Below are 288358 nucleotides of genomic sequence, written 5' to 3' on the forward strand. Positions count from 1 at the left end.
AACCTTAAAAGCCATTATTCTCAATTTGAATACTTCAGTTTTTTATTCCTCTTTTTTTTTTTTTTTTTTTTTTTTTTTTTAAGATTTATTTATTTCGTATACAGTGTTCTGCCTGCAGGCCAGAAGAGGGCACCAGTTCTCATTACAGATGGTTGGGAGCCACCATGTGGGTGCTGGGAATTGAACTCTGGACCTCTGGAAGAACAGCCGGTGCTCTTAACCACTGAGCCATCTCTCCAGCCTGATTTTTATTCCTCTTAATGTTGTGTGTGTGTAGGAATGGAGGAAACGGTCATTAACAAGTTAAACCATGAAAAAATAATTCTGCCAATATTTTCGACCTCTGTTTTCGTCTGATCCTTTGAGCTGGAATTATGCACAGGACCCGCCTTAGGACAGAGTTCATCCTGGAGTTACCCACTCCCTGTTTTTACCTTCCTATATGCTTTGAGGACAATCTTCTCTGGGTATCTAGGTCCTCCCTGGAAGCTTGCTCTGTCCCGGAATGCTCCTAACTAGCACCCTTATTCATTATAACAAAAATTCTGGAGACAAAATGTCCAAATATGGTAGAGTGCCTTGTCTGTACTGTCGAGAACCCGGCCTTCTGGACCCGCCACAGTTTGGGCTGACTGGGCTCATTGCCTCCTGGTTGCAGTCCTGCTCGTTCAGCTGCAAAGGTCCCATCCACATTGGAAATAGTATTGTCAGCAGTGGCTGTTTCCTTTTCATTACTGAAGAAAAACCTTCCTAGAAGTCTCTAAACTACAAGGAAGTTGGGGGTGGGGGGTGGGGGTGGGATTTAGTAAAACTGGAATCCTAGAAACAAAGGAGAGACTAGATTGATGCCTCAGTGAGCTAGATGATGACTGGTAAGGGCCATGAGTCATGGATGGGAAACATTCCTGCATGGAAGCAAGTGAGGCTTCCTGCACAGCCAAGAGTGGTGGGCTGTGAACTTGAAGGTATGCTCCGGAGGGATATGCATCCTCTGAGGTCAGAGCTTGTGAACTGCTACACGTGGGATTGCCACTGGCTGCCTGGCTTCACGTTCTGTGAACTTTGCACATAATCGGAGACCCCTGTTCTGGGCCACTGGGGACACTGATCACTGAGTAAGGGTAGGGGCCATATGTCTGACCTCAGAGCATTGTCTCTATGCCACAGGGGAGGATAATAGAGAATAATATTTGCTCTTAAGTAGAGGCCAAGCAATTAATACTTTATCAAAAGATGTCGAAAGAGTATATGTTAGAATACAAATTAAAAAAAATACTGCCCTGTTAGAATCCTGGCGCCCCTTTCTCATGGGTTAATAGCCTCTCTTCAATCTTAGGGTTCAAGTTAGCATTATCTATTTGAAAATTGTATCTGGCTTTTAAAATTACATGGGTCACTTCCAACCTTTAAACGCTGTAATTAACATACAGTTTACGTACAGTGGGATGTGTAGACATTAATCAATCTTAGGATGGGTATGAAGGCACAGGACAGTTGTACCAATCCAGCTGACCCTTTTTGTCCCTCTCTGTTAGTTGTCCCCCCTGTACACCAGTAGAAAACACTACAGGCGTGGCTCTTACCATCAAAGGTTATTTTAGAATTTCATATCAATGGAGTCATTCAGAACACACCCTTGTTTTGGCTGCTCACATTCAGCGTGATTTTGAGATTGATCCATGCTGTGTGTGTGTCAACAGATAAACGTTTGGCTTGCCTATTCGTGTTTGATTGTATGACCGTGTCATAGTTTCTGCACTTGGTGTCCCGACACCAAATGCCTGGCTTTGTTTCCAGCTTTAAACGGTCACACATAAGCCAACCATGGAGGAGGAGCAAATATTTTATTTGTCTTGGATACGAAACTAGAAATGGAATTGCTGCTTTACATGACAGTGTGTTTGATTTTAAGAAATTTTCTGACATTCCATTTTTACACTTTCACTAGCAACATGTGCATTCTCTTGTTACTCCTAATCTTACTCAGTATTTGATCAGTCTTTTTACCTTTTCTGTGGCTGAGTTATGACATCTTAATTTGTGTTTTTATCCATGATAGTGATGCCTCATTTACTCTGCTCATTGGTATTTGTAGACATTCTTTCATAAAGAAACTTCAAAAGTTTTTGTTGGGTTATTTGCCTTTTTATTAAAGGCGGGAGCTCTTTATTTATTTTGTATACAACTCCTTTGTCTGATACATGCCTTGCAGATTTTGAAAAAAAAATCCCCGAGGGTTGAACCTCACAACACAAAACCTATTTACTCTTTAAAAGCCGACAGATATGTAGCTTTAGTTTATCTGTCTTCGATGTTGATGTAGCTGGCAAGCTGCCTTCCCTCACTAAGACCACCTCCACTTTAAAAGTTTTGTTTTTAGTTGGCAAGTAACTGGCTCGGGGAACCCTTTTGTCGCTTTGGAAAGTTGGGCAAGTACCTTTGAAAGTGCTCAGTCATTTGGGTCATAAACTGTTGGAATGCTAGGCTTGTTTCCTAGAGAGAGGTAGGTCGCAATAGCATCCCCAGGGAAGACGGGACTCTGCCACAACACCCCTGCTCAGTTTAGGAAAAGCCCTGGGGCATGCTGCGCATGCGCCTAATAGCTTGTTCGTCCCCTCCCCCCCCAGAGCACCAGCCAGACTGAGTGGCGTTGCTGCGGCAACCGCAGTAAACGGAGTCCTTGGGCAGGTGTGGCTAGAAACCAGCTGCGGTGGTGAACACCTCTGGTAAGTGAGCTCCAGCAGCTGGCTGTCCACACGAGTCCCCGTTAAATCTGGTAGCGACCCAGAGAGCAGTGAGCCCGGTTTGAACTTTTAGGTGGAACTAGTGTGGTCCAGTTTCCCTGGAGCACTTTCCTGGTCCTCCGATGGCCGTTCAACGCAAACATTTAAAGCAACCAGTGCATGTTAGACAAGGGCACAGCTCCTGCCTGCCAGGAGCTGGCAATGCGGGGCAAGAGGCAGCCAGGCAGTCGGAGAGGAGTTAGATCACCAAGGAGGGAGGAAGAGAGACTGCTGGGAATATGCCCGCGGTCAACAAAGCCACCCCTACCCACTCTTAGCTGTGGGTCTTGTCAAGGAGACCCATCTGCACTAGCTTCCTTATCACTAAAAAAATGGCGTGCTTACTTCCTGGGGTTCTTGTTAGGGGTGGAGGCCAAGTGCTTAGTATCTAGGGAGAACACCTAAATGCTGATAATAGGCAGAGGCGGTAGGAAGCGAGTGTGCCGTGTATGTGTATGCGCTTAGCCATGAGTTGTCTTACTTGCCTACTTAGTAAGACACTGGAGAAAAGGAGCTGAAAAGAGGGAGTAGGAACGGTGGGGGGGGGGTGTGTGTGTGTGACGGGATGGTCTAGAATCCCACAATGAAGGGCTTTTATGCCATGCTGAGTGTTTGTACAAGAACTCAGAGTTCTTGCATTCTCTTGTGATGGAAACAGAATCCCTCGATGCTTTAAACAAGAGTGGCACACTGAGAGCTCTTTCAGCAATCCAAAGGGCAACAGAAAACAGATTAGAAGGCTAGCAAGAAGGCTCCGTGGGTTAAGGCACTTGTCCCCAGGCCTGACCTGTGTCCCATCCCTGGCACCCTCATGGTAGAAGGAGAGAACCAACTTCCAAAAAGCTGTCTTGTGACCTCCACACATGCACCACCCCCACACAAATAAAATATAAATAAATGTAACAAAAAAGTTCAATTTTAAAGGTTTTATTTATTTTTATTGTATGTGTATGAGTCTTTGAATGTATATCTGTGTGCCATGTGTGCACAGTGCTCCCGGAGAGCATAAGAAGGCCTTGGATGCCCTGGGACTGGTGAACAGATGGTTGTGAGCTGCCATGTGGGTGCTGGGAATTGAACCCTGGCACTCTGGAATAACAGCCGGTGCTCTTAACTGCTGAGCCATCTCTCCATTCCAGCCCCCATGAGAAAAAAAAATTAAAGATAAAATGGATTAGAAAACAAAGAAGCTGTTTGAGGCCATCCATGGTGATGAGCAGTCAGCTAGAGCAGGGATGGGGTGAGGAAAGGGTGGATTCAAAAGTCTTCCGAGCTGGACAGCTGGTAACAGGTCTTGGAAATGGATTGTGTGAGATGGGTGGCAGGAAGGCATTGAGTGACTAACTGCTCTTCTTTCTCACTTACACAACCATGATCATGGTATCTGCCTCATGTTTTAAAAACAGATGAGAGAATGTGTGTAGAAATTTTTAGAACTGTGCTTGGCATCAAATAAGAACCAAAACAATAAGCAAGCAAACAAACAAACAAAACCACCACAAACTATTGATATATTTCACAAGGTAAAGTCAAAATTGAGTTGGTTTTCTACATCTGTTACTGGTTATTTACTATGACCAACTCCGGCACACTGCAGAGACTGGGGATTGAAGATCTGGCCCTGGGCTCTGGTGACTGAATCTGAGCAATGTTACCTTGTGGAGTCCTGTGTCTGGCTTCCAGCCAATCCTTTAGGAACACAGCACCATTGAGAACTGTTGCTTTCCTTACATTTTCTTAGGGTTAACTCAAAACTGGACAGTCTAATTAATGAGTTGGTCAAAAGAATTGGCTATCGGCTGAATCTAATAAAGGGAGACTTAACGATCATTCCGCAAATAGGTTTCCAAACCTAGTTAGTCTCTACTGGTTTATTAAGTAGGGTGTGGTAGAGAACACACACATAAGGGGACTGGTCATTCTCATTGTTATATACTGACTTAGATGACTCAACATATGGTAATTCTGTCTGTCCCGCCAAAGATAAACCTTAGGCTGTCTTAGAGGAATGATGTGAATGTCTCCAGCCAGTGAGGTGATGAGGTAAACTGAGGACTTCTCACTTACGGCACGTGTCCAGAAGGGAAGATGGAAAAAAAATCTAGGAAGGTAAAAATTTTGAGGGAACATCTAAAACACTGGAAATGTATTGATCTAATTTTTTTCCAAGACAGGTTTCTCTGTGTAACAACGCTCTGGCTATCCTGGAACTCACTCTGTAGATGAGGCTGGCCTCAAACTCACAGAGATCTGTCTGCCTCTGCTCCCTGAGTGCTGGGATTAAAGGCATGTGCCACCACCAGGCCATTTATTTAATTATTATAACTTTGAAAAAAGTTCAAATTATGTCATTGAGGAATAATTGAAAGAACTGGGGTGCTTCCTCTGAGAAAGGGGAATATCTGATGGAAAGCTAGAGCAACCTCTAATTATAAGAAAGAACAAAGGTCGAATGGATCCACGCTGGAGAGAGAAAGATTTGAGCTTAATTTAAAATGTACTAAGATCTAGAGCTGAACTCTAACAGAACAGGCCACAATCTTAGCTGCCTTGTTTAAGACTTAAGACATAGCAGGTGTTCTCAGAAACTATATTTGAAATGCAACTGATCAGTAATCCGAGGGGAATCGATAACAGGAAGAGGGAAAGGAGTCGAAGGACAGACCAAAAGAAGGGTGGTAGAGTGTTAGTTTTAGTGGGGATGGGTTTGGAGGAAAGGTGGGCTTGGGTGATGGTGTTTCACTATGGAAAACAAGAGTGCACCAGAATGCCAAGTGTGCCTGGAGAAAGGGAACCTGTGTCAGAGTCTCCACTTGGAGGGTCCAGGAATGCAGAAATATAAAACTGTAAACCTACAAAAATAAAAGCTGACAGTCCTCAGCTCTAAAGGTTAACTGCTAACAATGGCTCTCTGCTTACAGCCAGCTCCTCTGTCAACTGCCAGGGGTTAACTTCTAACTCCCCTTACCCCTTATAGCCAACAACTGCCTGGACCCAAGTTGACTGTTAATAGTTGTTTCTACGTCACGTCTAGCATGCACCCCATGCCTGATGCTTGCTTTTGCTATTAAAAAGGAGCTTGAAACCCACCCTCTTCGCCACAGCCTCAGAATCCTGAACCCTGGCTGTGGCCTCAGCTAGCTGGTAGGCTTTTGTGCCCTGCAGTGATTTTCTTTCCTCTTTCCTCTTTCCTCTTTCCTCTTTCTTTCTTTCTTTCTTTCTTTCTTTCTTTCTTTCTTTCTTTCTTCCTTTCTTCCTTTTTTTTTCTGGAATAAAATCTACTTCTGGTTTAACAGACTTTGGTGATCTGCCCTCCATGATTGTGTGAGCCTGGACCCAACACACTTTCATCAAAGTGTCTGATGTTGGTCACAGATTTCTGCTGTATGGCATCTTGGGTGCAATGCATACACAAGAGTACCAGTACACACACGGGCTTTGGTACTTGTGGCATTCACTGTGGGGAAAGATCTGTTGACCTCTGTGTTCTGGCATTACGTCATTCTCTCTGATTTTGCACTTACAGAAGGCATGAAGGACCCGGATGACCAGGACACTGATGGGGGAAGATCAGGGTCAAGGAGTGAAGGCAGACGGTCTTTCAGATCCAATTCAAGACGTAAGTAGGGGTGCTAATATATGCTTTTTTGTTATCAAATTTAGGTAAGATCATTTTGAAAGAGTGTCATCTGGATTTATAGACAGAAATGGTTTGCCTGTTTAATTCCCCTACAAATTCAACTGTTCCTTCAAAGTAGCATCTATGCTTTAATTTTATTTATTTATGTGTGTGTGTGTGTGTGTGTGTGTGTGTGTGTGTGTGTGTGTGTGTGTGTGTGTGTATGTATGTATTTTACCTCCAGCTCCTAGCATGTCCCTCTGGATTTAGCTCAGTGGATAGAGGGCTGGCCTGGTATACCAGAGGCTTTGGGTTTGATCCCCACCACGGCCTAAAATGGAAGTGCAGTCCCATCCAGTCCAGAGGTGGGAGCTGGAGGATTGGGACTTCAGGCTCATTCTCAGCCTTAGCAGCTGCCCCCCTGAGACCCGCTGGGCTACATTAGGGCCTGGCTCAGAACAGTGAAAAAAATGTCGGCTGCCTACGTTAATAGCAACCTGCCTGACTACCTGCTCTCAATTTCCTCCATGAGATCTGCGTCTTTAGTGGACTTTGGGGTACAGCATAGTGGAAAGAGAGTGGGAGTTGGATTTTAAGCCCTGAATCCACTGCTTGAAGATGCTTGACATTGGAGAGAGAAAAAAATTACACCTTTCAGAGCTTCCCTTCTCTAGCCCAGTTATTTATTTATTTTTATTTTATGTGTGTGACTCTTTGCCTGCATGTATGTCTGCACCAAACATGTACAGTGCCTGTGTAGACCAGAAGAGGGTATTGAATCCCTTGGAACTAGAGTTGCAGGCAGTTGTTAGCTACTATGTGGGCGCTGGGAATCAAACTCTGGTCCTCCAGAAGAGCAGCCAGTGGTCTCAACTGCGAAGCCATCTCTTTGTTCTTCTGGCCCATTTAAATGAGTTATTTGGGCATTAAATGGGGTGAGAAATGGAGGATTTCATAGGCTTCAAATGAGAGAGGTAAGGAAGTAGCCTTTGGTTGACCCAGTCACAGGAAAGAGCTCAGATATGCATAGGGAGTAGCTCTCCAGAACCTCCATGAGCAGAGCTGAGTCTTTGGCCCGCTCAGGTACCTTCTTTCCATCCAAATGCATCCATCCTCTGGAATTCTGTCTTGGGGCCCGGCCAATTGACATGGCTCAGACTTTTGCTCTCTTTATCTCACTTCTGGACCTTGTCTCCGGTCTTTCAGCTTCATCTCAGATCTACTAGGTACTTTTGAGTACACTTGCTGTTTCTTCCTTGTTCTTCTGAAAGTCCTCCAGTCCAGGCTTTCATGGGATTGACATTGTGGATTTTAAGCATGTCCATGTTTGGACTCGAACTGAATGTTGCCTTGTACTTGAAGTCATTTCTATTCTTGATTCTCATTCTTCATTAGTTTACTCTGAAGCCAGTATTTTTGTTATGCCAAAAACACCCCCAGAGAGAGACCACCAAAGACCAAGGATGTCCAGAATGCAAAAGCAAGGTTTATTTCCCTTACAAGTCGAGTGACAGGGAACTCCTCTCACGCACTCACTCGGCTTAGCGCAGCGATTCTTTGTGAGGCTGGCTTTTTAAGGAGAAAAACCACAAGTCCCTCCAGGTTGTGGGGGAGTTAGTACGGGTACAATTCTAATTGGTTAGATCTTCCCGGGCCTCCGTGTTATTTTAGTTTGTCCGTTTGTTCTGTTAGAACTTTTACAGCCCGTCTCCTGAGTTGAGAAGTGCCATCTCCAGCATTGGGACATCCCGTGGTTAATCAGTCACTGCCAAATGGCCTGGCTTTTGTCTGGCATTTGGGGCACTCTTTTGTTAATTAGTTGCTACCAGATGGCTGTACTTTTAAGTTCCTGGGGCTGACGTTGTCATTTCTGGGAACTTGAAACTGGCCTGGGTCTATCTATATTAAGATGTCTTTGTCTAAGTTGTCTAAGTCTCCTTCTTCATCTTAGAGAATAGAGTGAGGGTCTCACAATTTTAACTTATTCTTTTTTTAATTTTTTACCTCAGAGAGAAATTATCATACTCAGAGGTTACTCTTAAATAACATTATGGCTCCTCAACCTAGCAGATCCTCTATAAATGTTAGTTGGAGTCCTGATAGTGGGATGCTAACATTCATGGCTAGCTCACTGTTTATCCTTTCTTGTTAGTATGTCTTAAGATAAATTGATGGGAAATAAAGTGAAAATGGAGATGAACTTACAGAAAAGGACTTTTGGTTTTTAGCACAAGTTTAAGACTGATCAAATAAAGTAATTCTAGAAAGTTTTGGATATAAAAATTCATTACATTTAAAGGATAAACAAATAAGAAGTTTTAGTTACTTTGGAAATAAGAACATTTAATTAAAATTTTATGAAATTACTGAAACCAATTGTCTTTAATATGTACAAAAAAAAAAGCTCCAGAGGACATCACGGATGACCTCTTCACCGATGAGGAAGAGTCATATTTCGATGATGACTTCGATTTGGAAGACATAGAAGAAGAATCGATTTCATCTCAAGAGTTTTTTCAGAGTGGCCGACGTGAGTGTGAATAGCCTTCTCTCAGTAGTTGTTGCTGTGTTAAGGCAAGTTGATGCTACACATTAAACAGCTCTTTATATATGCAGAACATATATACGGAATGGAAAATCTTCAGGATGTGGACATGCATTACCAACAGAAAGAAAATAAATAAACATATCATGATAGGGTAGTTTAGCTACATTCTATTTTTGAGTACCATGTTGGGCAGTCTTGTACTTGATATGGGGATAAAGTGACCAAGGGAGTTAGGAGTTCTCCAAGGCTCCCTGGAGAAAGCAGGAGCAGAACTCAGCATCTCCCAGACAGGCACAACCTGCTGGCTCTTCCTCCTAAGTGTGGCAGCATGAAACAGTGTTCGGGCCAGTGCTGGCTCTTACTGCTAGTACAGCCCGCCCAGTTCCTCTGACTTGGTGAAATACAATTTTAGGGTTCAGCTTATACTCGTCTTAGATAAAGTGTTTCATGTTTTAGTATCCCAGGATATTGCTACTGAAGTTGAGAAAGAGCCAGAAGAGGTCGTAAAGAAGATATCAGAGAACTTCTTCTACAATTACTCGGAGCTTGTTTCCACACCCTATGTGACTCCAGAAGCAGATATCCCACTGGATTTTCTCACCCTTGAGTATCCACTCCAGCTACACATTTATAATGTGGGAAGGTTTTATTTCAAACTGCAAACTACAGCCCCTGGAGCAAATATGGCCTCTGGCCCGTTTGTGTAAATAAAGTTTTATTGCAGCACAGACACACTCAATTACACCCTGTCTATGGCTGCTTAAGTAGTTGAGATTAGGTACCAAGATATTTACTTCTTGCCTTAATAAAGAAAAAGCTTACCAACCTTTGTCTTAGGAAACTGTAAAAAATGAGGCAGCAGCAGTGGTGGTGGGGGTGGGAGGTGGGGGCTCAGGGGAATCCTAATTTAAACTAAACTTTTTTTTTTTTTTTTTTTTTTTTAAAGATTTATTTATTTATTATGTATATAGTGTTCTGCCTGCACATATCCCTGCAGGCCAGAAGAGGGCGCCAGATCTCATTACAGATGGTTGTGAGCCACCATGTGGTTGCTGGGAATTGAACTCAGGACCTTTGGAAGAGCAAGCAGTGCTCTTAACCTCTGAGCCATCTCTCCAGCCCTAAACTAAACTTTTTGTTTGATGTGAGCCATGGGGAGAAATGATGGTTTGAGGAAGCTCTTTGCATAGATGGACCAGGCAGTTCATGAGATGTGGTTTGAAGGAGTCTGTGGAGCGTCTCACTGCCATTTTCTTCTTGTCCCAGGCTGGCTGGCCTTTCTTTGCCAATGCCTGTCTAGTGACATGATTGCTTTCTTTTCTCCGAGTGTTGATGGGGCCATTGTTAAGGCTGATACTTTCCCATCATGCATCAGAAGAGTTATCGGAGTCAAGTCTGAGCAGATGGGCCGTGATGGGTCACGTTTTGATTGATTTGTGAGGACAGATGAAAGAGGAGGGGACTGACAAGAATGTTTGTGTTTGCTGTCAGCAGGCTGGGTCTGTGAGGAGGTCATCAGAGGACCATGTCTATGATGACTTCAGCTTGCCTTCACGTGAACAGTGGCTGCCACCACGTGACCTACACTGTGTCTGGCCTGTTTGGAGATGCAGTGCATGCTTTCTGAAAATACCTCTGAACTCTGGTTCAATCCTAGGGGTGACTAAGCTAATTTGCCCCAGTTGCCTTTTAATCTGGAATTTCCTCTTTTTAGTTTTTCTTTTCTGTCTTTTGAACACAATAAATTTTCTTACAAATAAGTGGATCCTCTAAAAGCAATTTTTTTACCCTCAAGCAAGGTCTCAAGAAATGGATGTTCTTCCCCTGATCTTATCAATGTTCAACAACAAGTTTTTTATAAAGAATCTGTCTGCTTAAGCAGTGCTGTGATACTAAAGGAGTTCACAGATTGCGCTCATTTAGTTTTTTTTGTTATTTTGTGTCTTTGTTCTTTTAATTTGTGTTTAAATGTACTAATAATGTAAATTAAAAGGTCTTATGTAACCTAGATTTTTAAACTTCTATTTTGAATTAATGCAATTTTACTCTATTCCATAAACATACATACGTACATACGTACATACATATATTTGCTTATACAGCAATGTAATAAAAACCCCTGGAAAATTTGTATATTTTTTATGTATCCTATATTAGTTAATTGAAATAATTGGTTTATATTAAGTTTTAATTAGAACTTAGTATAGTCAGTATGTTATCAAAATTTGTATTAGATTTCCACAAATGTAAGAATTTTAAAAAATTTGCTTTTTACATTTATTATGTAAGTGAGTGTGTGTGTCCATGTGTGTGTATGTGTTCCCAGGTATGCCAGGACATGTGCACAGATGTCAGAGGACAGCTTTCAGGAGCCTGCCCTTTCCTCCCACTATCTTAGTTCTGGGGATGAGAATCAGGTCCTCCGTCTTGGCAGCAAGCACCTCTACCTAATAAACAACCTAGCTGCTCTAACGTGCAAGAATTTTAAATACCTTTCAGAGACATCATTGAAGAGGCCTATAAAATGTTTTTAGTGGATGGACCAGTGAGTAAATACACTTGCCACACAAGCCTGAGGACCTGAGTTCAGTTCCTGGAACCCGAAGTGGAAGAAGAGAAAACACACAGCCATACACACACACACACACACACACACACACACACACACACACACACACACACCCCACATAAATAATAATAAAAGTAATTTTTACTATGAATTCAACAAACTTGACTGGCCGATACAAAGGTGAATGGTGTGGGTCTGTTTTGGGGGTACAGAGGAAAATGATACCTATTTAGAAAGACTGTCTGCTTATCCCCAAATCTCAGGATTTCTTCCACAAAAAAAAAAAATAAATAAATAAAAATAAAGTAGAGACTAAATCACAGTACGAGCATTTTCACTTACTTTAAAAATAAAATTGTGTTTGTGACCCATCAAAAAATTCTGAGTTTCAGGGTAAAGTTCAGCTACATTGATTTCAAATCTTTATTATTTAAATAGAATATTGATTTTAAAAATAGACTCTGTTGTTTTAATCACGCATTCTGTCCCTAGATGGCTATTTCGTTTCACTTATTTTCCTTAGCAGCCTAACCTCAGACATTCTTTTGGCTATGACTGCAAAAAACGAGCCAACCTGCAACTTCTGGACAACAATACCATGATGTACATTGCTGGGAACCAGCTGATCCTGCTGGATTTTAAAACCAAGGAGCAGACATACCTGCACAGTTGCAGTGGTGAAGGAATTGGTGCCATCGGGGTATGCTAACATTTAGTGACCTGGGGTTGGGCGAGGAATCCGTATTTCAGGTTTTTTTTGGATGCCACAGTGGCACGCAGGGTGTTCTGGGGATCACGTGAGATGCACCGTCATCTTTATTCTAAACCTTTTTCTTTTCTTTCCTTTCCTGTTCTTTCCTTTTCCTTTTCTTCCCTTCTTTTCCCTTCCCTTCCCTTCCCTTCTCCTTCCCTCCCCTTCCCTCCCCTCCCTCCCTCCCTTCCCTCTCTCCCTCCCTTCCTCCCTTCCTCCCTTCCTTTCTTTCTTTTTATGATAGGGTTTTGATGTGTAGCCCAAGCTGGCCTTGAAGTCAATACAAAGCCCAGACTGGCTTTAAACTTGGCATCCTCCCACTTTAGCTTCTTGAAGAGAAAGTAAGAGGGTTTTTTGTTTGTTTGTTTGTTTGTTTTCAGTAGCTGCATGTAAATAATCATGATGTTGAATTAAGAAAATAATTCAAAGACTTCCTCTTGGAGTATTTAGACCAAGAGTGAGCCCAAACCTGAATTCTCCACTTCTCTCCCTGTGTCTCCCCTTCTCTGTAGCTTATGGTCGCTGGTCTCTCTGTAACCTTTTGTGTGAGTCTGAATCCTTGTCTCTGTGCCTGCCTGATGTCTTCTTTGTCTGTCCCTAACGAAGGGCTTTGCTCTCTTATTGAACAGAGCAGGAAGTATCACATGGTGATGGAATGAGGGATAGTTTACAGACATCTTTAACAGAGTTTTACAAGGGATGAAACCTTACTGACCCCCAAATAACCCAGATGCTCTGCAAACGCCACTGCACAGAAACTGTATCTCTGTATTCGTGCTGCTTTCAACATTTATGGTGGATATTTATTGTAACAAGGTCACTTTAGACTTGTTTGCTGTTTTCAGTAAATTATCACTATAACACACACACACACACACACACACACACACACACACACACACACACACACACACAAAACACCTCTGTACATAAATTAAGACCACAGCTGTGTATCTGTATAGGTAATGTAGGAAATCCAAGGCAAGTAAGGTTAGTTGCTGCACTGTTCTTTTTTTTTTTTTTTTTTTTTTTGGTTTTTCGAGACAGGGTTTCCCTGTGTAGCTTTGCGCCTTTCCTGGAACTCGCTCTCTAGCCCAGGCTGGCCTCGAACTCACAGAGATCCGCCTGGCTCTGCCTCCCCCGAGTGCTGGGATTAAAGGCGTGCGCCACCACCGCCCAGCTGCTGCGCTGTTCTCTTAACGACAGCTTAAACAAATGGGCTGACCACACAGCGGAATGTCAGTCTTAAGTGACCTTAATCTATATTATTAATTAGACTGTGAGGTCCAGCAAGTGTTCCGATCTCTTAGAAAGTAAGAGATATTTCCTTAAAGAGGCATCATCACCATAGCTTCAGCAGGAAGGCAGTCTGTCTATCATAGGTCTTCCATCCCCGGGAATGGAAGAAAGAAAGGGAGCCGAAGTGTTATCTGGGTAGCAGAAGTTCAAGCTCCACCTCCTAAACTCTGCAGTCAGGAGCTGAAAACAGCAACTGGAAACAGGCATTCATTAGCACAGTGTTTTAAATAGTTTCTTCCGACCAGAGCCTACTTTTATCTTTATTTCGGCATGTTTGGCTTACCGATTAGCAAAAGTAACAAAGGAATATAAAATCCTAGCCAATTTCCATGGCTATCAATATAAACACGGACACAAATACTTCATCCACGGCATGCTTTCTTACATTTTCTTCTGTGTCTGGCTTGGAAATCTCTTTCTTACTTCTGCTACATTGGCAGTCATATCTGGTGAGGTTGTTCAAGATATAGTTTATTATTTATTCATCTATCTATCTATCTATCTATCTATCTATCTATCTATCTATCTATCTATCTATCTAATCTGGATAGAATGCCCCCTGGGAACACAGATTCCACACTGTTGAGGTCTGAACATGCTTCCTCCTCCAAGTTTAATCATTGTAAGCTTAATCCCAATGCAACAGTGTTGGGAGGTGTGGCCTGAGGCCTGATAAGTGTGATTAGGGCACAAGTGGACTCATCTTATTGAGGAAGTGAGTTAGCTAATGATGGGATTTTATAAGAGCAGATTCAGCAAACACACACACACACACACACACACACACACACACACACACACACACACACACGTACACCCCTTAGCTCTTACCCTCTCTTGCCCTTCCAGCTTCTACCATGGGATCATGCACGCAAAGGCCCTTGATCGATACTGTCCCTCAGTTTGGGATTTCCAACTTTTCAGAACAGCTAGGCAAATAAATTCTGTCCATCATGAGTCAGCCCGTCTTTCAGGTGGTAAATGGACTGAATCACACACTCTGCGAATGCTGCTGTATACAGTTCAGAGTGACTTATATAGAGCTTGGCATCCACCCTGATTAGCTCTTCTCACACAGCCCCCCAGGCCAGCAGTAGCGTAGAAATATATAAATGTGAATTCAGAAACACTGCGTGGGGGACTTCAGATCTGTGTTTTTGACGAACCTTCCAAGAGATTCTGACACACACTAAATATTGAAGGCATCATCTCACCATGAATTTAGTACTTGTAGCATTAAAAATTATTGCCTTAATAAAGGTCGGCCTTATTATTTTAATTTTCTTTTAGTTTTCAGTTCAAATCATATCCATCAAGTATTTATCAGACATGCATTTAAAAAAATTTAGACTGAAGTGCAGTCTAATTAGCCAATTACATGATAACAGCCACTAAGTACTGCACGGATAGGATTATCCATGTGGAAATTTCCTTTTAATATTTTAGTGAGATTCTGTTTTTCTAGGTTCATCCGGAAAAAACTTACTTCACAGTTGCTGAAAAAGGAAGTTTCCCAAAGATTATCATCTATGACTATCCCTCTCTGAGGCCCTACAGAATCTTGCGAGGTGAGTCCAGGGGATCTTTAGAAGAGTCCACGTAAATGTTAACAACACCCAGAAGATGACTGAGACCGCAGAATTAGTCAAGGTTCAGCAAAGAAACAAAGGCAAGAGGTAGGAAGGAAATTTATTTGGTGAAATTGGCTTATAATTGTTGAGGCTAGTAAGTCTGAAAATTGTGAGTCAGCCCCACAGGCCTTGGGAAGAAGTTCATGGGCAGTCTCCAGGCAGAATGTCTTCTTCTTCAAGACCTTTCAACTGATTGGATAAAGCTCACTTAGATCTTCAAGGACACAATCCATAAAGTCACCTGATCAGAAATACCAGTCATGTTGGTGTTGCCTACACAGCAACATCTACACTGCTGTTTAACTGAATAACTGGCTGTTACAAACTAGTGAAGATGACTTGTAACATTGACCATCTATTATCTTACGGCTGGTTCTGTTTTCCGTGTAATTAATTAATTACGCGTAATTAATTTCAGGAGTCAGTTTTCACTCTGGGAGTTTTTCAGTGTCAAATTGTGGATTGAGTTTTGTCTGTAGCAAGTCTTTCTCTGTATTGCCTGCTTCTAAGTAACGACATGGAGATTTATTACTAATTATGAAAGCTTGGCTTTAGCTCAGACTTGTCCCATTAGCTCTTATGATTTAAATTTACTCATTTATTTTAACCTACATTTTGTTGTGCGAGTTGTTATGCCACACTGCTCATGATGCTTCTCTGCATCTAGCTGGTGACTACGCCTTTCTTCTTTCCAGAGCCCTCACTGTCCCTGGAAGTCCCGCCTAACCTCTTCCTGCCTAGCTATTGGCCATTCATCTCTATTAAACCCTTCAGAAGGTGCCTTGGCAAAGACACATCTTCATGCAGTGTTCAAGTATCCCATAACATTTTCCCCTTTTGGTCTAAATAAATAGGAAAGGTTTTAACTCTAAAACAGTAAAACTAATATAAAATAAGAACAATTATCAAGTAAGAATTGCACTTATAATGTCCAGTCCATTTTTTTTTTTTTGAGGCAGGGTTTTCTCTGTGTAGCCCGGGCTGTCCTAGAACTCGCTCTGTAGACCAGGATTGGCCTCAAACTCACAGAGATCTGCCTGCCTCTGCCTCCTGAGTGCTGGATTAAAGGCGTGCACCACCACCTCCTGGCTCAGTTCATCAGTTTCTAAGATTTATTTATTTTATGAGTGTGCTGTTTTGCATGCTCACCTGCATGCCAGAAGAGGGCACCAGATCTCATTATAGATAGTTGTGAGCCACCATATGGTTGCTGGGAATTGAACTCAGGACCTCTGGAAGAACAACCAGTCCTCTTAACCTCTGAGCCATCTCTCCAGCCTTCCAGTCCATTTGTATTTGGCAAATTTGGAGAACTTACTTTATTATCTATCCTATCTTGGTGAGTCAAAAGTTTTGTACCTAATTTACTATTGTAGATTAAGTTCTGTCTGCTCTCTGTGCTTGGCTCTTTCTTCCACAAGACGAAATATATGCAATGTGTTTTTCTTTGGGAAATTATGATGATGATTTCTTCACCCTCCTTTATAATCTTATAATCCATTCTAAAGCCAAAGGTCTTAGTTAGGTTTTCATTGCTGTGAAGAGACACCATGACCACGGCAACCCTTATAAAGAAAACATTTAATTGAGGTGGTGGCTTACAGTTTCAGAGGTTCAGTCCATTATGATCATGAAGGGGACCGTGGCAATGTGCAGGCAGATGTGGTGCTGGAGGTGAGAGTGCTACATCTTACAGGCAACAGGAAGTCGAGTGACTGTCACACTGAGGGAAGCTTGAGTGAAGCTTTGAAGAGACCTCAAAGCCCATCCCCACAGTGACACACTTCCTCCAACAAGGCCACATCTCCTAATAGTGTCACGCCCTTTGGGGGGCATTTTCTTTCAAACCACCACACCAAGTGTGAAGATATATTTTAGAATTATTCTTTCAGGAGATTTGTGTGTGTGTACGTACACCCCCACCCACACAGTACGTGTGAGGGGTGCGCTTGGCTGTGCATGCATTTGTGGAGGTCAGGAGCTGATGTCAAACATTTTCCTCTGTTGCTCTCTATCTTATTTTTGAAGTGGAAGCTTTCAGTGGACCAATGACTTGCCATTTCTGCTAGCCTGGCTGGCCGGGAAGCCCTTGGGATCCCTGTCTCTACCCCTCCTTCACCTTGGAATACCATTGGAATGACACCTGAACCTGGGTGCTGGGATCTGGACTCGGGTACCCATGCTTGCACACTGGGCACTTCACCTGTTGGACCATCTCCCCAGCACTCTTAGATTCTTGACACTTTTACATTAACACAGATCACAAGGGCACCCTCCTCTCCCTCCCCCTCCCTCTCCTTGTTTGTTTTGGGACAGAAGATTTGCAGCACAGGGTGGGCTTGATCTTGTTATTTTCCAGTCATAGCCTTCCAGTAATGGATGACAGGGGTGTCCCCTCTGGGCTCAGCTTTCTCTCTCATTTATCAGACTCCCGTTCACTCTTTCAGACGGGACAGAGAAGGCCTATGCTTACGTAGACTTTAACAGTGACGGGGACTTGCTGGCCTCTGTTGGGAGTCACCCTGACTACACCATAACCATCTGGAACTGGATGCAAGAGCAGCCCACACTGAGGACAAAAGCCTTTTCTCAGGACGTTTTCAAGGTCACTTTCAATCCTGAAGATGATGAGCAGCTAACCACATCAGGATCGGGCCACATCAAGTAAGTCTGGTGCCCAAATAAAGGAACCAATGGATATTGTAAGAGCATTTTTCTGAGAGGATCGAAGGCTTGGAGGTATTTTTTTTTTGCTATAGCCAAGGCTACACAGAGAAACCCTGTCTTGAAAAGCAAACAAACAAACAAAACCCCCACAGAACTGTTTTTAAAATTAGGAGATTGCACATATATTTTAAAAAATACTTTTTATTTTATGTTGTCTTAGTTAGGGTTTTTATTGCTGCAACAAAACACCATGACCAAAAAACAAGTTGAGGAGGAGAGGGCTTATTTGGCTCACACGTCCAGATCAGAGTCCATCATTGGAGGAAGTCAGGATGGGATCTCAAGCAGGGCTGGAACCTGGAGGTTGGAGCTGATGCAGAGATGATGGGGAGGGGCTGCTTACTGGCTTGCTTCTCATGGCTTGCTCAGCCTGCTTTCTTGTAGAATCCAGGACCTCCAGCCCAGGGATGGCATCACCCACCATGGGCTGGGCTGTCCCTCATTGATCACTAATTAAGAAAATGCCTTGGCCAGGCGGTGGTGGTGCACACCTTTAATCCCAGCACTTGGGAGGCAGAGCCAGGCGGATCTCTGTGAGTTCGAGGCCAGCCTGGGTTACAGAGTGAGTTCCAGGAAAGGCACAAAGCTACACAGAGAAACCCCGTCTCAAAAAAACGAAACAACAAAAAAACCTAACAACAAACAAACAAACAGAAAAGTAGAAAAAGAAAAAAGAAAAAGAAAAGAAAACGCCTTACAGCTAGGTCTCATGGAGGCATTTCCTCAACTGAAGCTCTTTCCTCTCTTCTAACTCTCTTGTGTCAAGCTGACACACAAAACCAGCCAGTGCATACGTTTATGAATGTTTTGCCTGTGTGTATGTATGCATACCACAGGTGTGTAGCACCTGTGGATGCCAGAAGAGGACCTTGTGTCCCCTAGAACCAGGGTTACAGGTAGTTGTGAGCTGCCATGTGTATCCTGGGAACCAAACCCAGGTTCTCTGGAAGAGCAGGGAGTGCTTTTAACTGCTGAGCCATATCTTCAGATCCACATGTGTTCTTTTTCAAATTAACCAGTAGTTCACCTTTCCTCTCTCTCTCCCCCCTCCCCTTTTCTTTTAGTGTACCTTCTAAATTTTGACATAGGGTATTGGTCCCCAAAAACAGCATAAAAGAAGGGCTTTTAAATTCAGAGCATGTTGTGGAATATTATTTTAAGGTGTGTTACTTTTTTTTTTTTTTTTTTTTTTTTGGTTTTTCGAGACAGGGTTTCTCTGTGTAGCTTTGCGCCTTTCCTGGAACTCACTTGGTAGCCCAGGCTGGCCTCGAACTCACAGAGATCCGCCTGGCTCTGCCTCCCAGTGCTGGGATTAAAGGCGTGCGCCACCACTGCCCGGCTAAGGTGTGTTACTTTTGTTTATGTTGTATTTGTTTAACTCTGTGAAGCTGTGTTACTATGCCTGTCTAAAACACCTGATGGTCTAATAAAGAGCTGAATGGCCAATAGCAAGGTAGGAGAAAGGACAGGCAGGGCTGGCAGGCTGAGAGAATAAATAGAAGGAGAAATCTGGGTGGGGGGGAAGAAGGAACAAGAGAAAGAGGAGGATCCAGGGGTCAGCCACCCAGCTACACAGCAAGCCATGGAGAAAGAAACAAAGAAAAATATACAGGAATAGAGAAAGATAAAAGTCCAGAGACAAAAGATAAACAGGATAATTTAAGTTAAGGAAAGCTGGCTAGAAACAAGCCAAGCTAAGGACGGGCATTTGTAATTAATAATAAGCATCCATGTGTGATTTATTTGGGAGGTGGGTGGCGGGCCCCAAAAGAGCCGAAAGGGTCCAAAATAATGAGCAACGGGAGTGCTGCGGTCTCATAGGCCCCACCTAGAGCAGTTCTCATGGGGTCTCCGTGACCCACAGTGTAGGCTTTTACAAACCCGTGCTGAGCTGTCACACGCCTAGAAGTCTCTTACTTGCAGCAGCACCGCGGTCTTCATGGTGGAACAAGAACTCTCAGAGCCATTCCTGCCAAGCAGTGTCCACTCCTGATCTCAAGTCTGTGGCTCCAAACCCCACGCCACTGTGTTCTGCTTCCTGGATGGAATCATGTAGACTGTCTCTAGCCACCCTACTCTCATTTGGCATCAAGTACTTTCCACCTGGTCGAAATTGTCACTCAGTGGCTGGTACCTGCTGCAGCCAACAGCACAACTCAAAATTCAGGTCTTGCACAGGCAGAGGACTTCTTCCTTCAGTGATGACTCTGTTTTGTTGCCTGACAGGGAGTAGACACTACATGTTAGTCAGATGAAGTCAATGAAGTTACAGGTGCTGATGAAATGTGATTTAGGGTCAGATGGAAATAAAAAGAAACCACCCGACTGGTACATCTGATCTTTTCCTCTCTCGTTGGCAGGTTCTGGGAGATGGCCTTTACATTCACCGGTCTCAAGCTGCAAGGGTCACTGGGGCGATTTGGCAAAACATCCACTAGCGACATAGAGGGTTACATTGAGCTTCCTGATGGGAAGGTGGGTGTGGCCACATTCCTCCCTGATTAGACTGTTTATGAATGAAAGCAGGCTTACCCGGAACTCGACCACATAGTCTAAGATTGTCAATGATAACAGATATTATAATTATCAATGTGGTGAAAACCTCATTTTACTTTTTTTCCATCAATTGAAATAAAAACTTTTTCCCTAAAATTTTTGTAATCCATGTATACTCACCATTTCCTGGTTTTGCTAAATATTCTATGCATATAAAGTATAAAGCATTTTCCTGTATTAACATAGTGACATGCTCGCTACTTTTCTGATGTCACGGAATGATAATGATTTATATTATCTTTCCTTTTTTTGGTCATGACGTTCCAAGGGACTTACAGGCTCAAGGTTTTATTCAATCTTGTGTCTTTTGTTTTGGTGTCAGAGTGTCATTCAGGAAGATGAATTGTTTTACAGAGATATGTGCAACACTGTAGAATTGTACAACGATTTGTCAGTTGATTTTCTGACATTATTAGTTCACTTTTCTCTTGCTCTTACAGATCTTATGGGCTGTTTTGCCTAAAATGATAGACATCCAGTATCCATTCCCCTTTAATATCTTATTGGGCCTCTTGTTAGAATGAGTTACACTGTGTTCCTTGTGATCACTTCTCTTATAAGAACATGCCAGCACACAGATACTACTTGAAGACACCAAATGACCTGGTCATTTAAGTGATGGAACAGGGTCAATTAAAGTACAGTGTATAGGAGGAAATGAAAAGCCCGGGGCCAGCCAGTTTAGCAGAATTAGTGAGCCTCAGGCTCAGTGGGGGACTCTGGCAGAATCACAGTAACAATAAGGGTGGGAAGGGAGACACTGGTGTTGACCTCTGACCTCCACATGTACTTGCATGCACACAGGCACCTACATATGCATACACCACTCACCTCCTTCCCTTGACAAAAAGCCTCAGGTGCTGGTTAAACTGTAATTCGAAATCTATACAGCAATCTCAAATGAGTCGGTCGTCAAACTCTGATTGCTTATTAAGGTAAACATCAGTCTAACCTTCCTTCCTCCCTCCCTCCCTCCCTCCCTCCCTCCCTCCCTCCCTCCCTCCCTCCCTCCCTCCCTCTCTCTCTCTCTCTCTCTCTCTCTCTCTCTCTCTCTCTCTCTCTGTTTTTCAAGACAGGGTTTCTCTGTGTAGTTTTGGTGCCTGTCCTGGATCTCGTTCTGTAGACCAGGCTGGCCTGGAACTCACAGAGGTCAGCCTGGCTCTGCCTCCCAAGTGCTGGGATCAAAGGTGTTGCGCCACTGCTGCTCGGCCAGTCTAACCTTTCTTTAAAGCACAGTGTGAACTATGTCTCTGAAAGTCCATTAGAGTTTGTGTAGGGGTAAGGGGAAAGTAGCCATTTTCAATGATATAGCCATAGAAGGAAATATTCAGGGGTAGGAATGAATATCAGGTATTTAGAGGGTGGATCAAATTAAGACATGTTGGGAAAGCGTGGACACTGTGTTGAGAAGTATTTCTGGGTCCTAGAGTGTGTGAGGAGTCTAACAGCCAGGCAGAATTATTGTGCATTGGAAGAGCAATGTTAGAAATGAGAGAAGCAGCAGATATATTTGGTCATAAAATTCCAGGTAACTTGTCAGGAGGGAAATCTGGAATCAAGATGATGAACTAGGAAGGAAGCTATTATAATCATGTAAAGCAAAGAGCCGATGGGGGCGGGGCATCCTGCTCTGAGGACCAATGGAAAAGAAAACTGGATGTGATTGACATTTCAGAAAAAGAATGCCTTGTAAGTTTTTGTCACTTCAGGTGGCTTTAATCATTGAACAGTTAATTTCATACAGGTTGAGGTGCAAGCCTCCTGTGGCCCCTGGAGGTTAGCAAAGGGAAGGGGGACAGATTGGACAGTGGATGTCAAAGTCCAAATACACAGGAGAGCTAAGTTCTAATGCTTACAGCTGGTGTCTGGTTCACAGGAGAACTAAGTTCTAATGCTTACAGCTGTTGTCTAGTTCACAGGAGAGCTAAGTTCTAATGCTTACAGCTGTTGTCTAGTTCACAGGAGAGCTAAGTTCTAATGCTTACAGCTGGTGTCTAGTTCACAGGAGAGCTAAGTTCTAATGCTTACAGCTGGTGTCTGGTTCACAACCATTTCTTGACTATTTAGTGAAGAGCCACAGACAGGCACTCAAAGCTTCCCAGTACACACATATGATGAATGTTGCAGGAGAGAGAAATGCTAATATTCCTGTTGTGACCATCATACATTGTATACATGGATGGAGTTTATCACACTTCACTGTGTAAATGTGCACAATTAGTATTCATCAAAGAAAACCCGTCTTCAAAAAACAAATGAAAGACTCTACTAACGTGAGCTCAGGCAGAATAACAGGTCACATAGGCAAGTGAGGTAAAATTAGTGAGAAAGACTGAACTAAAGTCATCAGTTCCTGCAGATGAGAAGGAAAGCGGTTATGCCAGAGTTTCCCACCATGCATCAGTCCACACTAAGGATCTGTGGAATTAAGATATTCTAGTCAAAGATGCACAAGGACCCCAGAGAAAAGAAATGTGTGTGTCAGTGTCCTTGGCCTCCTGCTTCTGAGACAGTGTGGTCAGAGCGGGGACTTACGAGTTATGACACTTGATCCAAAATCATGGCTCCTCTGAGAAACTTAGGGGCAAGTTATTTAAGTGTTTGTGTTTTGGTTTTCTCTAATTTTTTTTCTTGTGTAAAACAGGGAGGTAATGGTCAGAGTCATGTCCTTTGTGAAAATGAGAACAAAGCTACAGCCAGGAAAATAAAGCACTCACATACTCAACTGCATACGGTGTTGCTGATAAGTGTACCTAGTGCATGTGGCTTTGGGCATTAAATACCAATGTGAAGAAAGTATTCAGGCAATGCTTGACCCAAAGCCCTTACACCACAAGTATTACTTATTATTACATTCATTAAGCGTTCTGAGGACCTATGTTTGATGGCATGCTCTTTGGGAACGGTTGAATTAGACAGATTGATTTGGGGGCAGTTGCAAATATCTTCCTTGTTTGAAACTGAGCTGTAATCTGCTTAACTCAGTAGTGGCCTCACAACTTAGCAGACAGCACTACACTTAGGAATTAGAATCTCATCTGTGAAAAACTTTAAATATCCCGTTTTGACATAGTCATTCAATGCCTGAATCTTATCCTTAAGAGGTGTATAAAGAAATCTACTATGAGCATTTGTGAAGAAATTGCCATTAATGTGCATCCTAGTCACAGGATGCTAGAAGGAAACACATCAAAGTGTAATCAGAGGGTGAATCTGTGGTGCTGGATTTTTATTTCTTTTTTTTCTTTACTTCCATACTCAAGCTTTCTATTTTCATAGTAAAAAAAAAAAAAAATTCAAAAATCTAAAAGTAACTCTTGCCTGTTTGAGGTCCGCATGAAGATATTTCATTTTTATGCACGTTTCTTTCTTCATGCCTGTCAGGTACTCTCAGGATCAGAGTGGGGTAACCTGCTGCTTTGGGAAGGCAGCCTCATCAAGGTGGAGCTCTGTCGAACTGGCATGAAGTCTTGTCACCAAGGTCCCATTAACCAGATAATGCTGGATGAGGGGGAAGTCATTACTGCTGGGTCAGATGGCTGTGTCAGGGTAAGGCATCAGCACTCCACTTAAGACTTGGAGATCACCTAGGAGGTTTTGTCTTATAGGCTGCTTCGTGAAGGGGGTCACTTATTTCTAAGACCAACTCATTTTCAATAATGCTCCTCACATGGTAAATATTTGCATTTTTGTCAACATTAATTGGAACATTATGAAGGGATCTCTTGTTCTTGTGCTTCAGGTGTTGACATAGGAGCTTCAGAAAATGAAAGTTCATATTAGCACCAGATAAACAATGGGCACACATTCTTTCAAAATACCCACTATGGGCGGGCATTTTCTAAGGAATGAAAATGCTGAACTTTCTGTTTGAAACAGGGTCTCACTGTGTAGCCCTTACTATCCTGGAACTCACTATATAAAGCAGACTGGCCTTGAACTTTCAGAGATCTGCCTGCCTCTGCTCTCCAAGGGCTGGGATTGAAGGTATACATCACCATACTGGTGGTGAGAATGCCAATTGGAAACAGTCTCAGAGATGTGTGAATGGGGGTTGCTGTGTACAGCCCTTACCAAGTCCTTGTGCTAGGGAATTCATTGAGTTCACTGTGAAAGCTGTCCTACCTAAAGCCTGGAGGAAGCTGGAATATTGCTTCAGAAACTAAGTCTCCCGAGTTGCTGTTCTGTCCAGTGTTTCCCATTCACCCTGTATGGCACCTTCTGTGAACACCACTGTTCTTAGTGAACCTGGACTGTCCTTTTGGTACATGGTCTTCTGGAGCCTTCTAGCTCTTAAATTCCTCGAGACCAGTTTGCACTGTCCACATACTCTTGAATGTATGGGTTTCCACTGGAGGGTGCCCAACTTACCAGAGGCTGTACTCATAGAGAAAACTGTCTCCCCCTCTCCCAGAGGCTAACAACCGCCAATAACTCCATGGCTTGGGGTAGACTTGTGCGCCTAACTCCCCTCTCCATGTTGGGATTTGGTCTGGCTAGGGCTTGCATGGCTTCTGTACATGTTCTCACAGCTGTTGTGAATTCCTATGTGCAGCTGTCCTTCTGCCCAGAAGATAATGTTTCCTTCTAGTCATCCACCACCCCAGGCTCTCACTCTCTTTCTGCCTCATCTTCTGAAATGATCCCTGAATCTTTTTGGGAGGCAGGGGCCATATGGGTATAATATGTTCCATTTAGGGATGAGCACTGTTCAGTCTCTTACTCTCTCTCCCTTTGCCAGTGTTAATCAAAATAGAAAGAAAATAAAAGCTTCTCAGATTAGGGTTGAGAGATGCATTGATCTATGGGTATAAGAATAAGTCATTGGAAGCTGGGTGGTGGTGGCACATGCCTTTAATCCCAGCACTCGAGAGGCAGAGGCAGGCGGATCTTGGTGAGTTCGAGGCCAGCCTGGTCTACAGAGTGAGTTCCAGGAAAGGCGCAAAGCTACACAGAGAAACCCTGTCTCAAAAAACCAAAAAGAAAAAAAAAAGTCATTGGGAGTTGGTTTAATGCTATGTCTATTTAACTGCATAATAGTAGCAGGTTTTTTTCTTTTAGAGCCTATAACCTGTCTAGCCATAGATTCTTAACCAGATAATGGTGTCAGGTATGGGTTACATCTTGTGGAGTGGGGATTAAATCCAATATGAAAGTTGGTTACTTCCATGATGTGTGACACTTCTGCACCAATGGACATGTCTTCCCAGACCAGTCATTACTAGAGCTCTCCAGGTTCATAGCTGGCTATGATCGACGATTGCTTTTCTCCCCCAGTAGCATGTATAGCACTTTCCAGCACTGGGAAATCTAGCCAGTCTGTACTATGAAGCTCCCAGGTCTGTACCAACTTGATTTTGCCATGTTATGACTCAAGCGTATGGCATCTTCAGCAACAGGGTCTCACTGTCAAATTTTGGAGGGTCATCAAGAGCATTGTCAATAGCCTGTAATGTTTGGTGGTCTATGGAACCTCACTGGCCAACAACTCCAGAAAGAAGTCACTCATACCTGACACCTTTTATTGGTTAACCTCTGGTGTCTAATAGGGGCATTGTTGTCGTGTTATAAAATACTTTCTAACTGATTTTGTCAGATATGGGACTTTGAGACAATAGACACTGCTGACACTGTAGATGATACTGGATTGTTGGAGATAGAGCCGATTAATGAACTTCAAGTAGACAAGAATGTCAACCTCTTCTCAATGATAAAGATGGATGAAATTGGAAATAATTTTTGGCTGGCTCAGGTATGTTACATTCTTCTGTTTTGGCTTTTTAACTGTACCAGGACATAAACTTAAAATAGAAATAGAATTGATTGTTTGGGCTAGAATGCTCCATGTTACAGCATTATGTGATTGCCTTGCTTATTATATGTGTATAGTCTTAAATATATAGAATATATTTTTAATATATTTCAATCACACTCTATAATATATGTAAGCACTAGATGTTATTGTTGGCCCTCATTTTAATAAATCACAGGAATAATGATTTTAATTTGGTGAAAATTAAAAATGATAAAATATTATTAGCTATTTAATTTTTTAGGATGCCAGTGGAGCCATATGGAAGCTTGACCTTAGCTTTTCAAATATTGTAAGTGCCCATTTTCCTTATTTTCTCCTAAATGCTACAGTAAAAATTGTTTGGTATTCTTAAAACTCTGCTTCATCTTTCTCCACATTAGATCATTGTTTACCAAATGAAAACAGGACTGTCATTATGCATTGCTCATTTCCCAAACATATGGAGTCTTCCTTTATATTACCTCATGTGATCCTCACAGCAGCTCTGCTGAGCAGGCAGGAAGACCTGGGAAGTGGCATTTGATGGGATCTGTGTAAAATCAGTCATTAACCTCAGAGCCAAGACTCCATCTGGTTTTCCTAATTCCGAAGCCCAGCGCTCTTTCTAAGCTGTCATACTTTTAAAAATTCTCTCTCAGAGTAACACCACACATGATGTTACAGGGTTCTATTTACATTTCTTTAAAGTTGACTTTAATTCTATATTGCTCTGTTTTTGATACCTGTTGTTCTTGTTCTATTCTCAGACCCAGGACCCAGAATGCCTCTTCTCTTTCCATTCTGGAGCCATCGAAGCCTTGGCTGTTTCTCCTCTTACTTATCTCATGGCTACAACTGCCTTGGACTGTAAGTATAAACTATCCCCCAGCCGTGTGTGTGTGTGTGTGTGTGTGTGTGTGTGTGTGTGTGTGTGTGTGTGTGTTGTGCACACATGCATGCTCACGTATATGTACATGCGTTCTGGTGTATGTGCATGTGGTAGCCAGAAGGTGACATCAGTTGACTCCCTCTATTGCTTTCCAACCTATGTTTTGAGGCAGGGTCTCTCACTGACCCTGAGTTCACCGACTGTTAGACTAGCCAGCCAGGAAACTGCAGGTGTTCTCTTGTCCCTGCCTCCCCGGCTCTGGGGTTAGCAGCATGTTCCGCCATGCCTGGCTTTTTCATGGATGATGGGGATCGCAGGTTGAGTCCTCATGTTTGCGTGAAGTGCACAGACTGCAGCAGACACAATTAGGGATTAGACTAAAGACATAACTATAAATTATTTATGAAAATGCTACTCCTTTTTTAGTAACCACAGGTATGCCCTTTCTGTTCTCACCACGTTCCTTTTCTCTCGACTTTGGGTACTTATAATCTTGTAGACTGTGCAAAGGGCCACTTTTTGTTGGTCAATCACAACTTGTGCCTCTTATCAAACTATCAGAGGGTCCAATGAGATGGAGAAAAAGAGGCTCGAAGGGAAGAGATGGAGAGGATCACAGAACACATGTGATGTGGAAGAGAAAGGAAGAATACTGGGGATAGGTGGAGACAGTGGGGATGGGGCTAGGGAATGGAAGCGGGGGCAGATAATGTCTGTATGTGGGCGAAATCAATTAAAACTAAGTATGTATGAATATGCCGCAAGGAAATCTGTTACTATGTATGTTCATTTAAAAACAATTAAGAAGAAAAAAATCAATACAAATTTAAAAGGCTATTAGGCTATCACTTGATCTGAGTTACTGTATTTAATCCTGTAATATTTACTACATGAAAAGTGAGCCAAGATTGTTTAAAGAAATAATATGTTTATGATTTGTTTCTTTTAAAACTTTTTTCCCTGTAGGTTTTGTTCGTTTCTACGATTTTGCTAGCAAGACTCCTTTGATTCAAATGAAATTCAAACAGGGAGGTACTTCCCTCACTTGGGTACCCCGAACAGTAAGTCTGTTCTTTTAATCAACTTCTACCAAAAACACTAGAAAATATACTGCATCAGAGATATTTTTGTAGAGATATAGTTATTTTATAGCTGAGAATTTTAGAAGTATAAGTATTTCAAGTTGGTTTTTTTTTACCTAGAACATTGCAGAAATCATCTCATGTTTTCACTGTTAAGGGTTCATTTTGTTTTGATGAAAATCTATTTTTTTTTTTTTTTTTTGGTTTTTTCGAGACAGGGTTTCTCTGTGTAGCTTTGGAGCCTGTCCTGGAACTCACTCTGTAGACCAGGCTGGCCTCGAACTCACAGAGATCTGCCTGGCTCTGCCTCCCGAGTGCTGGGATTAAAGGCGTGCGACACCACTGCCCGGCGAAAATCTATTTTTTGCCACTTGTGCATAGGAATAGCTCTGTTTTGCAAAGTAAGCATGCAACCGAACTTGAGGCATCTCCTGTTCATGCAACCACACTTTTAAACACCATGGGACTATTTGGGGAGTCTTCTATCCATGCAACCACACCTTTTAAAACACCATGGGACTATTTGGAGAATGATTAATTCTTATTTGGGGATGAAATCACAGAGAAAATGGTTCAGGCTTGCCTCAGATCTGGCTTTCCGTTACTGTTTGGATAAAGACTACTTTCAATATATCGTGTAAGATGTTCTGTGTCCTGGTGGCTTCTGGTTTCTACCTCCAGTTCTTACGGTAACATGGCTTCTTCACTCTAGTCTGCTCTCATAAGGCTGAATTCTCCTTGAATTCTGCTTTCTCCTGACACTGGATCTTTGCACAGGCTCTGTCTGCTCTCACGGGTTCTTGTTCCACCTTCTTGTATCTAGTTAGTTCTGGGTCAAGCACCCTCCGATCTCAGCTTTAACATCTTGGCCTTAGAGGAGTCCTCAATCTAGGTTGGCTTTATTTGCTAAATGCTCTGAATGGCTGTGTTTCTTTCCTTTGGCGCCTGTGTTAGCTCATATTTTATACTCATTTACATGTTAATGGGGGACATTCAGTCCATTTGTGTTCACCCCGAACTGCTGGTGACAGGTGCCTCTTACACAGGAGGCAGGCATGCTGTTAGTATTGCTCACTGGAAGCTTAAATTGCCTTAGATGACCCTGCTTGTGGTCAAAATAGATAAATACCCTGGAATTGATGGGGGTTGCCATAACATGGAACCAAGACTTGAACAGGGAAGCCAGTGCTAAGTTATCCAAATTTTTGTGTGTGTACCGAGAATTTCTTAACTAAATCCCGATCCCCTGCGTTTCATTGTTTCCAAGGTAAGCTACGCTGGTGCACAGATTGTCATAGGATTCCAAGATGGTGTTGTGCGGATTCTTGAACTTTATGATCCAAAAGGAATTACACTTTTTGCAGGACGGAAGAAAGCCTTAGACGCTGAGTTACATATGAAATATGTCTTCAAACCCCATACTGCTGAAGTCACGGCTTTAGCTTATGAACGTGATGGGGAGATTCTAGCCACCGGGGTAAGTGTGAGATTCGCTCTCATTTCCTATTGGAATCCATGCCTAGCTTCCCTTTTAAGTCCACCTATTTCATTGTGCCTTATATACCAAAATTAATTCACATTTCTGCTTCCTTATTTTTTTTCAGTGTAGTCTGTATATAATATGTGAGAATAGTCTTGAAAGTTAAGTTTTAATGCTTATTTTAAATGAGTAGAAAATTTCAATTGGAATCATGTTGGATGAATTACCTATAATCACTAGTTTATAACATAGGTGTGTTCTTAAGGAGGGCCGCCTTAGGTGAGGCTTATAAAGTTCATCGAGAGAGCTCTTTCCTAGAATGTAGAGGGCTCTCCTTTGATCCTTCATATCCCCTAAATGCAAACCACAACAAAAGCCTGCCTCAGATATAGGAAACAACTCTATAATCTACAGGAAGTAGTCAGCAGATGCACTGTAGAATTATTTTATATTCTATTTATATTTTATATATGTGTGTGTATGTGTATATATATATATATGGTAATCACATTTCTAGAGCTATGTACTGAAACACTTGGGAAAATGAATCAAAACATTTGAAATCATATATATATATAATATTAATCTGGAATACATGACTATTGTGTCTATAAGTGTAAATTGAATAGACTATGTGATACTAAATCTTTGTGCTCTATGGGCTTGATGTCACAGTAATATATATTGAGTGTACATGTCTCTTTTTTTAATTTTCTAGAGTAAAGATAATACTGTCTTCTTATTTGAAGTGGAAAAAGATTACAAGCCAATCGGTTATTTTAACACTCCTGGGCCCGTTTGCCAGTTGATGTGGTCCCCGGCCAGTCATGTAAGTCATGAGTTTTTGTCCTCAAGAGTAAATCTCAGTGTCTGTAGCGAGAGGTGCCCCCCAACCCACTTGGGGCTGCATTTCCTTTATTCCTATTTGGCAAAAATCCATCCCCGAGTTACCCCAACTAATTTGCCTAATTTGCTACCAATGCCAGCCAGAGACTGCAGGAGATAATCCTATGTCAAGGAGGATTCTTAGCTCCTGCAGAATACAGGGATTTAAATGAGTTCTCCACAGCCCTGGAGATGGCTCTTCTATCAAAGCCTCAGCCACCTCGAACCCTCAACGCTTCACTCCTCCTCTCTTTCTCTCAGCATCACTTCCCAGAGAGCCGGGGGCCTCCGCAATTCCCCACAGTCTCTCTGCCTTCCATCTCCCTGCTCTTCTTCTACCATAGAGGAGCTGCCCCGCTTCCTGCTTAGTAGCCGTTCATTCTGCCCCCTGTCCATGGACGGCCTCATGCTTTTCTTCACTATTTGACATTATCTCTCTCACTTTTCTGACATATGCATTTAGCCTTCCCTGCTGCTCACTGGGTAATTTTCAACGGTGATCTTTACCACTTACGGAAAATAAATTCGCTGATCCTGTGTTCTGCAGCTGTTGCCCCCCCCCCCCTTTCTCCTCCCCTCCCCCACCACCCATCTCATATCTCGGCAGCTCTCCGGAGGACCACTCCATCCTCCCTCTGCTCCTGCCTGCCTTCTAGTTCCCCGATTCCGTACCAGGCAGCTCTTCTGAAGGCACCACTAATACCCACCTGGTGTTTGATTCTTATCTTACTTGATATGGTAGCATCGCTCGATCCCGTTGACCTTTCCTTCCCTTTTGAAATATCTTCTTCCTCTAATGTTAGTGCTTTTCTGCTCCCAGCTCTTGCATCTGGCCAGGCCTTTCAGCCAGTCAGCCAGTGTTAAATCCCTTCATGCCTTGCCCTGGCTCTCTTTCCTCCTGTGATTTTGCTCTGGGTGATGCCTTCTGAGCCCACCATTCTCCTAAAGCTCAAATGTGCCCCCAGGACACTTGCTGTAATGTCTCCTCTTTACAGAACAGTGCTCACACCTCAACTCATTTTGTAAGTATGTTTTATTCATCTGTGCCTTCAAGCTAGATGCCACTTTCTCAGGAAATCATGCACAATCTGGAAGTTCTTGTGGTCTCTTGGAAGGACTTTTGCAATTAAAATTTATATTAATCTGTGTGAAATGGAAGGCTCTCCCTTTGGAGTCAAATTCCATAATGGGAGTGAGGACAGCAGCCTTTCTTACAATTCTGTCTCTAGCATGTAACAAAATGCAGAGTATGTGGTAGATAAATAACAAATTGTACCAAGATGGGGATTTCCCAGATGTGGTTTTGGGCAGAAAAAACTTCTGTGCTGGACCAATCCATCTGGGATCTGTTTTATGTGAGTGGAAGTCAAGGCTGAAGCCTTCTTGAAGCACACCACCTATGGAGAGAGAAGAGAATTGGAAAGAAGACAAAGACCTTGAGAGCATCAACGTTTAAATTAACTTAGGAAGACAGAGGATGGGTTGTCAAGGGTGACAGAGCTGAGAAGTTACCCACAATTCCTCAGCATTTCTAATTAGAACATTCTGCCCTTTAGGCTAACAGGTTTCACAACCGTATATTTGGCTAAGGAAATAAGTTATGGCATCTTTAAAGGAAACAAATATAAATCTAACTTTAGTAAAAAGGTTAGGGGTTAGTAGTTCAATGATAATAACTAATATTAATGTTAATAACGAACACTAATAATCATTAGTAACTAGGATTGTTACTAATAACTGCAGTGGTATATTATCTTTTAAAATGATTACTATATTTTCCCCTGCCTTGTTATCTTTTTGAACTTGTAGAAATTTGCCTACGTGTAAATGATATGCATGTTTCTTTTTTAGCCTGAAAGCACCTTGATGACTCTCTGTGAGAATGGCTATATTCTTGAATCCCTGACTCCAGCCATTAAGGATGTAGATGATCATGATGTCGTCTCCTATGAAATCCAAGACATCGTTCTCAGATGTTTCCATTTCTCAAGCGTCAAATCTAAGATTCTGGTATGAGATAGTCATGAAACATCACCTCCCTTCTTTTTCTTTTATTTGAATATGCAGTACCCTGTAAGAGATTCTGGGAGAATAGGAATAAAATAAAGTAAGACAGATCCTGGCCTGAAGGAGTCTACACACTGGTAGGAAGGTGGCTGACTGTGGTAGGAGGCAGCTAACTGCAGGAGAAGGCAGTAGTAGATAGATAACTAAAATCCAAGTACAAGGAAAGGAACTTGAGAGTGCGCAGGAGTGATGTGGCTGATGGATGGATTGGGCGTTAACAAATGCCTACCTGGAAGCAACAATGAACACTCAGAGGATGGGAAGACATTTGAGAGAATGAGAGGAAGAGAGAGGTAATAACACTGGGAGAACCCTAGAGAGCCTGCCATTTGGAGTTTGCAGCATTTTCAGGAGGTGGGGAATGGCTGTTGAAATGGCAGATGGAACAGGATCCGAGGAAAGGTCCCTTGTGATGCCAACCAAGCCACACCAGTTTGAGGCACTGTGAGGCCTTGGGAAAAGAGGATTGGTGGGAAGAAATCATACAAATTAGGAAGCTAGTTCGCAGGGGTAAATAGGAGATGGGGCTACCAGCTTTGGGGGACTCTACATTGGACAGCTGGTGATATTGAATGCCTACATCACAGGGTTACAGGAGCTGGGAACAAGTCTCCTCACTGCTTATTTTAGTGCACATGGTTCTTGGGTTTACGGTAACAGGCTTTGAGGAAAAAAAGCCAGCACGTTCTTTCTCTTATAGGAAGAATGACAAAATGATTTCAGTAAAATGGGTATCAGGGAGATTAAGCAGAAATGATGTTTATCACGAAGATTGGAATCTTAATGATAAAAGTATATCCCCAGAGGGTAGTAATGTGTAAATGGTGTTGTTATATCCAAGTTCTGGGAGTTTCTAGAACCCATCTTCCTTCTACAACTTTTTGTCACACTCAGCCAAAGAATAACATGTTTTTTAAATGCCTATTATCTTTTTATAAAGAGATTAAAGGAAATTGAAAGGAGAGAAAAAATAAAGGAGTTGAAGGAGAAGGAAAGGGAAGCCAAGAGGAGGAAGCTAGCGGAACTAAGAGAAGCATTTGGAGAAGAGGAATTGTTGGAGGAGGAGAGTGATGAGGAGGAAGAGGAGGAAGAGGAGCCGCTGCCTCCCATCTTCATCCCACCAATCCCCTCTCCCATCCTCTGTGGCTTTTACTCAGAGCCCGGGAAGTTCTGGGTGTCGTTAGTAAGTAAAAATTCCAAGACTTCCTTCAGCCCTTGGCCAGTCCAGCTGATGGTCACTGTTTTTCACCACATTCGTTCTCGTGTGTGCTGAGAATTTAATTTTTAACTGTTGATGTAGCTGTGAGTTCTAATATCAATTACAGGGTTGTTTTTTTTATGTATCATCTTGACATCTATTTTAAATATGTCTACCTTTTGTATCTGCTGACACTTCATTCCAAACTCACATGTTCAGGAATACCAAAGTTGGGAAAATTCAAGAGTAGCTGGTCAAAGAGCAAAGCGGTCGGTCCTCCATCTGAATCCATTTTACTGCTGTTGTTGTTTGGTTTGGTTTTGAGCTCCAGTTTGAAAACACCAGCTCTTGTGGCAGGGCTGTAGAGTGTCAGTCTGCTACCGTCTGTGCTGTGTGACCTACGAGAGACTAGGAGTCTGTGTGTTTTCAAGTGCCACATTCCACTCCAGTCAAAATAAGGAAGAATAATGGACATTACAAAGACTGATACACGAAAGTGTCACACTTTGTATGTGGAAGGTTTTATGTCCTCCATTTATAGACCACTTGTTTTTATCATGAAACATTTTCTCAATATGTTGCAAAAAAAGATTTTCTTCATTATAGATCTTACAGTTTTCACTTCTGAGTGTACACACACACACACACACACTCATGCCTCCCCCCCACAATGTAACTGGTTTATAATTATGTGGGAACATTATTACTAATTCATACTTGGACCTAGTCTTTTGAAACCAAGGCACGGAACCCTTACAGACACAGCCAAAGTCAGTTAAGCAATACAAAGCGGAACTAGGATCTCTGACAATCGGGGTTTATAGTCCATGATCTTAGGCATTAAGCTCCATCATGAGGTAAAGCACAGATCACAGAGGTAGCGCTCACCTTGCTTGATCCAGTCACATACTTACTCTCCCTGTAGCCAAGCAGATGCCATAGAAAATCTGGCTTCATTTTGAAGTCATGACTCCAGTCCTTGAATCAGGACTCACACTGCTGGTCAGTTCTATTGCCCAGTCATGTTTACTTTACAAATTATTATTTCAATTTCTTCTCCCCACAAACATTTTGTAACTTGCCTGTCTCTCCAGACACTCATAATTCATAGAGAAAATAAAGGAAGTCAGATGGAATCTCCTGATTTTTTCCATCTCTAGCACCCTGCAGAGATCTCTCTGTGCTCTGCTTTGCCTGTTACAATTGGTGGGTGTTGCTTAGCAACTTGCCCAGGGCAGTGTTCCAGAAGGCCTCTTGGGTCTTTTGCTTTTCCCCTCATACTCCACATGATTTAGCTTCGGAAACAAACTACTTACCGTGTATCATCAGCTCCTGTCCTTTCAATTTCAATCCTTACCACCAGCACACGAAGTTCCTGTAATTTCTGACCCCATTGCTCCTTTAGAGGAAACCCGAAAACATTGTCTGGAGCCATCAACTCCTCTTCACCTCTTAGCTGATCTTCAACCAATTCCTTGGGGTTTTATCTCCATCTCCTCGTTTCTCCAACAATTTCTACATTACCAGGCTTAGCGGTGACTTCTCTGTGTGTTTGACCTGTTCACCCATTGACTCTTCCTCCTCCTTAAAATGCTTCGCTTTCTTTTCTTGGCTTCCAACACAAGATCATAGCCATCACTGTTATTTTGTGGTGCCGGGTGTTGAACCCAGGGCCTCACACATGCTAAGCATACACTCTACCACTAAGCTGTGTTGCCACCTCTTCTTGGCTTCCAGGATGTCACACACACACAGTGGAGGAGTGTCAGGGAGGTAGTGGTGAATGGATATGAACAGAGTGTGTTATAGAAGTGCATGAAGTTTTCAAAGAATAAACTTAAAATAAACTTAAAGAAATCCTGGAATGTTAGGTTCTCGGTGTGTAAGCAAACTGGTCTCCCCGTGTACCTGCACACATGGGGCATGCATTCTTGTAGACACCCACACATATACATCTAAATGATATAAATCACATTAAAAACTTCAGAAAATAAAATGAATCAAAAATTTAATAGAATAAATTATCAGAAACTAAACACAATGAGAATTAAAAGCTAGTAGCAGCTCCTTCTAAAACCATTTCAAACAGAGGGGAAAGACTTAATAGATTATTCTCCAAAGAAAAAAATACAAATGTCCAAGGACCACATGAAAAGGCATTCCACACCACCAGTCAAAGGCCATAATGGGTTGCCTCCCACCCCATTTCCCTTCCAATGCCATGTCCTTTTTAAACAAATATTGTTATTAATAAACCCCTAAGTCCATCTAGGGCTGCCTATATCCACATGGATATGTATCAGCAGCCTTTGGGAGAGTCTGCTCCAAGACCACACCCAGGGTATGCAAAAAATCCATGAGTGTGGTGAGGGCTAGACTTTCTCTATCTGAAGGGTATTAGGAAAAGCACTCATGTGTTCTGATGGTAACTTTCTTTATTACTACGTCTTGAAAAAAATCTCTCTATCTCCACACAGTTGCATATCTCTCCACACTGTTACATCTGTCATCTATACAGACACATGTCTCTACATACAGTTATATCTCTTTTCTACATAGCTCCATATCTCTTTTCTACATACATCTCTCTTCTACATATCTCTTCCTACACACATCTTCACACAGCTACTGCTCCATCTCTCTACTCAGCTCTCTCTCCTATATAGCTACTCATCTTCTACACAGCTCTCTCTGCATGCACCACCTTCTACACACAGCTCTACACAGCTCTCTCTACATAGCTCTGCACTGCTCTTTACACAGCTCTCTCTACATAGCTTTTTCTACACGTACCTCCTTCAACAGCCAAACTGTGGACAATTATGAGTTACATTTTCAGGATCCAACCCACTCTAATAATACACGATAAGTCACACAGTTTCTCTCAGGCTAGGGAGGTTCAGCTGACTGGGCATGGTGAGTGAAGTAAGCAGGTAGCTCTAAGTGGTCAGGGTTCCCAGACAGTGAGGGACATTGAAATTCAGGACTTAAGCAATAAACAGTTAGTTGGCTGAACCTTGAGTCTTGTAACATAAACTGAGGTTGGGATTATGAACAGAAAGTCAATTGCTGAGAGAATTATGTCTACTGTAGTTGCTTTGTGCCTGACTTTGGTTCAACAAACAGACACTTGGGAATTTGTCCTTGTACAATTTGTCTCCAGGGGCAACTAGTGTATTTTGGATTTTCTCTGAAGTCTAAAATCAGCTAAATGTGTAAAAAACTGTCTTTGTAGCTAAGAATACTGTTATTTTCCTATGTCAGTCTGAGTTAAGAAAAATATCCTAGTATTATTTCTATTCACCAAACTTATACAGCTTAAGTAGAAATCATCTTCCTGACCATCCACAGCTATATGTGTGCCCAGTAAGTGGAATATATCCATGAGATAAACACACAAACAGTGGGGGAAAATACCCATAGCTGTTTTTAGGGAAGAAATATAGTGGCGTATGAGAAAATTACAGGCAGAAGCAACCAGTTTTCAGAGTCTACGGTCCTGCAAGCCTTGCTTAACAAGATTCCTCCATCAGAGAGTTATTCATCTGCTAGGTTGACACCTGAATTGTTAATTGCCATCTGTTGTATATTCTTAATGGCCACTGGCAGGTATGGGCAACCTACCACCAACCAAGTCCACAAAGGAGAGTCAGTCTCCTTCCCTTAGCAGCCAGAAATTCCCAGTATCTCCTCTGCCAAAGGTGAGGCCTTGGGCACTCACCCTCTATCCATGTTGGAATTTTGACTGGCTTGGTTTCATGCAGGTTTTATGTAGATAGCCTAACCACAGCTGCTATGAACTGATGTCATGTCCAGAAGTCAGCATTTCACAGCTCTCCTTCCTATCTGCCAACTCTCTGTCTCCTCCTCCTCAATGTTCTCTGAGCCCTGGGTGGAGAGGAGGCTGATATAGTTGAGTTGTCTATAGCTCAACACACTTAATTACTTGAGCACATTGACTACCCACTACCCATTGCAAAAACAGGCTTCTCTGAGCAAAGTAGAAGGGAGTTCAAGTCTCTGGGTATAAACAAATATCCACAAAACAGTTTGACAACTTGGCCATGTAGCAAATTAACTGAAACCTCCCTCTCCCCCCTCCCCCCTGCCACACCCCATCCCTATCATCTCCCTAGCAATGGCACTCTAGGATTTCAACAGAGTCCAGTGGAAAGTATAGTTATAATGTCCCCTTTTCTTTGGAATATGCCCAAGAAACTGTGGGTAGATCTGTTCAGGTTCTTTGCCTCTGATCTCCCACTTGACCTGCTTCAGGCAGAAAAACAGTACTGCATGCCCGACTTACTCCTGATTCTCCCTGTTTTTGGCCTTGCAACTTGGGTGGCTCCCAAATGCTTTCAAACACAGGTTGTGTTACTTTTTTCTGGTTATCCCCAGTGTGTAAGGTTAGCTGAAACAATCCAGTCTGCCACTGGCCAGAGTGAAAACTTAGTTTCCTGATTTTTCAGGTGGATAATTTTGTTATGGTTTTTTTCTTGTTGTTATTTACTCATTTATTTTGTACATAGATGTCCAGGGCAATTTCTACTTAAGCTGTATAAGTTTGGTGAATAGAAATAATACTAGGATATTTTTCTTAACCCATCCATATAGAGAAAGAAAGCAACTTAGAACTATGTGATTGCTACAAATTCTTACTAGTCTTCCCTTTGTGTAGTGAGATGTATTTTTCCCCTAACTTGCCTTTCCTGGAAAACTAATAGTATTTAAAGTTACCCCCAAACTGAAAAGTAATTGTGAAAACGATGATGTACAAAGCCTATTGTTGTTAAGTACTTGTGTATGCAGAATACCACTTCAAGTCATAGAATACAGTTCATTTGATACTCAGAGGTGAAGTCTCTCTTGAACTGACTTCTGAGTAGAAACTCATCATCATCATAATTACTTAATTGTATATTAATGGGCAATGGAGACACAGAAATAATATCTACCTTTAACTATCGAAATCATGCAGCAGAGGATGTTTTAAAGCATTGTTTTGCGTTTTAAATTGGAAGTGACCTAAAACCCCTCAGAGAATCAGGTGTGTATTATGTTCACAAACCAGCTGCTGCACTTTCTCTCTTCCAGGGCAACTATGATTCTGGTTTTCTATATCACTGTCAGTTCCCCCCCTTTTTCAGTGACAGTGATTTCCAAAACCAGGCAGATGAACCATTCGATTTCCGCTTTCTTGAGGATACAGAGGACAACCCCATCCAAACATTCGCTTTCAGGTGAAGAGAACTTAAAAAAAAAAAAAAAAGGATTTTAGTGTCTGTGTCTTTGTGTATTCTGGATGCCTTGGTTTCTTTTCCTGCTGCTGGAGTAGAACACCCAGACAAAAACACCTCAAGAGAGAAAGGGTTTATTGGAGCTCATATCCCGGGTCCAGTCCATCATGGTCGGGGCGGCAAGGGAGCAGGATCACATTATGTCTGAAGTCAGAAGGAGAGAGCCATGTGTACAAACAACTGTTCAGCCTACTTTCTTCATTTTATACACTCCAGAAATCCCTGCTCTAGGAATGGTCCCACCCACAATTAAGCTGAGTTTTCCCCTTATCCATGAAAATAATTGAGATAATCCCTTACAGGCGTTCCCTGAAGGCCATCTTCCTGGAGATATTAGATCCTTTCAGTGGACAACAGTAACCATTGTAAACAGAATTGTCACTTTTTAAAGATCTATTTACGTGAAGGGAAACACACATGGTACCTGGTTAAATTAATCAAGTGGGCAAACAGAATTAAAGCTAGGCCTAGGCTTGAAATTGTTTTTAAACCCTGTGGGTTTTGTGTCGGGTGTTGTATCCCAGTTTCTGTTTATCACACTGATCTCTCTTCATTTACGTAGAAAGACGTGATTACATGGTAAACTAACAAAGGGCCAGGCTCCCAGTGATTCTGAAGCAACGGTAAATTGAACTGCTCTCCATTTAATAACTGAGAACTGAACACAAATGCCAGCCGTTGTTCTGAGGCCTGGGGACTAGCTCCAATTTTAAAGCAGCTCTCCCTCCCTAACTTTTTGTGTTAGTTCACTACAGCTGCTGTGACAAAAACACCCTGTAATGTGTGACTTAGACAGCAGAAACTGAGATTCTCACAGTCTGGAGACTACAGTTCCAAGTCGAAGGTGTCGACAAATGCGGATTCTCAAGAAGTCGGCCTGTGGCTTTCTCATCTCTGCCTTGTTGATGTGCTTTTCACTCGGCCTTTCCCGTGTGCAAGGCATCTCTAGTGTCACTCTGTGACATCGTTTCCAAGGACACCAGCCAGACTGGATTAGGATTTATCCTTATGCTCTCATTTTAGCTTAATTACCTCTTTAGAAGTCCTTAACTTGCAATATAGTTACACTTTGGAGCATTGGATCTAAGACTTGAGTGTGTGCATTTTGGTGGTGCACAACTTAGTTCTTAACATCATTTGCTATTTGAACTTAAACATTATGTCACTGGTGGTATGGCTCAGTGGGTAAAGGTACCAGCGGCCAAGCTTGATGACCCGAGTTCAATCCCCAGGACCCACCTTTGTAAAGAGAAAACCAACTCCCACTAGTTGACCTATGACCTTCCCAAACCAACTCACTAAATATGCCGTGTCCTGCCTGGCTTGGGTCTTAGAACCCCAACAGGGGAGGATGAGGGAATGAAGAAAGGACAGACGCATAGATACACATACAGTGAGGACGGGGTTGGTGGGGTTCTCTAATGCTACCACTACCCAGCCAGCTTGGGATGTCAGCATGTTTGCTAGGTATAACACAGAAAGAGGGCTCAGCTCACCTTGGTAGGAGGTCTCTATTGGCCAGCAGTCTCCAGCTGTAAACACCTGGGGGAGGAAGCCACAGTACTAGCTTTTGTACACACTGGTCAGCCTTTCATATATAGTCCTCCTCAATCCCGAAGGAAAGCTTGGCCATTTACCTTGAGCCTGGCCGGTGTGGATAAGGGCTTTGCCACTTTCGCATGGGTCAGTTGGCCTTGCAGTCCTCACCAGGCCGTGGCCATGTCACGATACTAATCCTCTCAGAATGCTCATTCAGGGTTTCCTCAGCTCCTTACATGAACAGGGGGAAAAAAAAGAAAGGTTATATTCCAGCTTCTGAGAATAATGCTTGACTCTTTTTGTCTCGTAGTTCTAACCAGACTATGATGTTCTGTGGAATGAGAAATGGAGGAATTCGAGTGTATATCCTAAGTGAGAGTGACCCCTCACTGACTAGTCTGAAGGACTACTGGCATTTCAATGTGCATGACAATAATTACGGATGTGTAAAAGGCATCTCTGCTAGTTTTGATGACCAGTACTTGGTGACTGCTGGGGCAGATGGCAATATCTTTGTCTTCAGTGTGATTTCTCAAGTTGTGGCCGAGAAAGAAGCCAAAGCCAAAGTGCCATCTCCCAGGGTGTGTAACAATTAGCCAGTTAATTAATTAACTAATAATGATAGCTGACTTTAAAATAAAGTCTTAAGTATTGAGAGTAATTTAGACATGTTAACCTTATAATATAATCCATAGTATCTGTAACCTATACCTTATAACCTAGTATTACTGTAGTGTTATAATTCTGACTTTCTGTTGCTTCTGTATCAAATATTAGTGGCACTGAATTCTTACTATTATTAAAGTTACACAGCTCCCCACTGCACCAGATTTTCTTTATCAATCACTGTCTTAGCCAACATTTCTTTCTTTTCTTTTTTCTCTCTTCAAAATGGGCAATATTTTTCAGGTCTGTATTTTCTTTTTCTGTTATTTACTTCTTAATATACTCTGATAGACTTCTAAAAATTTTAATAGTGCCTTCAACTTTCTTTAACATATTAATCAGAGTTGTTCTGAAGTATATTTTGAAAACTGTCCTATTGATATCTCTTGTCATTCTGTTTTATTGGTCTGTCTTCAGATTTTTTTTTCAATTAAATCTTATTCTTCTGGCACACCTAGTTTTTTTAAATTTTTTTATTGAGCCCTAGACATTTTATGTGAAAAACTCAGGAGTTACCTTGATTTTTGGCATGTTGCTATTACCTCCTAAAGATTTAGCTTTGCTTCTAGAAAGCAGATAGCAAGCCTACACCACTCTAGTCCAGTCAGGAGTGAGGTATGATTTGCAATCAGGTTCTCCTTTCTGAGAAGGCCATTTTATTTCCAGTTTACTTACACGCCTAGAACATTTCATTTCAGGATTTCTTTTTTAAAAATTTAAGTTACTCTTTGAAATCTTCATGCACTTCTATAATGTATTCTATTCATATCCATTCACTACTACCTCCCTGAAACTCCTCCACTGTCCTCCACCCCACCTCACTTCCAATGTCATGTCCTCTTTAAACAAAAATTGTTATTAATAAACCCCTAATTCCATCTAGTGCTTCCGATAGTCACATAGATGTGGAATCATCCACCAGGGTAGGGGCAACCTACCACCAACCAAGTCCACAAAGGGGAGTCAGTCTCCCTCCGTCAGCAGCCAGACATTTCCAGTAGCTCCTCTGCCAAGGATGAGACCTTGGGGGCCCTTCCTCCATCCATGATGAAATTTTGACTGGCTTGGCCTTGTGCAGGTTTTGTGTAGGTGACCTAACCATAGACGTTGCAAACTGTTTTTCCTATTCCTACAGTTTGGGATTGAATCAGAGCCCATTCCAGAAGACATTGAAGATCCCAAAGCCTACAGGTATGAAACATTTTAATAACTATTGATCAGGCCTGGGATTTTACCAAACTGCCACTTTGCAGAAGCTGCCCAAGACAAATGCATTTCCAAGTTATCCAATACAAATTGTCTCTTGTGCCATTTCTGTGGAGAAATGATTATCATTTTATACTTCTGCTTTCAGTATTGAGAATGCCAGGAGGAAAAGGGAATATGACAAGCTAATGAAGGAAGTGGAAGAAATAAAAGCTGGGAAGAGAGAGCATATCAAAGCTCTGAGGAATCAATTTTGGAAACTGTTAGCAATGAATAAAGAACTACCGGCTCATATGCAGTTTCAACGGACAGTGAGTCTGAGTGATTGGCTGTTATTTTAACATGTTCATCCTGGATTAGGATTACTATTTTGTCAGCCACAATGAATGCAGAGAAATCATTTTCCCAGTTAGCTCCCGTTGTCAGCTTAACACAGCCTAGAGTCATCTGAGGGAGTTTCAACTGAGGGATTTCCCAGATCAGATTGGCCTGTGCCACACCAGTGGTGTAGATTGGTGTAAGGACCCAGCCTATGGTGGGCACGAACTGCCATCCCTAAGCGGGTGTCTTAGGATACCTAAGAAAGCTGGCTGAGTGTGAGGCAGAGAGCCAGCAGTAATCAACATTCCTCTATGGTTCCTGCTTTGCTTCCTGCTTGGGTTCCTGCCCTGACTTCTGCCATTAATGAACTGTGACCCGGAAGTATAAGCCAAATAATCCTGTTCCTCCCCCAAGTTGCTTTTGGTTGTGGTGTTTTTCAAAGAGACAGAAAAGAAATTAGGACGTGATTATTAAATCTTCTTTTACCTGGCCAGTCAATGTATTTGCACCACCTCAAGGGCTGTAAAATTTGACACAGTTGGGATGGAAGCCAACGAACCTATGCAACAGGAAGTTGACTGCTGGATTTGGCTACCTCTATGACATTCTTTTTCTGTATTCAGTAAGACGATAAAATAAAAACACAGGTCGGGATATAGCTTATCTGTTGGGAAGGTACATGTAGAGTTTGACTCTGTCATTTCACTTTTAATATGTCATTAGCTCTGTGGGTCGAGTCACAAAGCTTCTGAAAGACAACAGTATAGCTATAGCTATGAGGGCAGGGCAATCACAGAAGTGTTTAAGCCAATTTTATATTCTTTACTTCTTTTTGTGACTTTACTGTAAAACTCAATATACCTGTTAATCATTGAGCTGTATATTTTTTCATTCTCCAAAAGTTTTATGTGCATGTCTAGTGTCCATGGAAGGCAAAAAGAGGGTTTCAGTTCCCTGGAAATGGAGTTACAGCTGGTTGTGAGTCAAGATGTGGGTGCTGGGAACCAAACCCAGGTTCTCTGCAAGAGCAGCAAGTGCTCTTACCCCCGGAGCCATCCCTCCAGCATCTTTATTTCAGTTTCAACTATATCCTAAACAGAGTTATAGTTAAGAGTCTAATCAAGGGGCTAAAGAGATAGATTAGTCACTATGAGAACTTGAATTCCCTCCCCACTATTCTCATAAGTAGGCGTGGTGGAGGATGCTTATAATGCCAGCCCTTGGTAGACAGAGACCGACATACTTGAGGTTTGCTGGCTGCTCCAGGTCCCAGTGAGAGACTGTCTCAAGAGACAAAGGGATGACTTTTGTGGAATGACACCTGGCTTCCACAGGCACACATAGGCATGTATACACACACACACACACACACACACACACACACACACACACACACACACACACACTGTAATTTAAAAACAAAATAAGAACCTTTTGATAAACAAATCAACTTATCTACAGGATTTCAATATTGATGCCATAATTCATGCTGAAATCAATAAGAAAACAATTTTGAAAATTCAGCAAGTGGAAAAGGAATTAGCTTGGGAAAAACAGAAATATGAACTCGGCCTGAAGAAGCTCCAGAACAGGTACATCTTTCCTCAAGTTAAGATGTTTGAAAGCACACTTTTGAGTCATGTGTTGTGATGCCTGCACAAAGCCTAGGTGAACCATCTCAAGAAGCACCCAGTGAGCGAGTCCACACCTCGAGCAGCCCTCCTGTGGTTGCTGGGTCCTCCTGTGCTGTCTGCTCACTCCTTCTAGTTTATGTTGGGGATTTGGGTGACAATTATATTGTTAAAATTTATGTAAGGACTATTTAGTTTCTATTTTGACAAAGTATTTGTTTTATGCCAAATTAAAAGATGAACATGAAGGCATACATGTTTTTAAATAAAAAAAAAATCAAACATGATTAGAAGTCTCAGAGGGAAAGATAGCATGCTTCTCAGGTCAGTTCAGCTTCCCAGAAGAAACAGATTTTTTTGCTCCTTTTTGAGTTTTGATTTATAGACAGCAAAGTGCATACATCTTAATTGAACAGCCTGATACTTTCTTTAACATGCGCTAGTACATATATCTATGATTCCCAATGAGATAGAGAACATTTATCTCACTCCAGGTCCCTCATGGCTCCTTCCAGCTAATACCTTTTCTCTGATAAGGAATCTCTATTGCCATACATCAGTTTTATCTGTGAACTTCATATAAATGCAGTGCTAAGTCTGATTTTTTTTTGCATCTAGCCTCCCTCATTCGATTATGTCTAAGATTATCCATAATGTTCGTCGAGCTGTCTTTCTTCTTCTTATAGATTTATTTTAAGAGTGTGTGTGTGTGTGTGTGTGTGTGTGTGTGTGTGTGCGCGTGTGCATGTGCGCGCGCATGGAAACCAGGTGAGGGCTATTGGATCCCCTGCAGTTGGTAGTTATGAGAGTTTGTGAGCTGCCTAACGTGGGTTCTGACACCTCAGCTCCAGTTCTTTGCAAAGGTAGCAAGTATTTTTAGACACTGAGTCATCTTTCCAGCCTCAAAATTCAGCCATTCTTTTGGTAAGCATTTGAGAACTACCCTTATATTCAGCTCCCCAGAGTCTGCCTACTTCATAGCGACTATGTACAAACAAATCTCATTAGCACGTGTGTGTGAGCACGCACACCATAGAATTTAAGAAAACAAAGTGTATCTTAAATATCTCAATGAAGTAACAATTTCTCACATCTTTGGTAAATAAATGTTAGTGAATCCCTTACTAGTACACAGATATTTACATTTTTATACAATTTATATGTTCTTATTCAATTAATTCCTACACAGTGCATATACATTGTTATCTAGAATGCATAGGGCAGTAGATTACATATATTCAGTTTGTTATGATCTGCTTTCCAGAAAGCTGGAATCTACCTACAAAATTTTATTTACCACATATTAGCAAAATTTTATGTTGTATTAATGATGGAATGTTTAGTACTTTCACTAGAAGTATTTTTTTATTATTTTTAATCAAGTCTAGCCCAACTTTCACAGCACCCTGAGGGCATAGGTATGGCTAAATTTTGAGCAGTGCATAAACATATTGGTGTAATATGTGATCATTGCAAAATGATCAAAATGGTAACTATTGCAAATACCGGTTTCATTTTATTTTATTTATTTTTTCAGATTTCATGATCCACTGGAAAGTGACACTGTTGTGGTTTATGCCATCCAGAGTGAACACCAGATAGCATCCTACAGACTGGTGAAGCCCTCTAAGTATTCCAAATTTAAACGACCAAGTCAGTCGGAGAGGAGACCGAGCAAACTGGAGAGGTTTGAAAAGGAAGGACCCGGAAGGAAGGAGAGCATAAAAGAAACAGGTGGGCATCCAGCCGACAAGAGGCTTTACATCCATATTGCGAAGATTTCAAAACAGACTTGACTTTTCATAGGAAGGGACTTTGACCCTGCTTCAGTGACTGGAGTCGCGTTTGTCTTTACCCTTTCTTGATCTTCCTCCTTGGCATAGGTAATATCGCAAGTCAAACAGGGTTCTGTGGCACTGCTAGACTAGATACAAGAGCTCTCCACCCATGCGCAGTACCTGTTTTCTTATTGGATGTACGCTGCTAAGGCAAACCACCCTCATACCAAGATTAAGAATGTGGGAAGCCACTGCTTTCTTGCTTCACATATCCAAGTAGCCTCAAAATTCCAAGTAGAATTTCCCTCAGAGTCTGTTCCTCCCCCCTCCCCATATTCCTGGCTCCCACCCCCAAAAATGTAGAGCAAAAACACTGCATTTCAAACTGTTTTCCAAAAAAACATAGTTTAAACAGAACGCAGGTGTGAAAATAGTATGTGTTCATCCCCCATTTCCAGGGCTGACCATTTGACTGTCTTTTCTCCAGAAGGCTAGCGGGTGTGTTAGGGAAGATGTTTATCTGTCTGAGACTGACTTAATTCACTTTACATAATTACATCTTTTTTTTTCAAACAGCATAATTTCATTCTTCTTTATAGCTAAAAAAATTCAGTTGTGTATTTATAGCACTTTTTGTTTTGATTTCTATTTTGTAGCTTGGGCTAGCCTCAAACTCACTCGTAGCCAAGGCTAGCCTTGGACACCTGTTCCTTCTGCCTCCCTCTCCCAAGTGTAGGGATTATAGATGTGTGCCATCACACCTGGATTATTATTTATTTTAATGTATATCTAAGTGTGTATCTATATGTGTTTTGAACATGGAGAGTAATTCTTCATTAGACACTCATTCATTGATAAAGCCAATTGTTTTAAAGTTATAGTTGTCATTTTAAGTGCTTTCTGACTAGTTTTTTAATTTTTTTCCTTTATTCTTGAGAATTTCATATGTGAGTATAATGAAATATGATCCCTCACCCAATCATGTCTTAAAAAATAACCTACTAAGTCCGTCTAGGGGTGCCCATATGTATTTGGATGTGGGGCTCTCTACAAGAGCATGAGAATCCTACAGTGGCCATGTCCTCCCCTCAAAAAGAGAACTTTTGTTTGTTTGTTGTTTTAATTAGCCATAGACCATTTCACTTAGTTATACTGCTTCACAGTATATGTCCAATTAAGACTCACATTATATGCCAATTAATCCCCTGTCCCTAATGCAATATTACAAACACCACTCCTCAGTGTTTCCAGTCTGCCAGTGGTCCATCATTACTTTTACCATCCTATAAGTAGTTGATATTGGTTTTATTTTGACAGTTTTTTTTTTATATTCAACTATGAAATTTACTCAGTTGACATTTAATCTTTTTAAAAATCAGAATCAGAGGACATTTTGTTGTAATCGTATTTTTAAATTTCTTTTATTTTTTGAGATTATAATTACATCATTTCTCCCTTTCCTTTCCTCTCGCCAAACCCTCCCACATACCCCTCCTTGTTCACTTTCAAACTCATGGCCTCTTTTTTTTTCATTAATTGTAACATACATATATGTATGTGTGTACACATATGTGTATATGTTCATAAGCTAACCTTCTCAGTCTGTATAATGTTACTTGTATGTATGTTTCCGGAGCTGACTATTTGGTATTGGATAACCAATTGGTGTGCTCTTCTGTGGATAAGACGATTTCTCCCACTCTCAGTGTTCCTTAGTTGCCTGTAGTTCTTTATGTAGGCTTGAGGGCCTGTGGTTTTTCTCCATTCACTTAGTATGTCTGTTGTTGTCCTGGTTCACCCTGTTTAGGCAGTCATGACGGTGAGACTTTATGGGTGGAGCTTCTGACATTCTTAGGAGAAACAGCCTCATGGCAAACTTTCTAATCCTCGGGCTCTCATGGTCTTTCTACCCCCTCTTGGGAACTGTGCTGTTATTTGCCAACTTTTTGAATACAAATGCTTGAGAGCAGTATTTGTGCCTTAGATCTCTATTCTGATTTTTCACAGTAGAAATAGTAGGCAACTTAATGATTGTTTAGCTTACATTTTTCAACTCTGTCATGGTGTGAAAGTACAGCCACCCAGCCATTCTATTTTTCACTGTCAGTACAATATTTTAAAAACGACATGAGATACTCAACATCTTACTGTAGAATAGGCGTTGACTGTTGTGTAAGCCGATGTAGGTATTCTATGGACTAATACATGTAATACATAATACATGCATTTTCAAATCAGTCCTTTTCAATTTACAGTGGTTTTATCAGGATGTGACCTGGATCAAAGGTCAAGGAGCATCTGTGCTTAGGGGGTTGAATTCATGATAAGCAGTTTCCGTATTTTCTCTTGATCTTTTGTGTGTGTGTGTGTGTGTGTGTGTGTGTGTGTGTGTATAAATGGAAAACAATACTTGGGAGTTTTTTGTCTGTCTTGAAAGTATTGAAAAAGTGATTCTTTGTACAGGTGGAAGTGTTTCCCTACAAGAAGAATCAATAATAGAAAAAGGGAAGACATTTCGGCCTAGAACCCTAAGTGAAATCATGGTAGGAAATCAAATTGAGAAAATAAAGAAAGTTATACAAAAAGCTGAACGGGCCCAAAACAAGATTCTGCAGCGTAAAAAGGAGTGGGATGAACTGTGAGTCATGTTTAACCTATAATCTTACACTTCTAATATATGATCCACAAATGTAACTTTATAAATTTTACCTTTGTTGACACGGTCATTACTTAGCATGAAGAACTGAAAAAATACAAACAGGATGTCTGAGATGTGAAGGAGCAGTCGGCATCACTCTGAAGTGGTTTGTGCTTCACTGGCGTTCCTATAATCTTTAGTTTCTGCTTCCAAAAGCCTGTTTTGCTAATATCATCAGAATGACTTTTAAGGGTTAATAAATTATTTTCTGTCACAATATCATAGAGAATGTGATGCCAATTGTACCCAGATATAAGATTGGCAGGTCATATAATAGTTTGTATTTTTCATTTTCTTGCGGGACTTTTCTTCTGTGTTCTCTGATGGCAGTACTATTCTGCTGTGGGACCGTCTTTCTGGATGCTGTGAATATATATTGTTCCTATCAGTTAATAAATAAAGCTGCTTTGGCCTATGGTGAGGCAGGATAAGAGCCAGGCAGGAAATCCAAGCAGAGAGATAGGGAGAAGAAGGGCGGAGTCAGGGCAGACGCCATCCAGCCGCCCAAGGAGCAAGATGCCAGCAGACCGGTAATGCCACGGCTCTGTGGCAATGCATAAATTAATAGAAATGGGTTGATTTCAGACGAAAGAGCTAGCTAGCAATAAGCCTAAGCCATTAGATCCAATAGTTTGTAATTAATATTTAGCCTCTGAATGATTATTTTGTAAAATCAGCTGCTGCCCTGGCAGGACTGAGAAACTTCTGTCTACACTCTTCTTCTTCTTCTTCTTCTTCTTCTTCTTCTTCTTCTTCTTCTTCTTCTTCTTCTTCTTCTTCTTCTTCTAAGATTTATTTATTTATTATGTATACAGCATGTTTGACTGCAGGCCAGAAAAGGGCACCAAATCTCATTACAGATGGTTGTGAGCCACCATGTGGTTGCTGGGAATTGAACTCAGGACCTTTGGAAGAGCAGTCAGTGCTCTTAACCTCTGAGCCATCTCCCCAGCCCCACAATTCTTTTATTAAACTAATCCTGTACAAGAACTCTCATTTCTCTGCACGTCTCCAATGCTTTTGCTCTTTGGTACTTTGATCCCAGTCACCCTTAAGGCTGTGAAGTGAACATCTTGCTGTGGTTTGGATTTATATTTTGCCAGTGGCTAGTAATGTTGAACTTCGTTGCTGTTTGAGACTCTCTCTACATAGCCCTGGTTGTCTTGGAACTCACTGTGTAGACCAAGCTAGCCTCAAACTCACAGGGATCCACTTGCCTCTGCTTCCTGAGTGCTAGGATTAAAGGCATGAACCTCTATACCTGGTGACTTCTTTGCTTTTTTTAAACATGCCCGTTGGGCATTTGTGTGTCTTCCGAGGAGAAGCGTCTCTTCAACTTCTTGCCCATTTTTGAACCGGCTTATTTAATCGATTTTAATATCACACCAAGTTAAGTTCAACTGCATATGAAAACTCTATTTTTAAGTTGTATTTATTTAAGTGTGTATGTCTGTGTGTGTGCATGTATGTTTGTAGTGTGCATGCCTGTGTGCTTGTGGAGGCTGGAAGAGACTGTTGGATCCCTTGGGGCTAGAGTCACAGGCATTTGTGGGACACCTGCCTGGTCACATGGGTGCTGGGATATGAACTCTTCTGCTTGTGATGTGCAGCAGGTACTCATAACCATCTCTCCAGCCACCTATGATTTACTCTTAAATTTCCCCCATAGTTTGTATTAACTATTGTCACCATTTAAATCTACTTAAATATTATGTATCTTTAACATTTTAAGTTACTGTTATTTTTGAGAGTCATCTTTAAGTTTTACTTACTCCCCATCATTAGAGTAATTAGAGTACTAATACATACATTCTCTAATACTAAATTTCATATATATTTACCGTTATAAGTGCGTCCCATACTTCTTTTACCATTATTTTTCTTTTCATTGTTCTTTCATTTCAAATTGAAGTACTCCATTTGGCATTTCTTATACAATAGGTTGCTATAGTGAGGAATTGCCTTGAGCTCTCTCTTCTCTTCTCCTCTCCTCTCCTCTCCTCTCCTCTCCTCTCCTCTCCTCTCCTCTCCTCTCCTCTCCTCTCCTCCCCTCCCCTCCCCTCCCCTCTCCTCCCCTCCCCTCCCCTCCCCTCCCCTCTCTCTGTCTCTCTCTGCCTCTCTCTGTCTCTCTCTGTCTCTGTCTCTCTGTCCCTGTCTCTGTCTCTGTCTGTCTGTCTCTCTCTCTCCCTCTCCCTCTCTCCTCTCTCTCATTCTGAGATCCAAAGCTGGCAAGACAGGTACCAATTATTTAGGAGGCTCTGGAGAACACAGCTCACTCCCCTCCTCCCCCAACCCCAAGGAGATTGTGGGAACTGGAATTTTTTCGCCTCTTGAGTATGTGCTAGGCAAAGGAAAGACTCCAAAGCCTGAGTCTCCATCTTCACTCTTCAGGCAGCTCTGGTTGTGCAGTCTAGCCCCATTGGTGCATTATGACTCTGAGAAAGCGGCTCTCTGTGGAGCCCCTTAGCAAAATAAGTGCAGACTCACCCCTTCTCTACCCTGGAAAGGGCTGAAAGCTGGGCCCTCAGTCATGGTCCTGGAGTCTGACTCTGGTGAGGAGTCCTCTGTCACTTTCTTCTCTTCGCTGACGCCAGTTTCACATTGCCTGTAGTGCAGGAGCCTTGGATTATCTGCAGGGTTTCTCACGAGGGAAACTGAACTATTACTTACACAGTGTCACTGAGCCAAGAACTTTATATTCTGCCATCTTGGCTGACATCACTCTGCAATTTGATTCTGCCTTTGTAATGTTTTTGCTTTTTATTTCTTACTTTTGTTCACTTTATCGTCTGGAACATGTTATACTATGTTGCTTAAAAATATGGAAATAGACATTCTTATTTATTTCCAATATTAGGGAGAACTACTTCATGATTTTAAATGCAAATTTTCATTAATTTGAATAAATTCTTTTTCATTCATTCATTTATTCTTTAGATGTTGTTTTACCATGTGACCCAGGCTGGTCTTAAAATCATACTACCCTCTTATCTTGGGCTTGGGATTACAGGTTAGGGCCAGAATGTCTGGCTTATTCTTAGCTTTAAAAATTAAGAATGGGTATTGAATTTTATACAATGTCAGTTTTGCAAACACTCTTTTAACATTTATTTATTTACTGCATGGGGGACATGACACAGTGCACATGTAGCAATCAGAGGAGGTTGGGGGTTTGTCATCTCCTACTGCCATGTGGGATCTGAGCCTGAACTTGGACTGTCAGCCATGGTGACAAGTACCTTTACCCACTTAGCCATCCCTCTGCCTTAGTAAAAAATGCCTTTTTTTAAGGTAGGAAAACTTTTCTTGTGTGAAAATGAAAATACTATAGTATTTCTAGTGTCAGTCAAAATGATTTTAATATGCAAATTGAGATGACCATGTCCTTCTTTTATTTGTTGATATTTGGATTAAATTGAATTGATTGATTAATTTCTTTCTTTCTTTCTTTCTTTTCTTTTTTTTTTTTTTTTTGGTTTTTCGAGACAGGGCTTTTCTGTGTAGTTTTGGTGTCTGTCCTGGATCTCACTCTGGCCTTGAACTCACAGAAATCCGCCTGGCTCTGCCTCCCAAGTGCTGGAACTAAAGGCATGCTCCACCACCACCCAGCTAATTTCTAATGTTAAATTAAAATAGAATTCTTGGCTAAAGCTTCTGATCCTAGTATATTATGACATAAAATATACACGGTTTGATTTGCTAGTATTTTTGAGAACTTTTATGTCTATGTTCTTGAAAGTTTTGAACGTGTGTGTGTGTGTGTGTGTGTGTGTGCGTGTGTGTGTGTGTGTGATGTGTTTCCTGGGTTACTATCAAAGGAATATGGACTTCACAAAAGCCGTTGAAAGACGTTTGCTCCTATTCTGCTTTCTGAAGGTGTTTGGGTAGGCCTACCATTCTATACCTTTGTTAGAAGTCATGAGTAAACCACCTGATTTTGTAGTGTTCCTGGAAGATGACTTCAAATAGAAATTCAAACTATTTATTGTGATAGTGCTTTTTAGATTTTAAAATTTCTTCTTGGGTCAGTTTTTGCAATCTGTGTCTTTCAAGGAACTGATGTTGTCAAACCTAGATTGTTGCTATGGGGTGGCTTCTTTGGTATTTGTTTCAATCACTTACCTTTAGTTCAAGGGAATTTAGTTTAGTTGCTAATTTATTTTTCTTGGCCATTCTTAGTTATCATTTACTAATCTTACTAACATTTTCAAAAAACTAACTTTTGCTCATAGGTTTTAAAATAATTGCCCACTTCCTGCATTGTTGATCTTAAAATGATTTCCTTCCTTGTTTTAGCATTGATTGTTTTTTTCTTTCTTCTTACAATGTAAAGTGAGTGTGTTAGTAATGAAAACTTTTTGGGTGTCTGCCCCAAAGAGCTTTCTCCCTGAGTCCATGGAAGAAATGACAACCAGTGAGGAAATCTACTTATCTGAGGGTATAAGAATAAATCTACGCACACTGCACCCTTTCAGTCCATCACTTTATTGTTCTAAGTAAGCTTCCTCATCTCTCTGCTGTTCTTTGTTCTACCGCTTCTCTAAATCTACAGCTTCTTTTCAGCTCTCATTCTTAGCTCTTCTTTTGCCAGACTATCCGTACATTTCTAACAGGAGACTCCTTGTGGTCCTGAGAAAAGTTTCAAAACTCTCAAGGATAGCACATTCCTAGAAGAGACGATAAGGAGCAGAGCTGTTACCATGGTGATGCAAGGTTCCAAGGTCTCAGGACCAGAGGGAGGGGGCACAAGCTTTTCTTAAGGTATTTTGTGTTAGTAGGTAACCTGTGACTCTGACCTTGTGACCTTTTGAGCACTAGTTGTCACCTGCTGTATATTTCTGTGGCCTTTTGCTAACAGCAGCTCTCAATATGTTAGCTTTGATTTCATACCTTTCTCCTTTTCTAGCATACGCCTGCAAAGTATAAATTTCCTTCTAAGCATGACCTTAACCGTGTTTCATAAGTTTGCATATATGCTCATTGTCATTCAATATCACATGTATCTATGATCCCTTGAGATTTTTTTCCCCATTACTTCTGCTTCACTTTGATATTTGCTGCTTGGTTTTCAAAGGTGTGAGCTTTAAAAATTAGATTTTGGATTAGATTTCTTATTTAATCTCTAGCTGTCAATAGAAAGCAGTTGTGTTAGATCTGTTGAAAACTCAGCTGTGGTGCTACATTCTGTCTGAAAGTTCAAGTGTGCTTGATAAGTAATATGCTTTCTTTCACTGCCGGATACAGCACTCTGTGAGGGCAGACTAGGGCAAGGTGAGTAATCATGTTGTTCAGGTCTCCTAGGACAGGAGTGCTGTTAGCCATGCTCCATATTCCACAAAGTCTTTCAGCTAGTAAACGAAGTTGTCCCTAGATATGCATAGACTGTCAGCAGTATTTGTCTGCACCTTTCCAGTAACCATATCTTTCCAATGGTCTGTTCTTTGCCAAGCTCTATCATACTTCACATGACACGTGTATCGATTTAGGACTCATCCACAAAATTGAAGAGAGCCACATAGATTTCAGACAGTGTTATTTCACATAGCTCTATATTCTTTCCACCAAGGACAGAGCTACTTTGGTTCCTCTGTCTCCTCCACTGTAGTGAGCTCACTGGGTTACGTTTGGGTCAGCCGGATCCTGATCCTGCTTCTCCTGTAATCTAGTCATGTTAGGGGCTAAACGTACTTCATCTTATTTCTCTGAGGAACTGGTTTCATAATTACCTATATTCTGTGTCTCTTGATGATGTTTATATGTCTGAATGGAGCTGTTTCATATTTTTTTTTTTGGTTCAAATTTCTAGTTGCTTACATCATGAGGATGGTCTCGGCCATGTTTTCTGTTCTCTGCTTCTCCTATTCTTTTTTCCCCCTGTAACTGTTCCTCACTTTAAAAACAACACTGCTTTTTTGATGCATATATATATATATATATATATATATATATATATATATATATAAATGATTGTCAATGAATACACGGATTGAACAGGCTTCCTCTGCTAGTTTAAACCATGTGTTCCCAAAGGGCTTTCCTCGTCAAAGAAAGTGCTGGCTGCAGGCCAAGAATACACACCTGTACCAGCTGGCACACTTCACTTTCAAGGATTGTGGGGGCGGGGGATATTGAAAATTCCCAATTAAAGACCTTGCAAGGGATACCCAATGATACCTTAGAGCTTCTTAATTGAGGAGTTCAGTTTCTTTTGAGAGAATTCTTCATTTCAGTCTTGGTATGAAAGCTGCCACTGATTAGTTTGTGTGGAGATGGGAAACCTGAGATGCATCCATTTACAGCCCATTAATGAATTCTACCAAATATGTCTAGCATTCCATTTCACGCTCCACACCTGTTCCCTGGGGACTCTATCAAGGAAAAAATGTCCAAAAATTTTTTATAGAGTCCTCCAGAGGAGCACACCCCCCTGAATGAGGCATTCTGGGCTATAGATTTTTCTAGTCTTCTTTCCCTGCATTCCCAAACTGTATCAATATAACTGGTTTGCTAATAGTTTTCCATTCTTCAGCTTCTCTGATGATTTGGCATTGCTTTTTGTACCTCCCTACAGTTGTGCGCATGGAACTCTGGGAGGAGACAGCAAGTGCACATTTAGAGTTCGTTGTTACATTTATGTCTAAGTTATCTATTTCTCCGATAGTTACAAGAGCAAGCCTGATGATGACTATGAAGACCCCAAAGATGTTCAAGCCATCAGAGAAGCCCAAATGTTCATGGGGGATTTCAATCTGAAGACAGCCCCAGACTACAAGATACCTGAGCACATGAGGATAAATGCCGCCAAGAAGGAGGAGGAACTGGGGTACCTTGACACAATGGTACTTAACCTTCAGACCCCACGGCAATGAAAAGCACCCTGGTGTTAACTCGAGTCTGCTCAACCACCCATTTATCTCGTTGATCCACAAATGTATATAAACATAGAAATTTAGAGCTGAAAATGATTTTTAAAGGAATCTAGATTACATCCTCTTTTTATAAATGGCGAGACAGGGACCCAGAGAGGATAAGAGATTTGTCTATGAATGTATCAGCTCATATGGCAGAACCAGCCTTCCCATTAATTATATGGCTCGATAGCATTTTTATGGGGAAAAGTACTGTACTGTCTCATGTACATTGAACTTCTGAAATTTAGTGAAATCCTCAGTAGATTTGTTTTCTGGCTGTCACAGACTACTAGCCAGTTAGGAAGACTGTCATCATTTAATACTTTCTTTACAATACTTCCATCTTTTGTCAGAAACTAAATACCAACCAAGTAACACATTCCTCTCTGAGTTTTCTGAAGTGTGGCTTATCACGCTAGCTTTGATCCTCATGTTTCTTATTAAATGTTTTTTCTTCCTTGTTCATTCCTTCATTTCTGAGGGATTCTAATTCCTCCAGCACCATTTCAACCAACAGATGATGGATTCTTCACACTTATAGGCTCAGAAAGTACCTAGCTACTTTTTTATTTTAAAGGGGGGTTAGCTACTTGACCACCTACTGTGTTTGTACAGGCTACACAATTCAGGGCATCTCCTGACAAAGGTGCTAGATCTACATCCCTTTGATAGCATATGAATGTTTTAGCTATTTCTGAGAAATGTAAGTAAAGTATACTAAAGAAGTATGTCTTTTTCTTTTTCACAAAAGATGTTATTTATGCCAGTGGTATAGATATCTTGGCATGCTAGTTAATATCCACAAATGAAAGACCACAGACCAAAGCTTTATCCTTCTGGTCACAATCAACATTTCAGACAACTTATTAGTGTCCATTTAGATTATTTTTCTAGCTATTTTTTCGGCCTAAGGTAACTTAGTATTATTTATTATTTACAGATATATATTCTTATGAGCACATTATTTATTTTTTATGTAAGGGTGTTTTATTTGCATGTATATCTGTGTACCATGTACATGCCTGGTGCCCACAGAAGCCAGATGAGGATATTGGATTTTCTGAAATTAGAGTTACAGATGACTGTGAGGTGCTGTGTGGGTGCCAGAAATCAAACCTGGATCCTCTGTAGGAGAGCTCATGCTCTTAACTGCTGAGCCATCTCTCCAGCCCTGACCAAACATTTTTTTAAAGAGAGCTTTGTACCTTCTTTTTAAAAAAAATTATTTATTTTTGTTTTCTATGTATGAGTGTTTTCCTTGAATATATGTATGCACACCACATGTATGCCTAGAGCTTGTGGAAGCCAGAAGAGGATGTCAGATCCCCTAGAACTGGGGTTAGTGATGTTTGTGAGCCCCCATGTAGGTTCCGGGAACCAAACCTGGGCCCTCTGCAAGAGCAGCAAATGATCTTTGCTGCTGACCCATTTTTTCTAGCCTTCTGATCACAATACTTTTTGAGAGAGTTTCTCTGTGTAACAGTCCTGTCTATCCTGGAACTCATTCTGTAGACCAGACTGGTCTTGAACTCACAGAGATGAGATCCACCTCCCTCTGTCTCCCAAGTGCTGGGATAAAAGGCATGTGCCACCACCACCTGGCTACAATGCTTATTCGAAGTCCATCTGAGGTTGTTTAGCTATTGCCTGTATTTTCATATCTCATAATCTATGTTTTGTGCCACTGTAACTTATTAGTCAGCCAAGCCAGCCTCCATCTCTCTCCTTCCTTCTTCCTTTCCTTTCCTCTTTATTTTGTTTTTTATTTTTTGCAGTGCTGGGACTCAACTCGGTGCCTTACATATGTCAGGCAGCAACTTTGGCCCAGGCCGCTTGGCCTGAAATTCAGTCTCCATAGAGACAGGCCAGCTGTGGCATCCAGAATAAACTTAGCTATATCATACTGAAATGCACTACATTAAAACAGCCCACGTACAGCATCTCAGCACACTGTTTTGCACACCAGCAGGATGGAGACTATTTCTGCATTGCTGGTACTTACTAGCAGTGTGGATCTTGCTGTTTGTATAAATCTCCTAAGTCTGAATGATCTCATCTGTTAAAGGGTATTAATATCAAGCAATACAATATGATAATAACCTCATAGAGTTAATGGAATGTTCAGAATCAGTGAGTAATTGTTGTCATGGTCAGTGTAAGATCACTACAATATTAAATGTTTTTATCACACATCTTCCATCCCTTCATTTATGTAATTGCATTGATTTTCAAGCTGATGACATCTGGAACCAGTAGGAGACAAGCTTCTAGGTACATATTGTGAGATTATTTAGATTAGGTTGGCCTTGGGATCGTGCTGTGATCATCTTGATGAACTGAGATGAGAAAACCCATCCTAACAGTGGGCGGCACCATTCCCTCAGCTTGGGTTCCAGATTGACTGATCTCAAGCTTTCATTGTTTCCCCCTTCCTGACAGTGGATACAACACGACTAACTACCCTAAGTTCCTGCTACCAAGACTTCCCAGCTATGAAACGATGCAAACCTTGAAACAATACACACCTTTTTTTTCTCTTAAATTGCTTTTGTCAGATTATTTTATCCCGGCAACAAGAACAGTCAGTTACTACTACAGTTTCAATTTGTTATTTGTAGAACCAGAAAGAAAGAGGGCTTGTCTTACTTTCACTTCTGTTGCTATGGTGATGACCTGATTAAAAAGCCGGGCGGTGGTGGCGCACGCTTTTAATCCCAGCACTCGGGAGGCAGAGGCAGGAGGATCTCTGTGAGTTCGAGGCCAGCCTGGTCTACAAAGTGAGTTCCAGGAAAGGCGCAAAACTACAGAGAAACTCTGTCTCGAAAAACCAAAAAAAAAAAAAAAGCAACTTGGGTGGCAAATGGATAATTTCAGCCCGTGATTCCATGTTATAGTCCATCAGAGCAGGGAAGGCAAGGCAGTGGGGACTCAAAACAGCAATCACAGTGTGTCAGCCGTCGAGAGCAACCCACGCCTGCTCACAGCTCAGCTCATCTGCTCCACGCCTGCGCATTTGAAGACCGCAAACCAAGAAATGGTGCCACCCACAGTGGGCTGGTTCTCCTCACATCAATGAACATAGCAAGACAAGCCCCCACAGACATGCCCACAGGCCAACGTGATCTAGACAGTCCAACACTGAGACTCTTTCCAGATGCTTCTAGAGTGTGTCAAGTTGACAATTAAGACTATCACAGGGCTCCCCAAAGAAATGGGCTGTGTAGCCATTAGAGTGGTTATGTTTGTTCATGTATGTCTAATCCTCAGCCTTCTAGGTACTTCAAAGGTGGTTCCACACATAGCTGATGCTGACTTTTCATTCTAAGTCTCAGTTCTTTATTGAAGACTTAATCTCAAGTAGATAAACATCTTGATCTTGTCTTAATAATATGTAGGTTCTTCAAAGTAAATATATAGGTAAGTTTTATAAGATTACCTGACTAAGTGCTTTTGGTCTTTTATTAAAAAACTCTGTATTTCATGCAAAGCAATCCTTAGTCTGGCTAGCAGCCTCAGGAGGTGCTGTGCTCTCAGGTGCTGGGAGGTACTTTTAGGACAGAGGTGGTAATGAACAAGCCATGGATATACGTAGTACATGTGCAGGTATGCTTTGGCTCAGATAAATGGAGAAAGAACCACAGAAGGATCTCATGGGATGTTGTGATACTGATGTCTAGAATCATGACCACAAAGGAATCACAGGAAAGCATGTGGCCAAAATACAGAATGAAAACAGGATGACTTATAGTTAGGTCCTTGGTGGGCAGCTGTGGTGAATCGAAATAAAAAAGAACCAAATTTCCCTCTAGGAAAGGGAGTTAGTTAATGCCCTTCCTCTCCCATAACAGAGTGTCCAGCTAGGCACAAGGTTTCCTGAGAGACCTCCCTGAAGAGGTGAAGGACCGGGAAGTCAACCTTGCAAACTAGGGGGAGGGAACCAATGGAAGAAATGGATTCCAGTGGTCACATCCGGATTGGCCTCCAGTCTGAGCGGGTGATGCTTGAAAGCTAGAGAAAAACCACAGTGGAGCACTGAACAGAGATGCTCACCATTCCCTAGGCCCACCAGTCTGAAGATGAAGGGTACATGACACCCAGACTGCCCTTTGTGACACAGTTGTAATTTGCTCCCTTTCTCTCCCTCGTTTCAGGCCCATGGAAAGAAGAAGTACATGAACAAGTGCATCCTTTCCCTTCGAGATCTTAAGTTGGCTGTCATTGAGGAAATCCAGTGTCTGGTACAAGAACTGAAGAAACTTCAGATGTCCATCCCCACGTCCAAGCACATTTCCATTCCTCAGATCCCGCAGATGTATCCAGAAGAAGTCCCAGAAAGGAGATTTCAATATGACGAGGAAACACTCTTGAGATTTAAGAGAAAGCAACAGAAACGTCAGGATGAAAAGACAGACAGCAAACAGACAGGATCTGCTAGCACAGGCGGAGGAGGGTTAGGGTTCCTCAAAATGTCACCTGGAAAGGAAGGAGATGTGACAACACGAGACTCCTTGTCTAGGGCATCCAAGGTATCAACGTTCATCATGGAGCTTCCAAAGTCATCAGAGTTTGAAAAGGCAGAGCCGAGTGATGTGGAGGTGGAGATTATGAAGAGAGATGAGGTCAAACATTTGTACATGCAACAGTATTTGTGCAACAGGGTAAGAGACAGAGATGTTCCTTTACTTAAAACCAAAAGGATGAATAGTGGGAAAATTCTATCTGGTTTATGATTGATTGATTTCAAATTTCTCTACATTAACCTTTCCCCAAATGCTGACCAGCTCATTGTTCACTGGTGGCTTAGTTTTCTTCCATCATTAGGTGGAGTTTTTCTGTCCCAACTGCTTGTTCCAAAATAACTGACATAGAGGCTTAATATGCTTAATATTACTTATAAATGCTTGGCCAGAAGCTCAGGCTTGTTAGTAACTAAATCTTTTAACCCATATTTCTTACTTATGCTTTGCCACATGGCTCAGGGCTTGTTACCTCATTTTCTACATGTCCTGCTTCCATGGTGTCTAGCTGACATCTCCTCTGACTCTGCTCTTCCTCCTCCCAGAGTCCTCAGTGTCTGACCCTATACTGCCTGCCTGGCTACTGGTCTGTCAGTTTTTTATTAACAAATGAGAGTAATACATATTCACAGTGTACAGAAGGATTATTCCACAGCATGCTCTCTATAGAATGTTGGAGTTTTGTATCTTTTTCCTACAGGACAACACATCAGAAGACACTTGGAACTAAGTGAAATCATGGCAAAAAGAACTAAAGAACCAGACTTAAGAAGATTAATAGAATGTATTTAAAAGGGGAACCTTCTGCTTTTCACACCATCCTCTGTCTGTCTGTCTGCCTGCCTGCCTGTCTGTCTCTTCTCTCCACCCCCTTCACTGTTCTCATTTGGTAGCTCAGGTTAGCCTAAAACTCACTATGTCGCCTCAAAGTTGTAGCTAGTCCTTCTGCCTCAGCCTCTCAGGTGCCAGGATTACAGGTGTGAGCCTAGGATTACAGATGCAATCTTATAACTATCATTCTTTCTTTAATGCCTGCTTTGCTGCCATAGGTGAGAGTGTTTGTGGCAATGGAAGGGTTCAAAACTGTTCCACAAATGACAAGTACTGTTTCCAGGAAAACCAGAACCAGGCTTGGACCGGAAGTGTGGGACACAGTTGAACTACAGAAGGAAGAGAACCTTTCTTGGGTAGATAGCACCCTGCTACCAGACCTACAGAAGGAGCCCCTTCCTCAGTAATTTTCAGCTCCACCCTGCAGTAGCGCTGCCTGTAGCTTCCCATCCTTACTCTTCATCATCATTTCCACTCCATCCAGGCTGACTCTCCCACTGTTCCCGCCTCCCAGGCTCTCCCTTCACCACTATTTCATATGAGAGCTTTTTTCCTTTACCACTTCCTTGTAACCAGGCCATTGTTCAAAGTGCAGAGCAGTCTACACCCTCTCCAGCATCCTCTGCACACACTCTCTCCTTGTCTGTGAACTCTGGCGCACCCGGGCTCAGCACTGTACGACTTACACTTGTCTTTCCTGATGCTTCACGTGTGTTAGTTTTGTCCTCCAAAGTAGATTAAACAGTTCTTCAGATGAGGGTCACATCTCTTCTTCTGTTTCCAACAGGATGCCTAGACACAAGGCATGCCAGACATGCAGTAGTAGATGTTCATTCACAAGCTTTGCTATCATCACACTAATTTATTGATTTTTAGCAATTAAACAAATGTCTATTGGGCATGCCACGTACAGAGACATAGTAGCCGGGAAGTGGGAACACAGCAATGCTCAAGAAAAACACTCTTTATTATCACAAAACATGCAAAACAGAATAGGTATAACCCTTAAAGTCTTGGAGACCCATGTGGTCTTTTTTAAAAAAGAAAATGCCCTCCTGCCTCCAGAGAAATTAGGAAGAATTCAACCTTATTGAATAAGCATAAAGGGAAGCCCAAATATGTATTCTATAACTACACTTACTTAAAGCGTGATTTTTTTCTTTTCTTTGGGTTGATTTCTGTATTTAGTACTCTAAAATTCTGTAGCAATTTCACCACCACAAACCTGCAGGCCTCTTCCTGTCCATTATCCTCTAGTAGGGACTTCATATATGTTAAGTTTCTGACAGTCTAGATTTTCTGTAAGGTACAACTTAACAAATAACATTCAATGGTTTTCTTCTTCCCACTGTGTGGGTTTCTTCAGGGGCGTCAAACCTCAGGGCTCCCTCTTCAGACCTTCACAAACTCTGGGTATATAGAGCTGTGCCCAATCGAAGCACACATGAGGACATATAGTCACCTTGGCCATAGTAGAATAAGGTCCAGATCAGGAACTGGGAGTTAGATCTCTATCCTACCTCTGTAATAAGGTAGCCTTGATTACAGGAAAGGTCACCTTTAACCTTATTTCTTCACTTGTAAAATGTGATAGCTGAACAGCTTTTTGTGACTCTATGATTATATTTACCTATGTAAAAATACTTCCCGTTCCATATTTTTTTAACTTTTATTCTTCTCTTATACATTGCATCCTGACTGCAGTTTCCCCTCCCTCCACTCCTCCCAGTCTCTCCCCCCACCTCCCCCCTTCCCCAGATCAATCCCTCCTCTGTTTCCCTTTAAAATAAATAAATAAAGAAAGAAAGAAAGAAAGAAAGAAAGAAAGAAAGAAAGAAAGAAAGAAAGAAAGAGAAAAACAGGCCTCCCAGGGATGTCCACCGAGCATGGCCTAAAAAGATAAAATAAGACTGGGCACAAACCTCCACATTATGGCTGGATGTGGTAACCCAGCAGGAAGAAAAGGGTCCCAAGCACAGGCAAAAGAGTCAGAGACGGCCCCCACTCCCATTGTTAGGAGGCCCTACAAGAACAATCATAAGGTATATATAGAGGACCTAGCTCAGACCCATACAGGGTCTGTGTTTGTCCTGACCTGTGAGTTTCTGTGAGCCCCTCTGAGTCCTGCTTAGTTGATTTTGTGGACTGTGATCTCGTAGTGTCCTCAACTCCTCTGGCTCCTACAATCCTTCCTCCCCGTCTTCTTCAGGGTTCTCCTGGCTCTGCCTGGTGTTAGGCTGTGCGTCTCTCTATCTGTTCCCATCAGTTTCTGGATGACACCCCTCGGATGACAATTGGCTTAGGCACTGATCCCTTTTAATTTTTTTCAGCATATATTAGGAGTTAAGGGTAATGTTTATTTAGACTTACTGTGAGAAAGCATTGAAAGTGTGGTAGATAATGAGGGTACATCCATAAAGGATGTTACTGAACAACTGCTTAGTCAATGATGAAGGGGCTTAGAGGACTAGAGTTATAGAATCCCCACCACTAATCTATACAGATTTAATGCCACTTATAAGTGAGTTTGTAATGAGCACATAATTTTATCTCTAGTCAAAATAATTGTATAATGAAAAATATTATAGTCACATTAGTACTGTTGGGTAGTTTGAAAAAGAACATTTGCATTTTAACTTATACATCTTCAAATCTCTTTTATATCTCAGATCAAGGAACTGATTGTCACTTTTGATGCAGAACTCCATCTTCTGAGACACCGGAAACTGAAGCTAGATACTAAGATGAAACTATCCGACCTACACCACGTCACGTTATTTCAAGAAATGCTTCTCCTCAAGAATTTTGAAAAACAGGAAAATATTCTTCAAGAGCGTGTTAATTCCTTAGACAAAGAGGAGCAAGACATGCAGGTAAGAGCAAGCTGAACCCTAACTGGCTGCTCCCCTTAAGTTAGGGAGGGCTAATAAAGTCCTTACTACACAGACCTGGGGACATAAATTTGATACCCAGAACCCATGTAAAAACCTAGGTACAGCAGCCTATGTCTGTAACCCAAATCTAGGGAGGTAGAGAAAGGAGAGTCTCTGGATCTTATTGGTCAGCCAATCTAGCCAGATTGGCAAGCTTCAGGTTCAATGAGACATGCTGTCTCCAAAAAATAAGATAGAGAAGGCTAGCATGATAGTTTGGTGGGTAAAGGCACTTGCCAATAAGCCTGATGATCTGAGTTCAAGTCCTTCAACCCATATGCTAGAAGAAGAGAACCAACTCTCAAAAAGTTGGTTTCTGACCATGCATACACTGTGGTAAAACACACACACACACACACACACACACACACACACACACACACACACACACATACACATATCTGATTTTGTACCAGTACCATTCTGTGCTGTCGCTGTTTCAGGATTTTCTGTTTGTTTGTTTGTTTGAACTATGGCTCTGTGGTAGAACTTGAAATATGTCATGGTGATTTCTACGTCAGAATTATTTTTGTTTAGGATTGCTGTGACTGTCAGTATACTTTGTACTTCCCACGAATTTGAAGATTAATTTTCTACTTCTATGAAGTTTCCGATTGCATTGAATCTGTAGATTGCTTTTGGGGAACAAGGGTAGGAGCACTCATTGTTATCTACCTTGAAAGGAAAAAAAAAAATCAAGCAGGGTAAAATAACTGGGAGGGGAAAGCTGGGATACTTTTAGTGTCTACAGATTTCAGAGATTACTGAATCTATGGAGGGTTATAATTATGAAGGAAAATGAGAAGGGGAAAAGGATGAGAGAAGAAAAGATATAAGGGCAAGAGGGGAAGTGTATGAGCTATGGGTGAAAAATCCAGTAAAGGATGTCTCTAACAGACCTGACAGAGAAACACGCACAGCAATCCTCAAACCTAACCGAGCAACATACAAACAGAATAGTAAACAGGGTGGGGACATAACAGGGACAAGGGGTGGGACATGAGAAGAGAGAGGTCACAATATGCTGTGAGATCATCTGAGAGTCTCAAGTCTGCGGAAGTGAAACCCTGCCAACCAGACTAGCCTGCGATCTTTGAGAAAAAAGCACGGGAGGTACGGGAGATAATGGAAAAATACAGAAGAGGAGGAAAGGAGGAGAGGGAATGTGAGAGGACGCTGGGCACTCAATACAGGGGAACAAACATGAAGGAGAGAGATGGATGGGGGCAGAGGGTCTAATCGCTGGCTACAGCTTCCCTTCCTTGACAGTCCTCCTGGGAATTCCAGATGCCTGTCAGAGGCCTGGGTGTGGTCAGGTCTCCTGTGCTGGTTTTAGTCCCAGATTTAGTTTCAAATGCTGTCTTCACTCTTAGTAGTCCTTCTTGGGGGGCACGTCTGGTCATAGACACTGGTCCCGTTGGTGGGTAGTCCTTCAAGGATTGAGTCCTGTCAAACTTCTGGGATGGCCCTTCAGGAATCCAGCTGTGAATGCTGGCTCTTTGCCTGTGTTTTCTCTGTAGGCACCATCTTATCTGAGTGTCAATAAAAATTCCTATTTGGCCAGGCAATGTTGGCACACACCTTTAATCCCAACAACAAAACAAAACAAAAAGCCCAAAGCAAACAAAACAAAATTTTAATGTGTTTAATTTGGATTTTTTTTTTTTTTTTTTTTTTTTTGGTTTTTTGAGACAAAGTTTCTCTGTATAACAGTCCTGGCTGTCCTGGAACTTGCTTTGTAGACCAGGCTGGCCTCAAACTCACAGAGATACACCTGCCTCTGCCTTCCAAGTGCTAGGCTTAAAGGCATGCGCCACCACCGCCTGGCTTAATTTGAATTTTTTAAATGAACATTCCACAGATACTGAACTTGAATGATGTTTTTAAAGAATGTAAATTTAATCAAATAAACAGTTCTACAAACATAAGAAATGTAAATTTCTATTAAGAAGCTTAAAAATGTCTGTAGACTAGTTTTGCATTGGAAAGTGCATTGCCCTCTGAAGCCAGCTCATTAGAAACGTTACATATCCTATGTTTGTTGGTTTTAAATAATAAGCGGTGCTGTTACCATTCGAGAAAGGTCATGAGGCACGACAAAACCCAGTATCAGAGCTTCATTGGGGTGGAGACTGTGAAAGATGTGTGCAGGGAGAGAGTGGGGAGGAGAGAGCAAAAGAAAGAGGAGGAGTCTGTGACCAGCTTTTTAAGGATTTCCCTGCACATGCACTTGTGGGCTTACAGAGCTATGCCACGCATGCGCTGATTACAAGACTGCTCTGCGCGCATTTGCACAATCAAGAAGTGCACTGATAACGAAAGACCCCTTGCTTAGCGACTGAACTGCGCATGTGCGGTCTTATAGCTGGAGTGGCAGAATCCCAACAATGTTCTTCCCTTTCTTCCCTTAGTGGAAAATAAATGAAACTCTGAAAGAGATGGAAGAGAAAAAGAACGAAATCACCAAGCTCCAGGAGCAGGAAAAGGCTCTCTATGCCGGGTTCCAATCAGCCCTTGGAGAAAATAATAAATTTGCAAACTTCCTCATGAAAGTCCTGAAGAAGAAGATTAAGCGGGCGAAGAAAAAGGAAGTTGAAGGCGATGCTGGTTTGTGCTCCTCCCTCATGCGCACTATAGTCCCTTTCTTCTCATTAACACTAAAAAGAGAAAGACCAGAGAAAACACCGGTCCTTCTGGCTAGGTGCCTGTTTTCACCCACTACCACACAGGCAATGTAGATGTGCCGTAGGGATCAAAGAGCAGAGGCTATAAGGTGTTACAGTGTGTTTGAGCACTTGTAGTGTGAGTGCATTCATGTGTGTGTCTGTGTGTGTGTGCATGTGTGTTTGGTATGAATTAATACAGGATAGTTTGCTATCTTGGGTGAAATGCCTATCCTCATCTTTTGTACAAGTTTGGGTAAGATTGTCTTGCCATTGAGTTTTGAGGGTTCTCCATGTTCTAGAGACTAGTTCTTTGACATATTGCTCCTAATTTTTCCCCTCACAGGTAACATTTGCATCTGCAGCATTTGCTAAGAAGGTTGTCTCGTTCCTTTGAATTGTTTTTGACCTTCAAACTGTGCGTTACAGTTGTCTGGACCTATGTGTCTCTGGGTTTTCTATTTTGTTACAGTGACCTATGCCCTTTGTTATTGTAACTGCATACTAAGTCCTGAAGTCAGGTAGACCAGTTCCTCCCACTCCAGTCTTATTTTTCAAAATGACTTTAGCTGTTCTAGACCTTTAATATTTCCATATTTTAGAATAATGTTGTCTATATCTACAAAGAAATCTTGTTAGAATTTTTTTTTTACCACAGTTGCGCTAAACCTATTTAACAATTTAGCTCTGCATGTCTCTGAGCAGACCTGGCACTTTTGTCTATTAATCAGCGTGTTACGTTTCAACACACAACTCCTGCTCCTGTTTTGTTAGATTTACACCTGTATAGTTCCCTGTTTGGGGGTGATCATAAGTAAATTATATCTTTGCTCTTGGTGTTTTCATGCTTATTGCTAGTATACAGAAGTATGATTTTTGTTGTTGTTGTTTTCTTTTTTGTTTTTTTCGAGACTGTGTTCTCTTCATAGCTCTGGCTATTCTGGAACTCACTCTATAGACCAGGCTGACCTTGAACTCAGATCCGCCTGGGTGCTAGGATTAAAAGCATGTGCCACCACCACCTGGCTGCAAATGATTGGTACGAGTTTGCCTCATACTCCATGGACTTACTTATGAGTTCTAGGTTTGGGTAGATTCTTTGGGAATTTCTGGGTAGAAATAATTTCATCTGCAAACGTGAACTGATGTACTTCCGGTCTGTATCCATGTCTTCCTATTTTGCCCTTTGCATGGCTCAAACATCCAGAGTTACACTGAAACGGAGTGGCAGGCTGAGGCCTCTGCTTTGTTTTCAACCTCTCAGGGAAAGTGGTCAGTCTTCTGCCGTTGAGTATCTTGTCGCCTGCAGTAGGTTGAGGGGCTTCCTCAGTTTTGTGAATTCTCATCATGAATGGGTACTGGAGTCCGTCAGGTGTTTCTCTGTGGTGATTGATGACTATATGGCCTTTTCCCTTTTTTGCCAAATAACATGGATAATAACAATCAACAGATTGTTGATTATTAAACAAGACTTATCCCTTGAAATAAACCATCATTGGTAGAATATAAAATTGTTTTGTATGCTGCTCAGTTTTTAAAGAAGCCTTTCCCCCCGTGTTTGTTGTAGTGTGCTGATGGTTTGTGTGGGTCCCTCATTTTGATGCTTGTTGGGACTTAATGCAAGATGCTTAGGTGAGTGGGAGGGGGGTGCTGTCTTTGCAAGGGATTAACATAGTTCATTCATAGGAGAAGGATTATATGGGCTGTATTAACACAATGAGACTAGCCCCTTCCTCAGGCTGTCTCTTGATTCAGTCATGTGATCCCTCTCCCATGGGCTTCCCCCATGACGACATCCACTGGAAGTCTTTCATAGCTTCCAAATCCATGAGCTAAATAGCAAACTTTTCTGTATGCATTGCTAAGCCTCAAGTATTTTGTTATAACAGTGGAAAATGTGCTAATATAATATTCATGTGGGCCATTGGTCAGCAGTCCTAGCCTCCCTCCCTTCTACCTCTCTTTCCCTCCCGCCCTCCCATTCACCCCCTCCCTCCTCCTTCATCCTTTTCTTCCTTCCCTCTCCTCTCTTTATCTTTTCCTCCCCTCTTCCTCTTTGTCTAATATAAATATGAGGGTGATGCTAGTCCTATGTGACAGGGAAATCAGAATTCTGTCTAGGGGTTCTTAGTCTCATTATTGAAAGAATTTAGCCGGGCGGTGGTGGCGCACGCCTTTAATCCCAGCACTCGGGAGGCAGAGCCAGGCGGATCTCTGTGAGTTCGAGGCCAGCCTGGACTACCAAGTGAGTTCCAGGAAAGGCGCAAAGCTACACAGAGAAACCCTGTCTCGAAAAACCAAAAAAATAAATAAATAAAAAAATAAAATAAAATAAAAAGAATTTAGAGACAGATTTGGAAGGGAACTTGTGGACAATTTTGTAAAGAGTTTGAGAGAAACAACCAGGCAAGCAATCTATAAATCTCAGCAGTTTCCAGAAGGGAGGGAGACAAGGAAAAGTCACATAGCCTGTCTTAGTTTAGGTGTGAAGAGACATCATGACCAAGGCAACTCTTATAAAAGAAAACATTTCATCGGGTCTGGTTTACAGTTTCAGAGGTTTGGTCCATTATCATCACGGCAGGACATGGCAGTATGCAGGCAGACAAGGTGCTGGAGAAGGAGCTGAGAGTTCTACATCTTGATCCACAGGCAACAGGAAGTGAACTGTGTCACTGGGTATAGCTCGAGCATAGATGACCTCAAAGCCACACCTCCTAATAATGCCACTCCCTTTGGGGGCCATTTTCTTTCAAACTACCACATAGTCCATAAGGAAGCAGGAGGTTTGTAAACAGCTGCAAGACAGACAAACAACTGCACACAGAAGGGGAGGGGGTCTTCAGAAAAAAAAAGAGTGAGAAGGCCTGGAGTGTCTAGGAAATCATGGCTGACCTTTGACCAGTATCTGAAAGAAAAAGAAAAGAGTTGAAGCAGGAAGGCCACAGTGCTACGTAATGGGAGCCCTGCAAACAAGTGCATAGGGGCAGGGTTTCTGGGGAGGAAGGTACATTACCTCATTAAAGGGATAATTATTTCCTCCATCTCCTTAGCATAGCCATAGGTAAATCAGCTTTCCAAGGTGGATGGATTCTTGGCCAGGTGATTGACAGACCCAATAGTGTATAAGGTTCTAATCTTCGGAGCAGACCAGAATGTTGGATCTCTGCCCAGGATTAGAGGTACTCCATTGTTTTGACTAGAAGGAAATAGCTTTCTGTTAATGGACTGCAACAGAGACCTTATGTTCATCTTCAGTGACCTCCAAGATTACTGTAACCTTTCCCTCTCAAGAGTGGAGACCGTAACATCATTTAGGAGATAGACTGAAATTAGGAAGTGTAGTGACACCTTTTATGAAAATATCTCTCTACCTCCAAAAAAAAAAAGTGATCTTTTGGCAGACCTTGCAGCAAAATTAATAATCCAGTGGGCTCACTTAAGACTGTATACTTGGCCTGCTGTCCTACTGTGTACTCAGCCTGCTTAACTTGCCTTTAAGAAAACATTTAACCAATCCGAGGAGGCCGGCCAGGAGCCCCATCAAGGACTCAGATTCAGTGTCCTAAGGCCCTAACGTCCCCACGGTCTTGCAAGAGGGTACCCAATGACGGGAATAGTACAGGGCTCACGCTGCCGGAGACAACAGCGTACAGAGGTCGTCGAGACCAGCTCAACATGGCACGCTGCCGAGCGTGGGAAGCCCCCTGTGTAGCCTAAGACAGGGACTCTCTCGGACCCTAGCCACCCCGATCACAATGGACTTGGTCCATTTTTGAGAAAAGAGGGGGAACTGTTGGGGCCCAACTCCGGACAACTGTGTCTTGAATTTTGTGTGACCTTCCTTACTTTATCAAACCTTGCAAAAACAGGTTCCTGGCCTAACCGCGGGCTGTACAACTTCCTGGAGTACGTGCTAATCAGCCAGCTGCAGGGGCCTGGGACCAAAGCAACCTCACCCTTCCTTAGGAATTTTCCATTCTTCTCTCCTTTTTCTTCCCCTGCTCCCCCTCCCTGCCTGAAGCCCTGCTTATAAGCCTCAATACCCAGTCAATAAACGAGACCTTGACGCAGAAAAAAAAAAAAAAAAAAAACATTTAACCAATCTTACTCAGATTCTTGGATTTCTCATTCAACCTCTTTTACAACCTAATGAACAACTTTAATCAAATTTAATGTACTCTTCATGCACCTGCCACTGAATAATGCATGTATGTACACGTGTGTAGTAGCAATCATTTGCTGAAAGCAGCCAACAGGTTGGAAGTAACAAATATCTGCCATAAATGTTGGAAGCAGCATGTAGCTATAGCTTGATGATGTCTGTTTGCAGTGTTGTGTGTCTGAGTTAGTTGGAATTTCTTCCCTTATAAAAACTCTGTTAAATAATTCTGTAAAGAATCCCTAATCTCTTTCCTATACTGTGTTTTCTGTGCTGTTCAATAAATACAGAGTAAAGCCCTTTTTAAGAGATATAACTAATAGGGTACATATTTCTCTCTCTCTCTCTCTCTCTCTCTCTCTCTCTCTCTCTCAAATTTGGGCTCACTCTTGGTCAACCTCCTCTGAGAGGAAGTGTTCTGCTTTTGCTCCCTCATGAGACATGGGCACATCATGGTGTCTCTGAGGTTATCTCTCTTGCCTTCCCTGACACAGGGAGTAGATATAATCCATTTCCAACAAGAAAATCCAGAGATCCAATTCCACAAGTGTTCATCAAAACTGACTGGAGTCTGGGCTGGAATGGCATCATACCTTCAGATATGGCCTCCAGGCGGGGACTTCATTTAGGGTAATGAAGATAACTAGGAACCAGACCAGGATCCAGAATGTTTTCTGGACATCATTGGCCTGTGGTTGGGACCGAATCCCAGACATTTCGAGCTTCTGGCCAAGGACCTGAATCAAGTTCTCTAACTCTAAACCGCCTGGCCCTTTCTATCTCCTGTTCTCATCAATGCTGTGAATTAGGAAGTCTTTCCTCATCTTTGATTTTCTGTAAGATACTAATTCTTCTTTCAATATTTAGTGGAATTTGTCTGTGAAGCTATTTGAAACTGAAGACTTGGTGGTGGGGGTTTTAATTATGAAATAAAATTTCCTAGCAGCTCAGTGATAGTAATCTTCTGTTTTATATTAGACAAGTTTGGGTAGTGAATACAGCTTTCTTAAGGAATCAGCCTATTTTTCCAGCAAAGTTCGTGAGTGTAAAGTTGTTCATTATGTTTCCTTGCTATCATTTAGTAACTGCAGAGTGTGGCAATACAACCCATCAAATAGTATAATTATTAATACATGCTAATGGTACAAATTGATGTGATTCACTGTAATATTTCCATAAATACATAGACTGCACTGGTCCTCCTACCTCTCATCTCCAGTCTTCCTTCCCTCCCTGGGTTCTTTCCCAGTTCTCAATAGCCCTACTCACAGGACTTTTTTCTCTTCTTTTACATAAGTTCTCATCTACGACAGAAAACACATGACACTTGCTTTTCTGTGTCTGGCTCATTTTGTGCAATATGTCCTCTTGCTACACTCATTTTTTTTTCTTTTTGCAAATGACAAGATTCCATTCTTTTTGACTGAGTGACAACACTCCATTGTATATAAATACCCCCTTTCCTTTTTCTGTTTGTCTGTTGACAGGCTGATTCTGTATCTTGGCAATAGTAACCAGTGACACAATAAACATGAGTCCACAGGCATTTTTGTATGCTAACCTCATTTCCTTTGTATATATACCCAGGAGTGGGATGCTGGCTCACATGATGATTTTGTTTGTAGTTTTTGAGGAAGGTTCATACAGCCCCCTCACCAGAGTTTCTGTGCTAATGTATATACATCCCTGTGACCAGTGTATATGCATTTCTTTGTCTCTACATCTTCACTAGTTTTATATATAGTATATATGTATATGTATGTATGGATGTGTATATATATATATATATATATAACATTCTATTGGAGTAAGATAGAATCTCATTGCCCATGTAAAGTGTCAGAGCATGTAGGGTGCACTCTATGTTATTCATGTACAGTGGGAATAGTACCCCATCAGATAAGGAGGATTTCCATGGATAGTGTTAACACTGCTTCTGGTATCAGTTCTTTTTTCATTGCTGTGATCTAACATCTGATAAAAACAGCTTAAGGAATGAAGAGTTTATTTGGGGGACAAAGTACATAATGGCAGGAAAGACACCACAGTAGGAATGTGAGGTAGGAAGTCACATCGTGTCCACAGTCAAGAAATAGGGCGGGGGAGGGAGAGAGAGAGAGAGAGAGAGATGGTCCCTTTCTCTGCTTTTTTGTTCAGCCTGAGACCCCAGCCCAGGGGATGGTGCTGCCCACATTCAGGTGGGTCTCCCTCAGTTAAACCTCTCCGGAGACATACTCAGACACTCCCAGAGGTATAAGTCTTAGGCAAGTTCAAATCCAGTCAAGTTGATAATGATGATTAACCATCACAACTCTGTAACTGGCAGCGATGCTGGTGACTCCGGTCATGGTGAAACGTCTACCATTCTTGTCCTCTGATCGGGCACTGGTGGGTATCTAGATACTTCACAGGGAGAGGCAGAGGCTAGAATCACAGTGTCTCCTTTATCGAAATTTTCCCAGGGACCTGCCCTGAGAAGATTTCTCCCAGGGTCCTGGGGAAGACGCTATGGCCAACATGGGGTTATCTGAGGGAAAAGAATCTATGAACACGATGCTCTTTCGTCCGTCTACTTTATTCCTCTGAGATTAAATCCTAGCTACACAGCTTTGTTTCTATTCTTATGTATTGCTCCTCTCTGTCCCTTCTCTTCCTGTCCTCTCACAGCCCTAACTAAGCTCTTCTGCTATCGATCTCATCTTCGTCCTCCACCCATGCTTGTTCCTTCCTTTCCTATTCTCCTGACCTGACTCAAGTCCTCCTACAATCTACAAAAACTTTTCCTTGCTCTTTCTCCTCAGGCCAAGCCACTCTTACCCTAACCCGGAGTCAGGAATTTTGTCCCGTCTTCACTCCACCTGGTTATACAAAAAACAAACAAACAAACAGAAAAAAACAAAACAAAACTTTTAGTTCTGAGTCAATAGCTCTGGGATGCCACTAGGTCTGTGAGAGAAAGGGATGGTCTGAGCTCCATTTGTACAAGAAATAAACCTATGTGTTTACACATCCACCTGTCTCCTAGGCCTAGGAGACACATGTTGTCTCTGTAGGGGTGTTACCTAGTAAAGATCAGCAATAGATCTGAGAGGTTTATACTGTTCGCCATTATGGCCTAGGAGTTATGTGTGCACAAGAAATTGATAATAGGAAACAGCTGATATATTAAAAGTCTAATAACATCAAATATTCCTTGATATTTGACTTCTCCTCTAGAAGGATTCCTTGATCCTTCAAGGTATAGCTTTATCATATACAGCTGAATCTCTATTTCATATTCTTGTGGCCTGCAGCACCCCTTGGCAATAGTTAGTTTTAATTGTCAACTTGATTCAATCTAGAGTCACCTGGGAAGGGGTTTTCAGTAAAGGATTGTCTAGATTAGGTTGGTCTACAGGCATGTCTCTGGGGGCTTATCTTGATTATGTTAATTGAGATGGAAAGACCTACCCATTGTGGGTGGCACCATTCCCTAGGAAGGGGACTCTGAACTCTATAACAGTGAAGAAAGTGAGCTGAACACAAGTATAAATCCATTCATTCATTCATTGCTTTCTGCTCTTCACTATGGGTTTAGTAACTAATTCTTTCAAGCTATTGCTCCTTTACTTCTCTGCCATGATAGGCTGCAGCCTAGTATTGTGAACCAAATAAGCCCTTTCTCCCTTAAATTATTTTTGTCAGGGCATTTTATCACAGCAACAGAAAAGAAACTAACACACTCTCTAGAGGATTCTTGCCAGTCCATGCTATCTGACAAAGTGCAGTTGCCATCAGCGTAGAAGACCTGCATAGGTGTGGCGTTAGCAACCATCATGTTTTCCTCCCCACTGCTACTGTGGTGATGTCTTCTGAGAAGTGGGTCCCCAGACTTCCCTACTGTGCCTGCCATAGAATAGGTTGTCCCTGGGATCTTCTGTTGTCCCTATTACTAAAGTAGAAATATCTACCATTCAGTCTTCATTGTCACCAAATAAAAGTGGGACCTCCTTGTTACTGCTGTGTGTGGGACTGAGTTCTGTCCCCACATGCAGTCTCTATTGACAACATGGTAGAGATAGACTTGGTACCCATAACCAATATCAAAAGCCCTGACTCTCATCTGGGGATCTCCTTGGTACTGCAAGATGGGAGAGGTGCAGGCTACCTATGTGATCTTTTTTTGTTTGTTTGTTTGTTTGCTTGTTTGTTTTTGGTACAGAGTTTCTCTATGTAGCCCTGGCTGTCCTGGGACTCACAACTATATAGACCAGGCTGGCCTTGAACTTGAACTCTGCCTGCCTCTGCCTCCCAAATGCTGGGATTGCAAGCATGAGCCACCACGTCCAGCCAAAACCATGTGATCTTTGCAGCTGCCTTGTGGTATTGGTGGCAGTGAGAGAGCTGTTTTTTAGCTAGCAGTGATGAATGTCCCAAATCCTCTACTCTGCCTTCAGAGATGTTCCCATGGTATTTTAAGAGCAAAATGGGACATTCTAAAGGGGTCTATACTCACTTATCTTGGGGATGATATGTTTTACTATTCATACATATATACATTTTATAAAGATACTATATACAACATAGTAATGAAAAGTTACTCACGATCCTTGCTAAAGAGCAACCATACAGACTGTCCAGGTGGCTACTGAAATGGGGTTTTGAGGTAGGAAAAATATAGAATTCAACTCTGGCTGCAAGAATAAATGACAACCTATACAGAGGATCAAGGGAACCGCCAGTAGATAGAAAATTACTAACGAGTAGGGTAATTCTTTGCTAAAATCTAACAGAATTTTCACTGAAGGCAGGCCAGAATGATAAGCTATTAGAAGAAGGGGAAATTTGAGGATTTTGGTGGCTGGCAAGGGTGAGGGTTCCCAAAGCTGGTGTAACAGCATTCTCGCTGTGACTGGATTCAGCAAGCTGAGGAGAGAACACGTGGTCTGTGTTAAGCTCTTCACACAGTCTGTTCTCTAGTAATCGACTGTTGGGAAACACTGCATTTGGTGCTGCAGGGTCTGCTCTGCTGATGAGGTCCTTTTCTCTCCTTAGATGAAGATGAAGAGAGCGAGGAATCCAGCGAAGAGGAGTCCAGCCTGGAGAGTGACGAGGACGCATCGGGATCTGAAGACGATGTTTTTGACGACTCCATCTGCCCAACCAGTAAGTGAGGCAGAGCCCCGTGCTCGCTGTGTAGTGGGGATGCAGGCTATCAGTGCAGAGGGGGTCCCTTTCTAGTCATCTGCTCTCTGATAATAAAATTTAAGAAAAGAATGGGTTCAAATGTATGAAGCAAAGCCTAGAACCCTTTGGGCGGGCTCTCTGGGAAGAGTATTAGCTAATCCTTCACACAGGTTTTTTATTAGTAACAAATTAATTTATGGTAACCGACTGATGGTTCAGAGATATTATGCATTATTAGCAAATTAATTGTATAGGTAAATGTCAGATTGTACTTTACACACACACACACACACACACACACACACACACACACACACACACACACCAATATTTTCTATTTTACAAACTCACTCAAATTTTCTATTTCAAATCTGCAAGGGCAGTCCATAGTACCTTCCTGGAAACTGTTGGTAATTTCTCTTTTTTTTGTTTGTTTTAATTAGTGAAACATCCCAGAGCAGTTAGTCAACATGCTTACAATCTCAGTAATTCAGTGTAGAAAAATCAATATTATTTTGTTTGTAATTGGATTTTCCAGACATTTAAAACAAAGTTTTACTCAAAATTTAGAAGTTTCATTTCAAATAAAGCTTAAATCTTGTTTTAATTATGAAGACAAGAGTCTTTTTTCTTTCTTTCTTTCTGGCTTTTGGAGACAGAGTTTCTCTTTGTAACCTTGGCTGTTTTGGAACTTGCTCTGTAGATCAGGCTGGCCTCAAACTCACAGAGAACCTCCTGCCTCTGTCTCCCAAGTGCTGGGATTAAAGGCGTGCACCACCACTACCCAGTTGACAAGAGGCTAATATAAAAATTCCAATATTTATGAATAGAATGAAAACCTTGTAAGTCACTTTGTTACAGTGCAGTGGGATTAAATGGATTGAACATCACACAGCCAGTTTAATTGCTGAGCTGGCCTGAAACTAGGGCTCCTAAATCCTGCTTGGCTATTCTGTTTTGTGGTTTGAGGCGTCAGCCTTAAGCTCTTATTCATGCTAGGCTAGCACTCTGCCACCGAGCTACATTCCCAACTGTTAGGTTTTTGAGATTGAGTCTGACTATGCAGCTTAGCCTGGCCTTGAATTTACAGCCCTTGTTACTCCACCTCCCTATTGCTAGGATTACAGGCATGTGCCACCTACACACAGTTCTATTTCAGTATTCTAATTTCACATTGAAAGGGAACAGGATCAGCTCAGAACCCCCCAAAAGGCCTGATATTGGCTCAGGACCCCCAAGACCCAGTTCTCAGCACAGTGGAGATTTATTTGCCCCAGAAGGACAAAGAGCAAGGAATAATAGATGAGAAAGAAATAGAGTATGAGGGAGAAGGGGAAGGGAACAAGGGAAAAGGGGCAGGGGAAAGTGGCCAGGGGTATTTGTCCTGGATGAGGACGAAGGACTGTCTGTAAATAAAGAGGAGACAGACGTGGCCCATAAGCAAATGGCAGTTTATAAAGGCACAAGGGGAAACCCCGTGTTAGGATGAGGTTTTTAATTTTAATTGGGCATGTTAATTAAGTGAGTCAAATAGTCAGCTTCAGGAGGAACGAGTGGCCAAATAAGGGACTAGGCCTTGGTGATCAGCTTTAGGAATGTAATCTAACGGTTCTCACCAAGGCAGAGGGAATGGGGGAGAAGGGCAAGGCCTGTCAGAGCCAGTTTGCCATGAGTCCCTCCACACATGTCCGTCCATCCTTCAGTGTGTCAACGTGGTGCTAGAGTAACACAGCTCAAATAAAAGCATGCACTTGCAGCCATTTCATCACCTGCAGGTTGCATCGTATCACTTCCCTTAGAATGCAGGTTTTCATCTACAAAATGGACAACTGGGGCTTCAGAGATGGCCCTGGTGGGCAAGATTCTTGCCAAAGAAGTGCTTGGACCTGAGTTTGAATCCCCAGAACCCACATAAGCTGGACAGGGCAGCAGAAACATGAGGACCCCCAGGCACTTGCAGGTCAGTTAGGCTAGTGAATTTACAGGGAAACAAGAGACCTGTCCCAAACAAGGTAGGAGGCATTGCTGTGTGACAGAACTTTTCCTGGGGAGATGCAACACGCGTCTACTCACCCCGGAAGGGAAGCCCAGGACAGGCCAAAGTATGGATACCACTGCAGTCCAGTTTGGTGAACTGATGAGTTTTATTGGAGTTACAGGACTATGGGTGCCACCCAGTATGGGCGACAGCTCACAAAAGCTGGGAACTTAGAGTACACTGCATAGCCTGTGGGCAGATCAACAAATTGGAGAGTGTCCCTTCCAAGTGACTTAGTTGGTCCAAACCTCTTCTAGGCAGCTCGGTTGGTTTCTGCTTCTTGCAGGCAGCTGGTCTGGTTTCAGTCTTCTTTGCAGCTTGGCTTGTCTGAGAGTCTTTTCTGCTTCTCTACTCTGGCAGGGAGGGGCCTAGTGAATCTGGTCAGTTTCAGGGACTTCCTGAAGCTGTTTTGAGTTGCTTCATCACTGCTTAAGGAACTTCCCTAAAGGGCAGGATGTTTCTATCTTGGAGGAAACTGTTACACAAGAGACAATGACTCTGAGGTTGTTCTTTAACCTCTACATGCGCGCGCACACACACACACACACACACACACACACACATTTTTAAAAGAAGGAAAATAATTCCTCCCTTGCAGGATCTAGTGAGGATTTGTGAATAGTTGATACTGATTCTAAATCTCCAAGCTCCACGTGCCACAAGTTCCTAGTGCCACCACACTCCCCATCCCACAGGGCTGCCTTCCTATTTTCACTCTCTTTTCAGACTGTGATGCGAGTCTGTTTGAACTGGCCCTCCAACTTCGAGAGAAAAGGCTAGACATTGAGGAAGCCTTAGTGGAAGAAAAGAAAATTGTTGACAACCTGAAAAAAGAATATGATACATGCTCCAAAAAAGTACGGGCTCTACCTACTTGTTTGTTTTCTAACATGCTCCCCATCTTCCTCTATCATAGGCGTGACATTGCTAGGCCTTCTCAGAGGAGGAATGCATCAGATGTTATCTACAGCTTTCCCTCTGCATCACAAGTCTGCAGTATGGCAGGGCCATTGCTCTTTGGATGATTGTTTTTTCTTTTTTTCTTTTTTTTTTTTTTTTTTTTTGGTTTTTCCAGATAGGGTTTCCCTGTGTAGCTTTGGTGGCTGTCCTAGATGTTGCTCTGTAGACCAGGCTGGCCTCGAACTCACAGAGATCCGCCTGCCTCTACCTCCTGAGTGCTGAGATTAAAGGTGTGCACCACCACCGCCTGGCTGCTTTTTCTCTATGTCACTTGTTTGTCTCAACTTTTTTGATGACATAATTCTATAAGCAATGCATATAGAACATATTACATAATAAATGTAGGATTTATAAATAACACTCAAGGAATATTGGTTATGAAGCATTCTTAGAAATGAGATGAAGATAAATAAGAATAGAAACTCTGGTATTTTCTCTTTGGACTCAGTCTTTTGGGACCAACACCTTGTGTGCTGGAGGTCCCAAAGCTAAGCTTCTGGAACTTTATTACCTTCTCCTTTTTCTTTTGACTTTCTCTCTTAGGTACTCTTGTTTAGAACAATGTCACTTGACTTGATTCACACTTAGATTTTTTAATGGATTTTTTTTTTCTGTAAATGAAAATGTTCAGGAACACTGTTGGGTTTTTAGGAGATGACGAATATGCTTTGGGGATGCTGTAGCTTCTTGCTTTAAAACACCTTCTTATTAAATTTCTTTGGGTCATTGTTACAACAACAACAACAACAAGAAGTCTTCTACCATTCTGACAAAGATATCATGTCGAAGGCTGCTTTTCATACAGAAAATAAGAGAGAGGGAGACATTTTTTTGACTCCTCGTTTATAAAGCTTTTACAGTTCTTGGACTCTGGAATGACTTGATAGGGAATGTGCATCCTAACCCAGCAGGAAGAAAATAACACACATTTCTGGGCTGCAGTGTAGACTCAGGTCTTGCTTGGGTCATGGTCCCCCAAAGCACACCCTGTGTCCATTGTGCCTTCATTTACCACCTTGAATATATATCCTGCCACTGAAGCGTGTCGATATGTCTCATGTGGCTTTGTTCAGGTCAAAGTAGTGGCGACAAATCTGAATGCAGCCGAGGAGGCCCTGGAGGCTTATCAGCGAGAGAAACAGCAGAGGCTGAACGAGCTGCTGGTTGTCATCCCTCTCAAGCTCCACCAGGTGACCTCCCGAACCCCCTTTCCCCCTCCCCAAAAGAAGCAGCGCCACACCTCAACTTTCCCAGAGAAAGAGTCATGCCTCAGCAGTGATGTCCCATGTCACTTGGTGGGAGGATTCTGCCTGCAGAATGACATCCCTAACTCTTCTTACCCATTTAGACTGCTAATTAATGAAAACCACCAAAACACGCATGCTTCTCTGGCCCATAGTCATTTCACCAGCCCAGTCATTTCAGGTCTGGAGAAATGATGTAAGAATGAAATGGCTGGAGGTTGAGATGTTGGGTCTTGCTCACAGGTCCTGTTCCATCTATCTTTAGTTAGCTGTGAACCAGTGAGCAGAAGGAAGCCTTCTTATGTCATTAATAAGGGAGGTCAGGACAAGACAGAAATATTCTCTTTTTTTTCCAGTCTCTGTTGATTTCCACTGTTTACTTGAATTACAACTTACGTTAAACTGTGGAAATTCTTATCAATGAGAAAAGAAAGTCTTGCTGTAGACTCTTACCATGTTAAGAGAAGAGGCTATTCTTAAGGGGCAAGAAATACTCCAAGAAATCAGTTTATTGGTATTTTGTGGGACTGGTTGAGCTCTTGGTAACAGTTTGTTATGTCATCCTTGAAATGTTTGCCCCATTGTTATGAAGTAGGTATCAGGCAAGACCCGTTCCGGGAACTTTGCTGTCCCCAGAGAGATCCAATGTGGCTTCTCTGAGGGCAACTTTCTGTTTACCAGATCGTTGCCACTAGGGGTGAGAAAGAGAAGGCCCAGTGTGAGGGGTTTTAAGCAACAGGGCAGAGAAGAAAGGTTTCCTAAGCCTTGCCTTCAGTCTGGCCTTGGTCTGCTTTGGTTCTCATTTCCATTTGCTTTGCTCTGTATTTGTAGATAGAGTATGTGATATTTGGGGAGGTTCCTAACGACCTTTCTGGAACCTTGGTCTTCTCTAACCACTCCCTGGGGCGGCTGCAAGAGCGAATCATAAAGCTCCAGGAGGAAAACGCCAAGCAGCAGAAACTTAACAGAGAATGCAGGGAGAGGCGGAAGGTACTCATCCGGGAGAAGAGAGAGATGGCGAAAACCATCCATAGTGAGTAGCTCGGCCCGTGGACCGCTAGGAGCACCGGGACATAAGGGAACTAGCAGGTGACTGGTTTCCAGCTTGGAAAACAGTAACCACTGACCCAGCATCCCTGAGAGGAAACCACAGGCCCCTCACTTCCTGTTTGACAGGGAAGCCATGTTGGCATGCACTCTCTTTCTGTGAATGAGAAAATATAGAACAACGTGATCGTCTCCGTTGTACCTATAACCATGCTTCAGATAGAGCAAAGCCCCTCCTCTTTCTAGTACTATGTGCTGCTCCTCCAGGACTGACCACCTGGTACAGATGCATACATGCCAACGTATTCTCACACAGTATGGGAAACCACCCGGCATGTTTCTGTGATGATACTCAGAGCCTATGGTGGACTTTTCAAGACCATGTTTTTTTATTCATATTGCTTCAGGTAATTTATTCTGTTTAGCTGACAGTGTAGTATTCCATCGTATGAATATTAACATATTTACTTCTCCAGCCCCTGATTGATGAGCATTGGTTATTTCTAACTTTTCACTATCCCCATAAGACTTTTGTACATGATCCCTTATGCATGTGTAAAAGGTCTCTGGGTTCTAAGAGCGTTTGTGCATTTTTCAGTTCTCCGAAATATTGTCAGAACTGCCCCCAGAGTGACTGAGCCCAGGTGTCCCCCACAAAGCAGTGTGTAAGAGCTGCCTGGTCTTCATTTGTTTCTTTTGGGCTCTAATTTTTTTTTCACAGTTCCCACATGACACATGGACACATTTGGATATCCAAATATACTTCATTGTGTTTTTTAGTCACATTTCTTTTGTGAGACTGAACATTTTCATACACACACTTACTTGCCATTCTTTTTTTTTTTTTTTTTTTTTTTTTTTGGTTTGGTTTGTTTTTTTAAGAGAGGGTTTCTCTGGCTGTCCTGGAACTCATACTGTAGACCAGGTTGGCCTCAAACTCACAGAGATCCGGCTGCCTCTGCCTCCCAAGTGCTGGGATTAAAGGCGTGCGCCACCATGCCCAGCAATTTGCCATTTTATGCTCCTTTCTGTAATATCTGTTATATCTTTTGCTCCTTTTTCATTTGTTTTTTTAAATTGATTTTAGGGAATTCTAAAGATTTTAGTCCATTATGTGTTCTCATTGGGTCAACTTTTTTTTTAACTTTATATTAAATTGAAAAAAGGCATTTTAAATCTTAAAATGGTAAATTTATCTATTTATGATGTACACTTAGCATGTATCTTTTTAAGAAATCCTTTCTTAAAGATAAGTTTTGGCTGGGAGTAGTAATCCCAGCACTCGGGAGGCAGAGGCAGGTGGATCTCTGTGAGTTCAAGGCCAGCCTGGGCTACCAAGTGACTTCCAGGACAGCCCAGGCTACATACATAGTGAGACCCTATTTTGAAAAAATAAAATAAAAAACCAAAAAAAAAAAAAGGATAAGTTTTGATCCAGCAATTCCTGTATGGGATAAATATTCAAGAGAAATGAAATCAGTATGTCAATGAGCTGTCTGCATACCTGTGCTCAATGTAGCACTGTCTGTAAGAGCCAAGCTACAGAATAAACCCAAGAGTACTATCAGCAGATGAGTGGACAAAGAAAATATGCTACTAATCATAACAAAATATCAGTAGCCTTAAAAAAAGGCACTGTCATTTTATAACAGTATAGATGAATCTGGAGGGCACTGTGCTAAGCAAAATAAACTAGGCACTGAAAAATAAAACACCATATGATTTTACTAATAAGTGGTTTATAAAAAAAAATGTTTAATTTGTCAGGAGTGGTGGCACATACCTGCCACCTCAGCTTTTAGAAAACTACCACAAATTTGTTGGCAGCCTGGGCTACATAATGAGGCCCTGCCTCAAGAAATATCAATAAAACTCAGGAGCATAGAATAGAGTTGGATGGTTAGTAGAGGCCTGTTGGATGGGATGGGGGATGGGGGAGATGTTGGTTATGTGCTACAGAATTTCAGGGTGACTAATTAACAACAATGGATTGTATTCCTTAAAATTGCTAAGAGAATAGATTTTAGGGGCTAGAGAGATGTCTCAGAGGTTAAAAACACTGACTGTTCTTCCAGAGGACCTGGGTTCAATTCCTGGCACCCACAGGGTAGCTCACAACTGTCTGTAACTCCAGTTCCAGGGGATCTGACACACTCACACAGACATGTATGTAGGCAAAACACAAATGTACGAAAAATAAAAATAAATAAATCATAAAAAGAGAATAGATTTTAAGTGCTCTAGACACACACACACACACACACACACACACACACACACACACACACGGTGGAGTGGGGATGAACTTATGAAGTAATATATTTAATTACCTCAATTTGACCCTTCTACAAATCGCATTTCAGAATGGCATGTTATACATAATAAATGTATATGCTTTTTGTCAGGGTTTTTTAAACTATTTTTTTTAGTTTCCTCTATTATTAATGTTACTTACCTTGTGTTTGTAATCTACCTAAAATTAAGGTGGTGTGTAATGTAACATACATAATAGGAAGGTAGGAAGATAATCTTTTTTTTTTTTTTTCAAGACAGGGTTTTTCTGTGTAACAGCCCTGGCTGTCCTTGAACTCGTAGACCAGGCTGGCCTCAAACTCACAGAGATCGGCTTGTGTCTGATCTCTGAGTGCTGGGATTAAAGGCATGTGCCACCATGCCTGACAATAATCATCTTTTTAAAATACTTTTTTTTTTCTGGAGCTGAGGACCGAACCCAGGGCCTTGCGCTTGCTAGGCAAGTGCTCTACCACTGATCTAAATCCCCAACCCCTAAAATACTTTTTAAAATAGTGTTTGGTATGTGGAATTTATATGTAAGTTATCAAGTATCAAAACAAAATGAATACAATCAATGTACCTCCCAGCTTAATGTAACCAGTATTGTAGTACCTGCTTGTGAGAGATGCATTCTCTTGTTTTCCTTATCCAGAGAGGGCCACTATTGCCAATTACGTGTTCAGTGTTGCATTTCTTTAAAAAAAAAATAAGAAAACAATACACACATTTACATGTATTCCTAGCTAGTACGTTAATTTGGAACCCTGTAAAACTATTGTATTTTATATAGCTTTGGAAAAGACTCTTGACTATTATTTTCCGAGATTAGATGTGGAGTGGAGCAAAGGAGAAGAGGTGTGGGAAACAGTGGGGTGGGGCGGAGCAGACCAGGGGAGTCTTGAGCAGGACCTCAAGGACTTTCTGCAACATTTGCTTGGAGTGCGATAGAACGTTCTACAAAGTGCCTGCTCCATTCTTTTTTTTTTTTTTTTTTTTTTCCGAGACAGGGTTTCTCTGTGTAGTTTTGGTGCCTGTCCTGGATCTCACTCTGTAGACCAACTGGCTTTGTAGACCAGGCTGGCCTCCAACTCACAGAGATCCACCTGCCTCTGCCTCCCGAGTGCTGGGATTAAAGGTGTGCGCCATCACCACCTGGCATCTGCTCCATTCTTAATAGTAGATTCTGTAAATGTCAATTAGAACAATCAGATCACTTAACAATGCACGTGGAGCCTGCCAGTAGTTACGGAGGAGCAGAGGTGGGAGTGCCCAGCCCCCTCAGGGAAAAGGAGTCCATTTTACACGGCATTTTGAAAATGAAGAAGGCTGTCTGCAAACCAGCATTTTTTTTTGTTTGTTTGTTTTTTGTTTTTCGAGACAGGGTTTCTCTGTGTAGCTTTGCGCCTTTCCTGGAACTCACTTGGTAGCCCAGGCTGGCCTCGAACTCCCAGAGATCCGCCTGGCTCTGCCTCCCGAGTGCTGGGATTAAAGGCGCGCACCACCAGCGCCCGGCGCAAACCAGCATTTTAAGTAAGAAAAGCAGCAAGTAAACATCCCCGGGGGAAAAAATCTCTTGGTCATAAAAAATCTTTCCAGTTTTGCAAAAGTGGTTCCTTGGCATTTTCTTGCAACTGCTCTGTTCATTTACTAACTAACGGTTGGAGACTGAGACAGTGATGGTCTTTCAGAAATGGAAGAAACAGTCCGAGAACTGATGATCAGCAAGTTCGGCCGAGTGATCGATCTGGAAGCCCTCCAGACACTCTCTGTGAACACAACACTCGAAGAACTGAAGATCAAAAAGCTTCGAAAGGAACTATCAAATGCCAAGGAACTAAGGATGTGGGAGGTGAGAAGGGCAGGGGCCGTCTTTGTTGGCTGTGCTTCAGGGAATTAGAAAATCCTGGGGAGGCTTAAGTGGCTGGAACTGGCTTTGTAGACTAGGCTGGCCTCTAACTCACAGAGATCCTCCTGCCTCTGCCTCCTGAGTGCTGGGATTAAAGGCGTGTGCCACCACCGCCCAGCTCCTGTCTCACTTCTTTACTGGAGAGTCTTGTCTATCTGGAAGAGACAGCAGCAGAACCGGGTTTTAGAGTCTAGGTTGCATATACAATGTGTGATGCGTTACAGTGGATATGCTCTCACGGTTTTGGACATGGCACGTTGTTCTCTGAGAATCCTGTTGCTCTACCAAATAGCTTTGGCCTGCTGCTCCAGTTTGGAAATGAGAAAACGTGTGTAGGGACTGGGGTTGTAGCTCAGTGACGACAGTACTTGCTTAGCCTGTGCAAGGTCCTGGGTTCGATCCTCAGCACAGTTAAATAGAGTACATGTCTATAGTTATTTGCATGTGCATACACCAGCACCATAGTGCATCTGTGGAAGGCAGCTTGCAGAAGTGGGTTCTCACCTTCCACCAAGTGGGTCCTAGTGATGGAATTCAAGTCGTCAGGTATGGCAGCAAGGGTTTCACCGTTTTCTTTAATCAAACCAGACTCAATGCAGTGCTTCTGCTTAGGTTTTCACACTGGCTTCAGATTATATTTTCATGTACACCTAGTGTTCCCTTTTCATGATTGGTTTTAAATTCACTTTTTTTTTTCTAGTCTTAAGTATCATCGAACCCAGGGCCTGATACCTGCTTGGCCAACACTGTACTGTAGAGCTATGTCCCAATGACGGCTTTGGTAGAACTGGACACTCGTTTTTTCTTTCTTTCCTGTCCTAGTCACTCAGCCCGTGTCCCACCTTCCTTCCCTGGCAGGAAAAGATCGCCCAGGTGCGCTGGGAGCTAATGATGAAGACAAAAGAACACACCAAGAAGCTTCACCAGATGAATGATCTGTGCATCGAGAAGAAGAAACTTGATTCCAGATTGAACACACTCCAGAACCAGCAGGTATGTTCCTTTTCTTCTGGCCCTTTGCAGAACCCAAGGTCCCGCCAAGCACTGGCATTTAAACAGACCTTCCGGGCCATCTATTTCTGGATACTGACTCAGTATTAGCCACGGGAGAGTGGTTTCCTGGGGGGACTAGCTTTGTCAAATGTCTCTTGCATGCCATGAACTTATATGAATACTCATCTATAGATTTTGCCTTGATCTTGGAGAGGGAAGGTTATTTAAGCATAACTAATAATACCAATGTGCTCCCTGAAATTAGTTGGTGTCAGGGTCCATTTTCAATATGCTCATTTGCCTTGATAGGAAGTAGGCATTTTGAACTGTGTAATCATATGCGTTACCTCATGAAATGCTTGCTATTTGTTTTGAGTGTTTCAACTGGTCGTTGTGGAATCCATATTGAGCCTGAGGATGTGCTTACTACAGAGCCTTGTCCTCTAGTGGCCCAACATCTTCCATAGCATCTGCAAAAACATTTTCTTTAAGCATCCTGGAAATAATTTAAACCGGGTGTTTTCTGATTATGGTCCCCTGAGGAACAGCAACTACATCAGCTGGGAACTTGTTCAGAATGTAAGATGAGATTACAGACAGAGAAAACCATAGGCCACGAGGGTTGCACAGGGGAGCTGATATGTTTTTATTGTAAGCGAAGTTTATATAGTCTTATTTGTAAGATTACAGAAAATCGCAGATTTTCAGCCAGGGAAGAAGAAAGGCCATGCCCTAAGGTCATGTGTGCTTCCACTTTATGCATAGTTCATTGCTATTTTAACATTTTTTATTTGCAATATCTGTAAAAAGAATGTTGCCTCTCCGCAGGCAACTTTCACAACAGATTTTAACTGTACTAGAATTCTTGACTTTCAGCTGGTGAGAGTCAACTAGACGCCAGCGTGAAGGACTTCTCTCCCATCTCAGGTTCCTTAAATCTTTCTTTGTGTCTTGCCCCAGTCCCACTGATGAGCTCTCCAAGTTGTGAAGGACTGATAAGATAGTTTAAAGTACTTCTGAAGCAGGCTTGAATTTTAAAAGTTGTCCGAAGGCACACATTTTAAGAGTAAGATTTTAGTAGAGAGGTAAAAGTCTCCTGATCACTGTTTAAATGGACTGTAAGAAAGGTATTATTTTCCCCAAACAGGGAAATGCCTTCCAGGGCCCTCGGAAAGCAGATACACTGGCAAGACAGAAGGTCACCGAGCTGGTCGAAAGCCAGTCAGAAAAGATCTTGGCTCTGAAGGAGGAGATTGCCCTTCTTCGGAAGAAAGGGGGGCTCATCCTCCCGCCCATCACATCCACACAGGAGAACGAAATGAAGTCCATGGATGCTTAAACTCTCTGTCTTCTCATTTCCCACTCAAGAGCTGTGGCAGAACTCACCAGGTCTACTTCCTATCACCCACAACAATCCTCTCATTTAAAGTGAACCATAGGGAGAGCATAAAAAAGCACCCTGCTATGTGAATTAACCCTATTTTTCCATGTTAGACATAATTGTGACATTTGACATGTAATTATGGCTGTGTGAAGACAGGATAGACATCTCCAGCCCAAGTTGAGTAATGAAGAAGGTTAAATCTCATAATTTAAGAAAGCAGCTGTTATATATTGTGTTCTCAGAATCATCTGTTTTTCTGGTATTCTGAATATTTAGCCATTGGCAAGAAAAACTATTATTCAGCAATCAGTGAGAAAACTTCCTTTTCTTAGTCCTTGGATCTTTAGAAAATAAACTGTTTGTGTTAAATAGTCTGTGCAAGGACATAAAAGAAAAAAGGCAAACCATCTTGCCAATAATAACTTAGAATAAGAAATGCAAATGTGAACGTTGTTATTGTTGACTTCATAAAACAGCTATTTGAGGGCTCGGGATTGAGGAAATGCAGACAGACGCAGTAAAATAGCTCGCTTTGGGTTGGCAGAGGCGGCTTCCTGAATCACCCACCATTTCTGCAGACTCCTCAATTCAGAGGCTCACATTTTCCAAAATAAGTAAGGGACGCTTTTCTCTAGGCTCTTTGCAACTCCAGCGGAATTCTCCATAACTCCCCTCTAACTTTCCCCGGGCCCTGTGCCTTCTGCTGGGGTTCACTTGAGCCATTACTGGCTTGGATCTAGGTGAGGAAGGGATGAATTAGATTTTCATCTCCTTGAGGGACTAATTCTAGCAGCCAGTTTTGACTATGTGTGACATTGTAAACTCAAGAGTGTACTTTCCGCCTCACGAAAGGTTGATTGAAGTTCATGGCTGCACCCCTTGCAGAATGGTCTCCCTGACACTTGATGTCCTTCCAGTAGTGACACTTTGGATTCCCAGGTGTATTGTTTGCCCCTGCACGAATGATAAACCTCTGCTGGTAGAGGCTGTACTACAGAACCTCTCCCAGTTTTTATACTGCACATCTGTGAGCACCATGGCCAGCAATGTAGACAGACACACCTGTGCCTTTCCACAGTGTCAGAATGTATTGAATCATAACATAGTCCCAAGGTGCATCAGTTTTATGGGCTACAATTTGCCAAGTCGTCTCAATTTTCCTCCCTTAGCTGCCTGTTGACATTTGTAGACTTGGACGATACTCTTACTTACTAATGTTAGCTCTCAGATCACAGGTTACATTTCATACAGTAATGCCTACAGATGCCTCCAAAGAAGGTAGAGGCCGAGGAGCTCAGCGGGGCCTTACTACAGGCAGCAAGGGAGCTGACATGGATGCAGAGAGTCCTTGCAAGTGGTTAGATGTAGAGGCCAGTTGGAAGCCAAGCCCAGATGAACCAAGTCACGTGATCCAGCCCAGTGAGCTATCTGGCAATAACTTTGGATTTTGACCCTATTAAAGTGGTTCTCAACCTGTGGGTTGTGACCCCTCCGGCAAACTATCTCCAAAAATATTTACATTACAGTTTGTAGTAGTAGCAACATTACGGTTATGAAGTAGCAATGAAAATAATTTTATGGGTGTGGTCACCGCAATATGAGGAACTGTATTAAAGGGCCACAGCGTTAGGAAGGTTGAGAACCACTGACCTCACAGCAGAATGCCGGACCTTTGATGCAAGACTCAGGACTGGGTCCAAATGGACCAATGTCAGCCATCTAGAATGGACTGCCCCTACAACAAAGCCTCTAGAATGCTTTGTATCTCAATAGCCCGTGGCACACTTTCTGGGGTCCTGATGACTGCTCAAAGCCTGCTGACATCACAGTGTCAGGTATCCTTTTTATGGTGCCCAGGTGAGAGTTGAGGTGTATCCAGTAAGCTCTCTCTGACCCAGTTTTTCTGATATAATTTTAACACATGCATGCGTCTACCTACATGTTCCCCATCTTCGGTAAGCTGGTAGGCAGTACCATTTTACTTGAAAGGATAAGTTAACTTACCAGTCCATTCCCCAGGGTTCACGTTGGACACAATAGTGTCCCTGTGTATGAACAAGACGTGACGTCATTCTTCCTCCGGATTTCTACTGATGTAAAAGGGGGCAACTCAGGGGAAGGCCACCCAGAAGCCATTGCTTCACACAATATGGAGGAGCATGCAGCAACCTGATCTCCACACCCAGCTATGTGTGTCTTTTTTAATTAAAGCAAACAAATGCTAACCACAGCATCCATTGCTTTTTAATGTACAAAAAAATCTGCCTCAAACCTTAGCTTTAAAAATGTATCATCTCACCCAGAGAGGGTTTGTGGGACTCAAGAATCTGGTCTCAGATCATCTGGGTGTCTCTGGTTAGACTCTGGAGATTTGATAAACAGGATCCTAGAAAGGCTGGGGAACTCCTTCAGAGTCTGAAGGGATGCATACCGGAAGCAGGTTGTCTTATGTTGGTTTTAGTGGAGTTCACCAAAGCCCACTTTGACAATTAGTTTAGCTCATGAAGAGGTAAAAAACAAAATAAGGTTTTTAAAAAATAGGCTTCCAACAGTCTGGTAGGTGAAGTACAGCTCAGATTAGAGCTGGATTAGCAGACTCTGAACATTAGTTCTGCCCACTGCTCTCCTTCAGGGACCTGGAAGGCTTCTCTGTCAGTGTCTGAAGTCATGTATCTTACTTCTTCTCTTCCAGGATTACACCACTACATTCCTATAATTTCTTTGTTCTTTATAGTCATCTCAATAAATACTTTGAAAGTACTGCCTTGCTGAAAACCATGCTGCATTTTGAGGAAGGTTCTTTTCAGATTCGAATTGTTTATGGGAAATGGATGCAAGGCTACAGAAGGGCAGGTGCAGTACTTCTTCTGGCCAGCAGATGGTGGACTCATCCCAAACAATCAGACTGAAGGCGTTTCCCGGGGCTTCTTAGGATCCTGTTATCAAATTCTTTGAGTAGAAGCAGAGTTTGATACAACTCTTGATAAGATTAAAAGTGCCAGGCAGCATTTCAACTCCTCATTTTCCTGAAACATACAATCCCTCCCCACACAATGAACACTTGAAATGTGTGAAGACTTGCATTGAAATGTTCAGTTTTCAGTTATGTCCAGTTACACACACACACACACACACACACACACACACACACACACACACACACACACACACACACACCCCTACTACCTATCTTTGGATGGTCTTTTGGTGAAACAACACTAAAAATATGTTGGTTTGAAATGAGTCAACTCCTCCAGCATGGTAACTCTAGAAAGAAGGGGAGGGAATCTATTGGAGACCACATGTTCATGTGGAGCATAGCACTAAACTAAATGGTGTTTTGGAGGCAATATTTGGTCTTTTACACACACACACACACACACACACACACACACACACACACACATGCTCACACACACACACACACACATGCTCACACACACACACACACACACGCACACACACACACGCATGCACGCACGCACACACGCTCACACACCCGTACATAAGAAGGATTAGCTTCATTCCTACAATAGACAGACATTCACCTCCAGTCCAGTTAGAGAGCAGGGAACCTGCTTTGTTTTGTATATTCCCTCTTGGAGTAAACAGTTACAAATATCATTTTACATGAGTCCAAACACAACGTACATTGTTTAAAAAGACAAAAATATGAAAAACATCTGCTACTGTTTCCAGATTTTATCGCTTGATGGATTAGGAATCGTCACGAGCAGTTATTTTCTCCAGCTACTCCAAGACAGGGCTCCCAACATCTAAAGAAAACGCTGACTCATACATGACTAAGTTGAAGGTTACAGAGAAGACTAAACATTTATTTAGAAGTTACAGTGTTTGTTTTTACAGAGATATGTTGCCACAGATTATTGACTCTGGATGGTCGTTAATGCTTAGAGTGCTGTACACATCTGGGTCTTTTCTCGTGGCATCTTGGAAGCGTGTCCTGTGCCACCAAGTCTGAGTGGCTTCCGGGTGGCTCCAGTCTGCAGCAGCATGGCCTTTTCTGTTTCCCTCATGCATGCAACTTCGTGAACAGTGCGCTTAGGGTTCTTCCGCCAACTTGCCTGAGGGCACTTGGAAGGTTCTGTGGGCCATCTGAAGCCTGCCAGACTGTGCTACTCAGTCCTACTGGAATCTGCCTATCTTGCTACTTGTTTTCTCTCTTGCGCCATAAAGGGGAGGATTCCCTATCTCTCCAGAATTATAGGAACACATATACATTTATTTACAAGTGCATAAATATATAAATATGGCTATAATAGAAAAATAAATACCAATTTTTCTCTGTCTCTTTGAAAAAAAAAAAAAAAACCATATATAGTCTTTCTGGGATATCGGCTTCGGCCTAAATTGTGGGAGGTGGTGTTTCAAAGGACACGTGAACTGATGGGCTGGGAGAGAGCCGCACCCCAAGTTCCTTTCCTGTGTAGGCCCCCGAAGGGTGCTGGGGACTCCAGTCTCCTCCACCCACTTGGCAGGAGTCAAAACTGTCTACTTCTTCAACTGGTACAAGGCCCAAACAGCACCGTGGTCCTATGGGGAGGAAAAATGTAGGCAACATTAAAATCCAGACTGACGGAACAATATTGAGCTAATCTCTATGTGTGGCTGGCTACACTGGTTGCACTGGGCACACTGGGCACACTGGGCACAGTGGCTCACGAAGGAGAGGACCGCTTACTAACCACCTATGTGGGAACCAGAGACTGTAGACTCCAAAGCACTCAGCTTGCGGCCATGGGCTATACATACGAGACACAAAGGGAGCCCCAGCTCTTTCTAGATTCAGGCTGTGGTTTACCATCCATTGCCCTTGTCCAACCTTATCTTATTTTTGTGATGATTTGGTCCAGCTCTGGGAGCTGAAGGTCATTTAGAATTTAATGTCCTAGAGACGGTCCAGGATCGGCATGAAATGGGCATGCGCGTCCTGGAAGCTAAGCGACACCAGCTAATTCTCTGAAGTACCAAGTGTCCCCAACCAACTCCTAGCAGACTGGCTTGAAGTAGGGTACAGAGGGAGCCATGGGCGGGGATGACCCTTGGAGGAACAAGTTCTGTGGCAGCACACGGTTGGAAGGATGATGTGTGTGCGAACATGGCTCCCTGATGAGTGACGAGAATCACTCCCCAATTAAGACATGACCCAACAGAGCGAGGGATTAAAGAAGCCTCCATGTGATGAGAGGCAGAGTCTGCGAATGGCCCTGATTCTGAAATGGAGAGAACAAACAGGCTTCTTCCTTTGGAATACAGAATGCCTTTCTTCTCAGACTTTGAGGACCTCAGTTACAGTGGACTGGTCAGACTGACCTGGTGAGGCCCCGTGCCCACCCCCTGCCTCCTTCCCCGCCCCCCTGTGCGGGCCTTTAGTAACAAAGGGCAGTGGCCATCCACCCTGACTCCCAAATGCTTCCTTGAAGACAGTTGCCTCTTCTCCTTGAAGCCATTACTGGGTTATGGGAGACCCCATGGGACAGTTTTCCCCATTGCCCCTGGCTGACCTGAGTGATATGGAGGGTCCCACGAAGCATCCAGCCCAGGACCCTCAGGTGCCCTTCTCTTTGCCGCCTGGCATGTGGTGACGGGTTGCTTCTGGCGGTGACAGCAATCTCGAGGTTGGAGCAGCTGGTGAGTTGAGTCATCAGGCAACGTGTATAAGAAAGAGGCTTCCTCCGAGCTGGACTTGGGACCTCTGCATTGTACAAGACCAGACGGGATGGGTAAGGCAGGGCGGAGTGGGCCTGGCGGATCCCATGCTCTGGCACATGTCCTGGTATTTGAAGGTACCAGAGCAGGTCAGGGCTGAGAGCACACACCGTTGTTCCCCTGTGAACATCAGGAGGTGCCACGCTTCATTCAGCCAGGGATAGTTTAGTTTTATTGCGGCCGGTGGCGAACATGGTTCAGGGGCCTGCAGGTGAAATCGGTTACACCTCAAGGGTTTTGGTGAGCCAGTGAGCAACAGATGCCGAGAAACAACGAAGCTCCCAAGCAGGAAGAGAGTAACTGTGCACACATCACCTCACCATGGGGCAACTGAGCAGGAAGGGCGTCATAACTGTGCACACAGCACTCTCCCATGGGGTAACTGAGCAGGAAGGACATGAGAACTGTGCACACAGCACCTCACCATGGGGTAACTGAGCAGGAAGAAAGTAACTGTGCACACAGCACCTCACCATGGGGTAACTGAGCAGGAAAAGAGTAACTGTGTACACAGCACCTCACCATGGGGCAACTGAGCAGAAAGAGAGTAACCGTGTACACAGCACCTCACCATGGGGTAACTGAGCAGGAAAAGAGTAACTGTGTGCACAGCACCTCACCATGGGGCAACTGAGCAGGAAGAGAGTAACTGTGTACACAGCACCTCACCATGGGATAACTGAGTAGGAAGAGCATCATAATTGTGTACACAGTACCTCGCTCATGAAGTAACTGAGCAGGAAGGACATCATAATTATGCACACAGTACCTCACCCATAGAGTAACTGAGGAAGAGAGTAACTGTGCATACAGCACCTCACCATGGGGTAACTCAGCAGGAAGGGCATCATAACTATGCACACAGCACCTCACCATGGGGTAATTGAGCAGGAAGGACATTATAACTGTGCACACAGCACTCTCCCATGGGGTAACTGAGCAGGAAGGACATGAGAACTGTGCACACAGCACCTCACCATGGGGTAACTGAGCAGGAAGGTCATCATAACTGTGCACACAGCACTCTCCCATGGGGTAACTGAGCAGGAAGGACATGAGAACTGTGCACACAGCACCCTCACCATGGGGTAACTGAGCAGGAAGGATATAACTGTGCACACAGCACCTCACCATGGGGTGATAGCTGCATGGAGCACAGATGGAAAACTTGGGGATCCTTGCATGAAGCACTGCTCAGCTCTGGATGACAGACTTTGGACACGAGGAACTAAAGAGAATGGGAGGCTCTGGGGCTTGGGACTAAAAGCAGGGGTGGGAGGGGCCTGGTTACCTGGCAACCTGCTGGCTCTGGGGGTCATATCCATTGGCAACAATGGTCTGTCTCAGTAGGCTGTTGGCATCTTCCTGCTGCTTGAAGGAAAGAAAGGTCATACCGGGAGGCCAGGGAACTCCCCAGTGCTCACCACTGAGCAGCGTGAGCTGTGGTTGACTGTAGGGAGGCCAGCCCAGCAGCCCTGGATGAGCAGGGAGAATGTCTCTCCCTCTGTGCCCCTGGGGCCCACACCCATGAGCCCGTTACCTGTGCAAGCTCTCCTGGGCAGTGCTGCTGAGGTTTCCTGCCTGGGCAGCCCACCGCAGCCACAGGGCATCCTCTGCTTCCGTGCAGGCGGCTGGCACAGGCCCGTCCATTGATGGCACTGAGGTAGGGCTGCCCATTGGCTTGGTGGCCTGGAAGCCCTCCCAACGGCACCATCGTGTACTGGCAGGAGGAAGACAAGAGGGCACTTCGAGGAAAGCCCAGATCTGTGGTGTGTTCTGGAAGAGCAGGAGACAGAGGTGTGCTTAGCCTCCTCCAGCTGGCAAAAGCCCCACGCTCCTAGTGTCAGAGGACATGGGCAGAAAGTGTCCTAGAACCTGAGAATGCTTTTCCTAAAACTTCCCATCACCCATCTCTTCTTTTAAGTGAGAAAGATAGATAATGGAGCAATAGCTAAGGGAGTGAGGGTGAGTGGAAAGGGTCCTTGTTACTGGGGGAGTCAGCTGAGGCTATTGCTATTTGAAGCAGAAATTAGTGGGCAAGGCAGGTTAGGAAGGGAAGGGAAGGCTCAAGGCAGCCCCTGCTGGACAGAAGAGCTGAAAATGGGAAGAGGTGGGGGCAGCTTGAATATGAACATTCAAGAAACAGCTCCAGACATTAGAAAAACATGGGGCAGGTAAACACCAAGACCAGAGGTGTGACTGGACTGCAAGCCAGGAGAGAAGAGGCTTGCCTCCAGATGGTCACTGTTTCTGTGGGACCTCTGGGGTCACCTGGTAGCTTGAGCTGTCTGGGAGGTGGAGCTGGACCATCTGGCCCTGCCTGGGCACCTGCCTGCATGTTGGGCTGAGAGACCTCCTCCCTCCCCAAGCTCCTTCCCGTCCGTGCTGAGGTGTGGTACTCACTCTGTTTAGACCAGGCCCTCCATAGGCAGAAGGGGATGAAGGTGACGATGATGAGGACGATAGAGCCCAGAACAACCCCCACAATCAGATAGGGCAGGTCACTGGCACGTGCCACCATAGCCCCGGTGCCCACCGGCCGCTCCATGGTTTCTAGGGGTGGAGGCTGTGGTGGGGCCAGAGTTAAGGGTGGGGGCCGACCAGGCTGACCAGAGATTTTCCGAGCTGCAATTGAAGACGAAACTCACATCAGTGTCTATTTCTCTGTCATTCTCTTTACAACAAATAGGAACATACAGCACCCCTCGGTTCCAACGGATATAGGAAATGGGGCCAAGCTCCCAAGATGGGGGTCTCAACATCCCTTATTTGGATCAGGTCCGTAACTTATCATGACACCGGTACCCAATGTGAAATGCGTTGTTGGCGTGGCCTGAAACATATTTTAACGTACATGTTTGTGAGCCAAGCGCCGAGTCAGAGTGGACAGGGGTAACTGTGTTCTCCGAAAGAACAATTAATACGCATGAGAGACGTGGAGGAGCTCAGGCGAAAGACCCTTCCCACAGCTCAGCTATTTCTAGGTCGATTAAGGGATGTGAAGTGCTGGACATTAGCTTGGGTTGCAAGGAGAAGGGCGTTTGGGGACATCGTGGGACAGATGATAATTGGTAAATTCGCATCAAAGTCGGGACGTTAAACCTTATGTTCCTCACTGGGGTTTGCGGTAGCAGGAGAACCTGCATGGACTCTGCCGTGTACCTGTCCCCTGGGAAGGAGAGGGAGAGTCACCACGGTGACACACATGTTGTTTGCTTAGCCTGGCTCACACAGTCAGACAAAGTTTTCCGATGTCACAGCCCCATGGCCTAGCACCACTCATCTTTTTCCTGCCTCCTCCGATCCTGGGAGATGATGGTCCCAGCTCCTCTCCGTCTGTTCCCATGATGCCTCCTATGTCCTAAGGACTCTGGAGGCAGGAGACCTGCTGCTTTTATCAGACACTTTCGGCGTCCCCAAAGAACCAGCCACTTGGAAACCTTCCCAGCCCTTCTCTCCTTCCGTTCCCAGGTGGTCCGTTTCTCTTTCTGCCCTCTCCATTCCGATAGACGGCAGCCCCCTGAGCAGCACTTCAAAGAAAACCTCAAGCTTGCTGTCTCCCAACCCAGCATGCAATCGACCCGGGTCCGGCCCAACGGCAATGATGAAAACCATTCTCTCCACCTTTACTTCAGAGCTCCAGTTCTCTCCCCTCAGCCCACCCGTGGCCCTTATTACAAAGAAGCCCGACGAGGACCTCTTCTACCTCATCATCCCTGCAAACCGCACTAGCTCCTCCTCTGGCGTCCTTCAGTGACCTGCTGCTGGTGCCTCTGGCCTCTCCCCTGAGCTGCCCCTTCTCCTCCTCCTCCTCCTCCTCCTCCTCCTCCTCCTCCTCCTCCTCCTCCTCCCATCTGGAGCCACTTTTTAAGGCTTGGCATGTCCCCCAGGCCACTCCCTCCTCATTCCAGCCTAAAGAATCAGCCTGAAGACCTAAGAAGGCCTTATGAAGCTGCTTGCTCTCCCTGAGTACTCTATGTTCAAACTGATACCAGAGTTTGGGCTGTGTGCCCACGTGTTCCTCTCTTCCGTGGATGTGGTACCAAGGCCACGTGCACACAGTTGGTGCTAAGTGAGTATGGGTGAAGTGACCAAAGGCAATGGAAAGTGGGGCAGAGAACCCTGTGGCTTCAGCCACAGGAGAGTGCTGTTTTCTCTGGATTCCTTTGTGATCTTCTGATTATGTCCTTGGCAATACACAGATTTACTCATTTTGTAGAATTAGTAAAAATGAGTAAAAACTGGACAAAACAATACCTACTTACACGAGCAATGCCCACATATTAACAAGTGCCATGTACACGTTTAATATGTTTTAGTGCAGGAAAGGAGCCTGGGCCTGTAGCTATATGGAACTGTCTGAGGCAGGTTCTGCTCCATCTTGGCTATATACCTTTGGCCAAGATGCATATATAGTAAGTTTCCTGAGGTTCAGATCTCCTTCTCATCTCACCAGGCTGCAGCAGAATTAAATAAACCAACCCATATAAAGACCAAATACCAAGAAATAGAGCATGTACAGAACATTTCCATCTTAAGATGGGTTCTATTCCTAATGAGTTCATGGTTCCGTTGATTCTCAAGTCCTTGAAGCCATCATGAAGGTAACCTGCTTGTGTTAACACAAAACACAAGCAAGTAGGAAGGGAGGCAACTGATGAGGTCTGGGATCCTTGGAAAATCAGCGTTTTCTTGGAAAGGGATACCGGGGTGGATGGAAGCAAGACTCCGCTCCACCTCACGGGAATCCCCAGGATGGGAGGGGACCCCGGGAGAATCACCTTTGGTCTCGCAGATCATGACGTTGCTGAACTCGCTCTCTCCTCCTTCGTTAAAGCACTGCATCTTAATGTCGTAGGAGGTCTCGGGCTGCAGGTGGCTGATGGAGTGCCAGTACTTGTCCCCTGGGAAGGAGAGGGAGAGGCACCATGGTGACGCACATGTTGCTTGCTTAGCCTTGCTCACACAGTCAGACAAAGCTGTTGGTCTAAGCTAGGGCCACTGACCAGCACAGGAGGCACTAGAGAATGATCTGGGGACCACCCACGTTTCTGCTTTGCTGTGGTCATTAAGAAAGAAGCATGCTGAGTCTTTTGACTGGATGGCTCCAGGTGAGTCACAAAAGACTCAATGACACTGAGCACAGAGGAGGTTTTGCCGACACCCAGACCCCCTTGCCAGCGAAGGGAACAGTATCAACAGCACATCTTCTCACCTTCCACCATGTCCTTCTTGTAATCACTGTCATTGTCGCTGTCTGTGGGTCGGTAGTAGATATAAAAGCCGTGGATTGGGGTGTTGTTGTTGCTGGCTGGGATATACTACATGGGGTGGAGAACAGACATGTTCACAGTGCGTCAGAGAAATCACCAAAGAAAAAAAATCACAAGGCTGTGGAATCTTCTCCCCAGTCCAGGGTTTGAACTTCGTGGGGCCCCAGCGAACATTCCTGAATCAGTCCCTTGGGCTCTCTGAGGAAGGCTGCAGAGATCGGGCATGATTTTATTTTGCTGATGGGCCCTGGAGCTTTTTAGAAACGAGACACAAATTGTACTTCTTCAAAGATGTTGGTTCCTGCTGAGTCTCCCTGAAAACCTGAAGGGACGCTGGACAAGTGTCGGGATTCCCTATGGTATCAGGTGGAAAGCAGGAAGGAGGGTGGGATACAGTAGAAAGTGAGAACCGGGTTACAAGAGACAGCTAACAGCAGCCTCCCAGCTCCCCCAAGGGGGCCTTCAGGTGTACAACACCAGGGAGCCAAGGAGGAGGAAGAATATTCCCACAGTGTTGGTGGCCAGGCCACTTACCATCCACTTGAGCATAATGGTGGTCTCATTGACTGCGTCGGTGAAGGTGATGTAAGGGCCTGCCACAGGCCTCTCGTACACACGGCCACTGTATCCTGACACCACGTAGGGCCGGGAGGGAGCACTGGGTTCACTCTCTCCTAACATGTTCAAAGCGCGGACGCGGAACTTGTAGGAAATGCCTGTGAAAGAGATCCTCCCTGAGCTCGGGAAATACCGCTGATCTCCCCCCACTGCCCACCAAGGCCCAGCCCAGGGAGATCTGGTCAGCTCTTCTCCAAAAATGTCCACACAGGACCCATAAGAATACTCATCTTCCTTAAGCCACACAGGAAGTGGCTCTGGACTCTGCTGTGGAGAGAGGGAGGAGGAGGGGCTGAGGCAGAGCCACAGATTCCGTACCCATGAGTACTATGTGGGGAGGAGGAAGGGAAGGACGGATTGAAGAAGACCCTTCAATGTTCCTCCTCCTCCTCCATGTGGTTCCAGGGCAGAGAGGACCAGGAAGAGAGAAGCCAGGTCCCTACCTTTCTCCAGGCCCGTGATCTCCACAGAGAGCCTCGAGGGAGGGATGGCGCTGGTGGCCAGGATCCAATCTCCCACTTTTTTTAGCTTCTTGTACTCCACACGGAAGGACTGGATAGGGAAGCCTCCATTGCCGCGGGGAATCCAGGTTACATACACAGAGGTCTCTGAGGCCATGGAGATGGTGGGTCTGTCTGGAGCTTCTGGGGCTGGGATGGCCAGGCACAGAGAAAAGATGTAGAAGGACAGAGACACTGTGAGATGATGCTGTGGACTGACTAGACCCAGCCTGACCCTGACGGGGCTTTTCCTTCCCACGGTCCTCTCTGCCTGCTGCTGTTTGTACCCTGTCCCTCTGTGTGGGAGAAGGCCCGGAGCTAAAACATCTAGTCTTCTGCAAAAACAGAGGGTGGAGACTGCTGCTCTCTGGACCTACAGACTCAGTAATGCTAGTATTTTCTCCGAAATACTCCGACCTGTATTTTTTTCAGTGTGGCTACTAAGGAGATGCTAAAAATATGTCACTGGGACTCCTGTACTACGGAACCCTAACCTCCTCATTCAATAGGCAGCAATGGCCCTCTGTGAAAGTCTGTCCCCATTGCTCACGGCCCGCCCCTCACTACTGCTGGAGCTTACGGGAGAGGCGGCCGTGGTCAGGCTGGCTGCTGCTCTGGGGGCTGGTCCCAGGGTCATCTCTCTGGATCTGCTGCTCCTTGCTGGCCACGATCTCAGGTTTGGGCCGCCGCCCTGGGTGAGAAGGGATTAAGAACAGCAAGTGAGAGAGAGCACACGAGCCCTCCCTTATCAAGATCCCTTTTTGCCTAAGACTCTACCGAGGGCTATGACGAGGTGATACAAATATGATTTCAGGGTACTGAAAGTGTGGTGTAATTCCCAGCTTTGGCCAACACTACTATGGTGTTGCCATTGGCCCCTGTGCTTGGGAGGGATGGAGGGATGCCGGAGAAGCGGCTCATCAGTCTCGGGAAGAAAGGTAAGCATTTTAGCCCAGGCATCTAAGTCCACAGAGGCAGCCACTGGAGGAGGATCGAGCTGCGGGTGACGAGTTGCGCAAAGTGAACAGGACTTTGCACCCGGGCCTCCTATAACGTGCTCGGCCTTTGGAACTCTGCGCTAGGCACAACGTTTGACCTTACCCGTTCGGAAGGTGACCATGGCCGTCTGGCCCTCGCCGGCACAGTTGTAGGCCGCCATCTCCACTTCATATAAGCTTCCGGGATCGAGATTGGCAAGGGTGAGGTGGTGCTGGTTGGCTGGAATGCCAGAGATGGTCCAGTCATCAGAGGCGTTCGTGACCTGCTGAAGAAGGTGACTGGGGTCAGGACCAGTCTCTCCTCTAGTGTCTGGGAGGGTTTCAGCCTGGGCCCACGTGGGCAGCGACAGGGGATGGACCGTGGGCCAGGTTGGGGGCAGGTGGAACTGTGGGTCCCACCTCCTGGTTTCTCAGGCAATAATCCCATGAGGGAAGCTCAGAAGGATAGCAAGGAAGTCAGGCTGAAGCTGCTGGGAGCGGCCCTGAGGCCAACCCTCCCCCCATGGCCTGCAACCTCCTCATCTAACGTTCTCTCTCTCTGCATACTGAGCCAAACACAGGTCCTCCCATCCATATTCTAACGAGCCACTGATGAGAATGATGGCCGACTCTGGAGCAATCGCGGAAGAGCGCCAGTGAGTTCTCGCTGTGACCGCACTGCACTACCTCACCTATCCTCAAGTCCCAGCAACCAGTCTTCTTTCGGATCCCACATCTCAAGCCTGAGCTGAGGGAGCCGAGGAATTTGTTCAAGGCTGCAGAGCTAGTGGGCACAGAATCCCTCACTTGAGTCCAAAGAGCATGTTTACGGTGTTACCTGTTCTAGAAACAGGGGTCTGGGAGTAGAAAACGCCAAGTTCAAGTTCCGACGGTATAATCCTGAGCAAACTCCCTCACTCTTGAGCCCTGAGCCATTTCGTTTCTAAGACAAGGCAAATACAGTGTCTTGGGGGTATTCTGAAGTCAATTAGATGACGTGGCACAGGTGGGGTTCCTAAGCAACTCCTGGCTCATCTCCTCTCTCTCTCTGTATACGTCACCCTCCAAGATGTCTCTCACTTTAATTTCTGTTTCCGCTCTCCATCCATGCTTTTGAAGCTTACACACAGGGTGCATGCTAAGGATTATAAATGAATTTTTAATAGTTAGCTCTCCGAAAAAAAATTATGAGAAGGCTCCAGGCACCAAAAAGGCTCCGGTGAGAGATTATTTCATACAACCCTCCATCTTTTAAGAAGGGCCAGCTCCGTGCCTCTCAGAAGCCTTCCAGAACGGAAAGTCGGGGCTTGATGAAGAAAGCTCACAGCTGGTGGAGAAAGCTCTTATCCCTAAGAAGAGTACTCCAGAGTAGAACAAAACCTCCCATTCAAGGCAAGGGCATGGTCTGAGCTCATTAACGTCGGGCTTCTAGGATTTGTTCCAAGGGGAAAGGTTTTCACAAACTGAGAATCCCCAGTGGTGCTCGAAACCCAAACACAGTAGCCTGGGTCTATAGTGGACTAGGAGAGGAAACTTGCTTCCTGGATGTGGAAATCAGCTGAATAATTCCCAAAGTCCTGTAAAAGACAGGACATGAATAAAACACAACCCAATGCTGACTTCTGATTCCAACATTTTTTTTTCGGGTGATGCCCATTAAGCGATATTACTTCCACAAGACATACTTTCAAGACATACTTTCCCCCTTGGCCGAATCTGCCTAAAAGCTCCAACTGTTCCACAGCGCTAAGGCTAATGGAAGCCAGACTCGGCAGGGGCCCTGTCCTGACTGTCACTTCCCTGCACCCCCCTCCTCCCTCTGCCTTCCCAGCACTGGCCTCATACTACCACTGGGACCCAGAAATGAAAATAAAAAATGCAAGGGTAATCAGTCACTGTCACACACACTGGGAGGGTGAATGCAGCATCGGCCTGGCATTTCCGGATTACCCCAGTGCGGTCTTTGCCTGCCTGCCTGCCTGCCTGTGGCGGGAGGTAGTGTCAGGGCCACCTATTGGCCTGAAAAATATTATTCTTACTCTCACACTGGTTTTTGTCTCTTGGGTACCATGTTTGGCCTTCCCTGATCTTAGCCTACGACTCACAGGGAGGGGGACCAGCCCTGCCCTGGAACACAGGCTGAACAAGGCTGCTTCTTTTCATAAAACTCTGCACACCTTTTGCTCTTCCTGGGGGTAGGGTGGAGGTGGGGATGGTGGTGTCTTATGTCTACACTGGAAACTGCATGGCGGTACAGGGTGTTACTCTGTCTTAGGTACTTTTCTGACCGCTGGAGGTCTCTGGGAATGTCGCTGGCTCCCAGGTCTCCCGGGAGGGCAAGCCAAAGAAAAGGACAGACTATGAGAGGCCAGAGGTGTTTGTAAGAGGGACCTGGTTTGTGCAGAGCCAGAACACTCCACTGTGTAAGGGTAGTCTTGTTTTCCTGTTTGCTTTTGGAATAGGAAAATGAGGGTAAATCTTTTCAGTTTCATTTTGTACTTTCTCTCAAGTACACAAAACATTTTTTTTTTTTTTTTGGTTTTTCAAGACAGGGTTTCTCTGTGTAGCTTTGCGCCTTTCCTGGGACTCACTTGGTAGCCCAGGCTGGCCTCGAACTCACAGAGATCCGCCTGGCTCTGCCTCCCGAGTGCTGGGATTAAAGGCGTGCGCCACCACCGCCCGGCAACACACAAAACATTTTTATAAACAAAAAAATAAAATGAAATGAAATAATTAAAAAAGAAACTGAATGAATACAAACTCCCCATTTAGAGCAGGCTGCTGATAATAAAAATTTTAATCCATTTAAAACCCAGTACTTTTCTACTATCTGATGGCATTAGAAAGAAACAGGGCAAATTTGTGGTGAGCAGAAATGTTTCATGAGGAATTTCATCTCGTCTTCCTTGTTCAACTTTGAAGGGGAGTGGCAGCCTGAAAGCCTTGGCCTGCCCTCACCGAAGTGTCCAGGACTATGGGGCTGGCACAGCTGTGTCTCCGCACCCTGTCATAGTCTAAAAGGCTCTCCCTGACAGCTCCTACAGTAGCTCCTGGACAGACTCCCTTTGTTGAGGGGAAACAGCTAAGGTCTCAGCATCACGATGTGTCATGAGCCCTAATGCCTGCTGGGTAAACTGGAGTTACCACAGTATCAGCCTACGGGGAGAACACTTGTTTCCTAAGATTTGCTTTCTTGGCTGGACAGACCATTTGCCCTGCTTAAGTCCCTGCAGGTACGTTTAAAAAAGAGCTTACTTTGGTTGGAAAAGAAATGGAAAGATCATTACCAAAATATGATGGGGGTAATCGGGGAGGCTGGTGTTGGTACGGGGGTGGGGGTGGGGGGCGCGGTGAGTTATCTCTGGACTTTGAGCTGGCATTAACTTCCAGGTAAACATACACCAAGCTTACGCCATGCAGGCAGAGGCCCTGTGTGGGCCTCTGAGACATCACCTGTCTGTATGGCCGCTAGCACTCCAGGAGGTGGTAGGGATGGACATTCGAAGAGACAGAAAAGCACAACTGTGGTGCATACTGGGTCTTAGCTTCAAGTCAGGAGACAGAGGGACTCACTTCAGCCTCACTAAGAGGAGGCTTGCAGGGAGAGGGTGGCCCAATGCCAGGGTCATACCTTACGATGTTTCACCACGTAGTACAGGATGGGTGCCTGGCTGCTGCCCTCGTGTCGAGGTCGCCAGATCAGCTCATATGAATCAGTCTTGGAGGTCCGGGGTGAGCTGAGGATGATGGGGGCCTCTGCGGGGGCGACTTGCTCCTCTCCCAGGCACTTCAGGGAAGTAGGTTGTCCTGATGTTGGAGGCTTAACAAGCCCTAGTTGCTCCCGCAGCGTCTGGTTAGGTCTGCTGGGTCTGGAGAGTGGCATGGGAGGTGTGGCAGCAATCGGCTTAGTATCTCTCCCGGGTCTCAGGGTCGTGTCTGAGGACCAAGCAGGAAAGAGAAGGGAAGGAGGAAGGTATTAGTGGCCCTGATCACCTGCCAGGGAGAAAACAGAAGAAAATCAGAGAAGACCTGAGACCACCATCAGCCCACCAGGCTCTGCAGAAGAGAAGGTTGGTACACTTGTCCCACCAGAAGGAAAAGAAAGCCTGTCCACTTGGACCAGGCCTCTGGCTGCTGTCGGGAGGCAGGAGACAGGCAGTGTCTGGGTGACCTGCTGCCTGCGTCGTCGGGGTGTGTATTGAGGGATGCTGAGGTTTATATTTAAATTTTTATTGCATTTTATTAAGTGTGTGTGTGTGTGTGTGTGTGTGTGTGTGTGTGTGTGTGTGTGTGTGCCACAGTGTGAGTATGGCAGTGAGAGGACAACTTTGGGGAGTTGGTTGTCCATGTGGGTCCTGGGGTTTGAACTCAGGTCTTCAGGCTTGGCAGGAAGCGCCTTTACCTGCTGAGCCATCTCATTGGCACAGATGTGACAGTTTAAAGGTCAAATGTCTCCTACAGGCTTGTGTCCTAAGTGATTGGTTCCCAGCTGATTGTGCCATTTGGGGGGAGGTGGGGCCTCTCTGGAGGAAGTAGGTCACTGTGGCATATTTTTGAAGGTTATCCTTCCCCAAGTCCCTTCCTCTCTGTTTACTACCAGCCATACAGTTTCTGTCACAATGTCATGAAGTTCGGCCTCACGATGGGCCCAGACTCAGTTTACCTAAGAGCTCTGCACCTAAAGCCTCTGAAACCCTGGACCAGCACAAATGATTCCTTCCCTTGGAGCTGTTCTCTCTTCCGAAGTTGTTTTGTCTGTTTCGATGCTGGAAAAAGTAATGGGCACAGAAAATCGGCACCAGAGAAGTGGGTTCGAGGCTGCAACTCAATGTGCCTCACGGTTCTTGTGCCTTTGGGTGCTGATTTACAGGAGGAATTTGTAGAGTGGACATGAGTGCTAAGGAAGCTCTAGGGTGCTGTCAGCAGAACTTAGTGGGGTTCTGGTGGGAGCCCAGAAGAGCAGGATGCTGATGGGGATGCCAGGGGAGACTGTCCTTAAGCTAGAACAAGATAGACTTAAGATAGACTTAAGAACTTCAGATAGATAGACAAGACAGAACAGGAACTCGGCTAGGAATTGGCCCGGAAGCCATGCATGTGACACGGTGGCAAAGACTTCTCAGAAAGCTAAGTTGGAAAGAAACAGACTAACGAGAGGAAATTACAAGGTGGTCCAGCATCCGGGCCACGCATGCTTATTGCTAGCTGGTTTTACAAGGCCTGTGGTGAGCGTTAGGAAGAAGAAGGATGCGAAAAGGATTTGAAAAATACACATTTGGCCATGGAGGTGGTTAAAGCTATCAGAGCCATTAAGAGGAAGCCACATACTTTGCACCAAGATGGTACAAAAGGCATCTTGAGAGCATGTCATGAAATGGCTGGACCCCACTCAGGGCAGCCTCAAGCGTGGAAAGGTTTTAAATCATTTGAAAGGCTCTGCTCTGAGGTGAGAATGCTGGGACACCCTGTTCACACAGGTCACTTAGGGAAGTGCTTCCCCGTCATTCATCCATCCAGGCATCCACTGACCACTGTGTTGTAGGTATGATCCAAATGGGACAGGTTACTGCTTGGGCAAACAAAGGACCTTAGTGCCATCCACAAGGCCCTAGTTGTGTAGAAATGCAGAGCGCAAGAGTTGTGAAGTCCTAGACACTTCCTCCCTGATTTTAAAGGAAGGCCTGAGAGACCAGGCAATGCACAGCAAGATCACAATACCTGTGGGGGGCCCTTGAGACAGTGGTGCATGCAGCTGTGGGGCCCAACAGAGTCCCAGGAAAGTTAGAGATACCCTCAAACACGGAATGCTTGCCAAGGAGAGCAACAGGTAATGCATGGAGCCAACCCAAGAGAGAGGCCAGGCGGGCTGCAAATGCCCAAGACTGCCGAGGCCCACATTCAGGTTGTCCTAGATACTGGGTATGGATTTTGCGTGACTTAAGGCTTGGCTTGCTGGGTTTTGGTCTTGCTGTGTTCCCGTCTCTTCTTTCTACACCATTCCATCCTTTTGAAATGTGTGTGGAAAGCATACAGCTGGTCTTTTATTCTGGAGTGGCTCGCAGCAAAGAGTTTGTCGTGAGTCCCAGAAGAGACTTTGAACTTGGATTTCTTTTAAGATTTATTTTTTATGTGTGTGTATGTGAACGTATGAGTTTTTGTTTTGTGTGTGTGTGTGTGTGTGTGTGTGTGTGTGCACTATGTGAGTGGAAAAGCCTCTGGAGGCCGGAAGAGGGAGTCACAGCCCCTGAACTAGAGTTACAGGCAGTTGTGAGCTACTTGACGTTGGTTCTGGGCACTGAACTCTAATCCTCCAGTTGACAAAGGGTGGACTGGTGATGGTCAATCTTGACTGTCAGCTTGGCTTGGTTGGGGAGCATGTAGCAGGTTAGCAAAGCACACCTCTGGGTTTAGAGATTAAGGTGTTTCCTGAGAGGATTAACAAAAGGGAAAAGCCCACCTCTAACATAGGCCCTGCCATTTTATAGGCCAGGGGAATAAAATGGAGGAAAAGATAAAGGCAGTGAGTGTAGCAGGCATTCTCTTGGTGTCTCCTGACTGTGAGTGGCTCTGCCCCACCATACCCTCCTTGCTATGAGAGACTGAAGCCAGGAGCCAGAAACCCCTTTCCTCCTTTGGAGTAGTTCTCCTAAAGTATCTGTCCCAGTGATGAACAATGAACATACACGAATTATCTCAGTTTGCTCAGGAGGCCCCGGGACCTTGGTTCTCCTTTCTATGTTGGACTGGGGACATGTCCTTTTACCATGAAACTTTAACACTGACACACAGTGACAGTCTTTTCCTTCTCCACTGAGGTGACAGGAGACATGGATTCAATTGGGAATGCTCTCTGAGAATCTAGAAGCCAAGAGCAGCGTGGTGACAATTCCCTCCACAGACTTTTCCAGCCTGAGTCTCAGCCCCACTTGCCCGCCCCACCCCACCATAGGATGTTGGCACTTGATAATGATGATGCCACACTGTATCATCCACTGCAGTTTTCTCTCAGATTCTTTCCATGGTTTCATCTCCTTTATAGGAAGCTTTTTTAATAGAGGGGGGTCTTTCTCATGTTCTGCATTCTCTACCTCACCTGATCCATGCTGAATGCAATAGGTGCCCAGTCAGTAGAAGGGCCAATTGGAATGACTCAAACTAAAAAGAAAGGCCTTACTTTCCCTTGTTTTAAAGCCCTGGTTGTTAAGCTTGATTCGACATAGTTATGGAAGCCCACGTACTTGGAAAATGAATTCATTTTTTAAAATTCCACCAAATAGGTCACATTCACTATTGCAAATTTACACACTTATTAGTAAGGGAGTGTGATTTTGAACTTGCAACTAAAAGTCACTAGGTTGGATTTTGTTTGAGAAAAGGACTGTATGCCCGCTCAGCTGGCATTTCTGACCTCTGGGCTGCTTGCACTCACCTGGCCGGGCAGTTCTCAGGTGGACCACAGCGTGGGCACTCCCAACTTCATTCTCAGCCATGCACTGGTACACGCCTTCGTCCTCCGGCCCCACGCTGACCACACGCAGGGCTCTGCGAGACAGCCGGAGGCGCTGGCTGGAGGTGAGGGGCACGGCATTCCTCAGCCACAGCACAGAGGGCGGGGGGTTTCCACGGACCTCACAGGTGAGCTTTGCACTCTGGCCCCATGGGATGACCAGCTGGGACAGCTCCACAGTGACCTCAGGGGGTTCTGTGGAGAAAACAGAACAGAATGAGAAGGGCTGCATTTTCCCATCCCTAAGACCACATAGACCGGAATAAGACATTGCCTTTGAGTGGCTTCCTCTTCCTTGACTGTTGGACTCTTCCTATGAGAGGAGAGGGAGGTAGGGGGAGAGGAAATGTCTAGGTGACTAAAGAACACACCAGGATCCAGGGCCCTAGCCCTGAGACCTAAGAGTCTCTGCCTCTCCAATGTGCTTCTCCACTTACCAGCTCTGCGGTCTTTCACAACATGACCCTCTCTGAGCTAGGTTACACGCTTCTAGAACGGCCAGGAAAGTCAGAGGGAAGATTAAAGAGGGGGACGTCCACCGAGGTGCTCACCAAAGACCTGGACGTTGTAGAGGATGACAGCTCCATCGGATTCTCCAACCCCGTTGTTGGCCATACAGCGGTAGGTGCCTGAGTCCTCTTCGCTGGTAGCGTCGATAAGCAAGTTGCTCAGCAGGAAGCGAGTCTTGTTGTAGCCGGCGACGCTGGACCCGTCCTTGGCCCACGTAACTTGAGGTGGCGGGATCCCACTGGCCACACATTCCAGGATGAGACTCTGGCCTTTGGTGACGATGACGGTCTGGGCTTCCAGCGGGTAAATGATGCGGGCAGCCTCGGCGGTGGACCCTGGGGAAGGGAGGAGGGATGGGACACACGGAGTAAGACGTGAGCGTCCTCTAGCCTGTCTCTGATGGCCTAGCCCCAGAAGAGAGCATGGACGACTCCCCTGAGGCTCACGGCACAGCTAGTGCCATGCCACCTGTCAGGGACAAGGTCTTCCTCCTACAGAGAATGTAACTTAAGCTTTTAACTACAGGTTCTTACAGAGGAACAAGAGAAATGAACTGAACGGCACGGGCAGTTATGTCCTGCTTGACTTCAGGCAGTGCACCCTGAGTCTGAGGACGAAGTGAGAGCCGGATCTGCTAGACCCTCACCTAGACTTCAGCATCCAAGTCGGGGTGTCCCTTACAGGATGAGAAACCCACTAAGCTGAGTGGGAGCCACGGTTTAAAATCATACATTTCTTACGCTGCAAGGTCCCCAAACACAAAACGGTGACCTTGTCAGGTGCTCGCTAGAGAAAGCAGCCATCTCCCCCAATGCTGGGGAGAAAGAGCACAGAACAGCTGAAAGGTAGTGTGCTGTTATCCTGGGAGGGGGGTGTTCCCTGCAGAGTCTGCCCCAGGACTTCATATCATGGGCCAGCCAGTGGCAGCTCTGGTTTTTATAACCCTTGAAACACAGACTCTTTTTCTTTTTCTTTCGTTCTTTCTTTTTTTTCTGTTTTTTTTTTTTTTTTTTTTTTTTTTTTTTTGGTTTTTCGAGACAGGGTTTCTCTGGGTAGCTTTGCGCCTTTCCTGGAACTCGCTTTGGAGACCAGGCTGGCCTCGAACTCACAGAGATCCGCCTGGCTCTGCCTCCCGAGTGCTGGGATTAAAGGCGTGCACCACCACCGCCCGGCAGACTCTTTTTCTCCATAGGAAGATAAAGGGGAAAAAGTTTTAGCGCCCATAGCTTTGGGAGAAAATCCCCTCTGGTGCTCTGCATTAGCCCAGCGAGTACTTGGGGAACCTTAAGAGGCTGCTCAGAGGCGGTGAAGCGTGTTCACACATAAAAGGAGGAGCCTGTGGGGCCTCCTTGTATTGTCAGTAGAGGGACACACAGGGCACAGTTTAGGAGCAGAAGGCAGGCCCAGAGGCCGTCCACAAGGGGTCACTTGCATGAAGCCACTGTGCTCGACATTCCCACCCAGCAAACCCATTCCTCTTGCAAAGCAACAAGGTAAAGGAGTTGCCCTCTACAGCAATGAGCTGTGATAGCGAGCAAGGCTGGGGTGCTGCCACCCCTCTACATCTAGGCTTACTGACCCTGAACTTGGTCTGGGGTATCCCAAGATCCCCCCTTCTCTCCTTCCAGGTTTGCTGGCCCTTATCCATAATACCCCATCATTGACAAGCGAGTCTGGTCCTTACGGCGCACACGCAGCCTGTCACTGGAGCCGGAGGTTTTCACTTCCTGCGTCACTGGGTTGTAAGCGGCACACTTGTACATGCCCTCATCCTCCTGGCTGGCATTGACGATTTGGAGATTCCCTGATGGCATGATCAGGTAGTTGTCTGTGGAGAGGTTAGGGAAGAAGGGAGATGAGGTGAGTTTGGGCCCAGAATCTTACAGTCTGAAAGTCCCCTAAAGTTAAGGGGTCCCAGAGAGAATCAAACAAAGCCTGAAATGCAGTCCTCCACATAAAACTTAGTGCATGTGGGCAGGGTGCCAGCGTAAGGAACTAACTAGCCTACAGGCTCCCGAACTGCTTGGCTGAATGCCCTCGAGCTGGTCTGTGAGGATCATCTTACACTCGATAGAACAGATGCAGGGCTCAGGATCAACCTGGGCTTGAGTTCTGAATCTACAGGATACAGTGTGATCCTGAGAAGTTAATCAATATCTCAGATCCACTTATAAAAAGGCAGAATGTAATGGGACAGTGGTGGAGTACGTCTTTAATCCCAGCACCCTGGGAGGCAGAGGCAGGCGGATCTCTCAGTTCGAGGCTAGCTTATTCTACAGAGTGAGTTCCAGGGCAGCCAGGGCTATGCAGAGAAACCTTGTCTTGAAGGAAAAAAAAAAAAAAAAAAAGAAACAAAAGCAGAATGTATGCTGCTAAAATGCTCTTAAGATTGTAGCTCATGTCATGCAAATGGGGAAAAGATGAGTTTATGGAATTGACTTTAGCAATTCTTACCACTCTAAGCCACCTCACTATTGAATTTCTTCTACTGGAGGGAAATATTCTGACCCCTAGCCATTGTCCTCTCTGTGACAGCCACCGAAACCTCATCCTGTGATCCTGTGCATCACTGGCCTAGCAGGCTGTGTCTGCCCCTGGTCCAAGAGTGTCGTGGGTGGGGCCTGAAGCATGTGCTCAGGTTTGTTAGGCAGGAGGCAGATTCACAACTTCTGGACAGCGCAGCGACAGGGGTGGCCTTCAGTTTCCTGGCAGGCAGAGCACTGGCCATCAGTCAGTTCTGAGCTTTGTCCTAAGGGCCCCCCTTGGGAGTCAGGGTGTCACCAAGCTTGGTGCCTGCCTGCTGCTGGGCCACCCAGGTGTGAGCTGCTTAGGCAAATGCCAGATGGAGCAAGTCTTGCCCAGGACTTCTGCCAAGCCTCTGCTGGGGGGAACTGGGATTAGAACTCCTGTTGTCTCTCCTCTCCTTTCCGCTATTTCTGAGTGGTGGGACTAGGGTCTGTACATTTCAAAAGCGGCATTCTGTCTTTTCTGAGTTTCTTTTCTCTTCCTCCTAAGATTTCTATCACAAACATATATTCCTTTCATAAGCAAAGAAATCTATAATATGAAAGGTATGCATTTTGAGTTACAAGTTGACCTAACTTGGCCTTACATGTAAGTTTGTTGTCGGGGAGGCTGGTTTCCTCTTAATGGACACATGCCTCCTTGTTGGCACTGTGGACCAAACTGTGGCCTCCCCTAGGCCAGCCATCACATCCACTATGGTCTGAGCAGAAAGCTGTGAGAGCCGAGATTATTACGGTACCCGGGAAATGGGGGCAGCTGTGAGGTCCCACCAAAAGACCATGTAGGAGAAGATGCCCTCCCACCAGGGATTGCTGAAGCTCTGGGGACTCTAGGCTTGTTGGGCAGCTTTCCTCTACATGCCTGGTGGCCAGGCCTTGAACAGAGAGCATCTGGAGCCCGCCATGTGCTGAGTGCCTGATGAAATGGCAGCAGCCTGGCCACACCTTCCAGGGCCCCACAAGATGAGTTAAAGTCTGCAAGACAGGGCAGAGGAACTCCATCATGGAAACTGCCCCCTTGGCATCTTTTAGAGCCAATTGTCAGAGCAGAGGACAGCTGGCTAGCCTGAGTTTGGGGCTGTCATGTGATCCTGGGGACTCAGGGAGGTAGCAACAGCTGACGCAAATGAAAGCAGGCAGAAGTCAGTGCTCCTGGGCTTTGCCTTGGAGTTCCTGCTCTTTCCTTACCTCTAGAGGCCTCCAGCCACTCCTGTTTGACGCTGTACCGGACCTGGGCTTTTGGATGGCTCTCAGGCAGGTGGCAGGCAATGACGGCTGTGTTCCCCTCGTCCACTTCAATCACATGCTGCACATCTAACTTAAAGTCCTGGAGATCTGTGGGGAGAAAGGACGGTTCCGATTAGACCCAGACGGAGAGCGTCAGTGTGGCATCCCAAGGGTGGATTGCTGCTGGAAATCACAATAAGCAGCTTCAGAACCCACTCTGGACCGTAAGTGGATGATGAGATGTTTCTTGGCTTCTGGTGGTACATAGAGTTTTATAAGAATGGAATGCACAGCCTCATCATTGTATGGAGTGAAACTTGGAGTGTCTATAAATGTATGTTTGGGGAGGCACAGGGAATCATGCTAGGAGGTGACCACAACAGTTTCTTCTGTGACACTAAGAGTGAGGTGGTCCTACTCTGCTGTCCTGGATATGGGTCATGCCCAGGGCACAAATGTCCAAGCACAACTGTCAGAAGGCTCTGAGAATGGAGAGTGAAGAGAAAAATGAGAAGAAATGTTGATGTTTTCCTCCAGGTCCGTCAAGAACAGCCTCCCAGGTTCTCACACATTCACAGTGAAAAGTGACTCCGTTACCAACCATGGTCATAGCCAAGATGCCGCTGCCCAGAATCTACAGTCACTAATGACTAAGCCTCTCTGATAGGTGATAGGTGGGGCTCTGTGGATGCCCTAATGATACTCCTAGGTGACAAGGGATCTCCCAAGACACTAGGACACCTCAGGTGGCATCCCAATGTGGAATCTGAAGTGAGCTAAGGGTCCTGACACAAGGCTTCAGCGTCCTCTGGCATCCCGTGGCCATTTCTTCTGTGTAGGCTTTGTGGGAGGACCGGGTCTAAACTAGGAGAGAACGGAGACCCATCTGGAGCAAGAGCAGAGTGTTTCCCAAACAGTTCATGTGTCTAAAAAACAAATTTCTTTGCATGGGCCAAATCACTGATGCTGTTGAAAAGCTGGAGCATTTCTACAACAAAAGCACATTCTGAACAGGAAGCTGGGTTTTCAGGATTGTAGAGGGAATCTATTTTAAGAGAAGGAATAAAGCTAACAGAACACAAAGAAAGGGCTAAAATATTTTACCCAGACACTCTTTTCAGTGTGGTACCAAAGAAGCCATGGAGGCCCCCTCTCAGAGTGCAGATAATTCCCAAACTCTGCTCAGTCTCTAAGCCTTGGGCTTCCTGAAATTTCTCTGCAAGACTCTACCTGCTTGCAATGTATTCCCATGGACCACTCAGAAAAGGAAAGCCGAGTAGGCAGAAAGAAGATTTCTCACAAAACATGAGAAATAACTGCCACAAATAAACTATAGTCACCACAGGGAGAACTGGTGACCAAGTTATTGGCAAGGTCAAGGAGGCTGCCTACTTAGTAGAAGCTGTCAGTCAGGCCACGGTAGGGAAGAAAGCCCACTGTTTGCTTTTTGTTTGTTTGTTTATTTGGTTGTGTTTTTCATTGGTTTTTTGGTTGTTTATGAAAAGATCATTATCCCTTTCATTTCAGCGTTAAACCACTCACTCTTCAAGGACAGGGGCCAAGGTTTGTTCATATATGTCCTCTGAACCTGACTTGGGTCTTGACCCCCACTGACAGTCAATGGTCAATGAATTAATATCATGGGAACCAAGCTTCACAAGTTAGATGCCCATTTATATTGCCTACGAACCCAAATTCTCCCACAAAGCTTGGTTCATGTTGTGAGCTCAAGGACAAGGTAGGTCCTAACACAAATGTCCCTTGAGCATTTTACGTGTGGCAAGGGTAGTTATTTTAGAAAAAGAATGTCTGGCACCTAGGAGGTCAGAAGAGGGCATCCAATCCCCTTGAATTAGTTACAGACAGTTGTGAGTTGCTATGTAGGGACTGGGAATTGAACCCAGGTCCTCCGGAAGAGCAACCAGTGCTCTTAACTGCTAAACCACCTTAAATCCTTAACCCCATGTGAACGAAGGATTTTCATTTTGCACTGGGGCCTGGCTGAGCCTCTTGGTTAAGATGATGAATGAGTTTGCATCTGAACACTGGTAATGGCACTCCTTTAAAAGAGATTCACTGAAAACAGGCAAAGGCCCTAATCCTCCTTCAGGGTAGAGAGTCTCGTACCTGCCAAGTCAGGAAGCTCCCCACAAAGTGAGCTGTGAGCCACTGCACTTCAGAGGCATTTGGAAAATTCCCTAGGCACTGAGAAGCACTCTCCTCCATGGTCTAATAAATCTAAAGCTACCCCACCAAGCGTTGTTTTTTTTACAACCCCCCCCCCCCTTCTTTTACATCATCCCAAGGAAAATGGCCTGCAGCAAGAACATACTTAAACCGTGCAGATCATTTTGCAAGACAGATGTGCAACTGAAAGGAGCTTGGCACTCAAAAGCCGTCTCCATCATAATGGCCCCAGGCTCCTGCCTACTACAACTGAAGGCTCATCCAGGCACGGTTCTGCGTGCTCCACCAGGCACCCACCTCACCAACCCCATGCTAGAGCGCTGGGGCCTCCTTAAGCCCCCTCTTGGCTCTCACTGTACCCTCTGACAGCTGCTAGAGTAGAAACAGAAGGCTGTGCGTTCAGGGAGGCATGAAGCTGGGCACTGGTCAGCCAGGCAGCCCAACTTTCCCTTTGTTCTGATGCCAACATGTGCACAACAGCCCGTGTGGGCAGGGCCCTGGACACCTCATCTGGGTACCCCACTCCTCATAAGGGCTGACTGGCAGGCCAGGCTTCTTGGCTTCCAAACAAATAAACAACACTTTGGTCTTCGCTGCTGCCCCCTCCTTGGGCCTCCTAAGCTTAAGTCTTGAACTGCGGCTTCCATCACCCCCAGTTTGGCTGCTTCAGACAAATTCGAGTTTCACTGAGGGATCAAAGGCAGAGTAACGAAGTGACGGATGATGTATAAAAATCAGGGCCCCATATTCCTTGTGTTTCTGGGCAGGAAGGAGGCCAGAGATGGAGGAGACTCCGTGATCAGTAACACACTAGTCAGCTATCAGTAGGCACATGCAGAGGTATCCAGCTGGCTTCATATGAAGGGGAGCAGCCTGTTCCCAGGCCAAGGCTCTGCAAAGCAGTTTCCTGGCCCTCAACAATGCCTCACTGGGAATAAAGGGCAGGCCCTTCAGTTACAAATGGGGTTAACAGGCCTCTGTTGGCGGAAGGGTGGGTCAAGTTTCATGGGAAATGGCTTGAGAGGACACCTGTCCTTGCCTGTTGCCTGTGTGCTTGAGAAATGCATCGCAGGAATGTTTTCTCAGCTTTAATATTTTACCTTCCCTCACACCCTCCTTCTGTATCCGCTCTCCGCACATTCTTCCAGCTACTTCATTAAACTGTCCAGCAGACCTACTCATTTCTCAGATCTCCACAGGTCTAAAGCCCTGGTCTTTGGGGCCACCTCTGAGGTTACTAACATGCCTTATTGTCATAGTACTTTGTCTTTTCTGAGAAAGCTCACAGTATTTTGGGCTCTTTACAGAGCCCTGCCCGGTTCCTTCCCCTGAAAAGCTCAGATTCCGAAGGGAAACTGAAAATTCCAACATGTAGGTTCTGCGAGATGCCTAGGTTTCTCCAAATGCACAATGTGTATGCGGTGTGTTCTATACTTCCTCTTTCCACTTAATGGGAATGTCAGGCCCAAATTCTCTTGGCCATGGAAAAAACAAGAAAGCATATGAAGGATATTTACAAGCATTTCCTTGTTGTTGAGGTACATATGTGAAAAGCACATATGGGCACATTTGGTCTTGAGTCCATTTGAACTTTTTAACCACTTTCTAGTCTCCAAATCGCTCTGCCCTTAATAAGAAGCTAGTAATAGTAAGTAGAACAAGCTGGATGGTGGTGGCTCACACCTTTAATCCCAGAACTTGGGAGGCAGAGGCAGGGAGATCTCTCTGAGTTAACGGCCAGCCTGGTCTTCAGAGCAAATTCCAGGACAACCACGGTTGCACAGAGAAATGCTGTCTCAAAAAACCAAAATAATAAAATGATAATAATAATAATAATTAGAACTATGAACTAAATTACAAAATTGGAGGAATATGTCTACGCATGCTCAGTATAAACTGTCAAATCTTAACTGAAGGCTTACTTCCTCATTTTCAGAGTGCTCCCAGAGTGCCTGGGGTCTCAGCTCCATGTTCCTAATATAACCCAAACCCCAACTTTCCAAGAGGTTCTTCACTAGGTCTTCTCCCTGAACACCCTGCTTGTGGTGGTAAATCAAAGCTCTTTCTGTTCGGGCAGAAAAGATGGCGCCTTTGCTGGGTGCTGTACGAGTCACCAACACCCCCACCTTTTGTGCGCCAGGCTGAGGACTCAAACAGTTTTGGTGTTCTGGCCATGCAGGTGTTTATCGCACATGGTCCTGTCCCATCGGACTCCCGCGTTCTCAGAGATCAGACGACAAGCCCGAACTTATCTGCTGGGGTCTGGATGGGATCCACCAGATTGTGGGCACCGCATGGGGCTCACTTGGCAAAGCTGCCGGGATACTTAGCAGCCTCAGGGCCATGGCCAAATTTCTGGGCTCACTGTTAATTCTATTCCCCAACTCTCATGGCCTCCAAGCCTCAACTTGCCCCTGTGGCAGCTTATTGTGTCTATGGCTGAGGTTACGGAGCTTGGGAAGAGCCTATGCCAATGGCACCACGACTCGGTGAGAGGCTGACCCCGTGGTCTTTCCCTGCACCTCAGTCACTCTGGACAAGGAAGTAAAGGTACTGAGTGCTTTCTCTGGCTGAATCCCTGGTTCACAGCTTTCACAGGAGGACTTGGGTATGGTAGCGAAGAAGGCAGAAGGTCCGGGGCATTGCCTCAGTAAGCGGCCTCCGGCAGTGTGGAGCTTGCTCTGTCGGTGGGCACAGAGTCACACACCGCATTCACTCCTTCGGTCATCTAAGATACCATTGCTTAGCTTCACCCGCGGATGAGCCTTGAAATAAAGTACTTTGCAAGAGGAAAACCACACAAGCCATCTGCAAAGGATAGGGGACCAAGCAAAGCTGCAGTGGACGGTGCTCGTGAGGTCAGGGAGCCGGGCATCTGGGCTCTATCGTGGCTTGGGCAGGCTTCTCAGAAGCTGAGCATTTGAGGAAATGACTAAGCGCGCTCACCAGTGGATAGCCAGGGCACACAGACCACTAAGCCAAACAACGGTAACTCACAAGGCGGGACCAAACCATGTTTTCTTTTCCTTTTTTTTTTTTTTTTGGAGCTGAGGATCGAACCCAGGGACCACTAAACAACGGTAACTCACAAGGCGGGACCAAACCATGTTTTCTTTTCCTTTTTTTTTTTTTTTTTTTTTTTTTTTTTTTTGGAGCTGAGGATCGAACCCAGGGCCCTGTGCTTGCTAGGCAAGCGCTCTACCGCTAAATCCCCAACTCCCAAACCATATTTTCTATAGCAGGCATTTAGTGCAGTGCCATCCATCCCTTCAAGCATCGCGGATGCCGCCACTCAGCCATGCTGGTAGTTAGAATTATACCAGGCACCACAGAAAATGCAAAGGAAATAAGACAGGTCCTGGACGGTGGAAGCTTCTAACCGGTGAGATAGATAAGATCAACGTCAGAGTGGTACCCCAGCCTCGTCCTCTCCTCTTCCACCAACAGCCTACGCCAGGCTGCCACAAGCTGCATGCAATTTAGGGAGGAAGTTGGAGAAGCAAGCTTTTTGTGCCTCCCTTGGCAGGCCAGGACAGTGAATAAATATGTTTGCTCTCTTTGGGAATTTTTTTTTTTTTCCCCTGCCAATCCAATTGTACAAATAATTTTGGCTCCAAACAAAACTCTTTCCCGACAGTCATGGAAACATGACATGAAATTTCTCAAACACAGTTTCTGATGAAGGGGAGGCATGCTATGCTGCTTTTTATTTAAATAAAAAACAGTTTCTATGGGTGAGGGGGGGGGGGGGGGGGGGTTTGCATCTGCCAAACAGATTAGCTGTCAAATCTTGGTTTTGTTTTGTTTCTCCCCAGTTGAGGTGTGGCTCCCCGCATTGGAAAGGTGGGAGGGCTAAGAGTGGAGGAGACATGAACGAGGTTGGGGAGTGGGAACTAAGGGCAGGAAAAGAAATAATAGTCAAGACAAGAGAGAGAAAATTGGGGGTGAGGAGAGAAAAGGCATAAAGCGGCAGGCGTGTGAGGAGGAAAGAAAGAAAAAAAACTGTTTTGCAATGTTATTAAATGATTTGCAATAAACTGGCTTAAGGCTTTAGGAATTTTCTTTTTTGGCTTGAACCAATTAAAAATATTTTTTAAAGACATAAGGGAACATGAAATATGATTAATCCTCAAAGACAAGTCAAAGATGGAGCCATGTCTCCACTGAGTCTGGCGGCCAGATGCACCGTGAGACGTCTACAGCCACCCCACCCCACCCCCATTTATCTGGCTTCAGTGCTTCTGTGAGGTGGAGCTGGCGCACAGAGCTGAAGTTTCTTTTGGACCCGATGAAATAGTTTGGAAAAAATACATTGAAGAAAGAGAGAGAGGATGAAAAAAAAAAAAAAAAAGATTTACTTGCCAACAACCCACATCACACATACTCCTCTGATCATCCAAATATAAATATAAACTTAGCAATGGGAAAATTCATGTGAATCCTGGTGGTCTGGACTCATCAGAGGCAGAGCTGGATCCCAGCATGGTCTTCGTCAGGGCTGGTGGCCAGCGCAGGGAGAGAGGACAGTGAATACAGGAGCCAGGCAGCTCTGAAGGGGGCGGAGCTCTCTAGCATGATCCTTGTAAACAGAATTCCAGGTTGGAGAGACAGGACCACTGTCCTGGGGACAGAGGGGCTCATGTGCTCCTCCTTTCTTCCCACACACCTGTGAGGGCTGCAGCTCTCCCCAGCACTGGCTTTCCCTTGAAGGTTCCGATGACCATCTCCTTCTCTTCTCACATATTTATTTATTCAGTGTGTGTGTGTGTGTGTGTGTGTGTGTGTGTGTGTGTGTGTGTGTGTACATGTGCTACAGTGACGACTCTCAGGAGTCAGTCCTCTTTACCAGCTTGTAGGATTCAAGTACCAGGCCTGCATGCAAGTGGGGCTAACCACTGAACCATCTTGCCAGCCCTCCATGGCATTTAATATCCTCCTATACTTTTGGCTTCCATTTTTTTTCTAAAAGCTCTTCTGTGGGGTGCCAGCTGCTCTTCCAGAGGACCAGGTCCCATTCCCAGCACCCACATGGCAGCTAACAGACATCTCTAATTTTCATTGGGAGTGAGGGGAGGGGGGTCGGGGTCTAGTGTCCTCTTCTGGCCTCTGTAGGTACTGTATGCATATGGTGCACAAGATGTACATGCAGGCAAAATATTTATACATATAAATAAATAAGAGTTAAAATCTAAGTCTTGACATTTTGATGTGCCTACAGTAATTGCTTCATAATCTACTTTTCTGTCTATCACCATCTTACTAGAATTGAGACCCAGGTCAGCAGAGAAATTCCTACAGACTGAATACTCTGCTCTGCTGACTCAATATTTTATTTCTTACAATCCATTCAAACAAACAAAATAAACAAACAAAAACCATTTAGTTTCTCTTTTCTGTTATTTTTGTTTGCTCAGACAGGGTTTCACTGTGTATTCCTGGAACTCACTCTGTAGACCAGGCTGGCTGGAACTCACAGAGATCGGCCTGCCTCTGCCTTCTGAGTGCTGGGATTAAAGGCGTGCACCACCACCCCTGGGCTTAGCACCATTTTCTTTAGAGGAAAAATTGCCGTTTGCCTCAGCAGATTGTTGGATTTTGTTTGTTTTTCTTCTATTTTCTGTCTCTGTTAAGTGATGGTTTCAGATGTATTTTCTAATTCTCAAACTGGTCATCAGATCCCGAAATGGTTGGAAGTCTAAAAGTAAGATCAAAGTAGACATCACTAAATGTTCTACATATACCAAAAATGGAATGTGAAGGAACTCAGAAACCCATTAGATTGTCTCCTTTCATCTTACAGGAGCCATTTTGCATCTTTCCGCCAAGTGACCCAGTGGTTTCAAACCAAACTAATCAATCTCCCTCCAGTCTTCAGCAGAATAGCCTTCTGATGGCCCTCCCTTTTTCTCTTGGCTTAGACAACGGACCTACGATTTTGTGTAAGTGTGTAAATACGCGGCTGAGTACACAGAGAACTGGGTGTGATGGTGTCATGAGTCTATTGGGGGACAATCTTTTTGTACACTGTGAAGATGTGTCTCTGCCAAGGTACCTTCTGATTGGTTTAATAAAGAGCTGAATGTCCAATAGCTAGGCAGGAGAGGATAGGCGGGACTTCTGGGGAGAGAGAGGAACTTGAGAGGAATCAGCGGGGTGGGGATTCGCCAGTGAGATGCAGAGGAAGTCAGACGTATAGTATGGAAAAGAGGTAATGAGCCATGTGGCAGAATGTAGATTAATAAATGTGTTAATTTAAGTTATAAGAGCTAATTGGGAACAAGCCTAAGCTAAGGCCAAGCCTTCATACTTAATAAGTCTCCGTGTTATTATTTGGGAGCTGGCGGTCCAAAGAAAGTCCCATCTATGTGAGTTTTTAAACGTGTTCTTGGTAAAAGACACCACAGACTTGAGCTCAGTTTGGTAAATAGTGACTACTGTAAAACTGGACTCTTGACTATCTCGGATAGATATCTGCTGCTAAGTAAGATGCTCTGTGTAGAGTTTACAGCATAGGTCTGTCTAGATGCTTGTAACAAACTGCTGACACCATTTGAAGATTCTACCAGAATATCAGCAAATTCTTATCAGATAAATTCATGCCTTGTTTACCTGAAAACAGAAGAAATTAGTTATGACTTGGACCTAGAGCTGTTTTTTTTTTTTAATTTTTCTTTTTTTTAACTAACATATTCAGCTCCTTGGCGCCTTCTGGGTCTGAAGATCTTTGGGTGCTTTTCTTGCTCACCTGGCCAAGTCAAACACATCATTTACTACGAAAAGCACTAAATTTCAGACTAAGCCAGTTCTCCCTCTCAAGCTTTGGCTGCCATGGAGTTGCCTGGCCTGGCTTCAGCTGCAGACTGCCTTCCCCTCCTGGGGCAGCTCAGGAGGCCACCTGTGTTTTCTTTTCTCCCCCAGTTCTTCTCTCCTCTGCCATCCCTTCATCCCAAAGCAAAGGGCGTGCCCAGGATTCCACAAGTCAGCCAAGCTGCTCTGCGTTTTTTTTTTTCTAATTTGGAGCAAATGGCCCCTTCTTGTTTTCTCTGGGAATCACGCACAGCCTGTGCCAGACTGGTGTGTGTTGGGGGTTAGGGATGCTACTGCAGGAAAAACCCTGAGGACCCCTTTCTGAATTACAGAATGTATATTTGTCAAAGGCAAAAAGAGATTAAAAAAAACAGTGAGAAAATTCGAGTGGAGGATGGCATGGAATAATAAGAGACAGTTAAGTAATCCAACTAACTTGAGTTAGGTTAAGAATTTGGTCATACGTTTGGGGAGTTGGCAAAGGCTGGAGAGCTGGCTTAGTCGTTAAGAGCACTGGCTGATCTTCCAGAGGACCCAGGTTCAGTTCCCAGCACTCACACAAACATCTATAATTCTAGTTCCAGGGGATCCCAGGCCCTCATCTGGTCTCCTTGGGCACCAGCCATGCACGTGGTATACACATGTATGTGCAGGCCATACACAGAAAAATAAAAACTAAAAGATTTGGTAGTGTTCACTAAGGAAGAGTCTGTGTCATTCCAGAAACTGTCCCTAGGTCTGTCCACCATATGTTAAAGGCTTGAGGATGGAATGTAAAGATTCAAAACATTCAAGATAAAAGTAGTCTCATACACATTCTTCAGGATTCAATTCCTAGGTCTTTCCCGGTAATCCCACTCCCCAAATTTAAATATATCATGGCTAGCCTCTCAGTTCTCATGAAAATCTGTTCACATTTCTGTCGGACCGCTTAGAGGACTGCCATATGGAAGGTCATTTTCTCCATTAGATAGAGGTGGCCTCAGAAACTGGGACCAGATCTTACTGAGCACAACCCAGTTGTTAAGACGCCAGCCTCCGTAACACCCAAATAGAGAAGTCAGCACTGGGGAAGGCACACTTGGCACTTTCCCAAGATGCCCTCAGTGGCTCCGGTTTGCCTCACTGAAGCCCTTGAGGACAGCTAAGCAGATGTTAAGCTGAGAGTGATTGAGGAAGGCGCTACATTCAAAGCGGCTCGATAATGAATCAAGGCCACAGAAAACGCTCTCGTGAGAATGTCAGAGTGACGGCCGGAAATGGAAGAAGTTCTTGGGATTGATCGGTTAGCCTGCGTACTTCCTTTACTTTTAGCCTCGCTACCTCTCTGTTCTAAAAAAAAAAAAAGGTTGAAAGAGGCTAGTAAATACAGCATACGTGTAAAACAGAATTTAAAGTAAGAATCGAGATATGATATATACGTATATATCACAAATAAAATATCAGCAAATCGAACTTCATAAATAAAGGAGTTAATGAAATTGTAAAATGTGTCCAAAGCCACTCCTGACAACATGCAGGTGCCAAGCCAAGAAGGTCGCATGAAGCTGGTGCCTTTATCCTCTGGGAGGGTGTGATGGCTATTCTCGATTGTCAACTTGACTCCATCTGGAATTAACAAAAACCCAAATGGCTGGGCACATCTGTGAGGAATTACCTCTCAATTAAATCATTTGAAGTGGGAAGAGCCACTTTTTATCCAGATCTTTGAGGTGGGAAGATCCACCTTTAATCTGGGCCACACCTTCTGCTGGCAGCCTATATAAAGAAGAAGGAAGCTTGCACTCTCTTTGCCTGCCTGCTCCTACTGTGTCTAGCAAGTCCCTTCACTGGTGCTAAAGCCTAATTCTTCAGGATTTGGGTGTATATCTGAAGACCAGCTGAGACATCCAGCCTCATGGGCTAAACAACTACTGAATTCTTGGACCTTCTTTTGGTAGACAGCCATTGTAGGAATAGCTGGACCACAGCCTGTAAGCCATTCTAACAAATGCCCTTTCTATATATACAGAGATTCATGCTACACATTCTGTTCCTCCAGAGAAACCTCACTAACATGGAGGGGCTGGAACAATAAAGTCCCCGAGTCCTTGTCTCCAATGGACAGCTCCATCTGATTCTGAAATCCAGGACATTTTGAGGGCTCAACAGAGTTTATGGGCCCATAAAGATTGAGGACTAATTAAAGCTAGCTATGCTTTGCATTAAGATAAACATTCAAGCCAGGCAGTCATGATGACACACACCTTTAATCCCAGCACTCTGGAGTCAAAGCCAAGCAGATCTCTGAGTTTGAAGCCAACCTGGTCTACAAAGCGAGTTCCAGGACAGCCAGGATTATATAGAGACCTTGTCTCAAAAAAAAAAAAAAAAAAAGAACCCAGAGAAGGAGAGGGAGAGAGAGAGAGAGAGAGAGAGAGAGATGGAATCATCAAGACAGCTGCCTAAGTAGATCCTTAGCTTTCCTGCTGGCTTTTAAAGACATAGATAGGACTATTCAGTGGTCTGCTGGGACTTCACACTCCTAGGCTCTAGAGAAAGCAACAGTTCCCAGTTATCTCAGCTTCAACTTAAGACCTTCAAATTAAGAACACTAAGCCCCACCCGCCTCACTACACATTAGCTGGTAGGTAGCTATGCAGTCGTCACATGATCAATTCCTAACTACCCTGTGGCTGTTGGCTGATGGAAGAATTGGAAGAACTGACTTTTAAAAAAGTAGTAGAGACAAGGAGTTTGTGCGGATTCCTAGAGGTAGAGAACAGAGAGGGGCCTTCGTGTCTCATGTCAGTTCCACGAAGCTACTGTGATTACCCAATAAGCCGTGTGCCCAGACAGAGCCGTACAGGTAGAACTGGGGCCCATGAAGAGACCTGGAGTTCCCTGGCGGCTATCTGCTGCTGATTCTGGAGCAGAGTGGGGGAGTTGCTGGTGCAGCCACATGGAGTTGTAGCCACCTAGTAAAAAGTTTGTTGGAAGGATTAAAGAAGGAAGGAGCTCAAAAGGCATTTCAAATATCGAGTCAGACCAGGAGACCCGAAGTGAGGCATTAGAGGTGGGAGAGTGTTATCAAAAAGCAAGGTTAGGTTAAACAATACAGAAAATTCTCCACAGGGCACAGGGAGAGTGAATGATTCCCGCCCACGTGGCAGGGCAGGTGGGGAAGACCTGGGTGAGACTCGTGGGGTAATTCTCAACTTCTAGTTCCATTTTTACCAAAATCCATAAGCTGATGCTACTTGGTCGGGAAGAAATCCACCTCCCAGCACCAACCCAGGAGGACCAGAGGCCTGGGCCAGGACAGTTCTCTAGGGGCCTCTCTATCCCTGAATCCTCAGGCCGGATCCTTGATTCTCTCATGAAAAACTCCCAGTGGTCTCTAGACCAAAGCCAGGAGGTGGCATGTTTCCAGGTAGGCTGAACAGCACTTGGCTTTGTGCGAAGATGAATGTTTGAAGGAAGGTCCCCAAACAGGCCTTAAATGCTGAGTGCGGTGTGTGCATGTGTGTGCGCCGGCACTGACCTGCCTTACTTTCGTCTGAATGCAGAGGGTGCCATTGGTAATCCCATCTACAGAGCAGTCTCCTTGTACAACAGCCAATCAGCAAAACAGAGCCCCATTCTGCTCAGGAATGTGTTCTCAGAAACTAACTCATCTAACTGCTGAGTCCGGGCCAAACTTCCCCGTGGCATTAGCCCAAAGATAGCACCCCTTTCTCTGGCCCCCACCAGCCTTCCTGCCCGCCTAGTGATGCCCTCTCCAAGCCTGGGAGTCTGCAGCTCCCCTCCCCTGACTACCTCCTCTGCAGGATACCCACCCTCACACTCTCCCTCACCCCATTTCTCCAACTTCTTTTTTCTGGTCAGGCCCAAACATTTCACTTTGGATGCACGTCTGAATGACAAGCCAATAGCTCTTGGCTTCCAAATGAGACCATCTCCACTCTAGCACATGCCTTTCTATTCCAACCACACATCCCTTCAAGCACCAAAGAAAGCAGCAGTCAGGGTTTGTTTTGTTTTTTGTTTTTGTTTTGCTTTAAATAAAGACCGTGAATCGAACCTCCTCACACAGATGCACTGAATCAGACAGAGAGGTCCAAACTAAACCATCTCTTCTCCAACTCCCACTTCTCCCAACAATAAAAGGTTCAGGCTGGCCCCCCGTGAGGTTGGATAGACAATTATAGAGTGTATTGAGCTTCTACAGACACATGCCAATCATTTGCAGATAGAATCTCTCTCCTAGATGCCCCTTTAAGGCATAGATGTTGAAAGGTACGTCTTATTTGTAATAATGAGCAATTGGGAAATTGCTCGGCAACAGGAAATACTTCAGTCCCTTATGGAAGAATCCTGCTGTAGGGAGGATGAGTGAGCTCGCTAAGGGCACAACAGGATGTGTTAGAGCCATGGTTACATGATATACACATATGCAGGAGCTCATTGGTTGTCCACTTAGGAGGCAGACTTTTTGCACTCTATTGTATGCATTTTATACTCATCGAAGGAGAAAAGGTAAATTATCATATGGCCAAAGGAAAATGCTTATCATACAATGCCAAAGGGAAAGTTAAGAATAGAATATGTATTACTTAGCCATATTATAATAACATAAATATATGGGTATGGATAAAAACTGGAAGAGTATATACCAAAATGACAACCATGGTTATATGAAGATGGCAGACTTTTTAAAAAATTTATATTAGCCATTTATTTTATTTTATTTTTAAATATATCGGTTGGTTTAATCCAGCAGTTTTCATAATCCAATGTGTCTTAGCAGCCATCATTCCTTCATTAGCAATCAGAAAAATCTAAAGAAAACATAATAATATGCAGAATCCAGACTCTGCATATTTCTCAGAAGATGACAGACTTAAGGGTTACATTGCTTTCTACATATTCCAAACTTTCTATAGGGCAATTCTAATTTTAAAATCGGTAACAGAGGAAGTCAGAAATGTCTGATGCCAAGAAGTGTGGTTCTGATCTCAGCCACTCTTAACGGGATGAGATGATTCCCTATCTATCTCCACCCCTTCCTCTAAGCCTTCCTACATCCCCCTACCCACCCTGAAGCCCAGCTAGAGAAAAGTACCTAGCTGCACTTTGCCCAGCGCTTAGCTTACTCCCAGAGACCTGACACTCAGACTCAATGGCATTCTTTCTGTCTAGGAGAGTAGGGTGGGGACAGATATATCTCAATGTCAACCTGGCCCCTCAGGGAGACACTCTTCCCTATAGGAAAAAGCAGAAATTCTTGATATTTCCTAAGAAACAAGGAGAACCACCAGCAGCTCTGTTCCACTTTCCCACAGTGACGTCCTGTTAGGGATCTGGGACAAGAGGCAGGGAGGAGCCTTTCTCCCTTGCTCGTCTGTTTCCCTATTCCTTAACATGCTCTTTCCAGGGCTCACATCTCACACACCTCTGTGACCTCATTTGACATCAATAGATCCACATTGCAGAAGTTTTCTCCTTTGGACCTATAATGTGGGACAGCTCACTTCTGAGAACCACATTAACCATGAGGCCAATGGTGATGGTGACACAGAAGCCCAAAACAAGCTTGTCAGGGATGAAAGGACACTATTAAGTTATGAGAACATGAGTTCTAGAAATCTCAAAGTTTATAGCCAAATGCCTAAAGTCTTGACAAGTTTCCCTACTTCCTATAATTCATGGGGAAAGGGTCCTAGATGGAAGCAATTCTTTGTTCCCTGGCCATAAGCTAAGCATCCAAGAATGAGAACTGAGGAAAGCATTTGATTAGTAGTTGTCATGAAGGGTTCGTGAACGAAGGACTGAAAGTCAGATAGCAAATGCCCTGCGCATAGGACATTGAACATCTAGTGGCAATCACATATCAAGGCAGTGTGTCACACTGTCCTCCCCTACCATGTGGCCTAACAGAGTGAGTTGAGTAGGGTACACAGAGTGTCAGTTAGCATTACCTGTCCTGAATGAGGCTCCTCATCCAGCTATGACCATCAAGTCACTTGACCCTTACTTTAGTTTATTGGATCCTCAAAATACACTCCCAAAGTCATTGTAAAAATTAGGTCTCACTCTCACAAGCATAAAAGAAATGTGAGCAGTCCTAAAGACCATGTGGCAGGAAGTGCTGAGTCCACCAGAATCACTTCTTTGTGTGTGTGGAGTGGGTGAGTGGGAGGTTGGAGGCCACTTAGCCCTTGGCTTCCATACGTACACACACACACACACACACACACACACACACACACACACACACACACACACATACATATATATATATCTTTTTCTTTTTGGTTTTTCGAGACAGGGTTTCTTTGTGTAGCTCTGGCTGTTCTGGAACTCACTCTGTAGACCAGGCTGGCCTCAAACTCAGAGATTCACCTGCCTCTGCCTCTTGAATGCTGGGATTAAAGGTGTGTGCCACCACTACCTGGCTTGGCTTCCATATATCGGCCTGAGGACATACGTTCTTTTAACATAATAATCACAGACAATAGAGGAGAGATAACACTAATTCAACATCACCACAAGCAGAATGCCTACAGACAATGATTTCAGTCAACTACCTTACACCGAGAGCAACAATATAAGATACGCAAACCCCTGAAAAGAAGGAAAGAAAGAAAGATACAAAGAAAGAGTGTGAGCTTTGAGTGGGTGTCGCCTCTTCCTTATTTCTCTTCTCTTTATCCAGTAAGTAAGCAGTTTCCTTTGCATTTCTTCGGGAATTTATATTTAGGGTCTGGTCAGATGGCTCAGTGGGTAAATGCACCTACCAGTGAGGCTGAGGACCTGTGCTCAGTCCTCCTGGGACCCTCATGGTGGACGAAAAGAACTGACCCCCACAAGTTATCCTCTGGCCTCCACCTGCACTCAGTGGCAATACACATCATAACATCATCATCATCATCATCATCATCATCATCATCATCACAATAAATTTTAAATAATTTATATCCCAGGCATTAGGAATATGCTGAGGCCAAGTTTGGAGTACACAGGCTCTCTCTCTCCATAGCCCTGCAAAAAACAACAACAACAACAAAAAAACCCCTGACTGAAACCACTGTGACGAGGGGGGGTAAGAGGTAAAAAGTCGTGCTCAGACAGCAGCGGTCATATGCTACTGAAACAACTGACCAAAGAGAGAGGAGGCACCAATTCTGGGCCCCCAGAACAGTTCACTCCCTGCAGACGCTCGACACATCACCCTGCTCAGAGGGGAAAGTTCTCCAGGACACCACAGGCCCCAAGACTGTTGAGCAGCCACCACTTGACTGTGGCAAGTTTCAGCAGTTGTGGTCCCTTGAATGCTGCGATTATGGAAATATGAGGAAAGAGAAGAGACAGTAGGAGAAGGAGGTGAGGCCATGCCACACAGTGTGGCAAAGAAATAGACTCACTGGCTAGTGTCACCGTGGCTGGCACGCTGGCCACAGCTCCTGCGGGGATCCGAGCCACACACTGGTACCGGCCCACAGTGTGGTTGTTGAGGGCAGCAATGACAAGGGTCCCACGGGTGACGAGGACACCCAGAGCATCATCCGAGCCATTGAGCTCCTTCCCGTTGAAGTGCCAAGTTACATTCACCCACGGTGGCTCTACCACGCAGCCCAGGATCACAGTTCCTCCGAGCTTCTGGACGGTGGACATGGGCTGGACAGTGACCTGGGGAACTTCATCTGGAAAAAGAATAACAACACAGCAATATTGGAGCAGAGCTCCCCTAGGAAACCACTGCTGCCACCATCTTTTGAGAAGCCACCCAGGAAGGATTCAGCACCCAGGTGAACTGCTCTTCTCTCGGAAAACTCAGCTCCCCTTCCCCATTCCCCACCCTACCTGTTACTAGAAAGTCCCTTTGCTATGTAGCCAGGCAGTATAAAGGCCAAAGCTCAGGCTCTGGAGTTGGACAGACGTTGGCTGAATCCAGTGCCGCCGCTTTGAGCTGTGGAATTCTGGCCTTTCTGCAAACTGTGGCTAGTAATGCTTTGTCTCACAGCATTGTCGAAAGGCTCGCTGAGCATGCAAATGGCCTAGCCTGGGCTCATACAATAAAGGCATACTACAGGCAGCTATTATTGGTATGCACCCTCCACTAGTAGTATAGAAATTATTAAAACACAAAACTATAACCAATATGGCATTGTCCTGATCACTTTTCATCTTGTGTGCTCAAGTGTGCCACAGCCAGGAGGTCAATAGAGATGTCGTACCCTGAGGACACTAAGCTGCTTCAGGCTCCCATCTGACATCAAGGTAAAGCCCTCTTCCCGGAGGGGCAGGCTGGGAACAGAAGGAAAACACTCACCCAAATCAGCAAGGCAGCCGGCTGCGACCAAGAGGAGCCAGACTGGCGTAACCATAGGCCACTTTCCCCTGCACGTTGTCATCCTCCTACAGAGTATGGTGTGTCACAGAGGGTTCCCAGCCGAAGTCCCATAAGCCACGCGTGAGCCTTGTAGAGACACTGCAGTCCTCTGAAGCCCTGTTGGGAGAGAAGTTGGGAGCATGGCCATGGTGAGACTATCTGGGGCTTGGCCCATCCCTCAACCCAACTCCATCACACTTGCAGGCAAAGAGGTTCTTCATGACATTTCTTATCTGATGGATGAGTCTTATCAGGATCTCTCCCGTGTTAGGAGGTAATTTCATCATGGAAACAGTGCTAGAACCTTGACCGTGACTGACAGCGAGGACAGGGGAGCCCAAGGTATGGAGGGGCTGAGAACCATGGAAGGGCCAGGTAGGGGCAGTGAGTATCTATGTTGGTGAGTCCAGACACTGGAACAGATAAAAAGCATCCTTCTTGTTCACTATCAGAAGCTGTGTATCCATGGCTACGTGACATGCCGTGTCGTAGTGCAGAATGCTGTTGGGCAATGCTGTTAGAAGTGAACTGAGTTCCTCTTTGAGAGATGTTCCTCACGTTCTCAGTAACTCCTGAAAGCTTCGAGTCTCCTCTACCCCCAACGTCTCACCTAGGCCCTTAGGAACTCCTTTATTCCCAGAACAAACCTACCTCCTAAGTTTGTCAACAGCCTCTATTGCCCCCAAACACAAAACAGACGAGGGTCACAGTGTCAGCCAGAGCTCTGACCCCCTCAGTGCACAGAGCCTCATTTCAGCTTTGCCTTCCCGCTTCCATTTCTCTCTACCCCTAGAGCTGGAATTCTGGGGCTTCCACCTTCATAATGCACAGGGTTGCAATCTCTGTCTGGGACGATAGTCCCCTGGGGATTCTGACCACACTGCCTCTCCAGTTGCCTGATATACCATCAGCTACCCTTTAACAACTGCCTAACGCCTTCATCTCTCCTCTCCCACAGTTATTATTATTCCTATAGCTATGGTTCTTTAAAAGATTCTTCAAAATCACAAAGGCAACTGCATATCCCAATACACTCTTCTACTATTGCCCAAAACAAGGCATTGTTTCTACGCTGGTATATCTGTAGCATTACCAAATAAGGAAGATGGATCAACACCTTTATTAGACAGAGACATCGAAACGATTTTCAGAGCCGGGCGGTGGTGGCGCACGCCTTTAATCCCAGCACTCGGGAGGCAGAGCCAGGTGGATCTCTGTGAGTTCGAGGCCAGCCTGGGCTACAGAGTGAGATCCGGACAGGCACCAAAACTACACGGAGAAACCCTGTCTCAAAAAACGGAAAAAAAAAAGAGTTCCAGGAACAAGAAGACAATGTTCTGGTGACCAGAGAGTGGCAGACTACCACCCCTCTAATCATGTGCATTTGCTCCATTGCTCTCTAACTTATTTTTTACAGACAAGGTCTCTCATTAAACTTAGAGCTCAGGCAGGCATGATGGCGCACGCCTTCAATTCCAGCACTTGGGAGGCAGAGACCGGTGGATTTCTGAGTTCAAGGCTAGCCTGATCTACAGAGAGAATTCTAGGACAGCCAGGGCTACACAGAGAAACCCTGTCTCAAAAAAACCAAACCGAACAAACAAAAAGCCCCCAAAACAACAACAACAAAACTCTAGTGTCATGGAATATTAGTTTAAGATGTGTTACACTCATTTATGCCGTGGAAGATTTGTTTCATGATGCAAAGATGTGTTACTTACGTTCTTTTATGTTGCATTTGTTTAACTCTGTGAAGCTGTGTAACTCTGCCTGCCTAAAACACCTGATTGGTCTAATAAAGAGCTGAACAACCAATAGCTAGGCAGGAGAAAGGATGGGTGGGGCTGGCATGTGGAGAGGATAAATATGAGGAAAAATCTAGAGAAGAGTGAGGAGGGAGAAAATAGGGGGACACCAGGGGACAGCCACACAGTCACGCAGCCACACAGCCACACAGCCACACAGCCAGCCACAGAGTAAGAAGGAAAGAAAGATACACAGAATAAAGGAAGGTAAAAAGCCAAGGGCAAAATGTAGTTAAAGAGAAATGGGAATATTTAAGTTAGAAAAGCTGGCTAGAAACAAACCAAAAGGCCAGGTATTCATAAGTAATAATAAGTCTTCATGTATTTATTGAGAGCTGGGTGGCAGGCCCACAAAGATTAAAAAACAAAACAAAACAAAACAAAAAACTATACCCTAGAGCTCACCAATAGTGTAAACCAGCTGGCAGCAAGCCCCCGAGATGCCCCTGTCTCTGCCTCCCCAGGACTGGGATTGTAGAGGGCACACACCACTGTGCCAGTTTTGTGTGTGGCTTCTGGGATCCAAATTTAAGTCTTTATGCTTGTGTAGCAGCAAGTATTTTACTGACTGGACACACCCTGTCTCTGTCCCATTTCCTGTGGCTTACAAGCAAGGGTTTAATGTGGGTGTGAGCAGGAACATTAGAATATCACAGAAGAGATTAGTGTGAGGGGAAAGTGTTACACACTCAGGACACGAGTGTGGGCCTCTCAAGAGAGGAGTGTTCAAGCATATTACCAACAGCCCTTTATGTAAGTTCTGTGGTTTCTGACATTACACTGCTCATAGAGTTCCTTCCTTCCTTCCTTCCTTCCTTCCGTCCTTCGAGTGTGTGTGTGTGTGTGTGTGTGTGTGTGTGTGTGTGGGTGTGTGTGTGTGTGTGTTTACCAAGGCAAGATCTCTCCAGAGTTGGCCGGCCGGCTTGGTGAATCTAGAGAACCTAGTTAGTCAATTTGCTCTGGGCATCCCATCTCTACCTCCTGAGCACTGAGATTAGACAGGCCACCACTCCCACCTGCCTTTATTATGCGGATGTTGGGGTCTGAACTCTAGCCAACTCCCCAGCCACGATGATATTTTGACTGTAAACAGAGTTCATAGTCTTATTTTTGAGATTCTCAAAAGGTTACAGGTTTACAGCCGTGAGAGGGATACGGTTAACCTCAAAAGTCATAGAAGCTTGGGCCTTAAGCATGATTCATTTTCAACGTTCTTATACAAGAAATCTTTGTTTAAAAGGTTAAGCTGAGAATTTTGACACAACTAAAGAAAAAAATTTTATGGTAAAGATCACTATGGCGATATAGTGATCTCAATATTTCTGAGAGAGTGGCCTACGATCAAAATGTAATTCTACAACAATTGATCTAACGAGTGACTCTCAAGTCTTAGTCACATTGGAAATGTGGAGGGAATGACTATGCTTCCTGATGGAGAGCTTTCCTGAGCTTCCAATCCATGCTTTCTGGCTGCCCACAGGTCTGCCTTATGTGGGCATTTCAGGCCTTCTGACCCAACCCTGCCACAGTCTCTTGCCTTGTGCTTGAGACTTGCCTAGATCCTTGGCTTTTCTGAGGCCCCTTGGCTCTGGGCTTGGTCCAGCCTGGTTACTATGAGGGTGCAGAAGACCACATGGGCTCCACCCAATGAACAACCTCCGGCCCCAACCCACAATGAGGGAGGCTCATGGTGTGTTTCAAGACAGAGTTCTTGCCCCTTGATGTTCATGCCCACCGTTTGCCAGGATCCTACAAGACCTCTCAACTGTCCTAGGAGCAGACAGGGATGTTTCCTGTTTGACAGAAAAATCTTAAGGAAGGTTTGAAAAGTCCACTTCTGACAGTCTCAATAATTTCCTGCAGTGTAGAAACTTTCTGTTCCTGTTTTAATAACCTAATAAATCAAAGTGCTGTTGCTTATGAAGGGAGACTCATGGAGCGTGTGGAGCTCATGCTTAGGATGTGAGTGCTGCTGGAGACAGCAGGCAGGTGAGAGAGTGTCTGCCTGCTACTGCTCCAGAGGCCAGCCAAGCTCTGCACAAGATGAGTCCTCTCATGGGCACACCAGTCCTGTGAAGTGGGGACCATTATCTCTACTTCACAGGTGACGAAACCGAGTACCAGAAACATAATTGTTCATGGTTGTGAAACTGTGTGCCTTGGATGGAAGCCACATGGCTGCCTCCAGAGCCCTGTGTTTCCTGCTACTATGGAAGTCTTTCCCTACCTTTCCTATCAGGGCTGTGTACCCATTTTTCTTTTTCTTTCTTTCTTTCTTTCTTTCTTTCTTTCTTTCTTTCTTTCTTTCTTTCTTTCTTTCTTTCTTTCTTTCTTTCTTTCTTTCTTTCTTTCTTTCTTTCTAACAGAGTTGGAAAGAGAGTACGGCCAGATGGTGATTTCTAGGAGAAACATCTTGCTAAAAAGCATAACTTTCTGTGTCTTTTCTGTTTTCCAGATCATTCTTTTTCAATTCTCAATCAACGTTTTCCCAATGAGATGATGTATTAAAATAGAACTGTGCATGAGTTCCTAGTTACAGGATTTCTTTTGTAAGGGAACTAACTCATTCATGACATGCCCCAGTTTCCCCATCCCCTTAAGGAGACTGGCACCACTTTCTTCCCAGCCTAGGAAAGACAGACAGGGAGGGGGCAGAGAGAGGGAGAAGGGAAAGGGCATATGAATGTGAAGCAAGCAAGCGGATGAGGTGGGCCAAGGGCTGTTTCTCCTCTTGGCACAGGGTGCATGGAGGTGTTTGGGTTGTAAAACGGACAAAGGTTTTACTGAGGAAACTCAGCCCAAGTCTCCTGCTGCTTTAGGAGGACAGGACAAACACTTCCTGTTACTTCTGCACCCTTGGTAGTTTATACACTTCAAAATGGAAACAGCCCTCACTACTGCGGCCAGCCACCAGCCTGCTTTTTTTTTTTTTTTTTTTTTTTTTTTTTAAGGGAAAAAGGAGAAGAGGAGGTAGTAGGGGAGTTGAGAGAGGAGAGGGAAGCATGAATTAGCTGACCCCAAAGGGAATTCTGGGGTCTCATTTTGTAAAAGTAGAATTATGACGGGGTTGCGGGGAAGGGGCAGCAACAACAGAAAAGACTGTGTAGCACTGAAGTTTCTTTCTGGCTGACTAGGGAAACTGAGTTTCAAGTTACAGGGTCTCACGCTGTAGCTCAAGTTGGCCTGGAGCTTACTAGTAGCGCAGGCTGGTCTTGAACTCAAAGCGGCTGCTCTGTCTTGACTTCTCAACACTTTACAGGGTTTTATAGGTGTGATCCAACACGCCTGGCTTAGATTTATTTTACTTTGTCTTTTTCTTTTTCATTTGTAGAGCTAGGCATTGAACCCAGTGTCTGACGCATGACAGGCATGATCTCTACCATGGAACTGTAGCCCCCTAAATTCTTTGTTTTGTCTGTTTGGTTTGGGAAGTGTGGTGACAGAGCCCAGACCCTCCCATGTTGTGTATTGTGGACACTTTACTGATGCTTCCTAGAGTAAAGTCCCTTCTATACTTGATTGGGTAACAATTTCAAAGGTATGAGCATTAAAAAATCTTATTTAAAACACATATGCACACATCTATGTCTATCTCTCTCTCATCTATCATCTACCAGTCTATCTATCTATCTATCTATCTATCTATCTATCTATCTATCTATCTATCTATCTATCTTCTATCATATATATGATAGGAATATAAATATACATATATATGTATATATATGCAAAGTTTGAGATGGAGAACCTAACTGTGGTGTGACTTTGCCTCCTTGTGAAACAAGTGAGATGTTTTCAGAGTTGGAGGAAGACACCAGCAAGGCCTGTTATTTTTCTTGGCAACATAAAAATATGTCTGGACCCACCTTATTTTTTTTATGCATTTTCTCAGAAAAAGAAGAACTGTTTAAAATCTCTAAAGCAGGAAAATGGGAAAATGAATTCTTGCCATGATTTCTAGTCCCTGAGGACTAGTGACTCGCCATTTTAAAGAATGATCTGCACAAAAAATTTTGTCTTGAGCAGCTTCACTCCTGACATCCATGTTTCCCACTGAAATAATCCACTCCTCACAGCCGTTTCTGAAGCTGTCCAAAAGCAACAGCGCAGCACACGTCTTTGGGGTTGAGACCAGGAAAGAAAAATTGTGGCCTGAGAATATTTATTTATCTTTTTTTTGAGAAAATAACAAACAACCGAAAGTCTATCATCAGGAGGCAGTCTGTTCCACCACTTCCCATGAGGCTGGCTGAGCCCATGGAAGAGAGAGACCCTTCACACGGGCCATCTCTCTTTCTGCCTCGCCGGCTCAGACGCAGGTCCTCTGCAGGGCCTGGGCCTGTACCAGTGACAGGAGAGGGTAATCAAGCAGACCACATAAGACTCCTCAGGAACAAGTGACTGGCAAGAATGAGACTTGACAGAGCCTTTTGTTCTGCTGGCTGAGAAAGGCTAGACAACTAAGTGTATCTGCCAAGGTGCGTGTTTTGACAGGCTTCCCATTTTATAGAGTAAGATTCCCCATTCCCAGTGGTCTGTGAAGGCAGAGCTAAGCGTTTCTTATCCTGGGTGCAGACAAGAAGTAAGTGGGTGCAAGTGTTGGTAACCCAGGTCTCAAGAGAGTAGAACCCCTATACAAAAGATCATGCTGAAGGAGGTCCTAGAAATCACAAACATTTATTTCTTGGAGAGACAAGTATGCTAATTTAGAGAGATTTAGGAGAAGGAATTTTAAAAATACTACCAAAACACCACGTATACACCCTTGAAAATATATAGTAAAAAAAAAATGTTTATTTTTACTTAAAATGTTGTGCTTTACCCACAGACCTAATTAAAAGGAAACATTTTTAAATTGGAAGGACCTCAGGAAAAATGCAGTATGGCTTAGAATAACATCTAGTGTGTTTCCAGGCAACTGAATCTCCCAGTTAATTAAGCCAGGAGACTGGAGCTACAAGTCGTCTCAGAATCCCAATCCAGTGCTCATCTCAGTATCCAGCACCATCCCCTGCAGGGTTTCAGAACTGGTTATAACTGTTTCTACATCTGGTTCCTTACGCATAAAGATAATATTGTCTGTATTGCCATCTGTCACAGTGACGTGTGTGTGTGTGTGTGTGTGTGTGTGTGTGTGTGTGTGTGTGTGTGAGATGCCTGTATATTTGATGTATGTACTTCTTAGTGTGTGTGTTCATGTGTGCAGTTAGAGACCTGAGACTGGTATCTTGATCACTTATCGTCTCTTCTGTTTTTGAAGCAGGGTCTTGCAATGAGCAAGACGCTCTTCAAATCCAGTAGGCTGATTGGCCAATGAGCTTTGGAGATCCACCTATCTCCTCAGTGCTAGAGAATCAGAAGTGTACCACCACCCCACCCACCTTCAGCCCAGCTTTTGCACATGGGTTCTGGAGCTCTGGACCCAGGTCTTCATGTTTGTGTGGCAGGCACGTTACAGACTGGGCTATCCCTCTAGACCGGGAGTAACTCTCTACATGGCAGTTTTCATGATTCTTGTCACAAGCGTACTAAATCTAGAATAATCTCCTAAAGTTCACTATACAAACCCTCCATGACAAAAATTGTAAGATAATGACAATGTGCGACCCCAAACAACAGGTGACAAGTGACCACCTATCAAGTCGTGCAATCTTGCTAATATAACAACGAAACAAGATTTTAGGTTTGCTTTAAGGGATCGTATAGGGGTGGCGACTGCTACATCTGTCAGCACAGTTCTAGACTGATATCTGAAACATCTACCTAGACCTCTCTGGTCCCTCCCTCGTCCCTACTTTCCCTCTCCCCCTCCCTTTATCTCCCTTTTGTGTGGTGGTGGGGTAATCTGTGTGTGGGTTTGCATGTGCATGTGTGTTTATATGTATGTACAGGCCAGAGAATAATCTCGGCTGTTGTTCTTCAGAAGTCATCCATTTTTTTTTTTTGAGGCAGAGTCTCTCACTGTCCAGAAAACCTCTAAATAAGCTAGTCTGACTAACCAGCAGCCCCAGAGATCCAACTGTCTCCCACTCTCAGTGTTGAGTGTACACCACTACTCTCAACTTTTTTTAAATGTGGTTTCTGGGGTTCAAGCCCAAGTCCTTCTGGGTTTTGCAAGCAGTTTACTAACTAAGGTATCTCTCTAGCTCTTTTTCTTCTTTTGTGTGTGTGTGTGTGTGTGTGTGTGTGTGTGTGTGTGTGTGTGTGTGTGTGTGTGTGTGACAAGGTCTTGTTGTGTAGACCAGGCCAGCCTTGAACTTGAGATCCTCCTACCTCAGCTTCCCTAGTACTGGGGTAACAAGCATATGCCACTATGTGCAGTGCCAGTCTGTTGTCAAATAGGGGACAATTATGACGGTCAAGTGTTCTCAAATAATGAGCCATGCGTTAGCCAGCATATTTCTAAGCATATTTCTCCTTTAGTCTTTATCCAGATTTTATGTGTGAGCCTATTCAAAATCTACATGTACTGTGGTTTACACTGGGGGGAAAATATACTGCTGTAATCTGCCTCATACGGATAGTATAGAGACATTGTGAACTGTCACACATGGTTTCATTTCACAGGAAAGGAAACAGCCAAATTTGGGATATAAATTTACTAGTACGCAGCAAATACACTTGAGCTCTTCTTCATTTCCCAGACTCCTCTGTAGCTAATTGAAGGTCATGTATGTGACTAGTGATGGCCAGTAAAATATGAATAGGTCATATGTCATTTCTGGACCAGGCCAGTCATGAGCTAGAGAGCCAGGTCTGTTTCTTCTGGTGTGGTGACCACAAGTGACGTGTTTCAGAGCCCACAGCTATATGACAGAAGAAAGCAGCTCAAGATGTGATATTAGAAGAAATAAACCTTTCCTTGCTCTTAACCATTCAAGTTCTGGAATTAGTTTCATGGGCCAACCTCAGGCTTCTTTATTCTAAAAACCTGGCTGGTAATGGAGTCAGTCACAAATGGAAGATGGGAAATGAGATCATTTTCAGGAAAAGCTTTCTGAATGTGGTGGTGATTGGACTGAGCCTGTTGGGGGTGGGGGGCGGGTATCCATGTCAGGAAGAGGAAGATGTCTCTATTAGAAGGTAAAGCTGAGGCTGGGCGGTGGTGGCACACGCCTTTAATTCCAGCACTTAGGAGGCAAAGGCAGGCGGATCTCTGTGAGTTCGAGGCCAACCTGGTCTTCAGAGTGAGTTCCAGGGCAGGCACCAAAACTACACAGAGAAACCCTGTCTCAAAACAAACAAACAAACAAACAAAGGCAAAGCTGAGCGGTGGGAAAGCAGTGCTTGGTGTGGAGGCTGCTACATCACGAATCAGGTACTGGAAAGACTTTTCTGGAATAGTGGTCTACCACCATTTTTTAATTTATGATACTATGTATGGGCAACTGTCTCTAATACACACCTCATTCATCAGTTCAATATATATATGGAAGATCTAAAAAAAATTAAGTAGGTAAGTCTAAACATATTTGAAGGACTCTGTAATCCTGTTTTACAATCATTAGCTAATAACTTCTGACACAGGCTTGTTTGGGGGCAGGATCACTGCCATAATCTCTCTCAAACAGTCCGCTTGAATGCTAATTATTTTGTTGACTTCTCGTGAGATGTGATTGCGTTACCAAAGCTTTCCCCTCCGCCCGTGGTCACAGAAAGGTCAGCTCCACTGTTTCCTTTCTGTTTGCATGCACTTAGATTATCAGCCTTCTCTTTACGCCAGTTCCCGCGCAGCCACCTCGTTAAGCCACTTACCCTTTTGTGAGAGGTAATTTAATTAAAACTAAATAATATAATCTGAAAATCCACTTAAGAGAGAACAAGAAAGCGGAGGAGTGAATGAATGAGTGGTTAGGGTCCCCACCGACAAGGCCTCTCCACCCAAGAGATATCTTGGATACTGTGCAGACTGGGGACACTGTTCTGTGGCCCAGAAGTATCACTGCCAGCTCCTGGATTAAATCTTAGTGGCTGACTTATGCCCTACTTCTCCTGACAGAAATGAATGCCGAGGGAGTTGCTACTTTCAGGGCCACAATGGAATTGCTCAGAGTCACCTTTGGGAGCTTGTATCCCACTTTGGAGACCAAGAATAAAAAGTGACAGATGGGACACTGAGACAGAGTCATGCTGTGAAGATCAGGGTAAGAGAGTTGGACATTAACATAAAGACAGTGAATTCATATCCTGTGACATTTGGGGCAGAGCGGTGTGCCTGGGCTCCACATTCTGAATCCACTATAACAAGCTGGTAACAGGTCATTCCTCCCTCAGGCAGGTGGAATACCCTTACCTTCAAGGCAAAGGCACCTGGGGCCTGTCTGCAGAGAATTCCCAGAGAGAAGACCCTCTGCCATCCTAGCGAAGGACAAGGCTCTCCTTGGACTTGCCACTCTTGGTAAACTGCATCTAAATAGTTCCCACCTCCAGCAAAGAACGAAGACGTCGCGAAGACGTCTCATTTCTTTGTGACTTCTACGCCTTCCCGAAAATGGCTGAGTTTCTATAGAGATTTGTGTGTGTGTGTGTGTGTGTGTGTGTGTGTGTGTGTGTGTGTGTGTGTAGACAGACGGACAGACACGAGAAAAGGAAAATCACCTCTTTTTCTTCCACACTCCCATCTCAATCCCCTCACCCTCATTCCATATAAATTCAATTTGACAACCCTGCTAATTGGATAAGAACTCCTATGCTCCTAGGAGGCTGTTCCCTTTTCTTTTCTTCCACGTTTTCTTTCTCTCTTTTTGTTTTTGGAGGGCTCCAAACAGGGTGATTGTGCCGTTCTTTAACACGAATTCCATCTGCTTTATTTCTCTCTCTCCTTTCAGCGCGCCTTCTGAATATTTATGAAGCCTCCCCTCCAGCCTCACTCCCTACTGCCCCACCTCCACCCTCCTACCTCTCTCCCCTCTCCCCACAGGGCTCCAGCCCCCCCCCCCCCCCCCCCCCCCCCCCGCGCCCTTCTCTAGAGCTGGGACAAAACCCTTCCACTGCAGCCCCCCCACTCTCCTTGCTTTAGATAAACACAGGCAGTGTCAAGTGTGAGGAGAAGGGGGAGGAGGGAAGGGTTTCAACTGCCAGTCAAGCCCCTGGCCTTCCATGCGGCCCGGGGGCCTACCCTAATCTGCTGCATGCTTGCCATATGGGGGCTGTGTTGCCCCGGGAGACACTAACAGGCAGAACGGAGCTTAATAGAGTCCATATTCATTGTGATGCAGTGAGGTAGCTCAAGGCACCACTGCCCCTTCGCTGGTTTCATTCTCCTGTGCCTTACTTGCTTTCTGGTTTTCTTCTCTTTTTCTTCCTTTCAAAAGGGGCTGGTCCCCAGAGAGCTCTAATCTGGAGGGTCCTGGGCTGCTGGAAAGACTGGACCTAAGGAGGTTGGGGGTGAGGAAGAGGATGGTAGAGGGGAGAGCAGTTGAGAGGTACGGCCTGGACACATCAGAGGGGCACATGTTGCAGAAGCCGGAGACGGCCCACATAAGGACCGGGTGGGTGGGTGAGTAGGCGGTGTTTAATATTTATTTATTTTGACACCAATGCCTATGTAATCCCATCATGCCCTTCCCCTACCTCCTGGTCATCTCAGTCCCAACAACATACCCTCATTAAAACCAAGGGCACTACTGCTCCAGGGTGCCAGGTCTGTGACCCATTCCAAGTTCTTCATGGTTCCCTTGAAAGGTTCTAGGTGTGGAAGGGTCAGAGGTCCCAGTTACTAATGTTGCTTAGCAATATGTCCAAATTTCAACAAATGATGCTTGTTTGCACTGACAAGTGGCCACTGCATTGGATTGGATTGATCCCTGGTCCCTGGTCCCTGGTTCTCTCTTCTCATCATTTTTTTTTTTTTTGCTAACATTTCATTATATAGCCAAGGTTGGTTTCAACCAAGTGGTCCTCCTGCCTCAGCCTCCTGAGTGCTGAGATTACAAGCATGTGCTACCACCACTCTCTTGCCTTGTCTTCTCCTACCTTCCTTCTAGAATACCAAGCTGACCGGAACAGCAGAGCACAGTGGCACATTCCTTTAAGGCCAGCACTTGGGAGGCAGAGGCTACCGGATCTCTGTTGAGTTTAAGGCTAGCCTGGTCTGTAGAGTGAGTTCTAAGACAGCCAGAGCTACATAGTGAGACCCTGTCTCAAAACAAAACAAAACGATATCACAGTAACAGGGCAACTACTGCTGAAGTGTCTTCTAGCACTCAGAACTAGGTTCCTTTGACACTCCACAATGTCTTATGAGGTCGGTGTGTGATCAGCCCGCTGAGGATTTATGGGTGGTGATTAAATACCGCGTCTGCCATCACACACAAGGAAACCTCAGGGTCAGGATTTTCATTTTCCCAAAGCTTCATGTAAGAAGTTTGGGCATAATAATTCAGATGGTTCTGGCACGGATTTAGCAATTAATATCATAATTAAAAAGATCAAGTAGCCACATGAAGATAATTGTTTCTACAAGGAGAAAATAGCGCAGATCCCATTCTGTGAAAGGAAAGTGAGCATCCGTGTGAGGCCATGGAAGGCGCATAGAAAATCGTCAGGTGACGCAAAGATGAAGAATTATGAGTGATGCTTTAACCCTTTGAGTTAAGTTTCAAAAAGATTTAAAAAAAGAAGGAAGGAAGGAAGGAAGGAAATGGGCGAACATACCCACTTTGATAGCTCCCCAACTAAGAATGATTAAATGAAGTTCAAAGGCTGCAAACAGCCTTCCAGGTTCTTCACACTTGGCCTAAAGTCAACCTTTCCCATGACTTCCTCCCACTTTCTCTAATCCCAGCAAATTGCATTTTCACCCTCTGATCCCTTACCTGAACCTCTGTCCCCTTTTCACGTCACCCCAGAGGGACAACTCACCCTCAAGCGCCTCCCCCTTCTCCTCATAAAGCCTCCCACAACTGGCCCTCATTCTGTCTTCTGAAGCGCTTTGCACACCTGTTACACTCCATGGTGATTTCTAAGGTTTGATGAGTGTGTCTGTAGCCCTTGACATAGACTATCAACTCTCCAAGGCCAGAATGTGTCAAATGCATCCTCGTATTCCTTGACACTTCTCATGGCCATACTCATTGTTTGCTGAATGGGATGGTTTGTTCCAGTTAGAAAACTACAGTGGAGGAGGAACATTGAAAGGGATTTGGGGACTCGGGAGTTAGCTGAAGAAGAAACATCAAAGGGTCCCAACCAGTGTCACCAACCGCTGAGTGCTGTGGAGGCTGTATGCTCCTTAAGGACAAGACTGCGCCCAAGCAGATGCTCCTGTGGCCTGTACCCATCAAGGAGCTTCTGTGGCCGCCATTTGCATCGCCCCCCCCCCCCCTCCTCCTTGGAAGCTCCAGGCTTGCTGCAGGACTGGGTATAATCTGATCTCGGATGGTCGCTGCCCGTGCTGCTGTAAGTGTGCCCTCAGCTTCAGGCTAAAAGAGGCTTGCAGAGAGGGCAGGGAGAGGGAGGAATCAAAAAGCTGTTGAGTCAGAAAGAGAAAGACAGGTCCGGGCCTGAGGGGTTCAGGAAAAGAGCACGGGGAGGGGAACAAAGATGAGAAGAGAGACGTGGGAAGTCAGCTCAGTAAACCGAGCTCTTAGGATGTACTTAGCCCAGTACCGGGTGCTTCAAGACCACGATCACTTTCATCTCCACCACCCAGGAATGTCCCTGTCCCCAAGTGGATGCCTCGCCCAAACCCTTCATGACACTTTATGGCATAAGGACGTTAGGGCTCATCTTAAATTTGTGTTGTAGACAAAAAGCTCCTCTGCTTGTGACAAGGTTGGGACTTAGGGTCAACACTAAAGAATGTTCCACCCGAGGTGCTGGTATGGGCATTACTCTTTCCACCCTCGAAGGGTCCTGTAAGATAACCTCAGGTTATTTCATCTCTTTGAGTCTTGGATTCCTCTCTGTGAAAATGAGACTGAGGACTTTGATGAGCTACTGAAAACCATGAATGAGATAATGTGTAAAAAGCAGCCTGGGCCCAGCAGTCACACAGCCAATTTGGAGAGCCGGGGTCGTGAACTTTCTGCCGAAATCAGTCACTGGAGATCTGATTTCATGCAGTGGCATTGCCACCTGGTGGGCTTTTCAACTAATGTCATTTCAGACCAAAGGCATGTTGCATTTTTTTCACAACTCCAGGCCCATTAAATGTGCAGCTCCTGCTCTTTGCCTGTAGCCCCTATACAGTTATGTGATGGATGATATCGTTGCTCTTCTTCACACATGCACTGAAGGTCAAGGAATGAATGGTATGGAAGCAGTAATGCATTCTACATGATTTACAGAACCTCACAAAAGCTGTATTTTGCCGGGCGGTGGTGGTTCACGCCTTTAATCCCAGCACTCGGGAGGCAGAGCCAGGCGGATCTCTGTGAGTTCGAGGCCAGCCTGGACTACCAAGTGAGTTCCAGGAAAGGCGCAAAGCTACACAGAGAAACCCTGTCTCGAAAAACCAAAAAAAAAAAAAAAAAAAAAAAAAAAAAAAGCTGTGTTTTGTCTCGTGTGTGTGTGTGTGTGTGTGTGTGTGTGTGTGTGTGTGTGTGTGTGTGTGTAGGGAAGGAATCCCTGGACAAATTCTCATTAGTTTCTAATGCTCAGTCTTCACCCAGACCTCTTCAACATTTACTATAACATAAGCTAGCAACCTTCCCCCTCCTGCATATGCCCTTTCTGCACACTCTTGATGATGATAATAACATTAATGATCATAATTTCTCCACAGAGTGTCTCTACTTGTTCAGAGAGAATGGAGAAGATATCCCCACCCAACAGCAGGCCACTTGGCACCAGAAATTCTGAGGTGGTGTTTGCAGTGGGGAAAACATAAGTGGAACTTCTCTGCAGTATTTATTCCCAGCTCCAGGAAGGATTTTGCTTCTGACCTCATGTAGCCAATACACACAGCACAGGGAAAGGCACCCTGGCACAAAGAAAAACACCCGCTCTTTCCCATCTACATGTTTCTAAATACCGAAGGTGGCCAGGACTATCCGCCACAGCACATCACTCAGTCAGTTCAAACACTGTAGTCCCAGGACCTGCACTTAAAGCAGACCTTAAACGCTGCAAGTCCCACCATTCAGGGCAAAGGGAGCAGTGTGTGAGCCAAACCCCTACTGTTACACATAATCTCAGAACAAGTCCAACACAGTTTCTACTGCAACTGCCTAATAAAAATGAGGCCCCACGACCAGGGTGCTCTTATCCCAGGAAATTCTCCTAGGAGCATGCAAGACTGCAAGGAAGGTGCATCCTCCAAACCATGCGAAAGGACAACGGGACTTGGTTCCTAAGTGGAGTCAGAAAAGCAATGGCATCCTGTTCAATGACCACATAGAGATGCGGTGATCTATCCCATGCTGGCAAGCAAAGCACAAGTCACTCCTGTTGAGAACGGTAGAGCCTTGGGGCGGGCACTGGGCGTGAGACTAAGTACAGTCCAGCCAACCTGCCAGAAGCTGCAGGCACCGTACAGAGGGCTGAGGGGGATATGGAGAAAAACAAGGCAAGCCTCTGCTCTGACATATTTTGGTTATGCCCAAATTAAAATGCAGCATAATGGCCTCAAGAAAGGTGAGTCACAAGATAAAGTGGATTTCACTAATCACTAAATGAGGGGACCAGCACCAGTAGCAAAGGCATCAGAAGAGTGGTAGAAGAAATGTGAATACATGTCACTGCCTGTGCATGTGTGCATATGTGTGCTTGGGCACCCACTCGTGTGCCACAGAGCTCCCAAATATAGCCTTTTTCATAAATCCCCAAAGAAACCTTCCTTCTATCATCCATGTTCATCCCTTCCCCAGTTCCAGGAGAGTCAAAGTCTGACAGTCCCAGGACGAAGGCTGGGACCTCTAACAGAAGTCAGTGTGGTAAGGTCTCCCGGGCCCCACCTTTGTCACATACACAACTTGCTTTCCTCCTTGACACGCAGTAAGCAGGTGCTCAGCCAATGTCTGCTAAGCTGTGCAAGCCTCATATCCCAGGTTCTCCCAGGCAGTACGGCCTATGAGGTTCAGATCTGGAGGATTCCCAAGAGAGGGCTTCTACTGCACAAGCAGAGCCTGAACAGGACAAGGGAAAGTCTTACGGCTATCTTCCTCCAGGGATTTGGTTCCCGAGTTTGAGTGTACTCAGAAGTTTTTCTCTGGTCCTGGCTGGCCCCGTGGTCCAAGTTGCTTATAAAATAATCACTGTGAGGCCGGGTGGAACCTGAGAAACCTTCAGACCACACTTGAGCTCGCTGTGGCCCTTTTCCAGTGGGGAAGCCAGGCAGGACCCAGGCCTTCCCACTGTTCACTGCAAGCTTGGGGTGGGTGGAGTGGGTGCAGGAGAGAGGAAGTGGAGGAGGAGAACAAAAGGGCAGTAGATGCTTGAGGACGCTTGGTTTCATTCGACAGGCATGTCAGGTATTCCGCAGCTGGTGGTTAGACCCCTCACTCTTCTTTCCTGTGGAACCCTGCACACAATTAGTTCTTTATGTTCTCCTGCCGGCTAGACCAATGACTCAACGGTGGTGATGCTCTTATCCACACCGGCATCTGTAGCCATAATACGTCTCTCGGTATTTAGAAAACACCTGCTGAACCAGCCAATAATGACTTAGGATGGAAGGTTATGGCTGGAGAGAACTATAGTCATCCAAAACATGCCGGGGACTTTGGGAGATTGGAAAGATGTGGATTTACTGTTGGTCAAGCAACGGAATCATCACACTGTCGCCTGAAGTCACTTCCTATGCCCTTTCCTCACAATGATTAGCTAACCCATGCATCAAGGCCCACACAGAAACCTTTCCCATGACTCAAAAAGCTCTCAGGCTCTGTGACCCAGACTGAGGGAAGACCGTCAGTCCTATCTGGTGCCGGGGCCGATTCAGGCAAATGCCAGGCAAAACCAGCCCCAACCCCCTCACCCCAATGCCAACAAGTCTCTGCATGCTTGGAGGACATCTGAAGGATTCAAGTGAAGAGCTACACCTCAGCGGCGGAAGGCACTGATTTTCAACTTTTTTTTTGTTTGTTTGTTTTTCGAGACACGGTTTCTCTGTGTAGCTTTGCGCCTCTCCTGGAACTCACTTGGTAGCCCAGGCTGGCCTCGAACTCCCAGAGATCCGCCTGCCTCTGCCTCCCGAGTGCTGGGATTAAAGGCGTGCGCCACCACCGCCTGGCTCCGATCTTCAACTTTACAGACTGACACCGAGATAGATGGTGTTCCTCTCCCCTGTCCCAAATTTGTAGAGGAAGTGGTTTGGTAGAGAACCCTAAGATCTATCCCATCCTGAGCTAGTGAAGGAAATACAGATTGTGTTAGTAAAGCTTCTAAAACAAAGGAAGTGAGAAGCAGGGATGCAGGGATTTTGCAATTTGATTATTTCCAATAGTATCATTAATACCCATCCTCAATATTCTATTTGTGTACACTCTCTGCCCTAAAGACAGACAGACAGGCAGGCAGGCACGTGCGCACACAGACACACACACACACACACACACAGTGGAGCTGCAGCTCTGGCTGGTAGCCATGCTTTAGAATCATGACAGTTTACTTTCCCATCTGACCTTATTCAAACCCACTTTCTTCACCACATCCCTGACCCTCCACACCCCCCAGCATCCCTCCCCTGCCCGCAGCATACACACACGGAGTCCCTTGTCCCACCTCCAATCTTTCCTTTCTCAATTACCAAGCTCCTTTAAACTGCCTACAATTTAAATAAATACCAGTGTGCAAATGGGAAGCAGGCTGCAGTCCATCTGCCAGTAAGTCAGTCCCTGCCTTCTGCTGGAAGACCCCGCCTCACCCCTGCCAGCTCTCCGCAACTTATGAAGCTCTGAGCCCTCAGTGCGAGGCTGGCACATGTAGGGAAAACAAACACGTGGAGGCTCACAGCTGGACCAGGGGACACTGTTTACCCAGGAGCAAGTGCGGGGGTGGGGGGGGGGGGTGGGGGGGAGCTGCAGCAAGGTGTTGATGGGAAGAGCAAAGGGGGTGGGTTAATAAGGGGGTGGGTTCATTCTAGTCTCCAGCTCCTAGGTGCCTATCACCTTCCCTGCAGAGCGCCTGCCATTCCCAGGTACAGGGCAGAGCAGTCAGCCCTTGTGGGTGTGACTAATGGTTCTGAAACAGTGAAAGTCTTCAAGTCCCGGAGGCAGACACACTGCCACCTTGCCTGTTGTTAGACACCCGGTAGCAATCATGGTCCGTGGCTCGTGACAGGAACACAGTGGCTATTTGCTGATTACACAAACAGATGAGTGATTTTCTTCCCTTTGCCACAGGTTACAGATGTGTGGGCAGTGGAGGACAGTGGTGGCGGGGAGGTTGGTGAGTACTGCCTAAGACAATCCGAAACCCTACCAAATGTTCAAACAATGTTACAGACTCATACCAAAAATAATTTAGGGAAATGCTATGTATGAAAATCCAGTCAGAGTTCTTTACTGCAGGCATTTCAGAACCTTTAATTTGCTGTTATACAGCATGAATCACCAACATGGAGTACGCACTGAGTCTGTAACCACAAGCTTGGACTTACATGACCCACAGCTGGGGAATTATTTGAGAGTGCCATTTTTTTCTTAGAGTACCATTGCTGATGAGCACCTCTGCCAAATACATTTTTGGACATGCTGACCTAACCTAAGAGGTTCTTGGAGATCTCATTTTGAAAACAAACAAAGAAAGAAACAAACAAACGAATGAATGAATGTTCGGCATGTAGTTGTTTGGGGTATCATAGGAGAATGTCAAGAGATAATTTTAATATAGATTATGTTTGAAGATTAGGAGATTTGTACTTTTCACTTGAAACATCAGAAATAGTCAAAGCAGGTTTACATGATCAATTTCATCGTTAAAAAGGCACATCTGGAAAGAAGCCTGTTCCCAAATATCACTGTGTCATCACTGGTTTTCAATTTCCTTTAGACCTGTTGGCCTTGTCTCCCAATAATCCCTTAGACCTCCAAATGTTATTTGTCTTACTGTCACATCATGGTCTGCTGTGCTGGGTTCCAACACTGGGTCCTCATGAACTACTTATGTGCATCATCTTCTGTGGCTCAGGGTTCTGCTGCTTTCTCACAGCACAGACATAGACCCTGCCAAAGGGGACAACAGGCTTCTTAGTATTCTCAGCTGCCTTTAGAGATCCTTTGTCTAACAACCTTTACTTTCCTTAGTAAGTCATGCAAAATATAGCATGTTTACTTACTTTGCTGAAAGTGTCGTATTGAGCAAACTAACATTTAGAGACCAAGTTTGGGGCTGAGAATGTGGCCCGGTGGGTGAAGTGCATGGCTGGCATTGCATGAACTCCTGCGTTTGATCCACCATACTATCTGCATTCATGCATGCAGCGGGGTACAGCTTAAGCAACATGCCCCCAAATAAAACCCTGCAATTTAATGCCCGATATTTTTAATACTAGAGATGCTTCAAAAATTACCCTTTGGTGTATACAATCTAAAACTGAACCCATATCACCTTTAGCTCACTTATTTGCATAATTTTACAAAGGAGTATATGACCCCTCTTAAAACTGTCACATACAATTTACCACCAGTAATAACTGGTTATGTAATGTATCTGAGATGCTTACATCATTGTGTGCATTCACATTTTATATACAATGGAAAGTATAATTTATATTTAGGCTTACTGATCATTAAAAGATAATATTTTGGGAAAGCGTGTTAGGTATATAGAATACACACAGTAATTTAATAAACTGACTGGAGGCAGGCAGGTCATAAGAACAAGGTCATTTTCACCTCTCTGGGCTATGAGAAACCCTGTTTCCAAAACAAACAAACAAACTACTGCCTTTTTGTGGCAAATCACTGATTTCCTACTGATTTGTAATATGAGTGTCATTGAGATTTAGTGGATGTAATCAACTAAATTTTCATGATAAGCAGTATACGATTAAAGCACGTATTTAGGTTAAAAAGAAATTACCAATCTTAACATACAGCCAAGGCAATTATTTAACTATTTGTTGAATTCAACAACAAGGCAACCATCTCAAACACACGTGTGACATTGTCTCGCCTCTGAACAACTCCAGGAGGTGGACAGTGTTCCCAACCCTTGTTACAGACTGGAGCTTGCTCAGGCAGAGGACTAATAGCTACAGCAATGCCAGGCAGAACCTTAGGCAAAGGATTGTGGGGGGCGGGGACACATCTGTAAAGGGCTTTCCAACTCTGCCCATTGCCTTGTTCAGCCAACTTTGAGAACCCTGTGTGGAGGTCTCTAGCACAGACGTCCACATCATTTTGGAAAGAATGTCTTCAAGAAAAGCTCTGACATGAGATGAAATGACCAGCAAAAGGGGTTTTGGTGCAAAGTCGTTACCGTAATGTTTGAAGGACATTTTTTTTACGATTTTAAAACTAAGGTTAATTTTCCCATCGTAAAAGTTGATTTGTTTTATGTATTTTATTATGTGTATGTGTGTCTGTCCACATGTGTATGGGTGCCAGCAGAGACCAGAAGAAGATGAGGGATACCCTGGAGCTGGAATTACAGGAGGCTGGTTGTGAGCCACCTGTAAGTGTGTGGAGAATGGGACCCTCGTTCTGTGGAATAGCAGGAGGTGCTCTTAACCATGGGGTCACCTATCTTTCCAGTCCCTGGCTGAATTTCTTTATGAGAGAGCATGTGTATTTGGGTACATGTGTCCATGTGGAGACCAGAGGACAACCTCATGTCATCCTTCAAATGCCATCTCCTCCCACAACAGGGTCTTTCATTGGCCTAGAGCTCACCAATTAGCCTCAACAGAATAGCCGGCAAGCTCCAGAAATCTTCCCGACTCTGCTTCGCAGGTGCTGGAGTTACAGGCACACACACCACCAGGCCTGGTATTGTCACTTGGATTCTGGGTATCGAACCCAGGTCCTCATGCTTGCACTGCATTTCTCAGTGGCTGCCAGGCACTTCCAGATTTCTAGTTACTTTTCATCACATAGAAATAAATATCCAAGAAGATGGCCTGGCTGCAAAAATCACCTATATTGAGACTCAAGATGGAGAACCTTGAGCTGGTCCCTGAACCTACTCGGGCTGTTTGCTTACTTCTGGGAACATGGAGGCTCAGAACCAAGGGAGATGTTAGGAGGGAAGAGACTTTTTCAAAGCATCCGTACATTTGAATGCTTGTCCTTCAAACCCAAGAAGCCAGAGAGATACCCCTAACAAAGGCAAAAAGGAGAAATCCAGGGGTTCACAGATCACTAAGAAGTGTATCTAAGGGTCCCATATCCTTTGGGCCCCACTGGCACACCTGTGTGACAACCCAGAAGGTTAACAGCCTCCCATCAGCCCCAGGCCTTCCTGGTCCCCACAGGAGGAGGAGGAGACAACCTCCACCCCCGCAATAGAGTCCATCCCACTCCAGGAATGAAGCTGCCTGCTGCCCAACATATACCCAGACCGGTTTCATCTGCTTCCAAATCCATGTTGTGTCTTAACTTCTGCCAAGAATAAAAACTTAAACACACATGCACATCATGCGTGCACGGGAGGAGAGAATCAGGCTGGGACTTTAAGCTGAAAAACGCCCAACAGAGAGGGGAGAGGAAGGGCAGGCCGGCTGCTGACCCTCAGGACCTGAAGACTGCCCCAGGAGCCAGCACACCCGTCTCTGGTATCCTCACAGTCTCTGCCTGCTATGTGGATGTAGGGTCGGATGTGAGGGAAGACCTTTGAAGTGGGATCTCTCCCGTCTCTCCAACACCCTACCTACCATATTCACTTTAATTGCCAACTCACTCAGCCCTGCCTCAGAGCAGCTCAGAGGGGCCTCACTGCCTGCAGGAAGCAGAGCCTTGGCCCTAACACTGGGAGGAACTCTGTTCCTTGTTCATCCTCTCTTGGCAATTCCAGAATGAATCAAACAGTCTTGGAATGGCACAGGGCTCGCGGTGGGTGCAGACAGCCCGCAGGCTGCCCGTGGCTACCCCACAAAAGAGGTCGGGGATGGAGCCTCCTTCTTAGGACCCTGTACTATCTCTTCCAGTGCCTGAAGCCAGATGCTTGAATCTGGGGACCAGAAAAACAGCTCTGCTCCAGAAACCAGAAGGATCTTTGAGGCTCCATCAGCCCTGCCCAATATGCCCTAGAGTTGGAATAATGGCCCACGCCACCTCTGTGTTACCGTTATCTACACTTTCTCCAAAACATGGAGAGCTGAGGATTCACTCCGCTTACACCGACCCAGTGGAATCCCACTGTCTCCTGGAATTAACTTGCTTCACAAGTCACTCAACACAGAACGCCAGCTAAATCCTGGGCCCTTCAAAGATGCCATTCAAGCTCTGAAGCAAGAGTTCAGCTTCTGGAGAAGGGACACCAACTGAAAGTACAGCAGCACAGACCACCGGCAAATCCAACCTGAGTGCCATGCCATGGCCAGGAGGTGAGAAGACAATCACAGCCTGCTTTGGAGTAAGAAGCCTTGTAGCATCCACCTCTGTCCCACTCACACAGAGCATGGGAATGACAGTGGGGTAATATGACAAGAAAAGAAAAACTTCCACCAGGCGGTGGTGGCACACACCTTTAATCCCAGCACTTGAGAAGGAGGCAGAGGCAGGCGGATCTCTGAGTCTGAGGCCAGCAAGTTCCAGGACAGCCAAGGCTACATAGAGAAACACCACCACAAAAAACAAACAAACAAAAAAAGAAAAAGAAAGAAAAGAAAAACTTCTGTCTTGATAATTGCTGAATCCTTGTGAAGAGGAGGAGAGAAAAAAATTTCCAACTCCAAACAGATGTTTTTCACATATTTCAGGTTAGGTACCCAGAGAAACTACAGACCTCTACAGACACAGGAACGCCTCCCAAAAGTTGTCCTGGTTTTTATTTTTCTTTTGCTTTTGTTTTCCTCTATAGCCTAGGATGGTTTGGAACAGCTGACCATCCTACCTCAGCCTCTGGAGGGCTGGAATTACAGGTGTGCACAGCCATGCCAAGAGATGCCCTTCTGCAGAAAGGAAATGCTCACGTTTACATTAGTAACCAGATGCAAACAAGGCCTTTTTCTGCCTGGTACCTCACCACAACCAGGTGCTTTCCACAAGAAGGAGCTGGAAGGCTGGCTGGGGCAGGGCTGACTGGAGGGCTGGCTGGGGAAGGGGCTGGGGGACTGGCTGGAGGGCTGGCCCAGGGGGCTGACTTGAGGGCTGACTGTGGGACTGTCTGGAGGGCTGGCTGGGGGGGCTGGCTGGAGGGGAGTCTAATGGGTAATGTTGCTCTGTATGCTGTGAATGTGTTGCTCTGATTGGTTGATAAATAAAATGCTGATTGGCCAGTAGCCAGGTAGGAAGTATAGGGGGGATAAGCAGAGAAGGAGAATTCTGAGAGAGGAAGGCTGAGTCAGGAGATACCAGTCTGCCGTCCAGGGAGCAGCATGTAACAACACACAGGTAAAGCCACGGAGCATGTGGCGACACATAGATTAACAGAAATGGGCTGAGCTTAAGTGTAAGAGCTAGTCAGTCATAAACCTGAGCTAATGGCTGAGCAGTTTAGCACAGGAAAACTTTCAGCTACAGGGTGCTGGCTGGGGTGCTGGCTAGGGGACTGGCTGGCGGGGGCTGTTGGGGGGGGTCTGGCTGGGGCACTGGCATCTGCTCAGGCACAGATGAGCACAGGTGGCTGTGACCTGGGAGATTTTATCTGCATGAGATAGTCCCTGTCCGAATGCACATCCTTCAACTTTCCCCAGGTTGGGCCATCTCCTTCCTCCAGAAGCCAAACCCCTCGCTTCTTTACTAAGTTCTACATGAGTTCAGCATTCATCTTGTCCTCAGTGAGCCTCATCTCCAGCACTTTTAGGCACATGATAAAATCTGTCAGCTCTTTTTCTCATGTTTCTGTCTATTGCTTGTTAGTGTCATAGATGATAGTTACCAAACTTGTAGAGGGAAAATAAACTTAAAATATCCCTCGAAGTCAGTGGTTCTCAGCCTTCCTAATGCTGCGACCCTTTAAGACAGTTCATGTTGTGGTGACCCCAACCATAACATTATTTTTGCTGCTACTTCATAACTGTAGTTTTGCTACTGTTATGAATTCTAATGTAAATATCTGATATACAGGCTATCTGATATGCGACCCTGTGAAAGGGTCTCAAGACCTCCACGTTGAGAGCCGCTGCATAGCATTTGTGATACTATTTTTCTATCTTTGTTTGAGGTTTTAGATTAGAAAGCAATGATTTTAAAATGCTTTATTAGCAATAGGATAACTATGGCAAGACACTCTCAAGCCTTCACCAACTCTGAGGAACTCCTACCCACCCAAAGTCCAGTCAGTTAAGACTAACTGCTCCACCAAGCTGGTTTCATCAGGTTCTCAGGTCTGGATGGAAAAAGGTGTGTAGCCTTGGAACCTTCTGGATCTCTCGGGCTAAGAGGCAGCCCAACTCTTCATTAGCTATTGCTGCAACTGATAGGGTTTTGGTCTTCATTACAGTTGCATAATACTGTCTTCTGTATGTGTTCCATATTTCTTTGTCCATTCATCTGTGAAGAGGCGCCTGGGCTGATCCCATATCTTAACTCTTGTGGCCAGGGGAAGCTATCCTCTCCGATTTTGTCCGCTGTCTCTTCATTTTGTTGGTTGTTTCCTTTACTATGACATTTGTTTGATATTTCAGTTTGATGTAATTCCAATGGCCAGTTAACAAAACTCTCTAAATGGTCAAATGTTCCAAAATACGAGCTCTTGTAGATAATTTAAAGTCAGCAAATCAGGCAAGGCTCTGAGTATTAATGATACAATGATAAGGAGGAGGAAAATGGTAACAGTGGCCATCTAAGTAACTGTTTAGTTTTGTGTCCTACCCCCTCCCCATTGGTCCATAGGTTAAAGGTTTAATAATCAGTCCAGGGAGCTTCTAGGGTGATGAAACCTTAGAAGATGGGGCCTCATAGAAGGACATTAGGTCATTAGACACACTCCCTTAAAGTGGCTATTGGGACCCTCGTCTCTTTCCTTCTCTTTCTTATCTGGGGTATGACGTAAGCGGCATTCCTCCATGACGCACTCACCACCATGATAGTGCCTCATCACAGGCCCAAAGTTATGGAGACATTTGATCATGATCTAAAAGTAAGAAAACTGTCAACAAAGAAACAAACCAAGCAAGAAATGATACCCCAACTTTTCCTTCTTTTAAAGCGATTACCTCCGCTCTTCTGTCAGTCACAAAAAACTAAGACAGCACGTGGTTGGAGTCAAGCAGTCTTCTGAAGAGAGATGCGGATGCCACGGGTTCAGTGTGAAATGAAGTCTTGTTTTGATTGGGAACTCTCCAGAAGCTGAGATGTAAGTGTATTGAGGGAAGGAGACATGGTGCTCAGTAAAGACCTGTCAAGTAAAAGGCTATGCTGATGGCAGCCACTGTGGTGCCTGCTCGAAGAGGCATGTGCTGTGCTGTAGGACGTCTTCTGGGACACAAGGGTAAGTGGCCACAGCTCAGTGTGAAACCTCAAGTTTCTATGGAGTGAGGCTACAATGGGCATCATGAGTTTTAGTGGGTGGCACTCTTCACACAGGGAAGCCAGGACCAAGCCCCCCACCACAGGGACTTCCACGGGGGACGCATGCTTCTTCTTGGCTGAAACACAGAGATCAAGGTCTCTCTGCCAGTCCCCCACGCCCATTCCAGGGACATTAGCACTGGTATTCTGGTTAATTTCAAGTGTGGGAAAGATTAGTTCTGCCTGCCTAAGATTCCGTTTCAATTGGCCACGCATGTCCTTTTCACTTCCTGACTTTCAAAGCATACAGGACTTAATTATTAAGGAACCTCCCTGTTCCACTTGCCCTGGAGGCTCGATTTTTCTGGAGAGGGGCGGGGGTAGGGGAGTAAAACAGGGAGCGCTTAGCCCCTGAATGCACTGCCTGTGTGGATAGTTATAATCGTCTCCAGGATCTACCTAAGAATGCCCACATCAGTGGATGTTCAAGTCCTTCACATAAAGTAGTGTGCACAGCATTTGCATCTAATTTAATTCTCCCATATACATACAGATCATCTCTAGATCACTTATAATAATACACTGTAAATGCTCTGTAAATAGTTGATATATTGTTTGTTGTTTCGGAAGAATAACAGGAAAAGGCAGCACATGTTTAGTACAGAGACAATAGTCGTAGACCCTGTCACTACCAAGGGCTGACTATATTTCATTGTTAGAAACTCTCTCTCTCTCTCTCTCTCTCTCTCTCTCTCTCTCTCTCTCTAAGACAGGGTTTCTCTGTGTAGCCCTGGCTGTCTGAAACTTACTCTTTGGACCAGGCTGGCCTTGAACTCAGAGATCTGCCCGCCTCTGCCTCCTGAGTGCTGAGATTAAAGGTGTGTGTGTGTCACCACTGCCGGGCTCATTGTTAGCAAATCTTAATTAGATGCCTTTTGAGGCTGAGGGGAGTCCTGCAGATGAGGTGGGGGCGGGATGGGGAGTACCAGATCCTGTTCTAGACACAGAAGGGCTTTGATGAACAAAGTCTTCATCCCATGCATCTCTCTAGTTGAGGAGAAGGAGGCGATATCCAAGTGAGCAGTTAAGTATATGTCAGGAAGTGATGGTGGTGAGGAAGTGATGGTGGTGAGGAAGTGATGGTGGTGAGAAAGTGACAGCAGTGAGGAAGTGACAGTGGTGAGGAAGTGACAGCAGTGAGGAAGTGACAGCAGTGAGGAAGTGATGGTGGTGAGGAAGTGATGGCAGTGAGGAAGTGACAGTGGTGAGAAAGTGACAGCGGTGAGGAAGTGACAGCAGTGAAGAAGTGATGTTAGTGAGGAAGTGACGGCAGTGAGGAAGTGATGTTAGTGAGGAAGTGACGGTAATGAGGAAGTGACAGCAGTGAGGAAGTGACAATGGTGAGAAAGTGACAGGGGTGAGGAAGTGACAGGGGTGAGGAAGTGACAGGGGCGAGGAAGTGATGCCAGTGAGGAAGTGATGCCAGTGAGGAAGTGACGACGGTGAGGAAGTGATGTTAGTGAGGAAGTGACAGCAGTGAGGAACTGATGATGGTGGGGAAGTGACAGCCATGAGGAAGTGACTGACAGCAGTGAGGAAGTGACAGTGGTGAGGAAGTGACAGCAGTAAGGAAGTGACAGCAGTGAGGAAGTGATGGCAGTGAGGAAGTGACGGTGGTGAGGAAGTGATGGCAGTGAGGAAGTGATGGCAGTGAGGAAGTGACAACAGTGAGGAAGTAATGGTGATGAGGAAGTGACAACAGTGAGGAAGTGATGGCAGTGAAGAAGTGACAACAGTGAGGAAGTGACAGCGGTGAGGAAGTGATGGTGGTGAGGAAGTGATGGCAGTGAGGAAGTGATGGTGGTGAGGAAGTGACAACAGTGAGGAAGTGATGACGGTGAGGAAGTGACAGCTGTGAGGAAGTGACTGACAGTGGTGAGGAAGTGACAGCAGTGAGGAAGTGACAGCAGTGAGGAAGTGATGGCAGTGAGGAAGTGATGGTGGTGAGGAAGTGATGGCGGTGGGGAAGTGACAGCAGTGAGGAAGTGACAACAGTGAGGAAGTGATGGTGGTGGGGAAGTGTGAGCCCTGAGGAAGTGACAGCGATGAGGAAGTGATGGCGGTGGGGAAGTGAGAGCCCTGAGGAAGTGACTGACAGCGGTGAGGAAGTGACTGACAGTGGTGAGGAAGTGACGGCAGTCAGGAAGTGACAGCGGTGAGGAAGTGACTGATGTGGTGAGGAAGTGACTGGCAGTGGTGAAGAAGTGACTGACAGTGGTGAAGAAGTGACTGACAGCGGTGAGGAAGTGATTGACAGCGGTGAGGAAGTGACTGACAGTGGTGAAGAAGTGACTGACAGTGGTGAGGAAGTGACTGACAGTGGTGAAGAAGTGACTGACAGTGGTGAGGAAGTGACTGACAGCAGTGAGGAAGTGACTGACAGTGGTGAGGAAGTGACTGACAGTGGTGAGGAAGTGACGGCAGTCAGGAAGTGACAGTGGTGAGGAAGTGATGGCAGTCAGGAAGTGACAGTGGTGAGGAAGTGACTGACGGCCATGAGGAAGTGACTGACAGCGGTGAGGAAGTGATTGACAGCAGTGAGGAAGTGACTGACAGCGGTGAGGAAGTGACTGACAGCGGTGAGGAAGTGACTGACAGTGGTGAGGAAGTGACTGACAGTGGTGAGGAAGTGACTGACAGCGGTGAGGAAGTGACTGACAGCGGTGAGGAAGTGACTGACAGCAGTGAGGAAGTGACTGACAGTGGTGAGGAAGTGACTGACAGCAGTGAGGAAGTGACTGACAGTGGTGAGGAAGTGACTGACAGCGGTGAGGAAGTGACTGACAGCGGTGAGGAAGTGACTGACAGTGGTGAGGAAGTGACTGACAGCGGTGAGGAAGTGACTGACAGTGGTGAGGAAGTGACTGACAGCGGTGAGGAAGTGACAGTGGTGAGGAAGTGACTGACAGCGGTGAGGAAGTGACTGACAGTGGTGAGGAAGTGACTGACAGCGGTGAGGAAGTGACAGTGGTGAGGAAGTGACTGACAGCGGTGAGGAAGTGACTGACAGCAGTGAGGAAGTGACTGACAGCGGTGAGGAAGTGACTGACAGTGGTGAGGAAGTGACTGACAGCGGTGAGGAAGTGACTGATAGTGGTGAGGAAGTGACTGACAGTGGTGAGGAAGTGACTGACAGCGGTGAGGAAGTGACTGACAGCGGTGAGGAAGTATGAATTAGTCTGAAAAGAGAGAGAATGATGGTGGGTGTGCTGCTTGAATAAGGGCCCCAGGCTGAGGCAGGAGGGGAGCAAGCACTCTCAAGACATGAGGGAAGGACTTGGGGAAGAGCTTTCCAGACAGAGCCAAGGCAGGGCAGAGACCCTGAGCAGGAAGGCTGTCCCTTCTTTTCACAAAGAAAGATGCTGCCTAGAATTCTGTTGCAAAGGCTCCTTTCCAGTCCACCTCCTATTGGACCCTAAGACCCTTCACTGCCTTTTCCCAGGGGGGAGGGACAGAGCGGTTGTCTGGAGGGATCCAAGAGAGATTCTGATAGGTTGCTCGAACGGCCTTCTATTCAGAGTCTTGCAAAGGAAAGCAAGCACACCCACAAAGGAAGATCCTTTGAGCCCAGCCCAACCTCACGCTAATGCCCTGGAATTTCTTATCTTTGAACTCAAGGTGGGTAAGCCCAGATGTGGCAGCTGGGGCTTTTCAGTTGCCAGTGGACGGTTTTCAACCTGTCCCCTGGGCCAGGTCACCTGCAAGCGTAAGTACGGAGAAGAAGCAGACTGTGGTCACCAACCCGCCACTCATCACCCCGTCACACTGCTATATTGTCAACCCAGGCATCCATGCCTCTCCACAACCAGAATATCGTGGCTTCAGGCTTCCCCTGTTTGTTTAAGAGAAATGAGGAACATAAGCAACTACTGGCATTAGCGAGGTAGCTCATTAAGCAAACTGCTCACCACACAAGGGTGAGGACCTGAATCGGGCTCACAAAATGCCCAGGTAAAGCTCAGTGGGGTAGCCTGGCCTCATACACAGCAGAGGACCACAAAAATAGCTGGCTTTAAACAAGGTAGAAGGGGAAGGCCAGCACCCAAAGTTCTCCCCTGCCCTTCCCATTGACACCATGACACACAAATACCCACATCCACGTGAATACCCATCCACACATACTCATAGATCTCACACCCCACCGAAAAAGAATGGGGAAAAAAAGGAGCAACTAACTATGCATTCTCTGCACCAGACCTTCCAGCGCAATCCTAAGCCTGTAGGGAGTGGGGTGTTAGCACTCTTGCAGGTAAGTGCCTGTCGAATCCTTTCTGCTGGCTGCCTTCTGAATATTTGCCTGCAAGGAACCATCTCCCGTCAGTTATCTGTCCGTCAAGGCTGCTGCTTCCTTCCCCGGGGTATTTTTCTATACAAGCTGCCACTTCTCCTGACCAGTCAAAGTGTCTACTAGGCCAAACAGCTCTCTCCCCCTCACCTCACTGAGGGGAATGGAGGACCTGCTTGATTAGACTTGCAAAGATCCTAGGTGGAAGGGTCATCTGGTAGCTACAGGGGAGCTGAGATCCAGGCGATTCAGACAGCGTCCCAGGGGAGAGGAACGTCTCAAGAGACATGTTCTGACATGAAACCCAATGTGGATGTGACTCTCACCGCTGCCTACAAAATCCAACACTGACTGTGCCACAGGGCCTGGCATCTCACGCCGATGCAGCCTCCTCCGGGGGTGACTCGAGTTTTGTACCAATGGCATTTAAGGCAAATCTCGTAAAGGAGCCCACCTGTCCCTTATTTTGCAGTGAGTTACAAAAGAAAGAGTTCTCCTAAGTTAAGGGGCTTTGCTTTGGGCAAGAGCATGTTTGCTGCTTTGCTTGTTTTAAAATGACAGTGTTGGGAGTTAGCGGACTGTGATGAAATCTTGGCTCTGCTACTTATCCGCTAAGAGACCAAAAATGAGTCAACGCACTTATCTAGGCTTCCCTTCCCTCATCCCCGCAAAGTACAAGGATGAGGTCCGTCTTCACAGGACTGCCGGAGGGTTGCATGGACAATGTAGTGCTGGGCCTCGGCCTGGCATACAGTAGGCACTCTGTAAACAACTGTAACTCTCCATCTCTGGAAAGGGCAAAGGCAGTCGCTGCTGCCTCTTAGCACTGAGCAGGCTGCTCTCCTGCCCCTTGTCCACGGCTGCCTCTCTGAAAGGTGGAGTAGGAAGCCGTGTGGGGTTTGCGTCTCTGAGAAGTGAGAAGGAAATCTTTGCCTTGTTTCGTGAAGGGTACCTGCTGCTCGTGTGTGCTCATGTCCTTGTACCTAAACACAAGGCTGCATTTGTGAAACCAGGGGAACAAAACGAACACCATACAATACCACCTTCAGACAAGCCTCTCAATTGTTTTCTCCCACATTCAAGACCTGAGTGGTGTGTCTGTGACAAGGGGATTGGCCGCCCATGTAAAGCCCACCTATAGAAGGCCACCTTGTTGTTCCCCTCTGGGGAGGAGAGCTAAGCTCCCCCAACCCCTTTCTTTTATTGTCAAGGACCACCCACTGGAACTAGCTGGCAAGTTGCCACAGTCCAGCAGGGTGAGAGTCAGCCTGCTGTCCCAGCCTCTGTGTCTGCAACAGAAGCCTATAGAAGAAAAATCACCTGACTGGGTTGTCACCTGGCCTGACAGGGCCTTACAGATGGCAGGCCACCAGGAGTCTCAAGGTCTGAAGGATAGGTTGCAGACCTGCCTAGGTGGTGGTGATACCCTGGAATGTAACTCCGAGCGGTAAGACAGCAAATGAGTATCCAAGAATCCTTGACCGCTACAAAACATCCTTTCATAATGACAGAGGTGAACGGCCGTGAACAGCCATGACTTTACGTGGTTGCATTTGCAAAAGGGGGCGCTGTGCTAACTGACATGTTAACACATTGCCCTCCCTTGAGTGCAGCTATGGAAAAGGGAAGCTGCTCCTCTAACTGCTGGAAGATGACAGTCACTTCAGAAAGAGCATCACGTGGGAGAGGTGATTTGTGAGATAATTAAGGGCAGCCTCTGCTTTCATGGAAAACCAATAAACCCAGAACCCCCCAATTTTCCTCTCCAATTAACTGTGACCCATACCTAATAAACCTGCTGGGATTAAAATGTTAGGTAAGCACAGACTAGTAAAAGGCACTTGGCTTAGACTAATCTGGAAAAATATTGGCAGAGCCAGGGAAAGTGGTGGTGGGGCTTTCTTCAGGACTCCATCTCTAGCCTTTTCTGCGTGGGGTCTTCCAGAGGCCAGCCATTTTCAACCATCTTTACCTCCCATCCTGTGTGATGTCCATCTCTTGGGAGCCCAGGAGGTTTGGGGGCAACTGTGAAACTCAGTGACTTGGTTGCCCCTACAATACATCTCCCCTTACCTGCTACTCTGAGACAGACTTCAAAGTCATCTAAACCTACTGTAGACATTTATATATCCAGAGATATGCAAAAGAACAAATGCAAGCATTGAGCAAAATGCTAAATTCAAGCACGTTTCCTGAACATTCTCTCTCTCTCTCTCTCTCTCTCTCTCTCTCTCTCTCTCTCTCTATCTCTATCTCTATCTCTATCTCTCTCTATCTCTCCAGAGTGTCTCTATGTAGACTAGGCTGGCCTCAAACTCACAGCAATCCTCCTGTCTCTGCTTCCTTAGTGCTGGGATTAAAGGTGTTCACCACCATATCAGGCGTTTCTCTAATTCTCAAGAGAAATCTGATGGAGTTGAGAGAGGAACAAAATCATCTACTCATCCCTTCCCCCCTGAAAAATATTCAGTGACTGATCTTAGAAACATGTCCGAGAACCAGACTCAAGAGATTCTGCTTTCAATTCAGAAACTCTTAAAAGAAAACGCAAAGAGAAATACTTTGACTTCAGTATCTCACATCTCCAGCATGCTTAATCACCCACAGAGGAAAAAAAATGAATTTTCAGAAAGAAACTAGGGAACAGCTCACACAGGCAGATGCAAAAGAACATTCTGGACTGCTGGACTGCTGGCTCAGTCTTTGGCTTTGACTCAGTCTGAGCTTTTGTCTCCCCTGGTTCAAGAAGTACTTCTTAGCTGATGCATTAACATTGGGATTGCTCTGCATTTCCCTTCCGGCCAGCAACGGACTGCTGGATGCTATGGACTCTCCCAGCAAACATTAGAAAAGGACTCATGAAGAAAGCTGGCAAAGCTCATGCCATGATGCCAGGGGCATAGCATGTGTGCAGTAAAAGGCAATGAAAGGATGGAGGCTCCAGCCTGGCCACACTTCCTCACCCTCCTCTTGCCTAACATCATTCAAACTCATTTGAGAAGAAGAATGTTCTTTTGCCACACTTCTCAGCGCTTGGCTTCTTTGGGGTCACTTTTCATCAGGACTAGTTACCCTGCACTCTCTGTTGCTTTCTCAACATGTTCTCTGGCAACTGGAATGAATTCACTGTGCATTTTTACTGCTATGATTTCTGCTTTCTGCCCAATAATCCTGTCCCAAACATCAAAGGCCTCCTTTGAAGATAAGGCCAAGTTCGTCATTAGGAAAAGAGAAGTTATTCCCTAGCTCTATTTGAGAAGACAGTAAGAAGCAGAATCCCTCCGGTTTTTGTGAGATAAACAATGCCTGGTACATCAGACCACAAGGCATTCACAGTGATACCACTGACAGAGACATAAACACTTGGCATTCCTCACCCAAACCTACACAGGACTTCTCCACAGCAAGCTCAGACTCCACATCTCTTGGTTAATGATCTGTCCCCAACATATCTGACAAGGTTGCCTTGGGAGAGGGGGCTCACACGGACACCACAAGCTTTGCCTACAAGAGCGTATGAGCTGCTAGGAACGACCTGAATTCTACCTTCCATCTGAAGCTGGACTCTTCCAGAACTAATGGATGAGAAACCTTGCCATCTCAGTGGTAACAGAACATGAGGAGACAGCTGACTCAGCAGGCTAGAGAGAGAAGACAATGAGCAGAAAACCTCACCTATGTCTTCTACGTCTTCCCTGCTACCCTCAGGTGGATGCTGACAAGACTTCATGGGCCATGGAGTCCACGAAGCCTGTTTCCAGACAGAAGCCAAAGAGAGCTGTTTCACCCTGCGAACAATGGGAATTGAGAGTGTTCTGAAGTCCTCGCTGTTTCTAAGTGCTATAAACCACAGCAATCCCTTATTAATCCATTTTATGGATAAGAAAAGAGAAGAAAAGCATTTTTTTCTAAGATCACAGGCCTCTTTCATTTCCCAGTTACCTACCTCCTTGCTAGAACTCATGAGCAATAAAGAACAATGATTATATTTTATAAAACCATTATCTTTGCATCCAGCAGTACTCGTTCATTAACATTCATAAAGTACTTCTTAAAAATATATAAGCAGGCCTCATACTTAATAAGAATGGGGCCCTGGATGGCAGAGTAGGAGACAAAGAATAAACTCATCAGAAATCAATGGTCAGCTATATGTGGTCAACCTAGAGCAGAAGGTATTAGTATCACAAAGTGGGATGGAGCGCGTATAAAAGGCTGAGAGATTTGAATTTTTTATAATTTATTTTATGTGCATTGGTGTGAAGGTGCCAGATTCCCTGGAACTGGAGTCACAGACAGCTGTGAGCTGCCATGTGGGTGCTGGGAACTGAATTTGGGTCCTCTGGAAGAACAGTCAGTATTCTTAGTCAAGGAGCCATTTTAAAGCTGAGTGGCAAAGTGGGTAAGGGACTGTTCCACGGGGTGAATAATACGGTGGGTCGTGGTGAGGGGGTGACAGGTGGGCAGTGGGAATTGTCAAGTATGGTCGTAGTGGGACTGAAGAGGGGGATGTCAACATAAACGAAAGAAAGAGCAAGGGAGATGGGGCCAGCGTGAAGAAGGAGGCTAACGGCGAGGATGCAGGACAGATGAGGGCAGCAGCTGGAGGAGACAGGGTGCCTGGAATCTCAGGGCCGGTGCTGGAAATGCCTGAGACCTCCTTAGAGCTTCTGCCTGAATCCCACCTCCCCACCCTAACCAACCCTGAGGGATCCAAAGAGCCAAAATTCTTCCCTAGGAAAGCTTTTGCAAGCATGGATTTCGAGATTCAAACCAAACATGCTCTACCAGCTCACCTACTCCAAATATTTGATTCAAGCTCACCAATTATAAAAATATTACATGTTAGGGCCCCATAGGAGAGCATAGTTAGGATGTGATTTATTCCATCAACACTTGTTCATTTATCTGTGTATTCCTTCAACAGCAATGTGATAGGATAGATGCACTTTCTGTGAGTCTTTGGTCAATTTATAAAGATACTTCAGAGATGTCTGGTGACAACAGTCAACACTTGTATCACAGCTGCAAAAAGTACATAGGCACAAATGAAAATCGAGAAGTTGGTTATAGGATGGGATTATGGGTAATTATCAAAACATTTTTTGTGAGTAGTAGTAGTAGTAGTAGTAGCTGTTTATATAATCAATAAAAACCAAGGGGAATTTACTCTTTGATGAAGAAAACTGACTCTCCTGGGAGAAGGAAGTTCCTATCCTGGTGTCTGAAGCATCATAAATACTTGGTGGGTGCAGAAGTGACAAGGAATTACATGTGTTAAAGTCAATGTGTTTTTCAAAATGGAAGCCCTATCACTCTTTTCTCTCGCTCTTCCATTTCCATTCCCCTCCCCCAAAACAAGGGAGCTTAGAGTATGGAGGAAAGAAAGCCAACTCCCAATGTATAATGACATCTTTTGAAGCCCAATTAACTCTTTCTTATTCGGAGACCAGAAAATACTAGACAGTAATTACCTAGTGCAGTTGGGTCTTCAGCTGTTGTTGGAAAGACCGAGACAAAACCCCAGTCATTAAGCCTATCAGTGACTGCTGAAATTTGAACCCAGACCCCCCAGGGCCCTTGGAATACTATGATCCTCAGGCTCACTTCTTGCCCTCTTTTCTTAAACCCCAGGAGCCCGTGAGGAAGTCAACAGAATTACTTCATGAATAATCTCCCATTCATGTCAGGCCATGGAAACCACAGAGAGGCCTCTGAAGAGAGCAGGGATCTCATGCCACTGGGGGGAAAAAAAACACTTCAAAGACAGTAAAATCTCTGGACCATTTGGAGGATGGAAAGGGACATAAATTACACCCTTTATCTTGAATTGGCCAACCAGCTAGCAGCTAAGCAGGTTCCTCTCATGGTTTTCCCCTAGACTCTTCCTCCCCAGCTGTGGTCGAAGAACTTGCCCATCCTGGACTCTGTCAACATCCACTTCCAACTGCCCATGATTTGGCCTCTTCCTCGGAGTGAAAGTCTCTTGCAGTGCTGTGCTTCTGAGATATCATAAAAGTGGGTCAAAGGGGCAGTGTCTGAGATCTCAGTCCCTGGATTTCACAGGTATAGACAGCCTCTAACCAATTCCTGAAGGGACAAATCCTCAGTCTCTACAAGGGCTGGCAGTGTCAGCCAGAGGCACAGGGAGAGAACTATAAGTTCTCCCCCCCCCCCCCCCCCCCCCCCCCCCCCCCCCCGTCTTTGCATAAACTCTCTCCAAAAACTCATCTAGCTGGGAAATCATAACTTCACTGCTGTTTCCCACCTCAACTCTGTCCCGCTGACCCCAGAGTGCTTCCAGATTACCATGGGAACCTTCTGGGTCTCAATTATGAGACCATTAAAAAGGGCCAATTATAAGACCTCAGAGTGCTCCTGGGAAACCTGTTACACACCTCAAAATGGCCAACCCCTCGCCTCAGAGTCTCTTTAAAAAAGTTCAAGAAACAGGCCATCACGTTGGTCCAACAGGATCTTTTTAATGTTTTCCACACTATTCTTTAAAAAAAAAAAATGGGGACAGACTTATTGGCTAAACCAAAGATATGCAAAATAGAAAGAAAGAAAAGAAAATCCTCCGGACTCTGGGCTACTTGCTTAGAATTAGCACCCAGTGGTAGAATAAATCAGAAGTGTTTACATATTCAAGAATTTTAAAGCTACATTCATTAAAGGTCCGTGCTTACAAAATTCTGTACAACAAAGAGCTAGGTGATAAAAGTGTGCTCGCAACACGGGCCAGAAACAACATTCTTGTCACTTCATCCAGTAAGAGGTAACTCCAGTTCAAAAGCTTATGGGAAGGGAGCTGGCAGGGAAGGGCAAGGAAAGCCCAGAACACCTCACCACACCCAGAAAGTGCCTGTTTGGGATTGCTGTTATGTGATTTGCGTATTCTTAGACGTAAGTGCCACATCTCTATAGGGGCACAACGCTTGTTTCAAGGGCCCGGGCCTGGGTCATCGCCACACGTCAACAAAACCACATCCAAGGCTCCTTTAAGCCCCCCAGGTCTGCCTGCCTCCCACCACAGACAGGCCCTTCCAAACCCAGCAGTCACTCCCCCACCTTATCATAGTTAACAGAAACAAAATCCCCAGAACACAAGCCCAGTGGGATACTACACAGACACACACACACACACACACACACACACACACACACACACACACATACACACTCACACACACACTCACACCCATCTTGCTGATCCTTCAGGCCCACAAACACCTCTGGGTGCCAATTCAGTATCTCCCATCCACCGTCCAGCCAAGGGGATTCTTTGGGGGCAGTTTAGCTTTGGGTCTCCTTCGGTCCCTTATTTAGGATTTTTCCTTTCAAAACGCCGGTGGTAACTTTTCTCCCAAAGAGGCAAATGGGTGTCGAGTGTGGGCTTGTTCCCACCGCCTGGCTGGGCAGCCAGGGCGCAGTGTCAGCCCGAATGCGGGGTAAGTTTGGGAAGATGTCTGCGCCCTCCTACTACCGGAGCAGCTTCCGGGAACCGCGGGAGCAAAAGCACCCAGACCCGGCTAGAGAAGGAGGCGCGGCGGCCCTGAGCCGGGCAGCGGATGCACGAGCAGTGGCGGCCCCCGGGAACTTCGTGCAGCGTCAGGCCCTGACACTAGCCGGAGCCAGTTGAGCGCTCGGAGCCCCAAAGCCCGAGCCCAGCTCAGCGATCGGAGCTCAAACCCGAGCCCAGCTCAGCGCTGGAGCCCCAGCCCCGGCATCCAAACCCCATCTGAGCCCTAGCAGAACACTCCGAGTCCCAACTGAGCCCCAAGCCCGAATCCCAGTCAGACTCTAGGAGCCCCGATCCGGGCCCTAGCCCAGCGCTGGGAGCCCCAGTGGGAGCCGCAGCCCAGCGCTTGGAGCCCGCGCCGGGCAGCACCACTCGCAGGAGCTGTCGGCATCGCGGGGCGGGCGGCCGTCTCCCACACGCCTCCTATCCCCAAACCAACAAATAAACACAACTTTTTTTTTATGAAAAGAAAACAAACTTCAGTGACATGACTCACCTCTCCTGCAGCCGGAGCCTGGGAAGAGGGGGCCGGGGCTCCGGGTCCCGCGTGGTGGCGCGGAGAGGGCCACACGGCCCCCCGCGCAGCACCGACACACTCGCACAGCGCGGTGACACAGGGGGACACACACCACGGGAGAGTGGCCCCAGCCGGAGCAACAAAGGAGCCCGAGACCCAGAAGTTGCCCGGCCGAGAAAGAAGGGCTCGGGTGGCCACGGCAAGGACGAGGTGCGAGAGTGTGTGAGCGCGGCCGGCCGGAGCTGACACCAGCGAAACCCGGCTCAGGGTCCCCGCTGCAGGAAGCGGGAGCCTTGGTGGCAGCAGCCGCAGCAAGAGGACAAGGCAGGAGACGCCGCGCCCAGCGCACCCAGTCCCTCCATATGGAAGACGCTTTTTTGGATGACTGAACTTGCAAACAATTCCTTCTTTTGCTTCTCCTGCCTAGGAGCCTCCCATTACCGCTTGAGGAGGGGAGGGGAGCCGAGGAGGCGGGGAGGAGGGGGAGGAGCGAAAGGGAGCATAGAAAAAGTCTTGGAAAGGAAACCGGGGGGAAAACACACACACACAGTCCCCCCAAACTCCAGGACAGTTTCCCCCTGAGCGCCTACTTTCTTTGCTCCCCGTTAGACTCACTCAGTCCTTCCAACTCCGTGCCCTTGCCCACACCAAAAGTGCTTTCTCCCACTCGCGGGGCGCCCTCCACTCTGCTTAGCTTCACCTTGGACCCTTCCTCTGGTCCTCACTACCCTTCCTCTGGCCAATATATCCTCCCTCAGTCCTTTTCTGGCACCCATCTCTCAATGTCTCTTTCATTCTGAAAAAAAAACAAAAAAACAAAACAAAACTACCAGATAAATCAGTAAAAACAAAATCACAATTAATAAAAGCAGGGTAACCTCCCCCCGCCCCCCCCTTCAAAAAAAGTGGGGCGGGACAATTAGGGGGGAAAAAAAGACGATACGAAAACTCATCTCGGCAAAGCCATAGGCAGCCTTCCCGGACTCACTCGGTTGGCTGGGAAGGGTTTACCAGGTCCTTGGGTTGACCTCCATTCATCATCCTAGGAAATGGGGGGGGGGGGGGGCGCGGTTCACGGAGTGAGCTCGTTACCTCTGTGTTTGTTGGACAGAAAGCGTCCACAACAGTAATTCTCAAACCCTTTGTAGCGGAACTTCTTAGGACAAATTGTTACAACCCAGATATGGATGGGCTCCACCTCCAGTTTCTGATTCAGTAGGTCTGCGCTAGGTAAGAATTACTCTGATTTTCAGGCGATCTGAGACTGCTGGTTCCTCGGGTCCATTTTAAAAATCTCTTTTGCACAAGTCCAGTGCTGAGCTGAGTGGGCGATACCGAACTAAGAGTCCTTTTCTAAGGATTAAGAGTTTCTTATGCTCCAGGCTTCTGGGAGTTAAGCCATTTGTCAAAGCCACGTTCCAAGGTGGAGAGGAGGCGGCCCTTGGAGAGGGTCTGTTAGGGAAGAGTAGGGTGAACAGAGGTGCTGTCTTCCTTGAATGACAGAACAGTGGCTTTGGGACTCAGTCACTGCGTGACAGAAAAAGTCACTTAAATTTTTTAGGCCATGATTTTGTTTTCTGTTCTCATCAGTTAAAAAAAAAAAAAACAACTTTCTGCTCAGCACATGATTCTAATTGAATCAGGAGGAGGGAGGAAGAGTCCACATTTTACACTCCTCTTTCCTCCTGTGTTTGTTAATTAAAGGAGAAGCCAGTTTCTACATTGATTTATCTGGACTTCTGGCTTAATCTACATGCCTAGATTGTTGGGCATATTCCCCGTGGCAAAATGGATCAAGTGGATGAAATGTTTTTAATAAGACAGTGAAAAGGCTCTGAAATCCTTCTTTGAGCCTCCCACCTGCAACCCCTCCCCCCCACACACATACATGCACACTCTTTTAATTTTCATCTGTTCTCCAAGACCTGTTTCTTCCCCTGTTCGAAGATGATGTTAGCATCTGCCGTTTCACTGTCCTTCTGTGGTGCAGTGAGGCCAGCAAGGCCCGAGAACCACTGGGGGAACAGAACTCGGTAATTCCCAAAGGAAATGAAGGGATCCGCTGACAGACAGTCTTCTACTCTTGTGCAAACACCACCTTTCCCTAGGGTAATTGTCTGCTTTATTTAATTTTTTAAGGTTTTTAATTTAATTTTCTTATGTGTTTGGGTGTTTTGCCTGTATGTCTATCTGTATACCACATGCATACCTGGTATCTGTGGAGGACAGAAGAGGGCGCTGGATCTCCATAGACAGTTGTAAATTGTCATGCGGGTGCTGGGAATTGAACCCTAATCCTCTGGAAGAGGAGCTAGTGCTCTTAACCACTTAGCTATTTCTCCAGCCCCAGATTTTGGCTTTTCAAAGATAATTTCCAGGTACCACTCCCGTTAGCAATGGTGAGATCCAGTAAGAACAAGGCACTTGAAGTTCTCAGATTTCCATATCCCTACATATATATGATCCATCATGGCTTAACACCTCAAAGACATCTCCTACCCCTTCCACTTATTCTTCTCTTAGGATTCTCCATTCTTTCCACCTTGGCCTTTAGGTCTACACAGTCTTTGCATTCTGAGTCAAAGCATTCATTCATGCTTGCCAACACTGTTTAGCCAGGAGAGGGACCCATGGCTTTGCGCCTCCCTCGGGTAGGCTGATCACCATGCCCGCTTGCCTGCACTGTAATTTAGGCAGAACATATATCAGAGCTCAATGAAGAGGATTTAGTTTTGACGGCAGCACCAGGCCACGGCTGGCACCTCAGATGTGTTTATTGTTTCGTGGATCTGTGTATTAATGTGACTGTGCTTATTTTTACTGTGTTTTTGAGCAAACTGCATCTCCTCACTCCCCTTGCCTGGAGCATATTGCTTATCCTCCCTTCCTCTGTCTCTCTCTCTTCCTCTCTCTCTCCCTCTTATCTCTCTGTCTCTGTCTCTCTTTCTCTGTCTCTCCCTCGTTGTTGCTGGCTTTTTGTTTTTGTTTTATTTTGTTTTGTTTTGGGGGGGACAAGGTTTTTCTGAGTAGCCTTGGCTGTCCTGGAACTCACTCTGTAGACCAGGCTGGCCTCAAACTCCGAGATCCGCCTGCCTCTGCCTGCTGAGTGCTGATGATAAAGGCGTGCGCCACCATACCTGGCTCTGTTAGTTTCTAAACCCACCCGGTTCCCCTTTTGCACACCAGCCATCGTAACCGTTAGATGAACTGTGAGCTGAATGAGGCTGTCTGTTATACAGTCTGCTAATGGCAATTTATCTCTGGCATCCCGCTTTGGAGGGGCTTTATGGGCACCGAGAAGGAAGCATTTAGTACTATTTAATACTAAATTATTAATTTATTCTTCTGGGAAGTGGAAGGATAGGCAAGGACTGTAGAGTACAATGGTCACTGGCATTAAGCTGTGCAGCATAAACCAGGAGTCCAGTGAACAATGCTGCTTCGCTTTTGGTGATCCGCAGACACTCCCACATGTCAGATAAACTGAGGACTCCTTAGTGATATGGAGTTCCTGTAGGGGATTGTTCTGGGAGAATTTCTACAGTATAGACAAGAAGTGGCCGGGAATTTACTAGTGACTCCCTTTGTTTTCATGCTTTTCTTGGTTACAGTTGCTTTTGTCCTTGATTTCATTGTTTTCTTGGTTACAAGATATGTGCCCTGAAGAAGATTCAGACTACAGAAGAACCCAGCAGGGGTGTCATCACAGTAAACCTATTATCCAAGGACAACATTGCTTTGGGTTTTAGTCATTGTTTTTCTCTCTTGTTTTGTTTCTCATCAATATGCATTTCACACAGAGTATGTGATTTTCACTGAATCAAAAATCAGAATATATTTAAAGGACAATATAAATCAGAGACATTCATTCAAAATTTGTAATCAAAAATTATTCTTTTTCTTATGCACTTGATAATTCAGGCAGAAGTTGGATTCTCCACTGATTTGTCTATAGTTGAATATCTTCCCAAATTGAGTTGTTGTTGCTTTTTTTTGTTTTGTTTGTTTGTTTGTTTGTTTCAAGACAGAGTTTCTCTATGTAGCCCTGGCTGTCCTGGAACTCACTCTGTAGACCAGGTTGTCCTCGAATTCACAGAGATCCACCTGTCCCTGCCTCCCAAGTGCTGGGATTCAAGGCATGTGCCACCATTGCCTGGCTGAGTTTGTTGCTTTTTAAATCTAACAATATAACATGATTATCTTCCCCAGATTTTTTAATTCTCTTCAAGGTTTGATTTCAACAGTTGATATACGATTGCATCAAAAGATTATTTTTTCAATCATTCTATTTTTACACATCTCAGGCTTCATTTATATTATCCTCTGATAGTACTGTTGACTAAACATCTTACCACAAATCTTTATGGTTCTGATTATTTTCTGAACATGAATGTCTAGAAGAAGAATTTTGGATCAGTTGACAGGAAACAGCTTCTAAACGCTACTGTCTCTTTTGTAGTATTCTGACATTGAACTCCACAAGGCCACTATCCATTTCCAACTCTCTGGTTATTTCCACCAAAAAGAACAATGACATCATTAAACACAAGGCCCCAAGTGGAGACTTGACTGAATTACCCAGTATGGAGAGTTGCACTCACCAGATAAGGAGAGCAACTGTCGCATACACAGCAAAGACAACATTTAAGTGTGAGAGTTGAACGACGATTGCTCACTAATGTCATGGAACCTGGTCATATTTATTATCTTATTTGATCTTTTTTTCTTTCTTTTTTTGAGACAAGATTTCTCTGTATAGCTTTTGAGCCTGTCCTGGAACTCGCTCTGTAGACCAGGCTGGCCTCGAACTCACAGAGATCTGCCTGCCTCTGTCTCCCAAGTGCTGGGATTAAAGGTGTGCGCCACTGCCACCGGGCTTTTGTTAACCTTTTCAACATCCTTCTAAGAAATAAGCTAATAGCCCCTGGGCACTTTCTTCTCCCAGTCTCTGGGATGGATTTTGTGTAGAACTCCTGTAACAGCCTTTTTGTATAGAATTGATCTTCTCCATTTTGCAGATAATGAAAATTACATCATCTGCCTATGATCTCCAACAACAAAGTGTGGTACTCGTCCCAAACTGTGCAACATGGCATTTTCTCACTGCTCTTTCATGTCTCATAGGCTGCTGCTTCTTGAAATAAAAATGGTACATTTGGGGCTGGAGAGATGGTTAAGAGCACTGGCTTCTCTTCCAGAGGACCCAGGTTCGATTTTCAGTACTCACATGACAGCTCACAACCTATCCATGTGGCAGCTCACAGCCATCTGTAACTCCAGTTCCAGGAGATTTGATACCCTCGCCCCACAACCTGGTCTCCATGGCAACCGAGCACACAGGTGGTGAACAGACATACATGCAGGCAGAACACTTACATAAAATAACAATAAATAAATCTCATAAATATTTTTAAAAGACTGATACATTTAAGCTGGATGTGGTAGTTTATACCTATAATTCCAGCACTCTGGAGGCTGAAGCAGGGGGATTAAGAGTTCTAGACCCCAAATGGCCTACCTGGTGAGACCATGTCCAAAAAGAAAAGCACATTTAACAAAGTCTGAAATTTGGCAAGCCACTGAAGAATCTTTAATGGGTTTTCCAAGGAGATGCATCATAGTACATTCAAATAATCAAAGTAATTTACTAAGTTTAAATAACTTAGGAGTCTAAGGGTTTGGGTTGGAGAGATGATGGCTCATCAGTTAAGAGCACTGGCTGCCCTTCCAGAGGGACCTGGGTTCAATTCCCAGCACCGACATGGCAGCTCACAACTGTCTGTAACTCCAATTCCAGGGGATCTGACACCCTTACACAGACATGCAGTCAAAGCACCAATGCACATAAAATAAAAATAAACAAATCGTTAAAAAAATAAAAGAAACAGTAGCGGTGGTGGGGGTGGCGGCAGCGGCGGCGGCGGCGGTGATGGCGCACATATTTAATCCCAGCACTCAGGAGGCAGAGGTGGATCTCTGTGAGTTGCAGGACAGCCAGGACTATTACACAGAGAAACCCTATCTTGAAAAACCAAAATAAATATATAATAAAGGAAACAAAAAGAAACAAACAACCACCAAGAGTCTAGGAGCTGGATGCCATAAGAGACTAAGTTCCGATGTTTGATCTAAGATTAGAAACTAGATATCAGCCGGGCGGTGGTGGCGCACGCCTTTAATCCCAGCACTCGGGAGGCAGAGCCAGGCGGATCTCTGTGAGTTCGAGGCCAGCCTGGGCTACCAAGTGAGTTCCAGGACAGGCGCAAAGCTACACAGAGAAACCCTGTCTCGAAAAACCAAAAAAAAAAAAAAAAAAAAAAAAAAAAAAAAAAAAAAAAAGAAACTAGATATCAAAATTCATTTCTGACAAGTAGCATGTAGTACATTGTAAGTAGTAAGCTGGTTGTGTGTCTATTCATATTCTCAAAGCCAGCTTTGGAATAAAAGGCTTTGCCTTGGTAGGAGGGGTTAGAAATGAACTATTCCTGAATTCAACTGTTAAATTGAATTAACAGTTTTCTAGTTAAATTAACAGAATTCTAGTTAAATTCTGGCTGCTGAATATTCCTTTATTTGTTTATTGCTTTTTTTCTTTTATTTGTTCAGGCACCACCTAAATGCATTTCAAAATAAATGCATCATTTGACCCATCAATTGAGACTTAAAAATTCAGCTTCCACTTGCTCGTTAGCAGATCCCGCACCTACTCTCTGAATTGGCTTCCTCTCCACACTGGGTAAAACAGGGGCCCGCTGGACAAGCTATGTGCTGCTTGTCTGACAAAATAAAGAATGATGAATGAATGTGTAAGGTTGACCTATGCAACAATTAGCAGCCAGTGCACGACAGCATGTAATTAGAGCCTAAATTGCATGGTTCGGGCAAAATTACAGGTGAGCCTGGCACAGTGCCCTTGATTCCTCATACAAGTTGAACTGAGTAGGGATGGCTTCTCTAGCCCGAGGCTGTAGACTCAGGGATCCTACGGCCATGTGTTTTGTTGACTTTAAGGGGCTAGTCACCAGATTCCCCTAATACTGCGTATGGACAACTGTACCCTAGGGAAGGGTGACATACAGTACAGACTGAAAATAAATTGAGATTTGAATTTCATCTTCAGTAAGACTTGCGAGCGAAGGCAAATTGACTCTTTTAAGCTCCCTCCCCCATATCTTCATCCGTGAAAGTTAGAAATAATTTATATGGAGTATCTCTCTCAGGATATAACTCTAAATGGGTCATCTGTTGTAGCTGTACCAGCCATTTATGGCTAATGCTTATTCTGACTATTGAGTTCTTAATGTGACGCCCATTCTAACACTTTATTTAATCAAAACTTTCGGTAGCCTGGTCATAAAGAGCTGTTACATTATTGAAAATTTGAGTCGGAGCTAGGCAAATGGAAAAGAGGGTCGTTAGTGAAAGCCATTTCTGCGATCCATCCCTGCACGCTTGATTTTGCACACATCTTAAGCCCCCACACAAACAAAATCTGTCTGTTAACCCAGAGTTCCACTTTTCCAAGATACCGGACTCTCTGAAGCAAGCACAGCCCCCACTGAGTCCGCACGAAACCCCCCACCTTCCACAACTGCCTCCATCTGTTCTCCCCCGCCCCCGCCCTCACGTGTGAGGCTGAGAAACTTGGATTCTGGAGCTGCCCAGACTCCATTTGATATTGTGTGGCAGCAGCAGTGGAGAGCGCAGAGGCGAGAGATTCCAGATGAAAGCGAAACTCAAAGAGAACCAGACCTCGGAGCATTGATACCAAACTCAGTGGGTAACAACCTCCGTTAAATTTGTTCAGTCAGCCATTCACCAGGGAAGCAGTTTCTCACACACCCCTGAAGGGTTTGTCGTGAGGGGATGCTTCCACGGAGAAAATCAGTGTTCCTGAGACTGAGCAGTTGCAGAATCTAATGCCAAAGCTGCTGTTGCAAACGTGGAGACAGGTAGCGGGTTTGCTTGTTTTGCTTCACGCATATTAATTTCTTTCTCCTTCATAAAACACTGGGGAGCCATTGGAACACTGGGCCACAGCAACAGAAAAACCAGCCCTGCACCATAGCACTCCACCCTGTCCCACTTTTCCACCCCTGCACCCACAGGCAGAACTGAACGGATATCGAGCCCTGCCACTTGCTCTCGCTGGCATAACCAAAGCTGACCAGTCTCTTTGGGCAGTTGTTAGAAGGTCTCTAATTTCTGGCAGAGCCGCGAGGAAGGGAGAGAAGCACATCCCTCCCTCAGAATGAAATATCATTCCTTCTTCCTTACCTTATGGTAGTTGGATTTGCCAACTAGGAAAGGAAGTTGTTTGAGGCTTGAAGGCCCCAGTTTAAGAGGTATGTTGCTCTCTTCTCAGGATAGGGAAAGACTAAAAATGAATCTCAGAATCCACCAATGGCAATTGTTCTTTTCAAGTATATATTTTTTAAAGTCTCTAGTTCTTAAGAACTCTTTAACCTTGCTCCTATGATTTATCTAAGAGAGGTAACGATGAGCTCAGTCATGTTCCTGCCCCTCTTTGACTTTTCTCCAGGTTTTCTGGAACTTCTGGCCTCAAACTCACAGAGAGTCACTTGCCTCTGCCTCCCAAGTGCTGGGATTAAAGACTTTCACCACCATGACCCCCCTCCAGGTTTTCTGATACAGTAGGCAAGCACGAAGCTGGTTCAGCTCCGCTCTCCAAGCTGACTCCCCACGGATCCACCCGCCTGTACCTTGTCCTCCTGTATCCCCTTGAACTTCCTCTAAGCACCAAGCTGTCTTTTCTTCCTAGATGGCCCACCTTCTGCCTAGACTTAAACCTTTTTGCCTTCTCTTCTCTATCATCTAACTTACTTTCAAGACTTCCTTCCGGCGATGTCTTCTCTAGGAAGCCTCACCCAGGCCTCCATTCCCAACTCCCCCACTCCAGCTCTCCTGGAGAGAATCCTTAGTGGGTGGAATCCTTAGTGCCTTTCTCTGGAATCTGCTATGAGCGGTGTGATAGCAATGGCCACTGTGGGAGGGGCGGGGCTCTACCTGTTTTTTTTCTGGGCTAGAATACCATCAAGCCCCAAACCAATCCCTATTTTTCGTATTTGTACCTCCAACGTTCAGCACCACATCTGAACAATATACGGTAAATCAAACAGATGAATGGATGAAGAATGAGTAAAACCAAGTACCCTGTTCCAGCTGTTGAAGCCCCATGGACCTGTGTGGGCTGGAATGTTGAAAGGATTCCAATACCCTGGGCCTCAGGTGAATCATAACTTGAAAAGCAAAATATAACCTCTTACCTAAAGCAAGTTGAGACTCGTTTATCTTAGATGTAAAGTTGTATGACCATCGTATTTCGTTTTAGATATGAATGATATGTTTGAAATGACTTTTAGCTGTATGGCCTTTAAAAGAACTTTTTGAAATAATTATAAATCACATAGATTATAGAAATAACAATACACAGGTATCCCATATGCCTTTCACCCACTCCAAACTACAGCAAAATCACTACTCAAGCTATAGTACAGTATCTTAATAAATTGACATGAAATCACAATCAACTGTATTCAGATTTTGCCAGCTTACATACTTAATTTAGTGAGTAGTTGTATGCTTTAAAAAATATTTGGGGCTCAAAAAAATCTACAGGTTTAATGTATTCCATATCAAAATCCCAACAGAAATAGAGAAAACTATTCTAAAAGCCATATAAACTCCAAGAGACCTTGACTAGCCCAAATTATCTTGAGAAAGACCAAAGCTTCGGGCTGCACTCTCTGATTTCAAAGCATTCTACAAAGCAATAGTAATTAAGGCGTTATTAGAGTCGTATAATGATGAATAGACAAATCAGTGTGTAGAGAGCCCCAAAACAAATCCTTGCACATATGGCCCAATGATCCTTGTCAAGAGTGTCAACATGAAAGAGCAGAGAAATGGTAATTTCACTCATCAACTGCCACTTAACAAATGGCAATGAGAAAACCGGTTATCTACCAGATTATAAAAATTAGCTTGAAATGGTTAAACACCTGAAGACAAAAGCTATGAAGCTTCTAGTTAAAACCACGAAGGGAGACTCCAGTATATCGAGTTTGGCGATTTCCTGGTTAGGACACAGACAGCAGAAGAAGCCACAGACAAGGAGGGCCAACGACATTAAACTTTCAAACTTCTGTTTGGACGCTGGTCATGGCCATGTGCATCTGCATTTCCCAGCACCGGGGGTGGATGGTACAGAAGCAAGAGGATTCCTAGCGCTGTCAGCTTAGCTGGAAAAATAGTGAGCTCCAGGTTCAGTGAGATTCTCTGTCTGAAAGAAATAGGTGTGTGTAGGTGTGTGTGTGCGTGTGTGTGTGTGTGTGTGTGTGTGTGTGTGTGTGTGTGTGTGTATGGGGTAGTGGTGCAGACCATCCTCTGGCATCCTCATACACACACGTACATGTACACACACACACACACACACACACACACACACACACACACACACACACACACACACACTTTTTAAAGAAGTCGTTTTAGCCCCACAGCTGCCCAGCTGAGAGAGAAACTGAACCTTCCAGCTCCCCTTTTCTTCACAGTTCTCACCAGGTGGTCAGTAACTCCTATGGTGTCGCATTCTAAATGCTGGCACCTCCCTTCTGCAGTCACCCTAATGCAGACCTCATCACTTTTTACTTGAGACATTACAAAAGCCTCTGGATTAATCTCCTCACCTCCCATCTGCCTCCAAGGCAGCTTTACTTTTCACATTCCTGTTAGAGACACCTTTGAAAGGGTAAATCTCAACCCCCAATACCACGAAGACAAGAAAGTGGAGGAGGAGAAAGAATGGGAAAGAGGAAGGAAGAAGATAGATAAACAGATAAGTGGCAAATGCAGCTGTTTCTACACCCCCTGCACATCTGCTTTTAGGATGAAATCAAACTCCTTAACCAAGGACACTAAATCCTTTACACTGGGCCCAATAAACCACCAATGTGATCCCCAATCATCCCCCATCCATCCCTGTTGACCGTCAACTTCTGCAAAATGTTCCAGGATCTTTTATGTACCCAGTGTTTGGGGGCATATGGTGCTCTGTTTGACTTACCTTTACTGACTTCACCAAACTCAGACCTGTAGTGCAAAATCTAGCTTAATATGTAGTCCCATTGGCCCTCCTTGCCCACCACACATATTCAGGATATGACAGATGACTATTACTTGAGGCCACCTCTTGCCTGTCATATACTCTTTTCAAATCCCCCGATCATTGCAGGCCACCGCATTTCACAGATGGAAGTTACATGGTCCGTCTGCCTTTTCTGTAGTTGGTCTGGAACCCATGATGCTCAGGCCTGGTGAACATCCTTGCAGTCCTAAAACCTTGGATAGTTTTTGGAGCAAGATAGGTAATGTCCAGATGTTTGCTAAAGGAAGGAAAGAAAGGAACTGACCAGCTGCCAGCTTGTAATGATTCTTCCTTTTCCAGCTGTGGACTAACACATCCTCCCCATCAGCTGCTCGGTCTTAAGTGTCCGCGTGGGTTGTCAGAAGAGCCAGTCTAACTGACAGTGGAGGCACGGTTGTTTAGGTGATGGGAAAAATGATTTGATCGAATTCATGTGGTGGCCTCGTATAGACACAGCCGGCCCCTCAGCTTGGGACCGAGGACATGAAACAAGAAGATCCTGACACTTCACTCCTGTGGGGAGAATCAGTTCATAACATTATTGTAAGGCACTGTGTAAACAAACAGAAATGGCTAAAGACGTACAACAAGAAAAAAAGTCAAGTTTCATGGACATAGAAAAACGACTTCAAGTTGCATAATGTGCATTTCTCAGAATCTGTAAGAAAGGAGCTGGGCATGGAAGCAGACACAGGACCGACAATTGTGAGTTCAAGACAACCCTGAGCTACATAGTGAAATGCTAGCTCAAGAAAAAGAAATCCATAAAACTCTACTCTACAAAAGGAAACTCCAGATGAATATCAAAAGGAAAAATAAATCAACCAGGATAATAAGAGAACTCAAAACGGTATTAAAATTGTAAAATTAGCTCTAACTGTATTTCAAATGCGTAGCCTAGCCATAATAGAGGGGTGGGGAAGAGAAGAACTCATCTAAACATGTTAGAGAACTATCTCAAGGATACTGGGATGCACAGTAAGACGTGTACACAAATATTATGCTGTAATTAGTAGATCTATTTCTCATGTGGCTGTTTATATGCATGCTAGGGTTAGACAAAAAAGTTTAATTCTGATATTGCGTTATAGTCCCGGGTATCCCTGGGAATTCGTGGCATAAAAATATACATACAAAGCACCCAGCAAATATTTGGTAAATAATGGGTATTGAGTAAATGCTAAAAGATTTTTATGTTACATATTTCTGCTACTAAAGAATACACACATGAGGCTGGGTGGTGGTGGTGCACGCCTTTAATCCCAGCACTTGGGAGCCGGAGGTGGATCTCAGTGAGTTCAAGGCCAGCCTGGTCTACAAAGCGAGTACCAGGACGGACAGGATTGTTATATAGAGAAATTCTGTCTTGAAAAACTAACTAACTAACTAACTAACTAACTAAATAAATAAATAAATAAATAAATAAACACACACACACACACACATGCGTGTGTGTGTGTGTGTGTGTGTGTGTGTGTGTGTGTGTGTGTGTGCATGTGTATATACCTACAGTGCTTGTGTATGTGAACCTAGGGTACGTCTAACATTCACACAAATCTCCTGAGAGGAAATGGATGAGATGACATATGAGTACCAGTGAGAACACTCTGAATCCAATTCTTGGTTTCTACACATCTGTATTTCAGTAGAAAGAATTATAGATTCTCAAGTGTTTATTGCACAATGATCTAGGAGTATTTTATGTGTTCAAAAAAGAATGGAGAGAAGAGCTGAAAAGGCAAAGGGGCATCCCATAACTGAAGATGAAGCAAACAAAAAAATAAATAACAAATGTATTAGGTTAGAATCCCCACCCCCAAGACACAGTTTCTCTGGGTAGCCCTGCCTGCCCTGGAACTTTCTCTGTAGACCAGGCTGGCCTCGAACTCACAGAGATATGTTTCCTTCTGCCTCTTGAGTGTTGGGATTAAAGGTGTGCACCACCATCTATGCCTTAGGGTTGTAACTCTTAAAACACAATAGATGTCCACAAGTCCCTCTGATATAAGTGAATGATCGAATTAATGAATGAGGTTCAGTCAAACAAGAAATGTAGATGCAGTTAGAGAAACAGAACTAGTTATTAGAATACCATAGCAGTGACATTTTAGATCAAGATCAGGGCTAGAGTGCTTGCCTAGCATGCACAAGGCCCTGGGTTCCAGTAAAACACACACACACAATGGGAGAAAACTCCAGAAATTTCAGGTCAAGATCCAATGACAAATGTTAAAATTCATGTGGATGTTTGAGGACAGTCAGGAAATAAGATATTTAAATAGTTTCAAAACATCTCCCCAAGACATTTTTTAAAAGATTTATATTTTTAATTTTATTTTTCATTTTGTGGGGGGGGGGTGGGGTAGGGTACATGAGTGCAGATGCCAGAAGAGATCAAATGCATCAAATTCCCTAGCACTGGAGTTACAGGAGGTTGTGAGTTACCAACGTGGGTGCTGGGAGTGGAAATCTAGTGCTCTATAGAAACAGTGTATACTTTTAACCTCCAAACTAGCTCCCTAGCTCCCTCCACAAACTAGTGTACTGGCTCTAAGATTTTCTTATTTTTATCTATGGTACTGAGGAACAAACCCAGAACCTTACACCCGGCAGATGAGTCCTATGCTGCTAAGATACACCCCTGACCACACACCATTTTTTTCTTAATTACCTTTCAGGTGCTAAAACCCAATGGAAATCACTTAACCAAGTGATCAGTGTTAAAACATCACTAGTAAAAGGACATCTAGGTATTAGGTAGCCTCACTTAACCAAGTGATCAATGTTAAAACATCACTAGTAAAAGGACATCCAGGTATTAGGCAGCCTCAGTGTGATATACTGGGAACGTCATTTCTATGGTAGTCATGTTTCCCGATAGAAAACATCACACAGTCAACACTGAATGAGTTGACAGGATGGCTGACCAATGGTATTCAAATGGGTGGAATCAAGGAAAGGAACTGTTATGGACTAAAAAGAGCAAGGAAATAAGATGACCGAATGCAATGTAGCACCATGGATCGAATCTTAAGGTGCAAAGAAACTAGTTAAAAAGTTGGTGAAACCCAACTGGGTGGTGGTGGCGCATAACTTTAATTCCAGCACTCGGGATGCAGAGCCAGGCGGATCTCTGTGAGTTCGAGGCCAGCCTGGTCTACAAAGCGAGATCCAGGACCGGCACCAAAACTACACTGAGAAAACCTGTCTCAAAAAAACCAAAAAAAAAAAAAAAGTTGGTGAAACCCAAGTAAAGTTGCTACTGTACCTAATGGTCATGTAATGCTGGTAATTTGTGGGTGTTTATAGTTCATATGTGTGCATGTGTTGTATGGGAATGAACATACATGTGTGTGTATGTGTGTTCAGGCCAGAGGTTGACATCAGGTGTTCATCTTATCTTTGGAGACTAGGTCTCTCACTGGGCACAGAGCTCGCCAACTGGCTAGACCAGGCAGCCAGAGAACTCAAGGGTCTACCTGTCTCTGCCCTGTACTCCACCATGGCTAAGGTCACAGATGTGTTTGGTCACACACATGTGGGTGTGGCAGTATCTGTACTCAGCTTCTCATACCCGCACAGCAAATTCACATTGCCAACTGAGCAATCTTCTTAGCCCCTAATATTTGTTTTTTTAGTGTTGATTGTTGGACGTGATTGCTAAGGGTAATGCAAACAGGTGGAGAATATGTCAGAATCCCATGTACTATATTTGCAAAATGTCTGTAAGTTTGAAATTGAGAAATCAAAGTTGAAAAAAAACAAATAGGGTCATGCGGATAAAAGAGGGGACAGAGGCAAGAAAGAAGAAGAAAAGCATGTTTGAAATTGTCTGAGGGAGAACAAAACATACTGTGAGAACGTCCACCAGCATTAATATAGTTGAATTCTCAAGAGTAATATTGTATTGTTTCTAAGTTTTTGAAAGATACTTTAAGTTCAAAGTGTTGAGCTGACATCTCTAACAAGACAGAGGTACCATCATTAATGGCCATCACTAACGGCAATCTAGCCGGATTCTGATGTGGTGCGCTGGCCTCACCCTGGACTCTTTCTCGGTAAAGTACAATTGATGGGAACAAAATGTTAAGACTGCCAGCTCTGGAGCTGTATTCAGCATCCTGTTGAGTGTGCAGGTGTTAACTGACATCTCCACATTCCCATCGACCAGAGATTCCCAAGTCTCCATCTTGGGAGGAGCCAGAAGGAGCTGTCTGGCATGAAGATTCAAACTGTGTAGCTTTGAACAGGACACCAAGATTACAGTGTGTTTTCTGATATAAAGTGTTCCTTAAAGAGCAAAACACATTATGGATGATGTTAATTTTAATTTCCCTGTCTTAGTACAATTAAACATATGGCATTTTTAATGTTAAAAAAAAAAAACCTCACAAAGCAGGAATTTCCAGAAACAATTTCAGTAAAGCAATCCTCCATCTTTTTTTTTTTTTATTTTTAACCTAAACCATATTTTTCAGCATTTAACTATGCAGTCAGATGTTTGACGTGTGTCTCTTCTCTATAGTGTCCTTAGTTAGCAATGCGAGCCCAGACTGTGCCATAAAAACAGAAGGTTGGTGATCATTAGTCTGTGTAAAACACAACACTTGGGCATCTCGCTTGGAATTTGTTTTTTAGCTGGTTTCAAGAGGTGGCGCTTAGGACTGAAGAGAGCATTGTGCGCTTGAATGAGTGCACCAGGCCAGACCCGGGTGTGGGCACCCACTTATATGTGCAACTGCCTTTTTACCTAATTAATCCTCTCCTTGCAAGCCTGGACGCAGCCTGTGAAGCACGCATTCTGCTGGAAACAGGAACACTGGGGTACTACAGAACCTGTGAGCTTTCGTGGAATGTTACTTGTTCAGGGCCCTTGAAGCAATAATATCTAATGGGGCAGAAGCAAAGAGAAAATGACCTGAGCTTCAGAAAGAACAGTTGCATTCCACCACATCTCTAGCCTTGTCACGACCCTGCTTAGAAACCTTGCAGGGGCCCCTGCCTGGAAAGACTCCAAAGTCTTCCGAGCCAACTCAGATTGGTTTCCACAGACTCCCTTCGCAGGACTCTCCACCCCTCACCCCCCCTGCCCCCCCTCCAGGTCTCTAGGCCTGCCTGTGTTTCCACAAGTGCAGTCTGTAGGCTGGCTACCTGCAGCGAAATAGATTGGCAGCGCTATACAAAAATGCAGATTACACCCCCCCCCCCCCCCCCCCCCCCGCCCTTTCAGCCCAGCCTCTGGACCCAGAGTCAAAACGTCGGCATGTGGAGACCCCAGGAAACTATATGGAAGAAGGGTGCTGACCTCACCACCCTGAACAAATCTCTCTTCCTTGAAGGTAGTGTGCGCTTTATTTCTCAGTCCCTCTGATTTTTTTTTCCTCTCCACAAACTCACTGAGCTTTCTTTATTGAGTACAGCTCTTTCTTGTGGAATTTTCTCATGCCTTTTCTGACCATTCTTGACCAACAAAATTGAGTGAGCATCTAGGAAATATCAGGAGCGGCATGCGGAGGGACCACAGACAGGGACTGGATGCCATCTTTGTCCCCAAGATGCTCACAAGAGACTCTGCCTCTGTGCTCTCAAATGGCAGACTTCGAGAGCCGCAGCGCTGGTGAGCATGGGCAGATGTTTCCAGTTCACGTGGAGACTGTCCATGACCCGGAAGATATAAAGGCACCTTTAGAACTGGAATCTGTTGGGTCCAGGAGAGTAGGACTGTCTTTCCCATGGAGGGACATGCAGTGCTTTCCCACTGGGCTCCATGTGGACATATGGTTTGTAAGGAACTGTTGTGTCTGAAGAGGCCTGCCGTGACCTAGATTGTCTTAAAGGAAACTGAGGAGACAGATCTCGGCCTATGACATTTTCCAATGGGTTATAGCAAGGGACCGGCTTATGAAAGGCCCTCCACAAACGTGTACCCAGTGAAAACTTATAAACCTGTAAAAATAAAAAAAATAAATAAACAATTACCCTCCTCTGACAGAGTTAGCATCTCAGCGTCTCTCCTGTGACAGGGAACGCACCTCACATTCCAGGTCCTTCTCTCGGGCCTCCCTTCACTTTCCATTACCGACGTGGTTTTTGTTTCTATGTGTTCAAGCTATACTTCCCTTAGTCTTGCAAATTAGCTTGCTGTGGTTTCCCTTCTCACCTTGTTTTCCTCCCCTCCCCCCTCCCCAGCTCTCCCCTCCCCCTCCCTCCCAGTGGCCCACATCCTGAGGGTGAGCGCAGGCAGGATTAATCCAGCAGGGAACTGGAGTCAGTGAGCCGGGACAGATGAAGTAAGGCACGCAGACGGTGATAACAGGCCGCTCTCGGCTCCGTCAGGAGTCCTCTGAAACACTGAAGGGAAACACCCACTAATCCCTCTCCTGGCTCCAGGCCCCACGGTGGAATCAAACCTAGAAAACCCAAAAGGAAAAAAGCGATGCAACTAGAAGTTCCCTTCCTCTTCTGGCACTGCACGCAAGAGACATCCTCAGAGCCCTAGTTCCCCGGCTCTTTACCTGGAAGACCTTGGGTTCAAAATGTGAGTGGTCAAACTGCATGTAAGCTTGTGGTTGGTGGAGGAATGCTGTGAGGCATCTTGGGAGAGTTTCATAACCTCCTGGCTCACTAAGAGATTAGCAAACAGCAAAAGGATCCCTTTAGTGCCCTGCGAGACAATATCCAGAGTGTACGAGGATGCATACACATGCGGCTAAACATGCACACATAAATGCACGCATGTGCATGGCTTCTCTTTCCTCTCCATGTACATGCCATTAACATAGACATGCTGAACTCATGAAGTCTGTATGTATGCAGGACAAGAAATGCTCCTTGGCTTCTTCCTAGTTAATTAGGCCTATTGACTATACCACAAGATTATACTAGTTTGACCTAATTATTCAAATAAGTAAAGATTGCTATACCTGCTGGAGAGGAGATAAAGAGATCAAGGCAATTCTCAATACTTACTCACATCTACTGGTTTGGTTTCCAGGGGACTTCACCTCAGACCCATCCTCAGCGTGCAAACCTCCAAAGGTCATTGCTCGGCTCTTCTGAGCTGCCATCACTAGCCCACCTGAGTTTTCTCAGCCCCCTTCTCTCTGTTTTCTTTCCTTCTCTCTATGCGTTCTCCGGCAGTTAGGCTCCTCAGTCAGGCTAATGGCTGGCTGCTGGATCTTTAGAGATAAGAGGGGTTGGGTTTCTAGTTCAAAAGCTCACCGGGTCCTGAGAGCCTGGGTCTTAGGTTTTTCCCATTAGCATGCTAGCATAAATTAGTTTATCGGATTTAGCTGGTTTGATACCAAGGACTTCAAAGGTTTTCCCCCAAACAAGCATGGTAACAATAACATCCATTCATAGTCACCAAATAATTTTTTTTTACCAGGTGCCAAGCGTTAAACACTGGTCAGAGGTCAGAAAGGGAGCCATAGAGGAAGGTTACTTCCTCATAGCCAGAAAAGCCACATGTATGCCAGCCTCATTGTTTGGTTGTAGAGACATAGATTGAGAAGGTAGGTCTCTCCTCTCAGGGAGCACAAATGGTCCCAGTAATGTTTGACAGACTCTCCTTCAAGTTTGGGTATCCAGCCTTTGACATCCTGAGGACTTACTATGGTAGAGGAATAAAGATGCTAGCCCATGAACCTATTATGACATTGTGGAACATCAGAAAGTGAAATAGAAAACCACCACAAAAACTCCCAAGAAACAAAAATGGAATAGCTAAAAATAAAAAAATAAAAATTTGAGCCAAGAAGTGGTGGCACATACCTTTAGTTCCAGCACTTAGGAGGCAGAGGCAGGGGGATCTCTGAATTTGACACCAGCCTAGTCTACAGAGTTCCAAGATAGCCAGGGCTACACAGAGAAACCGTGTCTCAAAAAACCATAATAGGCCGGGCGGTGGTGGTGCACGCCTTTAATCCCAGCACTCGGGAGGCAGAGCCAGGTGGATCTCTGTGAGTTCGAGGCCAGCCTGGTCTCCAAAGCGAGTTCCAGGAAAGGCGCAAAGCTACACAGAGAAACCCTGTCTCGAAAAAAACAAAAAAACAAAAAAACAAAAACCCATAATAGTAATAATGGTAATAATAGTAATACAAAAAACTAATAATAATAATTTAAAAATTGAAGTTTGAGAATCAGAGGCTGAAGAGATGACTCAGTGGTTAAGATCACTTGCTGCTCTTGCAGAAGACCTGGGTTCAGTTCACAGCAACCACACAGTGGCTCACAACCACCTGTGCCTTAGTTCCAAGGAATCTGACATCCATTTCTGACCTCTCTGGTCACTAGGCAGACATGTGGTGCACATACACACACAATGGAGCACTATCTTGAGATTATGAAGCGTTGAGTTACAGTCTATTTTATGCTTTCAAAACAATCAATGACGAGGACTTCATGAAATGCCCTGCACTGTAGGAGATGAATGTTGCCATACAGAGAAGAGCAGAGAGAAGGTGTCACCTTCAAGAAGTGGGAAAGCGAGGCATGTGTCCCAGCTATGCATGGTCATTGGCTATGGTGTCCCCTCCTTGTTCCGTCAGTGGCAGGCCTTTAGCTACCCTTCTACACAGGTGCCTGTCACTGACAAAGCAGGAGAGAACACCATGATTCTGCCTGCTGGCCCACTCACAAGGGGGTGCTAAGGCAGCTTTGGACATGTCCGTGGCTCCAGCTTCCACCTGACCCCACGCAGCGCATGTGAAGGAGGGAGACGCCTTATTTGCAGTCCCAATTTTGCCCACAGGTGCACGCAGCCAAAGTGCTGAGGTGAGCATCGTCTGGCGCCAGCCTCAGTCCCATTCTCTGGTGTACACTACCACAGGAGAGTTTCCACTGCCATTCCACTTTCATAGTTCCCACGACTTCAGAGTCCCAGACCTTGATTGACCAGGTGTTGCTCTCAGGCCTGGACCCAAGTGACACAGTGGGGGATGATGTGGTGCCTGGCACCTCCTTTACTATTCCGTTTGTGGGTTGGTACCACTGACTAGTCAGAGGACAAATGCTGTGGGCCCATTGCAACTGTTGTGGCTATTGGTGACAAATGGCTTTGTTAGTAGCAGAGTTAGCATCAGCATGCTGAGGAAGTGCCATCACTTAATAGGGGTCTCCAGTTCCAGTGGAAGAATAGCCATACAGTGTTACCCTAGCCCTGCTGCTGTCTGAACCACACTTGCTCAAACTCCTAGAGTGGACTCCTGCTCCTGCGTGGCTAAGAAAGGCAGAGGGTCTCTCTGACTTTGTCACTTTATATATATTGTGCTCATAGTCAGTAGTTGTAGCCCAAGAAGCTATGGGGAGACCACACTATGGTAAATAAAGCTAACATTGCATAACAACATGCCAGAACACATCTTTGGGAGAAAGTTGCTTACTATAAAGGTACATAAAAGTGGTAGAGACACCTGGTCCTGGAGATGGGCAATCTCAACAGAGCAGTATGTGCTATTTACTTTCCTCATTGTTGTGACAGAACACCTGTAGAAACAACTTAAGAGATGAAGGGCTTCTTTTGGAGCTATAGTTGAGCATGATGGGAAAGGCTGAAGTGACCGGGTCCTTGGTAGCAACTGTGTAATGCAGCGTGATGTGTGGCACTGACCAGAAAGCTGAGTGCTGGGGATGTCTTTCTGTATGCTGTGACTGTGGTGCTCTGATTGATGGATAAATAAAACGCTGATTGGCCAGAAGCCAAGCAGGAAGTATAGTATAGGCGGGATAAGGAGAGAGGAGAATGCTGGGAAGTGAAAGGCTGAGTCAGGAGACACTGCCAGCCACCGCTGCCATGAGAAGTAAGATGTAAAGATACCAGTAAGCCACGAGCCATGTCGCAAGGTATAGATGTATAAAAATGGGTTAATTTAAGATATAAGAACTAGATAACAAGAAGCCTGCCACAGCCATACAGTTTATAAGTAATATAAGTCTCTGTGTGTTTACTTGGGTCTGAGTGGCTGCAGGAGCTGGGTGGGGGCACAGGAGAACTCCATCTACAGCTGAGATCTCGGACGAGAAGCAGGGCAGGCTCTCTACCCCTTAAGGCCTGTCCCCTAGTGACCTGCTTTCTCCAGCTAGGCCCCAAAACCTCCCAAAGCAGCACCACCGGTTTGGAACCAAGTATTCAAACAATTGAGCCTATGGGGAGCAGTTCACACTCAGATCATAACCTTCTGTTCTTGGCCCCAAGAGGGCCAGGCCATCTCATAATGCAAAATGCACCTAGTCCAACACCCAAAGGCCCTATAGTCTAACATGTTCAAACACTCAGTGTCTCTTCTGTGACTCGAGGCAAACTCTTTTCCCCCGATTAAAAAAAAAATTAAATTGATTCTCTGACAGTTTTACTTATAGCACACAATATATACTGACCACACACACCCTGCTTTCTCCTATCTCCCTACTAACCCCGTCTACCTGCCTCTTCCTTACAAATCTCTTTCTTACATTTATGTCTATTAGTTTTATTTTGTGACCCACTGCATTTAACCAGGTCTGTCTGACCATGGGTTTGGAGCTATCCCTGGAGCCTGGTGGGCTCAGCACTGGATACGCAACTGAAGATGATAACTTCCCATCTCACAGCATCTATTAATAGCCAATAATGCAACAGGAGTAGCAGCACATCATATCTTCGCCTATCAAAAATATAAAACAAAGAAAGAATTTAACATCTGCAAGAGGGGCTGGAGAGACAGCTCAGTGATTAAGAGCACTTGTTGCTCTTGTAGAAGATCCTGTTTCATTCCCAGCATCCACATGGCTACCCATAACCACCTATAATTCTAGTTCCAGGGGATCGGATGTCTTCTTCTGACCTCCATGGGCACCAGGCATGCACATGGTACACCTATATGTGGGTAAGCAAAACATGCATGCATGCATGCAAAATTAAAAAATATATATATCAAAAGATAATACTGCAAGAGAAAAGTGCCAGGTCCCATATGAGATATCTCACAGTTAACAACGTCTTTCTCAGGAGAAATCCTGTAGCTTGGGAAGAATGGAATGGCATATTATAAGTCCTGAAACAAAATAACTGCTGTATTAACCAAACCTATGCTTCAGGAATAGAGGAAAAAGAAAATCCTCCCAACACAAGAAACCAAGGGAGTTCACGACCAGAGACTAGCCTTATGTAACATGCTTACCGGGATTACATCCAGAAATGAAAGAATGCTAACCACCATCATGAAAGCCTATGAAAACAGAGATTCCAGTGGAAGAGTAGATATGCAAAATAAAGAAATGGAAAGTAATCAAACATCATCAATACAGCAGACCACTAAACTACAAAGATAAACAAACGAGGGAGAGAAGAATAAAGAATGCTCCTTACAACACACACACACACACACACACACCGAAAGAAAAAGAAAAGACAGGAGGAAGTCCTTATCTATCAATAAGACCTGTGACTATGAATGGAATCAGTTCTCCAATTAAAAGATAGGAGCTGGCTGAAAGGAAAACAGCATTAACAAAATCAAAGACCGTTCTGCCAAACAGAGACTCATCTCACCAGGAAAGGCACAGATGGGCTGAAAGCTCAAGGGTTGGTGTCCTAGCTTGGCTTCTGTTGTGCTAAAAACTGACCTAAAACAACCTCAAGAGGAGCAGGCTTATTTTAGCTTGCAGATTATAGTCCATCATTAAGGGCACAAACAGAGACCACAGAGGAGCACTCTTTACTGGCTTGTCCTCTGTGACTTGCCCTCCGTGGCTTGCCCAGCTTGCTTTCCTGTACAACCCAGGACCACCTGCCCAGGAGTGGCACTTCCCACAGTAGTATGGACCTTCCCACATCAGTTATTAATCAAGAAAATTTCCCCTCAGACTTGCTTAGAAGCTAATTTGATAGAGGCAATTATTCAGTTAAGGTTCCTTCTTCACAGATAGCTCTAGTGTGTGTCAAGTAAAATTGTATTCCAATCAAATGAAAGCCTAAAGTGAGCAAGAATAGTTCATTTGTATCTGACAAGACAAAAGTTTAAGACAAACACTGTACAAGACAAAGGGCTGGAGAGGTGGCGCAGAGGTTAAAAGTACTTGCTGCTCTTCTAGAGACCCAAGTACGGTCCCCAGCATCCATATAGCATCTTACAACTCTATAACTTCACTTCCAGAGGATCTGGCAATTTTTCTGTCCTCCATAGGCAATGCATATACGTGGTGCTTGTGCAGACAAAACATTCAAAAACACAAAAGAAAAAATTTTTTAATCTTCAAAAAAATTAATTTAAATCTTTAAAAAAGATTGTTATCCAGCCCTATATCTTTTCTGACTGCAATGCAATAAAACTGGAAGTTAGTAATACAATCATTTTTATTTTATGAATAGTTTTTATTAATTCTTATTGATATATAAATCCTTATTTATAATTAATAATTTATTAATTAATATTTAATAAATTAAAGCTTTATTAATGATTGAGTTTTGTTTTATTGATAAGTTCAGTAACACATGAAATCATGGAAATACTTGAAAACTGAACAACATACTTTTGAATGAACAAGTCATCAAAGAAGTAAAAAGTAAATTTTAAAAACTTCTAGAGAAAACTCAGAATGGAAATACAACATTCTAAAACTTTTGGCATTTAGCAAAGAAATACCAAGAATTAAGTTCTTCATTTTGGTGCTTAGTCAGGATCGTACTATTTAGCCCAGGCTGGCCTGAAATTAAACATAAGATTAAATTGGGCATGGTGATGCCTTTAATCCCAGCATCCAAAACAGGCATCCAGAGGCAGGAGGATCTCTGTGAGTTTGAGGACAGCCTGGTCTACACAGTGAGCTCCAGGACATCTGGGAACATAAAGAGAACTGGTCTAAAAACAAAAGGAGAAGATTATGGTAGACTCTTTCCTACAGAGTGGAGACAATTACATAACCTGCTTTCCTAGTTTATCAGCAACAGACAGGAAATATAGCTTGGTTTTTGTTTGTCAGATTTTTTTTATAGAGAATCTCACAATGCAGCCAAGGCTGGCCTCAAATCTGTGATCTTCCGGCTTCAGTATTCAGAACATTGAGGTTACAAATATAGACTCCCACACCTGGCCAAGAGGGATGTTTATAGAAACAAGGGACTAAATTAAAAAAAAAAGTAGGCTGTTGTTGTTTTGAAACAGGACCTCATGTATCTCAGGATGTCCTCAAACTCAAACCTGCAATGCAGCCAAAGATGACTTTGAACTGCTGGTCTTCCTGCTTCTACCTCCCAAGTGCGGAGATTATAGGCATGTGCTACAATCTTTAGTTTATACTGTGCTAGGTATGGGACCCAGGGCTACAATGTTTAATTTCTACTGTGCTAGGTATGGGACTCTGGACTTCACAAATGTTTAGCAAGCACTTTACCAACTAAACTCCCCAAAGTAGATTTTAAATGCATAACCAAATGATACTTCCAAAGATTTAGAAGAAAGAAAAATGAGTCAAACCTCGAGTTAGTAGAAGGAAAGAAACATAAAGGTCAAAAGAGAAGAAAACAGATAGGAAAAAAAATATGAAAGAGCAGCCGGGCGGTGGTGGCGCACGCCTTTAATCCCAGCACTCAGGAGGCAGAGGCAGGCGGATCTCTGTGAGTTTAAGGCCAGCCTGGGCTACCAAGCGAGTTTCAGGAAAGGCGCAAAGCTACACAGAGAAACCCTGTCTCGAAAAGCCAAAAAAAAAAAAAAAAATACGAAAGAGCAACAGAACAAAGAGTGTTTGAGAAGGTAAAGATACTCACCAAGTTTTAGTTAGAATAACCAAGAAAACAGAGGCAAGACCAAAATGAATAAGATCAGGAATGCAAACGGAGAAATTGCAACTAGGCATAGAGGCGCACGCCTTTAGTACAAGCACTCAGGAGCAGAGGCAGGCGTGTCTCTGAGTTCAAGGCCAGCATGGTCTACAACATGGTCTACAGATCCAGAACAGCCAGGGCTAAGCAGAGAAACCCTGCCTTGAAAAACCATAAAAAAAAGAAGGAGAAGGAGGAGGAAGAGGGGGAGGAGGAGCAGGAGGAGGAGAAAGAAAGAAAATGAAGACATCGCAACTGATACTACAGAATACAAAGATTTGCTAGCTACAGTTATGAAAAACTGTGTGCTAGGAAATTAGAAAACCTAGAAGAAATGAACTTGCTGCAATGCTGAGGCTGGAACCCTCATGCACACCAAGCAAATGCTAAGGTACTAAATTAGATCCTTAGCCCCTGAGAGTTTTGTTTGTTTGGTTTTGTCTTGAAATAAGGTTTCACTGTGAAGCTGAGACTGAACTCGAAGTCACGATCCTCCTGCCTCCACTTTCTAGATGCTGGGGTTAGAGGCATATGCCACCATACTTATCTAAGAAATTGAAAAAATATAGACATCTACTATCTATCAAAAATGAACCATGAAGACATAGAAGCTAGCATAAGCCAGTGACAAGTTATGACACTGAAAAATATTAATAAAAAAAAAAAACTTCCCAGTAAAGCAAAGCCCGAGCTGGGTGGGCTTCATTGCTGGGCTTTACTGAAACTTTAAGAACTGAGGACTAGGACACCAACCCAGTCACAAAACCTTTGACCTACAATCTGTCCTGTCTGCAAGATGTGCTAGGGTAAAGGTGGTACAGAACTTGTGGGAGTGGCCAACCAATGACTTGACCAACTTGGGATCCATGCCATGAGAGGGAGTCCACCCCTGACACTGCCTCAAGGACCAGGAACCAGAGGCTGGATAGCTCAGAGACCTAGGACAGAAGCAAACATAACTAGAAAAAAAAAAGTGATTCCTAGTGATGCTCATAGACTGGAGTCATCAGAGAGGCTTCATCCAGCACCGACGGAAGCTGATGCAGAGACCCACAGCCAAACATTAGGCAGAACTTGGGGAACCCTTCAGAGAGGGGAAGGAAGGATTGTAGGAGCCAGAAGGGTCAAGGATACCAGGAGAACACAGGCCACAAAGTCAACTGAGTAGGGCTTATAGGGGCTTGCAGAGACTGAAGCCACACTCATGGAGCCTGCATGGGTCTATGGGTCTGCACGGGGTCCTCTGCATACATGTTATAGTTGTTAGCTTGATTTTTTTTTTTTTTAATAGGATTCTTAACAGTGGAGGTAGGGGTGTCTGTGACTCTTTTGTCTGATCTTGGGACCCTTTTCCTCCTATTGGGTTACCTCATCCAGCCTTGTTGTGAGGGTGTGTGCCTAGTCTTATTGTAACTTGTTGTGACATATTCTGTTGATACCCCTGTGAGTCCTGATCTTTTCTGAACGGAAATGGAGGAAGAGTGGATATGGGGGAGAGAGGAGGTGCGGGGTGGGGGGGAAGAATTGGGAGGAGTGGAAGGAGGGGAAACTAGTTCTTTTTAAACTGTTCCATAGAGCACAGGCGTGGAGGGCATATCCAAATTCATTCCTATCTGGCCTGTTACCAAAACCAGGAAAGAAGGACGGCAAGAGAATGTCCAAAGAGGCCTCTCAAGGGTGGGTCTGCATGCAGATGGGCCATTCTTGCAGCAAGATTGCTCTTCCAGGCCTCCTCACCTGAGCACAGGCCTTGCTGAGTATCTCTTCCATCTTTAACCACAGCATCCTGGGGGGGGGGGGGGGGTAGTCTTCAGAGTGTAGGTAGCATCAGGAGACCTGAACGCGGCACTGTTCACAACAGCGACAGATGGTTCTCTTTACACTTTTGAATTTTTATTTTTGTCATGTCTATTTTATCTAAAAGAAGGAAAAAAAGCCATATAAGCATGTGATTAGAAAAATGGGACAAGAGGAAGAAAATGTCAGAAAATAGTTCGTTTGGTCCAGTGAGACTAGGTTTTGGAAAAGGTAAGCTATGGGACTGCTGTTTTCTTGTTATTGCTCCTTTGGTACTTTCTTGAAAACCCCACATGTTTATTACTGTGATACTCTTTTTATTTTTCAGAAAAGAGAGGGACAGAAAGGGGAATCAGAAAAAATGTTTAATTCTAAAAAATGCTAATAGCATCCATTGCCTATCTTATCATCAACCATCAAAACTAATCCAGTGGTTCACAACCTTCCTAATCTTGCGACCCTTTAATACAGTTCCTCACGTTGTGGTGACCCTAACCATAAAACGATTTCCATTGCTGCTTCATAACTGTAATTTTGCTACTGTTATGAACTGCAATGTAAATATCTGGCATGCAATCCCCCAAGGGGTTGTGACCCACAGATTAAGAACCACTGTTCTAAGGGGTGGGAAACATTATCTTCATTTAACTGGTAATGAAACTAAAAGGTTATACTAGGTTAAGGAGTTTGTCCAAGTCCACTTCACTAAAACACGCTGCAGATACAGGGTCTGAACCTAGATCTTGGCCTACACTCCTTCCACAAATGGTAAAGAGATGTCTGACAGGGAGGGCCACTTGGGGATCCCTTGCCCTTAGCCCTCAAGCTAGTCTAAACAATGCCATGGCCCAAAGGAATAGGCAAGAGACTACACGGGCCAGTGTTAGTCATTGTTTAACCATATTACACATGCCTAGCCTTTTAAATCTCTTCTGAGGAATTACTTCCTTCTACACTCTTAATCATCCTTGAGTAGCTCTTTAAAGTAGAGAAACATGGAGGAAGCGGCAGTCTGCGACCGAGAGCTGGAACCTGCATCGGGAAGGACTGGAAGCGGATGAAGTCAGCAGGCTATTCTTTCTGGAGGAGGACAGACGCCCCGTCCAGGCACCAAGCCAAGAGGGCAACCCCGAGACGCCCTCTGTTTATCCTGGGGCTTGAAAAGGGCTCTTTGCTGACAAGTGTTATCTTTCTTGATAAACATATCAATCTTCTGTTTTAGTTCATGGAGATAGTTCCTGGAATTATGATACAAGCTCTAATAATATTTTCTGTTCCTAGTTCCCGTGGTGCCTTCTCCTGGGCTGACTCAGATAGTAGAGGAGAAAGTCAGAGGGTGTTACTGGGGTGCGTTTTAGCGACCCAGAGGGGTACATGGAAGACTTTATTATGGTCTAGGCAGATGACAGAGACAGCTCTAACCAAAGATAAGCCAGGCTGCAGATCCCCAAAGAAAAGGGAAAGGGAAAGGTTTCTACCAAATGTTCTACTGCTGGGTCTTGTATAAGAAAAAAAAAAAAAAAAAGCTTAAGCTTGCAGGGTCCAGTCCTAATTAAGTCCGTACAAGGTCTTCCATGAAAATAAAAGAACTACAGAGAATGATGTTTCCAACTGGTAAGTAGCTGAGCTCAGATGCAGGAGGCTCATGGGTGAGCCAGGGTAAGGACTGACTCTTTGTTTACGACTATATTTGTAGGTGTTGTGTTCATCTTTCATTCCAGGGTTAGATATGAGCCCCAGTCCTCACTGACATCTTCGCTTGGTTGGCCTTACTTTGAAAGGACGCAGTGGATGGGATCCCTGAATGGCTCTCTTTAATTATCGGATTGTCTTATTCTCCTGTTTGGTGCTTCCCCGTGTGTCTCAAGGGGACCATGTCTGTGAAACTACACTCCACAGCTTGAGGATGAGATGAGATGATGGGATGAGAGCATGAGTGAGCTACACCAGTCCACGGCCATGTATGTCCAGATGACTATCATCTAGTGGTCGGCTTGTGTCTGGGAAAGCAATGTTAAAAGGGGACGGGGACTAAGAATCCCGAGTAAATGGACAAGTGCATCACAGGGACCTGTTCTACTCAATTTTACTATAGCTGCATGACCCTGGGGTAACTCCGGCTGACAGTAGTAGGAGTGTTCATTAAGTCAACACCAGACTAAAACTGTTTTCATACACCTTTTTAACTTAGCAAAAAGGTTTCTCCATGCATGGGGACCGGGGAGAGTTAAGACGATTTACTGCTCTTGGAGAGGACTGGACTTCAGTTCCCAGCACCCATGTCTGGTGGCTCACAACTGCCTGTGACTCCTGATCTGGGGAGGTGGGGGCAGTCCCAACACCTCTGGGCTGTTGCGGGCACCTTCACTTATGCACACACACACACACACACACACACATACACACACACACACACACACAGAGAGAGAGAGAGAGAGAGAGAGAGAGAGAGAGAGAGATATGAAAATAATAGAAAAATAAGCAATAAAAAAACATTTCTCCATACATAGTGAACTGTATGTACTCCAACCTGATATGGACATACACTATAACCTACTCTTATAACAGGTAGCAAAGTCTCAGCCAATCACAGTAGCTTGGCTCCAGTCATAGATAACTAAACACTCACAGATTAAAAAGGTAAACACAAAACTTAACAAATCCATCCATCTCCATACCTCACTTTGGCTTTCTGTCTGCTACTTCCTCTTCTCTGACTGGACAGACAACCTGTGTATATGGTAGAGGGGAACATTCTGAACCGCACTTGGTCTCAACTGCTACCCGATTCTAGACTCTCAAATGAAAGCCAGTTAAGACACACAAAACTACATTTGTTGTCATTTTCTCCTTTAAGAACCATCATGTAATAATTGGAAAGACTAGAGTAAAAAGTAATAGAATCACAGGATTCTTGTGAAGAGTAGATAAGTTAAAAAAGAAGAAGGAGGAGGAGGGGGAAGAGGGAAAGAAGGAAGGAAGGAGGGAGAGAGGGAGGGAGGAAGGGAGGAAAGAAAGAAAGGCAAATAAATTATGCACTTCCCAGAATGCCTGTAAAGACTTAACACATTAGCTGTAGCTATCGTGAAACCATTCGTGGCACCTATTTATTCTTAGAAGATGAATTTACATTTATAGGACTTCTGAAATAGAAACATCTGGTTGATGCACAGGTAAATGCATAGATCTTTTCCTTTACATCTTCTTTCTTGTCTTTTTTTGTGCTTTTCAAGCAAGCACCCTTTCTTAAGAGTACAGCATTTGTTTGTTTGTTTGATAGGTTCTCTTTTAGTTTTAGCCTTTTTATCCATCTAGAACATAGTTTAGTTTATGATATAAAGTAAGAGGATAATTTCAATTTTTCCCAAATAATTTTCTCCTAGCTGTAAACTGACTTGAGAAGTACTTTTGTACTGAATCGTGCATATATTTCAGTTTACTTCATATTTTGAAGTCATTTCTATTCCTAACGTATCTTATTTCTTCTCATTTTTCCACATCAGGCTTTCTGTTTTTTGTTTTTTCCAAGATAGGGTTTCTCTGTGTTGCCCTGGCTGTCCTGAAACTCACTGTGAAGACCAGGCTGGCCTCAAACTCACAGAGATCTGCCTGCCTCTGCCTCCTGGGTGCTGGGATTAAAGATGTGCACCATCACCGCCTGGTAATCAGTTATTTTCCGTACCATGAATTAGTTTAATACTTTACATTTTAAAAACGCTGCTCAAAAGACAATTGCTTTTAGGATGGACTTCTTTTCTTTCTTTGTTGTTTTTGTTTTTGAAATAAGGTTTCTCTGTGTATCCTAGGATCTCCTGAAATTCTCCCAGGCTGGCCTCAAACTCAGAGATCTGCCTATCTCTGCCTCCTCAGTCATGTGATCAAAAGGGTGCAACACCATGCCTGAATTTAAAAAAAATGTTAAGAATGAATTTATTATTTGGTTAATAAAAGAGTAATACAGGCCATCTTTGTGGAACAAAAATAGTAGCTTCACTCCTGGAAGTATTTCCTGAAAGAAGTTATATGTGTGTGTGTGTGTGTGTATGTGTGTGTGATATGAAACACACACATACATCATGTATTTGTATATGAAACTATGGCTACCATCATTTACAAAAGCAAAAAGTTAGCAATTGTTTTTGAAGGATATTGTTTACAAAGTGAATCACCTTTAGAGAACGGATGTGCTCCTTATTGTCCACTTGACACAAACCTAGACATCCTTGGGAAAAGGGAATTTTAATTGAGAAATTGCTTCCATCAGATTGGCCTGTCACCATGTCTGTGGGGTGCTTTCTTGGTTGTTGATTGATGTAGGAAGACTGGTCCCACTGTAGACACTGCCATCCCTAGGCAGATGGGCCTGGCCTGTATGAGAAAGGTTCCTGAGCAAGCCACGGGGAAGCCAGCCAGTTCCAGATCTTGGATTCAGTTCCTGCTTTCAGGTTCCTGTTTTGAGCTCTTGTCCTGGTTTCCCTTGATGAATTTCGAAGTGTGAGATGAAACAAAGTCTTTCCTCACCGAGTTGTTTTTGGTCTATGTTTTTATCACAGTCACAGAAATCAGACTAGAACAATGGAATACTCAACTCCTAAAATTATTTTCGAAAAAAATTAACATAGGAAATATGTTCTCTATGAAGTAAGTAAAATAACAACATCCCAGCCAATAGGAGTTTGCATTCTCTAGTGTGCCCTCTTCAAAGAACTGGCTCCTACACTTTGTGAGCCTGGCTCCTTTTTATTTTTTGTCTCTTGTCCTAAATGCATCATTTCAGAGAGACTTTTCCTAGTCAAAGGAAGATTCACGGAGATCTTCCATCTGAGTGTCCTCCATACTGAGGCACTTAATTATCCTTTAGGTGGGTTCTACCACTCCATTTGGAAGGCCCCTTGGATGTCAAGTCTGGATGATGTGTTTGTCACCACTCCTAAGACCGGGAAGCTACTGGCCAATGAGCTTCTAGGTGTGTCATCTGTTGGGGAGGGCTTGGCTCTCTGCTGCAAATGCGGCCTTGAAGACCAGGAGGGCAAAACCCACTCTGCAAGCCTGTTTAAAAATAGTCGGAATTCATTCGCAAGGGCAGAGCCCTGATGACTAACATCTCAGATTACATCTTTCCCCTCAGTATTGTTGCACTAGGGATGAAGTTTCAACAAGGATGCTGGAGAGGGGAAAAAAATTAGTGTAACAGGCTTGATCCTAGAAGACTAGGACCATGTTCTTTCCGTTCCAAAGTTTCCATTCTGACACTTTCATGCCAGAACTGTGCACTGAATATTACTAATTACATTAATATCACCCCCACCCCCCCCCCGTCCCAGACCTTTCTGTTTTCTCAGGATTTAAATCAGCTACGAAGACGAACCATGCAGAGGAATCGGTAAGTTGCTGACAGTAAAGCTGAAGGAACAGGTACAACAGAGAAACAGTGATATGTTTCCAGGGTTCACAGCCAGCGCACCTCTTCCATCTGGCTCCTTTAAGTCAGTTTCCAAAAGTAGATGAGCATGTGGAGCAGAATCGGGCTGGGAACTAGAGACAGATGCTCTTCTAGGTGGAGGGGACCCTCATAATTGCACCCAGGTGCCTGGGGGCGGGGCACAGGAGCTTCCAGGTGTAATCAAGCCTGTTTAGCATATGATTATAAATAGCCTGTGTTCCTTACTTCTTAGAGTGCTCTGGACCCCCAATCTGACAGGAATCTCCAGTCCTTCCCTTCAAAGCAAAGAGCTCTTGACCCCCTACCGTTCCCCACAGTCCATTTCTGGTAGCTTTTGTTCCTCCTGCTGCAGGAGGGCTCTGTGTGTGTGTGTGTGTGTGTGTGTGTGTGTGTGTGTGTGTGTGTGTGTGTGTGTGTGTGTGGTGGGGGTGCTGTTTCAATTCCTTTTGCCTTTCCAGAACCAATCAGATGGTTCTCCAGCCATGAAACCTAGGGTCAAGGAGTGCTGAAGTGGCGCTCCAAATGGGCAGAGAAGGAGCCCAGCCCACTTGCGTGGCTGACTGGGGTTGCTTTGTGGCTGTCAATCTCCACAAGCCTCCAAGTGCTGGCGACGCTCCCCAGCGCAATGCCTGCTTTATGATAGTTCGTGTTTTAAAAAACAAGCACACCAAGGACTCTTCTTACACAGCAACACTTGACATTCACAACTTAGGCACTTAGTGGCTTGACAAGTTTGGGCCAGCCTTCAGGACCCATGAAAATATCTTTTCTTAGGGAGTGTGTTTGAATTTCCTGTCTGAAGAGCTCCTCTGTGTGTGTGTGTGTGTGTGTGTGTGTGTGTGTGTGTGTGTGTGTGTGTACTAGTGACTGAGTTAGCTCAGTCCCTCAGTGCCTTAATTGCTAAGCAGTTTCTATCCCATAGGCAGCTCCCTGGATGGGTGAGAAGACAAAATCCTGAGTATGTGTTCATTTCCATCCTGCAGGAATTTTCTGGCAGATAACTATGGAAGTGTGCTGGAAACTGGGGGCCTATGAGCGACAGATGCCAACGGGTCTTCGCTTTGAAACTATTCACGTAGGATTCTAAGAGCAAGACAAAGTCCATGTTCACAGGATGTGGAGCAGAATTTAAAAAGATGGACAGTAAAAGCGACACACGAGGAAAGAGGAGCCCTTCTCCCTGGAGTCTGGCTTGGCTGTCCTGACAACAGCGGAGTCAGGGAACTTCAAAGGCCACTGATAAGGAAAACTGTCCCCCTGAAGCCATTCATGGCCACCTGCCACCACCCACAGATGGACTAGGTTTGTTTAGCATCTTGAGGCAATTAGAGTTAAAGGATCGATAAAGGGGATCAGGGGACAGTCTGCTTCACAGGCTTCGTCCCTGAGATGGCGGGCCTGACCTGTGCCACATGTGCTGAAACTGGCCACGGGGTCACCTTCTTCCACCCAAAGGAAGGAAGCTCCTGTTACAGCCTGCCCAGGGGTCAGTTGCAGGCTGTCCAGGGCAGACCTCCAAGGACCCTGCCCCCTTTCCCTGTCCACAGGCTCCCCTCCACCCCTCAGCAGGGCGGGCTCCCCCTGAGGAGAGTTAATTGGAAATGTTACACTTCAAGGAGGAAAACAAGAGTAATGGAGAAGGCATCTGTGTGTGACCAAAGCTTTAACTGAAAACAGGCTTCTCCTAGTCTGGGAAACCAAGAAGAAGCTGCCTCCCTCATCTGTGGATGGGGAGGAGGGATGGACATGTGCCGGGAGTGGGCTGTATTGGGCACCTTGGGTTTTGGGGGACTGAAGACTCAAGGCTCTACTCAAATCTGGGGTTGTGGCCTTGTGGCAATAGGGGCAGGATTTCTTTGGAGGGTAAATAGGGTTTGGTCTAGTGACCCAGGAGCCAGGAGCATCTAATTAAGGACCAAACTCAACAAATGTGTATTGGGCATACTTGTACCTCTTCTGCTTTTTCTCCAGTCATTCCCAGGCATGTGGGCCCACCCATTCTCCAAACCCCTCTCTGGGCATCTCTTGGCTGCCCTTCCATTCAGCTCTTCCACACTGACTTTCATTTATTGTATAAATAATCACTCCCCCTTCCCTGCAAACAAACCAAACTTAAGGGAACGATAAGTCCAAACATCACAGAGACCTGGATTGATAGGTCGCTGGGACCAGTCTATTGTTTTGAAATGTATGAGTTCATTCCATAAACTTACATTGAGCCCATTCTGGCTCAAGAATGGGACCCAGCCCTGGAAATAAGTAAGACACAATCACCTTTGCTTTAGCTGGTAAGAGGCATATAGATAAACAATTGAGACATAAAATTTTATGAAGAAATATCGACTCAGCAGAAGGACATCTTAGTTAGGATTTTCTATTGCTTTGAAGGGACACCATGACCACGGAAACTCTTATAAAGAAAACATTTAATTGAGGTGGCTTGCTTAAAGTTTCAGAAGTTCAGTCCATTATTATCTTGACAGGGATCATGGCTGTGTGCAGGCAGACTTGCTGCTGGAGCTGAGAGTCCTACATCTTGCAGGCAGCAGGAAGTCGACTGAGACACTGGGCGGTATCCTGAGCACAGGAAATCTCAAAGCCCGCCCCACAGTGACACACTTCCTCCTGCTAAGCCACACCTCCTAATAATGCCACTAACTATGAGATTATGGGGGCCAATTACATTCAAACTACCACACCATTTGAGCCCATCAGGAGTGAGGTGAGAACTTCTTTTCAGTGACATGTGAGTGGACCTTGGAATGGTGAGTGGGAGCTGTGGGGCCAGGCAAGGGAAAGAAATCTAGAGGCAGAAGGCTTCATGCTTCAGTCCCCACGGCTGCAACTTGCAGGCTCCAGAGCCTCAGTACGGTGCTTTGGGAAAACCTTTGGGATTCCCTGCTTGCTCTGTGGTTATGAAGATCATCAGACAACAAAGTCTGGAGTGGTACCCACTGCCAAGCTTCTGTTTGCTCCATCCTGGGGGCCCTTGCCTAGACCCTCTTCTGCACTCGCCCAGGTGACCCGCTCTCAAGCTCTTAGTACTGTAGAGCCCTATCTAAGCCTCCTCCATCCCTGAAGTCCACTGTGACTGGAACTCTTAGCTTCCCACCTCTCTGGCCACGCAGCCTAGGTGTGTAGTAGGCTACAACAGCTAGACTTCTGTGAACACCCCCGTGATGCTGACACAGTGATGAAATCACTTAATGATGCATTTCTCAAGATGAGTGCCTATCATTAAAGCATGACTGTACTTGGCTGGTCTTACTCTAGTACTTAATAAGACAAATATAGGAAGAGGCAAAGCAAGAATTTCAAATCATTCCACTTGAGTCACAGTTTGCGTTTAATCAGCTCTTTGTAGGTGAGGCAGATCAAAGTGGCCCCGGGCTCTGAGGTCTGAGGGTTCTTCTGCCCGTCCTTCAGGAGGCCTGGGACACCCCTCTGCTCTTTGCATGGCCCCCACTCTCTGCTGAATGCTTAGTTCTCCAAATGTAGCCTGCTGGGCATCCATTTCCACCCTCTGAATTTCTGCCCAGTGTTCTGCCTTGGCAAAAAGTTTGCCAGGCCTGTTGGGCAGCTCTGAAGGCCACCCTAGAGGGTGGAAGGTGACATAAGGCCCTGTGTTGAGGAGTAAACAGCTCCTGTGAGCAGCTGAGATCAAGGTGTGTCCAGATCCACCGAGTCGCCAACTTTTTCTTTTCTTGGGCCCTGCCAAGCAGCAGTCTCAAAAACAACCATAGCACTGAGCTTCAGTGAGCTCTTCTCAGAGGACTGGAGAAGACAGGCTAGGTCTATGGCAGAGAAAGGAATTCACAAGCAGAGTGTGTTTAAAAGCCTCAAGGGTCGCTGCTTTGCCTGGAGAAATGATTATTCCTAATAAGGACATAACAGTTCCTGTTTACAGTTGCCACAAACATCCCTCACACCACAACCCATTGCAACACACATGCCCAGGCAGGGACAGCCTTTTCTATTCAAAGTCTCCTCTGGCTTCACAGCTGGGTTAGGTCTATACAACCTTGCTAGTTCCTAGCTTCTGCTCCCTTCTAGAATCAGCAGATTCTCTCCATGTCTCTAGGGCTAGATCCTCCACTACTGTGGAAGCATGTTGGCAGCAGGAATGGCCCCCTTTGCTGCTTCCGTGTCTGTGCATATGGTTCCTGTTGTAGGCTTAGACATGTGAGTGGTGAATACCTGCTGTCAGCTTACCACAGGTAGGAAGCCTTCAGAGCTCAAAGGCGATGATAATCCCACGGAGATTGTCTAAAACAAGGATTGATGCAATTGGAATCAGGGTGCTGTGTGTTTAAGAGATGTTCCCTGGTTGGTTCTGTCATAGATGAACCTTCAACAGACGTTTATGAAGGCTCCAACAGTATAAAGCAGTGCTGTTTCCATGATGCTGTCTTCTCGGGGTTTTTAAAGAACTGGATTCCGGTTTTGGGTTTTTTTTGTTTTGTTTTATTTTTTAATTTTATTTTATGTGCATTGGTGTTTTGCCTGCATGTATGTCTGTGTGAGGGTGCCAGATCCCATGGAACTGGAGTTACAGACAATTGTGAGCTGCCGTAGTGGGTGCTGAGAATTAAACCCAGATCCTCAGGAAGAGCAAGCACGACTCTTAACCGCTGAGCCATTTCTCCAGCCCCAAGAACTGGATTCTTGACTGTGCAGGGGAAAAAAATCTAAGTTTACTCTTTTCCCCATGAGAAGGTCATTAATTTTAGTCTAGGAAATGCAACTACAATATAAAGATGAATGGGGATTTAAGACAAAGTAAAGCCTGCAAATGTACCCGACACTGGTGCAGAAGCCTTGGGTGAAGTGTGAGCCTGGAAGAGCAGAAGACAGCCAAGCCTTCCACAGAGCTCAGCAGGGGAGAGGGTCTGTCAGAAAGCAGGTAGTGCAGGCTGGAGGAGGGTAGGAAAGGGTGGGCACACCAGTAGGGATTATCTCATGCAGAGGAAGTCCCCTGGGGAACAGACACCTTTGCTCATCTATGCCTGAGAAGATGGCGGACTGCATCTTCTCTGTCCTGTGAAAATCTTTCCTATATAAAAAGAAGTCTGACAGAAAAGCCCCCCTCTCTGTCTCTGTCTCTGTCTCTCTGTGTGTGTCTCTCTTTCTCTGTCCCTCACTCTTACTTGCTTTATCCTTTGGGGGAGGGATGGAGGTGGGGAGGCCATGGTCTCACTATGTGGCCTTGAATGGACTGGCCCTCTTTAGGTAGACCAGGTTGGCCTTGAACTCATAGAGATCCATCTCCTCTGTTTCCTGAGTGCTGGCATTAAAGTCCTGTGCCATTATACCCGGCTACTACTTACTTTACTAAAGCAAGTACATTTTAATCTCTCGTTTTAGAAGGACAGTTTTACAGAGGCATTCTCACCTCCACAGAGCCCTGAAGTTTCTCTAGATATCCAACTTGAAAATATCAAACTATATTTGAGGTACATTTTTAATATATTTTAACCAATTCTTTGAGAATTTCATACATACATACAATGTATTTTAACCATAGTCACCTCACATTCCTAACCACTAACTCCTCCCAGGTATACTTCCAATCCCCAACTCTCCCAAATTCATGTCATCTTTTTTCTTCCCCTATAACTCACCAAGTCCATTCACTGGCATGTGGTTGATCTACCAGGGGCCATACACTCAAGGAGAACTGATTAACTGTTAATAGTGCCTCAGATAGGGGTCAAGGCTTGTAAGCTCCTCCCACCTCCATGCTGGAGGACTGACTGCCTTGATCTTACATAAGCAACCACGGCTACTCTGAGTTTATGAGTGCGTTGGACCTGTCATGTCCAGAAGACACTGTTTTGGACAGATCCTCCCTGAACTCTGGCTCTTGCAATCTTTCTGTTTCTCTTGCCATGATGGTCCCTGAACTTTGGGAGATGGGATGATGTATAGATGTCCTGCTTGTGGATGAATACTCCATTGACACCTACTCTCTGCACTAATTTGTGAGTTCCTGCATTAATGACATATACTGAACAAAGACACTTCTCTCTGATGAGGACTGAAAGCTGCACTAATTTATGGGTATAGAGACACAAATCTGGAGAGCAAAAGTTTGATACTATGTCCAAAAATAGTTTGATACTATTTAGCAAAATAATAGTAGTAGACTAACTTTTGGGTTCTATAAAAGCCCTAATCGTGGGCCGTTGGCCAGATTTACAATATCAGGCAGGCATTTCCTCCTATAGAGCAGACTTTAAGTTCAATCTGAAAGTGGTTGGTTACCTTCAGAACATTCATTTCACTGCTGCACCCATGGGCACATCTTGCCACACCAGTTATTATTATAGTTCACAGGGTTCATAGCGAGGTAAGACTGTTAATGACTCTCTCCCCCAGCAGCCTGCATAGCACTTCCCAGTACTATGACATCTAGCCATTAGGGAGGATGTTCCTAGTTCCTACCAACTTGATTTCCCCAAGCGTGGCTTTGTGAGCAAGGCATGTAACGTCTTCAATAACAGGGTCTACCATCAATTACTGGTGGGCAACCAAGAGAAATGGCAACATCCTGTATTGTTTTTAAGGAGTCTGAGATACTCCAACCAACAACTGTAAAGGAGATAACCCATACCTGGCACTGGGCTTTTTATTTGGCATCCCTGTATAACTCCATTTCAATTATTTTATATGAATATGTATTTAGGTAGCTTATAAAAACATAAAGTATATACTTAGAAAGCTTATAAAATAGTAGCTTTCCATATGGCCTTCCCAATCATCCTTAGTGTAAGTTACCCATCCCCTCCACCCCCCTCCTCTGCCCCAGGGTGGGATATTTTGATCTCCCTCAATTATAGCTCTCTCATTCTCCTTTCCTTTTCTTCTTACCTCCTCTTAACCTACTTTATCAAAAGAACCAACCTCCTTTCTCAAAGCCTGGAGCTATTTCAATGCCCTTTGATTATGTGGAAGAAACAGAAAGCTCTCACAGTACAGTACAAGCTAGAAGCTCAGGCTCTGGAATCTCCCAGGCCTGGGACTGCTGGTGTTGCAGATAATTAGTTTAGGGGCATTGGGCAAGAAGACAGAGATTTCAATAGTTATCCCACAGAGGGAATGGAGTGAGACACTATGTGTAGAACACTGAGCATGGTTACCCTTCTGATGATCAATAGACGACTACCACTTTTTGTTAATAGCATTGCCCCATCTAATCAGAACTTATATAAGCCCTTTATCTATCTGGGACTCAGCCAAAAGCTAGAAAGTAAGTCAAAAGAAAAAAGTATCTTAACGGGCTAAAATTAGTGCATGTAGGCTAAAGCAAAAATACTTTATTCACAGATGGGATCCTCTTTTTGGGTTTAATTAATGCTGCAGATGGAACTATATCAAGTCCGTGGCAGAGGAGAAGCAGCTCATCTGGCAGGAAACACGTCGACAGCATCCCAAGGGGAGCCCAATTGTGATGGCTGGTGACCAGAACTTCAAAAGGAAGATGAATGAATTTCAACCTACGTTATCCAAAGGCATTTGAAATGGGGCAATTTATGAATACGTACTGGGTGAGAAATCCTCTACTAGGTATATTGGGCATTCTCCTCAATTTAGTCCACTTAGTAGTCTTCTGCAGGGTGCATTTTAAACCTCTGATATTACAAAGGTCAACACAGCCCACACTTGCTGCAGCACATACTACACACTCTCAGAGCTTTGTAGACCTATGGATTTTCCCTCTCTCCATTCTTCTCTTCCTCTATTTCCTTTTTCCTTCCCTCTTTGTCCCTTCCTCCACTTGATAACTAAAACAGTAGTCTTTCTCTCTGCCTGTCTCTCTTCCTCTGTCTGTCTGTTTCTGTCTCTTCCTCTGTCTGTCTGTTTCTGTCTCTGTCTCTGTCTCTATCTCTCTCTCTCTCTCTCTCTCTCTCTCTCTCTCGGGTGTGTGTGTGTCAGAGGACAGCCTCCAGTATCTCTTCAGTCATCTACTTTATTTTGTTTATCTTTTTTTTTTTTTTTGGTTTTTCGAGACAGGGTTTCTCTGTGTAGCTTTGTGTCTTTCCTGGGACTCACTTGGTAGCCCAGGCTGGCCTCGAACTCACAGAGATCCGCCTGGCTCTGCCTCCCGAGTGCTGGGATTAAAGGCGTGCGCCACCACCGCCCGGCTTGTTTATCTTTTGATACAGAGTTTCACTATGTAGCCCTGTGTGTCTTGGAACTCACTATATAGCTCAGGTCAGCCGTGAACTCACCTGACTTTGCCTACCTCTGCCTCTCAAGTGCTGGGATTAAAGGCTTGATGCACCATGCCTGGGTTCTTCAGCTTGTTATTTGAGACAGGGTCTCTCACTGTCCTGGGACTCACCAAGTGAGCTAGGGTGGTGGTTGACTATTAAGCACTGGGGATCTGCCTCCAGTTCTGAGATCACAGGGAGGAAACTCACATCTGGTTTTTTCAATGTGGGTTCTGAGGATCAGACTCATATCTTCATGGTTTTAAGCTAAACACTCTACTGGCTGTGCTCTCTCTTGCCTCTCCTTAGCTGCTTACTTTGAATACCTTTAGGCTTATAAGAAACCCTGTGGCTGGGGAGTTGGCTTAATGGACAACAGCACTTGCTGCCCAAGTACGAGGACCTGAATTTGGATCCCAGAACCACATGAAAAGCCAGGGGTGGCCGCAGAGGTTTATAAATCCAGTGCTTTTGGGGTGGAGATGGGAAGATCACCATGGCTTGCTGGTTGCCAGCCTAGCTCCAGGTTCAGTGAGAGATGCTGCCTCAAAGGATAAAGGTGGAAAGTGAGAGAGTGGGACACTTGAAGTCTCTCTCTCTCTCTCTCTCTCTCTCTCTCTCTCTCTCACACACACACACACACACACACACACACACACACACACACACACACACACACACACGCTGAAAGCTTCCCCAGGCATCCTTCTCCCTGCTTTCCCTAATTCTACCATCTCACATAACATAATGACCCGTGATCAGGGCAGGGAAATACAGATCAGCACAATGCTGCTAACTTGACTATGGATCCTATTTGGAGTTTACCAGTTTTTGCACACATTCATCGTTCACGGAACTTTTAGTCTAAGAGTTTCTCTTATTATAGCACAATTTGTAGTCCACAGTTCTTAAGTGAAATTAAATCCACAATTTAAGAAACCAAGAAAAACGTTTATCCCTTTGAGAGAGATTTTATGCAAAAATCATGGAAAGAAGTGAAGTTTTGTCACCAAAAGACTAAACACTTGGCTCTCTAGAATGCTTAGCTCCTCCAAACTCCTTCAGTATTCCAAAACATATGGGTGGCTAGACACAGTAGTCCACGACCTCCCTGCAGAACGCAACAAGGTTAGTGATCTAAGAGTCTCACAAAGCCAGGGCCACACTCAAGATGCCTGTGTTTCGCCCCAGAGACGGTTCCCCATCACAGTTCGCTTCAGTTTCCCAAGTGCATCAAGACACCATCCCTCCCAGTGTGGGTGGACTCTTTGTAGCTTTGGCTGTCTCCTCAATTCCTTCCATGTGCACCACAAGATGTAAGTGCTGGAGTCAGGCATTTCTGAACACAGTTTTCCATGTGTGGATTCACCACGACCCGCGGAAGGGCGCACATCTGAGCCAGCAGATTGGGCTAGCAGGCTACTCTTTTCTTTCACATTGGAAGCATTTGTCATGACCGGAAGTGAGACAGCAGTGTGCTAGTTTTGACTGAAGCCTCTTTAAGCCAGGAGAGCATCCACCCCCACTCCCCACATGCTTTTTTTCCTGCTGGTTCCAAATAACCCCTTTGGAAAGAGCTCGCAGGCTCATACTTGACTCTCTACTCCCCTTTGCTGCTACTGTATGAATTTTCTAGACAGCCATTCCCTCCCCCGCATTAGAAAGACCACTCTCTTGTCCCCTTACAGGGATGTCCTACTACACTTAGCAGGTAAGCTCCAGCCTGACCTTAGTATCCTCATTCAACTGCTTTTCTCCTTTTAAACTTCCCATTATTTTCAAGTGCCCCCTCTATCTGTCCTGGATATCGCAATTCCCCTTGGCCCTTACCGGTACTTAGGGCTGAAGACTTTCTGCTCCTTCTCTTCTTCATCATTCCTTCTGCTGTTTCCATGCATACCTTTGCAGGTGAAAACGAAGATGGTCTCTTGAGCCAGAATGTGCTCTCTGAGGGTGGGGACCGAAAGCGAACCCATCATTGTGCTCTGAGATGGTGGATGTGCCATACCTGACAGATGGCAGGCCCCCATTGAATGTATGCTATCACTCCAGGAGCCTCATTCCCCAGGCAGAATTCTGTTCCCTTTAGGCTGAGCCCCAAGGTGGCACACAGAGGAGACAGTGGGAGCCAGGCCACCTAGCCTGGGAACACTTTTGTGTATACTTCTGCTTCCCAGCACCTGCTTAAGCCATTGCTGCCTGCCCACACCCATCCTTTTACCCTCCGACCCACTCTGCATGCCCCTATGTTTGGAATTGAGGGAACCTATTATCTGGGCCTAGGAAGCTATGGAAACAAATTCCTGTCACATGCAATCTGCAGTTACACTTCATTCAACAACTATGCCCTGAGCTTGGTTTGCCGGAAGTACTACAGGCTTTCTTAGATCCTTATCACTCACCCACTTTGGCCTTATTGTTTGAATATGGACATTTGTATATAAGCATCATGCCTATATATGTGCATGCATGCATCCTCATTGGTCTGAAACTGATCTCCCTCACCTATCTCCTGACTTCACTTGTATGCAGATTAGAATTCTCAATTTGGGGAAAGGCTTTAATAGACAATGTAGGATAGCCCATGCTTCCTGCCTCTTGACCTTCCCTGAGATCAACCAAATCTGGCAAAACCCAGAGAGCTCCATCTTCACACTATTCATGTAGATTTTCTTTGCTAGGTTCTTCTAAACTTCTAAAGTTTTCTCTAATCCTATTGGATTGAGTTCTCATCTTCTTTGAGAAGGTACCGAGGCTCCAGCTAGGCATTTGCACACAGAATGTACATGAAATCCACTTCTGGGGTATTGGTTGTAAAATACACTTGGGATCTTGCAGATATGAAGTGTTCTCATTGCTCTACATTAAGGGTCACAGATTCCAATTAGATTAGTCCCAGCCTCACATGCTTGAGACATCTATTTACAACTTACAGACAAGGCAGAGTCTTAAGCCACTGGCTCTAGACTCCTCAAGCCTTGTGACATTATGATTTGGAAAAAACTGTCTAATCTTTTTTGTGTTAAAGGCAACAAATGCTTGGAAAAACCCAACTTCCTGGTTTTTCCCCCTGCTAAAAGCAAGGTTTAAAAATTTCCAAATAATTCTCATAAAGTTTCTTAGACATCAAACAAGACTTTCATAACAATATTTTGATGATTTAAGGACAAGAAAATTAAAAGCTTATGGATTAAACATCCCTTAAAATACTCATATGTTTTAAGATGATGTGGTTGGGGGAAGGACTTGAAAAAGGATGTGTTGGGTTGCTGGTAGCCCTAAGTGTTTGAGAAACAGTTAAAGAATTTGATGAATTTCACACGAGACTTAAGTTCTTCTCTCTTTGCCAGAATACTGTGAGCTAGGTTTCTGCATTTCCAAGAGGAATGGTCCTCTTAGTTTCGGGAAGCAACAGGTCCTTCCCTGTGGCAGAGAAAGCTTGGCACTATGGACCATTCTACTCAGCTGAGAAAAAGGACTGAGGTAATAGCCACCACCCAGAGTGAGCGCTCTGGAGTGATGTGATTTACAACTGCTTTGGAAGCCTCACAATATCATATCTCTTAAGTTTGTACCCACATGGTATCTCAGCCTCCCCTCTCCCAAACATATTAGGTGGTACTTTACCACTGAGACACATGAAACCTTGGCTTTTATCCAAGCCCAAAGCCAGCCACCCCTTGAGCGCTACAGTTGAGGTCTAAATAGTGCTTGGCCATCCTAAGGTCTCTCAACCAACTAACATCAAATGCCTGTTGGAATGAGAGAATAAATGAAGAGGAGGTTGGAAAAGGAAGATGGACATCAAGAACATTCAGAAACTCAGAAGCTGGGGAGACCCAATAGTCTAAGCTTCAAGCTTCTCATAATGTAGTTAGGAGGCTTAGCCACATGGGAAATTATCAAATAGCACTAGCAGATGCGTTAGATTGGGAATGTTAGACTAGGGAGGCTCATTGGAAGAGGAGTGATTTGTTGTTGTTTTGTTTTTTTCAAGACAGGTTTTCACTGTGTAGCCTTGGCTGTCCTGGAACTCACCCTGTAGACCAGGCTGGCCTTGAACTCACAGAGATCTGCCTGTCTCTGCCTCCCAAGTGCTGGGATTTAAAACGTACACTGCCATCGCCCTGCAAAGAGTGATTTTTTAAAATTATTTTTTATATTTATTTTATTTTATGTGCATTGGTATTTTGCCCACATGCATGTCTGTGTGAGGGTGTCAGATCTTGGAGTTACCCACAGTTGTGAGCTGCCATGTGGGTGCTGGGAATTGAACCCGGGTCCAGAGCAGTCAGTGCTCTTAACTGCTGAGCCACTCTTCAGTCCCTAAAAAATATGGTTTTAATATTTATTTATTTTGTGTGTGTGGATATAGGGGATGGGGACATGCATCCTACAGTCATAGGACAACCTATGGGCTTCTGCTTTCTCCTTTTACCAGGTTCAAACCCTGGTCATCAGGTATGGCAAAAAGCTGGCCCCAAGAGTGACTTTTGATGGGCCTTGAGGATTGAGCTATTCCTTAAGATGTGAAAAAAATTGTAGGGCTTGGGCTGTAGCTTAGTGGTTGAGTACTTTTCTAGGAAGCTTGAGGTCTTAGGTTCAATTCCCAGTATTACCAAGAGGGGGGGGGCACATTTCTGAAGTATTTATTGAACACCTAGTATGTGAAAACTTGTAGATAATTCAGAAGAGAACAGACACATCTACTCTTTGACATACCATGCCCCCACCCCTCCAACAACAGCTCCATTGAGTTGGGAGGATAGACATCAACAACTCATTGCATCATTCATCCTTACTTATAACTGTGAGTGCTAAAAGGGAAAAGAACAGAGAGCTAGAAGAAGGCTTTAGCAGAGAACTGGAGCAAATTACGGTGTAGTAGGCTCTTTGCTAAAATATGATACACCTATCAGCGTGATTAAAGGCAGAGTCTGAGATTCTCCCAGTCCTGATGAGTTAACATTCACAATTTAAACTCAGTGCCCGGTGATTCTTAAAAGCATCTTTCATTTCTGGAAGCGGGGCCAACACAAGAGTGTGCGGCAAGGAGGCAAAGGATTCCTGAATCAGACTTCAAGTGCCACACACCCCTTTCCTTGCATGACATTTGCCCCCTCGAGTCAAGTACAAAGAAACTTCTGTCAAGTGCATAGATACCAAGGGATACCCGAGGTAAGATCTTTCCACTCTGCCTTGTCTATTCACATCTTCTTGTCAGTTATATATCTACAGGGTCAGGTTTCTTTCATGTTCCAAATAGGAGAGCTATTCTGTTTGGCATCAATATTTCCCCGTCTCCCCCTTCCACTCCCAGGGCTGCCTAATGCTTTCCAGATGAGGTGCGAGCAGCTGCTAATTGTACCCGGATCAGTCTTGATTTGTGTTTCAGTCAGCAAGGCACCTCACTAACGGGTCTGAAGCTTGGCATCAGGCCTGGGAGCAGTGTCAAAGGAAACAGACCCGAAAGGAACTCAGAGGAGAGGCAGAGAGACAGGGAGTCCATAGAAAAAGATTTGGAGGTTGAAAGGAGTGGAGGGGGGGGGGGCGGCAGGGAACCGGGGGACGTGAGAGAACTGGAGAGTCCTGGGGGGGGTGCGGGAGCACAGAAGACCAAATTGGAAAGCAGAGGTGAACAAGAGAAGGGCCAGCCAGGAGGCAAGGAAGAAGGGACCTAGAGAGTATTCTGGATGTGATGGCGATTGCTGATAAAGCCTCTGGTTGCTACAGGGAAGACACCAGCGAGCCTGGGAGCCCCCGTCCCTTCTGCAGACAGAAATCTGACACCTCTCCGTCTCCAGCTTAGGCTTTTTGGCAGGAAGCCGGGAACTCTTGACAGCAGCCAGGGAGTGAAGGCTCAAGATCCAAGTCTGACAGGGTTGAGGGGCTCAGACACACCTTGGCTTTATGAGCTGAGGCCTGAGGCGGCCTCTCCTGGCTTGAGCTCCTGCAGTCAGCTTTCCTGGAACTGGGCTGGAAAGAGGCCTCATTAGGGGAAGCTGAGAACTGAGGCCCAAGGGTTTTCTGAATTGGACACATTCACTGTACTTATTATGTAAAGAGAAGGAGGGGCGAGTCACCCCTGTTAAGAGGGAAGAAATTCACTTGCTGATACGAATTCCAAATTGTTCAAGGTGAGAGAGAACCCACACGTGTACACACACACACACACACACACACACACACACACACACACACACACACACTTATGCAGAGAAACAGAGGGTAGAAAAAACAGACAGATGGAGGTCTGCCATGGGCAGGCTAAGCCATGCTTAGGACATCAGCAAAGTGGTGGCAGATCCACCCCTGCCCCCAGCAAGACACAAGTAAACAAGCTTGTGTTTTGGAGGAAAAATTAATACTTCAAAAGCAGCATTCATGTTCAACACAAAAATTTGTACACAAATATTCATAGCAGCATTACTCACAATAGCCAAAACGTGGAAGCAACCCAAATGTCCATCAACTGATGAATAAACAAAATGTGCTATGTCCATATGGTAAAATATTATTCATCCACAGGAAGGAGGAAAGTAATGACAACAGAGACCAACCTTGAAAGTAGTACGCTGAGTGAAAGAAGCCAGGCCCCACATGCCACATTCTCTATGATTTCAGTTTACCAGAAATACCTAGAAATAGCTAATCTAGAGTAACATAATGATAGGAGCTTGGGGGAGAGAGAGAGGGAAGAAATTGCTCAATGGGTATACAGCTTCCTTTGGAGGCGATGGGGAACTTCTAGGAACTAGGGAGAGACGTTGGTGTCATAATGATAAGAGCACATATAATGCCAGTGAGTTATACATTTTCAAATGATAAGTTTCATGATCTCCATGTTTTTCTGCAATAAGAAAAATCATCATAATAACCACTCTGAATATCTGGAAAAGTTGGTCTATCGTAGGTGCTACTTTTATGTGGACTTGTATACAAGGTGATATTAAAATACATTTGATTCATATTCAGAGGGTTGGCAGGTTAATGTGATCCCAAAAGGGAAGGAGGGTAGATAGGAAATTCTGAAGAATAAAGGAAAAGGAGTGATGGAAGTAGATGTGAAACAGCCATCTGTATAGCAGGACATTAAAAGCCAGGAACGACATGTGACCAACAAGTGAGGACCATGAATTCATAAGACTTTCTGCCTAGGAGACAAAGAAGCCCCAGGCACAGTAGGAAGAAAGAGTAAGACAGAGGAGAACTCAAAAAGATACTTAAAGCAAAATGAAAAAATACTCTGTAAACTTCATGCCTCATCTCACCTCCCCTTTTATTTCCTGTTAGATGAGGGGCTCTTTGTTTTTGTTTGTTTGTTGAGACAGGATCTCAGGTAGCCCAGGCTGGCCTCAAACTTGCTAGGTAGCCATGGATAGCTGTGGACTCCTGACCTTCCTGCCTCCAGCCCCAAATGCTTGCTTGAGATTGCAGGCATGTGTCACCATGTCTAGGGAGATGAGTGGTTTTGTTGTTTTCTTTTTTTGCTTACATTTACCTATTTAAGTGGGCGGAGCAGGGCATGAACACACTTGTTTGTTGAGGTCAGAGGACAAGTTGCAGGGGTCAGGTAGTTTTTTTCTTTATGCCATGTGGGTTCCAAGGATTGAATTCATGTCATCAGACTTGGCAAATAGACATCTTTACCTACCGAGCCATCTCACTGGTCCAAGGCTACTTTTAAAAAATTATTTTCAAAAAATGTATGAGTAGGCATGTGTGTCTGTGTATAGGTATGGGGATGTGTGTGGATAGCCGAAGAGACCAGGAAAGAGTGTCCCTGGAGCTAGAGTTACAGGTGGTTGTGAACCACCAGATGTGGGTTCTGAGAACTGAACTTAGATCCTCCGGAAAAGAAAGGAATGTTCTTAACCTTACTGAGCCACCTCTCCCGGACCCCCGAGATAAGCTTTAAAGTTTATGATGCACCATAGGTCTGAGGGCTTGGATCTGTGGTGGGAGTCAGTGTGGAGATAGGTACTTCTGTTCTGTGAGGGAGCCCTTCTTATGAAAGCCATCATCTACCAATGGCTGGTCTCACTCCCTTGGTTCCCCATCTTGGGACAGAGTTAAGCAAAAGCTAGATGTGCCGAAGTCAGAAATATGATGAGGAGAGCCAGCCTTTGAGTCAGCAGCTAAACAAGACCATTTCTGAAATCTGTTCCATTCTGGGTTCTTGTATATAAACCATTCTAAGCCAAGCTCAGGTACTTAACAGAAGGAAACTGGTCGATAGGTCAGGGGATTAGTGGATGAATATTCACTATGCACAATGCTCTGTTTCATCTATCTATCTATCTATCTATCTATCTATCCATCATCTGTCTATCTATCATCTACCTATCTATCTATGTATCAGTCCATCTACCTATCTACCCACCTATCATCTATCTATCTATCTATCTATCTATCTATCTATCTATCTATCAACTGTCTATCTATCCAACTATCCATCTACCTACCTACCTACCTACCTATTATCTATCTACCTACCTCTCGTCTATCTATCTATCTATCTATCTATCTATCTATCTATCTGGCTTTTTGAGACAGGGTTTCTCTTTGTAGCCCTGGCTGTCCTGGAACTTGTTCTGTAGATCAGGCTGATTTTGAACTCAGAGATTCGGCTGCCTCTGACTCCAAGTACTGGGATTAAAGGCAGGTGCCGCTGACACCGCCACCCAGCTTACTTGCTCTATTTCAAAAAGAGATTTGCTGGAAGCACACGAGGCCCCGTCTTGTAGAGCAGTAATGATGGAGGACTAACCGAAGCTTTCTCACATGCCCAACTAGCTGGTACATAAAGATTTTTAAACACACTTAAATTTTAAGATACATGCATAAAAAGATAAGAATAAAACTCACCCATAATCCTACTGCTTTGATGGATATAGCTCCAAACATTTAGAGATACTTTGATATTCTTTGAGCACACACACACACACACACACACACACACACACACACACACACACACAAGCTCATATGAGCATGAGATTTCATGATTTCCTAAGGAACTAGTCTCTGACAATGTTACAGTTTTGGTATGTGCAGGTTTAAGAACGTTATGATAAAATACAAACAGCAACAGAACCATCTGCGCTTTCGAAGGCTTCCAGAAAGAACACCTGCGAAAGAGATCAGCCCCTGGTACCTGGCTTCCTTCTGTGTGCAGATCTGCTAGTGCGTCTGAGTCTTGTGAGAGGGTTTCTGCAGACTGAACCTATAAACGTACTAGACAGATCTCTTTCTTTAGCTGTGTGAGGACCGACCGACTGAGGTGGAGGGAAGGGGGCGGGGCTCACTTCCTATGCAAGGAAGAAACTTGTGAAGGCCTGCCCCGCACTTTGTCACAGATGGAAGATAATGGGCATAACAGGTGTCTTCCTTTAGGCTTGCTGATGAGAAGTTGAGATGAAGAATTTGGGGGAAAGGGAGCAGACAGAAGCTGTTTCTGAATGTCCAGGCCACAGCCATACCCTGGTCCATAAGATACACTTCAGGAAAGGAGCCAAACTAGCTCCCACCTACAACCTACAGCTGTGGCTCCCACCATGCAGGTGACGAAAGTTTTGCTCAAGTGAGCTGAGATTTGCTGTTCTTTCCACATCCTCTCCTAGAGCTGCGTAGCTTGTTGTTGAAATGCGACAACTGGGTTGCCTGGATTGGAGGTTGGGGACATACAGTTTATTCACGGGGCAGAAAGGAATTACCACCCTGGAGAACCACATTGATAAAATTAGAGCTCATCTTCCAGGCCCTCAGTAACCTGCTGGGTATGGGATCTGCCAGTGGCCTCTCCCTCTGCTCAGAATGAATTCCCCAATCCTCACTGAATAAAAAATGAAATAAAAGGAGGAGGAGGAGGCCATGATTCCTCCTAAAGTGTGGAGAAGGCTTTTATCGTAGATCTAAGGGAGAAAGCAGGCAGAGGGAGGAGCCCAGGCTGAGCATGGCCGGCAGACTGAACCAGACCACCAGAGGAGCGATGGGGAGGGAGAGCAGGAGAGGTGGCCAGGCCAAGAGACAGGGGTAGACAAAATGGTGATCTGGCTGAGGAAGGGATGCTTTTGAAAGCCAAGCCCCTGGGAGGGAGAGGTTTAGGGTAGGATAGAGGAGAGAGGTGCTGGGAGTAGCCACAGGTACCAAGTGAGACCTAAGGTCTTTGAAAAGGGGTATGCCCCTACCTCAGTCTTCTGCATACCAATCTCCAACCTCACCTCCTCACTCTCTAGTTTCCAGCCACAGAGGCCTCCTTGGGGCGCCTCACACCCGTAGCCCACTCCTTCCTCAGGCTTTTTTTGTTCTCTTTATCTTAGATGTTTTCTTCCTTGACACTTGCACAAATTCCCTCTGATTATATCTCAACTCTGCTCAAATGTCTCATCATTAATACGGATGTTCTCTGATACTCTTCTTTATTTATTAAAGCTTCCCTCCCTCTTCCTCCCTCCCTCCCTCTTCCTCCCTCCCTCCCTCTCTCTCCCTCCCTCCCTCTCTCTCCCTTCCTCCTTCCCTTCCTCCCCCGCCCCATTTTGTTTCTTAGCTCTATTACACACATATACACATATCACCACTGTGGTACCTAACTGCTTTATCGTTTTGTTATAAGGGTGAAACACTGCATAACTCATCTTATTTATTTATCATCTATCTCCCACAGTCGAACGCAGCCATCCCGAAAACAGGGATTTTGTTTGTTCACTGCTATATTCCTGGCACCTTTCACAAGTATCTTACATACAGGGGTTGAATGGACAGTAGTTAAGAAAATGAGTATCCATTCTTTTTTAAAAAAATATTTCATGTGTGTAGACGAAATTCTAAATGGTCTTATTAAGTAAGAAACACAGAGCCAAATACAGAGTTAAAAGTTCAAGACATCAGAGCAAGAGCCACAACTACCTTTAGCTTACCACTCACTGCCGTCCTTCCCCTGAGAAAGAGACCTTTTTCCTGTGTGTCTTGTGTTTTATTGCTTTCCTGCTCTGCCTTCTCATTGGCTCTAAGCCCAGCCACATGACTTCCTCGTCACTGCCTGTCTATACAGACCTCCAGGTCTCTATGGTTGATACTGGAATTAAAGACTCAAGGGTCACCACGCTTGGCTGTGTCCTTGACCACACAGAGACTCTGCTTGCCATGTGATCAGGATTAAGGGCGTGGGCTGCCATCACCTGACTTCTGTTCCTGGCTTGCTAATGACCTCTGATCTCTAGGCAAATTTTATTTATTAACATACAAAGAAAATCACATTTCAGCACAATTATTACCACACATGTGCACTGGTGTTTTGCCGTGGGTGTCGGGTCTTCTGGAGCTGGAGTTGAAGACAGTTGTTAATTGCCACGTGAGTGTTGGGAATCAAACCTGGGTTCTGGAAGAGCAGTCAGTGCTGCTCTTAACTGCTGAGCCTTCTCTCCAGCCCATCAAGTACCCATTCCTTTCCTGTTGGGAATCACCCTTATCTTCCAGTCTATAATTAGCAGGCATTTCTCTCAGGGCCATGGTCTCTTCTTGTGATCAAGCCTCAAGTCACGGGCTTTAATAATTTGCCCTTACAGCCATAGTTTCAGATAGAAAGAGGCCTCAGATACTTGAATCTCAACTTGGGGGGGTGTCAGAGGGATGCAACTGTACAGTTTCCTTGTGTACAGATTCATCCTTATTCAGGCTGTTGGTAAACCCTTCTGAGTCTTTTCATTCATGTGAACCTCTTCTTTTCTCTACCCAAATTAGAAATAGATGGGACTGTCTTGAAACAGGCAAGGCTAGCCACCTCTCACCAGTATGAGTGACCGGTGCCTGAAATGGTAAATGATTGTGTAGAGAGAGCTAGAAAAAGAACACCATCAGACCGCTATCATCTTACCTGTTACCACGTCAAACAAACACAGGAACACTGCTTCAGTTTCAGTCCCCTCTTCTAACTCTACCCCAGAGGCTAACTCCTACTCCACGATTGCCTCAACATGTTTTGTAAAAAGAGGAAAAAAAAAAAAAATCAAAGAACAAAGCATTCGATTAGCGTGAATGGGGTTTCTTGGAGGAAAGCCAAGCTGCTCTGGAGAAGTTTGGGCTAGCCAACTTTTCTGCCCTCGTGCGGATCTGAGGACTCTGAATGGGACACTGATGGTTCTGGACGCCCAGACCCTGCCATCTTGGGACCCTCCCTTCCCACCTGGCAGAAGTGTCACAGTCACACAGGATGGCAGTTCTTCCTATTGTTGCTTCCTCTCTGAAACCTTGGTCTCACTTGAAGGAGGCGGAAAGGCTGCCACTGAGGAAGAGGGAACGCAGGAGAGGCAAGGGGCTCTGGGTAGTGACAGCTGCCTTCTTCTCTGTGGCTAAGCTGCTTCACTAACTCCCTCTCAAGCCCACACAGTCAAGGAATTTGCATCTTTGTTTGTTTTTGTTTTTTCAGGACAGAGTTTCACTGGGCAGCCCTGGCTGTCCTGGAACTCACTCAATAGACCAGGCTGGCCTCGAACTCAGGGGCCCACCTGCCTCTGCCTCCAGAGTGCTGGGATTAAAAGCGTGCTCCACCATGCCCAGCTTAGGAATTTGCATCTTGACTGACAACTTTCCTTCTGTTGCCGTGCCTTAGGTCATCTTTTATTTTCCTCTGCTTTCCTTTTCAAGCTTGTGGGTTTTGTTATAATTCCCATGACAGAGTCTTTACCCACGAGGATGGACAACAGCAGCAATGTAGAGGAGCGGCATTGTGGTATGCCCAAGTCGAGAAGTGCAGGCGTTCATGCACACATGTCCTTAAGGCACTGGAACATTGGCCTTTCAAGTTCTCCACTTGTAACACTTTGGGCATGCTCATTAGCTGTTGACTTCCTATAGACAAATGGGATAGATGAAAAAAAAAAAATCCAAGTGCTCCTGTCCAGCAAGATTACCCAAAGTGAAGAGTGTTTGGTTTTAGATTCTTATTGCTTCCTCCACCTACCCATCATCAGCACTGATTTTTTTTTTCTTTTTTGAGACAAGCTCTCATATTCCCTTCTGGTCCTACTGCCTCTACCTCTCAAGTGCTGGGATTATTGGGATGTGCCACCATGCCCAGTTCTGCCCTAATTTTTAATCATTCCATTCCCTAACCTGTACCACTCATTAAAAAAACATATTGAGTGAAACTCAACACAACCTATGGTTAAGAAGGTACAGAGAATTTCTTGTCTCATCGGGAGGCTTTTCCGAGTAGGAGACTGAACCTAGAAATCAGCAGTGAAATGATGAGTAAATTTGATTATACAGAAACTAATATCTTTTTTTTTTCTTGGTTTTTCAAGACAGGGTTTCTCTGCGTAGTTTTGGTGCCTGTCCTGGATCTCGCTCTGTAGACTAGGCTGGCCTTGAACTCACAGAGATCTGCCTGGCTCTGCCTCCCGAGTGCCGGGATTAAAGGCGTGTACTACCACCGCCTGGCAGAAACTAGTATCTTTGCAAGGTAAAGCTCTCCACTATACAGAGTGAAGGATATATGACATAAAAATCATAAAATGCATGTGTATATGGTTGTGCTAGTGTGTGGATCTCTGTGGATGTGCTTGTATGAGTACAGGCATCTGTGGAAACCAGAAAATGGTGTGAGTTCCCCTAGAGCTGGAGTTACAGGAGATTATGAGCTGAGCTGCTGATATGGATGCTGGAAACTGACGTTGGTTATGTATTGTGGAAGAGCAGCAAGTCCTCTTAACCACGGATGCATCTCTCCAGCCCAAACATGCATCTTAAACCATAACAAACCACTCATTCCCCTAATAAATAAAGAACATGGAATATCAATTAAAAAAACCTACCAATTCCATAGAAGGAATAAAGAACATCTAACAGAAAAGAATATGCTACTAGCTGCAAATGTGTGGAAACTGTAAAACCTCATTTACAATATGGAGTTATAGACATGCTTTTATGTGGGGGTGCTTGGGGCTCTGCACTCAGGTCTAGCTAGCACCACAAATGGTCTGCCCACGAAGCCACACACCCCCCAACCTAAAGTCCTTATTCCTCACTCACTTTGGATAAGGGACAAGGAGATGGAGGGCGAGAACATGGGAGCACCAGTTAGCACCCAGGAGACTATCGATGAAGAGGCCGTGATGAAGAGAGAGACAGACGGACAGACAGAGAAGGAGTCACAGAAAGGAAGAGGCCAGCTGAAGCGGCGCTGCAGCGGGCTGAAATGCCACTCTATGCTTCAGTGTCCATCTGGGTGTGCTTCAGACCAAGCCGTCCTTTGCTACCACTGCCCTTTGAGATGGAGTTTATTTTTCCACGGACTTCTTGGGGTTTCTCCTGTGTATTAGACATTGACAAGTTTGAGAAATTTACTTAGGAAACACAGAGGTCTTTTGACCCCACCAGAGAAAATAAACGAGTGTAAAGTGCCATTTAGGGGAGGGTAAAATAACTGTGATTTTCGTCGTTTGGCAGATTTTATCAATGATGTGAACACTGGACATTGAGTTAGTAGGAGCCGCCCATATAGGCACACATATTAGTGCATGTATTGGGAGGTGTGAGAATCTTCTAGAGATAAATTCCATCTAAGTTTTACATTTGCTTCCTTATGAATATTTGCTCCCGATACACTTATTTTTTTTTTTTTTTAAGACAGTCTTATGTATCTTAGGCTGACCTTGGACTCCGTATGTAGTTGAGGATGACACTGACGATCCTCCTGCCTCCGCTGTTTGAGCGCTGGGATCACAGGCATGGAACACCACACCAGGTTTAGGCAGCACTGGGGATGGCATGCTAGGCAAGCACTCTAACAACTGGGCTACATCCTCGGCCTTGACTTTGCTTTTTTGAGATAGGGTTTCACTACCACCCTCATTGACTTCAACTTAAGATGTAGCCCAGGCTCTTTGAACTGCCAGTCCTCTTGAGTGCTGGAATTCCAGGTGGGAACCACCATGTCTGGTGTTTCTACTATACTTTAAACAAACCTTCACATAGAAACATGAACTGGATCAAGGCACTTACTGTCAAACTTGACGGCCTGAGTTTTATTCCTAGAACACCTTCCCCAAAGTTATCAGCAGACAGTGGCACAATGCACCCCCCCCCCAACAAATCAATAACTGTAATACAAATCCTTTTAAAAGGGCATATGAGTTATACAACAATGGTTTGTTTGTGCTACCTTTTTTAATGCATTCAGTCGAGAGTCTTCGGAAGATAATGGTTTATAAGTCTCATCTTTGTGTCCCAAATCCAGTGTAGAACTGGCACATCCTAAGGGATCATTGTTGAACTGAATTGAACTCAGGTTGTTATCAGCACAGGGTTATGCCTGACCGTGTGTATGTAGCAAAGGCCCAACAAGGCATGGCTTAAACAAGATGTAGGGGCGATACAGCTCAGTGATAGTGTTTGCCTAGCACCAGGCCCTTGGTTTAATCCCCAACACTGGAGAGAAAAACCAACAAAGAAACAAATGAAGTGCCCCAGTAGCAGTCAGAGTAAGTGCAGGGCAATGTTTACTAGGATCCATCCAGGATCTGGGCTGCTGCCGTATTTCTGCTTGCTAACTAATGTAACCTTTTATTCTAAAGATGAGAGCTAAGAGAAGCTGTGGGCAAGGGCAGGGGCAGTGTGAATTAACAACCCCCCAAGCCAGAGAGTTCCTATTGATTCTCATTGGCCGAAAGTGGGTCCCTTGGGATTCCCCTGAGGTGCAAAGGCTTCTGGGAAGCTGTTTAAATGGACGCTCTACTGCAGCTCATAAAAACATTAAGGTTATCTCAGTGAAGTAGAAGAGGAGAATGAAATAACGAACAGCGAGCGATAACTAAGCGTGGAAGGGCTTCAGAGGAACATTTCCCATGCTGAAAGTTTTCTGCTCTGTGCTTCTGTCCTTCAGGTCAGAGAGGCGACAGTGCACAGCCCAGAAAGTTCAGTGTAACTGAGACCATCAGAAACCAGGCCGTGCTTTTCTCCTCCTGTCCCTCCAGGCTCCCTAAAGAAATGGTGCTGGCATAATGTAAGACTCAAACTAACGTGAGTACCTGGGCCAGGGCTCGCCTTAGACTGGGTCTGGTCTGCCGGCTTCCTTTGCATGGCTGCTCTTCCGGCAATGCCGCCCACACCCTCCCAGTGCAGCAAACCTCTGTGGACCTGCCATGGAATTGTCTCCATTAGTGGATTTCTTACAAACATCTGGTGGTACAGCTTGGCTCCTCACCATCCTCCGAATCCTCCCAGACCACAGGCGTCCTCTTGGATGGACGAGCGATTGCCCTCCCACCCCCCAACTCCCAACCCCCTGGATCTGGAAGGAAATTTGTGCCTGTCTCCTGTGCTTCTTGGAGACCAGGAGAAGGCTGTTTATTCCACATAATTAATGGACAGAGAAACTGGGCTTAATTTATTTTACTCTCAGGAATGCAAGTCTGTTCTTCCAAGGGAAGAATGTGTGTTTTTGCCTCACCCAAGCCAACTCTGAATTTCCCATAAAGGGCAGATTGACTTGGCCCAAAGGAGGGGAAGGAACAGTTCTCAAGAAAGCCAAGAGAAAGAGTGCAATTGTTAAAGACATGTGTCTGGTGGGGTCGGATCATCTTAAGTGCTTTGTGACACTTGCTTTTTAAAATTATGATCGGAGAGCAAGTTAGCGAGGATTTGTGGATTAGAGTTTCGTGTTATGGAAGGGACTTCTGCGGCCTTTCAAATTGTTCTAATGCTTCAGAAAAATCACCAACCTTCCGCTTCTCTTGAGCGCAGAGAGGTCTTTACTTACATGTCCAAAGCTGAACAGAACAGCACATCTCAAGCGCCTGGCTGCTTGCTTACCGTGGAGCAGGGTGCCAGACAATGATAAATGACCGTGGCCGTGGCTCCGAGGCCTTGTCAAACTGCAGTTGCAAAATTCTCCGCAGACGGGTTTTTATGAATTCTTCAGAGAAGAGCAACACACCCTACATCCTTCCCAATATTAATTCATTAACTAATCCCTCTCCCATAATAGGTATGTGTCTGTGGAGTGGTGAAAGCCGAGTCGGGTGGCGACGATTGATTCGAGCTTCAGATTCAGGCCTGTGTGCACTCCGGCTCTGCTCGGAATGTGACCCAGGCAACCGGCAAAGACGTTCTCGGTGTCCATTGCTTTGTCTGTAATTCTGTCCTGCAGGGTAGTTGTTGCTCAAGCTCCAATCAAAGCACTCGGGAGATGACAGTGAGTAATGTCCCTCTCAGTGCTTAACTTCCTCTGAAAACTGCTCCACCCAACCAACTGGGTGCCAGCCCCAGCACAACCTGTCACATGCTTCCATCTTCTTCTTCTCAGCCTGGAGTTCAGCTTCTCTGCGAAACGTCTCCTGAACCCCAGGTTTGGGTTAGGTGTGGGGTGCTGGAGTAGGACCCTGGACTCACCCCACATTCTAAATGTCTGTTCTGTTTAAGAGAAGACGGGACTCAGTGGCCACTCACCTTTTAATTTTTTTTTTTTTTTTTTTGACTAACCAACTTTATTGAGGTCTGATTTACATTACATAAAATCTACTCATTTGTAGCTGAAGTTTTCCTGGTCCTTTCTGGCCCCTGGTCAGGACAAATCTCTCTCACCTGCTAGTCCCACAGCCACTCAGACCCAAGTAAACACACAGAGGCTTATATTATTTACAAACGGTATGGCTTAATGGCTCAGGCTTCTTGCTAGCTAGGTCTTACATCTTAAATTAACCCATTTCTATAAATCTATACCTTGCCACATGGCTCATGGCTTACCGGTATCTTTACATGTTGCTTCTTATGGCGGCGGCTGGCAGTGTCCCTACTCAGCCTTCCTATTCCCAGCATTCTCCCCTCTCTTTGTCTGCCTATCCTTCCTGCCTGGCTACTGGCCAATCAGCACTTTATTTATCAACCAATCAGAGCAACACATTCACAGCATACAGATATCCATAGCACTCATTTTTAGAGGAGTCAATGGTTTTTCAGTAAATTTGCAGAATCAGGCAACTCTCACTACAGCGTGGTGTTCGAATGATTCCACCCAAAAGAGATCCCCATATTGTATGCTGTCATCCCCTGTCCACCACTGCCCCAGGCAGCCACTGATCTTCTCTTCATCTCTGTGGATGTGTCTGGACATTTCCCATAAATCTAGACTTTTCTCCTTAGATTTGCCTCAACATTCCATAGATGTGGAAGCTCACCATCTACGTTTGTTTGCATCTCACTTCTTTCCCTTACCGGGAGATCTTCCTGAGATTTACCCTGAGTGTTGTGTGTATCAGCAGGTCATTCCATTGCCTTGTAAATAGTTTCCATTGTGGAGACACACGCTGACTGTGCCCTGTATCTGTCAGTGAACACAGCAGCTGGTACAGTGCCTGCATAGACTAGCAAGAGCTGAGCAAATGTTCATTGCCCGAGTTAAATTCACACTGTTCTGGTGCTGAAGAAATGGCTCAGTGGTTAAGAGCATTGGCTCCTTTTCCAGGTGAACCTTGCCTGGTTCTAGTCCCAGAACTCCCATGATGGTTTACAACCACCTCTAACTAGTTCTAGGGGATCTAACTTCTTCTGGACTTCGGGGGCACCAGGCATGAAGGAGATACGCAGACATTCATGGAGGCATAAAATCTATACAAACTTCAAAAATAAATAATAAATTAAAAAGATCCCAGTTTGTTAATATTGGAGTTAGCCTGGCAATTCACACCGTAGTGGAGAGGCCTGGAAACATGCAGTCAGTCAAATATCAATGCCTGAGTTGTGTTCTGGTCATGTGGAGGGTTGTGTTCTGGTCATGTGGAGAGTTGTGTTTCAGTCATGTGGAGTTATCATAGGAGAGGACTCAGTGGCTTCTTACCTACCCACTTTATCTTTGGATGCATTTCAAAAATTCTGAAGAAATGGTGGTCCTTCCCCACTACTGTTGGACTTCCCTTCTAGCAACATGTATGGGCAGCTCATAAATATTAAGAATTACTTTATAATATTTAATTTTTCAGTAAGCATGTACTATTGGTCTATCATTTTATATGCTTAGAATACTTAATATAATTAGAAAAATTCCTCACCTTCCTGATGGTAAATGCATTCACCTTCAATTCCTAACTATCATCAGTACATAAGAATTTAAAATACAGGGCCTGGAGGTTGTGGTGCATGCCTTTAATAGTTTGAGGCCAGCCTGGTTTGCAAAGAGAGTTCCAGGACAGCCAGGGCTGTTACACAGAGAAACCCTGTCTTGAAAAACAAAAATAAAGGAATTTATCAAGAAGCATAAGTTATTTACAAGGGAGAAAAAACAGATTACTTGACATGTAGAAAACATCCTGATGATGATGAAAAAAATAAAGATACAAGACTTCACAGTAGTTGAAAAACTATACTATTTTTAAATCATCACAGCAAAATAAAAATGATTACATTTTGAATGGCAGGAATTGAAGGAAGGCAGAACTGCTCATGAACTGCTGATATACACAGTTCTGAACTTATTGGGTCTTCTGGAAATGCAAATTCCTAACACAGAGTGGGAGTCATCTGACTTGCCCACTCCCATCACTCACTGATTCATGAATAATCAAAGGAAAGAATTTAGGGGGAAATTATGCCAGTAATATTAATTAAATAAAAAAGGATTGAATACCATGTCCTACTATTCGGGGACTAGATAAGTAAACTGTGGTATGAGACTGTGGGGTGCTTTTATCCACTTAAAAACAAGTAAGAAGGCTGGGCAGTGGTGGCCCACGCCTTTAATCTCAGCACTCAAGAGGCAGAGCCAGGCAGATCTCTATGAGTTCAAGGCTAACCTGGTCTACAGAGTGAAATCCAGGACAGGCACCAAAACTACACAGAGAAACCTTGTCTTGAAAAACCAACCAACCAACCAACCAAACAACCAACCAAACAAACAAAAAAACCAAGTGAGAAGACTGCACATTGAGTTACACAGAATGCATGTAAATCCTAGTGTTGAAAGAACAGAAGGTACTATATAGGCATTGATCACAGCACATAAAATATGCAACAGAAAAGAACAGAAAGTGATGCATGCTTTTGAGAATTTTCTTAGGATATAGAATAGTTTTTTTCTGCTTTTTTTTTTTTTTTGGTGTGTGGTATATGAATGTATAGACACGTGTGTGTGCCCATATGTGTGAGCACGAAGCCAGAAGTAGATGCCAAGGGTCTTCCTCTAATTGCTTTTTACTTTATTTTGATTTTATTTATTTATTTATTTATTTTTTGAGGCAGGATCTCTCACTGAACATTGAGTTCATGGGTTAGAGAGACTGGTTGGCTAGCAAGGCTCTAAGATCTTCCTGTCTCTGCCTCCAAGTATTGTAATTGTAAGTGTGCACCACTATGCCTAGGTTTGTTTTGTTTGTTTGTTTTTAACATGGGTGTTGAGGATCTGAACTTAGGTCCTTATGCTAGTGAAACAAGGCTACCCACTGAGCTCTCTCCTCTGCCTGACCTAGATAATGTTTTTGTTGTTGTTGTTGTTTTCGAGATAGGGTTTCTCTGTGTAGCTTTGGAGCCTGTCCTGGATCTCGCTCTGTAGACCAGGCTGGCCTCGAACTCACAGAGATCCACCTGGCTTTGCCTCCCGAATGCTGGGATTAAAGGCGTGCGCCACCACCGCCCGGCTAGATAATGGGTTTTAAAGTAGCAACTCTCACTCTTACATCATAGGGTCTGACTAAGAATGTTTCCACTCCTAGCTCCTCTTTTTCCAGCCCTTCCCATAGTAAATGGAAAGCATGCTATTCACTTCTTCGGATGTTACACCCGGGATGCTCCATCAACACGGATGCTGGTACACTGTACAGTAGCAGGGTAGAAAGGTTCTAGAAGCCTAAGAAGCTACAATTTCACTTAGTTGAGGCAGGAATTACCCAGGGGGGTGGGGCGGTTCTTGCTAAGGCCTTCAGGACAGTTCCTTGCGAAGGTAGTCTAGTCTCAACCTTCTTCACACTTAACCAGTATTTAGGAGAAATCCGTGGATATTTATTGAATGGATGGATGACGTTTACGATAGAAGATTAGTGTGTCAGAATTCACTGGAAAGCCCGCATCCCTGGGAGGGCTTGCTTCCGGTCCCCAGCTAAAAGTCAGTATCTGCGTATGAAAGGTCGAGATCAATAGAGTGGGACCGCAACATGGAACAGCAACAGCAAGGAGAAGAAAGGGAAAACTGGGATCTGCCTTGGCCGAGCTGCTGTTGACCTGACCAGTTCCAGCAGCCCTAACATTTACCGGGGTGCTTGGTGTACACACGCTGGCAATGCGGGGTCCTGAAGGACACTGTGTGACCTCGAGAAAGGTTTTCAGCTTTTCCTTCTCTACGGTAAAAGAGAGTTTCACCTTCCGTGCAGACAGTCCCTCGTGAAGTGATATCTGTGACTCTGCACACTCTAAGCAGCACCAGAAATGCTTATTGTTGTTCTTGTCCCTCCCCTAAGTTTCCTCATTTGTAAAACAGGGCCCCGTGGCCCCGATGCCACCAGGTTATTACAGCTCCTTGTATAAAGCCCTCTGTATGTAACAGGGTCTCACGGTAGGTTCACTGTGGACCTGTTGGTTCGGACTTTCCTGTCAGTTCTCCCTGACTCTCTTGACAAACCTCACCGTGGGAGAGCCTGCAATTTACCCGATAAGCTGTGATCCGGGCACAACGGCTCTAACCACCCTTCTCTTTCCACTGGGGCCTGACCCTGCAGGCAGCTGGGTCCCCTTTCGACGAGGAGCCCTCGGTTTCCTCCATCAAAGGATGAAGCATTCACACTCCGCTGCCGAGGCTTTGGCCAAACGGACAGAGGGAAACCCGGAAGAGCATCGTGATACTGGTGGGACATGGAGCAAGAGCTTGCAGGCTAACCCCAGGACAAGAGGGCAGGCTCTGACGACTGAGCCTCCCTCTCCTGTCCTTCGTGGGGCTTAGACAGCCTTTTCCATTCACAATTCCAGGCATATATTCTCTGGCTCTTGAGTGGTGGGGCTGAAACTGGAACACATCTGCCCTGGCTTCGCCTGGGTGTGATTTACAAGGTCTGCCTGTAGCTTCTCTCTAGACGCTTCTCCTCCTCTTCACCTCTGGGCTTTGGGGCTTTGGATTTTTTTTTTTTTTTTAAACAGGCTTGTGTTTCTTGAGACTGGGTCACCTTGATTTATTACGCCCTGGACTCATTAACAAAAGACTCTGGGACAGGTCATTTATTTTCTGAGTGGCGATTTCCTGTCCTACCCCAGCTCCGCTCAGCAGGAGCTTCACAGAGCGCAGACGTCCATTAAGGGCACTGTCACTACCAGAGGCTGGGACCCAGCAAAGAAGATGCAAAGGGCAGGAAACTTCCCTTAAGAGTTTTTCTCCCTAGAATTTTCTCCAGAGTCCCTCCTGGTAGTTTGTGTCCCACTCTCCTGCCCCGGCAAATGGGCCAACGTTTACCAACTGAATTTCAAAGCTGTTTTTGTACAGGAACAAAACACACTGGCCCTTCTTCACTATTTCATATTTTCGTTATCTAACATTGTATGCAAAAGCCAATAAAATGAAGTTAATAAAAAAATAAACAATACAAGGCAGACATTAGTAGGTGCATGAATCGAGCATGTAGCAGATGAATTAAATGGCAACATTTGCTGTCCCCCCCCCCCCCCCCCCCCCCCCCCCCCGTATGTATAACAGTTTTACACTTTTGCTTGGGCACTAGAACCCATCAAGCCTCAGAGAGAGCAGGAAGCATCACGATTCTCAGAGTGGACCTTGGGAGGAAGAGATGAAAGAAATTGTTATTTATCCTGAAGTTCAGTGTAGGCGGAAGATTGATTTATTAACTGTTTTCAGGTCTCGGGAAGGTAGTTACACATAGCAATCAATGATGGTGACCAGCTGCTTTCTGACGGCCCTAAGGACGGAATAAAAGGGAGTGAAATGAGATTGTGGCAAAATGAGAGAATAAGGAGTCATAAAAGTGAGTTGCCACAGCTAAACTCTATTGAGAGAGATGTGATGTATATACAAGGCTGTAAAGCTGTTAGCCCCATTTTATAGAGCAATGAATGGCAATTCAGAGAGGTTAAGAAACTTGCCTGATGCCACACATCAGGGTCGTGACTGAACCAGTCTACTCTACAATCACGTAAAGCTGACTCTCAGGACAAAGAAATGAAAAACAAATAATGGGGGGAAATCACCCTTCAAGGTGCTCTTGGTTGAAATTGATCTATGTGTAGAATTCAGGGAGTTCAGCTGTGTGGAGCTTAAATTTTGGGCTTGGATACCATATGTGTCTCTGTGCTAAGGGAGCAAAGACCACTCACGCCCCCAGCCCAAAAGACAGGTTGAGTGGGCACAGCCCTCTCCGGGAACCCTGAGACTGGCTGTATTGCTGGTAGTCATTGATGCTGCTTGTCATGTACTACACTTGTAAAGGAAGGCTCTAGTCACAGCAAAGTGACGGTGCTGGAGTTTGTGGATGGCTGAGCCTCAGGAAGAACACCTCAGCCACTCAGTGCACTTTCTCCTAACGGTTCATCTCGATGCAAAGACCAGTTAAGGTATTTCTGGGTGGATTGTTAATGAGTCACCTAAGTGGCCAGACTTCTGGTGAGGAGCCAATCCTAGCTGGATTGTGATCAGTGCACAGGGGTCAGTTTGGACAAATCTCATATGGAGAAATGGGGGTGGCTGGTATGTACCTGTACTGTACTGCACACACGCTCTGCCAGGGATTGTTCAAGAATCAGCACACTACCTCAGCTCAGTCAACCTTTGCAGCAACCCTCTGGAATAGGAGAGGCAAGGAAGCTTGGGAGGTCAACTGTCTCGTCTCACTGCTAGGATGAGGAGGAGCGAGGACTGTGGAGTCCCAGACAGTCTGAGCACAGTGGCTGCATTCTTAGCCACCAGGGCTTAGGATGAGATGCTCAGAACTCTAGCTCTGGGGTCACAGGCTCAAATGACACAGCTTCTTGCTGCCTGGTTTATAAGAACTTCTAACCATTGTAAACATTGCTCTAATTCGGGGATTTTATATTCATTCTTTCTTCATCTGCATCCTAAAGCAGGCTAGAGGGAAGAGTAAGAAGCCATCACTGTAGACTCCACGGGTACCCAGGCCTGAGTTCACCTCTGGTTGCCCAGTTAACAGCTTAGATGGTATCTGAGGCCCTGCAGCAAGAGAGCTGGGTTCTTCCGTGGTAAATCAATCCTATAAGGAGTGGGGAGAGGAGAGGTGGGTATATGCCACCTTCAGACCTTAAGGTAAAAGTTCTGCTTTATTTTTCCATCACTTGCCTCGTTTCACCCGCCTGACAGTCCTTTGAGGCGGGTGTTATCAGCCCAATTTGACCAGCGAGGAAGGTTGTGTAACTTCTGAGGTCAGGTTGACCGGGAACAAAGGGGCTGTGGTCTGAACTCTAGAATGCTGACCCTCAGACTGAAGACGCCATGCAACACCCAGTGCTCAGCACAACTCTGCCTTGTGAGGACCTAGCAGGCTTAGATGGGAACACAGTGGAGAGGTACATCCTGGAACTCAGGCCAAGCCCAGCTCTGCAGCTGGCCTGGGGGGTGGGGTGGTCACTTCAGCCTCCATGTGCAGGCAGGGCTGCAAACTGGTCAAGCCCAGCACCATCATTCCTGGGTTCTGCTCGGCCAGAAGAAGCCAGAGGCACGACAGGATGCTACGTTCAAAGCTTGGCAATCCCTTCCTTCTTAATTTAGACTTATTCTCAGGAGGGGATCCTGAGGCAGGAACATGAGAAAGGGAAAGGAAAAATAATAAGAGATAAGTGAGAAAAAAAAAAGAATATTTATAGGGCTTGTAACATCTAATGGGAACCAGCTGCCTGGTTGGGGGGAGTGGGAATTTTTTTGTTTGTTTGTTTGTTTGTGGGAGATTTTTTTAGGACTTTTCTTTCACATGTCTGGGGTCGGGGGAAAGAGAGGAAGAGAGAGAATGTGTGTGTGTGTTGGAGCCCTGCTGGAGGCTGGGGAGGGCTGTGCTCCCTGTACATTGGGCATCAGATCTCTGCTCTCCCCGCCAGACTCACTCCACCCCCACCCACCTCCTGCCTTCATTTCAAACTGGAGCTGATTCAAACCTGCTGCTCTTGGAAAGAGGCCATCAGTACAGGCTCCAACAGAAAGATGATCCGTGAGGGGATATGAGTGTGAGGGAGTGGGGCAATCAAAAAGAATGAGAAAATGAGACAGGGGAATGGAAAAGGTGAATAACGGGGGGGGGGGGGGGAGATGAGGAGGGAGGGCGGGAGGGAGATGGAAAGATGAACATGTTTGCCAAATGGAGAGAAGGGAGTGGCTGAGAGCCTGGAGCTGGAACGAATTCAGGGCTGATCCTTGGGGCTCTTTCTCTCCCACAGGTCCACAGGGCTGCAGTGAAGATGTGTCTGTGTGAGATTTTCCAGGACCCTTTCCCATAAATCTGCGTTTTCTTCTTTTTCAAGGTCGCTGGACCAAAAGCTTCGTCAAAAAAAAATTGTGTAAAGAACACTCAAGTCAAGGAGGAGGTTCCAAAGTGGGAGAAGTATGATGCTTCAGGGTTGGAGTCAGGGGCAGACATTTAGAAAGACAAAAGACAAAAGCCAGGCGCTTTCTGGAGGCTGAATTGTCCTGGGGTTGAAGGCCTGGGTGTTGGGCCCCAGCTGGCATTTCTAGCTCTCACCCTGGGAACTTGGGTGAGTTGGAGGAAGCGCGTCCATGAGTCATGGAGTCAAGTCCTGTACATGACTAATTGGCATGAATGCAATGATATTTGTTAGAGGAGGGGGAGGGGGGAGGAGGATGGAGAAAGGGAGAGAGGGAGGGAGGGAGGGAAGGAGGGAGGGAGGGAGGGAAGGAGGGAGGGAGGGAGGGAAGGAGGGAGGGAGGGAGGGAGGGAGAGGGGGGGCACCAGCTGGCTTGCCCATCTTTCTGCTCAGGGAAAAGTGATGTTGGCTGAAGTGGGTTAAGAACATGAACCTACCCTCCTGTTGGTCCCTTTGGCTTCGGTTTCCAGCAACGCTTCAGTGTTGAGAGGATTTCTGTTTAAATAAATCATCATTTACTTCAGAGCATGGTCCTCCCAGTAAAAACTCATAGCTTTATCTCCTACAAAGCTGAAAGAACACTCGAATTCAACGATGCCACTTCTGTTGAAAGAGGGTAGAGCAGAAGAAAAATAATTTTCTTTAACATTCGTAAGTTCTTTAAAAAAAATTTTTAGATTAAAAAAAAAAAAACCTTTTGTGTGTGTAAGTGTTTTGCCTACCTGTATGTATGTACACCCTCCTATGTGTGCCTGGTGCCCAAGGTGGCCAGAAGAGGGTGTCAGGTCCCCTGGATTTGGAGTTTAATACAGTTGTGAGCCTCCATATGGGTGCTGGAAACCAAACCCAGGTCCTCTTCACGAGCAACAAGCACTCACAACTCTTGAGCCATCTCTCCAGCCCCTTCCATAGGTTCTTAGTTGCAGATTCGTAAGACCAGACCAAAGGAGTTTCTTTTCCAAACATGCTCAGCAGATGCTGCTCAAGGGAAGGGTGGCTCTTAATCCAGCTTTTACAGGTCATTGGCAAGCCCAGCCAGTATGCCTTCAGAAAAAGTGACGCACCAAAGGAAAAGAACTTTAAGCCTTTGGGGACCTGCCCTGGGGGAAGGCAAATACAGTCCTCATCTCCTTATCCATAATCCCTCTTTCCATACTTTTTTGGGGGCTGGAGGTGGACGGTCATCTTGGAAGAAGAACCTCAGTTAAGAAGGTGTTATGGGATCGCCTATGGGTAAACCAGTGGACCATTTTCTTGACTATTGATTGGTGTGTGGGAGGGCCCCACTGTGGGTGATGCTACCCACGGGCAGGTGGTCCTGGGCTATGTAGGAAGGGAAATTGAGCAGGCCAGAGGGAGTAAGTCAGTAATTAGCACTCCTTCATGGCTTCTACTTCAGTTATTGCTTCCAGGCTTTTGCCTCGAGTCCCTGCCTTGACTTCCCTCAGTGATACATTGCTACCTGGAAAACATGAGATGAAATATAAACCCGTCCCTCCCCAAGTTGCTTTTGGTCACGGTGTTTATCACAATAATAGAAACCTAATTAGCACAACACATTACTGCAATAAAAACTATAAGGCTTCAGAAATGAACAATTCCTTAAATTGAAATTGCACCATGTTCTGAGTAGTGTGATGGATTTGTGCCTCCTGCTCTGCCTTCCCTGGTATGTGAACTATCCCCTTGTTCAGAGTATCCTTGATGTATATGCTGCTAGCCCATTAGTTATCTAGTAGCTCTCTAGATTAGCAGCTAGACTGCGGAGGTAACATAGTGCTTATATTGAAGTAACACAGTAGCCTAATGTAATATCTAACCAGCCTAAGGGCTTCTCTTTAAAGAAAGACCACATTCACATAACTTTATCATGGTATGTTGTTAGAACTGTTCTGTGTTACTATTGGCTGTTCTCAACCTCTTACCATGCATATTTTATAAAGTAAATGTTATAAGCAGTTTGTATACATAGTGTAAAACAATATACATAACATTGGTGTGTGTGAGGTTTCTGTATCCTCTGGGGGTGAGCATTTCCCCCTTGAATAAGAGTGTATCACTAACAGGCAGATGATGGTAAAGGCTAGATAGAAAGGCTTTTAAATACCATTTCTCTGTAGCCAGCTCCAGGCTGCTAAGAACCCAAAGCTGTCTTTAGTGGCTAACTTTCCTTCTCCCTGGTGGAAGGAAGGGGCAGGATGCCTTTTGTCTGGAAGTCCAACGTATGCTCTTAAACAATGGCAGAGAACTTCCTTGCATCCCCTTCATAATTGCCCAATTCAACAATCTTTAATATCATAATATACACCAGAATAAGAAGGGTAGCTGCCTTGGGTCATTTTAGTTAGACCTTCTCTCTCTCTCTCTCTTTTTTTTAACCTTAAATACTATCTGGAAGCGCCACTGTCCATTAAGATTGGTGTGTATGAGAAACATCGAGGATCTGAATGTGTACTTGGGTTACTAACTGATTCTCTCTAATTATCCAGGCACTATTTGTTGATGTGTAATAAATGGAGAAGGGTTCACAGACTGTCAGTCTGGGCAGAAGTTGTCAAAATTCTCAAATTAGAAAATTTAAAGGTCCAAAGTACTTATATGGAACATTCAGGTCTGTGCTCTACATTTATGTAGGTTTCTGTTGCTGCTTGGTTGGTTTTTATGTGTGTGATATTTTGTTTTGGTATTGATTGATCGATTGATTGATTGTATTGTACTGCATGTAGGTCCTGAAGAAACTTGGTTGCCGAGACAAGTCACCCCAGCACAGGAAACCCCAGGGCCACTCTGATCTGCATGTAAGATGATTCAGGAAACCATGCTCTCACTGCCCCTCATAGAGGTGGGCAAACCATGAGCAGTGGTAGATTTGGGGACTGGAGATGAGTATAATTTTGGTCCAGGGATTGAACCAGTTAAGCATTTAGTTAATCCTATGTTTATCCGGGCAGCCGTTCGCGATTGGGTCAGAACGTTCATGAGAGGTTTTGTTACATGCTTGACAGCTCAGTCGTATCAAAGCACATACACATCTCCTAACTTACTAGCCTTACCAGAGGATGGTCATTCCTGTCTGGAGACTCCCAGCCATGGACAGAGCCAGAATGAGGCGTGAAGACAAAAGGTTGCAGAAAGGAGCTGCATGGAAGTATGACCTCCCTCAATAAACTCACCCAGCCTGGCTCTTCCACACACGGGCTTCCCATCCTCTTGAAATTCCTTTATCCAGCCTAAAAATCTCTTGCCGCCTTGTTGGATACCTGGGTCCTGGTCTTTCTTCAAGACTGGGTTATTTTTTCCCCTCTTACTCAGTGAAGCCTTTTTTGACTGGAGGCCATCTTAATCCTTTATGTCACTTGATTAACATGTGATACCCAGCCTGCTTTCCTGTTTAGGATATTCTTTGGTTAGGTTCTAGAGCAGTGGTTCTCAACCTGCGGGTCATGACCCCTTGGGGGTTAAATGACCCTTTCACAGGGGTCGCCTAAGACCATCAGAAAACATAAATATTTGCGTTCATAACATACATACTTAACAGTAGCAAAATTACAGTTATGAAGAAGCAATGGAAATAATTGTGTGGTTGGGAAACACCACAACATGAAAAACGGCATTAAAAGGTATCAGCATCAGGAAAGTTGAGAAACACCGCTCTGGATATTGAGGAGACGGCCTGCTGGCATTGTTTGAAGAATTGTTCCAGGAATCTTCTGACAGAGAAATTATAGAATCATATTGGAACTATATTAATGGGACCAAATTGGACAGGGAAGAGTTAGTTGGCGGTAGGTGACTGGACTCTCACGAGAATGAGCAGCTGGCATAGGGAGATCTTCAGGAGAAGACATTTAGTACAGAGTTCTTGATGGCCTCCACTTTTGGAGAGAAGGATAAGGAGACCCAGACTTGAGCCCAAAGAGTCTAGACTGGCCTAGACTGGGAAGCCTGGGCTAAGATGCAGTAAACTATTTTCAGTTTATAAACAAGTCCTGACATCCCAGTTTGGGTGTTGGCAAAAAAAGAAAAAAAAAATCTTCCAGCTCAAAGAACGTTCTCGGCATCATACCAAGGCCTCAGGCTAAACTGCAAAGTAGGCAAAACTCTTCTTTAGTCCATTTTCCACTCTTTCACTTCTGCAGTACCCCAGGCCACCCCAGGCCCCACACTACCATCTTTGGGCTTCTTCCCTGGTGCCTAATTGAGTCTGATCTTCATAGAAAATACATATGATAAACCCTTTCTTCTTTCTCACAAGATACTCATCTCTTATATCATCATGATGTGGGCAATTGTACTATCTGCTTTCCATTGCTATAACAAAATAATTGAGGCTGGGTGCTTAATAAAGAAAAGAAGTTTATTTACTGTGTAGTTTTTGAGAGGATGAAAGCCTAAGATTGGGCCATCTTATTCTTTCCTGCAGAGATCCTCATGGCAGGAGATGTCACAGTGACAGAGAGGATGATCACATGGTGAAGCAGAGCCAGAAACTGAGATGGGGCCAATCTTGCTCCCTTATAAGGACTCTTTCTTGTCAGAGCACTACATCCCATAAAACTGAATGTTTTCTGAGGGCTGCCTTGCGGATGACCTAGTTATTTTCATTAGTTCCCATCTCCTCAAGGTCTAACTCATCTCAACACAACAATTATATAGACCACGCTCATGATATACCAACCTTTAGGAGGAATAACCTATGTTAAAATTGTAGCAACAATCAGTTTGATCTGTAGCATGAATCTTAAAAGTTCTTATTAATAAAATCAAACCTGAGGCCAGTTATTGGGGTGAATGCTGGAAGGTCAGAGAATCAGAACAAGCCACAGCTACCTCGCCTCGCCAGATCTTCAGCTGGTCTTGTTTCCTCAGATTGGAGGCCTCTGAGTTCTCATCCAGAATGGGTCTCAGCTGAACTGTGCTGCTCAAAACCTAAAAGCTTAACCAGCCAAAATGCTTAACCAGCCAAATGCTTAACCAGGCCAAATGCTTCTAGTTTCTGGTCCTCACACCTTATTTACCTTTCTGCTTTCTACCATCACTCCCTGGGATTAAAGGCTGGTTTTCTGGGATTAAAGGCGTGAGTCACCATGCTTGGCTGTATCCTTGAACACATGGATTTCTGCCTCTGGAATGCTAGGATTAAAGGAGTGTGCTACCACTGCCTATCCTTTATGTTTAATATTGTGGCTGCTCTGTCTCTGACCCCAGATAAATTTATTAGCATGCACAATGTTTGGGATATACAATACCATCTTTTCAGCAGGTATTCTGGCCAAAACTCCAACTAAATTTACGTGCTCTGATGAGATGGCCATTAGTGGTCAAATGCTCTGTTTAGCTCTCTATCAGCTGATTTCTCTCCACCTACAATGAGACTTTAAATGAGAAACCTATGCTCTGATGGAGCACGAGGCTTCCCACTTCCCAGACCTCCTTTGCAGCTTTGCACTAAGCCAGAATCCTTCCCTGGGAATGACTGAGAGTTGACACAGAGGCTTTGAAACAGAGCATTTTCTGATGTCTTACAGCTGAGAGTTTCTTGGGGACCAATTTGGAACCTCGAGAAGAGAAAGTCATTGCAGAATTTCATACCTAGTGTGGATCGCATTCCACATAGAACACATTCCACAGTGTTCTGAAGCAGCAGTAGATGTGGAACTCATCTCCTCTTCTGCACGGCTGCTTTTCCAATTACTAAAAGGCAGTTGTGATTCTCATTATCCCTCTCTTTCCATCCCTATACACACACACACACACACACACACACACACACACACACACACACCACACCACACATACTACATATACCACACACTCACACTACACACTCCCCCCCACACCACATACTATACACACCACATACACTATGTACACCACACACACACTACACACACTACACACTATACACACCGCACACATACCCACACACACACCACACACACACACTACACACATACCACACACACACTACACACATACCACACACACACTACACACACATATGCCATACACACCACACACACTATACACATACCACACACCCACCACACATACACCATACTCACTACACACACATATTACACACATACCATACACATGACACACTACACACACACACACATTATACACATACACACTACACACACCACACACACCACACATACACACTACACACACATCACACACACTATACACACACACCACACACACACCACACATACTACATATACCACACACTCACACTACACACACTACACACTCCCCCCCCACACCACATACTACACACACTCACACTACACACACACTACACACTCCCCCCCACACCACATACTACACACATCACATACACTATATACATCACACACACACTACACACTATACATACCCCACATACACACACTACACACACACCCCACACACATTACACATACATATGCCATACACACCACACATACTACACACACCACACACATTATATACATATCACACACACACCACACATACACCATACTCACTACACACACATATTACACACACACCACACACACACTACACACTCACCACACACACTATACACACACACCACACACACTATACACACACACCACACACACTATACACACACACCATATATACAGTATACACACTACACTCACTACACACACCATACACACCACACACACACCATATACACACTACATACATACCACACACACACACAACCCCCCACACACAGTACACACTGACATTCTCTTAATGCTTCTCATATGACATGGCTTTAATGATATAATGGTCCAATTGACCTCTTTAAGACATCTGACAGTGTTAACAACTTTTACCAGTTTGGTTTTCAGAACTGACAGTGTTCTATTCCTCTGAGTAGGCTGGAGTTGGGACCCTTAGCCCCCCAGATGTATGTATCGGGTCTCTAATATGTGTCAGACCCATAAACTAACAAGGATCTGAATTTAAGGAATTCTTTCTTACTTTAAATTTTATTTTATATTTTTATATTTGAATTTATACTTTTTATTTTATAACTTAATTATAAAATAAATAATTTTAATACTACTGGGTCATAGTAGTTATATTGCATAGTCCTCGTTTAATTTTTCTGAAGTTTTGGTCATTCTGTGCATATGGTTTTGGCTAGTAGTAAGAGAGAATTGGGTGTGTGGTTCAGGCTTGGGGTGAGGACCGTGGGCAAGTAAGTGGGCAGAGCCAAGAGGCAGTATCACAGCTGCTAATGGAGGTGGAGGACTGGAGGCAACTGATAGATAGTTCAGGAAGCTAGAGATGGCTGGAAGGATGAAGCTCGCCGCTGAGGAGATTGATCTGCTTAGTAGTGGAGGGGCCTGAAGATGGAGCCTGCAAGAAACAGGAGAATCAGTCATTCGGCTTTAAGGAGAACTTTTATGTTTTAGCACTTCAGCAAGGCCAAGGATGTTGTATGCCTCATGTCCTGTGTCTTCTAGGAGGTATCTAAATGGTGGCCATCACAGGGAGCTTTGCCAGATGTATTTTTAATGTTGATCAAGCTATTTATAGACCCGCCATTGTATACTGGGAGCTACGCTAAGCACTCTACCAAACATAAGCCCCGTTCGTAGAGAACTTACAATCCAACCAGTCAAAGACAATATGAAACAAAATGACTAAAACAGGGAAGAAATGAGAAGAAAATGCACGGTGTCATCCCTCCGTGATGAAGAAAGTCAAAGGGAAACTTTAGCATTGCAAGCCAACGATCAAAGGAAGCGCCACAGAAGAGGTAGGAACGAAAGTATTTAGATAGAAAGGAGGACAAAGAAAGACGTCTAATTACTTCTCTGTTGCTGTGACAAAATACTTTGATCAAAAACACCTTAGGAGAGGAAGAGTTTATTTGGCTTGTACTTCTAGATCACACTCCACCATTGAGGATAGTCAGGGCAGGAAGTCAGACAGACACTTGAAGCAGAAACCACGGAGGAATTCTGATTGCTCAATGATTCACTCTAGCTTGCTTTCTCTCTGTCTCTGGCTCATGCTAAGCTGGCTTTTTCACACAACCCGGGACCACCTGCCTAGGGATGGAGCTGCCCACAGTGGGCTGAACCCTCTTACATTAACTAATAATCAGGACAATCCCTCACAGACATGCCCACAGGACAACCTGAGGAAGACAGTTACATAGTTGAGACTTCTTTTTCAGACGATTTTTGACTGTGTCGAGCTAATCATTAATGTTAACTTGGACAACAGGTATGCTGAGCTGGGTAGAAAGGACCAGAACAGATAGTCCCAATGTCTGAGCATAGAGAAGACAGGAATGAAAGGTCATTGAGGTGGGGGCTGGGATTTACTGTGGACAACTTAGAAAAATCAGCTAGGCTAGGCATGATAATGCATGTCTATAACCCTAGCATTCAGGAGGCTGAGACAGGAGGATTGTCACAAATTTAGGGCGTGCCTGGGCTCTGGGGTGACACCCTATCTCCATTCCTTCCTTTCCCCTGCAAAGGAGGGGTTAAGGAGATAGCTTTGTTCATAAAGTGCTTACTATGGAAACACGAGGGCCTGAGTCCCAGCCTCAGAACCCATTCCAAAAGCTGGGCATGTGGCATATTCTTGTAACACTGGTGCTTGAGAGGTAGACAGGAGGATCCCTGGGGTGGTGGCTTAGCTGAATCACTGAAACCCAGGTCAATAGGAGATAAGATCAATAAAAATGCTAAGGAACACCTGAGAATGACCTCTACACATGCGTACAAGCACCCCCATAAACCTGTACATATGCTCATACACAAAAAGAAAAGTGAGAGGGGAATCTGGTCTCAGTGTGGTAAGGAACAAAGAAAACAGAGTTTCTTTTTAATTTTACAGTAATGTTTTGCAAATTAAATAATTTACCCAAAGACATCCAGCTCTGTCTTAGGGTTTCTAGTGATATGAAGAGACACCATGACCATGACAACTCTTATAAAGGAAAACATTTAATTGAGGTGGCTTACATTTTCTGAGGTTAAGTCCATTATCATCATGGCAGGACATGGCATCACACAGGCAGACATGGTGCTGGAGAAGGAGCTAGGAGTCCACATCTTGATCCAAAGGTAACAGGAAGTGAACTATGACACTGGTTATAACTTGAGCATAAGAGACCTCAAAGCCCACCCCCACAGTGACACACTTCCTCCAATAAGGCCACACCTCCTAAGAGTTCCACTCCCTTTGGGGGCCATTTTCTTTCAAACCACCAACCACAAGCTCTTAACCTACAAGATGCTTAGTAACTACTTTTTATCTCCAAATAAGGAGAACAGTAAGCCAACACTGTTGTACAAAAAGTACATCATTCATTCATTTTTGAACAGCATGCAGAGGATGCCTTCTATATACCACACCATGTGACAGATGTGGTGTAAAAATAACAAACCCAAGAACTTACTTAGTGGAGTACAAGCATAAGTTGGTTCTTTCTGTGAGTAGCCAGGAGGCACACAGGGCCCTCATCTGCCGGGGACAGCAAATAAGATGCCTGACATGCTGCCAGCAGGAGAAAATGAGACCCAAGATTGTGGACCATTAACCCTCCATGTGTTCCCTCCGGATCTTCTGCTTAGCATGCCTCTAGAGAGCCAAGGCAGAAATGCCTATGTGTCCCAAGGTCATGCTTTCTGACATGCACATGTCATGTCCTCCTCCAAATAATTACTTCTTGTAATGCTAGTCTTTTTCTTCCATCTGATCTTCATGTTCTGTGTTTCTAGATCAATGGTGATTTCTGTGATACAGGAAAGGAGTGAAGTAAATTTCACAGGAAATTATACAGAGATGATCACCAGTCTGGGGTCAAGGCAGTTGTGAAGGTCATGGGAAAGAACCTGCAACCTGGGGAAGCTTGTCAGGCTTGGATAAACTGTACTGAATGTGTGGTCAACTATAGCACATGGTATGATGTGTATCAACACATTGGATTCAAATTGGCCAAGATGAATAATTCAGTTTCTGAGGATATTCCAAGGGCATTGTGTAAAACTTGAGACCCTAAGGGGTATTGGATGAAGACTGTGGATGGAGTAACATATAGATGGGATGACAACCAAAAGTGTGGGAACCCAGAATAGGAGGAAAATAGTGGCCTCCACCAAGAAAGGGAGATGGCAACTTTAATCCAGATATTTTGATTCCTCCTGAAGGAGTGTGGAGACAATGTGGCAATTGTTGGAGTGATTGCTGCAAGTTTTATTGGGTTCCTAGACTGAAAAGAGCTGCCAGAAAAGGTGAGCTTCCTTTCATGGAAGCTCTGGAAATTGAATCAGGTCTTCCTTGGAATTGTTGGGATAAAGAAGGACAAATGTTGCTGACTTGCAGGGACAGATCTCTTGTCTGAGGTCATTGTGGCCCACCAGTCATGGGGCTTGATGTTCACAGAGGGCTGAGGAGGAACTTAGGCAGCTGCAGGGGTCTTGAGGTCGGAGCAGGCTGTGTGAGAAGGAAATGACTGTCTGGTACATTGACCACTGTTCTTATTTTTATCTTTTTTGCGAAATTGCATGTTGCTAGCCTCTGGATCAAGTGCTCAGAAGATTGTATAATCATTAATAATAAAAATATATTATGCTTGCTTGCTTTGGTGTTAAGTTTGGGATAGTTCCTGTGTTTAGTAAAAGATGATGAAGAATATATTGTTGATTTTCTAAAAATAACCTTTGGAATCATGAGAACATTTTGTATTTGGGTGATTTCCCTTTTTCTTTCTGTTTCTCCTTGCTTATGATTTTAATAAAAGACTGAGGTCACCAAGGCAAAAGCCGAAGCTGTAGCAGTGATGCTACTCAGCAACTGCAGAAGCCCGAAGTGACCTGTCAGCTTGCAAGAACATTGTCTCTGAGTTGTTCCTGTGCCTTCCAGGTATCCCATCCTTCGGTCCCCTGAAACTGCTGAAGCTGGTCCCCAGCACTCATCCAAGCTGCATCTTCCCCTTTCCCCTCTCAGGGTAATCTTATGTATTCTGCTTGGCTCTGATCCTCACGATCACCTCCTGTGTTCATCTGGAGACCAGTGTGTCTTCTCACTTCCTCATACTCATCACAGCATGTTCAGCATCCAGCGCTGTGTAGCTGGCCTCTTGGAGGACTGATTTTGAAAAAACGTGACAGAGATGGCATTTTTTTACAGTCTCCTTCTGTATCTAAGAGGCACATCTGAGAAACACATAAAAGTGTTCCAAACACTGGAGAAGGCCTTACAAATACCACCTAGAATCATCTGATGACCACCCAAGACCATTGGACCTTTGCTTCTTGGTGCATAGCCTCTGAGGGCTGTGGTCTCAGGATGACGTGTGTTCAAAAGGTCTTGGTTTTTAGATCCTTTACTTATTGATCATACACAGGAGGGCAAGTTTGGCAGCCACAAGTGGTTCGTTCCATGCACATTTATCTGTTTTAGCTGTTAGTTAGCCAGACTACAGATAGTGTGGTCTGCACGTGTGGAGGGGAGTCAGCCTTCCAAAGCCCGTCTCTACTCAGCTTCTAGACTGCTGTGTGGCCATGAATAATCTGTTTAGCTTTTACGTGTCCAAAGGGTCTCAACTGTCACTTTAGAGTCATTTTGATTTGTCTATTGCAAGTTTTGTAAAGATGAAGTAATTATCACCTTTAAGCTTACTTTAAAAACACTAACATAAAAAATTAAAAACAAAACATGAAACGTACAGTTTTCAGCCTGACATGGGAGGAGCCTAGAAGTCACTTCTTCGTCCCAAGCACAGGTGTAGTGGGTAGCCATTCCAGCTTTGATCTGGAAGTTCTAACCCCCATTGAGGCTTCGGTAACTGTCACACCTACAAGGCAGGGCCAAGAAAGGACCTGTGTAGGACCCGAGATCTGGATGCACCAGCTCTCTTGGTTCCTAGACCCTGGATGCTGGAGGTAGACAGAGCAGAGTTCTCCAGAGAACACTGCCAGACTGTGCTTGCTACACCTTTCCCAGACCCTGTAAACTATCCCTTCACTTGTAAGTTACCCCACAAAATAAACCTCCCTTTTAACTACGCAGAGTGGCCTTAGTAATTTCACTAATACATAGGGAAGAAGTCCAACTAAGAAGGGCAAATTGATGGGTGGCATAAGCAGAAAGGTGGGAATAAAAAACAAAGTGGTGGGTATCAAAGGTTCAGAAACAGGGCTGGGGACGGAGGAGAAAATCAGCCTGATGATTCTCAGCAGAACTTTAGGAAACTGAAAAGCAAGAAGCCCCGCCCCCCAAACCCAACCAAACAAATGTCAAGACTTGACTGACTATCTAAGAACCGGGGGACAACTGCAGCAAATATAAATACCTGTAAGGGAATACCAGAAAGGGAAGAGAAAAGAACTGTTTTAAGTTGTAGTAGCTGGGAAGTCACCTCAAATTAGTGGCTGATGCACATCCATAGAGTCAGAAAGCTCAGAGAATGCCAAAGAGAATAAATATAAAAACCAAAACCACCCTGATGAGTTAAATGCAAAATAAAACATTCAGCCAAGACTTGGGGCGCAGGCCTGTGAGTTCAAGTGGACTCGGGAGGCTGAGGCAGGAAGATCACATGTGCAAGGCCTGATGGGGCTACAGGGTTGGGTCAAGGCTAGCCTGGGCAAAGCAGGAATAGAGTGGTCCTTGGCTCTGTAAAGGACACCTAAAGAGAACCCATGGTTAATGTGACAAATGATGAAATGAACTTTGTTGTTGGGATTGGGAGCAAGGATGCCCGGTCTTTCTTTCATTTTGTGTTATTTTTAACTTTATTTTATTGAGATAATGTCTTGCTATTTACCTAACCAAGGCTGGCCTTGAACTTCTAATTCTGGGGTGACCTCCATTCTGCCCCTACACATAAATTAAATACTATATATAAATTATATATATATATATATATATATATATATATATATATATATTACATATTAGATAAGGAAAGGGCAGCTAGATGACTCAGCAGCTAAAGGCACTTGCTGCCAAGTCTGATGACCTGAGTTTGATTCTCATAACTCACATGGTGGAAGGAAGGAACCAACATCTACATGTTGACCTCTGACCTCCACATGTACACTAGCTTTTTGGATGCCTGTTCCAGAAGATCTGATGCCATGGTCTGAACCCTTGAAGGCAATGTATGCACATGTGTAGTCAAAACACCTACACACATAAAACAATAAAGAAATAAGTCTTTTAAATATTTTTGGAGATAGATACTATAAAGTTATATTAAAAGGGAATTAAAAACAACCAAAAAGTCAGCCTGATGCTTCTCTTTGTTTTTTGGTTGTGGGAAGGGCACAAGGAGAAGCAATGGTCAGGAATAAGAGGGATCCTACAGGAGACACAGGCTGCTGTCAAGAGCATGCTGGGTGATGGACCCACACCTTAAGAAATGACACTGCTTTGCGGTCAATAACTCTAAGGAGAAAAGGCATGTGCACGTCATCGTCGATACTAAGAAATATTCCCTGATTACTCAACAAACATTATAAACAATAGACAAAACTCATTGAAAAACCATGAGCTATCTGTAAAAGCCACATTTCTTTACTTTGTTCTGGTTCTGGCCAACACATTTAATGAAATAACAAAAATTAGAGGTTGCATTAGTCAGTGCAGGCTGTATTAAAAAAAAAAAAAGTGTCCCAAACAGAGTAACTTCATCAACAGCTATGTATTTGCTCACAGTCTTAAAGTCTGAGAGCCTTAGGTCTGGAAAGATCGATAAGGCCTCTTTTCTCAGTTGTAATACTGTCTTCTCACAATGTGCAAATCTCTGCATGTAAGGGCACTAATCCTATTGGATCACGGCTCTGCCCTTTTGGCCTCTTTTAACCTTAATTACTTTCTCAGAGACCAAGTTTTACTAGGGGTTAGGGAGTCAACAAATGAATTTTGATGAGGTACAAAAATTCAGTAAATAACAGATACACAAAATGGAAAGAAAAAGATACTTTCAAAACCGTTTATTAGAGTATTTAAATTTATATGAGAATTAATGAAAGATTGAAAGGTATCAAAATAAAATAGAAATGAAACTCAATGAAAATCATTAAATGTGCTGAAAGTGTAAAAACAGAGCACCATAACATTAGTAGCATTACTAATCAGAATAGGAAATACATCTGGAAGTAAATTTAAATTCAAATTAAAAAAATCACCATTTTTAAGTCACATGATAACTAACTCAGTCTCATTTTTCAAGATTCCTTCCTCCTAGGGTTCATCACTCCTTCCCTTTTCCAAAATCTCTCTCTTAATACTGAACAGAAGTTTAGACTGCCTAATTTAAAAACTAAAAAGTACTCATTGCTGTTATTTCATGATCTAAAAGACTGAATCATTTTTATATTCCTAAAAAATCAGGTACAAATCACTTTTTCAATTATCTAACTTCATGTCTAAATATCACATAGTCATCAGATACAAAACTGTAAACGTACAGGGTAAACACTTTTCTTGTTTAGCCCTTCTCCCAGCCACAGACTTGGATCTCACCCGGGAGTAAGGACTGGGCAACCAGGGATAGCCGATGAATAGAAGGACGTGTGGGCAATCTGTGGGTTGCAGAGCGAGGATTTTTGTATATTATGACTTTGGAAACTGATCCCCTTGGCACATGAACTTCAGAACAAACTGTCCTGTTACCCCAGACTTCCAAATTAGTCTGTGAAAATTAAAACTTGGAATTTTCCATTGCAGTCTATGGGTTTCCTCGTCAAGTGAGAGGAATTAATGAAGGTTTGATGAATTCCTTTAGAAACAGGGGCCCTTCAACATTTAAGAGTTCAAATTGCTTCATCTTTGTTAAAATGAGAGTTTGGGCTCCGCTCACTCAGTAACGCCCAGAGGTTACATTGTAAGCGTAGTGTATTTCACCAATGCCGAGAGGTTACATTGTAAGCATAGATTATTTCACCTAATTGAGTTCCCTTTCACCACATACCTCATTTGTGGGACTATCCATAACTTCATCATTATTTCCAAATTTTCAATCCCAAATGCCAAACTTCTAGAGTATCTATTTTTAGGGAACAAAATGCAAAAAGCAGCTTAGTTAACATCAATCAATCAATCAATCAATCAATCAATCAATCAATCAATCTGTAGCTGGGCTTTGGTGATTCAGGATTGTATCTCTGCTATTTGGGACACTGAGGCAGGAAGATCACAAGTTCAAGGCCAGCTTCAACTGCAGTATGTTGTCAAGGCTCTCCTGGGTAACCTTAGTGAGGCTCTTTCTCAAAACGAAAGAACAAAAGAGTTCTGTGAATACATAGAACTGGTGGGGGGAGTTTATTTCTGACTATCACATCATGGTTTAAAAAATTCTATCTCTCATAATGAGAGCAGGACAAAGTGGGGTTTGCCTTGATACTCGGTTGAGTTCTGAAGGTTCCCATCTCTACAATTTGTCTTAGAAAAGAATTCAAGTTTAATGTTTTGGGAGACCCAATTACCTCTATTGCCACCTGCTGGTAAACTTACTTACATCTCTCATGTGATTCAGCTGATGGTTTTCTTCCCTCTAATTAAGCAAAGCTTCAACAAGAAGAGAAATGAGCAGCAAAGGAAATGTCACAGACGTGGCAGTGACCACCAGTTTCCACATGTGGCAGTGACCACCAGTTTCCACGTGTGGCAAGTAATCAGGAGGGTAAACGCTGAGGGACCGTGCCATGCCCCTTAGTGGGTAGCTAGCATAGAAGTAAAATGGGGCAGCCTGCTGTGTAAAAGGGGTTCCTGGGGTAGTTTTCTGCCCACTTGGTTAGGAGATTACCTCCCTTGGCATCCATCTAAATATGGGGTGCCCCCTCCCAGCAAAAGACTAGTTTTTAAAAACACTGAACAATTTTGAGAGTTGATTTTTAAAAATATTAATCAAAGTGTTTGGGTCTCCCAATGAACGTAGTACACATGCTCTCTCCCTCCCTCTCTCCCTCCCGCCTCTGGATTGAAGTCAAGTTTGGAGATCACAGGTTCAGTAATTCCACATGTCTCTTTCTTGCTTCTGCAGCTCAAATAATTCATTCTCCTGCTTGTCTCACACCTGTGCTTCCTACTCTCTCTCTCTCTCTCTCTTTTCAATATGTTGAGATGCAACTTTTGCACACAGCAAGGTTACTACGAGCATCAATTCTCCTCCTGGTAGCCCTTATTCTTTCCTCTAAATAGGGACACAAAATCCTCAGATTGTTCAAAATCTTAAGTAGTAGAATAAAAATACAAGTGTTTTCTTCTGATGCCATCTCATAACCCTGACTGACCATAACACCTTTATCATTCTATAAATCCCCCAAAGAGCATTTGTTTACCCAGCTACCTATGAAGGACATTAGGCTGTTTCATATTTGGGGTGATTAGGATCAGATCTGCTAAAAGCATGCACATGTATTCATACATAAGCTTTCGTTTCTGTAAGATACATACTCTAGTGCTGGAATTATTGGCTCATGTGATTTACAGCCATTTTAACATTTTAAGGAACTCAACCGCTGTCCAGAATTTTACCATTTGACGTGCACACTTCTGTTGCATCAAAGTTTCAGACACTGTGTATTCCCATCAGTACTTGAGTTTGTATTTGTTAGTTATTATTTTAACCATTATTATAAGCATACAGTTGCAACTCACTATGGATTTAGTTAACATTCCCTTAATGGCCAATGTTGTTGAACAACTTTTAAATGTCTATGTATCATCCAGCTATCTCTTCTTGGGACAAGTACTCATTACACTATTTTATACACACATACAAATTTATTTTATTTTATGGTGTGTTTTGAGATTGCTTAGGTATGTTCTGGATACATCTTTTGGTGATAACATTTCATTAAAAAGTATAAACATTGGGCTGGAGAGATGGCTTAGTGGTTAAGAGCATTTGTTGCTCTTCCAGAGGACCAGGGTTCAATCCCCAGCACCCACAGTTCACAACTGTCTGTAACTCCAGTTTCAGGGGATCTGACACCCTCACACAGACATATATGCAGGCAAAACACAAATGTACATAAAAATAAATAAATTTTAAAAAAGACTTAAAAAAGTGTAAACATCTAGGGCTTTTTAGTATTAGCTTATTTTATTCTACTTGGTTCTTGGTAGTTCTGCAGATGTAATACACATCACTAAACATATACACTACCTAGAACTGTGGGTAATTTGAATATTTAGGAGTTTTTTGTCTATCTACATTTCTCAGTCGTGTGTGTGTATGTGTGTGTATGTGTGTATGTGTGTGTGTGTACATATTTATATATATACATTTGAAAGGGAGGAAGGGGGGATCTTTCAGGAATCTTAGCAGGTCTCATAGCAAATAGCATATCTCTGCCCATGCTCTCAGCAATGGCTTGTCAGATAATCTAATGAGGAATGAAATTTATAAGACGGTATATTTAAGCTTTCGCCCATGGTTACCTATATATTTTGATACTTGACACCCACTTAGGCACACATCCTACATAAATACACAGATCAAGGAGTCCCTCGGGCTGCCTTCTCAGACGTGAGCTTTGCGCATAGCCTGCACATCAGCTTGGCCAGGCTGAAGGAAAAATAAGCAGGCGCTCCCAGCCAGAGGAAGTCATTTGCAGCTCCTCCCACACGTACTGGTGGAATCTCTTTATTTAAAACAAACAGAGCTGGAAGCAGCAACTCCAGGGGCTGGCTATTAGCAAGTTCAGTTGTCAAAACACAGACCCGGTCTTTAAACATATAAAATAGGAAACCCCAAAGCCAGCTCCTGACCATCGGTGTCTCTGCAGCTGGAGCCTCCTCTGGCATCTCCTTCTGAACGTGCATGAGCTATATTAGAGTTTACTTGACCGAGGATATGACCATCTCAAGAAGGATCCTCTCTCTCTTTTTCTTCCCTTCCTGTCTGCTGCAATTCAACTACCACCTTCTCCGAAGCCTACGGCTTGTCAAATACGTTTCTGAGAGCCATAAAGAATTCAGGCTTGCTCCATAGACAAAAAGGTTCCTGTGGAGCCAGCTAAAATGGCCAAATGAGGAAAATGGAATATGACTCAGGCTGATTTAGGGAGATACAGTCCATTTCCTGTCCCTTACATCCGCAGAATGGCCCCATAGAACATGGGTTGGTCAAGCACAAGCCTGGCCATGTCCAAGCCAAGGAGCGAAGTGTCCTTCAGTATCCTTTGGTTCATCATGGACACCCGGCTTTGCTTTGCTGCAGATGGAAACAGAAAGAATTTACGGTGATCATAGAGTGGATTCTGGCCATTAAGAGCACCGACTGCTCTTCCAGAAGACTCAGGTTTGGTTCCCAGCACTCACATGTAGTTTCACAAACATTTGTAATTTCAGTCCCAGGGGACTTGATGCCTTCTCCGGGGCTCCCAAGGGCACTGCCCACACAAAGTTCACAGGTACACATTCAGGCAAAACCCTCATGTCCATAAAATAAAATTTTGATTAAAAAAATTAACTTATCTCTCAGCTTATTTGTTGTTTACCTTTTCCTCTTAAAAATAATATATTAAAATCATATCTATAGGGGCTGAAGAGATGGCTCAAAGGTTAAGAGCATGTACTGCCCTGAGTTTGGTTCCCAGCACCCATGCCAAGCAGCTCACAACAACTTGTAACTCCAATTCTAGGGACCTCACTCCTCTGGCTTCTGAGGGGCACTTACACTCACATGTACATATCCATACCCACCCACCCGCACATACATATAATTTAAATAAGTTAATTTTTATTATATATTATTTATTTATATAATTTTAATAATTTAAGTAAATGAATCTTTAAAAATAGTAGTTACATAAATCTTTGATTATTTGTAGTTCCCTCGAATCTTTTTATATTACAGGTATGTATGTATATATGTATGTGCATGTGTGTGGACACTCTCATGTCAAGGTGCATATGTGGAAGTCAGAGGTCAACTTTCAGGAGTTGACTCTCTCACTTCGCCATGTGGGTCAGTGGGATTGAACTCAGATCATCAGGCTTGGAATTCAGCACCTTTCACTGAGCTATCTTGCCATTTCCACCCAAATCTTATAGCCAAGGATCTTGTTACATTCACTGGAAATTCCCATTCAATTAATCCTTGGTCTCTTAAAAGAATTGCCCTATGGGATTGTGGAGTCTGATCTCAACTATAAAACAAAAAGAAAGACCAAAGGACTTGAAGGAATTGTGGTAGAGGTAACGGCTGATGACTGAGGGGAGTAGGGCTGTGGATAATTTTTCCTGTTTCTTTTATACTTTGCTTTAAGCTTAAAAAAAAAAAAAAGCGGGCAGTGGTGGGGCACGCCTTTAGTCCCAGCACTTGGGAGGCAGAGCCAGGTGGATCTCTGTGAGTTCGAGGCCAGCCTGGTCTCCAAAGCGAGTTCCAGGAAAGGCGCAAAGCTACACAGAGAAACCCTGTCTCAAAAAAACAAAAAACAAAAACAAAACAAAAAAAAAGGTGCATCTATTTTTCTAATGATCTGAACAAAAGTATATATGTTTATCTTTTTATAGTGACATACATATGTATAGATGCATGCATGCATATGTACACATGTGTGTATATACATGTATCCATGCACATATATGCATATATATGCATATATATATATATATATATATATATATATATATAGAGAGAGAGAGAGAGAGAGAGAGAGAGTATGAATGTATTTCAGAGATTGCGTTGCTCAGTGCAGAGGTTCTTTTCCACTTGATGTATATCTCAGAGAACCTGCCACCTTCCACCTATGTGATCTTGAGTAACTCACTATGGTGGTCTGAATGAAAATGGCCCCCATAGACTCACAGGGACTATTATTAGAGGTGTGGCCTTGTTGGAGGACGTGTGTCACTGGGGATGGACTTTGAGGTTTCAGAAACTCAAGCCAATTCCAGTGTCTCTCTCTCTTCCTGCCGCCTGCTGATCCAGAGGTAGAACTCACAGCTACCTCGCCAGCACCATGCTCGCCTGAGTGCCACCATGCTTCCCACCATGATGATAATGAACTAAACCTCTGAAATGTAAGCCCACCCCCATTAAATGTTTTCCATCCTAAGAGTTGCTGTGGTCATGGTGTCTCTTCACAGAATAGAAACTCCAACTGCGACACCCTTTCAATCTTAGTTTCTTCCATATCGAAATGGGAATAATTAATATTTCCCTCCCTTAAGGCTTCTGTGAATGTAAAGTGACAAAAAATAGTGAATCCTGTCCTGCAGAGCCTGCCAGATCAGTACTCCGACATCTCTCACTCCTCACTTAAGGATCCTGTTGGAACTAACTGGTCTAAGTGGCTCCGTTTTCTCAAGGCCACTGTCATAGTCGGCATGGCATGATTTCTTGCTGTTCTTCAATTATGCCTGAGAACTGCTTGACCCAAATTTCAGATTAATGCCGTCCTAAGGGCAATTATGGGAGTGTAAATCATGGAATGATGTGGTAAAACATAGACACATGTGCTTTGGATTTGGAAAGACCAGAGTTTAAATTTTGCTAATTACTAACCATGTGACCCGGGGCCAGTGACTTAAGTTTTTGGAGTCTTGATTTCCTCATGTTTGATAATTCTAACATCCGTGGAAGCCTTATGATGTGCCAGACCCAGGCTCAGGATTTTAACATGTGTTATTTACCTCAACAGCATAGCAATTCCATGCCATGTAATTACTGCCACTTTATAGGTGAGGGAGGATGACGTAAGCAGCAGTCACGAAGCCATGCATTAGGAGAGGAGAGTTACACAAAGCTGGTCCAGACCACTCTGCTGTCAAGTAGCTATTTCTAGTTTTCCACCTCTGAGGGCTTCTTTTGTTTTGTCTTGTTTTATGACACATGGTTTTGTTATGTAGCCCATGCCGGCCTTAGCCTCACAGCTGCTCTGACTGAGCCTCCAGAGTGCTAGGATTACAAACAGGTACTGCCATATTCAAGCACTAAGAGGTCATTTTGGGACAGTTATAGAGGTACACATGCACAGTGCTCCTAAAAGCTCATGTGCGGAAGCATGTTCCAGCTGTACTTGGGTTTGTTCTCTCCTGTGCACCTTACCTGGGGTCTTGCCTCCATCCCTTTTCCTTTGAGCAATCTAAAGAGAGGCAACAAATTGCAAAAATCCTTTAACCTGTTACGTAATGTCTTTCAGATAATTGTACTGATGTTTCTTATTCCAAACTGACTGCTGTCTATAATGGTTACAAAGCAGGTGGTCCTGAGTTGTATTTAAAAAAAGTTGAGGAAATTATGGGAGAGGAACCAGGAAGCAGCAATCTTCCATGATCTCTACTTTAGTTCCTGCTTAAGGTTCCTGCCTTGGCATCCCCCCATGATGGACTGTGACCTGGAATGTAGAAGTCAACCAAACCCTTTCCCCACTAAGTTGCTCTTGGTCATGATATTTGTCACAGTGACAGACAGCAAGTTAGGACACTCTGGGATCAGATTGTTCTGGAAAGATACCTGATAATGGACTATTTCCTACTTTTTGTTAAGGTTAAGGAGGCAGAATTCACTTTGAAGAGATTGGGATCATCCAGGGGCACATCTTAGGATGGACACCACACTGCAAAAAAGTGTTTCCTACCACCTCAGTAGTTATCGATTCTGTTTGCCAGCCCTTCCCTTTTCCTTATTTCTGGGCACAGGGTACATGGAATGTCTTAGATTCCTATGATTATGTGGTGATTTGAAAGAAAATAACTTCCATAGGGAAGGGTATTATTAGGAGATGTGGCTTTGTTGGGATAGGTACGGCCTTGTGGGAGGAAGTATGTCATTGTGGGGGTGGGCTTTGAGGTCTCCTATGCTCAAGCTACACCCAGTGACACAGTTCACTTTCTGTTGCCTGCAGATCAAGATATAGAACTCTCAGCTTCTTTTCCAGGACCATATCTGCCCGCATGCCGCCATGTCCCTCTATGATGATAATGGACTAAACCTCTGAAATGTAAGCCAGCCCCAGTTAAATGCTTTTCTTTATAACAGTTGCCGTGGTCAGGTCATGGTGTCTCTTCACAGCCATAGAAACCCTAAGACAGGTTAGGTGCAGTGGAGTCTTGTAGTGGTAAGTTTCTCTGGTCCTGCCTGGCCCCACAATCCCACCCGGCCCTGCGGTCCTGCAGCCACTCATAAAATAATCACTCAGAGGCTTAATATTATTTACAAACTGTATGGCCTATGGCAGACTTCTTGCTAGCTAGCTCTTTCATCTTAAATTAACCCATTTCTATTAATCTATAGGTTTACTAGTCTGCTGGCATCTTTCTGCTCTTTGGGCGGCAGCTAGGCATCTTTCCCTACTCTCCTTTCTTCTCTCTGTATCTCGGCTTGGATTTCCCACTTGCCTCTAAGCTGCCTTGCTATAGGCCAAAACAGCTTTATTAGCCAATGGGAGCAACACATATTCACAGCATACAGAAAGACATCCCACAGCACTTTCCCTTTTCTATCTAATCAGAAAGGAAGGTTTAACTATAACATAATAAAATTACATAGAATAGAACAGTTATCAAGCAAGAATTACAGTTATAATATCTAGTCTATTTGTATTTGGCAAAATTAAATAAAATATTGTATCTATCCTGTATTTGTGAATCTAAGGTTTCACATCTAATTTATCTTTTATTATAACCAAGAAAAATTATAACTATTCAGTCTTCAACTATACCAAAGACCCCAGAAGGATATAATATTACCTAAGTAAACAGGAAGTGCAGGAGCAGTGCACGCGTAGTTAGAAAGCAGGAAATCTGGCTGGTATGTGGCAGATGGTGCAAGCTGCTCATGGAAGCTATCTGTGTGGGTAAACGGCTGGGAATGGCCAACCCATGCTCCCATGTGGGGGAGTTGGGCGCCACATAATTGGATTATATCGCTAGCAATCCACGGAACCTGCTTGCTGGTCAAAGGAATTTATTTGGAGGTTAACTCACAAGACAGAATAAAGGAATTTGTCGCAGGATCCTGGAAGAGTGAGGCACGGTCCAATGTGGTTCTCTGGCAAGCTCTGCCCTGGTCTGCTCCAGCATCCAAAACCACGAGGTAGCAAAGAGAGAGCTAAGTGCATCCCAGGTGTTAAGGGTCCCCCAGTGGCCATGCCCCAGGGGGTGTGCACCTCAAGGTCATAGGCAGGTGTAACAGCTACTTGCTACCTCACTAAGGGTGGTGCTTCAGGGCATGGCTCAAACAGCCACCCACGACAGGGTCTTGTGACTAAAATCTCTGATTGTTTTTTTTTTTTTAATTTAATTGGTTAATGTGTTTTTGGTAGTGCTCTTGTTAGTCAAGCTCTCTATCACTGAGGCAGACCCTTAGACCCTTAATATTTGAATTTTGTTTGGAAATGACAAGTGATACTTCCAGATTGGATCTTGGAGCTTGAGATTTTCCAAGACTTTGTTTTCCCTTCCATATAATAACTGGCAACGTTCAAGATGGCCACCCCATTGGATTGGGCCTCCCCAGGGAATGCAGTAAATAAGTGAATAAAAGATTCCTATTGACTTCTGGTGAATATGTGGCTTCAGTGAAAATTAAATCTTTGTGTTTTTGTTTGTTTGTTTGTTTTTAGGCAAGGTCTCTCCATGTAGCTTTGGTTGGCCTGGAACTCACTATGTTGACTAGGCTGGCCTCAAACTCACAGAGATAAGCCTGCTTCTGCCTCCTGAGTGCAGGGATTAAATACGTATGCCACGACACCCAGCTCAAACCTTTGGTTTTTTAAGTCACTAAGTCTGGAGTCATTTGCATAGCATAACCTAGAGTATTCTGGCTGATACACTCATATAGTGTTTTGCAGGTCAAAAGTGACACGTTTCCAACATTCTCTGAGTGGGATAAGCAAGAGGAAAGGGAGGAAGGAAGTGAGGAAAGAAGGAGACCGAGAAATGAAGGTGGGGGTGCTAACTTTTGGTTCTGAAAACACCTGTGGGAAGCTGTTCTTCTACTTTGAAGAGGCATCAAAGAAGCATGTGGGATAAAAGTGTCTTGCTTGGGGGCTGGAGAGACGGCTCAGAGGTTCGGGGCACTTGCTGAACATTCAGAGAACTCAGCACCCACGTGATGGCTCACTGCCATCTGTAACTCCAGTTCTCAGGCATCTGATGTCCTCTTCTGGTCTCTGTGAGCACCTGCAAGCCCACGGTGCACATACACGCACACAGGCAAAACACACCTACCATAAAATTCAATTGTAAATTTAAAAGGAAAAAGGGAGTATGTTATTTAGTATTTCTAGTACATATTAAGCTGACTGTCATTAAATATTGTTGACTGTAAAGTGTGTTTGTCTATTATTTTCTGAACAATAAATTCTTCAGAGATACATACTCGGGAGACATTTCATTCAGTTTTGGAATTTAGTTCAGCCAAAATAAATACGACTTTTCCAGTCAGCTTTTTAAACCTTGCTGGTTTAATTCTTAGCTTTTCTCACCAGTCAAAGTTTCCAAGAGACGTGGGGAGGTGTCTTAGGATTCTAGGATACACGTATTTAAAAAAAATTAATAAAATTCTTATGATTTAGAATAGAGTGTTAAAGCACATTCACATTCAAATGAGTGTTTTCCCCCTTACCCCCTCTTCAAACAAGTATGTATTTCCGGCCAAACTTGAACTGAATCTGAAGACCCATGCTCCTCTCACAGAGCGGAGTGTGTTGCTGTGTGGGGATAGCAGGTGGTGACTCATTCTGCAGATCAGTGGCCACAGGTCTCGGAAGGGGCTCCCTGCCAGACTTCCCGAGCCCAGAGGAAGGAGTAGGAGGGAAAAGAGAAGGAGGTGGGAGAGACCAGTTTTTCTCCCAGAGAAACAGCCAATGGTTGCAGGAAGGACTGCGAGGTTGGATGCCTTTCCAGCTAATGCCAAATGTTCCTTCTCCGCCTTGCCAGCCATTACTCCATAATGAACTCCAGGCACCGCTTGCCGGCAAGCCGCCACTCCTACCATCACCAGACTGTAAGTTTCTGGTGTGCAGGCATCGCGTCTTATTCATGCCCCCTCTCCCCCACGCTCACATCCTGAGCCTGGGCCCAGTGGAGGCTACCAACAGGGATTTGCTGAGCAAGCGATGCTTCAGGACCTGCGTCCATCCTGCACACTGCAGTTAAGAAGCTGACCCAGAAAGGGTAGCATTGTCCTTATGCCTCCAGCCCACCTACAGCTAACCTCTCAGCTCCTGCCTTCATAGGCACCTGCTTTCACCTCTTATTTGAGTCATTGGACACTGAACAAGCTTCTGAATAGGAATTCAGCTATTATCCCAGGTGCTTACATACAGCATGAAAAGAAAGTATAATCTGGCTTAATTGAAGGGGTGAAAGCCAATGTCTTGCTCTCAGAGAAGGGACAGTGGCTGGAATATTACACACCAGTTTCTGTGTGTGCCATCTAGAAGCTGGGGCGTCTGCGGTGTTTGCTTTTGCCAACAGAAGAGAGGGTCAGGGTCCACTGCAGACCTTCAGACTTCAGTAAGACAAGCTCTGTGGCTCTAGGATCCAGTTCGTCTTGACAGGCACACTAACTACTAAAATCCACATTACAAGACATGTGTGAATAAACCAGATCACACCTAACTGTGTGAGCCAAGGCCTTAGGGAGATCTAAGAAATCAACCAGGATGAGCAAGTAGGAATCTCAGGTCAGTGGGCCAGGCAGTTCTCAGAATCCAGCCAGTGAGTGTCTCTGACCAGATTTATCGGCCTGGGGAATTGGATAGGAGGCAGTTATTGACCATAAGAAAATGGCAACCAAGCAACAGTGGCTGCTTTGGACAAAGTTCCGGACAGAGGTTGAGCTGTACTTGGTGACAGCCCAGAGCTTCTCTACGGAGGGTTATTTCTAAGGGTCAACTTCCTCTGGTCACACTGAGGCAACGTGCTGATCAGGACAATGTGAACGGCCAGTCTCTTTTTATTAATCTAGGTAAATTAATGAACTGGCATTGTGCAGGACAATTCTTCCCTCATCTCCCTAGTTTGGATGTTTCTGTGTTGGTTGGTACCTGGGACAAGGGGGATGGCACCAGAATTATGTCAAAATTTTGGAGCCTGAAGGCACAGTGGTGTGACTCGGCGGCCATGCCCATTGGTGGATCTTCCCCGTATCCCTGTGTGCCACAGCATAAAATGTTGTAATGGTCAGTTGATGTCAACTTGATGCAAGGTAGCATCACCTAGGAAGAGGGAACCTTGACTGAGAAAATACCTTAACTTAGTCAGTGTTCTGTTGCTGAGAAGAGACACCATGACCATGGCAACTCTTATAAAAGAAAGCATTTAATTGGGGCTGGCTTAAAATTTCCAAGGTTTAGTCCATTCTCGGAATGGTGGGGGGCATGTTGGCACACAGGCAGACACGGTGCTGGAGAAGGAGCTGAGAGTTCTACATCAGGATCTGAAGACTTCAGGCAGAGAAAGAGAGAGACACTGGGCCTGGCTTGAGCATTTAAAACCCTCTGTAATGGTGGGGAGAAGGGTTGGCAAAGGCTAGACTCGTGGGCAAACCTTCCATGAAGACGTTGAGAGGAATGTTGTATGAAGTTCCTCTGTCCCCAGAACTCTGCTTTGATGGCTGAAGCCACTTAGCTTTAGGAGTTACACCAGGACTGGAAAGCCAGGGCCCTGGTTGGAAAGTTATCACAGAGGGAAAGCGGAGGGCTCACTCCCCAGTCAGTGGTGCTGACCAGGGGGAGAAGACAAGAACGACAAAACAGCATGAGAGAGGCCACTTCACAAGTTGGAGAAGGAACACAGAAAAGGAACACAGCAGAACTCACGAGAAAGGCACATCTTCACGGCTTCTTTGGGTTGTGGTTACAGGTGTTATATTTTAAATGAAAGTAACATGTCCCATCTACTGGTCGTGACAACGCGACAGTAATTTTAAATGCTCCATCTCATACTTATTCCTTGGGGAGGAATTAACTGAATACAAATAACCGCGTGCTTTATTTACAGACCTTGTCTTGTTTTTATACTAGACTTTGCAGCCAAGACTATTTGCCCCAGAGCGATGTAGGAATGTCTTATTTGAAGGCCTCACAAAAGACAGCCGGCAGCTCCAGCCTCCTTTTTTATGACTATGCCCATTACTTGAAATGCTACTAATATTATGCTCCTCTGTGTGAACTTATGCAGACTTGCCTTCGGGAAGATGCAGTTTATGATTAGCTCAGGGCGACTCAAGGTCAAGAGAAGCAAAACATTCGAGTACAAAAGAAAACAAAAACAAGTCGTTATCTAATTTTGTGAGTCATTCTAGTCACCGTGGACTCTTCCAGAGACCGCCAGTATCAGACATACGCGCAAGTGTGGTGTCTGTCTCAGCTCGTGGGAGGGAAGTCCCATGCCCCTCTTTCCAGGTGAAAAGTCCAGTATAAAAACAAGATGAGTATATAAAGCGCACAACTTATTGTGTTCTGTTCAAAGAAATAGTCAGGGTAAGCAAAGGTTAAAAGTTACTGTTGAAACCTGGGTGTGGTGGTGCATGCCTTTCAGACCAGCACTTGGAAGGCAGAGGCAGACAGATATCTGAGTTCAAGGCCATCTTGGTCTACAAGTTGAGTTCTAGGACAGCCAGGGCTACACAGAGAAACACTGTCTTCAAAAGGAAGAAGAAGAAGAAGAAGAAGAAGAAGAAGAAGAAGAAGAAGAAGAAGAAGAAGAAGAAGAAGAAGAAGAAGAAGAAGAAGAAGAAAGAAAGGTGGTGGCAGTGCATACCTTTAGTCCCAGAACCTGGGAGGCAGAGGCAGGGGGAATCTCTGAATTCGAGGCCATCCAGGTCTACAGAGTGAGTTCTAAGACAGTCAGGGTTACATAGAGAAACTCTGTCTCGAAAAATAAGAATAAAAAAGAAGAAAGAAAAGAAAAAAATACTGTTGAATTGTCATGACCAATAGATGAAAGACATTGTTTCTTCTTTTAAAATATGGTATCTTCAGCCACAACCCTTGGGGCCCATGAAGATGTGTCTTTTTCTTGAGCTCAGCCATAACTCATTTTTGTGTTCCTCTTCCAACTTGTGTTTTATTGTTAGCTATGAATTAGGTAGCTTATGTCATTCCATTTTATTGCTTCTGACCTCTTCCCCGGAGCTCATCCCCATCATTGCCACCTCAAGGACATTGATCATGCTGCTGATGAAGCTGACCCAGTTATTAGAGTGGTGTACTATAAGCATAAAAAAGCAGCCACAGGGAACAAAGTCTTGGTCTTCACACGTACAGAATAGGGTGATTTGTCATCTCAGTTTACTTCACAAGATGAATATCAGAATATGAAAATTGGAAAAAGACTGCCTGGCTAGACATGCTGTATTGGTGTATGGCGTCAAGCGTTGCTGTGACTACTGTGCTGAGATACATAAGTTTCTTCAGAACTGGAAAAGGTTACATGTAGAAGTCCACCCAAGAGTTTCATCTTGATTTTCATCAAAGTACTCTGGTTACTGTGATGTTTAATCTTCAGTGTTAGCTTGACTGGATTTAGAATCATCATGGAGAAATACTTCTGGGTTTGTCTGTGAGGGTTTCCGCAAAGGGTTCATTGAAGTGAACTGGGGAGACCCATCCTGCATGTGGGCGGTGTCATTCCCTAAGCTTGGATCCTGGCCAGAATAAAAAAGAGAAGGTGAGCTGAGCATCCGCATTCATCTCTCTCTGCTTCCTGACTATGGATACAATGTGACCAGCTGCCTCACCCTTCTGCTACCATGCCTTCCTCACTGTGATAGACTATACTCAAACTGAGAGCCGATATAAACTCTTCATTCCTTAAACTGTTTAATGTCAGACATTTTGTCTCGATAAGAAGTATGAAAAAAAATTAATAGAAAAAAAATAGCATTCCTATAAAACCTGGCCCATAAAGTGCTGTTAAAAGGGAAACCTGTGACTTCACAGTTGTGTGTGTGTGTGTGTGCGTGCGTGTGTGTGTGTGTGTGTGTGTGTGTGTGTGTGTGTGCATGTGCGTGTGTGTGTGTGTGTGTGTGTGTGTGTGTGTGTGTGTGTGTGTGTGTATGTGTGTGTACAGCCTCCCCCTCTGCTGGGGTTCCTGGTGGGCTCAGGCTTCCACACCAGCTGTGCCTGCATTGCCAAAGAAGCTTTGATTGGCTCTGTTCTTCCTGTGGGAGCTTCCCTGGCTGATTAAGTCAGGGGCTTCGCCTAGGTTTTGTTGGCTGCTGAATGGGGGCCTCTTCAGTGCTCACTGGAGTGCGGTATCATTGATACTTCCTCCCCTGCCTCCCTCCCTCCCTCTCCCAGTGCAGCTGAGCTGATGGGTTAATCCTGTTGTGTACTTGGAAGTTTTACAGGCCCCAGTGCAAGCTGGGGTAGAAAAAGAAGGCTAGGGTTGGATGGACTATGAAGACCTTTCTTCCCATGTCTAATCTAATCTCTGCATTTTACTTAATTGGGTTTAATTAAGGGCAGAGAAGTTAAAAGGCCTGGCTCACATCTGGGAGAGGGTTAGGATGAGCCTGGACTGGACTTTTCTAGTCTTAGAGGGAAGGCTGCAAGACTCTGATTGCTTTGATATAGAACAGTAACATTGCATCTAGACACTGAGCAATAGCCCTCACTCTAGACACAGAGCACCGGCACAGAGCAGTGAGACACTGTGTCTAGATAGACAGGGTTAATTCCAGACCCAACACAGCAGTATCTAAACACATCTTTCACATTCTTAGAGCAAAATGAAAGACCCGATGACAGAAACCATGGCTCTTTCTTAGGGAACATCAAAGAGATCTGGAGTACTTTCTAGTAAGAAGTTAGGAAGGTGTTTGCGCCTCATACCTCGGCCCCAAGCCCTTGGATCTGTGAACTATCTGATACTTTCCATTCTTCGAGACATGTTGTAGCATTACTTCTTGACACCATGTGTATGTTTATTGCGTCTCACGGAAATACAAGCTTCCTTAGGACAGACAGGGTTTGTTCATTCATCTACCTCTCTCCAGTTTGTCTACATCATGCTAAACACTCAAACAATATGAAGATCGAATGAACAGACACTACCTTCCTGTGTATTGGCACTTTGTACCTTAGCTACAAAGGGAAAGAAAGGACTCCTCAGCCCAACTAAATTAATGCTATGCCTTCTGGGTTCCACAGTCTCCCCTGGGGCTCCCTAAAATTCTAATCCCTGCTTTCTTTTCTTTCTCAGGCTCTTTCATCCTCTCAACAGTATATAAACAGCTGATAGCCAGTACAGATCATTGTAACCTCAAAAGTTCATAGCCTGAGAATACCATTCTCCTCAAAATGGAATTCCTGGGACCTTTGCCCTTGAGCATGAAATGATGATTGTAAAACAGCCAGAAGCAATTGTAATTGTAATTAAAAAAAAAGTGTTAAAAGGATATGAGGGGGAAAAGGGTCATGCTCATGTTGACTTTACCCATTTAAATTAGCAACATACTTTAAAATGCTATTTAACATACATGGAAAATTAAGAGCACTTCAACTATTCAATACAGACATTTTTACTACTGAAAATTGATTCTAAGAAAGATCTATGCAAAAGAACTATCTTGTCATATTTGTTTTTGGCATTTTAACTTTGGGAATAAAAATCTTAATGATGCTGGGGGCGGAGGGGAAGGTGGTGGCACACGCCTTTAATCCCAGAACTGGGGAGGCAGAGGCAGGTAGATCTCTGAATTCAAGGCCAGCCTGATCTATAGAGCAAGTTCTAGGATAGCCAGGGCTACACAGAAAAACCATGTCTTAAAAAAACAAAAACAACAACAAAACCCCCAAACCAACCACCACAAAAAAACAAAACAAAAAACGAACAAACAAACAAACAAATCAGTAGTGATGCAGAAAAACAGTATTACATACAAATGTATTACATACATACATATTGCATACATACAAATGTCAGCAGTGTAAAATTCTATTTCTTTAAAAAGAGCACCTATGGGGGCTGGAGAGATGACTCAGCGGTTAAAAGCATTGGCTACTCTTCCAGAGGTCCTGAGTTCAACTCCCAGCACCCACATGGTGGCTCCCAACCATCTGTAGTGGGATCTGATGCTCTCTTCTGGCATAAAGTCATGCGTGCGGTAGAGCACTCATATACGTTTAAAAAAAAAATCATCTACTTCATGAAGCTGTGAAGATTAAAGATCATCGCAGAGAGAGCCTAGGTACACAGTGGTTCCCTGTTAACATCTCAACAGGAAACACTACATTTCAGGCTCATTACAAGAACATTGGAAGTACCATGTAGAGGTTCAAGACCCAGCTACAAGTTCACAAGTATGGGTTTCAGATCTGAGATTCCAAACAAACTCATCTTGAAGGTGCTTTTGCCTAGAAGTTGCTTCCCATCTTCTTCCCCAGTTAACCAAAACTAACTTGGCTTTGAAGAACAGGGCCGACAACCCCTTCTGTCAACTGTTTTGTTTAGGTACATTCTGTGGGGGGGGAGAAGAATTCCTGTGGAAAGGAAAGCAAAGGAGTAAAGAGGGTCTGATTAGTGAGATCGTGTTTCCTGCTCTGGCTTTTGGGTTACTTCTGAACTTGTTTTTAGCCGTGGAGCCTATGATTTTACCCGATCCCTTTCTTCACATCAGGTCCTGACTCATTTCTCTGGGCCACAAAAGATCAAATTTGATGCTATCACCAAATTGTGCAGATCTGGAACCCCTTAAACAGGGTTGGGGAGGTTGTTGTTGGGGGGGGGGGGAGTAACAGTGCCTAGTTGGAGCAGCTCTGAGAGGCATCATTAACAGGTGTGCTGATCTTGGACCTTGAAAAATGAATGTACTGAGGTGGTTTGCAAGACTCCATCCTCAGCCCTGCTCCTCTCTCTCTTCCCCTTGATTAACCTACTGCAGGCTGGCCTCCAAATCTGGGATTCATTCTAATTAACTGTTCATGGAATGGTAACTTGACCCTGGCTTCTTGTCTGTTTGGTTGCATTGTTAGGAAAGGTGTGTGTGTGTGTGTGTGTGTGTGTGTGTGTGTGTGTGTGTGTGTGTGTGTTTGCAGTGAAGTTCTTTGGGTTGCCCATGAACAAGTGTACCTACACAATGCTTGGGGTATAGCTACTATGTTTTGAATATCTATTCATTTCAGTATATCAGTATATCTGTAAATGTTTGGATACATTTCTATCAGCTCTTGTGTTAACTAAAGAGAACAGCCTTCCAAGAGAGGGTTTCTAGAGTGTTACTACTCCACATATGAATGAAAGAGGAGGCTGCCTTATGCAGGGCTTGCAATCACACCCCTTACATGGTCTGGGCTGTTTAAGAAAACATTTAAACTCACATTAGAACTTTCACAGGTGCTGATTTTTCCTTTGTGTTCCACCTCCTCTACACAAAAAAAGCATTAAATATCACCCTTTACAATTGATTGGTATGCATTATATTACTGTAAAAAAAATCCTTCCCACAATGCTTCACTACTGCACCTTCCCACTTCCAATAGCCAAGAGAGTAGAGGTTTTTCATGTAAACCCACGGCCGCCATTTCTTGGTTACCAGCAGGAAGTAAGAGTATTGCAGTGGTTAGGAGCACCGTTTCTGCGGCCAGTCAGTCTTGGAGATGGGTCCCAGCTCTGACACATGCTTGCTCTATGACCCCGGGTCATGGCTCATCTCTGAGCCTCAGTTTCCCCATGTACACAAGGGGGAAATAATACGTGCCTCACAGAGTTAGACTTTAAGGTGATGATGGATATCAAAGGCACTGCCCTGTGCCTGCTACATTAAGAAAACATCCACCAAATGACAACCATTACAATAATGCATTTTCACTTCTGTATGGTGTAATATGAATTTTGCACTCAATTCGGAACATAGGTAAATCTTGGAGTAGAGACGTATACAGGTAATTAAGAGGTAGATGGTCCTTCCAGAAAAACTCACTTGCTGCTCTGAGACATGATGGCCCCTTACAGGCTCAGCAGACAGGCTCCATGCTGGCTCTCAACTTTGGCTGGCTGACTTCCTGTCCACCCTTTAGATGTAACGTGCCCTGTCCTTGTGATAGCTCAAGACCCCTCTTTTAGAGCCTCCCTCTTTCCCTGGAATCCACTTAGCCCGAATCTTCATCCTCCTGACCCTGTCGTGTTTGGTCGGCGGCCCTCTCAAGTTAAGACTTTCCTTTACAGTTCACCCTTCCACTTCCCTAAGTTTCTCCAGTCTCTCATTTCGTTTTCATAGCTCAGCCGTGTTTCTTTCCATATCATCCCCTCCAGATAATAGATGCATCTTGCATTTGTTACTTGTAGTTTTGACAAAATACCTCACAGAAACAGCGTTGTGGAGGATACATTTATCTGGGCTCATGGTTTGAGGGGTAGTGTTCATCACGGCGAGGAAGGCATGGCACCTGGGGCCACCTTGGTCTCCAGCTGCTGGAACTTGGGGCACAACTTCCTTACATCACTGAGGACTGGGAAGTGGGGAGCATGGGAAGCCATCCGATAACTCTTAAGTGCTAAAGCCCTAAGTCAGCCAGCGTGGTCCCTTGTCCAGAAGTTCCCACAACCTCCCCAAATGGTGCCACCAACAGGAAAGCCAGTGTTCAAATACACAGGCCACAGTGTGTGTGTGTGTGTGTGTGTGTGTGTGTGTGTGTGTGTGTGTGTGTGTGTCTCGCGCACTGGCGGCGGGGGTGGTGGTGTGGTTCAGTGGTAGAATACTTGCCTACCTTGCACAAGGCCCTAGACTCAGTCTCTAATACCACAAAACAAAACAAAAAGAAATATATAAGGGTTGGGGAAATAGATCTGTCAATAAAGTGCCCAGTGTTTTCCTTGTAAGCGGAAGGACTTTAGTTCATTCCTCAGGCTCCCATTGAAAGAAAGAAAGAAAATAAGTCAGTACAATGGTACATGCTCATAATCCCAGCTATGGGGAGACAGAGACGGGTGGATTCCTGGGACTTACAGATCAGTCATCTTAGCCTACTCAACAAGCTCCAGGCCAATGAGAAACCCCATCTTTACTTATTCATTTGTTCTTTGTAAAAAAGATTTATTTATATGTATGAATGTTTTGCCTACCTGTAAGTAAGTGTACTGTGTGAGTGTCCGGTTCCCACAGAGGTCAGGAGACGGTGCCATATGCCCTGAAACTGGAGTTTTGGATGATTGTAAGCTACCATGTGGAAACTGAAAATTCAGCCCATGAGAGCACTAAGTGCTCTTAAATACTGAATCATCCCTCTAGGGTAGAGAAACATTATCTTTAAAGTAGAGGAGTGGAAGGTGCCTAAGGAGCAACATCTGAGGTTGTTCTCTGGCCTCTACATGTATCTACATGTGCACCAGCACCCACCCACACACATGCTCCCCAACACATACATAGGCACATGCACACACCAAATGCATGAATTTGCAGGGAATGTTCCAAATTCAAACCATTACAGATTTCTCCTTACTTGCCTTTTGCTGGGGGCAGCAATGAGGTGTCTCAGTCTCCTGAGTAACACCGTGAACCATTATCAACAATGATGAGAGACTGAACTTCAGAGAAGGTAAGCAGCGTCTCCCGAATCAGACCAAATGGGTTGGAATTTCTGTCTTTTTTTTGTGTGTGCAAAAGACTTTCTATGCTTTTCTGTTAAGTAACTTCATAATCTTATATCTGCAATTTCCAAATCTGAAAAGAACTCCAAACATCACTGTGTTCCCTGCCCATTCAAAAAACTTTTGATGAAGTACCTAGCTTGAACTGATGTGAGGCTGGTTATTGTGGGGGTCCCCTTTGTCTTTGCAGCCTCCTGGCCATCAGTCCACCAAGACAAAGGGGCAGAAGCAATGACCAGAGATCCTTGCATGGCCCGTCAACATGACAGAGACAGCCCTCTGGGAGACAGACTTCGGTGAGTCAGCTCAACTTTATTCCAGACTATAAGGAATGTATAAGGATTGGGGAGCCTGGGGACAAACCCTAATTTGCATTAAGTGGCATGCTTCTATCACAAGGCTTCGCATGTGGCAGGAGGGTCCTCCTAGCTCAAGTCTTCTAGCAGGAATCTGTGCCAAAGGTCAAGCTAAAGATAAATCAGGCATGTGGTTTAAAGACAGCTTTCAGATAAGGTCAGTCCTGCAGGCCCAGGGATATTCTCTAGATAAGGGCAGGTAGAGAACAGGAAGTTTCACTGGGGAGGGAGGGAGTCTCCACATCACCAAGCTTTTGGAAAAAGCTGCCAGGCCATGATAGACTACACCCTCTGACCAGCCAGCAAGGCCTCCCAACAGGTTATAATGTCCATTTATTTCATCAGTGTAATCGATGAAATTAAGACTTCCGAGGACCCTGCTTTTCCCTCTACCACAAGTTTTTACTGAAAACCTCGAAAGAGAATCAATAAGTCTCAGACCAGTTCACTTCCCTACCATCTGAAAGGTGCAGGACCTCATGCATTCTAGAAGTTACCTTGCAAAGTAAGCGAAAATTAGCATGTTAGAACACTGAGCCCCTGCTTTGCACCTCGAGTGGACAAATATTCCAAGAGTGCAGTTATTGTAGTTTCCCATTTGGGCTGATATTCAATTTACCATTGTCTTAGCTAGGCTTTCTATTATTGTGGAGAGACACCGTGACCATGGCGACTTTTATAAAAGAAAACATTTAACTGGGGCTGGCTTACAGTTCAGAGGTTGAGTCCATTGTCCTCATGGCAGGAAGCATGGTGGCATGCAGGCAGGCATGGCGCTGGAAAGGTCGCTGAGAGTTCTAAATCCGGATCCATAGACGGCAACTAGAGAGAGACACTGGGTCTGGCTTGAGTGTTTGAAACCTCAAAGTCCATCTCCATTGACACACTTCCTCCACCAAGGCCACGCCTACTCCTACAAGAGGACACTTTTTAACAGTTGTCACTCTCTATGAGCCTCTAGGGGCCATTTTCAACTAAAACACCATCTAGGTCCTAGCAGGGTTGGTGTGAACTAGCTTAGCAACAACTCCCAGTAATCAAAGTTGGGTTATAGAGTAAAATAAATCTCCCAACTCAGCTGTCGAGGGAGGGGAAGAGTGAATTCTAGGCCAAGTAGGGCAGTTCATGCAGGCTGAGAGCAAAATATCTTTGGTTTATATTATCAAGATGTTGGGGTTTACATAAGTATCTGCCTGAGAACCCTTCAGTGACAACTCCCCTGACTCCTCACAATGCTGACACAGAAGTGTGTCAGGTGCTCAAAATGGAAGTATATGAGCTCAGGCAACAGAGGTCTAAGAGACATCAGCTCCACAGACGTGAGCCCAGGAAGATCTGGGACACTGGCATCTTCATCTTTTTCTTTGTGATAAAATAGATACTGAAACTCAGCCCCAAATAGAGCCTCCCTGGGTCTCTGAGGTTTAGAAATCTGAAAAGAAGGTTGCAGAGAAAGGGGGTGGTATATGTATGTATGTACGGGAAGAGCCTGGAGTCTGTCAGGGGCGAGTGAATCCCCAGGAAGTCGGTAGACATGAGCACACACTGAGAGGTGGCTGTCAGCCAGGAGAGGGAGGAACTTTCACTCAGTGGAAAGAAGGACAATTGGATGGTGAGCATTTCATCCAGAGCAATTCTCCGTTTGGAATCTCAGGCCCCTCCTTTCCTCAGAAAGTGCCCATGAGAGTGGATCTTTAGGTTCTTGCCTGAGTTGCGTCATTTCCATTTGGACTTTGCCTTGGTGAAATGATGTGGTCCATCCCTCACCAGGCACTCCTCAGGCTGGAACAGAGCCAAGGTAGCATGCTCTCGGCTTTGCAGACGTACACGGCATACCATACCATGTCTTTAATGTTGAGGCATTTTCTCAGTGGGGGTGGGGGGCAGATACTGGAGGGGCAGCTCACGTGAAAGCGAAAAGCCCTGAATATGGAGCCGTGGCTACTCATCGAGTTCTCGAGTCACTTAGGCGAAAAAGTACACAGAATAGCTTTTCATTTTCATCAACTTTAAGCAAGCTGTTTGTTTGTTTGTTTTATTGTATGTATGTGTGTTTTGCCTGCATGTGTATCTGTGCAAGATGTGCATGCTTAGTTCCTGAGGAGTCCAGAAGAAGGTTTCAGATCCCTTGGAACTGGAGTAACAGACAGTTGTGAGCTGCCGTGTGGGTGCTGAGGATCAAACCTAGGTTCTCTGAAAGAGAATCCAGTACTCTGAAAGTCTGAGCCATCTCTCTAGCCCCATTTTTACTATCTTGAAGTCCTTGGGGGAACTTGGATGCATTTAACGCAGCCGTTATTGATTGACTAAAGAGTAGCAAGAGCGAGAGAATTATGCATTAGAAAAGTGTCTGATATCATCCAAAGCTACTTCTTTAGTTAAGAGATAAGAATGATGATGCCCAGAGAGGCCAAAAACATTCTAAAAGACTAACGATATGTAGACTAAGAGACCACATAGCTCACCCACATGGTCGCAGAGGCAACTCGGTATAGGCCAGGCTTTGGTACCACTAACCACGTCTATTCTTGATAAAAAGAGAGTAGACTCTACCCACAGAAGCTTCTCTTTGCATAGATGTAAAATGGAAAAGCTGGACAATACTAAATATTGGTAGAATTAGGGACATACTGGACCTGCTGCTGTTGGGAATGTAGATAGTACAACTATCTAGGAGAGCCATCTAGACATACTTAGTTAAATTAATATTATAAACCTTATGACTCAAATCTTCTTCAAGACATCTATGACAGGGAGATGCTTACAACACTCTATAGCACAGGGATTCTTATTCCATCACTGCTTGTGGTGCTAGGAAACAGGACCATCTTGGCAGTCTTTGGGAGTAGATAGTGTGATGGGAGCCCACCTTGGAGCAGTGATTAGAAATAAAGAATTAAATGATTATATAGCGGTATTTGATGGTCTTAAATTAGTCCTTCAGGAAGAACAACTAAGGAATAGGATGCAATATACACCATAGTCCAACAAATCCAAAAAAAAATACACAATAATTTTATGAACTATTAAGAAAAAAAAAGGAATTCCACTGATTAAACTATGGCAGGTCATTGATGATACCTGATTCCAGAAATTAAAATATTTTCTCAGAATCCACTTACATAAACATAAATGTACTCAGAGTGATGTCAACTGCCTGGGTATGTTCAAATAAAGATTACATATATTGCCCATGGAATACGGATGAAATGGAAATGGCATATGCTGGTGTGAGAGAATAAACAATCAAATCAAAGAGTCTTTCACAACCCGATGGTGACAAAGGGTCACCTTTGAGCAACCGTGGATAAAAGAGTGAGAAGGCATGGAGTAACACTGCTCTCATGGCTTCGTGGTGAGAATTAGCCAAGATAATCCAGGCACATCCTCAGCATGAAATCAAGTTTAGAAGAGGCTTCTATTCTTTTTGCTTGGTTGGTTTTTAAGGTGTTGCATAGGCTTGGAGTTGAAGGGAAAACCTCAGTATTGCAACCATCATGATTCACTTTCTACAAATGCTTCAGCTTGTGTTCTATTCGGGTTGCTGAACACTCCCAATAAATGAAGAAAGCAGCAGGCACTCTTCCGTTGCATTTCTGACCGCAGAAACTCATGGGATTAGCATTTTATTTTTTGTAGAATAATTTACACACCAGGCTATGTATACAGCTGAGTTGGTGGAATGCTAGTATAAATGAAGCCCTGGGTTTGATTCTCATCACTGAATAAACAAGGCATGGTGATGTCTGATCAGACTCCTAGTGCTCTGGAGGTGGAGACAGAAGAAACGTAAGTTCAAGGTCTTAGGGTGGTAAAGGCTTGGAACCTAAGAGCTACATTCAACCTAACTTTGTATGTTTGCTAACATCCTCAGTGGTTTATCACAAGCTGTGCTGACTGACCAGGTGGATATTTCAGTGGCTGCTAACTTTCTGTCCTCTTCTTTAAATAAAGCTCCCTAAATAATAGCAGATTTTGAAGACTCCCTCTTTTTTCAGACTCAAGATTGGATTTGGCTAAGTAGCACTTCACTTTTTCCTGGTTTGATTCTCCTCAGATACGCTCCTGGGAAAGGAGGAGGATGAAACAGAGAAGACAGTCTGCTTGGCTCAGATTGTCATGGAGACAGCATTGAGTACAACCCTCAGGAGATGCAGACATGGTCTATGAACTTATTTCTTCTTTGTTTGGTAGGAATAGAGTAGATGTCACTCACAACTTCAAACCTGAGATCCCATTTGTCTTTTTTAGTTTTAAAGTTATATGTTTGTATTTGTGTACCTGTGCACCAGAGTGCAGGTGTCCTTGGAGGCCAGAAGGTGTCTAACCTGCTGTAGTTAGAGTTACAGGTGGTTATGAACTGCTTGACATAGGTTCTGGGAACCAAACTTAGGTCCTCTGTGAGGGTAGTATGTACTCTTAACCAACGAGCCATCATCTCTCCAGGTCCAAGCCCAGTTTGTCTCAGCAGCCCGTTACTGATGTCTTAAATGGTGGTTGTGGTTCAGGGCTTTGGAAAACTTGTTACAAAATCTGTGGGAACTGTGCTATGTACAAGCTAATCATGTGGTCTCACAAAATGGAAATGTCTATAGAAATCGATCATTTCCAATTCTGTGACATTGTCTATGCTCACAGGTCTGTGTGGAGAAGCAGGTTCAGGCAGAGCAGAGGTCAGCGGAAGAGAATGGATACATTGTTAGATTTTGTTCATCTTCATTCATCTGGAAAGCTATTTCTCTCCATTTAGATGTCCTGGGCTTTTAGGGAAGAGAAAGTATTCTACAAAGGTATGGGAAGATTAACAGACATTAAAATAAAGCTAATTGATGGTCTAGTTTCTCCTTGATCCTGAACTTCAGGTAGCTGGGGTCATGTCTTTCAAAAGGATTTATATTGAGAACTTTGCAAGTTGAGAAGTTTACAGAGCCCTAGACAAACACTCAAGAAGACCTGACCCCTTCTTACATGGATGCCTGAGTTCTAGGTGATCTAACCATCCTTGCCTTTACTTTCCAGATTTCTGGAGCAGTGGAAAATCCAAGAAAAAACTTGCAAAACAACCCAAAAAGACAATAAGAGGACCAAGGTCAAGATTAGAATGGAAACATGTGCTAAAACACAGTGTTTCTCCATGGCTACAGTTTGTGCTTTCAATTTTATTTCATTGAAATATAACTCATAAAATCCATCATTTAAAAACGTCCAAGTCAACAGATTCCAGCACATTCACAGAGCCATACAGTCACCATTGCTTTCTAATCCTAGAACATTTCATTCCCCCAGGAAGGAACGCTATACTCATTAGCAGTCTAGCTGGCTTGGATGTAGGCTTGCCTCAAATAGACCTCATTATTCATCCATTCATTCAGCAAACATTTATTGCTCACTTGCCAAGGCTGGCAGGCTTGGCATAATTTAACTCTCCCCTTTCGACAGAGGCCTGCACAGCACAAAGTGTTGAGGATCACCTGAAGGGTTACATAAAGTCTGCAGGTGTGAGATGGTGGGAGGCAGGGGTGGACCATTTATCAGTGGCCCAGTGAGAGCTGGGAAGAAGGAATTGAGGTTAACAGAAAGTATACCGTGTGACTGTATGTTCTTTGGGAACGATTGCTGTATTGCTTAGATTCCTTTTTAAAAGTTCGTGGCTTCTAGGAGTCATTACTTCCCTAGAGGAGGTGTTTGCCAATAAACTAAACCCCATACATTTTTAAACTCCCAGGCCTCTCCTCCATGCTTCCAGCCCAGTCTATGCCCAACTGCCTATGTTCTGGCCATTTTCATCTCCTTACTTGCTTTCCTCACAGAATTCCCTTTTACTTGTCTTTTCCAATTATTTCTCCACTTGGATCTCTTTTATATTTCATAACCTCTTCTTTTTCTTTCATTTTCCTTATTCTCCTTCTCCTCCCACCCGAGATGTCTAACAGATTAGAATAAGAGAACGAAGGGAGTTTTAGGGTCAAGAAAAGAAGCATACCTCCTGTGCATGCACACTGAAGTTTAGGGAAAAAAGTCAGCTCTGCTCCCAGCCTCTTTCAGCCATTCCCTTCATTCTATTAGAATAAAATTGTATCTTTTAAGCTTTTATTGCGAACCACACACTGGGATGAATTGTTTTTCACAATAAGGTAAATGCTATTATGATCGCCTATTACTGATTGCAAATTCGAGCCTTGGAGGGACTAAATGACTTGTTGAATGTCACAAGCTAATAAATGATGGTAAGTCACCCAAAGCCAACCCTGTTTGACTGCAGCACATAAGTGGCAACTTTGGAAAGCTTTACTTTGGGGGTTCCCTCTTTCTGCCAGCCCACCTCCTCTCTTTGGCCAGGGTTATTTCTCTCCCCAGAATCAAGCCTGCAGCCTGGCTGGCTTTTTTCCAGATTTAGCAAACGGAATCCTTGGCCTGCCTCAGCACAGATCTCTATGGAGCATTGTAACTGCTGGTACGAGGCAATAAAATCTTAATGGTCTCCAGAAAAGAGGGCTGTAAATTCTTCTGAAGCCCGCTTGGAGTGTAAAGGTTCACGCCTCCTCCTTTTCCTCTACCCCCACCTCCATTAACTGCCCCCAGATTTCATGAAAGGAGCCATGCATTAACACAGGGCCCCACATCCCAGCAGCCTCCAGCTGTAGCCAGGTTTATGTTTCATACGTTAAAAGAGAGAGAGAGAGAAAGAGAGAAATCAACTTTGTCCAGGAATGTAGACATGTGGCCTAGGCGTTGGGGAGGGTGAGGGGGGTAAGTGGCTGAGAGAAATGGATAAATACAGAACTGCAGACTAACACAAGGGCACAGAAGGCACCTCAGAGAAACATTTGCAAAAAATAAGACCCATGGGATTTCTTTTTCTTTTTCTCAATCGTTTTCATATTGTTACCAAGGTCCTAATGAGACAGCTGTGGTTCTTGGGCAAAATTCACTTGGTTGTTCAGAACTGAGCTGGGAAAGAAATAGTAGCAGAGGTCTGAGAGGAATTGAAGGTTGTCTCGGAGAGAAAATGGGCATGTCTCAGGATCTACCGCCACCGCAATAATTCGGGGACATTTAGACAGAATGGGAGTGTCCCACGGGGGAAGCGACCAGTGGGCTGGCAGGAGGGAGCTGTGTGTCCTAGCCATCACACCTCAGCCTTGTGGAAGGCTACAGGGTGGAGACACAGGTGGAGGCTGGAAGAGCAGGTCCAGGGTGGGTGGGACCAAGTGGGAACGGGCTTTGATAGGTCGAACAAAAGGGTTTTATGTGTCCTGTGAGAAAAAACCCAAAATGTCTTTGTTCAGTCCTTCCTCTCTCTTAGCCCTTGTGCATTTCACAGGAAATGGGATCTGTGTCAAGTTTCTTCACCCCACCTCATGAAAAGGAGGCTAGGGTGGAGTTGGTTTAGATTCCAGACATTGCTAGGATTTGTTTCTTTAATTAACTTCTAATACATGCGTGATCAAAACTGAAGTACCAGCAGGGCTGGCACTAACCAAACCGAGGCTTCCCTGACAGGGAGTGTAGTGGGTAGCTCTTCCAGCTTTGACCTAGAAGTACTACCCCTAGTGAGGCTTCCGGTTACTGTCATGCCTACCTATGACCTGCCCTGTAGGCGGGGCCTAGATGGGAGACCTTAGGACCCGAGATTGGGATGTACCATCTCTCTTGGTTCCTGGTGATCCTGGATGGTAAACCAAGCGGAGTTCTTCTGAGAACCCAGCTGAACAGCACCTCTCCCGGATCCTGTAACCAACCCCTTTACCAGCTGTAAGTTGCCCCCCAAAAATAAACCTCCTTTTTAACTACATGGAGTTGCCTTAATAAACCCTCCAATAAGGTAGAACAGAACAGGACATGCTTGCTCGTGTGTGTGTGTGTGTGTGTGTGTGTGTGTGTGTGTGTGTGTGTGTGCAAGTTCTATACGTATGTGTGTAAAGGAGATGGGATGAATAATTTATACTCCAATGGTTTGCTGAACCTCAAATCTCAAATTTGAGTAGAGTTGAAAAATGGGGGTAAATTATGCTTTCTTCTTACTGATGGCATTTGAGGCTGGGGTCTCTTGGTCTCTGTCTCTCTTTCTCTCCTCTATCTTTCCCTCTCTCTTCCTCTTTCCCCCTTCAGAGTCTTGTCACATGCCTGGCGCCCAAGAGATCCTCTCCAGTGGTTTGTAGGTGTCACTGTGCCGTGGGGTCACTAGAGAGTACAGAGCATTACAAAGGTCACTGGGTCCCTCGATGGCCTTCTCCTGTCATTCTGCAGGAGAGGAAGTCATAAACCAGTTTTCTCAGCTACCCCTCCTGAAAGTGTCTACAAGACCTTCATGGGAGAGGTGCCCTGCTCTGTGCCTGGAGGAAAGGACTAAAAACCGGAAGCCACCAAGAAGAACCCGAGCAAGCTGGCTGATTGTCTCCCAGCTTGAACGATGAGATCATAATCCAGGCACACTTCTATAGGACTGCCCATTCCTCATCAAACCTAAATACTCAGATGGTTTTCCATGGGTGTTGTCTTCATTTCAGAAAGCTCCTGTGCCACATGATGCTCGAGTCCATGTATTAGGCTTTTCTTTTTTCAATCTGCTTTTTGTTATAGGATATCAGCCATGGCTTTACCTCACCTCACCTCCCTCCCTCCCTCCCTCCCTCCCTTCCCTTCCTCCTTCCTTCCATTTTGGGGATTGAATCCATAAAGGCAAACACTACAGTAACTTATACCTTTAGGCGCTCTTAAAATTACTTTTACACAAATGATTTTACTTTTATTTATGTGTGTCCGTGTCTGTGTGTACATGTGCCACACATGTTCAGGTGGCCCTGGAGGAAAGAAGAAAGCATCAGATGCCCTGGAGCTGAAGTTACAGGCAGTTATGAGCATCCTGGTGTGCATGCTGGGAACAGAACTTGGGTCTTCTGGAAGAGCAGTACACATCCTAACCACTGAGTAATCTCCCAGGCCCAACTAACTCCAGATTGTCTCTCTCCTCTCTGGCCCTTAAAATCCTTGTTGTAAGAGTAGTGAAATACCCGATTCCCTGCCGGCAGTTCAAAGCAATACAGCTTGCTCTGGTCTTCTCTCGCCATTCCCTGACAAGGAGTCCCTCTGCACAAAGTCTTAGCAAGAAGTTGCTGATTCTCTGCTCTCACTGACAGAGTGGGTGATGCAACTGGCTGAAGTGTCATGTTCAAATAAGATCAGAAGTTCCTGTAGGCCATAGAGTCTAGGTGTGTGAGGTGCTAAAGGTATGAGAGGAAGAAGCTGCCCTGGATACTGGGTTCTAGTGAGATGCTGTCTATGACAAACGTAATGGTTGCTATCGGATACCCTTCCTTTGATCCCTCCAGATGTAGTCCCTCGGCATTTCCTGTCTTCTTCACACTTCCAGGGCTGGCCCCCAGCTCATGCTCCTGTGATAGCAGAAGTCCAACCTCTCCCGTTACCAAGGACTGTTTTAACTCCAAGCAGATTGTTCCTACTTTCCACGGCTTTGGCCTTAATCTAGTCAGCAGTCCTCTAACTGCTATATGGATCAGAATCCTCCAGAAGCCTTAAGAAACAGGCTTGGTTGAATGTAGCCATTATAAGACCATTAGTTATGCTCCTTATGAGCTGCCTGTTTTTTTCTTTATGGTTCTTAGTTGTTCTTTTGCAGAGCTGCCAGCTTAAGTCGTGCTGGGATCAAGAAAAATGGGCCTTGGTGGTTTGTGTTACTGGAGTTGTATCCATGCCAGTGGATGTCCACATGCTCCAGAAGAGAATTTGACATTGCTGCTGCCATTGTTGCTGTTATAGCAATGGTGGCCACTGCTGCTACTGTTTCTGGGATTACCATTTTATAATTGCTTACTACAGCTAGCACAGTGGAGACCCTGGCAGCAAAAGTAGCTACCACAGTTAGTTAATCTTTCATTCTACTGGGCATGGTAAATTTAATTCAATAGTTATATACATTTCGATTGGCTTTGAAAATTATAAATTTATAAACTCAAGTTTCATTTGCTTTTGGGATACCATCTTACAAGGACTCCAATTTGCAGTAAGGCTCATTAAGGAAGGGAATGGCTCAGTTGCCTTTAGCCTACTGGCTATGGGTGGGATAGGACCTCTGTTGGTCTTTTCTGTGTCGAACACACAGATTGCAAGCCCAGTGCCACTTTGAGATCTTTGGCAGCAGTTAACTCTGCAGCTCACACACGATTGAGCCTGTATGATAATGAGTATTCAGAGACAGGTAATGTCTGGGGGGCACTCACCAACCTAAGACAGAGAGCCTGTGTGGCCTGGGCAGGTGTCTCCATGATGGGTAAGGTGACCTGCTGACGTCCCACGCAACGTAAGTCAGAAGCTCATTTTTTAGTAAAAGGGGGACCTGTAGGGTCCTGGCCCCTGTTTTGGGTAACTGTTGCCTTGCTTGCTGACCTTGACCTTAATATCCTCCCTATGCTAATTCCCTCCTGGGTTCCACCCTCCTGAATGCTTAAGGGAAGTTCCTTGCCTGTGTATCCTGCATAATGGGTGTTAACAGCTTAGATGCAAGATTGTAAAACATTGGTAGCGAACTTCTGCCCTCCAGGGTTCTCCCATTGTGCTGTAAGCCTGTATTTAAGACCTCTTTCCTCCTTCAATAAACAGCATTTGGCATTAAATAAAAAAAAAAAGAAAAGAAAAGGGAAGAAAAGAAACAGGCTTGTAGGTCCCAGCCTTGTTTCTGTTCATTAATTCAAACATGGGGACAGATTTGCATGTTCAGGGTTCTGAGAGGGTGTTAGTGCTACTGAGAGAATCAAGTCAGACCCTCTGGTCACCCTGTCATCAGACCCCCTCATTGCAAACACATCCTGCCATTTATTTGACTTGCTTCCTGCCAAGTCTGTTGGGTGCTTTACGTGAACAAATCTTCACAACAACCCTGTGAGGTAGGCACTGCTGATAGTCTTATTTCAAGAGGAAGAAACGGAGGCACAGAGATTATGTATCTTGTGTAATGTAAGTGATGGAGCTGGTCAGCGCTGACCATAAAGCTTGGATTTATAATTACCTTACAATGCTGCATTAACTGCTAAGGATCCCCACCCCACCCCACCCCCTTGCACGTCTCAGATTATCTACGTTGGAATTCCTGGACTTTATGAATACGGTGCCTTTTCATTCTGCACCAATCTCTCCCCAAATTTCTCTTTGCTGCTGACTAAATACATTAAGATGAAATGGGGAGTTTATAGCCACCAAGACCTTCAGACTTTTGTGAGGAACGTGTAGTCCGACTTCGCGAAAAAAAAAAAAAAACCAAAAACCTGAAGGTCGAAAAGTTTTAAAGACAGACAGTTCTATTGCTTCCAATAATGGATGGTAACACAAACGAATGGCTGAAGGAACCGGGCCAAGAATTCCTCTCAGCCTTCACAAGTAAATCAACACGGCTCATTTGCATATAAGGCACTGTGCCTCAGATCAGAGGCTGATCATACATCAGAATTTTGCAACTAATTTTTCAGGGTCCGGTGAGGGTTACAACCCTGTGTTTGGATTTTATAAGTATTGGGAGCATCCTGCCTCATGACTCACAGTCCTTTGGCTTGTAGACCTTTGGTCTCTCAGGAGAGGCTTAGTGGAAGCCACAAACTAATTGCTAGATGGAAGCAAAATTCAATGCCTGCCAGGTCAGGTAAGATTTGATTTTCAATAAAGACAGCACAGAGATCTGAGTGATTTCCCTCTTCAGCGGTTTCTATACTCACTGGAAGTTTGCTTAAGGTAGTTTTGTTTCCTCCAGAAACTTTAGTAGAGTTGACTTGCAGAGTCCAGGGAATCTAGAACATATGCGTTCTTCTTCTAAGATTGTCTCCCCTCTCTAACCCCTTTCTGGACCAATATGTTTTGTTTCTGATGATAATTCTATGCCTTATGCTGTAGGAAGCTCTGACAGGCTGTGGGGAGGAAATGAGCCTTTGGAGATAAGGCTGGTTTTTGAGAATTTGCCTACCAGAGTCCTCAGACACTCCGGTGGTTCCTGCACTTGTTCAACACCAGACTCCCTTGTACTCTGGTTCAAAAAACGACAATTCCCCAGGTGCTCCTAGAGACCACACAGAACAGTGTTTTAGGACTGAACCCAGACATCTGCGGGCAAAAACAAACAGAGTAGCAAGCAAAACCAGCTCCCAGGGCCTCCCGTGGCAGGGTGGTGTGGAAAACCACTATGATGATGGTCTGATGGAGCAACCCAGTCAAGGGTATATTTAGCTAAGGGTAGAAAATGGAAAAGTAGAGGTCAGGACACATCAAATACGTGGGCTTATGTCCTTTCCTAATTAGAGTGAACTTCTGTGGGTAGACAACCCTAGGACTTAGACAACAAGTGTTACCTGGCAAGGACAGTCCAGGTCAGCCTTTAATGGCCTGGCTTCACCCTCTCTCCACCTTGTGTCTCAGGAAGGCCATCTCGTTGGCTGTTGGCCTAAAATACCTTAGACAAGGGTGTCCCATTCACTCCCCCTGGGCTCTGGGAGGCAGGGCAGCGGGCCCTCTGTCCCGGGCTGCTTCTTGGCTGTTAGATTCGGGCAACTTCACAAACCCCTCCAACCCAGTGGATTCTGGACTATTTCCCTTCTGGCTGTAACCCCCAGGGCCTCTGTTTTGTGTTTTTTTGTTTTTTTTTATTTTATTTTTATTTTTATTTTTTTTTATCTTTTTTCGTTTTTCTTTTTTCTTTAAGAAGCTCAAGAGAACTTAAAAAGCTGATCCTTGAAAGCTAAGCATTTCTAATCACATAAAGGTATCTCTGCAGGACTTGAGCTGAAGAGTTTGTCCGGGGCTTTCATCTTTCTGTGTCTCCCTTTCCTTCTCCAGTCTTTCTGGACCCTTACCTACCCAGCTTCTTGCTGGATGCTCCCCTGCCCCGCCCCCTGCCCCGCGCTCCCTGCCCCATCATCTCCATACTTGGGGCCAACAGAGTAAAGAAGAAGGGCTTGGTCAGAGGTCCAGAGGGGGGAGGGACAAAGTCATGTGCCCCCATGCTGGGCCCAAGAAGACTGTGAGAAAACCCCTCTCCATCTGCAGCCCAGCCCGGTGGGAGTCAATTAATTCTGAATAACCTAAAACGACAGAGGTATTTGCATTCACAACCTGACTGATGACCGTGTAAAATTGATTTATGAATTAAAGTGCTTCCCCTCCCTTTATCCCGATTCAGTCTGTAATTGATTATACGTGCTGCAGCGAAATTAAATAAAGGAAAATTAAAAAGAAAAGTGAAGAAAGAGAGAGGCCCTTGCTCCGCAGTCCAGCATTCTCAGGGTTCCCCGCGACCGGCTATTCTATCTATCACTTATCATTTTTTATTTAAAAAATTACTTCCAACTTCGCTTCTACCCCATCTCTGCCCCTGCTCTGGCTCCACCATGGTTAGCATTTTCTTTCCCTGCTTCCTCCTCTCTGAACATTTGGATATGGCAAGGCGTCTCCCGGGTAGAATTGCACCTGGAAAAATGTGGGAGGTGAGCGAAGATGTCTTTGGTTTCCTGCCCCCTTCTGCATTGGTCTTTCACTCTGTCCCTTTGCTTACTTGCCCCCTCCTTTCACTTTTTGACTGCCCTCCACTCTAACCGGACATCATCAAAACTCCCATATAGCAAGTTCTCTCTTTCTTTCTTTCTTTCTTTCTTTCTTTCTTTCTTTCTTTCTTTCTTTCTTTCTTTCTTTCTTTCTTCCTTCCTTCCTTCCTTCCTTCCTTCCTTCCTTCCTTCCTTCCTTCCTTCCTTCCTTTCTTTCTTTCTTTCTTTCTTTCTTTCTTTCTTTCTTTCTTTCTTTCTTTTGAGACAGGATTTCTCTGTGTAACAGCCCCAGCTGTCCTAGAACTCACTTTGTACACCAGGCCAGCCTTGAACTCACGGATATCTGCCTGCCTCTGCCTCCTGAGTGCTGGTTCCGAGCAGGAATCACATTGATGATAAACATTTTAATGGCTTTAACCCCTTTCTGCAGAATTTTTCCACAGGAAATCAAGTGTTTGTATCAAGTGTTTATATAAAATCTCAAGGTGCTTTTAGCCAGAGGAGGAGAGTTTTCTTAATAAGAGGGAGTTTAAGCAGGGGGAGAAAAGGAGTAGAATTCAAACCACCCAGAGAACGTAGGAGTGGACTTTGATACCAGCTGGACCAGGGATCTGAACATTGCCACCTTCGTGCTCCTGGTGCGTCACTTTCTTTTTCTTTCCATGGCTGTTTAAGATAGCGAAGACTGTTAAGTTGGAGGTGACATGTATAAATCCCCTACAAGTATAACTCACCAAAAAATCACAATGGAGCCTGCATCCTTGCTTACTCTACTCTGAAAACAAGGCAGTTCTAACTCTACAGTGTCCTGGCAATCAAGTGATTAATGGCTGTCTCCCTTCCTCAAACCCAGTGTTGGTGTTTGAGCGATACGCGGGGAGCTGTTTGTCATCGGAAGCTAGATTGGGGGAGCCTGTCTTCTTGGCGGTGGAACTCACTTACCCATGGTTCTGTCTCATTTTCCCCACTCCCACCTCAGGACCTCGGAGATGTTACCCATAGTTCCTGGTACTCATTTCCTTGCCTCAGTTGCTGTATTCTCTGTCTCCTTTCTTCTAGGTCCTTTACTATCCTTGGCAGGTACGAAGGTGACTCAGTTCCTCTAAGGTTTGATGAGCACGTTAGCGGGGAATCCCATATTAAGTGCTTTTAGCCACATTTCACAGAAAGCTCAACAAAGCAGGAAGTGGTTGCTTAGGCCTGGCTGGAAAAAAAGGCCTTTTTGTTGACACCTGGCATGAGATCCATCTTCTCAACAAGGGGCTCTTCTGAGAAGAGATCCCTGAGCAGGCACATGAAGTGGCAATTCTGTGAGAACCTGAAAAGTTGGAATCTCTCCAGGGAAGGTTCAAGAGGTGGGTGTGTGATGAGAAAATTCCCAATAGGTGCTGAGGCAGCATTGGGGAAAGAGAGGCTAGCCTGCAGAAGAGGCATCTCGGTAGTTTGGAATCTTGCTTCTCCCCATCTGGGCAGAGCTGAACTACTGCCTACTTGAAGTAAGGTTAGGCAACATGAAGATTCACACAGCCTAGTTCACCCCTACAAGATCTTTGTGAAAATGCAATGGAGGAAGGAAATTTCACGTTTATTTATTTATTTTTCTTTTTACAGGTCTTTGCTGCTTGGAATCATTGAGGAAAATAAACAAAACCTGAGAGCAATCTGTGAGAGTATCTGGATACTGAGGTACTGGGTCCTGGAGTATTGAGCACTGAAGTACTGGGTATTGGGGTACTGAGTACTGAAGTGAGAGCAGAAACATAAGGTGATAGGAAGTTGCTGAGAGAGAACTCCCAGGAGACAAACCACCCCTGAGCCTTTGCTAATGGAAACTCCACATTCACACAAAGGGCGTTTTCTGTGTTTGTAGAGGTCCAGAGCATCAAATTAATAGAGAAGGAATTAGTGGAAGAAGGACAAAGTAGTTGGCTCTAATTTCTAAGAACCTCCCTTTCTAAAAGAAATAAAGAACTTGGTGGACTAGCTCCCTAAGGCTGAGCAGTGTTTCAAAACCCAGGTGGAAAGATATCAATGGTGGGCTTTAAGGGTACTCTCTGGATTTCTGAGTCTATGGACTGTCCAGATTCACAGATTGAGTCTTAATCTCCAATACGATTGTGTGAGGAGGTGATTTAGGTGATGAGGCTCGTCGGCCATGACGAGTCAGTATCCTATGAAAAGTAATCATCGCTATTAGCCATGGAAGATACAACCAGAAGATCGTTACTTGCAATCATGGGAACAGGTCAGACCCAGACACCTGACAACACTTGGATCTTGATCTTCCTAACCCCAGAGCCATAAGACATCAATGTTTGTCGTTAAAGCCATTTGCACAGGGTGCCACTGCAGCAGTCTGAATTGGAATAATTCAGACGTTAAGATGCCTCTAGAAGGTGAAAGCTATCTGCAAGATATAGCTACAGCTGGCATGTTTAAGAGGCTTTTTTGACTCAAAGAATAAATTCCATGGACTCTAGTGGGTTTGGCTCATCAGTGGTATAGTGCTTGTCTAACGTGTGAGATCCTGAGTTCAGTCCTTAGCATCATGAGAAAAAGTCTACCAAATTGAGACTGTGAGAGTTCTTTTGTTATCATTGACTTTTTTGAGGCAGGATCTCATGTAACCCAGGATGGCCTCTAACTCACTATGAAGCTGAGAATGACCTTGAGCTTCTAATTTTCCTACACCCTCCTCCTGAGTTCTGGGATTATAGGTGTACACCACTATGCCCAATTTATTCACTGTTGGGAATCAAACCCTGGCCTTCATGCATGTTAGGTAAGAACTCTACCAAATGAGCTGTAGCCACATTGTTGGCCTTTGAGCTCGTTATTGGAAAGATCTTACATAAATGCCCATTTCTTTTATGGTTCTAAATGAGAGGGTAGAAATGATTTCTGAAGACATGAAGTAGCTTGCTAGTTTCTAGAAAAAGACCCAACATGAACAGTAGCATTGTTGGGTTGAGTGGCCATCATCGTAACCATGCCTGTCAAAAGCACAGGACAGTTCACAAGAGTGCTGTCCCAGAGTCTGATCCGCTGTTAGCAACAGCTTTCTGGAAGATGTCAGAGCCCAAGAGAACAAAGACCAAAGCCTGGTGTTAATAGCAAGAGGGGCAGGCTGCAGAGAAGGGCTAAAGAACTGTTGAAACACGCAACCGAGTTTCTGGGATTGGTTTTGTCTTAACGGCCTGTTCAAGCATTCTTGGCAAACCATGGAGCTATGTGGTTGCTTTTCTAGAAACATCTTCCCCTTTGGCATCCCAGGGGATTTCTGGCTGTTCTCGGTGCAGATGTTTTTTTCTCAGCAGTTGCTACAGGGATAGTCTCCGCTTTGGTGCAGAGGGAACTCAATCTTACCTCGGAGCTGAAATTGCCATATTCCCAAATCCTTGCAGGTCTTCTATGGTCCCTCTACCCCAGGGGGCCTCCCCTTCAGTCTCTCCATTCTGCTGCTGTCTGGACTCCTGCCACAACCAGGATTGTCTTCTTACGGGGCAGAATCTGGCCAAGTCCTGACTAATTTTCCTGCTCTTATATTTGGTTCACTTGGCCCGGTTCCCCAACAAATTCAGTGTTCTTGTTTTTGAGACACAGTCTCCCTTTATAGCCCAGGCTGGCCTGGAACTCACCATGTAACCCATGCCATCCCTGAACTTCTAGCAATCCTTCTGACTTGGCCTCCTAAATCCTAGATTTTAAGCTGTGTGTTGCCATATCTGGTTTCAGTTCAGTGTTCTTGTATTGACAGAAGGGAAATATGTTATTGATTGATTGATTGATTGTCATTACTATTTGCAGTGCTAGGGATCAAACCCAGGGCTTCACACATGCCAGGCAAGTACCCTACCACTGAACTATACCCACAGACTTGTCGTTTACACACAGCATTTTTCCTAGCACAGCTCAAAAACTTCATTCTGCCTCCAACAAGGCTCTGCAGATTCTGCAAAGTAACACAAGAACCCCTTTCCCTTGGAACCTGGCTCCGTAGTTAATATGCCCGGAAGTTAATGAGCAGAGAACAAATCCCAGTCAAGATAATAAACAAGGGCTTGGCAGCAAGGCCCTGTCTGCGGATGTAAATGCCAAAAAAGTCAAAGAAATGAATAGATACCTGTGGGAAAGGCCAATAGAGGAGACTTTCAGGGGAAAAAAAAACAAAAAAAGGAGTAAATGGATTCCTGAGAAAGATCTAGTAGAAAGCTTGTCCGTTTAATGTGTGTGATTCCTTTGGCCCAATGAAGGGATTAAAGCCATTGTGGTTTGAGTCTTGGGGAAAGATAGGGTAGAAACAAACAAACAAACAAACAAATAAATAAATTGTTTTCAATTGAATTATCCAGTGCATTTCTCTCCCTTTCTCCAATTAACATGGTTCCCATTCTGTCTCCTTGTTTTCCCTTAACTTCTGGTAGTGCCTGGATATGAGATTAATGAAAAGAAAGACAGATGACCAATGTTAAAGCTGCCAAAGAGCAGCCGGGGGGCCATAGACGAGAAGTCGCCAACAGCGCAGGGCTGTCTGGAAGAAGACTGACTCAGGTCCAAAAGATAAACTTCAGTTCTGTGGATGAGCGGGCCACCAGAAAATCTGTCACCGGCCTGGAACCCCTGAAGGGTGAGGCACCAGCATGCACTCCGTTCTGTTTATGTCATTAACAGTCTCTCGTCGGTCAAGGAAGACGACGCTGCCGATTAGTGTGATGGTTAGGAAGTGACTGTACATAAACCATGGAGAGCCGCACCTGACACATGAGGAAATCTGCCTTTCTCATGCATAAACAGGAGGAGAAAAAGCAGCGACAACCTGGGGACTTGTAACATTTGGTGGGCATCTCATTCGTAAGCAGCCACCTATTTGCTGTTCCCAGAACAAACGCTCTCTAAGGTGGGGATGACACAGGTTGAAAGAATGTCGGTCTGGCTTTAACAACAAATCAGTGTTTTTGTTCAGATGAAGAAATAAACTTAATAATTACTTCAAGACGGTGCTTGATGGCCCGGTATTAATATATACAAGACAAGAGAACTTGAAAACACATTCATTTCCGATTAAATGCTAGCTTAAGGGGAAAGACCAGTCTCACTAGAAATATGGGGACTTGTTTCATCAAAAATCCTCTTCCAGCTTTTGAGCTGAGGTTCCAGACATGTCAAAAGAGCGACTGTCCCAGGTCTGTGAAGTCCCCCTGGAGGCCCCGGTCCTTGCACCACATCAAGTTCTATGCTCTAGAGAGGTCCTCAGCAGGTACTGGGCCTCCTGGCTCAGACAAACAGTGACAGGTAAGGGACAAAGGTGGTGTGTGGGTGTGGGTGTGGGTGGTGGGTGGGGGGTCCTGACAGTCTGTGGAGTTGACAGAGCAAAAGAAGGACAGACAGGAGAAGTCCCGAGTTCTGAGACTGTGAAGAGAGACACCCGGTCAGTGTGGCACGCCCAGCACACTTCAGGAACAGGCAAGCATCTTAGCTGCCTCAAAGGTGGATCTTCACATTGCTTCCAGCTCGCCATGTCTAGGAGTCCAATAGGAGCCCGGTTCTGACGAGAGCCGCTGTCCACACTTCCTCATGGCTGCCTTGGAATGAAGGAGAAACCCCACATCACATTTTAATCAGTAATCTTTCCAAAAGACATGCTTTAGTCCTACCGAGTTTGTTTTGTTTCTGCTACAGGAATTTTGCTTATCTGATTTCCAAGAGAGACTCCCTAAAGGTTCCGGAGGCAAACCTTCCAGCAGATGCTGGATGACAGGAGTGACAGCCTAGTGAATAACGGCCCAAATAATACATGAGGAAAACTCATCTTTGCAGAGGAAGCGAAATGCCATTGTAGGGAAAACTCAGTGTTTTAAGAAAAAAAAAAAAGTGGGCATAAAAATGTGAGCCTAGGATTTAAGAAGCTCAATTTATTTATTTATTTTGTGAGATGTTTGATATTGTATGCATATTATTTTTGAAACGAAGAAGAAGTGCAGACAG

At 44.6% G+C, this 288358-nt stretch overlaps 2 protein-coding genes and 1 long non-coding RNA gene across 13 annotated transcripts; 1 reads left to right on the top strand and 2 right to left on the bottom strand.

The window, feature by feature from the left end:
- Positions 1–2613: 2613 nt before the first annotated feature.
- Cfap44 (cilia and flagella associated protein 44) lies at positions 2614–90824 on the top strand. Of its 6 annotated transcripts, XM_052740776.1 has the most exons (35): positions 2614–2726; positions 6310–6402; positions 8807–8932; positions 9407–9557; positions 12057–12219; positions 15035–15137; positions 17648–17864; positions 20288–20402; positions 23868–24032; positions 26080–26235; positions 26540–26587; positions 27045–27144; positions 28133–28227; positions 29516–29725; positions 30447–30557; positions 32465–32623; positions 33621–33863; positions 38973–39118; positions 41025–41295; positions 42516–42571; positions 42735–42897; positions 44369–44499; positions 46076–46272; positions 48780–48954; positions 55676–55853; positions 60077–60583; positions 63943–64146; positions 66618–66813; positions 76066–76176; positions 78962–79092; positions 80269–80385; positions 81271–81472; positions 85470–85630; positions 86546–86680; positions 87828–90824. In XM_052740776.1, the coding sequence occupies exons 2-35, from the start codon at positions 6315–6317 to the stop codon at positions 88017–88019; spliced, it is 5523 nt and encodes a 1840-aa protein (XP_052596736.1). In that variant the 5' UTR covers positions 2614–2726; positions 6310–6314; the 3' UTR covers positions 88020–90824. The 6 variants fall into 6 exon arrangements, 5 of the variants coding, with proteins under 5 accessions (XP_052596736.1, XP_052596737.1, XP_052596738.1 ...); XM_052740777.1 differs by lacking the exon at positions 33621–33863; XM_052740778.1 differs by lacking the exons at positions 8807–8932; positions 9407–9557 and having other exon boundaries at positions 12046–12219.
- On the bottom strand, positions 31629–32586 carry LOC128112060 (uncharacterized). Its single transcript, XR_008218833.1, has 2 exons — positions 32476–32586; positions 31629–32010 (listed from the first exon to the last, which is right to left on the bottom strand). It is a non-coding gene; the product is annotated as an uncharacterized LOC128112060 (long non-coding RNA).
- Positions 90825–91868: 1044 nt separating the features above from the next.
- Positions 91869–168432, bottom strand: Boc (BOC cell adhesion associated, oncogene regulated). Of its 6 annotated transcripts, none has more exons than XM_052740784.1 (20): positions 167969–168432; positions 149097–149212; positions 130240–130416; positions 129332–129610; positions 112893–113039; positions 110864–111007; positions 109221–109514; positions 108592–108864; positions 104794–105098; positions 101287–101449; positions 100766–100876; positions 100129–100335; positions 99602–99783; positions 99010–99115; positions 98576–98698; positions 96198–96419; positions 95335–95570; positions 95086–95165; positions 93590–93780; positions 91869–92618 (listed from the first exon to the last, which is right to left on the bottom strand). In XM_052740784.1, the coding sequence occupies exons 3-20, from the start codon at positions 130319–130321 to the stop codon at positions 92431–92433; spliced, it is 3333 nt and encodes a 1110-aa protein (XP_052596744.1). In that variant the 5' UTR covers positions 130322–130416; positions 149097–149212; positions 167969–168432; the 3' UTR covers positions 91869–92430. The 6 variants fall into 6 exon arrangements, with proteins under 6 accessions (XP_052596744.1, XP_052596743.1, XP_052596747.1 ...); XM_052740783.1 differs by lacking the exon at positions 149097–149212 and adding an exon at positions 163626–163738; XM_052740787.1 differs by lacking the exon at positions 149097–149212 and having other exon boundaries at positions 101287–101446.
- Between the last annotated feature and the right edge of the window lie 119926 nt (positions 168433–288358).

Source organism: Peromyscus californicus, unplaced genomic scaffold, assembly GCF_007827085.1.
Source record: "Peromyscus californicus insignis strain IS unplaced genomic scaffold, ASM782708v3 Scaffold_16__1_contigs__length_79575227, whole genome shotgun sequence".
In the NCBI taxonomy this organism is placed as follows: Eukaryota; Metazoa; Chordata; class Mammalia; order Rodentia; family Cricetidae; genus Peromyscus; species Peromyscus californicus.

What these genes read in the sequence shown, in the direction of transcription:
- Cfap44 (XM_052740776.1), top strand. Translation starts at nt 6,315, where the DNA reads ATGAAGGACCCGGATGACCAGGACACTGATGGGGGAAGATCAGGGTCA. An exon ending in GGGAGATTCTAGCCACCGGG is followed by an intron (nt 29,726 to 30,446) that starts GTAAGTGTGAGA and finishes TTAATTTTCTAG; the next exon opens with AGTAAAGATAATACTGTCTT. An exon ending in GGAAGTTCTGGGTGTCGTTA is followed by an intron (nt 33,864 to 38,972) that starts GTAAGTAAAAAT and finishes TCTCTCTTCCAG; the next exon opens with GGCAACTATGATTCTGGTTT.
- Boc (XM_052740782.1), bottom strand. Translation starts at nt 130,321, where the DNA reads ATGACAACGTGCAGGGGAAAGTGGCCTATGGTTACGCCAGTCTGGCTC. An exon ending in CGGCTGCCTTGCTGATTTGG is followed by an intron (nt 129,611 to 130,239) that starts GTGAGTGTTTTC and finishes TTCTTTTTCCAG; the next exon opens with ATGAAGTTCCCCAGGTCACT. An exon ending in GTGGCTGGAGGCCTCTAGAG is followed by an intron (nt 111,008 to 112,892) that starts GTAAGGAAAGAG and finishes ACCTCTCCACAG; the next exon opens with ACAACTACCTGATCATGCCA.